Source organism: Cotesia glomerata, linkage group LG2 (assembly GCF_020080835.1).
Source record: "Cotesia glomerata isolate CgM1 linkage group LG2, MPM_Cglom_v2.3, whole genome shotgun sequence".
In the NCBI taxonomy this organism is placed as follows: Eukaryota; Metazoa; Arthropoda; class Insecta; order Hymenoptera; family Braconidae; genus Cotesia; species Cotesia glomerata.
Window position 1 is genome coordinate 1 of NC_058159.1, and position 271,329 is coordinate 271,329.

Below are 271,329 nucleotides of genomic sequence, written 5' to 3' on the forward strand. Positions count from 1 at the left end.
TTCGGTCCAGACCCAATGAATCCATAGTAATCAGTAGGTTCTTGAATATAACAATCAGAATTCGTGCAAGCTATGTTTACACAGTGATTTCTTTAAAAAAATTACTTAAAATAATGTTTTGTAAATAATAAAGTCGATTTGAATACTTTACGGAAGTACCCTCACTCGAAAAATCGTCGATTTTTGATCCAAACGCAATGAATCCAAAGTTATCTGTAATTTCTCGAATATAACCATTAGAATTCGTGCATGCCATGTTTATACAGTGATTTCTGTGGAAAAATAACTTCATATAATGTTCTTTAAAAAATAAAGTCGATCTGAATACTTTACGATAGCACCCTCACTCGGAAAATCATCGATTTTCGGTCCAAAAGCAATAAATTCAAATTTTCTGTAATTCTTCTAATATAACCATCAGAATTTTGGCAAGTTATATGTATACCGTGATTTCTGTGAAAAAATTACTTAAAATAATGTTCTTTAAAAAATAAAGTCGATTTGAATACTCTAAGGAAGTACCCTCACTTGGAAAATCGTCGATTTTCGGTCTAAACTTAATAAATCCAAAGTTATCTGTAATTCTTCGAATATAACTATCAGAATTCGTGCAAGTTACGTTTATACAATGATTTCTGTGAAAAAATTACTTGAAATAATTTTCTTTAAAAAATCAAGTCGATTTGAATACTTTAAGGAAGTACCCTCACTTTGAAAATCGTTGATTTTCGGTCCAAACGCAATGAATCCAAAGTAATCAGTAGGTTCTTGAATATAACCATCAGAATTCGTGCAAGCCATGTTTATACAGTGATTTCTGTAAAAAAAACTACTTTAAATAATGTTCTTCAATTAAGTCGATTTGAATACTTTACGATGGTTCCTCTCGTCTGTAAAATCGTCGATTTTCAGTCTTCACGCGATCATTCCCATATTATCAGTAATTCTGCGAATATTACCATCAGAATCCGTGTAATTAATGATTAAACAGTAGTTTCAGTGGAAAAAGTGGCAAAAATGATGTCACCCTGAAAATTATGTCGATTTGAATACTTTACGATTGGTCCTCTCAGCTGAAAAATCGTCGATTTTCAGTCTTTACGCGATCATTCTGATATTATCAGTAAAACTCCGAATATTACTACCAGAATTTGCGTCATCGGTGATTATATATTAATTTCAGTGGATAAAGTGGAGATAATTATATTATTTTAAGAATTAACTCGATTTGAATAGTTTACGATGGGTACCGTCACCTGGAAAATCGTTGATTTTCAGTCCTCTTCAACATGAAAATTTCATAATATAATAAAATAATACCCCATTATACTATATAAATAAAGGCGATTACTTTAAGATGATACAATAATTCTATTTCCAATAGATTCATTCGAATTACCAAATTATGAGAGCTAATTCAACGACTTCAGCAACAATTTACTCGAAACCACTTGACATCAATGTTCATCATTACTGTTAAATACTTTTAAATTTTAATTATTAAAGCCAATATCATCCGTTAAAAATAAAATTATTTTTATCATAAAATATTGATCGCGTATTATTGTGGTGTACCTTTCGACACATGATTTATTTTCAATAGACAGGCCGCTGTTTGCGTCAATCTATTGGAATTGTGCAATGCGTGCAATGAGGTTAAATAAAAATCATAAATGCATGTTATTGTGTTACACTAGTCACTGACTCTTATGTTCATCTATACCAGTATCATTCTCACAAAAATTGTCATCGGTCGTTGAAATACTATGATCGTATTAGATATCGTAAACGATATCGTCGACTTGTATTAATAAGTTTCCTCATATTTATATCATAGCTATTAATTGCAGACCATTAAATAAGTAAATTCTTTATTATAACTGTATAATTTTCTTTTCTACGTAATATAATAAGAAGAAGAAATTGTATATAATCGTTTAATTAGCGGCAATAAAACAAAGTATGAATCAATAAATCAACAGTAATGTACCATTCTATGTGACAATATTGTTTTTCCTGGAATCAATTACTCCCTTGAGACCTATAACAATACGCTAGAAGGTAATGATTCAAGGAAATCCGATGGAACATTATTACCAAATCTACTCAATATACTATACAATATACTACCGTTTAACTATCATTGTTCATATATATATATATATATTTATATTGAATCCGTTGTTATTATTATAAATTTCATAGTTTTATTCAATCATAATTTTCGAAAAAAAGTCTCAAGTGCAGTGTAACATGTTCAATTTAGTATAGTGAAAGCGACATATAGCATGGAAAGACAAAAGTCAAATGAGAAAAGAGGGCGCTCACGATAGAAAAGCCCGTATAGCAGAATGATCTACCTATATAGTGGGTTTATACTACTACCATACTGGAGACCTCTAGCCCCAGAGCGTAGACATTCAGTAACGCCGCGCCCCTTGTCAAGCGCGCTACCTTAACCGAGATCGACTCTATTTAATAATTGTTATAATATCACACTCAATATTTCTACTTCTATAATAACCATACTCATTTTAATTTATAAATTATCGTATAATTTTTCTTGAATTTAGATTTTTATTTTTTCATTTAATTAATTAAATTATTTTATTAACCAAACAATACATATAATTAAAATACAACTAATATAATTGTGGTATTATTAAAAAATTTTTATTGAAAATACAAAGTAAGTTAAAAAAAAAGGTATATAATAAAGATAAAAGGATTTCATGTGAGTTGAATTGAAAAGTGTACTTTAAATCCAGTTATGTCTTATGAGTAAAGTTTTATCAAGTGTAACAGTGGTTAGTGTCAACTGACAATGAGTACAAAGATTTTGATGATGTATGTTCAAGTTCAATTTTTATATTTTCTACTTTTTCTTTCTACTTAAACAAATAGAAAATAAAATTTGTTTTTTTTTTTTTAATCCTTACTTATATATTTATATCTATAGATTACTTCTTTCGTTGGTGTATTTAAAATTTAATAGATTACAAAGTGTGATAGTGTTCAGTTTAATCATGAGTCACGAATTTGTAAACCAACAAAAATTAAAAAACGTACAAAATCTAGACTACTGAGTGGCAATGAAAATAATTATTAATAAACGAGTAAAAGGTAATACTTGATTAAGTTATAAACTAAATATAAATACAAATAGATATATTAATATTGTATGCAAGTATATTCGTATGATTATGTGTATACCATGAGAAAACTATTTTTGTATGCAACGGGTTTTTTGTACTATGTCAGAGACGTTAATTTACATGGACCATTAAAAGTTATGTAATAACAACTATACCGCAGTAGTGACCCAATTTTTTTTACGCTGGCGCCAATTTTTACGTATGCAAAGTAGATCCTTCGTTCAATCGAATTCTGCCTAATTAGTTCGTGTAATTAAATATATACTATTTTTAGGTAAAGATTAAATTTTAATTAATTTATAGAAATAAAAAAAAAAAAAAAAAAAAAAAAAAAAAAAAACTAATAATAATAGCAATAATCAAAACAATAAATTTTGAATATAACAGACGGTTTTTTCTATGAGTAAAACATCCAACAAATAACTGAAGCGTGTAACATACAAGGATGTGTATAACTTTTTTTACGTTTTCAAAAGTTTTACAGTAACAATTTTGCTCTCTATCGCTATTTACTATTTCAACTATTTACTATCGAAGGATTTTAAACTTTTTTAAAGTTTATTCAATTTAAATATACTAATAATAATTTTTTGTGATGTACATACACATATATCTATCGTAAACAATGATTATATTGTTTCATATCGTGGCTAAATAGTAACTAATTTACTTTTCGTATTTTTATTTTTTTTGGTATATTGTTATTATAATTATATTATTGTATTTAAGTTAATCATAATAGTTATATTATAGAAAAAATATGACCCAGAATTCTAGAAAATATTTGAAAGGAATTAATTAAATATATATTTCTGTTTATATGTGTGTCTGTCTATGTGGGCGATTTTTAATCCTGATTGCCCACAAAGATTCAACGGGTTCAGTAGTAATTTATAGCATAGAGATTCAGGTGAACGAGGCATGGGGTTAAATGGAGCTTAACACTTGCTGGTGACATCACGTTCAATACCAGCAAGATATACATGTATATCCTTTGTCAAGTAAACTTATCTTTCAATTCTCAATCTCGTTAGCATATTTCTACGATATATGTTTGTTTAAATTTTAACGTTCCACCTCAATTATATCTATATATAACCCACCAGTAAATTTTGTTGTGGAAAGTTTTTTTTTTATCAATTTGACAAAGTATATTTTAATTTTCATAATTAAATTGAAACTTTTGTTAATATCATATCGTACAAGCATACATTGTTTTTTTTTTTTTTTTTTTTTTACTTGAATCGGTTTATAAATATATCAATGTGCATCGGTTAATAACAATGGCTGATAACGTAACAATAATGGTAATACAATAAATCGAGAATTTTTTTTTTTTACAAATGATTTACATACAAACACGATAATTTAATTTTAAGAGTAACTTAAAGCAATGGAAGTGGTGGAAGCGGTGAAACTGGTGGAAGACCGTTGATGATACTTAAATTTTCACCACTGTATAATTCTCTCGTTCGCATATTCTCTATTTTGTGGGTGTATACGCGCATTCTAGCTTCTTCAGTCACCTCCATAGATCCTTGTTCACCTCGCTTTGCTTTTATTGCTTTTTTTTTTTTTTTTTTTTCATTTTTTTATTTCTAACTACTCAACCTACGTTTTGCCCTTACGAACCTTACTCAAGTACTCACGGAATACGAATTACTATTTGATCTATTTCGAAAAATAAATGGATAATGACGATTATACATCATCGCTCTTATAATCAATTTTGATATACATTTATTTCGTTTTGCAACTTAATAAGGAAATAAAAAGAGTTTCAGATAAATTATAAAACATTATTTTATATTGAATGTTATTCAGCGTTGATTCTTCGAAAATATATGTGTGTGTCGTTTGCAATATATATGTAAAAGTTATTTTTTTTCCCACATGACAAGAAAAAAAAATTAAACAAAATTTACTGCCAACTTTTCAACTTTTTATCTTATCACACACATTACTTTTTTTTATTTCATTTTATTCTTCAGGTATTTTTTTTTTTTGTTGATAATAAATTTTGCTGACGTCATAAAAATTACTTTAACTTATATATACTATATCTCGGGAAAAAGTTTTGTTATGCCGGAAGCAACTAACGCATATAGAGCCTTTGGCCATTCGCCATTTTAAGTATCTAAAATTAATGTCTGTATTAGCAGTTTTTTTGTGCCAATTAAAGAATAAGGTTCAATTAAAGATTAGATATATTAGTATCGTTAAACTAATAATTTATTTATTTATTCAATAAATATATACACAACTGATGATATTAATTTTAGTATTCAATATTTATGTATGAGTATAAAAAAAATGATACCACTGACAATTATATATATATGTATTTCACGTTATATTAATAGAGAATGGAGAGTATAGATATTAGATCTTTGACACGAAACTAAAGTCATATCATATCGGTGGACAACAAACGATCTAGTTTTGAATGCTTGGTGTAGTCCTGTAGTTAACCCGTCAAATAAACGCCAACGCAATAATAATTCATTTTGTAGATAAACAGATAAAACAATAACTGGAATACTGGATAACCACCATCGGAACTATCAATTTATTTGATTAATATGTTCACACGATTAAACATTATCAAAGCTCTTATTTATATTAATATTCAGAAGTTGCTTATCCCACATTTTTATACTTTTTATTTAATTAACATGCAAAAAAATTTTTTGATTTGATAGTTATTCAAGTTCATAGTTGACCTTACAATAAAAATTTTGTTTTTATCCAATTTGCGTCATTTTAAGTATAATAATAATAATAATAATGTTTAATTTAGATTATTGTATTTTTAACTTGTTTATTTATATAACTTAATGTATAATTTGATATAAATGAATACTAAAATAATTTATTTTATAAGTCGACGACAGAAGCCTCAGTAAGAAGAAACCATAAAAAAGTAATTGCAGCAATAATATAGGTACATATTTTCAATATGAAATAAAAACATATAATGACATAAATATTATAAGACTTTAATATACAATTCAATATACTTAGCAAACGTATAATGGTAAATAATTTATAGTATAAAATATTTTTGAGTGATACAAATATAGTAAAACACTCAATAATATTATAAATTATTTAAAATATTAAAACTATTTTATGGTATAGTTATTTATTTGTTTGAATAATCAAACAAACTTTAAAAATAAATAACAGCAATAAAAAGTTAAAATTTATCAAATAATACCGAATAAATTTTGACAGTGAGAGATAAAGCCTTTCAGAAAATATTGTACAAAAAAATTATTGCTGAGAATTTTTGTCGCGAGAAATTTTATCATGAGAAAAAACAGACGGTCACCCTAATTGGGCTCCGTGTCTTTATTAATTCGCAATAATTTCTCGCGAAAAAAATTTTTCATGCAAAAAATTCTCAATTAAAAATTTCTTAACTTGAAAATTTTCACAGAATAAATAATTATGCTTGAAAAATTTCTCATAGACTTTATTATAACAAACGACCAATACATAAGCTTGTTACGTCAAATTTTTCAACAAGGAATAATTTTACCGCTCACACCCTTCATCATTTCAAATATTTAAATAAATTTTTGTATAAGAAAATAAATATTACATACTTATGTATAGAAGATATATAGAAAGATTAAATCATTTTTTTTCGTAAGTTCTTAATAGACAACTTAATTTCATTTATTATATAGATAGATAGATAAAAAATTTATTTGGCTCTGGAACCTAAGCTCCCTCAAAGCCATCAATATTTACATACTATATTTACATACTATACTTTATTTATATACTTATATATTTAATAATTAATTCGTTTAGCCATTTTTTATTCAAAGTGTAGTATTCAATTTCAAAAGTTAACAAAATAAATAACATATAATTTACAAAAGTTTTTTTTTTTTCTTTCAATAACATCTATTGTAATATTTATACTAAAACTGTAGTCATGCTAATTGAAGGGGATTGCAGGCAGTAAAAGTGTAAAAGTGTCTTCAAAGTGAAAAAGATACAAGTTCAAAGAGATGAAAAGTCAAATAGGCAACAAAAGTCGTCATGATGACTCCATCCATTCTTTCTCTCTCTCTCTCGTTCTTTCTCCTTCTGTCGAATGTTAAAAAGTCACTCAGATAAGTATGTGTGTGTACACAAATAAACAGTGACCTACATTTTTCAATTTTACAATAAAACAAAAATATTATCATTCTTTTTTTTATATTTAATTTTATTTATAATAACTAAACAAATATGCCGTATTACAAAAAAAAAACACTCATTATATTTAATGAAAAAATTTCAGCTGATAAACTATACCAATATTATTATATTTTAATATTAATCACATTTATGTACACTCTAAATTTTATTATTGAATATAAATTTATTTATTTATTATTGTTTATCGGATAATCGATAGATATTTTCAAGAAATAAAAAAACTTTTTTCATTTTTAAATTAATTAAATATTTTGATAATAATAACTAAAAATAGTATAGAATGAGTTGATATAATTTAACACAGGCTATATAATTGTGGTCGCTTTTTTTCTGACTACTCCAATAACTTATTTACATATTCAGAGGGGTAAATTATTCCCTATGAGTATATACTACAAATGTATGTAATTATTACAGTAAAATAGATTGAAAGAACTTGATTTCAAAATCAAAATGCTGGCTCTTTATACATAGAAACATTAAAATAAAAAAAAAAAAAAAAAAAAAAATATATGTATTCGTGTAAATAACGTGATCGAAAATGATTATTATTTACGTCATTAAAGATTCAATATATTTGCAATAGTTTATTTATACAATAGTTAAGTATTTAGTCTTAAGTGTAAAGTTTTAGAAACAAAATTTTCGAGTTATTTGACCTCATTTTCAAAAGTAGACGTCAATGTTGTCGACAAGTTTCTTAACTATGTCATTATCGGGTAATTGATAAGAGAGGAAAAGACAAAAATTAAGAAAGACATTTAACTCATAATGGTTATATATTATTAAATTTATTCACTCAACCTAAATTTCTAATTATAATTTAAAAATCGTTAAATTTATTTTGATAACTTTAAATAAAATAAATAAATAAAGATGTTGATGATTAACATGTATAAATAATTTAACTAAACAATTTAGAGGTATGATTACTGAAACAAAGTTTAATTAAGCGGGTTCCGAGTGTACAAATCATCAAGATAGTTGCCGGTTAAATGGTGGAAGTATACTGGAAATTAGAAGGGGAATCGGAGGAAGAGAGGAAGAGAGGAAGAGAGGAAGAGAAAGAAAAGTAGTTTAATGGACATCGTAACCAACAAGTTTAAGGATAATTTTTGTATACATATATCTAGACTGTATACACAGATACACATATAGTAAATAGTAACTGGTGACTGATAACGACATATAACATTTAAAGATTTACTTATACTTGTACGGTAAATAGTTGGCTAAAAGCCAAAAGCCAAAACTCTTTTCCTATCTTCCCCTTAATATAGCCAGACAAAATTATAAATTTATATAAATATTTAGAGTTTTTTTTACCATAAGCATCCTATGATATTAACAATTAAAAATTTTATATTAATATTAGCACAATTGATAATCATATTACATAAAAAAAATTAATTTGCTTAAAAATAAAAACAATTATCGTAAAGCAATTCCATAAAAATGACGGCCATCATAACAAAATTTTTTATTCTCTTTAGTATGAAAACTGGTATCATATAGAAATTTCAAATGTCTTATAAAGTTGTTTTAGTTTTCGTATAGTTGTAATAGTTTAAATTGGCCGACTAGCCTCGTAGCCGAAAACCATCAGAAGCCATGCAGAAACCTCTGGATCTACTGGATATACTGGATGTACAAATGACCTCATTTACTCAAGTGGGAAAACGGGAAAATCTTGCTCTGGTTTGGTTCTAGTTCTAGTTCTGGTTCTGGTTCTGGTTCTGGTTCTGGTTCTGGTTTTTAGATATCTCGAAAAATCTTTTTCACTCTTTCTTACTTTTCTTGTTGGTTAAAGCTTCAAGATCATTGTTCATTCTCTATTTTTCTCCATTTTTCAATTTGACCTCACTTTTATTAGTTGACAGGAATGGTAGCAATCCCAAAACCAGTACGTTTTATTCAATTCTCGGGAGTTTGTGAGTAACTATGTTGCTAGTGCTTGCGGCATCTAAATGAATAATTACCACGTCTATATAAGGATGAAAAATTATATTACATCACAAGACCATTAGTCACAATCAATTATTCCGTTTTTATTTTTATTTTCATAATACATATATATATATATATATATATATAAACTAATTTCATTTAAATACTTAATTATTTTATCAGGTAAGGTAAAAGCCCCAATAGATGATCACGTACCAGGATATAATGATCACTCCATGTATTTGTATATCTATATTCACAAATATAGGTATACAAATACATGGAGTGATCATATACTGGTACATGATCATCTATTGGGGCTTTTACCTTACTTCTGATTTGACATTATAAATTTACCAAATATATATTATATAATATTATTTTTCATCGTTTTATTATTTGTTTTTTTATTTTTAAGCGTTAAAAAGTTTAAGTAGTTGCATTATATTATTTATCATGTATTCTTGAGTTTGTCAACAAAACCAGCTTAGTCAGTTTTTATGTAAAAGCACCTTTTGTGTCACCGGAACCGAAAAGCGATAAAACCTTCGGTCGTTGAGATAACTATACTCTATACCAATGACAATATCAGTTGTATCATTCAGTGAAACTAGTATGTGAGCAGTATAGCAATAGTTGTGAATAAATGTTCATAACAGAGTAACATTTAAACTCAGCAGGATATCAAAAGATTTTTTTAAAGCTATTTAACAATATTTACCGTGTTTAAATTCCAAATTCAACTTATCTTTAACAATATTACATATATTTATAATATTAACTAACAGTTGGACTAAAAAAATCAAATTTATTATAATACGTGTATATATTAGGGCAAGTTTGATCTTCTTTCTTAATCTATATTACTTTTCGTGTGTGATTCTGTCAACGTATATGTTACATAAGCTACAATATTTATCTCAGAATTTTACTTTATCGATTATTTTAATATTACTTTTGTTCCATAAAAGATTCAAGAATTTACCTATATAAATATTTTCTATAGTACTTAATAATTATCCCTTAACTATAATTAAATTCTCTTAGTTTAGTGAAGAGGATGCCAACGTATGGATGTAGGAGTATATAATATGTAGATTTTTAATATATTATTATTATTATTAATTTATAATTTAAATTCTTAGTAAAAGTATACTTTTGAATACCATACATTATTAATAGTATATTGTGTGACTAGGGATGAAACAAAACGATTTCAGACCAGAGTGAAGTTGCCTGAAATCGTGTTTCATCCCGCGTCACACATTATATTTTTCATATAAGTTGCATTAAAAATGCTAGTTTCAATGTCTGGAGCCAACCAGAACTAGATAGTTTCAGACGAACAGCGAAAATAACATTTTATTATGAAACTTATAATAAAATAGAAAGTAACAGTTTATTTTTTACCAAACATTATTCGTAAATTGACAAGTTTTCTTTTATCATTCTTATTTATGCTTAATAACAGAATTATGATATGTCAATACAGTTAACGGTTAAAATGACAATTATAAAGGTATAAAATAAACAAACAATTGATAGGATTGAAAATAAAGCTGCAACTTCGACTCGCGGACAGAAAATCGTCATTTTCTGTCCGCCGGGAAGAAATAATTGATATCTGCCCGGCACAGTTGCATTGGTCTGAAATTGTCTAGTTTCGGTTGACTCAACAGGCATTGAAACTTACATTTTCAATGCAGATTATATGAAAAATATATATTTTCATAAATTCAAAAAAAAAAAAATAAATATATATTATGATAAATTGGATATTATAATACGTTATAATACGATGTACTAAATTTATAATAATTCAGTATACTTTGATTTACAGGATTTTTAAACGTTTTGTATTTTATAGAAAATATAATAAATACATATAATATGTTTTAAGTTGCAGTTTTTATTGCTTCATTGAGCGAGGTCACGTCAGAATGAAAAATTGCAGTGGTATAGAGAGTGTAACAGTGGTCCATTTTATACAACGTTTGTTTCCCTTTATACTTTATTTTTCTTTATTATTATAAATTTTTTTTTTTTTTCATTTTTTCGATTTCTTTATAAGCTATATTGAAAATAAATATCTGACATTTATGGCATCACGAACGAAAGAATTTAAAAACTATAGAACTCTAAAACGTTATAAAATGATAGAACAGAGCTTGATACGTCATATTGCTAACTACTAGCCATAGTTGGATACAGCCCCCAGGCATTTAGAAAAAATTGAAAAATTAACTTTCATTCTACTTATCATTTTATCCAGTTTTTAAACTTTTATCTATACTAAAATATACTATCTACATGCAATACTCACGCAGTATAAAATAAACTCATCAATCATCACTATAATTTTATTTTAATTTCATAAATTTTATCTTAATATAATTTCAATTATGCAAATTTTTATTTAATTAAAAAATATAAAAGCATTCAATACTAAAATTGAGTAAAGAAAATTTTAAAAACCTTTTTAAACAATGAAAAAAAAAAAAAAAAAAAAAAAAAAAAAATATTAAACAATAAATTTATTTTTTTTCTATTTTATTGATAATAATATTGAATGATAATGAACTTTATTAGAATCAATGACAATATAATTTAGTTTCATTGATTAATAATGACGATGGTAGTGATGGTAGCGATATATGTTGCTTGTATATAGAGTGACTAAGAGAAAGTTTACCCAAAAGAAAACTTTAGTTGAGTACAACTTTGCATGTACAACTGATGATGAGTTTTAGCTTTTGGTTTTGAGCTTTTGGCTTTAAGCTTTCCCCTTTTAGCTTTCAGCTTTTAGTTTTTGACGTCAGTTTATTTGTGTAATACAAGTGTTTCTTCGACAGGTTAATCAACACCAGAATACGTTATCGACTTACTAATTACGAATCTATGATCAATTTTAAAATACATTAATTCATGGATACATTATTAATAGTTTTCTTATAAAATTGCAGTATAAAGTTCCTCCAACTTTTGCTCTTGATAAATTTGTTTTTTTTTTTTTTTTTTTTTTTTTTTTTTTTTTTTTTTTTTCACTTATATTCTATTTCTTTAAACTTTTAATTTATTTAACTTTAATTAACTACATTATTTCAAGGTAAGAATTAATTATCAAAAACTTAGCTAATTATTTATATCCAAATTTACCTTTGCATTTAAATTACTAGTTGATTAAATCCGAGTTAACGTGAATAAGTAATAACTGTCAATGTAAATAGAAAATCACTAAAAAAATAGTTAAATAAAACTTTTGTTTGATTTTAGTGCCGTTTAAGTAAACAAATGAAAAATAAAAAATTATATTACTTTTAAATGCGACAGTAATATTTTATAATTTCAACATGTATACTATAGTAGGTAAGCAGGACGTCTCCTTTTATGTATACTTATACTACTGGCAAGCTAGCGAACTGGCAAATAATATAATAATACCAAGATACAACAATGTCGAACGAAACTAAACCACCACCACCACCACCACCGTAATTGTATATAATACAATGTTATTATAACTATAAATTATAAAATTATATTGATGGTGCTGTATACACATAACCAAATATAACGCTCTCAAAAGCTTTAGCAAATTCCACTAGTTTTTGTTTCAAGTTAAATAAAAGCTTGTCCAACAATAATTAATCTAACTTTTCTGCGAGTGTATATACTAAACAATCCAACATAATTAATTAAAATATTTATATACGTGATTTTGTTTCTTTAAAAACAAAATGTATTGATATTTATTAACTTTTTTAGTAGATTTCATAGAAATCTAACTATTGCAATGGTCCTCATGACAAAACTTTTGAAAAATTTTGCTATATTCCGACTTAACTCGACGAGCTGAGTCAGAAAATACATATGGTTCAAAAGTTTATGTATGTATGTATATACGATATAACGCGGCTTGTCACCACGATAGCGTCGTCAATTTACAATAGATCTTTACCAAACTCAACATACTTATTCTACAGATAGATACTGAAGTCAAGTTCGAATATGAGCTTAATCGGTCAAGTAATTTAGAAATGCCATGATTTCAAAATTTTCAAAATCATAAAAATTCATATTTCTTCACTTTCTTACTCGAATAACTTTTGAATGGGATAACTTATTGAAATTCTGTAAAATACATCTGAAAGGTCTTTAAATAAGCTTCAATTTGAGTACTATATCATATGTGTAGTCTCAAAAATTTAGGTGTGAAATACAACAGCTAGAGCACATCCAAACAAGCATTTTTGAATTTAAAAATAAAATAATACAAGATCATGGATATTCTTATAAATAATTTTCTTGAACAAAGTTTATTTTTATTTTCATATGAACAAACTATTTTCAATAAAGTTGATAATATTTAATAATGAATTGTATAATTTTTATTTTTTACAATTAATATCTCTGTAATTTTGAATTAAAAGAAAGAAAATTTTTGGAACAAGTCATCGAAAAAGGTAATGTTTCCTCATTAAAAAAATATTGTAATTATTCAGTAAATTATGACAGAATACTTTGTCTGTAAATGTCACATTCTTTCTTAATTACATCTCAGTGAAACAAATATTTTATTAAAAAATTGTTATCAATGAAATATCATAATTGTCAATGAAGTATGTTAAGTTTGAAAAATCATGGCATTTCTAAATTACTTGACCGATTAAGCTCATCTTCGAACTTGACCTCGGTATCTATCTGTAGAATAAGTATGTTGAGTTTGATAAAGATCCATTGTAAATTGGCGACGCTATCGTGGTGACAAGCCGCGGTCGTTTCCGATTGCAGTAATTTTTGGATTTTTACACTTATTATGAAATCTACTTCCATTTCGACTGCCGAATGGTCTTTTTTTTTCTTCAATCAATAGCCTTTGGCTTTTTAATAGATAAAAAAATAAAAGAAAATTTTATTATTTTATTATAGATATATAAAGTCATTGATTTTTATTGACAACCAAAATCAACTTTATGATCGGTCTATTATATAACATCCTCTGTAACTTTTAAAGTTTAAAATATGCAAACTGTTAATTATTCAGTTGTATGTGTATTTGTAGAAAAAAAAAAAAAAAAAAAAATTTAAGGCTAAAATTATTATTGACCGAATGAAATAGCCTTATTAAAATGATAAAATTAAAGAAAATGTTGTTTTAAATATTTTAACAAGAACTAAAAAGTGTAAACAGATCACATACGTCTTTATATTAATGTGAGAATAAACAAGATGTAACAGAAGCTATTTAATTCAAGGTTTTACCTTTTACCCTCGAGTATCGTCAAAGCCGCCTATGTATACAATATATACAGTATCTATAATGTGCCTGCAGTCTAGAAATAGTATATGGTGTATAGTACCACTATACCATGAGAAGTTGAGTGAGCTGTTCTGGGTATTGTGTCAGTTATTTGTGCTTTACACTCTCTCGACTTCTCAGCTCTCAACTCTCAACTGAAATCGTGTCACACTCTGATTGTATTTCGATACGTTAATCCTATAATATATAATTGATGACTAAAGTCAAGTTAGTTTAGAATTGAAATTATCAATACTAATCGAAAAAATGAACCCTGATTTCTTATTATTTTAGGATTTAAACGCGCGCTTATAGCGCGGAATTTAAATTTCTAGTAGTATTATATTATTCATTATAATTTCACTGAACCACAAATCAAATTCAAATGAATTATATTGATAAATTAATAATAAATTATGTAATAAATTTAACGATTAAACATTCTTACAAGAAATTTTTATTTTCAATAAAAGTTTAATATTTTAAATATTATGCTAGATAAACATTGATGAATGGAAAAGAAATAAAAAAGAAAAAACCGAGTTATAGATCCACTTTAAACTTTTTAAAGAATGTTAAGTATGGAACTTGTAATACTGCAAAACGAAATCTTCTTCAGCTACATTACTATCTTTGTTTACTCTCTTTAAGAATCCAAGTACAATATACTCTCTTAACTCTCTTAACATCTATATCTATACACATATACAAGAATAGGTGTTTTTTCTTTTCCGTTAAAAAAACTACTTTTATTTTTCAATTTTTAATATTTTTTGTTTTCTTAAACACTATCATTAAAATTATTAACAAAAAAAAAAGTTTTATAATAAAAATTATAAATAAAAAAACTTGTGTTTGACTAACGAATTTCTTCTAAATGTTGAATTAAAAGGAGATGCTAATTAAAATTCTAGATCAATATACTACCTCGGTTCAATTATTAAAAGATATCGTTTTAAATAAATAATATTATACATAGTGCAAAACGATATAGTAATTTCATTGCCTGGTATTGAAATTAGAATTTCATGATGTCTCAACTTGCTTTGAAAAAAAAAAAACATGAATAAACTCGTGATGGTTTTTCAATGATCTGTATCTATCTATCTATACTTAATTCATATTTATAATAGAGATAAAATATATTTTTAATCATATTTTACATTGCATTTGTGAACGCATAAATAAAACAAGTATTGTTAAATTTATAATAAAGCATTTAACAATAAAATTTCAAAAATTAAATAATAGTATTGAGCTAATAAAATGTGATTGATGTAATGTTATTATTTATATAATTAGATATGATATAGTATATAATAGTATAATTGTAAATTAAAGTTAATCGTCCAGTTTAGTTAGACATAGTATGAAAGTACTCAGATAAATTGAAATAGATATGAATATGTATACAAATATATAAATGTCAGAAATAAGTTAGGGTCAGGGTTAAATGAGTAAACGGATGGAATAGAATTGAATAGTACAATTAGGGAAAGGACCATGTCACACACAAGTCATCCAACTGTCATCCAACGTGTAGTGGGAATTTTCCGTATTTCTAACTGGTATATATATAGTTACTGAATGTCTATAAAATATGCAAATCGACAATCTAGTTATTCTCTCCTAGAGTTTTCCTCATCCTTCGTCAATTATATTACTGTATACTTGACAAATGATACTGAAGAAGAAAATGATATATAAATAAAGAAATAGCTATTTATTTATATTAAAATAGACAAAACCATTTTAGAAGAAGATAAGAAAATATGTCTTCAATATATAAATTTATTTATTGACTGAAAACATTATCATACTTAATTATTTTACTATTATCTGTCGTAAATGCTAAAATATTTTATTTTAAATTAAGTTTAGTTACTTTGTATTCATCATGAGAAACAGTGGAAATGCTTGCCATCTACTCTTTTTCGTCAGATATCTTTTTACTTTGGTTTTACCAGAGTTTATAGATGTCTTTAAATAATAGAATTATTCTAATAATTATTCAAACAACGTGGATATAATAACTTTATTTTTTTTTATTTTTTCGTTTTTCTCGGACAGCTAGTTTTATTATAAATTATTATTAATAATAAATATTAATATAATAATAAAAAAATAACAAAAACTGAAAATTGTTTAATCAATGTTACAATGCAGAATTATGATCAATTAAATTAAAAAGCGAACGCTGTCGATATTCGTTATTCATTCAACAGCTTTAATTTTAGTGAATGTCAATAAACTTAGGTATAATTTAAAAAATTAAAAGCTGTGGATTATTTCACATTCCAGATATCATTTAGAATAAATTAGATAGAACTGTTTCTATATGTTTTTGTATTTTTCATTTATTATTTTCAAATTCAATCAATCAGTTTTAAAAATATCTTATTATTGATTATAAATTTTCTATATACTAAAAAATCGAACGCGCTTCGGTCAAAATGTTTATTATTGACAATTTAATTAATTAATATTTAACCGTTGCTAAAATAGTTTTACCATAGCAATGAAAAGCAACAACAATAAAAACGTGTCACATCAACTTCTTATTAAAGGATTAACAATAAATTCAATTACTAAAGTACATATATTATTTATTTTAAAAAAAATATTTTTTCGATACCCATTAACCGTTAACATAATAATAAAAATATTGAATTTATAATGGAACAGTAAAAATCGTTTTAAATAAAAATATAAAATGAGGAAAAAAAAATAATAATAATAATAATGAACTTGTAAGATAAAGAGTAAAGAGATAAGTACTATATATATATATTAAAAAAAAAAAAAAAAAGTCTCGGAATCAAAAGTAAGGAAAGTATGTATAAATGGCACATCGATGTGAGGTACCTGCTAGCTGTTATATTAGACACGTAAAAAATACCGGGCTACGCTTATGTGTAACAATGCTTGCCCACTGCCACTGCAAGTGATATATTGTAGTGTTATAAAGATACAAAGTACTCTAGAATATATATATATATATTATTGAAACTAAAACTAAAACAGGTTGTGCTTTTGCTGTTATACTGGTATATATAATAGTTATATAGTCATATAGTTATACAAGGCCTTATTCACGTGCATGGATTATTTTTTATCCAGTGAATTTGTATTGCTTTACCTACTTCAGCTCGATATATTTTGATTTAGTCTGGTCCTGTAAAATTCTACGAGTTGTTTTGCCAGCCACTATATCCATCCAATTCACCATCTCATAATTTTTATATTTTTTATCCATCTACAGTATTAACTGGATTTTTTTTATTATTATTATTATTATTATATATTAGCGTATCAGTTAATAATTTTATTGATGTATTGAGATCGCTGGTTTATGTTGTGCTAATCAGTAGAAAAAAATACATTATATACAGATGTAATATTTGAAAATTGCCATGTATATAACCGGTAATACTGAACTCTATCCATTTATTTAAGTTGTCAGGTTGATATGCCACTGATGAATTATCTTTTCTAAATTTACACCAAAATCATTAATAACTTATAACTTGGAGTAGAAAAAAAATTCCTATATATACTATTCATTTATTTTTCATATTGACTATAAGGATTTATAAATTAAAAAACTAAAAAATTAATTAGACTCGTATACTGGACAGAGCTAATGAGGTACATAGCGCTACTGCTAGTATATAGTGTCTGAGAATCTAACGAATAGAAATACTAACGCAGTGCACCAACTATACCAATACACTTTCTGTAGGTACATAGTTGCGGTATTTACTTAAAGATACCGCAGTTTCTCTAGAGTACCTACACTGAGAATTAAATCCCATAATTCGAGAGTGGCTTTGAAATTCAACCCCAGATAGTTTTACTACAATTGGTTTAAAAAATACCGCATTGCAAGAGGCAACTAGTTTATTTTACCTTTTATCTTCATTATTATTATTATTATTATTTTCATAATTGTTTTATTTTTTTGTTAGATAAAAGTAAACATCATTTTATCATATATTATACAAAATTTGAGTTTTTTTGTAACAAATAATAATAATAATAATTAATAATGTCTCCCATTAAGTGGTAGTACTCCGATTGAGTAGTGATTAGATTTATATTCCACAAAAAAAGGAAAGCAAAAGAACAAGCTAGAAAATTTCACAGTTGAGAAAATGCTAAAGAGGAAGAATGTTAAAGAAAGAACGACTTTGCGGTAGTTGTTCATCAGTTCATCGCCAACTTACGACGAATACGCCGACCGCGATTGTATTGATAGTCATAATAACAATAGCAGTAGTAGTAGTAGTAGTAGTAATAGCAGCAGTAGTATTAGTAGTAGTAGTAGTAGTAGTAGTAGTAGTAGTAGTAGTGGTGGTGAATCTTCCCGCTCAGATCGTGTAAAATGGAGCAATATGATGTTAGCAGAAGCCCAAAAAAGAGAGTTTAAGATACGAGAAAAATCTTTATACATATATATAAAATATAAGAGAGAAAAAGATATGATGTATTGGGAATACACGATGACGCTACAGACTTTAAGCTATATAGAACAACAGGGTAGTAGTGAAGATGGTAGTATGCTTTTACTACTACTTTAACCTGGGTGTTATCTTAACCGTTGGTAATTTACAGTGAAAACTTTTTCACTATGAAAAATCACCGGATTTTTTCATCATGTCTTTGCCAATTTTTGCCAATCTACGATAGTATACTATTTTAAAAACATGTATTTTGTTTAAATTTTTATTCCAAATTACCTATTTTCTTTTAATACTTTTATAATATTTGATTTTTATTTTTTTGCTATTAAAGGAAATGAATATTACTATTTATTTAATAAAAAATAACAATCGAGTATATCGATAGATGTAATAATATAACTAAAGTAGAATAATAATATAATAAAAAATTTTCACAATAAATAATGATATTATTGTATATACCATGAAAAAGCATAATCAAATTTTAATTTGTATTGTAGGATCGTAATTTTGCAGTTGAGAATAATTTAATTTCTCTTGATATGTCAACTAACAACACACTACCTAACGTTTTGATATCATACACACGTAGAGATAAAAAAAAAAAAAAAAACTTTAACTCGAATAAATACATAGAACGAAATCAAACAAAGTATACTCGAATGGGAATAAATTTTTCTATTTGATCGCTGTTTCTTTTTTATTTTTTTAAACAAAAAAAAATTAACCGATAAAAGCTAACAATATTCTACTCTAACTTGAATAATAAAAAAAATAAAAAATAATAGGAGAGATAGAAAGGACAAAGTATAGAGCGAATGATGAGGTATAATTGAAGAAATAGCGTCGATTATCCCGGAAACTCGCCACCGTTGCGTGACAAGTCTGCGTAATTTCTGAATTTCAGAAACCCTATCGTTTGTGATGTCAACTTTGAATACGATCCGCTCGTTAGTCGCAGGTTCATACCCACACCCGAATCTAACTCACGTACAGTTATTACTAAGGGCGTGCGAATAGTATTTGAATTGAATATTCAAACTATTCAAATTATTCAAATTATTCAATAATTGTTAATAAGTATTAAGTTTTAATTAATATAAATAAAACTATTCGACTAATCGATAAATTAATGACTCATGTGACGTCATACCCTTGAAGTCTGTACAAGAGAAATCTGGTTTATAAGCTTTCCCACGATTCGATGACACGTACTCTTTCTAATTTCGGGAGCTTTATTTTCAATACCTTTCAAATTTTTAACGACTTTGTTTACTTACTTTCGAATTAGTAATACTGTGAAAGTATTATCTTGTTTTCTAAATTGTGGAATCAAGGTAAAATTCGAACCTACTCATAAAAGTACCTTGATTTCCAAAAATTAGAAAACGCGATGACGCTCGGACAAATGCCCTTCACTACTTTTCATTTTTTTTTTTTTTTTCATAATTTACCTATGAAACTCATGCAATCACCGATGATGCTAACCATATAAATACAGCCCGAAAATCATTTTCTGGCAGTTCGATTTCGACGAGGATACCACTGATGGTTAGCTCCGCGTCGATCGGCTCCGCGGGCATAAAATTCTTCGGAAGCACAAAAGTACTCCGTGATACACAAAACAGTGCCTTGCTCGTGGTTAGGTTACATTTCGTAGCACTATCGCGGTAAATTCATTCGATATTTGCCATAATTATATTACGATTTTTCTTTCTTTTTATTATTTTCCGCCGTTAAGCGTTGATTTTTCCGCGAGAATCGCGAAGTTTATAAACTTAGTTTTATAAATTTTATAAATTTTATAAATTTTGTTCTCCAGTCAAGAAATCTTTCTTTCTGTGTATTGTTTTCCGCCGAAGAGCGTCGATTAGTGTTAAGTTTGTCCACGTAAAGTCACGAAGTTTAAAATAATTCATTATCAGAAATTACTTAATTTCTCCGTGATACACGAGATACGGTAATTCAGTAGTGAAAATACCCATAGAAGGTGAAAGGGCCCATAAAATTTGAGCCTCTCTACTAAAGAGCAGACTTCCAGGGTAAGCCTAAAAGATTATTTACCTTTGAGACATTATTTTTTTTTCTAAACTTATCTTTACCTAACATTTGTGGTCTTTTTATCTCTATTAACCGTTTATAATTTGTAAACCCAAATTGTAACACATTCATTTGTTTTTCTCAATAAACTCAAACAAATAAACAACTTAATTCTTTCATTATTATTTTTAAAATAAATTAAGATCTCCTTTACAAAATAAAGTTACAACTAAGCAATAGAATAGGTTACTCGTGACTACTCGTGACCGAAGTCAGCAGGGATCCATCATCCTTACTCTCTCTCTCTCTCTAAGGTAACACTTATATTAGAGATAACGTTCGAGCTTGTGTACCGCTCCACAGTCCAACGCAATTTTTAATTTAGCTCCCGAACGGACAAGGTGATAACGTTCGGATATTTGAGATTCTATTTCATAATCCTTGCGGCCATCACTCACTCCGTTCGTGACACTCATATACACTCCTACTTATTATTTTTTTCAAATTTTTTAGAATATTTACGTACGTGATATTGTAATATTTTCAAAAATAAACTATTCATCAGTTATATTTTATTAATATCACTATTTTCAATCAAAACCAAATTTCTCACTTTGATATAAATTATAATTAAGATTGATATATTTATAGCGAAATTAAATATAAAATAATGAAAAAAAAAATAAACAGTTTTGTTATTTTTAAGTGTATTTTTTATGTAATCAATTAAAAAAAAAAAATTTACTTTTTTAGGATTTTAATGGGTACGGTGATAGGTTCTGTTAATAAGTAAACGTGAGTTAATTTACTATGTATATTGTAACGATTCACGACAGAAATATATCACCGGAGCCACGTGCACTCAGGACGGGGAGTTAGGTCGGAATAATGGTGTCCACTACTGCACTTTGGGTATCAGAGTCGAAGTTTAAAGGGTAGTAGTGGGGTAGAAGGCCCCTGAAGATTTGCGAAGGGACACGAAGAAAATCTTCGGGAAATAGAAAAGTGTGAGAAAAGTGCAAAGGGCAATAAGCCTTCGTGACGTCAGCGGGCCCGAGAGTAGAGCTGGCCATGCTGACCTCGGGTCCTCTATCGCTTGGGTTTATTGCACATAGAAAAAAGAGTAATAAAAGAGGAAAGGTTGGAGGAAAGTTGTTGGGAAAAAACCTCATGGGAAAAACCCACAAGCCGAGAGAGAAAAAGGCTCCGGATCTTAAAATGTACAAATATTTACAACTTAATCCTATTACAACTGAAAAGTTTACAACTAAATTATTCTATTGAATTTACTACATTTTACAATTTCAAATCTTAACTGTAGCCTAAATGTTCTAACAAAATAATTTTAATTTTAACTAAATTTTTACTAATTTTTAAATAATTTTAATGTCAGCGGTCACATGACCGCCACACTTTCATGTATACTCTACATTGAAATCTTAATCAAAAAAAATGAAAACGCGGTGAATTATATACCTAGTGAATTGGGAGAGATTCAAAGCAATATCGCCATAGTAAAGTAAGTTTATACATGAGAGAGGGGATGAAGGTATATGAAATGTGAGGTGTGTGGGTGGTATGTGCCAAGGCTGAGTGAGTCGAAAAGGTATAAATGAAGCGCAAAAATGTCACTCGTGCAAGCGAACCAATGGCGAACCAATGTCAAACCAATGGCAAACGTGATATACCAGTAATTCCAGCCCAATGATCTGTAGATCAGAGAAACGACTATCGTTCTTGACTACACTCTATCACCAGGTTCTTCATCTTTTTTTTTTGTCTATTTTTATTTTTTTATGTAATACTGAAACCCACTAAAACTTGGAATATGTATAGAAATATGGGGTCCTCGAAAGTTGAGAATAAGAATACAAAAATATCACTTAAATAATATTAGTACACTACACTCTTTTAGATTCAAGTACATAATATGTACCCCCTGAATAGAGATGTGAAAAATAAAAAAATAAATCATTATACTCATTAATATACGTATATGTATCATACTTTACTGCGATAATTATAATTTATTTTACATGATGAAATCGTTGTTTTCAATTTATATTATAAAATCATCATTCATTATCAATAATATATTTAAAATCGATGAAATTTTAACAATCATTTTGGTTGGTATAAAAAACAAAAAAAAACATAAAAGTAGAGAAATAAATAAAGAAAAGATAAATAGGAAAAGAAAACATAGGAAAGAGAGATTGATAGACGTGTGTGAATACGAGGTTGTTAGGTCATCGCAAATCCACACGGGACTTGTACGAAATTTTGTGAAATTGGATGGTCTCCCTTTCCCTCTCTGTACTCTGTTGGTTAGCAGCTTCCGGGATTTATAGGGATAGTAACTGACCGAGAGTTGCTAATACAGTTATAGCTTTACTTCTCTTTTTCTCTCTCTCTCTCTCTCTCTCTCTCTCTCTCTCTCTCTCTCTTTGTCTCTCTTATATAGACACAGAGATAGAAAACGGTCACGATAATTGATTTGACGACAATAAATAAACATATATACGTAGACGGTAAATTTTAGGAACAGTATCCCATGATGACATCAATATATTCATAAAATATTAATAATCAATTAAATTATTTAACAAAAATAATAATATAATATATATGTATAAAGTAACATATGTGACTTTAAGATGACGTACATTGTAATCTCATAAATGTTGATACCAAAATTCATATAGATATTATAATATTATGTAAATTTATTGTATGCGGATATATAGAGTGTCTGAAGCTTCTAGTATAATACCGTATATGTATGTATATAAACTCAACTGGTTGAATTCTGACGGTTGAAATATATATATATATAGTTATATTATATATAACAGTTAGAGGTTACTGATGTAGCTGATGTATTGGCGAGGTTGAGAATGGTTGAGAATGAAACTGAGGGAGAGAGAGCTTTAGGTAGGTGTAGATATACTCGGTTTACCGCCTCGGGGGAAACGTTGCTTACGATTATGTCCGATTGTCAATGGATACACAATGGCACCGAGGTAATACACACACCCACTGACTTTACTTGGTTTATATGTTGTTGATATGTATGTATTATATTCTCTAGAGATACATCTCAATTACTCCACAAATTTGCTACATTGTCTACACTGCTTACATTGTCCAGATTGTATTATTTCAACAATCAATTAACTAATTATTCTAAACTGACCTTAAAGATATTATTTATAACGTCTATAACATCATATACATATATAATTAGTCATCGAATTTATATATATATAAAGATGTATCATCAGTTATTGAGACATCAACTGTTGGATAGTAAATTACAAATTCCAAAATTCCAAAATTACCTCAAATATAGGGAAATACTGGACAATATAACCATTCATGAGGAAACCTTTCCAAGTATGCTTATATTGTTACATCTCAAATATCTGTTAATTATCATCGGTGATAATGACCAATTCATTATAGGCATTAGTAATTAGTCATATAAATGATTTTATCTATTTATATTTTACTTGATAAAATACTCAATATTCGATGTAAAGTTATTTAAATTTTAAACAATAGAAATATTATACATGTATTACGTATAGTAGTGAAACCAAAACGAATAGAATGTGAGTTATAGAGTATCTCTCGAGTTGTAAAGATACTATATATTATACTAGTATATGAGTGAGTGACAGTTATGTAGATAGAGGTAAAAAATATATTACAAATGTGCATACACATATACACATGTTAACTTTCCTGAGAATTTTAAAAGTTTGCTCATATCACTTGAAGCAGCTTGTGACACAAAAAACTCTCAATTCATTTATTTTTCCAAGAGTTTCATGTATGCACACGATAGTCTAGTCCTGAAAACTCTCTACTATAGACTATAAACTACTATAAAGACACTCGTGTCACATTAATATATACGCCGTATATATTGCATCACAGACTTTTTTCACTTAATTATTATTAAAAAAATATTTTTTAAATTCTTCATATGAGTTAATACAATTTTATTGGTGTAATTTGATAATTTTTAACTTTAATTTTACATTATTATAAAACATCTGATAATAATAAATAATAATGTAATTTTAACGAACAAGATTGATGTATTAAATTCAACTTAACGTCATCTATCCAAGTTACATACAATTAATTCAGTAGCGTTGAAACGAGATGTTGAGAGCATCAGTGCAGAAAACTTGGTATATTATATAATAGACAAAACCGTTGCTATACTCACGACGATAATATCTATCTATAAATATATAATAGATCATATACTTATTATTTATCATAAATCATGAATTTATGGTTTATCATTAATGTAACTATTATTTCATAATATAAATAATGAATGATGAATGATTATTAATAGAGTATAATTATCAATAAAAGATTTTCAGTATTATGTCCAGTGAATTATAGTAGTATTGTGCGATGGTGTTGTGGAAAAGTTTTAATATCAGTAAAGCATGCGGCTTTAAAATTTACATGCAGCTACATAAGGATTAAATAACATCAACATTCGCAATCCACACAGTGTGTATAATAATACTTATATCTATGTATATAAATGCTGAAAACAACAGACATTACCTTAAGGTAGATATGCTGCTTTATACTACATGTAGTGTGACAAAACAAGCCAACCTGTCATAGATCTGACGTTATTTTGTATAATTTTCCGGGATATGATTACATCATATATGATATATATATATATATATATATATATATATATATATATATATATAAATTATTCTTTTACAGCAAATTATTGTTCTATATGCTAAAAAGAAATTTACTGAAAATTAGAGACCTTAATTTTAATTATAAATATATGCGTTGACGTTAATCAAATAGTAGCTGGAAATATTTTCAAAAAATATCTTATTCTCTGTCAATTGTACCTAAATTCATCGCAGTTATATTAAATGCCTCTCAATTATAGAAAATTGAAAAAAAATAAATAAATAAATAAAAAATTCCTATGTATTTTAAATAGAAAAACTTAAAACTTAAAAAAAGGTAGTTAGAATTAAAATAAAGGGTTTATTTTTTCAGTGATTTTTTTAGTATTATATTGCTTTTATTTTAAAACACCTTTATATTGTCATATTGCTTTTATATATATATATATATATATATTTTTATTTCTATTTTATTTAAGTATTTTTATATTTATATCTTTCTGTTAGTCATGCCTTACATTTTTATATTTATTTTATTCTTTTACTTTGCTTCCGTAGTATAGATATATAAATATATATATAGGGAACATAGTTCTGTCTTCTCTCTATCACAAATATTTCTCGTCTATGTACAGTACCCTACGGTGTTTATAATACATTTATGCATTTCTATGTATAAAAGAGAGCTTTTGTATAAATGCATTAGTCTAGGTTATATACCTTGTATATACATTTTAGAGGAGTATGTAGAAGTTTTCACAACCTTTTTCCATAATAACATTGCGTCAGTGCTATTCTACCTTGTAGTAGTGGTTGTCAAGCTGTTGACTCTTTGTTACTATATATACACCTACAGACAGATTATCACTTTATTTATTATAAATAATAATAATAATAATAATAATAATAATAATAATAATAATAATAATAATCTTGTTAAGTAGATTATTTAGATTAAATTAATATTTCAACTGAAATTATTTGGTTTTTTATTTTAATTATTTATTGGTTATATTATTCATAGTAAGCCTATATTTTTAATTTTCATCAAATAATAATTAAATTTATTCCGTATAAATAGGATTATTCAACAATTAATTGTGGATGTAATATTTTTCAATTACATGCATACTTAAGATATTTAAAATTTAATCCGTAATATAATGGAACATTAATTGAAAAAAAAAAATAAAATAAATAAAAAGTATCCCACGATTTAAAATAACAATCACCTACCATTTTTTAAATTAAGCATTAATAAGCAAAAGCATTTTAATTAAATTATCGTTAATTATTATAATTAACAACCCATTTAACATTTTATAACTGTATTATTTTATATTCACTTATTTTAAACTAAAGAAAAAAATAAAAGGTAAAAAAAAGTACATCAGTATCAACTATTATTATTATTATTATTATTATTAATATAATTATATTTTTATATAAAATAAATTTTAATTAGCCCAAGTTACTCGACACTTTTCACCCTGTACAGCTTCATGACGTTTAGCCTCCTGGTTCTTTAATGTTTTTATTTTTTTGACTTTTTTTTATCTTTTCGCCTCGAGAATTAGGTAGCCACAGGGGTTAGAAGAGGAGAAAAAAAATAAAAAATAAAAAAAAAGAAGATTAAGAAAAAGAACAAGTGAGATCACAAGACTGTGTAAAGTATAGTATATATCTAAACAGACGCGTCGCGACGTAAAATCGTGAGAAGAGCACGTTTTTTTTTTCAGGGTTTTTGCTTTATATTCATTGCTAAGTGATGAAAACTTATGACTCAAGTGTCGCTAAGTGTTGTCACTCATTTTTAAATACTTAAAAATAATAGCAAACAACAATGAACAAAAAAATAATAATAATTAACGACAGACAATAAAAATGAAGAAAGTCACAAAAAAAAAAAGAAAAGTCATTACATCAGTTAATTATTTTAATTATATTATAATTAAAATTAAACAAATATAATTTTTAAATGCATACACATGACGTTATATATAACGTTTAATAATAATCCGAACAAAAACAGTTTCACTGTAAAAAAAATCGCGCCAAATCCACGTTCATAAGACTATTAAGAAAAAAAAATTTGTTTTTTTCTTTACAAAAATATATAAAATAAAAAAATTAAAAAATCCAAGTAACCGATATGATTACTTATGATTTTCGGAAATAAAAAAAAATTTTGTTACAAATTTAAAAATTAAAAAAAAAATTTGGAACTTATTTAATAGAATTTATAGAATTAGGACTTTAAAAAAATTGAAATACACAATGACGCACACCAAGTACGTTCCAAAATTTTTTTCTTAATTTTTAAATTTATAACAAAATTTTTTTTAATTTCCGAAAATCATATGTAATCATATCGGTTACTTGGATTTTTTAATTTTTTTATTTTATATATTTTTGTAAAGAAAAAAACAAATTTTTTTTTCTTAATAGTCTTATGAACGTGGATTTGGCGCGATTTTTTTACAGTGAAACTGTTTTTGTTCGGATTTTAGTATTTTTTGTATTTATAATAAAAATTTACAATTCGTACCAACTTAAGTCTCGCGTTGGTTGCATTTTTTATAGCAAACTATCCCCTTGAAACTACAGTTTATGTAAAAATAATTCTAGCGCACCCTGGCGGGTGTAGATTCAAGCTGTGAAATATATTTTTTTAACTGTAGTTTTCCATCTAATCAAGGATTACTATGCATTCTCGAATTATTTAGTCTGTGGCAGATCACTTTGCCCATCGAAAAAAAGTCATGATCGAAATTTTTGCGTTGCTATAGTTAGTGCTGATTAAATTTAATAATTTTAAGTAGATTAATTGTTATAAGTGAATATAATTAATTAATAACAGTCAAATAAAGTATGAATTACTGTTATAATATACAATTTAGGAAAAAAAAAGTACCGTAGAATTAAATAAAATTTTGCAACCTCAAAATACCGTTCTGCTTACAGTAAACACAGTCGGTAGTCTGGCGCTCGGTTTACAGCAAATTTGAACGGAACTTGGCGCCAGATTCTACCGAATCTGTGGATACAATAAGAATTAAAAGACATGAACATTATGAGAATTGCAGAGTGATGTAAAGTATATGCACAAGTATTATTATATATTGTCTATGTCAACATACAACATACTGTCATGTCAACAAGATTAATATCATTCGTGTGATTATGACGGAAACACGTTTAGAAATTATCTTAGCACATCTCGAGAGACATCCACACCCTTTACACAATACAAGTCATTATTATTATTATTATTATTATTAATACTAAACGTCTGCGTTAACTTAATAATTTTCAACATTATATCATTATCAGCCTTCATGTTCAACAAATTTTGTATTTTATTACTATGATCATCATTATCATTTATAGAATAAATCATTTGGTTAAATATTTATGTATAATATATTTCATCGAGTGAATAAGTTTATTTTGTTAAAAAAATGAAAAAATAACTGATGCATAACGTGTGTTGGCATTTGTGTTTAATATATATATACCGTGATGGCATTTCTTTATCTTTATTATTTTTTTCATGTCATGTCGAGTGAAAAATATATTGATGATCAAATATTTACAAACATTTTGTCCATTAAAACAAACTTAAAATTTATATGGGCATAAGTTTTTCATCGGTTTTTATTATCTGATGTGTAAATGAATTGAATGTGGAGAATACAGTGTAGTTTAAACTGGATGACGAATAGATTTCTCCACTTATCGAACAAACGTTATTCACATTTTTTTTTTTTCTTTTTTTTTTTTGTTTTTTAGCTTTTACCTCCTATTCCGGATTTCCACTTTTGCTTCTGCTTCGGTCGTTCAGCCGAGGTAGTGATAAAAAAAAAAGGATAAAAAAATTAAAATTATAGCTTGCTGACTTGCAGTTTTCAATTTTTAATTCATTTTTATTTTCTATCTCATATGTCTTTTTACTATTTTTATGGTTACTGAATTTAATGTGATAACTTTATGGAGTAAAAAATTTATTTATCAATAAATCTAATGAAAGTTGTATTTTAATAATTATTTTTAAGATGAAATATTTAAGCCAAAGAATTTATCGTTGAAGCGAAACAACTTTTTGAAAAGAAATATAAATTATCGAATTATTTAATTTAAGTGTTGAAGATTGAAAACTTTAAGGAAGAAAAAAAAAACTAACACAAATTGAAAAGTTGTCAAATAGAATTAACACTTTATTCAACTATAAAATGTTTAAATAAGCATATAAAAAATGAATCTACTGTTACAAATAGACAGAGTATTTTAATAATTATCAAAAATTTATTGAATATTTTTTTTATTATAAAAGTAATATAAAATTTTAATAAATAAAAATTTTATATTGTTATTGTCACAACAATAACCCTATAAATGTAATACAAAGTGTCTTAACAAGATTTTAAATCAACCTTTATTTTTTTTTTTTCCATTTGATTCATTTTATCGTTTTTTATGAGTCATAATATCATCAGTTGAAGCAGCCAAACAATAGCGGATGCTTTAAAATTTATTGTTTTCATTAGCTGGTGGGCTTTAAATCTGGTTCACGAAATAGGACGTGACGATAATATCAAATAGCACATTCAAAAACGTTGAGTATCAAATTGTATATGAAGATATAACTTATGTAATCGAGTGCAGTGTACCGATAAATAATGCTAAAAATTATCTCAATAACTCAATGTTATATTGAATGACATTTAAAACTTTTCAAATTAACAGCCCTATTATATCAATTTAATTAATAAACGTAATGTGTTGATTTTATTTTTTCTATATATTTTTAGTAATTATTGGAAAAAACTATTAGATTTATTTCTTTAATTAATTATATTTGCTTTCACCGAAACCACATACTCTTGGATTTTACCGAGCAAAAATCGATTAATTTATTTATTTATTTTATTTCTTTTCTTCAGTTACCAACGTAACAGCTCTTTGTTCTCAACTTAGTTATCATTATCACCCTTTCGTTCCAATTTGTTTTACCTTCTGTACAAAATATTTTATCATTTTTTTTTTTTTTCTTACTTTTTCAATTGAACATGTTCTGTTTATCGTATTTACTCGTCTTACGCTGTTGTGGTATACTTTTCCTTTTCCTTATACTTTTTTTTTTTTTTAATAAATTGAAGCTTCTGACTCAAGTAAGACGATTGTCGAACATAATACCGCCGAAAAATACTAACAATAAAAACAAAAATAAAATTAAAAAAAGCAGATAAAGTAGAAGAATCGATATATGAGTTGACCGATAAAAGGTTAGGTTCTTATTTTTACCTATACCATTAAAATAACTACAGTTTACTACGGTATAATATCTATCGACCAAGTTCATTCTTATTGTCATTATTAATAATAATTATTATTTAAAAAATTTTTTAAATATTGAAATATTTATACTACATTATTAAATATTAAAAAATAAATAATATTTTTATGATTTTTAAAGTCAAAGATATTACTGTATTGACTTTAGTAATATTTGAAAAATAAAAACAAGAAAGAAATTCAGAAATTTATAAAAGTAATACTGTAAATTTAAGTGATAGTGTTATTGGACGGTGGAGGTCGATCGCGTATGAAAATAGTATTCTAAATGTTGGATGGAAATGATCGCTTGGGAATAGGAAATGTGATGCTGCGTTACATAACTGGTATCTGGTAGCTAGTAGCTGTTTTTACATATGCAGTATATACTTGACTATTATTATAGTTTGAAGGTTTACATAATGGGATCACACAAGAGAATCGTTTAGTTTAGTTTCGTTTATATTAAACACTCACACACATATCGTATATTAGTATATAAAAAATATAAAATCCTATTGGTTGTCGATAAAAAAAATATTTTATTATCATATATGTATATCAATAGTTAATTATACTTAACTAATCCTATTACTATATCTGAATAAATAGTGAACCAAGCAAAAGATAAAGAAAAAAAAAAAAAAAAAAAAAAAAAAAAAAAAAATAACTCTAGTTAACAACTAACGGATCTTCCGGCGGATATATCAACCATCGTGTTTTTTATCGGCAATCAAGCTCTCTTTTTTTTATTTTATTTTTATCCTTATCACCGTGACGATGCATCTGATGGAAAAAATAAATAAACAAGAGACTAGTTTTTTCTTATTTGTGAATTATTATCTTTGTCAAGCATAACAAATAATGTAGACTTAAAAATAAAGAGGGTATAGAGTAAAAAAAAGATAAGAGGATTTAAGGTAGATTTTAGAGTATATTATAAAAATATAAATGTATAAATTTAAAAATATAGAGGTGAGGAATATATAAGATAAGGGTAAAATAGTTTTCATGATGATTCTACTCGGGGGGGATATAATAAAGAATAGAACAGTAGAAGCGCAGAGAAAAGCGTTGGTTAGCCAACACGTGACTTGAATTCTAGGCTTTTCCAGTTTCTCTTCTCTTTTCTTCTTTTATTCTATTCTCAATGTCGCTGCTGCTGCTGCTGCTACTACTTGCTTGTTCACCCAATCTAGACAGCCTTAAATCGGGTGTTACTTTACTTTAATTTACTTTACCTTATTTTACTAGCTTTCCTTATTAGCAAGTAACTGCCCAGAATCACGACAGTATGCACGATTGTTATAACAAAGAGAAACCATTTATACAAAAGTCTTTACGCCAAAAGTCAAATTTATTAACCTTGTCTTAATTATCATTCCCTCGACATATTATCATTTTGAAATATTTATCATAATAATAAATTGGTTATACGTTTTTTTTTTTTTTTTTTCACTTGATGTTAAAAACAGTTACAAAAATGATTTAAAAAAAAAATAAATAAATAAGAAAAATAGTGTATTGGCACTCTAGAATAAGTGAGACGTGTAAAAAGACACCGAGGAAAATTTCATTTAGTCGTTTTCTCGTTGCGTCTAAAAGTAAACGAGACCAATTGAAAAAGCCCTGAGAAATCCGATAGTTCTTGTTAACGATCATCATGATACTATTCTATGTCTTTTTTTTTTAATATATATATATATTAAAGATATTTTACTTCTACGTGATTAACTTTTAAGCAACTGTTGTTTAATTTTATGAAATATAACATCATTTCTTGTTTTCTATTCTCTTTCCTTCAGAATTTTGTTCCAATAGATTAAATTATTTTTTTGTACCTTTTATTTTGAATTTGCTATTAAACAACAAAATTTAATATAAATTCCTTGAAAATAAATTATTTTGATAAAATCAAAAAATAAAAAAAAATTAACAATACGCAAGAACGCAATTAAATTCAGCAATAAATAAAAATAAAATAACGTATAAAATATTCGTAAAGAATAAAAATTTCAGATTAATACGAAATTCTTAGTAACAGCTGTCAACGTTATTTTGATGTTACCGTGACCTACCGTAACCTGATGGTGATTCTATAGTTAAAATACTTTTTTATCTCGTAACACATAATAAAAATTAATTGGAAAAATTAGCCTTTCAGAAAACTGAGGGTGAAAGAACAAAAAAAAAAATAATTTTCTAAAATATATAATAATGGTAATAAACCAGCGAAAACAAACAAAAAAAAATAATAATAATAATACAGGGAATAATGAAAGTCAAGTGGATTGCGAAAAGAATATTATTTTCTCGAGGTCGTCGATTTACATGTTTAATGACCAGAAGCAACCGTAAGACGTTGTACTACTCTCTTTTCGCCAATTTCGTCTGCAAATGTATACTTGAATAGTCAATCAGTCAGAAAAAGTATAAATAAAATAAACAGTTGAAAAAGGTTTAACTATAAACAAAAATAAAATATAAATAAGTATATAACTTTTGGTTTATAGTACATATAGTATATACTATAACGAACGATTTGCCTCACAATGTTTTTAAGTTAATTCATTAAAAGTATTAAAGTTTATATCTTAAAAAAAAAAAAATTAGAAAAACGGTTGACCCTGAAAAGGCCATCCCTGCAACTTCCCGCTAATTCCATACCTAGGTGCTTAAAATTGCACTTATGACGTTTTCGAGCTCTTCGAGCTCAAAAATACAATTTATGTGTTATTTTGAGCTCTCTGAGCTCAAAGAGATAGCTTTGCTATGCTTTTGAGCTCTTCGAGCTTAAAAGTCTTATCAAAATTCGATGAAACACGATTTTTCTAATTTTCAAACTGCTGTAACTTTTTAATAAATCAATCAATTTTCACGCGGTAGGCGGCGATCGATGTGGTTTTTTGAGTTTTATAAATGATTCTGAACAAAAAAATTGATCTGATGAAAAATTTTGGAGTTATTACAAAAAAACACTTTTTTCGATTTTTTTCGACAACGATATTTCACGAACGCATCAACCGATTCTGACGCTCTATGTGGCGATCGATGCGGGATTTCAAGGTTAAGAGCTGATATTTAAAAAAAAAATGAAAAAAAAAAAAAAACAATTTTTTTTGTCACTTTTTTTTGCAATTTCTCGAAATCTACTGGTCCGAATCGGTTCCAACTTACAGGAAATCTAAGTTTGGCAAAGCCCTTTCGAATGACACCAACCGCGATGAAATTGGTCAAGCCGTTCAAAAGTTACGAGAGGTTTACATACACACACACACACATACAGAAGTACGGACATGATCGTGAAAATAATCAGGAAAGCTTCCTAGGACCTCGAAACGTCGAGATCCGATGAAAACTCGATTTTCAAAAAACGGGGTAAAACCAATAACTTCCCGACTTTTGAAAATTTTCAATTTTCTTAGCGGAAAGTTAAAAATGTCACTTAATTATATATTTTTACAGTTTTATTACTCTTACCGTTTAAATAATTTTCTATTCTTTAGAGTTTTTTCGCTTAATATCTATTACAATTTTTTTCTCAAGACTTTTTTATCGACATCTCAATTTTAATATATATCAATGACTGACATAATATATAAAAGATAAAGGAAATAAAAAAATTTTTTTCTGATATTCAAATGAAAGTAACCTTTTATGATTTTTTTATTACCAAGTAATTTATATCTGCAGATAATTTAATGTTCCGTATAATCGAAATGATGGCTATAAAAAAATTTATTAAATCGATGGATGATAAAACCTTTATTTTGTTATTTTTTTTCTCACTCAACACATTTAACCACTATTAACAAAATATAATATAATTTGATATTTTTAAAATCGTTATAATAATAATTATAAATATGATTTAATAAATTTTTTTATAAATAAATTGAACAATATACTGAAAGATAAAAATATTAAAAAGTACAGACATTAACGGGAATATCAGTAACGAGCTGGCAAATGATCAAATTTCGTGTGCAATGTGGTAATTAAGCTTTGCTCTAAATTCAAAAGAGGATTAAGTACTTTACTCAAAAAGTGTCCAATTCTCCGGTTTAGTGAATATCAAATATAAATGAAATGCTATTATAATTATTACATATCAATAAATACCTCAACATCTCCATCTGTAATATCCGATTTCCTATTAATTGATATATTATCATGCTTATACAATAATAACAATAATAATAATAATAATAATAATAATAATCAATCTGTTTGTATTTATAATAACTCAAATTTAGACTTTCTTGAACGACTTATAAAACTTAATGATTATTTGAAATTTTTCAATTTAATTAAATTAAAAAAAGAATTTAAGTGGATAATCTAAATTTTGGTCAGCCGAAAAAAAATAAAATTAAAACTTAAGGCAGTATTATTAAATTTATAAATTTATAGGATTTAGTAAAATTTTTAAATAATTTAAGTTTAAGTTAATGCATATTTAACTTTACTTTTTAGATTATACAACAATTTAACCAGGGTACAATTTCATTTAACCAAGTGTGTACTGTGTAATATTAATCACCTACCAACAATCTTCTCGCCCATTCACCTCTTGCTTTTTTTATCATTATTATCATCGAACGAGACCTTGACTAATCTACAAGTAACTTTATCGCTTTTTCTATCTACTGGTTAATTTTTTTTTTCTATATTGTATGTATAACTCATAAACTTGATAATTATTCAAACAAATCACATAAGCTTGTATTACTATTATATAATTATCATTACTATTTTGAATTGATAAAATAAATTTATAGTACATCTATATGTAAATATATATAGATATATATATTTTTTATTCCGTTTTTATTATTATGCTTAACCCCTACAAAATCTTTCGTATAATTTAAATAGCAATTATGATGAATGAATTTAAATTCATGCGACGAACAATTGAGACAAGTCTTGAAATCCGCTAGAAGGCATTATTAAAATACATACCAGTAAAACCCAAGCTTTGAAAATTTGTATGTATTATACTTAAAAACTGTCTTAAATTTTTATTTTTTATTACTATTCTTGAACAAATTTAAATAATTATTTGCAATAGTTATTCGATTATTAATTAAATAAAGAGTAATATTAAAATTAATTTTTGTTGTTACACCTCTGAGCTGACTAGAATTATTACTGATGACTGATGAAAAAAAAAGAAAAAAAAAACAAAAAGACTAAAATGAAATAAATGAAAAGTTAAATTAACAGACGATTTAATCATAATAATTTTAATTACGCGAGTGGTGATGTAAACTCGGCATTCATCTCACTGGGATTGCAAACCACATTATATTAAACAATCATAATAACAACAACAACAACAACAACAACAACAACAACTAAAACTAAAGCTAAAACTAAAACAACTGGTCTACTATGAATGTTAGCTTGTCCAGAACATTTTTTAAGACTCAAAACAAAAGGTTGTTTAATTTTATTTCATTTCTTTTATTTTTTATTTTGTGTTTAATGAAAATAGTTTAGCTCTACTTTGAAATTAATTAAAATATTCTAAAAAACTTTAATAGAATTAAATAAACACACATTTTATTGTGTTGGATTACATTGATGATTATACAATGAATAAATATAATTAATTAAAAATATCATTAGATAATATTGTACCTAAATGAAAATTAAGAACAAAATAACTAAAAATAGTTAAGTGAAAATATAACAATAAAAAAAATATAAAAAGTATAAAAAGGATCGATTGGTCGACGCCCACAGACATACCAGGAATCCTTGCCAAGATCTTCAACTGGGTGAGTCGGTACGGCGCCTAAAACTGTCTAGTTTGTCATTGAACACTACATTGTTATAAATTTTCGATATTTCCATTCTATAAATTTAATTTTTTAGATATATTTTTAAAAAATTAAAAACAAATTATTTAATATAATAATAGCTAATTAAATGTATACTTGGCACATACCAAAGAATGATAAAAAAATAAAAAAAATTTCGCAGTAAATAATAGTTATATAATTTAATACAAGAATAGAGATACGTTATAAGTTATAATGAATACAGACATATATGTATATATATATATATATTCAAGATAGGTTATCGAATGGAATTTATTTTTAATTAGAGATATAGTATGTAGCTAAACTTGCCGTGTTGTAACTAACCTGTAAATTCCCTTTAAGATAGGAAAGCTTTGGATTACCCTAGAAATAGCTAATGTCCTTTTGATGTGCAAAACAACTTTGATAGTGATGTAACGGATTAATCACAATCTCTATTCTCTATTCCGGAAGACTGCTTTTTGATCAACAGCCCACATATACCTACATACATAGATCAGCATCATAATCTATAAATAATTATTTTTCAATAACAACATAAATAAATTACATAATATATGTTGAATTTAAATTAATTTAATTAATAAATGTGTTAATAATATTTAAAAGTTTTTTTTGTTAATGAATATCAATTCACTGAATATTATTAAAACATAATATAGAATTATATAAAGTTTATTAAAAGAATACATATACCTATATACAGCCATGCAGTTGGACTTACTACTGTCAGTCTTATTACCATTTAAGCATTTACACCCTAAAAGTAATTTTCACCAATTCTATTCCTTGTATCCATTCTCTATAATAATTTCTATTATTATTATTATTATTATTATTATTATTACCATAGCTCTTTATCGTTATAGCTTATCATGTTATTTCAACAAGAACATCGCGATGAATAATAACTACCAGTGAGAAGGTGGATTTGGACGAGAGTTCGTTCCCCGAGTTCCCTGAATTCTCTTCTTCGAGTTGCTCAGAATTAACCAGAGTTGCCCAGAGTTATCCAGAGTTATCCAAGAACCACGCCCTGTGTTCCTTGTGGAACACTGTTAACCATCCTCCCTAATACTGACCGAACTATACGTCACACATTTTACATAATACCAGAAAACTTTAAATCATGTCGAATAAAGTAAAACTTTTTATAATTCCACAATTATCTATCGCTTATACAATTATTTATATCGTATCGTATTTTATGTTACCTTTATTATAAAATTTTGCAATGTATTGCAAATAATATAAATATTAATAACAATTATTGGGTAAGTTTTAATGTTAAGAATACTAAATTGAGAAGAGAATAACGTGAAATGAAACGTGATGTGATTTAAAAAACAATCCAACTGTGTATAAAAATGTTTACTTGATTTTAATTTAATAATAATAATAATAATAGTTATAATTCATATCATTCAAAACTCAAGCTCTGGATCTAATTCTTGACTTTCCCATGGTACTCATTTTTGTTACGGTATATTGCAACTGCTGAATAAATTTTCTCATTTCTCAAGATTCATTTTTAAATAAAATTACAAAAATTTATTTTAAAATTTAATCTCGCTCTCGTATCTCATATCTCGTATATTGAAAACAATAACTGAGGAGAAAAAAAAATATTATTTTTCAGATGGTATTATTGTTTTTGTTGATGATACTACTGTGATGGAAATAACTCATCGAGTAAAATGAAAACTACCTTTACTGTTATAATACCTTTTTGATAATAATTTATACAAGGGTGTTAACCCACCACAAAGTATAACAACAACAACAACAACAACAATAATAACAACATTAATAATAATAAGATCTACAATCTTTTTACTCTTTACACTCATCTGCTGTGTATATACTACTATACTATCCACCTTTTTAAATTGAAATCTATATAAGAACCAACACAGTATATGTGGTATACTCGACAAGTTTATAACTATAAAAGAGTATATATATATGCTTATGTATACTATATTCAAAAATAATGAGGCCATTTTCAGATTCACGTAGAAGCTAATCGCACATGTCAAGAACGCTTACGAAAAATAACAAAGTACCCTTTTATACATTAGCAAACTTTATTCTTCCTCTTTCTTATTCACAGACTATACTTTAGGGAAAGTAAAAAAAAAAAAAAATTGTAAATAAAATATAAACAGTTGGTAATGGTGGCAAGATAAACGATATAAAATCCGACGAGCTCATCTGTTACCTTGTTATATTCTTTATTAATTCAATCCTTTATTTTTTACTCTTCATAATAACAAAAAAAATACTCTAGACTTGTTATTTGTTAGTTTATTATACTCTCTATTAATCTTATTCTTTAAAATAGCAAAGAGTAAAAAATTTCAGATTTTAAACTTTTATTAATTATTAAATTGTATAGTAATATAGAAAAAAAATAATCTGAGTAAAAAATTTGATTTTTAAAAAATAATTATACATAATAGGAATCATAATGACCTTTGAATTATTATTATTATTATTTAAGTAACGATTGCAATATGTATAATTGTAATTATAATTATTTACAGATAATTAGCAAAATGAATCGTTTGAAATAGTAATTTTATTGTAAATTGTAACTTGGATATTGAATTTAGCTTGTTAAAATGGATGTAATTAGAGGTAAGTTATTTATATATATATATATATATATATATATATATATATATATATATATATATATATATATATATATATAACGTCGTTGTTCTATCGTAAAGTTTAAATTACGATTCATTTTGTATCCTGTTGCTTAACTTATTCTTATTTTTTACCACTGATCTGACATACATAATGTATAATATGTAAACAAATCAGTGATAACATAAATATTAAAAAATATTTTAATTATTATAATATTAATAATATTGATTACCCTTGAAATTAATGTCTATATATAAAATATTGCTATTATACTCACTCCTGTATACGTAATGCCAATTTAATAATGTTGTATATTTATATAATGTTGTATGTATATATATATATATATATATATATATATATATATATATCACTATCGTACTATATCCTGACTATATTAAACGTTTCTCTACCCACAATATCCTCTAATTATTATTACGTTGTTCACTAACTCAACTATTATATTAAAAAGCGACACAAAAAATTAAAAAAAATATTCATACATAAAGAAGAAAAAATGATAACTCGACTATTTTTTATAAAAATTTCTCTGAAATATTGTTTATAGCTACGTATATGTGAATATTTTTTTTTAATTTGTTTTTTTTTTTTTGTTAGCTCAGTTTACGCTTTCACGGCAGTGGTTCATTAAAATTTAAACTGGCAGTCGTAAAACAGAAGTGTGAAGTTTAGAAAGTTGGTAAAAAAAAAAAAAAAATAAAATAATAAAAAAATAAAACAACAATAGAAAAATGAAAAATTTAATTTATTGCAGATTTTTTTTTTTTTTTTTATATATTAAAATGTCTGATCTAAAATGAGCTTAACTACTTAAAAAAATAATTTAGTTTAAATATATAAAAATATTTTTATGTGTTATATGTAAGATTGAATTTAAGAGTATAAATAATTAATTTTAGTGTGTTTGTTACAGATGGACAAACAAACACGACAAACCCGAGGGTGGGGCTAGAAAATATTTATAATCTTTGAGCAGTCATGTGGCGTAAAGAGGTCCTGATGTGCTGTTGGTGTCTCGCTCTGGTGTCGTCGTCGTCGTCGTCATCGTTATCCCAATCTCATACAGGTATTATAAATTTACATAAATATAAAATAATATTATCCCTTGTAACTTTGATATATATATATATATATATATATAAAATAAATTTTAACCAACGAGTGTAAGTAAAAATAACTATTTTGTCTTTATCTTTATAATTATTTAAAGAATATAACTGTACCAGCAATGAGTAAAGACTAAAGACCAAAGGACTGAAGGAGTAGAGACAAGCTAGTCCTTGTATGATATCCTGAATTCACTTAGGGTTTAATGCAAATTAAGTTTACACACATGTTGTATTCACATCCCGAGTACTCGATCAAGGATATGTACATTATTCCGGGTGTATAAGTACCGTCTCTACATCTCTATATACCTCTATGTGTTTACGTGTATCTTGGTTGTCTTGGTTGTCTTGGTTATCTAGGTTGCCTTAGTGGTTGTTAACCACAACACTTAAAACTCCTTTAGTATTAAATTACCACAAAACGCACGACTACAACCTCTTTAAATAAATCAACTCAAACTCAAATTAACTATGCACATGAATTATTATTATTATTATTATTATTATTATTATATTTATCGAGTAAAATTTTCAATTAAGAATTTAAAAGGTTTACTTGTAATATAACTTATTATAATATAGACAGAAGAGTAGTTGAGGAAGATTTAATTTAAAGAGGGTGTTATCTTCATACCAACAGACACACAGTTATTAGTTATTATGTTGTATTATATGCTGTATGCGGTATGATATTACTGCTGACATCGGGTGTTATGCAAATAAATGTTTTTACACGCACTTACTACTACCACTACCACTAACTATACTCTATAACTATATAACTAAATAACTATATCACTATATATCTATATAAATGCATAGAGACATAAACATCGTGAATGAATAAGAAAAGGTTAATTTACTGTCACAAGGAGCTTTACTATATGTACTAAAGGAAAATGCTTTTGTCGGTAATATTACTCGCGATATCTTTGTAACACAGCGTAACTCGGTCATCCACAATCTCAACTATTTATATATACATATATAATAAATAACCAGGTCATTTTTATCTTTTACACCCCGTTTTTCGAAAATCGAGTTTTCATCAGATCTCGACGTTTTGAGGTCCTAGGAAGCTTCCCTGACTATTCCCGCGATGTTGTCCGTGCGGCTGTGTGTGTGTGTGTGTGTGTATGTATGTAAACCTCTTATAACTTTTGAACGGCTCGGCCGATCGGATCGAAATAGGTGGCGATCCAAAGAGTATCATTGCCATTAAATTTTGTAAAAAAATTTGAATCGATTCGGTTTGCTAGATTTTGAGAAATCTCAAAAATAAAATTTTCAAAAAATCGTTTTCTTGGAATAACTTCTAAAGGGCTTTACCGATCAATTCCAAAAACTAATCAGCTCTTAAGCTTAAAAAACCACGTCGATTGCCACCAGTCCCATCAAAATCGGTTAATTCGTTCGAGAGTTAAAACGAAAACGAAAAATTTCGAAAAAAGTGTTTTTTTCACATAACTTCGAGATTTCTTTTTGGATCATTTTTGACGAAATAGAATAATTATTGGAACCCAAAAAATTACGTCAATCCCCACCAAGAACGTAAAAATTAGTTGATTGGTTCGTGAGTTATCGTTGTCGAAAAAATTCGGAAAAAGTGAATTTTTCAAATTTCTCCAAGATTTTCGGTTCGATCAGTTTGTGTTCAAAAGTATATCATAGATTCTAAAAAAGTGTGTGGAATACTGCCAACCGCGTGAAAATCGATTCATTCATTTAGAAATAATTGCAGTTTGAAAATTCCAAAAATACTGTTTTATTAAACTTCTATCAGGCGTTTAGGTGTGGAATTGGCGAGAAGTTGCAGGAATGGCCTTTAGGGTCAACCGTTTTCCAGATTTTTTTTTTTCATTTTTTCTCAATAATAAGTAGAATTTAATTATATTCATGGCAATATTTATAATTTACTAGCAAAAAGAAAAAAAAATAAATAAATAAAAAAGAGGTAAAATGTAAGGCTTGTTCGTTTATGAGGTCATCTAAGTAATAAATTTATCTGGTATAGTGCGTTACTATAATACGGTAAAGTAACTAAAATAAGAGTAAAACTATAACTGGAAGAGCGCCAGTTCCGTTACTTTTTTCAGCATCACAAACTTATGAGTGTGTACCATAATAATAAAAAAAAAAAAAAAAAAGTATAGATAGATTTTGATTTTTTCTTAAAATCTAAGTATTATAGTATTAGGTTCTACCATACGTATGTTCACCAAGAAAACCGACAATAATTTATCATCTATTAAAGTCGCTCAAGCCATTATTTTGTTAATAACAATTACTTTGTTATATGTTTATGATTTATTTTTTACAAGATTTTAACTCAATTGTCACCTTTCCATTTTTTTAAAACTTTTTTTTTTTCTGTTTTCTTACATTAATATCGTTAAGTAAACTTCTTGAAAATAAAAAATTAAACTTGAGAATTTTATTTAGTTTCTCGGCTGTAAATACCGAAAAATAAAAAAAAATATATATATATTTTTTTATTGTAAAACTTTTTATAAAAAATTTAAGCGTTGACCACAACATACTTTTTTTCTGTTCTGTTGCTCTACTGTTCTACTGTTTCGAGAATTTAAGACTGAGAGACATAAAAATGCAGTAAAAATAAATGATGTAATTTTTAAAACTCGGTGTAGTTTCTTTATTATATACAAAAGATATTTGAGAGATAATTAAATAAATTAAAGTTGTACAATAAAAATGTTTGTATGTTTTTATTGTTAGTAGTTAAACTTGTACTTGAAAACTTTATTTATACTTAATTTTTTTTAAAAGTTTTTATTCTTTATTATAATTGATAAATTTTTTTCTTGTATTTATAACTTTTAGCAGATTGAAAAAAAAAAAAAAATATATATATATATATATATATATATATATATATATATATATATATATATATATTTTATCATTTATTTGGAGTAGCAGTGTAATAGTGGTGTATATTTTTATGAAATAATTGAGTATACCGCCCACTCACTTATTCCAAAGAGAATTTTAAAGAGTATATACGTCCCAAGCATTTAGGACACCAGACGATCAAATACACTTGAAATTTCAGCAACACCCATATCCACTTGTCTGCTTTATTAAAACCGATAAAGTTCCAACAAACAACAACAGCAACAAAAATGTCTTTTTTTTTTTTTAATGAATAATATTATCTAGATATAGATGACCATTTTCATTAAATAAAAATAATAAAAATCAGAAGATGAGATAAAAAAAAAAAAAAAAAAAAAAAAAACAACGGAGAAAAATTTTATAATATATTAATGAAAATATGTCATTCGATATAATGAAAAGTGTCGTGATCCTAAAAAGTTGTTGCTACAGTGTCATATGTATAAAAGTATATAAAATTGTATCAATAACGACAGATGACATATGTGATAACATGAAAAGATTATAGTATATTGTAAATCCAAAACTTGTTGAATTCATGTGAGACTGAGACCGAATAGTTGCAAGTACAGTTGATACAGTAAACTTGATAAATATTGTATATATAAACTAACACAGTAAATGAGATTTGTAGTGGTTGGACTCTAAAAATAAGTGATAACGATAGGAAATGAAACGGGTAGGGATAACAGACCAGATATAGAGGATAGAGGATAGAGGAATTAAGGACAAAATGGGTTTGAGTGAGGAAGATAGGGTTTATGTATAGGGCAAACTTTACTGTATTAGAGTTTATATATATATATATATATATATATATATATATATATATAGAGTGAACTAAACTAAACTAAGAGACAAGATAATATAAATATGGATAAGTTTCGAGGTAGAAGTAGGTTTCCACCGTTTCCACCTTTTGTACCGTTTGCGCTTATTCCGCCTGTTCTACTCACTGGTATTTCACTATTTCATGCAAAGGACCTCAATATTAGTATACACAATACACAAACTTATGTATAATTATAATAATTTTACTTATATATTAATCTAAATCTATTACTTTTACAATCAATGAACACAATACTAACCTCATATTTACATTTATTTAAAAAAAATTTTTTTTTTATATTTATAAATTTAATATACCTATGCATAACTTTAAATATATCCGAAAAATATATTTTACGCTTAAATAAAAATAAGGGAGATAGGCAATAATAGTAGAGCATTTGTATAAATTACCGTAATTTCCTGTAAATCTGTTCAATAATTATAAACCATTTCCATTAAATTTGTCTTACTAACATTACTATTTATTATTTATAATATTAATAAATTATTTTAAAAAAAATTAAAAAAGAATATATAACATGTTGTTGCTCTTAATTTAATTAATTACATAGATAAAGTGATTCGATAATACATAATACATAAAATATAAAATAAAATAAAATTAGTAATATAAATGGACGATGAACCGTGAAATCGACAATTAATAACCGCAATAGATATAAATGAAAATTTAGTATATAAATTTGGCATGTCCATGTGGATTGTCAATGAAACTGATATTATCAATTATCGATAGATATATCAGTGGTCTAATAAGAGTTAATTGGTTAAATGATATATTATATGTTTTAGTGTCTGTTATCTGTTATATTTATATACTAAAACTTTACTCAATTATTTAATGATAAAAATTTACTTTAAATGGTATAGATAGATTTTTTTAAAAACATTTATTTATAATTCGATTTATCTAAAAAATAACAAAAAAAAATATAAAATATTTATTGTTACATCTAAGTATCTCTTATTTTCTAAATAACACTTGACATTTTTCCAACAATAGCTCGATCCTACTTTTATCTCTACAACGGAATAAAGTAGATAGAGGGATTCAACAATATTAATAACAGCCACTTTAAGTGATATGTATATATATTTTTAAGACATATAAAGGTATAAAGAGTATCTTTATTGTGTTATTGACTTTGATTTTATCGGGAAAATAAATTTTATGGGGGGTAATAAATGAGTGTAAAAATAAAAATATAATATTATGTTAGGATACTTGGAATGATTAATAGTGATGCACGGCGATTGTGTATATATATATATACACCAAATAAAAATAAAAGGTTGATTCACAACTAAAAAAACGTATCTTATGGATGGAGACAGAGTATGTTGTCGAAAAAAGATCCTTATCTATGAAAATCCTTGGCACGGAAATTGCATTTTGACTCACTCGTTTTCACCAACTCATTTTTTTACTATTATTTAAATCTCCATTTCTTTTGTAAGCCACCTCTGAACCTCTGAACCTCTGAACATCCGAACCTTAGATCCAAGTTACGTTTCAATATTTTATTTTATTTCTCTAAGCAAAAAGCAAGAATAAGGCCTTCGAAAAGAATGAAATTACACCAGCGTTAGAGTCCAGGGAATACCTAAATTTATATCTTATATTCTTTACTTTCTATATATCCTCAGAGACTATTTTTCCGAGTTTGCCCGACTATTTATTTTAACCTTTTACTCTTTACTCCCTTTTTCGGGATGCTTTTTATTATCAATATAATTGTTTTTATGTGAGTGACTTGGAATTTGAAAAAAAAAAAAAAAAAAAAAAAAAAAAAAAAAACAAAAACAAAATTGTGAAAATCATTGATTTTTATAGCAGAAATTTAAAAAAGAAAAAAAAACAGATACGTTTATATTAATCTCATTATTTTCCAAAAGTTACAAAAAATTTTTAATTAGAGAAAACTATAATATATATCCGTATATGAATAAAGAAACGAAAAAAAAAAAGATCAGATATATATCACCTCAATTTCAGCTTTATCCATTTGTGAATCGCCTCGAGACAACTTTTCAACTTGTTTGACACAAATAGAAGGTGGCGGGTATGCACGTTTCATTTTATACCGTAAAATAAAGCCATAACGAATCGACATATATATATATATATATATATATATATATATATATATATATATATATATATATATATATATATATATATATCCATTTGAACATGTATATGCTTTATAGATAAATAAGTAAAAAAATATATATATTACAAATAAACTAGTAAGAGAGTGAAATAAGAGAAGAAAAGCAAGGAAGGAAAAAACGTTGTATTGAAAAACAAAAAAAAATTAAAATTTCGTTATTTATAATTTTATTTTATTTTAGTTGTCAGCGTGTATGTATGACTGATAGTGTGAGTAAGTAATGATGAAAAAATTTACAGAGACACTTTTTACAAATAGACTTGTACATTACCTTTTTATTAAATATTCCTGATTAATTAATCTGATTGCATTTATTGTATATTTTACGTGGATTTAGGTTAATAAAAAAAATAATAATTATTTTAAGCAAATTCGTACTTAAATTCTGTAATTATCATTAAATATTCAATTACGCAGCAGTATTTGAAAATATAATTAATATTTAATATACTTTTGCGTGTGTATACTCCCTTAATTAATCTTTTATAATTATTAAATCAATAAAATTTCATAATTAAATTATTTAAGGATCGTTATACATAATTACCGGTAATTAAAATCAAGAAAACTCCATTATTACGAATAAATAATTAATATTTTTTAATTAATTAGGTAATGCTATAACTTTTACAATATAGAAGCTAATAATATTTTTAAGAATTCAGATGTGTCATTAAAAATGAATACAATATCTCAATTAAATGCTTTTATACTATCATTATAATTATTGTTTTATAAATTTATTATTATTCAAGTATTTTCTATAATGGATATTAATAAAGTCATTTAATAAAATATTCAAAATTGAATTTATTAATTTTCAATCAATAGCATTTATTTTTTTAATAAAATTTCGAACACTATATTGATAATAAACAAAGACAATTGAATATATATATATATATATATATATATATATATATATATATATATATATATATATATATATATATATATATATATTGACTTAAACATTTTTCTGAAAAGAAAATTAAATCCAATCCTAGCACAGCAGGTATGACAAACGCTCACAATCTATCTCCGCTGTAAATCAAACGGACGAAATATCTAGCCATGATCTACCAGTACTAGATGCAAGAAATCAAACAAGTTATACAACATTTGTACGACCAAATGATTTTGTTTCGTCTCAATTATTTTTTACGACAATATTAACAAATAACCCGATATTTAATTTTATATTATTTTTCCAATAAGAGATACCTACTATCGATAATTTATTTCGTAAATATATTGTTAAAAAATAATATAACAATATATTTCACAGTTTTCTATCTTCTCATTCGACAAGTAAAAAAATATATTCTCAGATAAAATCCAGGTCAATTAAAACTCACGTTACTCTAACAATGTTAAAAAAAAAAAAAAAAGAAATAAATAAATAAAATAAAAGCAAGAGACGCCGCTGGCAAATAAACTTTGATACGATGTATTCGAACTTTGTACGGCCTTGGGCATTTTTTTACCCAATGTTTTTTTTTTTTTTTTTTTTTTTTTTTTTTAATTCTAATGCTTACTTCAGTTAGCCGGTTTAAAAATGTTTAAAATATTGATTGAAATAACAAAAAGGGTATCAAATCAAAGGATAAGTTTTTTTTATCGATTAAAAAAATAAAATACAAATACAAATGGTGCTTTAACTTTGAAAATAATAAAAGGCTGCACAGAGTTGTGTTAAATATTTGATAAAATTAAATTTTTGTATTTTTACAAAAATTCGGATGATAAAGTTTGCGATTAAAGAGTTTAAAACATTAAATCCAGGAAAGAAAAAAAATTTTTAAAAATAGAAAGATAAAAAGGTGATGAACACGCGAGGTATCCTAATGTCAATATGATAATGATTTGCTTGTTGGTAGCGTATATAGTAGTGGTATGTATACAATCATAGGGATGAAAGGGATAAAGAAATAAAGAATCGACTCCGCTGAATAGAAGGAAAAAACGTAGTAGTACGCATCGGCAACCGGGACACGCTTTAGTTGGTACTTGTAGAATTTTTATTTACAAGTTACTTTCCTTTTGAACTGAGATAGAAAAATTTTACAGAAGCGAAAAATTTCTCGAAAATACAGGAAAATGATTTGAAAAACTCAAGGAAAGTAAAAAAATATAAATAGTTGAGAACAAAGTGTATATAAAGGATGGAAAATAATAATAATATTAATAAAATAAAGACCTCGAAGTAAAAAGGAAATAAAATTTTCTTATTCAACGATGAAGATGTAATGAACGATGAAAATGTTGACCCTCTATCCCATAACCTAGTAAGGTATACTATGTATATACGAAGAAAAAAATGTGATGGTCGTTGTGTGACTTATAAATTTTATTTGAATTGCTCAACGTTAAATTATTCTTACCAAATAAATATTCATTTTATTTTAAATAATATTAAAAAATATACATCATAATGATTATGATTATAAAAGACGTGAATATTTAAAAAACATGAGTAAAGTTAAATTTACATATTCATTTTACAAGCCTTTTTTTCGCTATTATTGGAATTTTTTTCCTCCTTCCGTTGAACCGAAAAAAAATTATATTAAATATACTGAGAAAACAATTATTAGTTTATTATATTGAGTTTAATTTACATATATATATATTTATTGTTCAATTTAAATATAAACTAATCGTAATCGAGGGTATATTAAATAAAATAATTATAATTATAATAATAACAACAACAGTCATTATTAGTATTATCATCATTGTTATTATTGTATGTAAAGTGTAAAAGCGTGTGGTATTAATTTAGTAAAATAGAGTTTCTTAATTGGAATTAAACACCATACCGCAGCTGTCTCTTCCTTATATACATAGACTTTAAGAATAGTACCGCAAACTCAATAATTTAACAAGTTACATACAAAAGTATTATTTATCTCTTTATTTGTGTATTATTATTATTATTATTATTAGTCGACTTTAATGTTTTATTTAATAACTTTCTATAATAAGTAATACATTTATTAAAAATCTAAGTATAATATTAATATTAATGATATTATTTTCTTTTTTATTTTGTTGTTATAAATTTATACGAAAACTATAATTTATTATTTAAACAATAAATTTAAGTGATTATTCTCTATTTTAAATATTTTCGGATAAAATTTTTTGTGTAAATATAAAAAATCAAAGCATAAAATAAGAGTAATGTGTGAATATAAAAGTTTAACAAAGTTACCAACCACGGTATTATATCAGATTGGGTATATATAGTTGTATTACTCTGTTACTCAAGTTGAAATAAAAAGGTTTTTGAGGCAAGAACAACAAAAGCTTTTGTATTGGAGTACAATATTGTTTAAACTACAATAGATAAAGAGGTTTTTTTTTTTCTCTTTTTTTACTTTTTTATATTGATTTTATTAACTTGAAAATATTTAAAATAGTTATACATATCGGTAAAGATTTTAATTAAATTAATAGAACCATTTATATAACTTAAAGCTGCCCTATGCATTAGCTAAATAGTGTATAACTTATAGGATAAAAAGAAACAAATCATTTTGACATGAATAATTATAGAGCGATATTAAGATAATAAAAAATTTGAATAAGGGTGAGATAGTTTTTACAAGAGAATAAAAAAGCTCTTGATTCGCATTTAATTTATTTCTTCTTCTTCTTCTTCTTCATCTTCTTCGTCATCTTCTTTTTCTTCTCCTTGAAAAGTTTCTGCTGAAGAAAATCGCTCGTTAATCCCGTTAGAATAGACAATGATGGACGAACACAATGGAGTTGAAGTTTTAATCTTAATGAGAAAATAAAGAGGCCCTCTATCCTCTATCCTCTATCCTCTGTATTATATTGTATTATAAATGTATATTTATTGTATTATTAAGTAATAATACATAAAATTACAATAACTTTTATCCAATAGGTATAATATTTAAAAATTTTGACATTTGTAAAATTTCCATTACTCACGACAGCACAAAACTTTTAGATTATATTATTATATAAAATAATTCAAAGATTATTGTAGTGTAAATTTCGTTTCAGAATTCCATTTTACTTTTACTGAATGAGTCTGTAATAATAATACTAATAATAATAATAACAATAATTTTATAACGATAGAATAAATAAAAAAATTTATTATTATTATTTTAAATAATTACAGATTTATCAACAAAGGAGGTAGTAGTTGAAATATCAGTATCAACTATTACATCAACTCCTTCAACTCAATCTACTCCATCAACTAAACCTTTAAAAACAACAAAAGCAACAACTGTAAAACGATCGATGCCAACAGACTCACCAATGTTGAACTACATATTTGATATTCACAGCACGCTAAATAAACATCAGCATCACCGAGATAATCGTTGGGGTCCTCACTTTGAGGGTGAAAGCCAGAATGTAACTGCTCAAGCTGGTGCAACGGTCATTTTAGACTGCAAAATATCTCTACTCCAAGGCAAAACTGTTCGTATTATTATTATTATTATTTTCATATATATTTAGGGTGTGTCATTTTTAGGCGATATTTTTTTTTTTACTGCTATACCAGAAAATCTGGTAGTATATAGAAAATAAAAAATTATGCCGCTGTGCTAAAGGTTTTAAGTCCAATAGCGGCTTAGCTCATCAAAAAATTCGATTTCCCATTTTAATAACACAGGAAAAATTTTTTTTTTGTTTCAAGTGGACTTTTCGTTATTAAAAAATTTTTTTTTTCGAAAAACCTTCTTGGTTTTTGTAGAAAATTAAATTTTCTACAAAAATATTTCTTTGGACGAAGACTGTAGAACCACTATTTTCGAAGTTATAGCCCGTTAAACGGTAACATTTAAAAAAATACACGTTAAATTCCATTTAATTTTCAATTTATTACTCTTACATGAATAATTTAATTTTATTGTACATTTTTGAGCATTAAAATTTTTAATTTAAGTATTGACTCGTTTCAATATAACAATCTAAGTCAAATTATTATTAAATAGTTATTACTATTGTGAAATAATAACATTTATGGATTGAAATCATATTTTCGCGCATATTTAACAGGCGAGACCATCTTTTTCTCGCTTTGCTCTCACGGAGTTCAACGGAACTATCTCTGTCGCACTCCCAACAGCAGAGCAATTGCAGTTTCGATTGGTTTCACGAAACGAATGAAATTTTTCAAAAAAACGCTTTGTGGTGAAATAGTTTATTAAATTATCTATTATCTCTAAAAACGTTTTTTCAAAATTTACATTCGTTTCGCTAAGCCGATTGAAACTGCAATCACTGGTCTCGGCTGTTAAAGCAATATATTCCTCAAAAATTTATCTGTTTCAAGAACAATTTTCACTCAGCCGGACAGAGGCTTCGGAACTCTGCCACATTTGTATTTTCATTGTATAAATATACATAAAAGCATGGTATTGTGCGCCTTCAGCAATCTAAGCTCCTCGACAGGATTTAGAATTTATGAAAGATTTACTGAATTATAAAAAAATAAATAAAAATATTTCAGAAGTAGCGTCAAAAAAATTCAGCAATCACTTGTGGTATTTATCTGAACAACTTATTTGTTTGTCATTATTTGATAATAATGTTAGTGCAGAAATCAAATTAAAATTAATTGAATTGATTCAGAAAAAAAAAAGTCAAATTAAAAACTTTAAACGATTTAATGTAAAAAATGTTAATATTAATTCCTTACTAAACAAAGAATTGTATGAATTTGCATCAGAAGAGTCGATGATTATTTTTAAAAGGTTGGAACTCCCAACTGATTTTTTAAATTTACATCCTGATCAGTGGATATCTGACAAAAGTTACAATACGTGCCTCAAAATTTTAAAAAATTTATGCACAGGAAAAAATTTCCAAATGCTAACAAGCAGACGTTAATGTTACCATTTTTAGATAAATAAAAAAATGAAATTTTTTGTAATTATAACGATTAATTAATAATAATTTGACTTAGATTGTTATATTGAAACGAGTCAATACTTAAATTAAAAATTTTAATGCTCAAAAATGTACAATAAAATTTAATTATTCATGTCAGAGTAATAAATTGAAAATTAAATGGAATTTAACGTGTATTTTTTTAAATGTTACCGTTTAACGGGCTATAACTTCGAAAATAGTGGTTCTACAGTCTTCGTCCAAAGAAATATTTTTGTAGAAAATTTAATTTTCTACAAAAACCATGAGAAGGTTTTTCGAAAAAAAAAATTTTTTAATAACGAAAAGTCCACTTGAAACAAAAAAAAAATTTTTCCTGTGTTATTAAAATGGGAAATCGAATTTTTTGATGAGCTAAGCCGCTATTGGACTTAAAACCTTTAGCACAGCGGCATAATTTTTTATTTTCTATATACTACCAGATTTTCTGGTATAGCAGTAAAAAAAAAAATATCGCCTAAATATGACACACCCTTATATATATAGATGCTAATACGCAATATTTTGATTATTTTATAGTAGTAAAAATAACAAACAATACAAGGATAAAAATCAACCAGACTAAATATTAAACAAGCTGATCCATTAAACATTAAATACGCGTATTCATATATATATATATACACTTACAATGTAAATTAGCTAGAACTACAACTATTGTTCTTTGTTCATTGGATAATGTCGTGGATCGTTAGCTTTCCTCTCTACTCTTTACCTCACCTCTTATATGTACCTCACACACCAATGGTTGTAGTTACCACTAGTTACGTATATATGTATGCATGTACATATATATCTATAATATAATACACATGCAACCAGGTGTTGGTATTTTCGAGTGTCGAATGAACCTCCATACTAACAGAGCATAAAACAATTCACTATATGTACAATGTAGATGGCATATATTGTTCATCAGATAGACGCATTGTAAATACTAGTAGATAGTAGTAAATAGTAGTTACCATCACTCGAATAAATGGGCATATGCCATTGATGAGATTATACAGTTAAACTATACTCATTTGTATGTCTCTTGTCTTTTGTCTCTTGTCTCTTGTGCGTGTTTATAGTAGTAAATTCCTCCAATCAACTAGATTATCGCCAATTTAACTTTATTTAAATTCGATTGCGCTTTATATAAAATATAAACAATGTTTTTTTTTTTTTTTGTTTTTATTTATTATTTACAGGTTTCATGGATAAAGAGACACGATGACGGTGAAAAGATGACACTATTGACATATGGTCAACAAACGTATACTGGTGACAACCGTTACTCTGTTGAGTTTCAGTATCCAGACAACTGGCGATTAAAAATTTTAAATGTCAATAGTAGTGACGAAGGCCAATACGAGTGTCAAATAAGCACTCATCCACCAATGACCATTTATATCAATCTACATATTAATGGTAATACTTAATATTATATTTTTTCTCTAACTTTTAGTAAATTGTATATATATATATATATTTTTTTTTCTTTCCAAACATCCACTAAATTAATCACTAAGTTTATAAACTTTTTGTTATCTTAATGAAACTTTATTAACCTTTAATTAATCTTATCTGAAAATATATTCCCGAGATATATTATATTTTTATTAAAATCTTTACAAACTTAATTATTGAAAAATTTTTTAAAAAAAATAATTAAGAAAAGTTTAAAAATTTAAAAGGTATAATTAAATTAATGAATATTTGTTTAATCTTTTTTATAGTTGATTGTCTTTCAATAAGTTCTCCTCTTTTTTTTTTTTACCACAAACACAGTACAGTTGTGAAATTATTTGGTAGTTAAATAATAGTAACGTAGGAAAAGGATAAAATACTTATATCGGGAAACATGATAAATGTAAGGGTTTGAAAGTTGATTCCATTGAGTTGTCCGATGGGATTGCATTAGACTCGACGATTTTGATCCTACCAGCAAATATCCTCCATCTATATGGAGGAACAAAACACCAGACATTTTACGATCTATCAAGATAATAAATAAAATTTTATATAAAATCAACATTTATTTTCAATCGTAAATTTAAATTTAAAAAATTTTATAGATTTTTACTTCAGAATTAAAAATTTATTTATTCAAACCGTTATCGTCGTTATTGAAAAAAATGTTGTTTTTTATTTATTTTTTTTTTTTTCTATATATTTATATTGTATTTAAAGTAATAACTATAGTTAGCTCATACAAATGAGAAAATGTACTATGCAGTCGGTTAATTTTACCCACGAGATAAAATAAATAACAAAAAACATTTATATTTTTCTGTTTAATATTTACCGTAATATTCTTTAAACAATAATGAAAAAAAAAAGAAAAACCTTATTTTCGTTTATATTAATTAAAAGAATATTTAAAAAAATAGGCACTGTTACCAATTTTCATAATTATACAATAAAAAAAAAAAATGTTAACATTGTGTACTATTAATTGAGAGAAACGAGGATAAAATAGAGAAAAAGCAATAAAGAAAAATTGGCGGGATAGAACAAACGGGAAGAATGTGAGGAGCTTCCATAATTGCAGGCTGCGGTGAGTAAAGACGAGTCTCTGAGAAATTACGCGAATACGAAGCTTCCAACGAGAAATTATGCCTCGCAACGAGAGTTGAATAATAAAGAGGCATATATTAAAAAATTTTGAATTATTAAGAGTTTTTAAATATATATACATATACTTTGACATACTAAATGAGATATAAAATAAAACACCAGTGAATAATAATTAAGTTAACCTTTTAAATGAAGCAATTAAAAATCTTTGATATTTTACAAGCAAGAAAATTTAAATACATACCGTAAGAAAAAAAAAAAAATTTTTTTTTAATTAATTAGATTAGTTTTTATTTTTTTCTTTATAAATTAATAACTTTAAATATTTATATTAACAATTACATATATAGCTTAAATAATTACATATACAGTAATGGATAAATTCGTAATAAATGTTTTAATGGAATGTACATTAATGTTGTTTAAAGTTGTTTAGTGCACTAAGTAACATCTCCCGAGAGAGTAACATGAATAATTAAATTAACATGAAATTTAGTAGGTAATTGAAACTTACGTAAGTTATTATCAAGAAAACTTAATTATTCATGCTCAATGAAATGCAAGCTAGATCAAGTCTAATATACATTTTAATGTTTTTTTTTTTTTTATTTATTTTTATTTTATTCCCTATAATAATAATAATAATAACAATGAAATAGTTTTTATGTCATTTATTTAATGATATACCAAGTACCAATGAGCATGCTGCATATGCAAGCTGCTACGCAAGCTTTAGGTAAAACATACATGATCCGTTTCTATAAACTACAACAGCACCGGTGAGTCGCTGAGTCGACATTTGAACATATGTGTATATACAGACGCTAACGCAAGCATTTAACTTTCCTTTTTTTATATGATATCCATTATATTTTTCATTTAATATTATTATAATTTATAGTGAATATCAGTGTTGTAAGTTGCAAATCTTGGAGTAAGGGGAGGGGAGGACCTTGAATTTTATTTGAATATATGTTTATACCGTTAACAGGATAAAAAATAAAATAAAAATGATAAAAAAAAAAAATAAATAAGATATTTATGGAGTATATTGAGAGCAGGAGAAAATGATAGGTGGGATGTAGTTGAGGAATCCGAAGGATCTGAATGCATTTGATGAGACTCTTGAATCAAGTACCACTACTATATATATATATATATATATATATATATGAAAGTTAACTCGAACGATCGAAAGAAATAATAGAGATAAGAAGGCAAGATCTCGAGCGACAGTTTATACATATTTATGACTCATTGTTGTTCTATATATATATTAACTTTAACGGAATTCCTAAAATAATTCTACGGATTAACGAAAATAATCCCCAAGTTTATATATATATATATTAGGATTTCACCAATTGATGAAAATAAAAATATAGTTAATTATTATTATTATTATATATAAATAACAACAAAAGTAGGATCAATAGATTGAAGAAAAGGAAAGCCCTTACCTGTCGACGAGGTTGCTCGTGATCGTCTATACTGAGATAAAAGTAGTGCTCCTCCATTGAGGTCAAATAACAACGACTAGGGGTAGGAATATCTTTCTTCTTTTTTTTTATTTTTTTTTTTCTCTACGGCTTCTTCGAGAAAAGCTCGGAGACAAAACTTTTTCACGAGTCGGCTAGAGCTAGCAAAACTTTATGCACCTGTGACTGGGATAGACGCCGGATCACCGGATCCTTTGGGAGTGTGAGGAAATAAAAAAATGAAAAAAATGAAAAAGAAAAAAAAATTCGAATATAAAAAAGGAGCAACCAAAAGAAGATACTTTTGACGAAGGATAGTACACAGGATCGCATGTTGATCCAGAGTCAGAGTCAGAGGCTGAATCCCGGTCACAGCTTTATATTTATTTGATCCTTTTTTTTTTTTTTTTTTTTTTTTTTCATTTTTTTTCATTTTTTTTGTTCCTTTATTCTCTTTCTCAAGGGGGATGAATTTCCTTGAGAATTTCACCTCAGCAATGTTTTATGTTTGATCTCTTTTGAATGTTTCTAAATTTATTCTATTCAATTTTTCCAAGATCTAAATATGTATAACGTATTGCTACTATCAGTGAGGAGATATCGTTGTGATAAAATCAAAACTCTGAAAACCAAAATAAAAGATATTTACATATATTTTATCATAAAGTTAAAAATATAAATAAATTGAATTAATTTAATTTAAGCACCTTCAGTCCAAATAGTAGACGCTTTGGGTGACCAATTGAGAGACAAATACTATGAGGCTGACAGTACCATTGAATTATTGTGTGTTGTACGACACATGGCAATGCAAGTTCAGTACAGCGTGGTACAATGGCTCCATGGGAACCGTATCTTAAATTACGACACTACCAGAGGTGGTATTAGGTAAGCTTCACTAATATAATTATAATTATAATTTATTTTAAATCATGATTCCATTCTAAAAGCTTAAACTATTTTGCATTTTTACGTTTTAATAAATAATCTTACTGAAACAAAATCTGTTAAAATCATAATAATCATAATAAAAAAGTTTTTAATAAAAGTATTTAAGTGTATATTAAGTCAGCCGAGGGGGTTAATGGTCAATAGTTAATGATTAATAGTTAACGAGTTGGCTTTCAGTAAACAAAAGTAAATTCTGATGGGTATATAGTTATTGTTAGTTGAATAAGGTTTTACTTGAATGATTCTCTAAAAATTTAAGCACTGGGTACTGGGTATATACTACTTTACAACTGCTATCCAGTACAGAACAACTTGAACCCTCGTTGACCTTATTTAATGATCGTCTTGAGCTGCTTTTTCTATAACAACAACTTTAATTTTTAAAACTTAATATATATTATCTCAATTGATAATTATTAATTATATATATATATATATATACTATACTATACGGTTAAAGTTGTATAATGAAAATAAACATACATTCAAGATAAGTATTAATAGATAGTTTGAATAAAATTTCCGTAATTAAAGCGTCTTTTAGTATATATAAATGGTGAAAATAAAACTAAGAGAGAAAATTAAAAGAAATAAAAAAAAAAAAAAAAAATAATCGACGACAAATCTTATCAACAAGAAAGATTGCCCCTTTGCCCCTTTTTCCTCTTTCCCACAACTAATTTACTTAATGAGCCAACTTAAAGGCTTCTCCCCATCGGATTGTCTTAAAGTTTAAGAAACTTTCTTTGGTTTTATTTTAAATACCTTAAAAACAAATTTAACGACATTTATTTACTCAAATAGAATTTTATTTTTCTTTAATTAGCATTTTACAATTTCAAATTACTAATTGCTCTTAATATTTTTATTGTAAATATATATGTAAATTAAAATTATAAATTGTAATTTTGAAAGCATTTACTGACATATAATACATATATATATATATGTATATATATGAGAGATGAGAGATGAGAGATGAGATGTGATAGAAATACATACATGCCAGACGGAAATGGTTCGTTACCGTACTCACTCAGTAAACTATGTTGATCAAATTATCAGTTAGTTCAATAAACATACACAAGCTCTCAAATAGATATTTCGGTAAACCCAAAACGAAAGAGTAATAAAGTATAATTCAATGTTTGCAAGTATTATTTATTATAAATAATAAATCGATAAATTTTTAAATAAATTTTTTCAATAACAATTAAAAATATATATATATAATATGCGTATTATTGTATAACATATATGTTAAAATAAAAAATAATCCAAAGTAGTTAGGTTTAAAATGATAAATAATTTATCAAAAATATATTTCTGTATGTTTTGTCAGTGTAAAAACAGATTTGATGGACGTTGGAGCAAATTCAACTCTGAGTATAGCCAAAGTGGGACCAGCCGACAGCGGTAATTATACCTGTGTATTAACTACAATGCCCGATCAACCAGCAACTGTTCATGTTCACGTACTTAACGGTGAATTTAATATTATTATTATTATTATTAATACTGCAAAAATAATTTATTCCATTAAATGTACAGCTTTTAGTATTTTCATTTGTAACAATGAAATAAATTTTTGAGTAAAGCTCTTTGTTTCAGGAGAAAGTCTAGCTGAATTGCATCATGGTGCAGCTAATATAATAACAAACAACATTGTTCATATTATTATTTTACTTTTGTTTATTTTTATTAATAAATGTCTGATTATACTGAGATGAAGAAAAAGAAAATCTTTAAAAATAATTATTACAACAACAACATTAATAAAACATTATTATTGCTATTAATATTAATATATTATTTATATTTATAAAAATGGTTGGCATGAAAAATGCTGATGCAATAATAATACTAAAGTGTGTCAGTGTGATGACAACAATAGTGTAAAATATTGTTGGTGTTTCTTTTGTTTTTTATTTTATTATAAAAATGCTCGAGTGTAAAAGAGACAAATATTAAAAATATTTCAAAATAATATATGATACGTCCTCGATATAAAATATTAATAATTAATAATTTATACTAAAGCGATAATTTTTGTCGATTTATTGTAAAAATACTAAGTAATTTTGTAAATTAACACTACTCATTGATGAGAAATTACAATAACTGTAATTAGTTGACGAGTAATTATTATATAATTTTATTTTACTCTGAGTTGTGTATACATATTGTAAATAATTTATAGTTAATAATTAATAACGTTAAATGAACGATAAAAATAATTAAAAGATAAATGGTGATAATAGATGATGAAATTGTTCTTATTTGTAATAATTATTAATAAAATAAAAATGAATTTGAATGATATATGGTTTTCCTTATTTATGAAAATATAATAATAATAATAATAATAATAATGTATCTATGTATTTTTTTTTTTTCATATGATAAACGAAAATGAAAGATGGAAGAGTATGTCGATGAATGATAAATAATATATTTTATGCGTGTTCGGTTCGGCGAATGAATACAGATATGAGCATTAACGATAAAAAAAAATAAAAATTTTTACGGAGAAGAAAATTTTTATATTCTAACATAAAAATATTATCAAGACGTGTACGTGGAAATACGGTAATAAAAAGGTAAGACAGTTGGAAAAACGGAAACTTACAATGTGGAAAATTGATCGAAACTTTGTTACACAAGATTAAAAACTTTTCGACATTAATGTTAAGATATTTTTCGTAGTAATAACCGTAAAAATAAAGTATATATCCGTCAAATATGTTTTTTCTCGTTTTAGTTTCCCTCGAGTTGATTAAAAAAAAAATCAAAAATAATTATTTTAATTGAAATTCTAATATATCATTAAATAAATTTCATTATTTTTAAATGTGTGTCAGTAAAATACGATATTTCTTCAATAATTATTCGTTTGAGTTTATAGCAATTGTATTTAATTATCTTCCTCACTGGAGTTATAAATACTTTTTTCTTTTAAAAAATTTTTCCATAAGTAATTTACTCAGTATAAATATGTATTATTAATTTTTAAATGCTTTAAATATTTTTAAGTTATTCGTGAGTTATTTAATTTCGTTTTTACTATTATCAATGGAAAAGGAGTTTTTAATATTAAAAAACAAAAAAAAATTGACTGCATTATGCAACCGTAGATACATTTATAAAAGAGCATATACATATATGTGGTTTTTTTTTTTTTTTTTTTTTTTTTTTGCCAAGACAACTTGCAAAGACAGTACAGTGCTCCAGAAATGGTTATTACTTTGAAAAAAAAAAAAAAAAAAAAAAAGTTACCCGGCGTAGAATAAAATAATATGAATAAATTTTTTTTTTCTTTTCCTTTCTTTTTTATATCTGCAGTCGCAACCAATTTAAACGAAAAAATTTTTTAATCTCACCTTATTTTCCTTAATATATTTATCATAAAAGCGGAAGAAAAAAAAATATCGAGAGAGAGTTTTCTTTTATAAACAGAAAGATAAGAAATAATAAATTTTCGGATAAGCTTGTATAGGGAAAAGGACCTGTTTGTTTTTTATAGCAAAAAAGTTTCAACTAAAAATATAAAACATACATAATTTTTACTATTTAGAGACCACTTTTATCTGCAAAGGTTGGACAGTTGAGATGTATTTAAATATTTTTTTTTTTTTTTTTCAAATAAATAAATAAATAAAACCAGTAAAATGTCGATAAAGAAAGTTGATAAAAGAGAAAAATCTTAATGACGTAAAAATAGTAGTAGCAATAGTCATAGAAAAATCGCGAAATAGCAAAATGGTAAAGGTTTTCTCAACCGAATAAAGCAGAATTTAGTTGTATTTTAGATTGTGGCTGAATATAAAGGGCTGACCGAGAAGAAAGCTTTTACAGCGTTTTCTAACCAAAGAATTTTTTTTATTTATTTTTTTTATTTTTTTTTTTTTTTTTTTTTTTTTACCCACTGAAATGAACACACACATTACCTACAGAGAGCTTCAGTGCCAAGACATTTCCGTTTTAGTATCCATCAATATTTTCATTTTTATATAAAAGATACGAAAAAAAAAATTTTTTTTTTTAATTTAACCATAAATAATAGAATAAAATAAAAATTTCAACATTCATTTAGTATTTTAATTAGTTTAAAATAAATTGGTGGCGTAGCAAGCGAGAGAATAGAAATAAAACGAAATAAAAATCACAGTATTCAATCAATCAAACTTGTCATTGAAATTAAAAAACATAACTCGCGTACGTATAATTCATTTCACAATCCTTGAACCAAAAAACAATAATAATAAATAAATGAAATGGCATAAATATAATTGATAAAATTTTATTAATTTTTCGTTGAGTAATATTTCAATAAAACTTTTCAGCTTTTACAAATCCAGTAACTACATCGAAATACTTAAATATAAAATTTAATTTAACCAGTTTAGTTGTATATCATTGTTTTAAATTGACAATGGTCATACCAATCGATAAATGACAACAAAATTCGTAAAAAATTACAATAACCATTTGTCAATGTTTCATCCCTAACATATATAGAAGCGTATAAACTATTTTCGAATCAATGAATTCTCTTGCGCTTGTAACCAATAAAAATATGAAAAAAAAAAAAAAGTCAATAAAACTTTTTTTAATTGCATTCCACACTTTAAACGATAAACATTTGTTATATTTTCACAATAAACACGTTCTATCAATAACTTGTATAAAAAATAATACAAATAATATCAATATCGAAACAACCACAAATAAAAAACGAAAAAAACAAAAAAAACTCCCTTTAATTGTTTGTGCATGTAGATATAATATGTATATGATGAATAGGAACAAATATATTTAGAAACAGAGCGATTTGATTTATCACGATAAATTACCAGCAGGCCTTTTGTATATAGTAACAGATAATAAGAGTAGGGTAATATAATAGGGAAAAGCTAAAGGCTGGGGGCGAGTTATTGTTAGTTGTTGAGTTAAGGGTTAGCAGGAATTGGTGGATTGGTTATCGTGGTTATAAAATACTACCGCCAGTACCTACAACAATACACTCGATAATTTGATTACGAAATATCATCTATTTGTATCTATATCTCTATCTGTATCTGCATCTATATCTCCATTGGTTTATCATTATGTAATTAATAATAATTATTATTATTATTATCATTTGGTAATTATATACAAAATTCATTAAAATGTTTTAATTATTGTACATATATGTATGGTAAGGTAATTATTATATTAGTGAGTAAAAAATTAATAAATAATTATATTTTAATATTTAAATCATATCGTTGTTATTATTATTATGATAATTAAAAATAAATAACCTCGCAATAATTAGGTGGGTGAGATAATCTTGCTCTATATATAGATAATGCTGATGGGTGTGTAACGGTAGGATAATAATGTGAAAGTTAAAAAAAAAAAAAGAAAAAAATGCTGATTCGTATCAAGTTAATTTCCTGGAGATTAAAATCTCTTTGATTATTATGAATGATATGAAATCCTTTACTCGTAAAGACAGTAGAGACAGCAGTAGCATCATCATAAAATTTAATTTGTACCTTCAAAGATACGATAATTAATATGCTTCTGGAGTTTTGAAAGTTATATACCGGCAAGTTTGCACTTCTATCGCAATTTAAATCCCAACCACCTCAACCACAACTACAACCACTAACCACTAACAAAACTTAACTTACTGACTCTTTTTTTTAGACACTGATGTCTAATATCATATACGACAACTATTACGCGACTTATCAGAGTTATCACTCTTACTTTGGTATAATTATAACAATCTTGTAATAACCCGACGGGTCCAACTGTTTTACTCCCGTTATATTAATAGTTAAAAATCTATTGATTTAATAATATTAAAACCCGCTGATGATAGAAAAAACTAAATAATTTAATATTATTAAAGTCTAAATAAAAATTTTTATCGTATAAAAATTGTTGAAAACGAAAATAAAAATTTATTTTAGTGTAGGTAACGTCCGCGGTACTCGGAGTAATAAACATAAAAGTTAAATCAAAGTGAAATTAACTCCGAATCAATTCTATATTTTTTATAATTTAAATGTATTGAGGAGGCAACTAGAAAGAGAATTGGAAGGAGTAGAATTCCATCTAAATAGAGAGTAGAAACACTCTACCAATTATACATTGCATGCACTAATTGCACGTGCAAGTTATAACGGTAGTCTACAATCGTGCCAAAGTTAACTTCCAATGAACAAACCGAACTAGCACGTGTCTGAAATTGTAATGTATATCCCTTTTATCCATAATAATATTATTGACAATATATAACTATTTAAAAGTACTTGCATTTTTTTACGACCTATCATCGTTAATTATATACTAGTTGTTTTACTAAAAAACTTGTAAAATATCAACCATCACACCATATCAGCCTTTTATGTAAGTATGTATCTATATATATTAAACCATCCGAAAGTTATAACGTTATCTCTCAATACCACTTTAGAACATCTTGGAGTAAACTAAAAAAGTTATTTATATACGTATTATCATTATTATTATTATTATTGTTATTGTTATTATTATTATTATTATTATTATTATTATATGACCCTTATTTCAAAAGTAGTAAACTATACGTTATAGTTGTTATTTGAGCTGGTAAAAGGTGAAAGACATATTTAGGTCTATATACATAGTGTGTGTGTGTGTGTGTATGTCAAAAAGTCAAATAAAAGTTAACTCATATAAACTTTTATTTATTTATTATTTTAACCTCTGACCTGATGTTTATTATTATTATTATTATTTTTCAAAAATTAATCAGTATAGTGTTAAAATATGCGACAAATCCAAGTTTAAAGTTTGAAGAAATATTTATAAAGAGTTTGAATAAAAAGGGATGACTGAAAGTTACGTCAAGACAAAACGGCAATAAAAAGGAACGTGAGGACATTAAGTTGACCCCATTTATCCCATTTACCCCCATCATATTCCGAGTACCAAGTATAAGACCGTCATTAACCTACTTGCCACCGTTTATCAATGCGCCAAATGCTACACCACCCTCGATCCTATAGATCCTCCATTATTATCTTTATCGAACTTGCTCCTATGACCAACAGGTTTATAAAACTAATGTTAATGTTAGTGTTAAATTAATAAAACCTCTAAGAAAAAAAAAAAAATTATTCTTTTATTTTTTTTTACCATTTGTACGTGTAATTTATGTAATTTCAACAGGTGACAACTGTTAATTTACTAGCATCAAACTTTTGTTACCCAAGGAATGAAACTTACTCTCCAGTCTGACTATACTCCTTAAAGTATAAAAGTATACTATATACATATATATATATCAGCAAAACTTTAGTATTAAACTTAAAAAGTAACCGTAAGTATATACAAGAATTATTGTAAGAAAAAGTTATTCAAAAATAAATTCAAGTACAATGAGCCTCTCTTAAAAATAAATAAACCTCCATTGACATCAGTATATAGAACTACCAACTTTATTTATTATCCTTTTTCTTTTAAAACATAATAGACACCCACGATAAACCGATGAATAATACATCAAAAGAATATTTACGCTTTTTGTGATAAACTTTTATTTTATTTCTTATTTTTTTTTACTCTGAAACTTTCGACGAAAATGTTTTTGTTCACTATTAATTACAAAAGTTTATTATTCAAAAGTAACTTTAACAATAATTATTAATAAAATATTTATTGTGTTAATAGTAGTAATATATAAAGAGTAAACAAAATATGTATGATCCATATATATTTATAGATAGAGATAATATATTAACAAAGTTATCGTGATTCACGTTTGATAAGTTGCGCAACGAGTTTAACGATCGCGTGACCGTCTATTGAGCATCCATGAACATCGAATTATTTACTGGCTCCAGCTATTAACGAACCATTTGGTAATTATATTAAAACAGCAAACATTCTCAATAAAAAATAATTATTTTATTACAAGACACTTTAACCATTAATTTAAGTATTAAAAAATAATACAAAAGTAGTATTAATAATTTAAATAAAAGTATATAAAATACTTAATAAAAGCTTCTAGGTATAAAAAGTGTCAATTTATAAATATTTTTTTTTTTCACTATTCACTTTACGCATAAAAATCAGCGAACGATTTTTATTGAATTTTTTTTCATCTATTATTATTATTATTTCTACGCTTGTATAAAGTGTTAAAGCGTATTTAAAGAAAATCTTCTTTTAAAAGATTTCGACCACTTTACTGTTTCTGGTTGGGCGCTGTAAGCTATAACGTAAAGGTATTAACTGTAGGAGAATAGTAGTACAACCACGCGATTATACTGTTAGTGGTAGTGACGAGACACCGGTTTAACATTTATTTTATTATTCTCTTTTCTTTTCTTTTCTTTTATATATATATAATTACAGTTATTCTTCTTCGATGCTTGACATTATAACTATTTTAATCATTTATGTTTCCTTTGTTTAACAAGTTAAACTCGATGGTGGAATATGTATGATAAAAAATACTTTAAATAAGAATATTATTTCCATGGATTTATTGATGTAGAATAAAGAAAAATTATATTAAGTTTAGTTTAAGTAAAATAAAAAAGTTTAAGAACTCTAAAAGCATTTCCGTATAAAGAAGAATTCACGCGTTCTTATGATGTAGTCATTGAACGTTGCAAGCACGTGTTATGCCATGTTATGCTACTGGTACGTGTTATACAGTCATTTAAACCCCAAGCCACGTACATACCAAGCTTTCGATCCTACTAAAAAAAACCCAGCAACGACAACTGAATCTCTATTTTCAGAACTAACATCCTCCTCATATTATTTTTCATTCTTTCTTATTCCTTTTTATTACTCTTTATTCTTTTTAACATACCCACTTTTATCAAATCAAATTTGTTTTATTTTTTCTATATCTATATATACTACTCTCTACTCTATTTAAATCTTCCTTCCCGTAATATTTTTAATATCAAGTTTTTTTTTTTTTTTTGGTAAATAATTTTATTTATATTAATAATCAATGTATAATACTTTAGGGTAAATTTAAAAATTTGAAAAAATAAAACTATAAAAATTATTCACACACTGACAATAATCCCCAGAGAAATTAACGGAACGCAATTGAAGTAAATTCCCGACGCGGGTGCATGGGGACAGTATTAACCCATTAGAGAGTCACAATCATACTAAAGTTCACTCTGTGAAAATAGTTGCATGTGTTTCAATGATTTAAACTTAAGCACTCTGTTGTTGTTTATATATAATATAATAATATTTACATTGATATTAAAAGTTGTACTCAAAGTTGAAAAATATCATTTTAATTACTTGTTATTATTTATTATTAATTATACACATTACGTATAAAATGATTGGATGTTGTACAGATGTATACTATTGTTGTATTAAAATTAGACTTGTACATTATACAAACAATTATTTCAAGCTGTTGGTCCTACTAGTCGCTTAATTACCCAAATAACTAACATTTTTAATTTAGTAAGACAAGAATTATTATTATTTTTAAATTGAATTTTTAATTAAATTTTAAATAAATTAACTATTATTATTATTATTATTATTATTATGTTATTAGAAAATAGTAAGGTAGTTGAAAGTTAATCAAAGTTAAATTTTTGAAATGTTTCATGGAAAAAATTTAGGTAAAAATAATAAAAATAACAAAAAAAGTATTACTGATAGCAAATATTTTTTTATCCTATTTATTATAAAACAAAAATTTTAAGTAAGACAAGAGCATATTGTTTCAGTGGGGATGTTATTTTACTATCACCTACAACAGCTACCCCCGAGACTTTAACATGTACTTTTATTTTGTTTTTTTATTTTACAGGTTCATCTTCAGTCAACACACTTTGTTTTTTTATGTTGAACAAAAAATTTCAATCGTATACAATTTGATGATAAAAATATTATTACATGATACCAATACAGTCAATAAATATTGATTTTATTTTTATACTTGATCGATATTAAACTAGACTGTGTTATTGTTATTATTACTTTAATTAATGACAAATTATTTTTTTTACAATAAAAGATTTAAAGGTTAAAATGATAAATTATATTTTTCTGATTGTAAAATGGATAAAACCGTCAAAAACAGTGAATTTCTGTCATATCATAAATCATTGAACTGATCGGAATTGGCAAGATTTAACCTTATGTATATATATATAGACCTGTTTTTTAAGTTTTGATAAAGGAGACTAAATATAAAAGTTTCTATTTTTTTTTTTTGTTAATTATAATATTAAAATATTATTAAAGTTTGTTAAGTATATATTATTTATAACTTAAATGTTTATTAAGATTTAAATTTCCCAAATGACCCATCAGACGTATCAGATCTTTTCAATTAAGTTTATTCATTTGAAATACCAATAATTGTTAAAAGTTGTTCATCCAGTGTTATCATTATAGTTTAAATGAGATAACTAACAGTGTATTCACCCGATGATATAACTTTACACTAAATATTCAAGCAATTGTAATTAAATTTCACCAAAGTTTCTCGATAAATTAATATTATTATTATTATTATTTTAAACGTCACAGTTAATGCAAAAATACTATTATACATAATATATATTTGAGTATTAATAATATATATTTAACGATTATTTAAAACTTAGATAAACGGAGATAAATAATGAGTATATCAGTATATACATATACATATACATAAGTAAGTAGTATAAAGTTATAATAGTACGGCGGCGGCATTATGCAAAGGAGTAGTTTCTGGTCCCATTTGCCGAGAAACCAATATCGACAGCTTCAATTCCTCTTGTAAACTGTAATTGCATTTAATTGCTTTCAATTATATCAACATCAATCTAATCTAAATCCTCTTTAATCTCTATTTCCGAGTATTATATCTAGATACATAACCACCGATTATTTCATTATTATTTATTAAACTAAATAAATTAAACACTGCTACAGTTAGTTTTATCGTTCATCATCATCATCATCATCAAATTGATAATAAATAAATAATTTAAATAATATGATCTCATTTGAAAATAATACATATAACAAAAAAATAAACTCAACACAATTTTAAGGATTGCCTGATATTTTTCTACCTCTGTTTTATTTTTATTTTTTTCAAGCCATAAGGTCTAATGTTAACGTGGCCACAAAGTGCTTGTTATAAATTTCTTTTTTATACTCTTTACTCTTTCCTATATTATTTTATTTAACTTCCATTTGTATTTGTACATACAAACGTACCCAACAAATTGAAATGAAAATAAACTTATTTTTCAGAGGGATTAAAACTTTTACTAAAAAGATTTTTCCTGTAACAATTAGAGTTGACAATTTATTACGTATCTGAAAAATAATCACCAACTTATTTCAGTATACTATTGTGTATATAGTAAATATAAGGATTGTAAAAATTAAACAAAGTAAAAAAAATTAAACTGATGGTGATGGTGAGAGTTTCGTTTCCAAAGGTAGTTGCTGAAAAATGTCATTAGCTATGCCCCAGTAAATAAATTAACAATGATGTGTGATGTAAAGGTATCGCGGGGCTTTTGCACAACATTTACTCCTGTATTATTTAAATATTAAAAATTTTTTATATTATAAAATTTAAAAATAAATCGGCAACAAGTTTATCAATCGATAAAAATAGCCATGTTATTTTTAACAAAAGAAATATATAGTAGATTACTTGTAAAGATTCCTATATATATATATACTTAACTGATGTCTGGATTCTATTATATCTAAAGAGTCTGTGGAAGATTGGTGAAATTGAGTGGAAGAGCACAAGAGTATAAAAGTTAAAAGTATTAAATAATGAAAATAAAAAATATCTCTATGATATAATTTTGTGATACAGATACTGATATATACACTGGTGAAATAAATTAATTATAAATAAAAGGATTTATTGGCAATCTATAACAATAAAAATAACATTAGCATTTGAAATAAAATTTATCCATATACAATTTGATAGTTTGATAGTTTGGTAGTTTGGTAGTCTACTAGTGGTATTTAACGTCTATCTAGGTAAGGTAAGTATAAAGTGCGCCTGTTGAAATGGCGTCACGCAATACGCCCGTTCAATTAATAGCTTCTCGTGCTAGCAGATGTATAGATATCTCAGAAAAAAAAAAAAAAAAAAAAAAGGAGTGCCTATATACCCTAAAATGATCAATTACTAAAAATAATAATTTTTCATCTTTTTTTTATTATAATTATAATAATAAATTATTTTTCCTTTCTTACGAAAATATGTATTTAAAATTTTATCAATTAATTTCCAAAAAATATGCATTATATAATTAAAGTTTTTTCTCCATCTTTATTGTTTTCTTTTTCATATTGAGAATAAGGTGTAGGTATAGAAAATTTAAGTATCTATATATATTCAGTGGAATAAAGAGCGTCGCGCTTAGTGGTTACATAAATTCATCCTCTCTCTGGCTTTAATGGACCACAAAATTATACGACATCCTAAAATGGTCAACCAAGAATTTTATATGGTAAAATAGACTCTGTCGATCGTTATACTATCTATACATATACATTTTACACATCTCATTTGTTAAATAACTCCCAAATTTTAGTATATTAAAATCATCATGCGCTCATGGCAATTACTTATTATAGTAATTTTGAAAAAAGGATAAATATATTTATTATGGAAATTAAATGACCTAGAAATATTGAACAAGCTCAGTCAATCGGAACGAAATTTACCGAGCATGTATTTACCATCGAATGTACTATTATATCAAGTGGAATAATATTTTATTATTACTCTATAACAATTCTTTATAAGTTTAATATATTAATGTCGGTCAATCTTAATTTATAATATTATTGAAATATTAAATTTCCTTTTAATAAAATATACTTAATATTATTTTGAGATAATAATAATTTATTATGTGAGAGTTGAATCTGTTTTATCTTGGTAATTCTACAACAGCTGCTGATGATCATATATGGGTATTATCGAGAGAGAACGCACATGTGCATATAATATAAAATACACATATAATCATCAGCTGTACATTCACTTTATCATCAGATAATATATATGTAATATAATGAAAGAATTATCAACAAATAATAATAATGTTATTGAATCCAAGGTACATATATAATTTTGAAAAATAAATATATTTCTAATTATATAATATATTTAAAAACATTAAATTAAATGTATCCATGCATAATAATTATATAAATTTGAATGGTATCATAATATATATGGTAATGTTGCGGTAAATTATTATTATTAATTATCATCAATTGTTATTGTAAGTTGATTTAATTGTATCATATTAAGAAGAGTTTCTATTTGTGTTGATTTTGTAACCTTTGGATATTCAATTGTTAAATACTTTAAAATAGATTGTTGTGATGGATCTAATATTGTTTTATCGGAAGTTTTTTCGAAAGAATCGATTTTTTGTTGAGTTATTTGAAGAGTTACCGGATTAATTGGAATATAGGATAACCAGTGTACTACCGGTTTTTCATAATTATAATTATAATAGCTAAATGTTGTTGCCAATACTGTTAAATATTTTTTTGTAGTTTTATAAATTGAATTATCCTGAGAAATATTGTTATACGTTACATCAACAATGTTTGTTGGATAATTATTATATATAAATTGTCCACTCTTATTAATAATTAATTTTTTTCCTTTTTTTTCATCATCTAATTTTTTAATTGTAAAAATTTGTAATTTCAAAACAAAGAAATGATCGTGCCAAACAATTAATTTTTTACTTTCTTCGTCATAATAATATTTTCCAACATATAATTTATCCCAAGTAAATTCATCTATTGGAAATTGATTTGGTAATATACCATTCTGTACAAGTTTATTTAAATCAATAGTTAATAGGGTAGTTATATTTTCTTTAGTTGTCGATAAAGTATTAAAATTTTTATGGAAAATAATAAATTCATTATTAAATCTAAAATTGTTATTATCACGCTTTAGGCACAAAGCATAATAAATACCTTCTACTTCTCTAAAGGCTTTACCAATAATTTTAATTTCTTTATCATCGGATATTTTTTTAGGCGTAGTTATCATTGCTCCAATAAATGAATAATATTCACTACTAACACCAATTTTTTCTGTATTTGAGGTTTTAGATATATATTTATAAATATTACCATTAAAAATGATCCAAAAGTCTTTATCTTCAATTTGATAATCATTAGATATAATTTTAATATCATAATAATGATAAAGGTTTTTAGATATTTGATCATCATTATTGTGATGAGAATCAGGAGGGGATTTTATTGTTGAGGATATTTCTGTCATTAAATTAGAGGCTGATAAATGAATTATTTTAGAGTTAAAATCAATAATATCATTTAATAATTCTTTCTCATCAATTAATGTCCATTTTTCTGTATTATCTTTTGTTAATGTATAATGAAATTTAGTAGGCAATTTAATATCATTTAAATTTTCATAAAATTTTCGTATACTGTCTATATTTTGATAAGTAAATTCTTTATCATTTTCATTAATTTTAATTAGTGTTGTTGGTAATGAAGGATATGGAATATTTTCAAATAGTTGAGGAAATTTATCATAAAACCAATCATCAAAGGGAACCAATGAGAGTTTAGTTTTTTGTAAACCTTTTGTTAATTCTGATTTGTATGTAAATCCGTTAATTGTAGCTTCTTGAGCAACATTATTATCAGAATAATAAACATATTTATCATCTATTTTACATTGATATGAGTTGTCACTTAATTTAATAATTCCATTTTCACCACAACATACCATTTGTCGTTTATTAGACAAACAATGATAAAATGAATGAGGATTTGTTGTAAAATAATAATCAATATTTGGTCGACAGTCATCTAATGGTTTACAAATATCATTATTATGAATAGATAATTCATTACATTCATATCCTTCTTGACAATCAAATATTTCACTTACAGTACCATTACATTTATAGTACTGGTTTGTTTTTAGGGCTTGACTGAAAATATTATTTATACGATAAGCATGACGTGTACCTTGAGGATAATTTTTACAAATATCATATACTTTACAGGGTTTAATAATTGAATTATTATTATTATTATTGGTTACATCTTTAAATGCATTTTTATCAACGTGTTCATTTTCTTTATGGCAAGTTTCAATAATTGGTTTTTGTTGTAAAGATGAACACCTTATATATAAACGTGGATGAGGATTTTTACCTGTTAATATTGTAATTTGAGTTATTGATGGATTATCTATTTCACTGTAGTATCGATCGTAAAGTCGTTTTACTGAATCATTATAATAATCACAAATAGGCTTTTCAATACATTTATTTAATTTTATATCCCATTTGTAATTCTTTGGACATCTAAACAATTGTTTTATTCCCGGTACTTTGAAACCTTCTTCCACATATGTTAATTTAAAAGTTGATTCTAACATAGGCTTTGCAGGTACACCATTGAAATCAACTGGATGATTTAATTCTTGTTCTTCATAAGTTAAATTATCGGTATGACTTAACATGTACACGCTATACTTTCCTGTATCCTTTTTTTGGTAGGTGTAAAATTGTGGTTGGTTGCCAATTTCTTTGGCTATTACTTTTGATAATTCTTCGGGTTTTAATTTTTTACCTCTATATTTTTTAATCGGATGTCTATTGTAGTAATAAACAACCGTTACCAAAGTAATGTTTAACAATACAAATATTATTCCACATATTATTTCGTAAATAGTTCTCATTATTTAATATAATTAACAATAATGTTTTTTTTTTTTTTTTTTTTTTATTTTATAATCTCTTACTATTATCGTTATAAATTATTAATATATTATTTACGATAACTTAATAGTATGACTAATAATCGATCGTTTAAAATAAATGTAATATTTTATTTTAATCATTGCACTTAAAGTGTTGGGTTATTACGTGACAATTATTATTATTTAATTTGTCTACGGTAAAAAAATATTATCTATTAGACGTGACAATTTAACTGATCCGTATTGTATATATATCTATATATCTTAAAATTTTATCATTAGCTTAAATAGTTAAAAGTTATTATTATATATTATACAATGGATTATCATTTTAATTCTACGATTATTTGGATTTAATTTAGTGAAAAATAAAATTTTTCAAGTATAGTATTATATATACATTTATTAATTTCATATGTATCTGGAGTAAAAGTCATATCATCACTGAAAGTGATCATCTTATTATAGTGTGTAGTATTTGGTGTTGACCAGTCTGCGCGGCGTCGCTGGTACTGCCGAGTAGTTACACGTACCACCAGTTCAGTTTAACTTCTCGCCATAATAACACCTTATCACTTCAGTCTACTTTTTTAATTTATTAAAATTTTTTTTTTTTTTTTTGCCACCTTATTAAAACAAATATTCATTTTATTTAAATAATCAAGTTATTAAATATTTACTATAATAAATATAGAAAGAAATAAAAAAAAAAAAAAAAAAAAACAAAAACAAAGTGGTTTAATAAAGTCCACAGTTTCTTCTTGTGTTGTCTTGTTATTAATTTTTCATTTTAAGGTAAATATTTTTTTTTTTTTTTATTTCTTATTAATAATTGATAATATTAATAATAAGTAATTGTTGTGTTAATCGAATCACCAGAATTATATATGTATATTATTGGGGTCAAATAGCAAAATGATACGGGTCGAAGGTTTTATTTAAATAAATTTTTCTCAAGTAATTAAATTGGATAAAATTATTTATAAATTAATCTATATTAATTATTCTATTGAGTTTTAGATATCCATTTATTTAAAATATTTCAATTTAATCATTTGTCAGCTAATTTAAAAAATTTATAAATTACCACCGTTTGATACTGATCATCAGTATCATTCACCTATATAAATTGACGCACTGAATAAATAAATAAAGAGGATGGTTACTCTGTACTTAAAATATTATTCAAAATTTATTGCACTGTATTATAGGTCACTTTTTTTTTTTTTCTTTATTACTATTTCCGTTTATAATAATAATAAGAATAATATCAGTAAAAAAATTCCTGATATTTTTATAAAACTATTTAAAGATTATCAAAAATATTTAAGCATCTGGTAATAATTATCCAAATATAAGTTTTATTATAATTAAATAAGTTTATTATGAAAAATTATTTTATCTGTATTAAGAGTTAATTTTACCTTTATCACTTTTGTACTTTATTATTTAAAGTTAAAAAAGATTTTGTAATTTTTTTTTTTTTTTTTTTTTTTTTACAACTCTCAATAAATGGTATCCGAATTTTCAGTATTATAGATATATATATATATATATATATATATATATAAAAAAAAAAAAAAACAAAAGTCCTTAATCACCATTTCTATCCTTTACTTGAATTAATATCTTTTTAAGAGAAAATCTCAACATTTCCTTTTTTGGTATCGAATTTTATTATCTCTAACTCATAATAGTTATATATAAAATAAAATAAAATAAAAAATAGTTTTATCCATTATGAATATAATATTACACTCTGATAGGATAAAATATATTATAACAGATATATTATCCTTTTATTTACTCAGTCATAAATTAACTATATTAATATTTTATTTTTCAGTAAGTCTATAAACGGAAAGAAAAGAAAAATAAGGAAAAACAAAAAAGAAAAAGAAGAAAAAAGTAGATGAAAAAGGAAAAAGTTATTTAAAAGCATTTAAATGATTAATTTTTTATTCAAGAGAACAAGAGATTTAGTGAGTTAATTGACTAGACAAGAACGCGAGGTAGTAACTTTATTAAAAATAATAAAATTAAATGAGGGTTAATTATTTAAATAATAATTTTAATGAATAAGTATACTGTAAAATTCAATGAACTCTTGTAATAAAAAATTAACTGGCGTAATGCCAAGTTCAGATTATAAATTACTTAAATCATTATCGTCATTATGGGTATCGTTGTACCAGCACCCTCATCAACGATGATGATATTAAATTCGACAAATTATAATAATAATAATAATAATAATAATAACAACAACAACAACAGTAACGTAATATTGTTTTTACCTTTGTGTAATGACAATAACAATAATATAATTAAAAATAATGATGATGATAATGTCAGCATTAGTGTCCACAGTGAGCGAAATATATATTTTTTATTAAATATGACTTCTCGAGATGATGGTGGTAGTGATGATAGTGATAATGATAATTCAATGTTAAATTTAACATGTCTGGATCACGCACCGAGTTTGACTAATCGAGCGGTTATAAAAGCTGTAGTACTTGGTATTATGGCGGGATTTAGTTTAATTGCCAATGCTATAACTATATACTCTATTATTAAAAATCGACGAAAGCATAATCAAGGATATTCTGCTATTTACACGCTGATATTACATTTATCTATTGCTGATTTATTGGTAACGATATTTTGCATTGCCGGTGAAGCATTGTGGAGTTACACTGTTGCCTGGATATGGGGTAACATCACATGTAAATTATTCAAGTTCTTGCAGATGTTTAGTTTATATTTGAGCACATTTGTCTTGGTCCTTATTGGATTGGACAGATTTCTTGCTGTTAAATATCCAATCAAGAGTCTTAACAAAATAGATCGATGCACCAAGCTTGTACTTATTACCTGGATTATTTCATTTATTCTCAGTATTCCTCAGGTAAATCTATTCAATTATTTTATTAGATACAATTTATATCAAACAAAAACCATTAAACGCTCATCATTAAATTTAAAAAATTTCATTATTATATTAAATGATTCTTAAAAATATTTTATAACAACAGAGATTATTTGATGACGCTTTTTTTTTTTTTTTTTTCTTGACAATATCAAAAAACCTGTTTGGGAAGATGATTATTATTCAGTTACTTTTATTTGGCATATTTTTTCGAAGATTATTATTTTATAAATAACAGTGACGTGAAAAAAAATAAAAAAAAAAAAAAAAAAACGAGGAAATGTTTTAACAATAAATATACTTAATAAATAATAATTTAACATTGATAATTACCCTTATTATATGTGAGAGCTTTTTTTATCCAACCTTTAGTAATTTTATTAATGACCAGTAATGTTAATAGAGAGTCATTTATTTTCATTACATAATAATAGAATGTAATCCCTTTTTAAATAAAAATTGCCTGAATACTAATTTGATGATTAGAAAAAAAAGAACAATAATTCCTCTCGTGTTGGGTGATTTTTATTGACCCGTCTGATGGTCTGGCGGACGGATTGGCATTTATTCAGGTTAAAATTATAAATTTTCACAACGCTGTCAGCAAAAACAATGTCATTTTTAAATTTTAAATCAATTTTGGTTTTTTTTTTTTTTTTTTTTTTTTTTATTGCTTCCTGGAGGTTTGGAATATAGAAAAAATTTTTCCTTATAATAATTATAAGATTTAAAAAATGACCTTGTAAAAATTAAAAAATAAGAGACTTACCGGATGGTTTAAAGTTTAAATTAATGGACTAAGTATAATTTATCTAAAAACATATAACGAGGGAAAAATAACAATGCCGCAGAGCTAAAGTTACACCGAATAAATTTAGTCGTATAGTAGTATTAATAAAAATATAAAAATGCAGATCGAGTAATAATACTCTGAATAATGTATCAATAGAGTCGTAATTCAACATCAAAATCGAAAGCCCGTAAGCCATAAGCCATAAATAAAGTATCTATTAAACCCTTGTACGCATATCAATTCAAATTCAGCATAAATTCAATAAATCATTTATTAAGAATCATATCGGTAATTTTATTATTTCTAACAAAACGAAATATCTCTAATGCGTACTTTATTGCCATTTTAACAATTGTCCAAGGTGCATCTATTAAATTTTATTTATTAACTCAGAGTCCGGTGATTCCATTATACTTTTATTTTATTTTTTCATCAGTGCAAAGATCACTAAAAAATTGAATCCGCTTTGTCAGATTTAAATATAGAGGAAAAAAAAAGTTTTTTTCTTTTTTATTTTTAAAAATAACTTGATTTGCTCTTGAGTTTACATATATATATATATATATATATATTTTTTTTTTTATTTTTTTTTTATTGATGACAATAAATAGAGTAGACCACTAGTAAACTTAAAGTGGCATAAATTTATAATAACTAATTGTCAATGAATAAAAATTTTTATTATTTTCTAAAATTTGTAAGATTAAAAGGATTTTAGAGCGATTATAAATATTATTGTTATTGTTATTCAGCTGGGACATTGACCGGCAACTTAATATCCGATGACATTTGCAAATATAAGAAATAAAAAACTAGTTAAAAATAAACAATATATTGATTAAATAAATAAAAATGAAAACAAGAATTAATAAATACATATTTATTAAAGCCTTGACGCAATTAATATAATTTATTGTGATATCAAATGTCTTTTGACCCCCAGTATAGTAAGTAACGGTGAATAACAACACTCTAAAATGTAATATCATTTTCATTCGACAATTATTACTTATCCGACCATTTAATAATAATTTTTTATTTTTATGTAACACGTCACTATATAAATAAATTTTTTAACCAAGTAAACAATCCATTTAAATTTTTGATAAAAAAAAGAAAACTATAAATTTATAATAGATTGGTAATAGAACATTGTCCCCGGTAAAAATTTATACATATATTCTATTATATAACAAATTATTTATCATAGATCGGCCTATACATAGGCTTATTAAAATAGAATTACGAGACTATTTATAATTTTTAGTTAAAGAGTTTATTATTATAATTTACTTTTGTCATGTTTTGTATATAGAAAAAAAAAAAAAAAAAAGCTTTAAATGTTAATAAGGTTGTCGGAAGTATTTTACAGTGGATAAAACTCATAAACTTAATATTAACTTTTGTTGTTATAACAATTTTCATATATTTTATATTTTAATATAAATTTATTTATCTTGAAACATAAATTTCCATGCTTTAAAATAAAAATAACTTATGAATCTTTTATATAATAATTTATATTTGAGTACATTTTTTAATAAAAATATCAATAAATAAATAATTATAACTAAGGTACTCTATCTTGTCTTGATTTATTATTTTTCAATTTTTCACTTTGTTATTTATTCTTTGTTCTTGACTAGACTCTGAGGTGATAAATAAAAAATATATATATATATATATATATATATATATATATATATATATATATATATACACCTCTTGTCATTGCTCTTATACAAATGGAAAAAATTTAATAAAGATCCAATGCATAAAATAAAATGGCGAGTACTTACAGAATCAGTCTGACCTTTTTGTTCCACATTAATATAAAATTTTATTTAAAAGAGTAATATAATAAAATAATAAATAGAATTATTTTACACGATAATATTTTATAAAAATATCAAATACATTGTCGAAAAAAAATGTTATAATAATAAAGTGTACTATCGGATAATTAATGATAATTTAATAATTTAATAATTTAATCAAGTGTCCATTAAATTACCCGAAGAAACTCCTAAAAAATGATACAAACAATTATCTTTTTTGGGTTCTTTGTCTTTTTTAATTCTCTTTTGTTTATTCTCCTTGTTAATTTTCTGTGGTTTATCGGTCTTTTGATTATCATTCCCAGTGGATTTAGGAACTATTTTACGTGCTGGATTTGTCGAACATTCGCATGATGTAGAGCGTTTTTTCTTACCAGTTTTTTTAGACACTTTAATTTTTTTACTACGTCTTTTACTTGTACTTTTGCTTCTACTCCTTTTTCTAGTTTTATTTTTTCTTTTACTTGTTTTTCTACTTCTGCTTCTACTTGGGGTTTTGCTTCTGCTTTTACATTTACTTCTACTTCTACTTTTACTAGTTAATTTATTAGCGCTTTTGGTAATTCTCTTTCCTTTGGGTTTCCTGGATCTTGATCGCCTTGAATTGCTTTTGGATCTCTTTTTTCGAGAACGTGAGGTACTTCTGGATTTAGATTTTCTAGATCTGCGATTTCTACCGGATGGACAAACACAACTTTTACCTCTTTTACCTCTTTTACTTCTACTGCGTTTAATCCTCTTTTTACTAACACTTTTTCCTTTTTTCTTTTTTTTCTTCTTATTCTTATTCCTTTTTCCACGACTCGATTTACCTATTTAATAATATTATTAATAAATAAATAAATGATTATAACTATTATTGAAAATTACGGTATTATAATTATAATAATTTAAAATTTAAATTACGTGAATTACTGGGCTTTGTCAAACTTTTTTTTCGACAAGAAATTTTCCCTTTAACTGTTTGTTGTTTAGAAGAACCTCGTAATCGACGTTTCCGTTCCAATCGACGTTTTCTGCAATTTAAATTCAAAAGACCGAGTTCCTGATTTGTCAATTCGAGACATTCTTTTTCGGTGTCTGTCAAAAGATTATAGCGACCAGAAGTTTCTTTTAATAATCCATATGAAGTACCGCGTTTCAATGCCACCAAAGCCTTAAATATAATTTATTATTAATAAATAATAATAACTAAAATAAAATAATATTAGTGATAATACATACTTTACGTTTGGCAACATCTTTAGGGACATTATAAACGGAGGATATATAATTGCAAATATCATGCGGACTGGCTCCTTTTCGTTCTTCTAAATTTTTTAAAGCTGTCACCGCCAATGTCAGCGTAGTTGACAGTTTTTTTGACATTATTTGTTGTTATTTGTCCAATTAATTTTTATTATTAATTGTTAATTCATTTTATATAAATAATTATTTATAATATATAAAATCGGCTTCAAGCTATATTAATACTATAATTTAAATTATTTTTTTTTTAATTTATCCATTTATTTATAATTATACAAATTTACTAATTAATTTTAATATTTCAACTACCTGAAATTATACGCGAAGAATAATTATAATTATACGACATTCATTTATTTAAATAATAATACACTTACATAACTACATGCATACATACAATATCATTTGTTATAAATTTTAAGTACTTACTTGTTATACAGTAAGTAAGTAAGTAAGTAAGCTTACGATTGAAATATTAGTCAGCAGGTCAATAGAAATTTACTTATTATATATGACAGTTGGCGTCTGGAGTGCAATAAATAAAATTAATAATAATAATGACATGAATGAATGAATGAATGAAGGTCACAAATCGTCACCGTTAACAAGAATAAATTACGATATAAAAAAAAAAGAAAGCAATATTATATGTGGGTGTTGTCTCTTTTTATTAATAAAAAAATTTGACCCATTGCTTTAAAATAATAATAAATATCCATTACAGCTAATAATATTTCATGTAGCACGTGGCCCTTTTATTGAGGAGTTTTCTCAGTGCGTAACTCATGGATTTTACACTCACGACTGGCAGGAACAACTCTACACTACTCTAAGTCTTATTTTTATGTTCATATTACCTCTTACTGTACTTGTCGTCACTTATGTATCAACAGTTAAAACAATATCACGTACGTATACGTATATTATTTAATAAAAATTAAAATCTAATAATAATAATAATTTTAGGAAGTGAAAAATCATTCAAGTCTGAGGCTAAAAATAATAATAATAATTTTAAAAAAAATTTAATAACCGGAGATTTAAATCGACGTAGACTAATGCATCGGGCTAAAATAAAATCCTTACGAATTAGTATCGTAATTGTGACGGCTTTCGTTATATGTTGGACACCTTACTATATAATGATGATAATATTTATGTTTCTTGATCCTGATGAACACGTAAGCCACTAATAATCCTCTTTATTAACATAATGATAATTATCAATAATCACTTAAAAAATAACTCATGCAATCAATCAATCAATGGGAATAAAATTTTAATATTTAATTTTTTCTGACACTGTATAAATTAACATTGACGTACCTGATTTATTTACATATCATGGAATCAAGCAATCTATCTATCTATCTAGCAGTATCAGACGTAAATATAAAATAAAATTTTTTTTTTAGCTAAGCCAAGATTTGCAAAGTGGAATATTTTTCTTTGGTATGAGTAATAGTCTTGTAAATCCACTGATATACGGAGCATTTCATCTCTGGCCGCAGAAAAAATCTCATCAAAAATTTTGTCACAGGTACGTGAATTAAATTGACGCTATTTAAATACAGAGTAGATAAATTTAAATATTTAAATAAAATAATAAATTATATTTTTTATATCTATAGAGAGGGTTCAATGATACACCACCGGAGTACAACAACCCACACAAATTTTACACTGCTGACACGGGATTATAGCACACGTTTTATTCGGAATCCCCGTGGAATTTCTGCTTCGACAAAAACAACCATAAAACAATCATCGGATAACTTTAATGAAATATCCGGTCCAATTCAAGAGACAGTATTGGATACGTTAATCAACCACCCAAAGAACAATAATAGTAATAATAACAATGATATAATAATATCAACAAAAAACCCAGCCAAACTGATAGTTCAGTATAATACCAATTACTTGCAATAACTTGAACTCTAACTACGACATAAAAAAAAAAAATTAATTATGCAACTTATAATTAATAAATAAATTTAATTCTCATGAAAATTATTTCTCTAAATTTATCAAAATTGTTCATCCATCGAGTTCTATAAAATATACTGACTGATTTATAATTTATAATTTATATATTTATAATAAATGATATTAATTATAAATTAAAAAATAATTTTTTAATTGATATAATAAACTAAAAAAATTTTTATATATTAATTTGAATACTAAAATTGTAATTTTAATGACTGTTTATTTTATTTACTATCTACCTCATATATAAATTTATAGTATGTTTTTCTAGTGCATTATATCATATATAATAATAATTGACTCAGATTGGATATCATTCTTTGTATAGAATTCGATTTATAATATTAAAATAACTATAATAATCACAACTTGATGTTGAGTGTTATTAGAAGATATAACTTTATTTATTATAACCATCAATACAAAGTGCTAAAAAAAATTTTTATCTACATATATATTTAATAAATTTAATTAATTAATTAATAAAAAATAAAAATAAAATTCAATAGTAAATAATTTTAATAATAAATGTATGTAGATTGCTTGAATTTATAATTAGCGTGTACCTTTACAAGTGCGTTCGTGTACAGCAACCCGATCAGGATTGAAAGTTCTTTTGCAGTTTTTGCAAGGGACTAATTGACCCAAATGTGATTTCCATTTAGCTTCGGTCGTTGCTGCCCAGTTAATTACAGGGCTTGCTGTATCCAACGTAGTATCTAAATTATTTTTATTTTTATAAGTATATAATAACAATAAAATTTGGGCTTTATTTTATTGTTATTTAAATAATGTAGAAATAATAGTTGGATAAATAATTTTATTTTAGGTGTAAATAATGAAATTAAATGTCAATAATTACCAGCTAAAATAGGTTTAATTGGCTCAGAGCGACGTTGACTCAGTGGGAGTTTATCATTATCAATGTGCCATTTTTTCAAGCACTGCGGCTCATGGATATCAATACTAACTGATCCAAAGTCGCGACCACATATATAACAAGTTGTCGTAGGTTTCATTAATTCCTGAAAATAAATTATTATTTAAATATAATTTTATTGATTTTTTTTTAAATTAAAATAAATACCCGTAAACTATTAGAACAGCTTCCAGATGATTTATCTTGTTTTTTTTTGTTATCATCGGATGAAATGTTGTTAGCAGTCTGATGCCAACGCTTTAAACATTGGGGTTCATGTATTTTAATAGTTCTTGCGCCGAAATTACGACCGCAGGTCTGACAAAAAATAGTTGAGGAACCCGATTGACTGGTAAAGCTCCTCGATTTTTCAGTCCTGTCTGATTTATCTGACGCAGTATCCTGATTAAAGAATAAATAAAAAATAAAATAAAAAAGTATAATCTATGTTGGTAAATTTAAGGATAAAAATTATAAAAAAGAGGTTTAACCTTGGAATTTTTGCAACTTTTTTGATGAACCGGTAAACGATCGGGTAAAAAAGTTCTGCCGCATTTTGAACAAGGAAGTAGCTGTGTCTGGAATATTAATTAAATCTATTATATTATTTTTATTTATAAAATATTGTGTTACGGGATCAATCAATCAACTCCAAGACTAAAAAGTAAAACTGTGTCATTGTCGTTGTCTAGTCAATTATATTAAATGTTAAAATATATGTAGAGTGTGTATAAAAATAAGGAAAAAAAAAAAAAATAATAATAAAACGAGAGCTTCTATGTATGCAATTTAATGTCTAGACTGGTAATAATCATTATACATCGTCTACATAATCCCGTATATTCAAATTTTTTAATAATAATTAAGTATTATAAATAAAAAATATTTATCAAATAAATTTTTGTAAAACTTAAAATTAAACCCCATTGTTGGGTTTATTGTATTAATTTATCTTATAAATTAACATCAGGAAGATCGATTGCTGGTATAGAAAAAATGGTAATTCGTTGAACTTGCAGTTGAGAAAGCAAAAAGAAAATAAGTAAAACTAGTTTATTACCACTATTATTATTATTATTGAATAGCAAGGGCTATAAACATGAAAGCTTAAAGTGGGTTACAGTATGTTTAACCCGCGATTTAATACCATTACATATATTTAATATTTTAAGAAACTTATTTTCATAATTATATACGCATATAAAAGCTCGGGTAAAAATAAAAAATAGTAATGAGAATTAAAATTATAAAATAAGGAAAAAATTTTTAAATTAAATTTCCGTTAAAAAAAATGTTTGTATTGAGTAAAAAGGGGATGGATGAATAATTATTTTATTTAGTGTACTAGTTTTAAACTTACTTGAGACAATTCCCAGGCAACGTTGTTCCACTGGTGATGATTTAATGGCAATTCTGGTCGTTGAGGACGAGGACGTCTTTTTAATGGAGATAATGCTTCATTCTCACGCTCCCATTTCTTTTAATTTAAAACAATATTTTAATTTTTATTTGAATTTTTGGGGATATAAAACTAAATGTAACGTAGTAAATAAAAATAATAAAATAAAGTGGTGAGTACACCTGCTGATAGATATATATTACAATAAATAGGTGTGTAGCAATATGTCGTGCAAAATAGATAATCGTAAAAGTCGAGGTCACGTATATAATATAAATATTTTTTTACACCCACATCTATATATTATTGTTTTAGTAGTAATATATTGATTTATTTATTTATGACGCATCAGTTGACATTTAAAAGAAAAAAAAACTTAATTATAATCATATGTTTGTACAATAAATGAAAAGATTCAGATAGTGAATGGTTGAAAAAATAAAATTATTTAAAAACTTTTCACGTTGGACAAATTTACAACTTTAATTTTCTCATAGTAGAAAATTTATTGGTAAAAAGTAGTAGTTTCTTTTTTATAATGTGATATTTGTGATTGTGCAACGCTTACAAAATAAATATATATAAAAAAAAGAAAAAAGTTACCTCCATGCATTTTGGCTCGTGTATCGGAAAACTAGCAGTGCCAAATTCACGTGAGCATATGTAACAAGTAACCGTTCTCGGTCCTTTTTTAACTGAACCTGGACGTGATAATTTATTGTAATTTTCATTATTATCACTACTATTGAGTGATAATAATTTTTTTTTATCTTTTATTTCAAGCAAACAATCATCCTGGCCATTTTTATTATTATTATTATTTTTTGTTGATTTTTCTTTATTTTTATCGCTTTTGTAATTTAAAGCAACTGGCTTTTGAATAGATTTTTTGACATTATCATTGGTATTATTATTATTATTATTTTTATCTTTATTATCAGTAATTCCCTTGAGAGGAAGACCCTTTGGATGGCTGTGAAATCGTTCAGGCTGATCAGGACGGCCACAAGTTTTACACGGCTCTGGTGTTTTTAATTTATTAACAGTCGTTGAGGTGGCGGTAAACAATTTAAGTTCCTCCGGTAATGCTAAACGAGATGACTTTGATGTCCGAATAGTTGACAGCGACGAACCTGTTATTTTACTGTCTGTTAATTTTATTGTCTGATTATTATTTAAAACTGGACTGGGTGATTTTTTAACCATCACTGGATCAAGTTTGTGATTAACAGGCATTATTGTTGTTGTTGTTGTTGTTGTTGTTGGTTGATCGTATAAATAATAATTATTAATAAGGTGTTGAAAGGTAGGTCGTTTAGAGCGAATAAAAAATGTTTTAGCCTCAGTGAGCGACACAATACTGTTGTTTGATGATTGAACAATACTGGTGGCCTGCTGCTGTTGCTGCTGCTGGTCTATTCGTTTGTTATTGTTGGCGGGTAGTGTATATCCACCCCCACTTACTTTTATACTGGTGGTAGCTCTTCGATCAAGCTGTATTCGCGTCATTGAATCGCATAATCGTTCTTTACTCAGCAATGACATGTCTAATTTATTAACCAATGCAGGATCTAGGACCGTTGGCCTCTCTAGATTAGCTGTTTTTGGTCTTTCAATAGCTACAAATAAACTGTTTTTTTTAACTTTTGGTGGCCATGTACCCGTCGTGTCTGCTGCTGATTTTGATTTAATACGCCGATATGATTTTTTTACTAATAAAAAATTTATTTTTTATTCTACATAAATTAATAAATAAATAATAATATTTTAATATATATAACTTATTTACCTGAAAACGTTTCAACGTTATCTTTTATAATTAAAAATGTTTTTTCAGGAAAAAAATCCATTGATCCTCTTTTCCACTTCATACTTTTTTAATAAAAATAATAAAATAATCACAAATTATATACAATCAAATAAATAAATATATCTATGTCATAGGTACATAGATATTATACCAGTAAAAAAAAAATATTAAGTATAATTATAGCGAGGTAGTTTTAGTTGCACCTGCACTCTTTTCTGACAGCCTTCGTTGTATAGTCGTATACTTATATTAAACTTTTATTTTATTTCTAGATCAATAATTGTTTTAATATTTTTTTCACCTTCATTTTCAACAATTTGTTGATCGATTTACTTTTGAAATTAGCTTTGTAGTCAAATTAAACCCCAATCATTTTTTTTTTTTTCAAACCAATTAATTCATACTTAAATTATCGTTACATTTTTTTTTCTTTTTTATTTATGAGTGCAAGCACCCAATATAATATTATAATTTTATTTACACTGGTTAATTTTTACATCATCGCCATTTAATTCACAGAATCATCATTCATTTTTTTTTTTTTTTTTTTTTTTTTTTTTTTTTTTGTAAAAAAATAAATAAAATAAAAGCAATTTAATTAATAAATAAAATTTTTTATTTTATTTTATTTTTAATGAAAAAAATAAATTGGGGATATGAGTATGAGGTAGAACATTTAAAGTGCGCGAATCGCGGTAAACTGAATTGTAAGTTAACTTTTACCTTGCCATTGGTTCGATATACCTTATACACACCTATGTACCGGTTTTATAATACTATACCGTGGTATAGTAGCGTTGAATCAAATCGATTCAACAAACTGCTATTAAATACTGGCTCTGTAAACTTTATAAACCATGCGTATCATTTCAACATCTCTGGGGTATCGTCTGTTATCAACTATTATACACCAGGATATCAATTATTTATTCATTTCATCCACTTGGCATAAAATAAAACAAAAAGAAAAAAAAAAAAAAAAAAATAAGTAAATAATCAATATAAAATAAGGAAGTTTGAAAAAAAAACTAATTAAATTTATAAAAATTCAAGTGTTATTTATTATATTTATTTTTACATTACCTAATTTAATTGTAAATGAAATGTAAATAAGTAAATAAATCTACCGTCTATAACGGTATCTTTTAAAATGGAACCACAATTGAAATATATTATTGTGAAAGTGGCACCTGAAACCACGTTTGTAAGAATATTCCCATTCTCTGTTAACTATTTTAAAGGCAATATCCTCGTAGGGAGGACCAGCGTGAAATTTAAGAATTGCAAAGTCCTTATTGTCACCACAGGGAATTAAAGAATAGACTGGAGTGGTACTCTTGTCAATTAAATCCGGATAAAATATATTAAATTTATATCCCTGAACTATTTTCGGAGGAGGATTGTCCATATCATAATGAGTTTGATTGTACTTGTTCCATTCAAATCCAGTGTGAACTCGATTAAAGTACCGAGGCTTCCTGGGTCGGTATTTATCAGACCACAAGTAAATTTGTGCTTCTAAAGATGACTCGACACTGAATTGAGCTTCATCATCACCCATATTTTTTCTTGCTTCACGATGCATCGCCTGTTCCTCCAGAGATAAAACACTTTGAACTTTTTTTCCTGTATTTAATACCTGATGCCTTGCAAATTCAAGTCGTTGATTATCATCAGCTTCTAAAGTAACAAGAGTTCCTGGTTCAAGCTGTCCAGCAGAGATATACTTTGGTGAATAACCGCCAGCATCATACTCATTGAAAAATTCATCAAGTAATTGATGCTCGTGATCATTAGCCTCCTCCTGGTGGTGATTACTATTTTCTTTACTATCAGGTATCTTACTATTATCCTCTTTTTTATCATTATCATTTTTATTATTATTATTAAAACTATGGCTGGTACTGGGATTTATATCTAATTGTTCATCTTTATTATGATGATTATTATTATCTTTGTTGTTATCATCGGATTGACTTTTGGCAACAACACCCTGTTTAGCAATAAGAATATCAAGTTTCTTTTTAAGATTTTCTTGATGTCGATCTCGAAGTCTAGCTCGCGCCATATGAGCTTTAAGCTGTGACAAAAGACTCTCCCAGTAACCGATATCAACACCCTCAGGATTACCAGATATTTTTTTTTCAATCTGTAGCTGCATTGTTTCAAGTTGCTTTGCTGATTTTCCTTTAAATACTCCGGTAATATCTTGGGCAACGGCCTCGTTTATTCCTTCACGACGTCCCATTGCGGCTTCACACTCTGATTTATCAATTTTTCTTAATTTATGCATTTCATCTTGAACAATAACGGTAATATCATTCCAGTAATCTGAATTTTTACCACGTTCTAATGTTTTCCACGTTTTAATATCTGCAAGAAGATTTTCAAAGTCTTTTATCTGTAATCCACGAAGATAGCTGTAAGGCTCATACATCTCGACATCATCGTCTTCCTCGTTTTCTTCAGTCGAAATATATTTAGCCAATAGATCAATTGGTTCAGCACGACCAGCGTTAATTCGTATTTGTGATCTTAAACGTGCTTGTTTAAGATGAAATTCGTCCTCTTGGTGCTTCCATTGCTCCATTTGGGCAGCTTCTTTACCCCTTTGCATCATATTCATTTCTTCTTCACGCTGTTGACGTTCCAATTCACGTTCTTGCCTTCGTTTTTTAACTTTTTCTAGCTCACGTTTATTTTCCTCTTGCTTTTGTCGATTTCTCAGCTCCAACTCTTCCCGTGTCACGCCCTCGAGACCGTCTTTTTTCATTTTTTTATTCCAGACAAAGCTAGTAAGAAGATTACCGTCACCAAACGGATTGTCTGTATTTGTATAATGAAGATAATCGTTATCCCAGCCCATCCTTTGTTTTCGCTTACGTTCTTTAGTTTCTTTTTTTTTTAACCGACGCAGTCGCTTCTCTTCTGGTGTTTCTGTTGCTTTCAATAGTTCTTTTTTACGACAACGCTCTTCTAATTGCTTCAGACGCTGCTGTTCCAGTTTTTTCATCAATTTTATCGAGTCACCTGATGAATTTGATGACGACGAGGAAGATGACGAAGATGACGACGATCTTCAAAATTAAATACATCAATCAATAAAGAGTTCAAAAATAATTATAAATTTATATATATATTAATATACCTTTTTCTCTTCTTGTGTTTTGAATGTTTTTTATTTGATGATCTTGAAGAACAATCCTCATGTTTAAATTTTTTTGTTACACTGTCGTTACGATTTCTTTGATTTTTTAATGATTTTGAACTACTCGAATGTCTTTTTTCATCATCACGTTTATTTTTACTGGCTCGAGAACGTCTTTTATCTCCATCAAAATCTTCCCGTAAATATTTATCCATTATTGTAAAAAATTTTATTATTATTGTTAATGAATAAAAAAAATAACACCAGAGACAGCACAGAACAATAAAAAACAATAACGTTTTATTATTACGTTTATACGTTTACTATTTTTAAAAAGGTTATATTATGAATGAAAAAGATAAAATATAATGATAATATGGAGGAAAAGGAAAAAGCTACTGCAATGGTGTAGAAAAATATAGTGCATGATGGGTAATGTGCCAAGACAGAAGCGCCGCCACTATTCTGTCATTTCAAATAAAACTTGCAGATGGCTCCACAGATGAGATCTGGCTAGATTTATTAATAAATATATATATTTACGAGTTTACTGGGACTATCACCACGACAATATGGACGCTTAGAAGAATTACACTATAATCTGTCAAAAGTCTTGTACTTTGAAAAGTTTTTGAGCGTGTTGTTTATTTCCATTTTTTTTTTTTTTTATTTTCTATTATTAAATTAAATATATTAAATTTTATAATTTTAACTAATACAATAAATATATATATATATATATATATTTAAGATGTTGACTGCTGCAGCAAATACTCTGTCCAATAATTCTGGTGGATCATACAGCAATGATCGGCCTTTAGGAGCTAGTGGAGATGCTGAATTGGGTACAGATCCGGCTTCTGGAGGATTTTTTCATTCTGACTACAAAAAGTAAATTCTTTTACAATTTTTTTTTTTTTTTTTTTTTTTTTTTTGTATAAAAATATATTGAAACATTTATTGTACTACTTATTTATAAAATTTTAGACATGAAGATTTGAAACAAATGTTGGATAGTAATAAAGATGGACTTAAATTAGAAGCTATGAAACGTATAATTGGGGTGTGTATACCTATAATTTATCAAACATAATCAGTCGATATAAATATTAATTGTATTAATTATTAATTTTAGATGGTTGCTAAAGGAAGAGATGCGTCAGATTTATTTCCAGCGGTGGTAAAAAATGTTGTGTCGAAAAATATAGAAGTTAAAAAATTAGTTTACGTTTATTTGGTACGTTATGCTGAAGATCAACAGGATTTAGCTCTGTTGTCGATATCAACATTTCAGAGAGCACTGAAAGATCCAAATCAGCTGATAAGAGCCAGTGCATTGAGAGTACTGTCTTCTATACGAGTTTCAATGATTGTTCCTATTGTTATGCTGGCTATTAAAGACTCGGCAAGCGATATGTCACCGTATGTGAGAAAAACTGCTGCTCATGCTATTCCTAAATTGTACTCATTGGATTCCGAGCAAAAAGACGAGTTGATAAGTGTTTTAGAAAAATTATTGTCTGATAAAACAACACTGGTTGTTGGTTCTGCTGTAATGGCCTTTGAAGAAGTTTGTCCAGAACGAATAGATCTTATTCATAAAAATTATCGTAAACTTTGCAATTTACTTGTTGATGTTGATGAATGGGGACAAGTTGTTATTGTAAATATGTTGACACGTTATGCTCGAACACAATTTATTAATCCAAATCTTGATGTAAGTTTTAAAATATTAATAATAATTTTATAATTATAATAATTATTATTATTATTATTTTAGGATATTGAAGAGGATGAAAATCAATCATTTTATGACTCAGATTCAGATTCATCAAATGTAAAAAAAACAAAATTTTCATTAGATGGAGATCATCGTTTATTACTAAGAAATACAAAGCCATTATTACAAAGTCGTAATGCCTCAGTTGTAATGGCTGTTGCTCAATTATATCATCACGTAGCACCTCGTAGTGAAGTTATGATTGCTGCTAAAGCATTAATTAGACTTTTAAGAAATCATCGAGAAGTCCAGAGTATTGTTCTCAACTGTATTGCCAGTATCTCTATTGCAAGAAAGGTAACGTAAGTATTGCGAGTTATACGCAAAACCTATTTTTAATTATTTTAACCTATTTTTAATTCGTTTAAATATACATATTATTTATATATTTTTTTCTAGGGAATGTTTGAACCATTTCTTAAATCATTTTTCGTGAGAACGTCTGATCCAACACATATTAAATTATTAAAATTGGATATATTGACAAATTTAGCTACAGAAACGAGTATAAGTGTTATACTGAGAGAATTTCAAACTTATATATCGAGCAGTGATAAAGAATTTGTTGGTGCAAGTATTCAAGCTATTGGAAGATGTGCCAGTAATATTAAAGAAGTTACTGATACCTGTTTAAATGGATTGGTTTCTTTATTAAGCAATCGTGATGGTAATTATTATTTTTATTTTTTAAAAAATTTTAATAATAATAATAATTATTATTATTATTAATTATTGTAGAAGTTGTAGTGGCAGAGAGTGTTGTTGTTATAAAAAAATTATTACAAACCCAACCAAATGAACACAAAGAAATAATAGCACATATGGCTAAATTAATGGATTTTATAACAGTACCACAGGCTAGAGCGTCAATACTTTGGTTATTGGGTGAATACTCTGATCGGGTCCCAAAAATAGCTCCTGATGTCCTACGTAAAATGGCTAAAAGTTTTATCAATGAAAAAGATATTGTTAAATTACAAATATTAAATTTAGCAGTTAAATTGTGTCTTAATAATCCAGAACAAACAAAATTATTTTGTCAATATGTATTTCAACTTGCTAAATATGATCAAAACTATGATATAAGAGATCGTGCACGTTTTTTACGTTATTTTATATTTGATAATAATGGTGATGATGATGATGATGATGATGATAATGATAATAATGCTAATAATGATAATAATGGTGAAAAAAAATTAGCTAAATATGCTAAAAATATATTTTTTGCTTCAAAACCAGCGCCAACCTTAATGTCACGTTTTAAAGGATCACAATATCAATTGGGTACATTGTCACACTATCTTGATATGCCTTGTGCTGGTTACAGACCATTGCCAGATTTTCCAGAGGTTGCACCAGATCCGTCAGTTAGAGACGTTGCTGAACCAATAGTTACTCATCAACCACGAGAAAAAAGACACAATAGAAAAGATAAAAAAGTCAAAGAAAAATCATTTTACAGTAGTGAAGATGACAGCTCACCCAATCATCAAGGTAACTAATTATTATTTAATTTTATGTATTTATATCGTTTCATTATTTATTGAATTATATATTATTTTTATAGAATCTCAAGATGAATCGTCAGATACTTCATCAAATAAAACAACAGATTCTGATTCAGACAGTAGTTCATCAATCTATAGTTCAGAATCAAATAAATCAAAAGAGCCTATTAAAAAGATTATTAACAATGTAGAGTCTGAAACATCTGACAGTGAATCAGATTCCGATGAATCTAGCTCAGAAAGCGGTAGTAGTGATTCTTCAAGCGACAATAAAGTTAAAAAAATTACTGAACAAAAACTTGGTAATAATAAAAAAGAAAAAATTGTTGAACCAAAACCAAAGAGTAATCTTGATTTGTTACTTGATTTAGACGATGGTAAGTATTTTTTATATTAATTTAATTTAACAATTAATTAATTAATTAATTAATTTAATTACAGTAATACCAATGACACCAGTGATGACACCGAGCTTAGGAGGTTTTCTTACACCAATTAATCAAGTTTCAGCTATAAATTTTAATGTAAATGGGATTACACAAGTATCTGCATTTTTTACACCAACTAAAAGAACAGAACTTGTTAATAAAATAACTGGACGTGGGCTAAGAATAGAATCAAGGTTTACACGATGTCAGCATTTAGTTAATCCAATGTTAGCCAGTGTTGAATTAACATTTATTAATGAAGGCAATGAACCAATTACAAATATAAAAATTGGTAATAAAAATTTACCATCTGGTATGATAATACACGATTTTTCTCCTATTACAATTCTACAACCAAACATGACACTTTCATCGATAATTGGAATTAATTATAACGATTCAACACAACCGGCAAATTTTAACATTGAATACACAATTGGTGATGAAATTCACGCACCTTCTGTTCAATTAAAACCAACTATTGGTGAAATTATACGTGCTGTACAGCTTCCAGAAAATATGTTTATTGTTGAAAAAGATAAATTAAAGGGTATGAATGAACACACCGCTAAATTAATTTTTAATGATAATAAAAAAGAATTGTCGCAAAAAATTATTGAAGCTGCTAATCTTGCAATTGTTTCTAATGAAAATGATTTTATGAGGTAAATTATTGAAATAATATTTATTAAAAATTTATTTATAATTTTAATTGGTCGATTTTATTTTTAGATTTGCTGGAAATACATTGTCATCAAAATCTCTGGTGTTGGTAACTGTTAAATTTTTACAAGATCAACAAATTGAAATAATTGTCAATTGTGAAAAAATGGTTATAGGTTCAATGTTGTTAAGTGAAATTAAAGGATATTTCCCCTTAATTTAATAAAAAGGTAACAAATTATATAAAAACATCTGAAAGTTTATATTATTATATTTAAATGACAAGTGAATTTAAAAAATTATAAAAAATATGTATACTTAAAAAAAAATTTATTAATCAATAATTTATTACTGAAGAAAATTTATTTTTCTTAAATAAATTATAATTATGAGTTTTGCAATTGGTTTCGTAAAATAAACCATATTAATTTAACAGATCCCTCATTACCTCCGTTTTGAATTTCCCAAAAAGATCGTCGATACTCTCTATGTTTAATTAAAAATTTATTCAGTATACGAAGCATACCGTAAGAAATTGGTATTGAAAATCCAATATCTTCATTTGGATAACGTTTAATAATGTCATAAATTATTTCTGATCCCAATCCTTGATTTCGGTATTGAGATCTTATGTAAGCAGTATCTAAAGTTGTCATGGAATATTCATTAATCCGATCAATCTCGGTTCCTAAATAAATAATAATAATAATAATAATTTTAATTTTAATAATTAAAAACTATTTATTATTTTAAATTTTACCTTTTGGTTTAATTGTATAAAATCCAACTGGTTTACTATCGAACCACTTGAGAAATATCTCGTCTTTATCATCCGCATAATCATAAATTGACTCAAATTTGTCTTGACGTGGAGTATCCGATTCTCGATAAATTATTTGACTTAGTATATAATAAATAATTTTATCCTGGACATTGATTACCTATTGGAATAAGTAAAAATAAATTTTTTTTTTTTTTTTCAATACTAACAACTAAAAAACAATAAAATAATAATAATAATAATTATTATTATTATTATTAAATAAATACTTTTTTCCAAGAATTTTCTGTACAACCATTAAATTTTTCATCAATATTAACAACTTTATTATCATTAATAATAGCAATAAAGTTTTTACATAGTTTACAATCAATTCGTTGAATTTTATCATTAATATTATTTAATTTATTAATATCAACCCAATCTTGAGTAAGAGTTGTTTGAAATTTCTTGCACCTTGTTTAGAAAGAAAAAAAAAAAAATAATTGATTTTAAATAAAAAATATTATAAATTATAAATGAAAATACCTTGCGCAAAACATTAGCCCAGTTATTGATAGACTGTTGATAAAAAGTTGTGCATAAACACAAAGATAATTAATCAATAATTGATATTAATTGAGGGCGTAAGATAATCCTTTTCTATTTAAAACCCAAAAATGATATAATAAACAATATTTAGTGTTTCAGCTTATCATAAATAAACTAAGCGCTATCACAGTTATATACAGTTAAATGACAGTATTATATGCGCATCAATCACATTTACAAATGACCTTGACTCGACTCTCTATTAGCTATATGTACATTTTATACTTTTTTATAAACACTCTTCTATTCAACACTCCATAACATATTATATTAATATCAATATAAATCAATATTAAAATAATTAAATTATAATAACAAAATAAATAAGTATAAAAAATAAATTAAATATCGTAATCAATGACAAAATCATCATCGTAATAATCATCTTCGTCCGAGTCATAGTCGAGATAAGCTGCCGGAAAGTCCAGATCGTCATCATCGACATCATCATCATCATCATCATCATCATCATCATCGATAATCATTCCTTGGTATAATTTATTAAAGCACTTTGACTTGGAATCTTGATAATGGAAATAAGGCATGCTTGGATTTAAACGAGTACCACATGTCCAACAGAAAAAGGTGTTGCAGCGACCACAAGTCATTTTATTGCATCCATCGGATTTCTGTATAAATAAAGTAAAAAAATATCCTTTTTATTAAAAACTATTACAATTAGCAATATAAATAAAATACTGACTTCAATGGCTGCGTTGCAATGAGGACAATTACGACTATTGGAATTTATCCAATTTTCTGACATGGTATTTTCAACTAGTGTTTGTAATTGCTTTTTACCATAACGATTTTCCAATTGTTCTTTCATTTTTTGTGTTGCATTTTGATAATCTGAAACTAATTTTTCCTTTTGCGCTGTAAAAATGAAAAAAAAAAAATTATTCTTATTATTAAGTACTATTATAAAATATAATATATAAAAGAAAATACATACCACACAAGACTTTACAAGGTTCAATACCATGATATACCATTTTACAATAAATACAAAAAGTGTATTGACATTCGGGACAGCGAGCCATTTTTTCATTAGGCTCTTTGCTAACAGGATACTGACATTGACGACGAGGACAATAAACTATATCCAGCATAGTGTCCAAAGTAGCACTTAACAACGTTGAATCGTATTTTAAAAATAATTCCGGACTAACAAGTTCTTTTATTTGTCCTGGAGAAATTTCAGAAGTACATTTTTCCTCAGGGCAATTAATATTTTGCACAGCACCGTCATTGATTCTTACTTTAAGATATCCTGTAATGCAATCTTTGCAAAAAATATGTAAACATGGTTTAAATTGTATACAAGATTCACCAGATTTATCCATAAAACAAATATTGCAAGTGTAAAAATTTTTTTTAAATTCAATGCATGCTCTCTCTTCGTTGTAATTAACCAGCATCTCAATAATATTTTTTTCAAAACTGCAGTCAACGACTCCACGTTTATCGAACCTTTTGGAGACTGATTTTTTTTTTCTATCCCGATTATTCTTGCTTTTACTTGCTTTACAATAATTTTTATTATTAAATTGGTCTTTTTTATTGACGTTTAGTTCTTTAGATTTTATACAATTAAGATTTTTCTTATAAAAAGTGTACTGTTTACTCAAGTTTAAATAATCATTTATATTGCAAAAATCCAGTATCTCATTTTGTAAAAATGCAGCCCACGTGAAAATAATTTCCTGAGGTTTGTTTTCATCCCATAATTTATCAAGCATTTTACAGAGTTTTGTCAGATTAAATGGAGTCATCCAGGAACAGTAAAGAGTAAATTCTGGGGCTGATTTATCAGGATAATCTTTTGGTAGTGTCATGTATAATTTAAGCGGTGGTAAATGACCAATTGATAATTTTTCATCAGCCTCATCTGGATTACTATCATCTTTGTAAATTAAGTAATAACCCTCTGGTAAATTTATGAATATTTTCAACGAACACTGGTATTGATCATTGTTTAAATTATAAGAGAATTCTTCATTAGTATAAATACTTTCCAATGCAATTATTTCATCTTTTTGTTGCTCACTAACCATTTTCTAAAATACAAATTAATAAATTATATTTTATTTACTAAATAGGTATACTTATGATAAAAAATTTTTACTCCAATTTATTGGCAACACACGTGTTCTTCAACTTTCAACTGCTGTAGTAGATAAAGCCACTGAAAAATATTTTATATACTATAATTTCATTCAGTATGGTTATTAATATGCAATTATTGCATCATGTACTGTACATTGAGAAATACTTACGATCAAAAATATATACTATAATATAAAAAAATAAAAAAAAAAAAATAAATAAATAAAAAAAAAAAAACGTTCAATTACAGCTTAAAAAATAAATAATAATTTAATTATTAAATTTGTTTGTTCTATTCAGTTCTATACTAATCATCCCGAATATAACAACTGACTGCATCAACATAGAATGTAGTGAGAAAGAGAATTTGCACAGTTATGAGAATATATACCTATAGTAATTACGGAAAAACGGTGATGATCGGAAAGGTTCGGGTTTTTTTTTCTCTCTCTCTCTGTCTCACACTTTTTGGTTGGTTTACAACAGCACGACAGAGTATATAAATAAATACTTATGTATATAGAGTAAGAAAAAACGAAAACTCACGATAATAAATGACTCTTCGAAGCGACTTTAGGGTTAATGCCATAGACGTGACACTCCGATAAGGTATAAATATATACTCTTGCGTGTATGCATCCGTGTTGTGTAAATTTTGTAATGTAGATGTAAGCAGCTGTTACAGCCGGTGAAAATATTTTTTTAAAACAATAAAACATAGATTAAAAAATGGAAGAAAGTGAAAAAACGTGGAAAATGAATTTTTCATTGTATATTAATATATTGATGTCAATATTTGGATTTATTGTAGCAATAATATTGATACCTAGCTTCAAAGATAAATTTATAAAAGCTAACCTATTTGGTATTGATATGAATAAAAGGAACGGTGGTAAAGTGTAAGTATTTATAATAATAATAATAATGATTAATGATTAATGATTAAGAAAAAATGAAAATAAATAAATTATAATTTTAGGCCAGAAGCATTGGGAGTAGTGAGTGGATGTATATTTCTTATAACACTATTTCTTTTTATTCCAATACCATTTACTGATAATATCTTCGATAATTCGACTTTTCCCCACCATGAGGTAATAATATACAGTGTATAGAAAAAAAAAAAAAAAAAAAAAAAATAGTAATAAAATATCTGACTAATTGATATAAATAATAAATAAAAACAGTTTGTTGAGCTGCTGGCAGCCCTCCTGTCTATTTGCTGTATGCTGTTGCTTGGTTTTGTTGATGACGTGATAGATCTTCAGTGGAGATACAAACTTCTTCTACCTACAATAGCTTCGTTACCCTTACTGATGATCTACTATGTTAATTACAATGGAACTTTGATAATAGTACCAAAACCTTTGAGATGTTGGTTCGGGCTGTCAGTTAACTTGGGGCTTATCTATTATGTTTACATGGGTATGCTGGCAGTCTTTTGTACAAATGCTATCAATATATTGGCTGGTATAAATGGCCTTGAAGTAGGACAAAGTCTTGTTATTGCATTGAGTATTATACTTTTTAATATTATTGAATTGACTGGACCACTGTGGAAAGCTCATCAATTTTCACTCTACTTGATGTTACCATATTTTACAACTTCTCTGGCGCTATTCAAATACAATTGGTAAGTCTAAATAAATTACACTAATATAATAATATACTAAATTTATATAAATTTAACATTTTAATTTAATAAAAACATACTTTATAAATTCGTTAGTAATTAATTAATAATAATAATAAGTATATGGAAAATTCAGAGTATGAAGATAAATATCACAGATTTTGAGTATTGCAAATGCATCAATAGTAATCAAGTTTTGCGTAAAAATTATCAACTAACCAGTCATACTTGAATGGATTTGCAATAACAGTTTCTGGTGCAAAGTATGATTCATGTGATTTATAAGCTCTCAGTAAATTTATTTTCCCGTCAATCCAAACCCCACCACCAATAATATCTTCTATAAATGCAACGTCCAAGTTTTTTGTACCATCAGGTACTTTATTTTTGCCCTCACGTTCCAGTAAATTAACAATATTCGCCGGTGATTGACAGTAATGACAGTACCATCCACCATAGTGATTCAAATCACCGATAACTAATCCGAGATTGTCACGTTCACTTGTTTCATCGGATAATTGACTTAAAACTAAGGCATTGCTACGAAAGGCATTGTAAAGAAATCCAACAGTACAAGCACCCACGGTTATGGTAGTTTTTAGTGGATGTCGCCAGAAAAAACCAAATACAGACCATCTTAAACGAAAACCAATGGGCTGTGGCCAACCATCGTATACTTTTAAGAACATCAAAGCTCTTAAATTTAATATTTCTTCACTGTCAGTCATTACGTAGATATCATCATGCTTAATATTTTTAACTTGTACACTTATTTTATCCCAAATAAATTGGGATATTACGCGTTTAGGTTTTCGCGCCGTTTTACCACCACCAGAATTTATATTTATATAAAATATTTTACTCTGGTGGCCTTCTAGAAGACCTTTAGCTAATTTATGTTTAAAATTTTCCTCGGAATTACTATAATCACATATAACAAATAAATCAACTACATTATAGAGTTCCTCCACAATAACTTCGGCAATTGCTGAATTAAAATCATGCACTGAGAATACGTATATCAATCTTCGTGATGTTCTGCGTCTTGTAAGTTTAATATTCTGTTTACTGGCCATTATTGCACGCCAAACAACTTCCGGTTCACCACAATCAACGCCGTGCCATCCTGGTTTACAAATACATCTATCTAATTCAAGTTCATTTTCAGTGTTCTTGATTTTATCGTTATCCAGTCCGTCTTTCCAACAAGCAGTCTGGTTTTTAATTATGAAAAATTCTAAAGTCCGTGTATCCTTTAATTTTATCTCTTCACTAATTGTTAGAGTTGTCGGTTTAGGAATTTTTAATTTTATTTGATTATAAGTAGGCACCTGAAAAAATAAAAAAAAAAATAAAAATTTTAATTTTTTCTTAAAATAATATATTATTTTTATATTAAAAATTACCTGTACGGTTTGAGTATCAATAAAACTAACAGGATTTCTCGTTGTTGATAGATCATACTCGGATTTTGGTGTTGATATTACATAGATCATAACTATAAAGACCTGAAGAACCAACAATGTATATAATAAAATAAGCTTTCCATCCATGCGGTTCTGCATTGCATCTGATTATGAACTCTACTCTCAATATTTTTTTTTTTGTTGTTTTTTTTTTTTTTTTCATTTCATTTCATTTTTTATTTTATTTATTAATTATTCAGCTTATGATTATTATTAATCTTTATGAATCTGTAAATAAATAATAATAATTAAATATATATATATATAATCTTTAGTACAGAGACAGTAAAATATCGATTATTTTGAAGTGGGAAGTTGCCATGCTCCGAAGTTGAAGTCAAAGTACATAATATGATTATATGATAGATAAAAGTACAGATATATCCATCTTAAGAGTAAATTTTATAAATAAAATTAGCCGGCATGACAACGTCATCTAATTGTCATCCCCGTTGGTTACAACTTGGTGATACAAATGACGTCATCGGGTCACCGTCTGAGCGAATGACCTTAATACCCTATACATATTATATTAACGCACACTCACCGGCAAAGTCTTGATCTTTCAGTATTTCTTTACAACTGTTTGTGTTAACTCTCTCCATCGCATGTTGCTCTGTTGTTGTCGTTGTATTATTAATAATTTTTTTTTTATTTTTTAACGATAAAACTTTTAAATAGTCAGTGACAGTTTGACGTACTCCTGGCTGTTGGTGTTACCAATAACTTGGTTAGTGATGACAATGAAATTAATAATAAAAAACCACACCCGGAGTACCCGCCCTATCCTCCAGAGGTTCGTCGTCACATGAGCCGCGTCGAACCACAACCGGAATGTCTAGATCCCGAGAGCGAGATGTTATGTGTAAAGAATCCAAAGACGACAAGCGCGTTCGCGGTGTTTCACCAGCGCATGCGTTCATTTACACACCAAAAAATATTTATTCTCTACTTACTTATATAGTTTATAATGTATATGATTCACTTTTATGGCAACAACCGATGATTCAACAAGCTACACTATTAATCACCATTTCACACTCAAAGAATATTAATTCCAAGGGTTCTTTTTAATTTTTTTTTTTTCCTAATATATGAGGGATTAAAGAAAAATCACGTATATGTATAACTGTAGTTAGTAATAGATATATTTTTAGTTGCGGGGTAGATCAGAACTGCTGCAATCTCAATAGTAACCGCATTTAAAAGGCTCTTCCTACCCATACTCTTTATATTTTTATTTTTTCTTCATACTTAGACTACCCAAGCAAAAACTTTATCCGGCTATTATACTGGGAAGAAACATCTGCTGTGCCGAGAGCTCAAAGAAAAAAATTTTTTTTTTTTTTTTAAGAATCACAGGTGTGTCAGACTCTCTTATTGATCTGACGAATCTTTTTACTTTCTTTTTATATATATAAAAAAAAATCAAAAAAAAATTATATATATTTAAAAAAAAAAATAATAATTTGTATTACAGGTATCCATCGCAAGTATTTGTGGGCGACACATTCTGCTATTTCTCTGGAATGACATTTGCAGTTGTTGGAATAATTGGACATTTCAGTAAAACGGTTTTATTATTTTTTATTCCACAAATTATTAACTTTTTATACAGCGTACCTCAACTCTTTCATCTAGTGCCATGTCCGCGACATCGGTTACCAAGGTCTATATTATTATTATTATTATTATTAATAATTAATACTTACTAATGATCAATATCAATAAACTATTCTAACTGCAATGAACTTGATTAATTTATATAGGTTGAACAGAGAGACTGGCAAGTTAGATCCTAGTGTCACGACATTTCATAAATCCCAATTAAATAAATTGGGTATGTATTTTATTTTATTTTATTTGTATGTATTTTATTTTAATTACTTTTAATTTCAGCTAAATTAATTATGGGACTGCTTCGATTATTTAAATTAGTAAAATGGGAAGAGGATAAAGACGGTGTCGTTATTTGTAATAATTTAACCCTAATAAATTTAGTACTTATTACATTTGGTTCGAGAAAAGAATCAAATTTAACTGCAATTTTATTAATATTCCAGGTAAATAAATTTATTATTAATTTTATAGCTTAACTGATAAATTATTTATTTATTTATTTATATTACACTAGGTGATTTGTACAGCTGTCGCATTTTCAATAAGATATCCTTTGGCTTCACTATTTTACGACGTATAAATTATAATTAACATGCTTATATTCCATGATGACATTCATCAAACCACCAAATAATTAAACTAGTCTAATTGTATAGACTTAGATATACTCTAATTGAATATATATATATATATTTCTGATTAAAAAAAAAAAAAAAAAAAAAGTTTTCGATAAAGGATTATAATTGTATTTATTTTTTATTAAGTCAAATAATTAGTTAACATTGTAATAATAATAATTAAAAAAAAAAAAAGGCAATTTGTACAGTGCGAGACTACTCAGATTTTATAAGCGTATAATAAACACTATATAATTTTACAATTGTCAATAATTATTTATTATTTTCTCCATTTGAATAAAGCAACAAACATATATATTAAATTTGCAATCAAAAATAATAATAATAAACGGATTAAATGAATGTTTATTTCAATAATTTGGAGGCACTTGTAAAAGTAGCAGTCGATTCATACCTACATGAATCAATAATCTTTTTCCAATTGATACTTTTAATAAATGTTTAATTTTAAATAACTTTTGCCTTCAATGTCATAATAATTAACCTTTACTTTTGAATTAATAGGTATTGAAATTCATTAAAAAATGCAATTTTATATTTTATAATTCTTACATAGTCGATGATGATGATGATAATAATAATAGTTAAATTGAAATTAAACTCTTGAATTTTATTACGACATTACACCTGACATACCCAATAATGAGTTAGCACCCAATCTTTGACTGACCTTGAGTTGAGCCCTCGCAGCGTCTTGGAGACTAAATATGTGAGTAAGTTCCAAGGCTGTTCGGGCCAATTCCAATGCTTTATCAAATAATTCAATAGCTTCTTTTAAATTTCCTCTGTAATCAATAATCAATAATTAATAATTAATAATAAATATTATATTTATATTTAATTTAAATAAATTAATAAAATTTTTACCGTTGAACTTGAATTGTTCCCAAAGTTTCATATCCAAATTCACATTTTTTATCCAACTCAAGGGCTTTGTTGATGTACTCAACAGCCTTTTCAACATTTCCAGTCCATTGTAATTGAAGTAAACCTCTATGTACACGGATAGTTGCATTTGATGGATCTTTTTCAATAGCCTTAGCAAAGTACTCATCAGCTTTATCGTAAGATTGTGAATCACACAGCATCTAAAGTTAATTTATTAAATTATTTTATTTAAAGTATGATAATTAAAAAAAAATAAAATAATAATTACTTGAGCATATAACGTATAACATTCACAGCAATCTGGGAATAATTCAAAAGCACGTTCAAATTCTTTAATCGCAGAATCAATTTTTGTAGTTGATCGGGATATAGCGGCGTATCGGTAATCCATGTAACATTTTTGAGCAAATGCGATTCCAGAATTTGGATTCAAGTCCAATGCTTTCTGTGAATCATATGTCGCCTCGATAACTTTGTCCAACAACAAGTTTACTTGCCCACGGTGATGGTAAATATCACCACACTCGGTGTCTATGACAAGAGCTGCTTCAAAGTCCTCGAAACATTTATCTGGGTTTTCCAACTGCATACTCATAGTTGCTTTTTTAATTAATGCATTTACTTTTACTGATTTCGGCGCTTCATCGTTATTTATCACTGTGTTTAAATCCTTTATCGCGTCTTGGTGTTGGCCAAGCAATAAATAAAAGGTACCACGAAGAAGATGTAATTTGAATTTAACTTGAATGTCTTTTGAATCCCAGCTTTCTATTTTTGATGTACATATTTCAATTATATCGTCATACTTTTCTTCTTTAAATAACTGAATAACTTCCGCTAAATCTCTATAAAACAAAAAAATTAAGATTAATTAAAAAAATAAGGTAATTACTATTACTAATAAAATACATATTATATATTTAAAACATACTTATTGTCATTGTCACTAGCGTCATCCGAAAAAATAGGATCACTTTTAAATGAACTAAAGTATGTCTTTATAAAATGTTTACTAGGCATTACAAGACTTCTGTTTTTCATATGTTTGTGAGCGTGTTGTTTTCCTACAGATAAATAATTATTATTTTTATATTAAAAAATATCATTTATAAAAATAATTTACCCAATTCTTTTAATACTCTGTCAGCCATCAAAAGCGTTGACTGACTCATAAATCTTTCAAGAATACACGCAGCAGTAACATCTTCAAGTGCAAGTTCCAATTCATTGGTTTTCTCCATAACACGTGCTCTTCTTAACAAAGCTTTAGTGTATGTTGGATTAAGTTCCAGTGCTTTTGTACAATCATCTTTTACCGCATCATAATTTTCCTAATAAGTCAAAAAAAAAAAAAATATAAATTAAAATAAAATTTTTTAAACAATATTATATATAAAAAATAATAATAATTACCAGCGCATCATGAGCAGCAGCTCTATTTTGATAATTTTTAGCCAATTCAGTATGTTGATCATCCGGACAGGTCTCGATAGCTTTATTGTAATATGAAATAGCTTCGTCATACTTTCCAGCACCAAAAGCTTGATTTCCAAGGGTCTTGAATCGCTGAGCCTTGGCTATTGGAGTCTAAATTTATTAGACACAGAGTGTTAATAACATATAATGACAAATAAATGACTCACTAGTTTAGTAATAAATAAATAAATAACCTCTGGCTTTTGAATACTTTTGGCTAAAGTATCACCATCAATGGATATTTGTTTTTCAGTCCCTACACCGTTTGATTTTCTAGAATTTTTCGATTTTTCTTGAGTTGTATTTTTATAATAAATATACCCTAGTCCTAGTGCTACCGGTCCTCCTACTGCCAAAGCAAGTTGCCATTTTGGCAGCCAACCACTTATTGAACTACTCGCACTGCTTGCAACCGGCATTCTTTATATTTTTATATTTATTTTATTATTTTATTAACCCCCCAGACCCCTTTTTACCACAGATTTTTAAATTCAATAAAATAATTTGGAAATTGTGTTGAAAGCTTTTAAGATATTTAATAAAACTATCTGTCTGACTGGTATTGCACAAACTAGATTACGAAAGGCGCGAATCAGTCTCAACACCTGAACGTTTTTTACAAGGATTATCGTCAACGTCAACCATGTGAGTGCTCATATAGTAAGCATATATATCTATCATCTACTTCTTGTACTTTTATGTATGTATAATCCAGATAATAAAGCCCCAACACGGAACTCCGTAAAACTTGGAAAAATATTTTTCATAAATCCGGTACTTTATTTTATTAATTTATTTTTTTCATTTAATCTACTTTAAAAAAAAATTTTTATTTTTTTTTTTTTATCTCTTTTTAATGATAACTTTTGACTTTTAGATTTATATGTTTGTTTTATTTCACTTTTATGTTTGACTGTTTGAGAGAGTTGAGTGTCAAGTGTACTTATATATATATGTGTATTTGTGGCTGAGATAAAAAAAAGGAATTTGAAATTTTTATTGGTTAGAAAGAGAGGAATACTTGGAAAGGAAAATGTTATAATAAGTGAAACGGTGGAATTGAAAAACAGAAAACAGCTGATGCTGATGTGGTTGAAAATTGAAAAAGAGATGGCAACAGATTCATTCTCTTATTTGCTCTTATTCTCATATCAATTATATAGTAAATCACAAATCAGCTTTGTTTTGATTAACAAATAAAATAAATTTTATTATTATTTTTCAACACAAAAGTGTTTTACATAAGTACACTCAACAAATTAAAATATGTCGACTAAGTCATCCGTAGATTTAAGAGGCGAATTAGCTGAGCTTGTTAAGCGAAAAGCTGAAATAGCTGTAAGTTTTTTATTTTACAGTTTTTTTTTTTTTTTTTAACAATTATCCTAAAATAAATATATATTTTAGAAATGAAAAATGATGATCCCATTAATTGTAAATAATTTATAATTATTTTGAATGTTTTGACACTAAGAATATAGAGTTTGTATTATGATTGAATTTAAGGTTAAGTTCGATAATTTAACTTTTTATTTTTAAATTTAATAATTAATTATTTTTATTTATTTCAGGACACCCTGGCGAATTTAGAAAGACAAATATATGCTTTTGAAGGTAGTTATCTTGAAGATACACAATTATATGGTAACATTATACGAGGATGGGACAGATACTTAGCTAGCAATAAAAATACAAATAGTAAAGCTGATAAAAGAAATAGAAAATTTAAAGAAGCTGAAAGATTATTTTCTAAATCATCAATAACGTCCATGGCTGTAAGTATATCTATAAATAAAAATTTATTTATTAATAAAAAAAAAAAGTTTATAATTTGATTGTTTATTTATATTTCAGGCTGTAAGTGGTTTGGTAGAAAATACCCAAGAAAAAAGTAAGGATTTGAATGGATATTCATGATTATTGATTATATTGCATTAACATTTATTGAAAATTAAGTAGCACATCTTTTTCTTTTCATAAATTTATTCTTTCTGCCAAGTTCAATTGTTATTTAAGTTTAAAGTAATCTAGATAATTTTCAAAATTACTACATAGTCTATCATTGAGCATGTTCGCTAATTATTTATTTATTTATTTATTTTTTTTTTTTTTGTTTGTTTGTTTTCGTTTCATTAAATTGTAAATATATATTTAAAAAAAATTATATTTATGGCTATAAGTTCTGTCTTTACTTCTGTCTTTTCACATTTATTGTACATAAATTATATAAATCAATATTTTTCAACTATTATCATTATTATTATTATTATTTTAATTTTAATTTTAATGCACATAATTTTAAATGAGCGAATGATTGAATGTTCTAAATAGAAATATCTAAATAGTGATTGAGCGATATTGTTTAGTACGGTTAATTAGAGGGTACCTTATTTTAGTTGAACGATACAGTGAGTCAGAATCACAGCTTGGAAACAGCGGTAGTGAAGACAACTGCAACTATAACAATTCTAGTGTGGTAACATCGGGTAATAGCAAAGACTCAAGTGGAAAGAATCACACGTCCATACAATCTGGATATTTACAAAACAACGGTACATTGAGTAACAACGATGCCAATGTTACATTTACAAATGGTCCATTGTCAAATGGTAGTCTAGAACATATTTCCACACCCGCTAAAGATGGACATACCAATAGCAAAGAAGCTAGTAAAAATAGATCATCCAACAGCGCTAAGAAAAATAATAATAAAAGATCTCGAAATAGATAATTTATTAAATATCATTTTAACATTAATCATCATCATTCATCTTTTACTTAATTAATTAATTAATTAATGATTACATAAAATTCACGACATGCGTACAAATTTAAACATTCATCAAATTTACCAAGTATTACTTTTTTAAACATGATAAAATAATTATTTTAAAGCGTGATTTAAAATAAGTTATAACATTTTTTGTATTGAAATAAATTCTGATATTTACAACTAATAGTTAACTTTTAAATGAATAATATTTTTTTTACCGAAGGAATTAATTAGGTTTGTGGAAATTTGGTGGTAAGCTTTTGGTAACCACGGCGTTAAATCCATTTTTATCGTCTGCTGTATAAGTTACTGTACGAATAGATCCATCGGCTTCGACTACCGAGTACTCACCACGTACAGCATCACCGTTTCTTTCTTCCCAAGCTGACTTTGAGTCACCCGTATAACCGTCAGTTACGCCGTAATTAAATGAGTACATTGGATAATCCTTAAAATAATCTATTATTTATTATTATTATTATTATTATTATTATTATTAATTTTTAATTAATTATTAGTATTACCATGTAATCGACTTTAGGTTGTTTGCGCCGAGTTTTTTTGTCAGATGATTTGGAAATAGGCGGAGTGACATAAATAATTGGTGGATATTTGGGTATTGTTGTCAACGATGCGGGTTTTAATAATTTATAAACTGACTGTTCTTTATACGGCCAATTATATCTAAAATTAAATAGATAGTTGATAATAATTTATAATAAAAATTATTATATTTTATAGTTATTAATTACCTCTGAGTAATACTAAATTCAACATTGGTAAAAAGCCATCCAATAAATATTAATATCTAAAATAATATAAAAAAATAATTTTTTCTTTATTTAATTGTTATAATTATAAAATACTTACATGTAAAATTGACATGGTGAATTTATTAAATATAATAATTTAAGAATACGAAACGTCAACAGCGTGTCTTTTGTTAAAACTATCATCAAAGTATCTGAAAATGTGTTCTTTATATACTTAGACTCACATTCTCTTTTTATTAGATCTATAGGGGAGTAAATAATTATCGAAAGAGTATCTTGATTTAGTTTTAAATTCAGATCGTGACTACGGTGAAATTCATAAAATAATATTATCACTATTATAAGTAACTATTGCGTTGACTTTATAATATAATATAGTTTCAATCGACGTTATGTAAAATTTATTACAAGACTAATTGTTTTCTTGATTTGTAAAATTAGCAATTAAAATCAACTTTCGATAGTAAAATAAAAACAAATAAAATTTTATTTTCTGATGATAAAAAATTGATTATTGATAAGTAGCAGGTATGAGATTAACGATCAAAGTCTAAATATAAATAAACATTTGACTAATATTAATAATAACAAACGTTTGAAAAATAGTTTTTTCAATAAAAATCAATGTCATATAGATTATTTTCTTAGTCACAAGCTTATAAACGGAATAATATTTACTATTTACTTTTATCATAATCAGACAGTTCTTCTGCTTCTTTTCCTCCCCATATTTTGTTATATTTAATTAATATTTTAACTATTTTATTTCTTTCCATTAGATATCTAAAAATTATAAAAATTATCATTCGTTTGTATAAGACTATAAATTATTATTAATGATTTAATGTATTGAGGATATATATCCAGTAGCATATTAAAAGATGTATATATGTCTCAGAGCTATCAGTGATTGTTTGACATTTGATCTACAGTGTCAGATCTTGGAGTTCGCGGACGTTTAATTGAACCCTTGAAAAGTTGTGTCGGCGTTATGTTAGTTACGTCTAATTCTAATCAGACATTAATTGAAGATGCTGTTACATCAGTAACCGGTAAGACGTTAAGACGTGAAAAAGTAATCATTGATTTATGGATTGAGGTACGTGGTTTTTATTATTTATATTTACTTTTAAGAGTGAAAGGTGTGTAGGAGTAAGAAGTTAATAAATAAGAATAAAAGATAAAAGCAGAGTTTAAGTTTTAGCAAATAGACACTAGACTTTCACCTTGAATTATATGCGTTGTTTATTGACAGAAAATAAATGACATTACTTTATTCTGTTAAGAATAATTTTTTTTTTTTTATTTTGTTCTTATATATTTATGATAGATATAGAAGTATTTATAGATAACGGTCTCGACTGGTTAATACAAATAGACTGTAGAGGTTTGATATAATTTGACAGTTGTGTTAAATAATAAATAATAATAATAATAATAATCTATAAATGATGATCATTAGGACGTCGTCAATTGGATGACTTAAATATATTATATTTAATTGTTTGTATTTATTTATTTTTTCAATAATAATAGACATAAAAAATAAAATAATTGCAATAGTTACCTTGGATACAGTGGATTATATTGGACACCCGTTGAGCGTTGTAGAATTATTGAGACATTATAGAGAGCACTTAAACTTTTCATATAATACCATCATTACATTACACTTGTTTATCAATCCTTCAGTTATAAAATGTAGGACAATAAATGTCGATGCATTAAATTATTAAAATATAAATATTTCAGAAAAATAGATTAATTGGTAATAAAAAATAATTAGTTGTTGGTGTTATTTTAAAAATTCATGAAATGCGCGGGCGCAAATATATTACTCGGAATTCCAGAAGATGATTCAGGAAGCTCCAAGTACTTACCGCAGTGTTACCGCGCAAATCAATCGTCACAGGTACGGTCACCTTAATACCCTAATACCATAACAAAATTCAAAAAATTAATAACACGAGTACCTTTAATTATTTATTTATTTTAGATGAAATTAAAGAAGAAAAATTATATTTTTTTATTATATTTGATAATGATAATTGTAATATAAATAATTAAATTTGAAAGTCAAGGTGATAAATATTTAGTAAGAAGTATGCTAGTTTAATATCAACGTACTCTTTAATTCGATTGATATTTCCGGATTTTACAATAAACAAACTCCCAGTTAGTGTGGTAAATATTTATAATTGATCAGTGATCAGTGATCAGTGATCAGATCTTGGCTTTATGCAGTAAAGTTTGTGAATTCCGCTTGTGATTATAATTACCATACGTATAATACATTCAATATAATTATTGATAAATTGGTTTATTTATTTAAAGCAGTTGGAAATGAGTTGATGTAGAGAAGAAGAAAAAATGGCAGAACACGTGAACGAAACGAAATTTATCCCACCGATTTCAGAATCAGAATCAGAATCAGAATCAGAATTGCCTGTTGACATGCAATTCAACGAAGGACATTTACTGAGTATCATAACTTACAGCGTCTTGATGGTGATATCAATTGCCGGGAACACCACTGTTCTAGTCCTAATTTTTGAACGACGTAAAACTCATAAGTCTCGAATCAACACAATGTTAATGCATTTGGCCATTGCCGATTTATTGGTAAATCATTTTTCACAATTATTTATTATATTTATTAATTTAAATTATAACGAGATCAAGGTTAAAAATTTCAGGTAACTTTGTTGATGATGCCGCTCGAAATTGGATGGGCGGCGACAGTTTCTTGGCGTGCCGGAGATTTAATGTGTCGTGTTATGGCCTTTTTTCGTGTTTTTGGTCTTTATTTGTCTTCATTCATACTTATCTGTATAAGTATTGACAGGTAATTATATATAATTACAAAAATATATGTATATTTACAAACGTTAAATTAAATTATTATTAAAAGGTATTATGCAGTTTTGAAACCAATGCAATTAATAAATATTGATAGAAGAGAAAGAATAATGTTGATAGGAGCTTGGATCGGTGCAGTTTTGTGTTCAGCGCCTCAGGTAATTTATTTTTTAATTATTGAAATTGATATATGTATTAATTAACTTAAAATTGCAGATGATTGTATTTCACGTTCAAAGACATCCAAAATTTATTTGGTACGAGCAATGTATTACTTATCATTTTTTAACTCCAAATGTAACTGAAGAAGTTGGATACTCTGTTTTTTCAATGGTTATGATGTACTGTTTACCCTTGGTAGTAATTATCTATACATACTCCAGCATTTTAATTGAAATATACAGTAAAACAAGAGAAAATTCTAAAGGTAATTGTTTTTATTTTAATTTTTATAACTTTTTATGTTAAAAATGAATATTTTTTCTAGACAAAATACGTAGATCATCGATTGGATTTTTGGGACGTGCTAAAATACGAACATTAAAAATGACAATTATCATTGTCGCCGTATTCTTTATCTGCTGGACACCTTATTACATAATAAGTACATGGTAACTATTTTAATAAATTATTTATGTAAATAAAATAATTAAGCTAACAGATAAATAAAATTTAGGTACTGGATTGACAGAGAAAGCTTTTATAAACTAGATCTAAAAATTCAAAGAGGACTTTTTCTATTTGCCTGTACCAATTCATGTATGAATCCCATTGTTTATGGAGCATTTAATATTCGTCAGAATACTCAAGTATGTTGGATACTTATTTTTAATTCACAAATTACATTATTTATTTTATTTATTATTCATTATTATTTTAATCCAGAGAACAGTACGAGCTCCTACTATAGAGACACGAATTACACCATTTACTTTGTCAGTCAAGCTCATCGAGAACAAATAAATATTTATTATTTTATTTTATTTTATTTATTATTTATTAAAGATTATTTATATTTAATATTTGTTTTATTTACTACGCACAGTATTTATTTATTTTATTTTTTTAATAAAATAATTGTTAATAAAATTTATTTATAGGTAATAACAACAACAACAACAACAACAACAACAACAACAACAACAACTCGAAGGATTGTAACGGTAGACAAAAAGAAGCAAAAAAAATCTCAAGTTATTTGTCGTGTATCGTGGCATCAAAATCTTTCAGATTTAACGCAATCATCTTGTCCCTGATAAAAAAAAAAAAAAAAAAAAAAAAAAAAAGTATTGAGACAAAGAAAAAAGTATTGAAAAGTATTGGTTTTCTAGTCAATCCAATACTTTTTTTTATTCAGGGGTACTAATAACAATGATATTAATTTAGATATTGTCAACTGTTGATACATAAATGAATAAAATTTACCGAAGTTTTTATTAATGTTTTCTTATCGTCATCACCGATCTTGGATTTTAGAATAAGATGATTTTTCTTACAAGTATCAGAAACTTTCATTTTATTTCGTCATATACTTTTATTCTAAAAAAATAATTTTTAAACTCATTAACAGCTGGATTAAAAAAAAACAACTATAATTATTTATAATAGACAGTTACATATCGTAGGAAGAACTACTTCCTACTCATTTTTAAACTCAGTAAAGTTTAACTAAATAAATATATAAATAAATACATCTGTTACTCTACTACTCTCTTATTATGGTACTTGTAAAGTAACACAATACTGACATTTGGTGGCTGGATGTCTAAAAATATAATTAATAAAAATTTATTTAGACAGTTTTAATGAAAAAATATAAAAGTATATTATTGTTGTTTTAATTGATACGGGTGTAGTTATAAAATGCGTTAGTCTCAGTACTTACTATATTCCTCTCTCCCTATGCGCTTTTAAAAGTTAAGAGTCCGTGGGCGCCGTATAAAACTCGCCGGCAAAGTTTCCCCGGTTCAGTGTTGACGTTGATCGCTGGTGATACTAATATTCTCAAAAGTTATTCATTATTTTATATATAATATAAATAATAAATATTTTGTGTATTTTATTTCAATTAAAAAGTGCAATTGCATCACATGAAGACGACGATTTATTTTTAAAATTGATATTCTTCATCTTTAAATCCTAAATGGCGGGGTTTAATCCGATTGTATTAATTTTGTTTGGAATTTTCACACTATCAACCGCTATTTTATACGATCAAGGTATTTAAAAAAAATATCATCTTTTTAATTTTTTTTTTTTTTTTTTTTCAAATATTCTAATTAAATAGATAAAAATGAATAAAATAATATCTAAATATAAGATGTCGTAAAGCTTGACCCCGATAACCCCGACATGGTTTTAGGGAAAATTAGAACACTTTAAAGGGGTTTATCACGATAAATATTTATGTAATATAACAAAAAGTGGATTGTCGAGGGATTTAATAGACTAAATCGATTGTTATTGTTATTGTTAAGTTAAAATATGTAGTCTTAGTGGCATCGACGATGACCCTTTTATATCTACTATTACGACATAGAATCAATCGACATAGAGCAAACGTTATGCTATGTCTTTAAAACCAGTCGCTAAGAACGTGGGCAAGAAACCCGGTAGTTTGTAAACGTAAACCCACCCAATACAAGGCAACTAAGGCAACTTGCTGGTGGTATCATTCTGGTATCGCAAGGTCACTCAACTCTCTTTATCATCATTGCAAGATTCTATTTGCAAAAAATATACTTATTCTAAAATTCTAAATTTTTTTTTTTTTCTGATTATTTATATCATAAACGAATGTTCAAATTACCCCCAGTAGCAACCACTGTTTGCCAATAATTTTTCGTCTGAACTTTTAAGGAAAAAGTTTCTCCTACCAGAAAAATGGCGCAATTATCATCTTACTTGGACACTTAGTCCTCATATTGCTAGCTAGTCATTGAGTAGGTATTAAAAAATATTAAACGTAAGCCCACGTTTTTATAATTGTTCTAATTACCATAGTCAGCGTTACTGATTTAATAATAATAATAATAATTATTATTATTATTATGATTGATGCAATGTATTGTTAATTATTATATCAGCAGAATGAAAATAATTAATAAAATGATTCCTCCTACATATTAGCTACATCAGAGACTTGAGGTTTAATTTATTAAAAATTATTAAGTTCTCAGTGATACACTTGAAGATGCCGTCAACGACAATGAATTTGCAATCACTGTAAAACACTTGAAATTTAAAAAGAATGAACTCGGTACAGAGACACTTTTTGCTGCAAAGTATCCAGATCCAAAAACTAAATTTATTTTTATGCTTGATCGACGTACCAACACAAGTAAGTTTAATTAAAAGTCTTTTTTCAATTATCTGAATCTTAATAATGATTTTTATTTTTTTTTTTTCTCAGTACTCCTGGAAACTGTGGAAGAAAGCAAAAAAGGAAGTCAAGAATTTCAAGTGGGCAGCTTGAATGTAACGCATCCCATTAAAAATATAATATTTATAGTCCATCAAAATAAACCAAACTCTCGGGTTGACGTGTATGTTAATTGTAACAATCAAGGCGCCATTCCGTTGAGAAAAACACTGAGAGAAGCCGCTGATGAACAAACAGTTTCTGTGTTTCGAGTGGTATTTTATTTTTATTACTTATTATTATCATTGCATAAATTATAAATAAATAAAATAAGGAATTTTATTAAAGTTCACCCACGTAAATTTTAAATCATTAGAGTAAATTCTTTATATTACTATTTTATTATTTTATTTATAACTACATTAAATACAAGGAACGAGTTTTACTAAATAAGGCTCTATTAAATATATCGATACCATATTTGTGTTTAAATTTACGCACATCAACATCATCATCTATGATGACGTTATACTTAATTATTATTATTATTATTTTTTCCCTTAGTATAAAGATAGAAAGTATCATACAAAAATATACAAAAGTTCAGAAATTTCCGAGTTGTGGGAAAGAGAAGGCTGCCGTACAAACCTTGAAGACATTGAAGACATTGAGTACCAAGCGAATCACAGTACTACCGTTTCACGTGTTCGTCGACGGGGAGACATCGGGATTCATACCATCGATGATTTAAGTAAGATTAATCATTTTTTTACTTAACTAATATAATATAATATAATAAATTATTTATTTAGATTGCATTGGAGATGGAACCCTGATAAAAACTTTAAATGAACTCATAGAAGTTACAAAAAAAATTTGGAGTGAAGTTGAAAAAAATGTAATCAATTATTATTATTACTCATTCAAGTATTCAATATGCATTATATTTATTGATTTAATATTAATAATTCAATTCTAGACTCACGAAACTCGGTACATAAGAAAATTAATTGAAGAATGTGCAGCTTGTCGGCCAGGTAAGTGTATTTTTTTTTTTTTTTTTTTTTTTTCAACAACAATATAGAAAATTTGATTATTATGTATTTTTAATTATTTAAATAGTTACGACACCTCCACCCCCACCGCGACCATCATGTAGATACCAAAGTCCATGCTACTCAGCAAGTTACTGTCGGGATACTGAAAGAGGTCCTGAATGTACGGGATGTCCTCCAGGATACACCGGAGATGGTCGACGGTGTCAAAAAATAAAAACATGTGAAGACAATCCTTGTTTCCCAGAGGTTCGCTGTCAAGACACAAGAAATGGATACAGGTCAGTCTTTTTTATTTATTTTAAATTTAAAATAATATAAATACATAAACGTTTGTCTGTAGGTGTCACTCATGTCCTCCTGGATATACTGGATCTGGAGAGAACTGTCATAAAATTCGAGGGTGCCAGTCTAACCCTTGCCATTCCGGAGTGCAATGTCATTCGACTCACGAGTATCCTTACTACAGATGTGGCGAATGTCCCCAAGGCTACACCGGTAACGGGACAAACTGCCAGGACATTGACGAGTGTGATCTCAATATAGGAGCATGCCCCGCAGGAACTGAGTGTATCAACATCACCCCAGGATACAGGTGCGAGCCTACTGACTGGGATTTACCAAATTAATTCACTCACCGTTAAATACTTTTTTTTTTTTCTTCTTTTTAATTTAATTCCATTAGAATCCGTAATTAATTTACTGCATATCTACTTAATCAATTTTAGAATTTTTTTTTTGGTTTTTTTAAATTAAAATTAAAAATTATTAGTCCTCTTTCTTGCTTCTTTCGTCATTTTCTCAATCAAAATTAGTTAGATCCTGTTGTTGTTGTTTTTTTTTTTTTTTTTCTGATGTACTTAAATTTTTTTTTTATACACACTGTATCATAATGAAGATATATTGCCAAGGAAACTAAAAAGACGATTAATGATATATTTACAATTGCATTCGTCTTTAAAATTCCTTTCACGTTCCTTTTATTTCCCTCATTAATTTTTAATAATAATAATAATATTAATAAAGTTTATATAATAAAATAAAAAAATAAAAAAACTAAATAAGTAGAAAATGACATATATTTAAAAAAAAAAAAAATAAACGGAAAAAATAAGTATAAGAGTATAATGGGTAAATGATGAAGATATTTACCCTCCCATCCGGTAAATGCCTCCTGCCCGATGATAGATGTCAACCGTGTCCTCCGGGATTTACCAGTACTGCGACCGAGGCTGCTGGAATCGAGTTCACTAGAAGGAACAAGCAGATCTGCCAGGACATTAACGAGTGTGATGATGGACGTAACGGAGGCTGCGTACCCAATTCCGAGTGCATAAACACCCAGGTTATTTTAATTATTTATTTATTATTATTATTATTATTATGAAAAATTATTAATGATTATTATTTGATGATATAGGGATCATTTAGATGTGGATTATGTAGAGCTGGATTTTTTGGCAATCAAACAGTTGGATGTCGTCCAGCAAGGAATATTTGTCCTGATAGAATAACTGTTTGCGATGACAATGCTGATTGTATTTGCATCGCTGTTAATCAATACATTTGTCAGGTAGATAAATCTCTTTTTATTATTATTATTATTTTTTTTATATTGAAAAGATTCTGTATATAATTTAATATTTTAAAATAATTGAAGTGTCATATAGGGTGGGCTGGTAACGGAGCAAAGTGTGGAACTGATTCTGACAGCGATGGACATCCAGATGAAGCTTTAAACGTAGGTAATCATAAAATTCCGGCAGATAATTGTGTTAATGTACCAAACAGTGGTCAAGAGGACTCTGACAACGATGGGATTGGTGATTCTTGCGATCTTGACTCTGACAATGACGGAGTGTTGGATACTACTGACAACTGTCCGCTTCATTATAATCCCAAGCAGGAAGATACAGATCGTGACGGAGTTGACGGAATTGGTGACGCCTGTGACAATTGTCCAGCAATATCAAATGTTGATCAGAAGGACGTCGATGGTGATACTATTGGAGATGCTTGTGATAACGATAAGGACAATGATGGTACTTTTTATTATTTCTTCTTAATTTTTATAATTGTTAATAATTTTTTTATATAGGAATATTGAATGAACTTGATAACTGTCCAATGAAGAAGAATGAAGATCAGCGTGATTCTGACGGTGACGGTGTCGGAGACGCTTGTGATAATTGTCCAATTATTCCTAATCAAGATCAAGCAGATGAAGACAGAGATAGAGTCGGAGACGCTTGTGATGACGGACATGACAGAGACAAAGATGGCATTCAAGATAATCTTGACAATTGTCTAGATATTGCCAACTCTGAGCAAACTGACTCGGATCATGATGGGATTGGTGATCAGTGTGATGATGATATTGACGGTGACAATATACCTAATGAGATTGACAACTGTGTGTTTGTTTACAATCCGTTGCAACAAAATTCACGAGGTAATTATTTTATTTTTTATTAATAATTCGAATATTAATAATTTATTTTATTTTATTTAGGAGGTCTATTTGGAGATGCCTGTTTCAATGATAATGACAATGATACTATTGCTAATCCACATGACAATTGTCCAAATAATAGTCAAGTATGGACAACAGATTTTACAAAATATGAAATAATAGCTTTAGATCCTGTGGGGGATGCTCAAATAGATCCTCATTGGCAGATTCATAACAAAGGAGCTGAAATTGTACAAACCCAAAATAGTGATCCAGGAATAGCTGTCGGTGAGTTAGAGTAATAAAATTATTCATTTAAATAGGTAATAAAATTTTATTTTATTTTTTTTTTATCGGTTAAAAGGATATGATAGTTTCACTGGAGTTGACTTTGAGGGAACTTTCTATATAAATACCGACATTGATGACGACTATGTTGGATTTGTTTTTTCATATCAAAGTAATAAAAGATTTTACTCAGTTATGTGGAAAAAAAATACACAAACTTACTGGCGAGCAAATCCATTCCGAGCAGTTGCTGAACCGGGAATTCAATTAAAACTTATTGACTCAGAATCAGGCCCTGGTAAAAGACTGAGAAATAGTTTATGGCACACGGGAGACACTGATAATCAAGTTAAATTACTGTGGAAGGATCCTAGAAATGTTGGTTGGACAGAAAAAATTCCCTACAGATGGCAATTATTACATAGACCGAGTATTGGATTGATAAGACTGTGGATTTTTGAAGGGCCTCGTTTGATTGTCGACTCTGGTAACATATTCAACTCGGTACTCAAGGGTGGACGTCTTGGTGTATTTTGTTTCTCTCAAGAAATGATTATCTGGTCTGATTTGCTTTACAAGTGTAAAGGTAAAAAAACTAAACCATCAATTATATACATATCTCTTGTTAACATCTTATTGTTATTATAATTTATTTTATTTTACAGACAGTGTACCTGAAGCCGTTTGGCGCGAATTGCCCTCAAATTTACAATCTAAAATAAACATTGACCCAAGTAGTTCCAAAATATCGAGGCTCCAACGGCCTCTATAAGACTAATTAAATAATAATAATATTTAATAATTTAACAAACTAATATATTGAATAACTTTTTTTTTTACAATCAAACGAATAATTGATTATTGTTCTAATTAATTAATCAACAATGTTTTGAAAAAAAAAAAAAAAAAAAAAAAAAAAAAAATGTAAATGACTGTAGAAAAAACATTTAATAAAACGTTTATACTTTGTTATATCGAGGATAAATGACTTTTTAGCACTTACTAATTATTATTTTAATTCTGACTTTATTGCATATAGTATATTCAATTTAAATTGGATTATTGTATCAATTGATAAATAAATTACCTATGTTTTCTATAATAATATGTAAAATTGAATAAATTAATGAATTTTGTAATAATTTTATTGATGAAATTGATAAAAGCAGTCTTCTTATAATCTTGCTCCCTTGCAGCTTGGAATATTTAATTTAATATGTATATATAAATATTTTTTTATTTTTTTAAATAATAAAGTACAGAATCAGTCATAATTAATAATTAAAATTAAATAAATCTCTAAATCAATAAAATTAATACGATATAAAGGGAAAATTCGGTTTTGTTACCTACTTTAATTGAAATATCTTTTTTAATTTATATATTTATCGATCTATTAATATTTTAATATGTATAATTAATTATTAATAATATTAAATCGTATAACATATAAACATTACCTAACTATATAATAAGTTAATAATTTTTTTAATAATAGTAATATTATTATTATTATTATTATTATTGATATTAGTATTATATATGTAGAGAATTTATGAATAAACTTATTTATTTACACTATATATTGAAACAATTGATTACAAGTACTAACATTTAAAATACTAGGGTCGAAAAAATGTACGTAATTTCTATAAATTTTTTTAAGTACTTAATTATTTAATAAATCCGGCTTTTATGATAAAAATGTGCATATTTTTTATGGCAGTGGTTATAAATAATTTTTAATAAGGCAGTTGGGCATCCTCAAACGATCGTTTTATTTTTTAACTTTTTTTTAAAGACATAATTATTATTCTCTTTCATTATCAGACTAAAATTGCCTACGGACCGTTATTATTAATAAGTTTATTAAAATAATATTTATTCAAATTTTATTTATAACAAAAGAATTATTGATAGTAATAATTAATAATATTAGGCTGACTGAGTGTCCGCGGCAATACTATTTAAGAAAGCCCATCCACAATTTAACAAAACGTCGACCCTATTATTCAATTTAATTATTATTTCAACTTTAATTAATTATATATATATATATACTCTTAAAAAATCAATAAATAAAGTTGAGTTGGTATCGAATTATAAAAGTTATTTTAAAAACTTGCATACGATTTATCAATTAAATCATTCAATAGCACACATTCATACTCAATTCTACGATTACAATTGTCTTTTAGGTTTTTCATAAACATCATTATTGTTATTACTGATAACAGTATTATTATTATTATTATTATTATTATTATTATTAGATGTAATAATAGAAGTAGTAGAAGTAATAGTGGTAGTTGTTGTTGTCGGTTTATTGCGAGAATTAATATTATTAGTCGATTTCTCGATCTTAAGAGGTGAAATTGCGGGTTCGGGTCACCAAGCTTCAGTATAACGTACGTCAAACTCTTGAAGAGATGGCAAACGTTTTTTGAGCGACTCAAATGTCTGAGCAGATAATTTCGTACTGTTTAAATTTAACTTTCTGAGGCTTGTAAGTGCTAGACAAATAAAAAAGAAAGAAAATATATTTAAATATATAATTATTTATAATAAAATATATAAATAAAAAAATACTTACAGGCCAGTGTAGAAATACCCTTGTCAGAAACAGGTGTTTCACAGAGATTAAGCACCTGAAGTTTTTGAAGATGCTCACTTATCATCTGCAGTCCAGCATCACCAAATTGGGTCGCCCATAAGTTTAAATATCTCAGCGCTGGTAGTTTGATGAGTTGTTCAGCACATGCAGATGTTACTGAAGTAAACGCCAAACTGAGACACTCCAAATTACCAAGAGCACCACCACCAAGTAACAAAGCTACGTCAGCATCAGTTGCTCGTACAGGAAGAACTAATTTTTTCGGACCACCTTTTTGTTGCTTTAATAATCGGAAAAAAAAAAAAAAAAAAAATTAAAATAAAAATTAAAATAATATAAATAAAAATCTATTTATATTTACCAATTCCTGAAGATTTTTTTGTCGCTGACAGAGAGCTGAGTAGCGATCTTTACCCGAGGGGGTTGATTGTAGTGCTGAGACAACTTGTAGTCTTGCTTCCTCATTGGGCAAGAGACGCCATTCGAGCATAAGACAAAGAGCTTCTTGTGCTGCGTCACAACCTCTTACTCCCAAAAGTATACACGCACTTCCAGTTTGCTTAAGCAGCGAACTGATAAATTTCTTACGACGACAGCAGCATTCCAGTAGACTTGTTAACTAAATAAATTTATTTTATTTAATTAAATCATATTAATTATTTAATAATAATAATAATAATAATTATTATTACCATTTTTCCAAACAGAGTACCGTCATCAGGGCAAGCTGGATTGGACGGAGCTGCGATATGAATCCATCCTGGCCGCAATTCTCTTACAGGTAAAAGAACTCGATGGACAGTACAACGTGTGTCTTGAGCCAATCGACACATTAAATCAGTCATTATAGTCTCTTGAACTTGTTTATTAGCTAAAGCACCTTCTGGAAATGGAACTGGTTGCAATAGGGCGCTTAGACCAGGTCTCCAATCACAGTACTCCGATCTATCATTTGTTAATAATTATTTATTAAAATTATTGTTTATTATTATTATTATTATTATATGATTTAGTATTACTTACGTGATTGTTAAAACTAAAAGATAACAATCTAATGGTGGAACTGGGGTAATTTTACCGATATCAAGATCGTGTTTCGGAGTTTCAAAGCTGAAATAAAATAATTATTATTATAATTATAATTAAAATATATGTTATAAAATTTACCGATGGAATATTGCTGCTACGCAAATGGAAACTAAATTAGGCAAAATACGTGGATGAGGACAATCACTCCCGGGTCCATGAATAGAACTAATGTAATCTCTGATTGACTGCTCGCCGTCGTCATTTTGATAAAGAGCAGCAATAAATACTTGAATAAGCTTCCGCATGTCTGGAGATTTACCAAAATCAACTGTGTGCTTTAGGCAACGGGTGATTGCTGGGGCGATAGCTGGCACCAGAGATGATTTTGGATGCTGGTGAGTGAGACGAGCTAATGCACGAGCCAAAACTGGAGGTGGCGGTGCTTTTTCTAAAAGCGGTGCAGCAACACCCAGCACAGCTTCTGCCCAACTTCTCTGATCGTTTAAATTTTCTACTTCTTCTCTATCCTCTTGATCGATTTTATTATCTTGACTGTTGGATAATTTAGGTATTGGCGAATCCTCAAGAAGCTTAGCTACTGCCTCCAAAGGCGTACCATTAACTCGTTCATCTTGGAGAGGAGTCCAAAGGGCAAAGTCTACCATTGATTTTAGCTCTTTAAGAATTATATCTTCTTTAGTGTTTATTGATACTGTGTGTTGGTATTTAAATATACTTTTCTGTGAATAATTATTAAAATCCATTTTAAAATAACAACAATAACTAAATAAATTTTTAATAATAATTAATTATTACCTTCCAAAGAATAGAGTGATACCATTGATCTCTTGTATAAGCGTTACTAGCTTGAAGTAATAATGATCCATCTGGTAATACTATTCGTAAACAATATTTGTATGTTGGATCCCATCTTGCAACTGCATATACTTCAGTCATACTGCTGTACGGTACTGGTTGTTGAAGAAATCCTGTCAACTAATAGACAAATATATATATATATATCTAAATTATTTACTTTTAACTACAACATTCAACACCAAATTTTCATTTTTGTTTTAATTAACTTTATTGAGTTGTATTACATTTTAGAGTGCATAGTAATTAAATGGTTGAACCCTTACCAATTAATTGTTATTATTATTGATATCAATAAACAATTATCGGGTTTACAGAGTACCCGGTAAGGAACATTTAACTAATAAACTACGATATAAAATTAAATTTAATTTAAAAAATAAAAAGTTTTAGAGTATAAAAGTGGCTGTTAAATAAAATAGTTATGTGTTGGTGATAGAAATGACGTAGAGAGCGAATCATAACAATCTATAGAGACCAGAGAATTACCGATACGCGTTATTTATATACAAATAATAAAATATAAAAAAGCTCAACCTTTTTTTATTATGTCTTTTAACTTGAATTTATTCTGGACAATAACAATAATTAAATAATATCAAGTGTCTCTGATTATTTAACTGCTCTCAATTACATCACACTTGTCAAATATTTAATTTATAAATTATAAATAAATTAAATTAAGCATTGAAATGTTGAATGAAGCAAGTTTTATAAATATTTTTAGTTTGTGATGTTACGTTACTTTTTTTTTTTCTCTATCACCACCACCATTAGTAGAAGCAATTAAAGCGAAGATGTAACATGAGAATCCAAGTGTGTCAGTAGGTCATAACTCATCACATTTTCCTACAACATCCGGGGATATATTTTACTTCCTCTTCCCTATTTTATAATTTATATAGTTATATTTTATTTTTCAGTGTGCTTTAATGTGAAATAAAAAAATAAAAAAAAATAATGCTTTATCTTCGTATAGAGTGATGTGTTGTGATGTGTTATGTCTAACACTGGTGAATATGATCCATTTAAATGGTTTTTATCAAAAGCCATGTCATTGATTCGTTAATCACTCACCACCTGGCATTAAATTTATCATAAAAAGTAATAATAATTATGATTTATTGCCAGTATGAGTATGAGTATGAGTGTTAAATGACGCAAATGGTATCCTCGGGTACAGGTGAGATCGTGAGAAAAAATATTTAAACGGAACTGGATTGACCTAGTTGTATAAATAATTGATAATAACAAAACTAATAATAATAATTACTTTAGTGACGCTCAAGTAATAAAAATAAGTTTAAAGGGAGTCAACTGTGAATGTGATTATACAATATTACCAGTATTACCATAAGTACTACTAACAGTACTAACAGTACTATACGATCAGGCCAATGTGCTCTATTTAAACAATTGTTTAAATTAACACGATAAATTGTTCGAGTGTAAACTTTTGTATGTTTAATAGATAACAACTTTATTCTGCTGGAAGGACCCAAAATAATAATACAATAAGAAGAAAAATTATTGAAAATGATTCCACCTTTTTTTTAATATATATAATATATGTACTACATACTTAATCATTGCTGAGAAAGGAAAGGCAAGTTTAAGGGAAGAAAAAAAAAAACGTTGAATCTGTTGTAACTGAAGTAGTTGATAACAGATAGAGAATACCAGTGGGGGAAAACGCTTGCGTAGAGAAGAGATTGAATGACGTCATTGGCGAATCTAGGCCGTGAGTTGAACGACTGTTCGAGTGAGCTCAACCTAATCTGTCGTGTTGGCTTATATCCACCCCCTAGTTTTATACTCTCAATGAACGCCATATATCTCTACCTAGTACCCGTATACATCATAATATTAATAATCACAGTAGGGAGCAAAGACATTTCACACCCTATTACTATTATTATTAACATAATTTAATTTAATTATTTTTTTTTTTAAGTTAATGAGAAATAAAAAGAAGAAAATTTATCACAATTATAAATCTAATATTCAAGTCAATGAAATTGATTTGTTCCTAGTAATTATAGTTAATGAATTTGGACAATTATCAATCAGCATTAAAGCTATTGTAATTAATTATAAAAAAAAATATTAATTATTTAGTAAAATTACTTTTGTAATAATTAATGGGATTGAAAGGAGTTAATTTTCATAACTAACTTGAGGTAGAGGACTATCATATCATATCAGAGACAATCTGTGGTGTCCGACGGCGGAAACTCATATTATCCAGGGTCAGCTTTGACGTCAAGCCTCGGCAGCGTGCATGGCTCACTGTAATATATCCTCGATACGATATAATATAATATATCCAATATATACATAGTATATACACGAAATATCACACGTTTTAGTACATAACGCGGTTTAGTTTGATATATAATAGTACCAACGATCTCCTCAAATTAATACAACCTGGAAGTGGTCATGCTCTATAATTATACTATTATTAACAACGATAAAACGAAAATGATAATGAAAAAAAAAAAAAAACAACTTATTAAATTACACTCCGAGTCTTTGTACTTGCATCGGTATTATTTATTCTTTCAACTCTACTACTCAAATTAACAAAATATCATCAGACTAAAACGCTTAAATGGTGAATTATTGCACTTGCTGAGGTTGCTTAAAAGTCTTTTAAATTAAATAACAAATTATATATAATAATAATAATAATTTGATATGATGTGGAGGAATATAAAAAATGATGATAAATTTACGCCGACAAATATTACAAGTTGTTAATAAAAAGGAAGATATATTCCACATATCCACGATGACGAGCTAAACAAATGTTTATATAAATCATTTTTACGTTGAATTAAACGTTTTGAACTTTATCAATGACACATTTATACGCCTCTTTCCAACCTTGTATCGTCGCCGTCGTCGTCGTCGTCGTCGTCGTCGTCGTCATCGTCGCTGTTGTCAATGTTTGTCGGTAATCAGAATCATCATCATCATCATACCACCACTTTCCATCACTGATATTTCCCCTAATATTTTTATTACTTAAATTTATATTAATTTATTTACGTAAAGTGCATATAATCAACATACGACATTTACTACAACGAGCAGCTATAAAAAATTTAAAAAAAAAAAAAAAAAAAAAAAAACAGATTTAATCTAAAGTTTAAGTTTATAATCGGTTTTTCTTTGGCCCATTTCTTCCGGAAATTATTTTCTTTGCTTCTCTCGGTTGAAAGTAAAAAAAGTTATGTGCATCAGTCACGCAAGAGTCGAGCGAAAAGTATATTCATTATTAATTGGAGCCATTTATCTAACACACAGATGCTCCCTCACTCGCAATATATATATATAGATAAATTGAGATTAACCGTATATCATTATAAATTACTCAGTTATATTGTTGATGGAGCAATTGCTACTCTAATTAATTAGTATTTTAAATACTTATTAATACGCTGATGGATTAATTGTGGATAAATGTTATGTGTAAAAAAAGTATATACATGTATATTTACACTTAATACTCAATGCTATAAATTTATCCGTATTTAAATTTATATCCTTAGATAATAATGTAATTAATTATACATATATAAATATTACTTGTGTTCAATTATTATTGATGAGTTTATAAATCAATTTATGCTGTAATACGTACTTACTGTAATACGACCTATCATCTATTATAATAATTAATGCAAGAATAATCGGTATGCATTTAGATTTTTTGATACTTAAAATTGTATAATAACTGTTTTTATTTCATAGTTTTTTTAGGTAATACTAATATTTAAGTTAATTATTAATTCTGATTTGCTGTTAATTCACATTGACGCACGTCTTCTTTTTGTGCCGGATAGTATTTATCTATTCGTGTTTAAAAAGTTTTTTTTTTTTTTTAAGTGTCAGCTTTAATTTACGTATATTTTATTAATTGTATATATCTTCTTTATACACATCATTGAGTAATCAAACTGATTAATCCACAATATCAATTCGATATATATAGAGATATATAATATTTTATCTCTTAAAAAAAAAAAAAAAAAAAATTAAAAAAAACGGATATTATAAAGACGAAATAAATTGTAAGGTCGTAGATACAAGGATCGTGTGGTAGAAAAAAGAGTTAACGATTATGAGTAGTTGTGAACGATTTTAAAAATTCGATAATATTTAAAATGAAATACTGTAGACGCGAAAGGAATAAACGAAGGAACTTACGTACGTATCAACGGTAAGCGCAATGGCCTGATGATGAAAATTTATTTCGAGACGTGTACAGAAAGAGTTGCTGCTAAATATAAAAGTATAAAAGTACATTAGTGAATATAAAAAGAGAGACAATGAGTGGTGTAAATAGTGTTGAAGCGTAAAACGTATAACAAATGAAACTAAAATAAAGTCGTGGGAAAAAGCATTGTAGACTGTATGATATTATGTGAAAGAATTAAAGAATAAGAAAAAAATTCATTTACTTATGTACATATTATACTTACACAGCTGTATTAAAGTTTATTAATAATAATAATAATAATAATTATTATTATTATTATTATAAAATAATTTTGACGTCAATTTTAAAAAAATGTGACGTTATCTGAAGTGTAAACCAATTACGGTGATTACGATAACAAAAGGTTTATTACAGGCAGCCAAATTAACGTGCGTCAAATAAAAATCCTACAAGCACATTTTTTTATACTCTATAAATATATATATATATATATATATATATATATATATATATATCTATATATATGTATGTATATAGATAGATAGATACTTATAATGATAATTATTATTAATTGGATTAATTGACTTACTGTTTTAGATGACAGGCAGGCGTCGTTAAGGTAAAGGTGGTGGGTTTCCCATCGTCGTAAAAATTTACTCGACAATATTTTACTGACTAGTGTCCTCGCATGATTTAAATAACAGACTTGTATGTCTCCCTCGGCAAGTGGTTTAAATCTTGGTCCAGCGGGACCAGGACTAGGACTCGGACTGGAGGAACCACTGGTAGAAGAGCACCCGTTTGACTGTTGCTCGAGATTAGGACAGGAACGAGCGGCAGGTAAACAACTAGGTGGATCCAAGGTATCCGGTTTCTTTAGGCTCATCCCCACGGGTAAACACTCTTCTGTCACCGAACTGGTCTCTGCTGTTTCCGATGGTAAGTCCCGTTCATTGTTTGTCGCTGGTGTCACTCCAGTTGACAGCTGAGGCGAACTGGTACTCGTAGTTTCTTGTCGCATCGCACCACCATTTACTGAAAGAAATGAGTAATAAGACGGCACTTGAGTGGGTGGTAAACCAGCGAGGGAGATAGCAGCAGCTGGACTGGACGGTACTGATGAACCTTGATCAGTCTCTTCACAACTATCATCTTCTTCTTCTCCTTGGATGATCCCCTCTTCATCGTCATCGTCATCATCATCATCATCATCATCATCATCATCATCGTCGTCGTCGTCGTCATCCTCTTCTTCACTGAATCCATTTAACGAAGATGGAATATCATTGGTTGAACTGGCCTTGAAAGCTCCGACTTTAACGAGTTTAGAGTCAACGTCTCCTCTGGTTATCAATGGACTTGATGATTTTGATGGATCCCTTACCGAGGACGAGGATGACGTTGATATATTTGACAATGGCGAAAAACAATTTTGGTCATTGGTGTTTTTATTATTTTGAGAATTTGATAAGTCAGCCTTAAGACGCAAGAGAAATTTTTTCCGCCATCGTCCATTACCCTTTTGTTGTGGTTGTTGTTTAAAAGATGATGATGATGATGATGATATTGTTGTGATGTCTTCTTGTACTCCATTAATTGTTACCGTTGTTGGTGTTGCGGTTGCTGTGATGGTGACATCCTTGGTAACTAGTAGTACTGGATCAGGTGATAATGGAGCTGATTCTAAATAGTCTGTCTTGATACCTGGCAGTGTATCGGTGCTGCTGTTTGTAGATGCTGAAATCTCTTGATCAATATATTGAATAGAGGAAGATCCAGATCCCTCACTTACAGCTTCAGAACCACGTCTATTAAATTCAGTGGTTACGTTTTTCGTTGTCTGCTGTGTACCCAGTGTAGTAGTATTAGTTGGGGTCGTCACCGTGCTACGAGATGTGCGCGTGAACGGACTCTGGAAACAAAACATTGCGACACAACTAATTTGCTTATTATTAATTATTTTTAATCTTTATTCAACTGTCAACTCGTTTGTTATTATTATTATTATTATTATTTATTTATTTATTTATTTATTATTCTTCCAGTGAGAAATGATTTAGATTTTAAAATTTCAGGTGTAATATTTTTTTTCGAGTTCTCCTAACTATTTTTTTACACATGTTCGTTGTTAATAATTAAATACTTATCTATAGATTATTAGTGTCACTTTAATTCATTATGAAAACAATAAATGAATTATTGTATTTATTATAAATAATCGAGGATCACGATATCCTATCACTGACACATCACTCAACTTAATTGTAGAATAAATAAATAAAACGACGTTTTACTCAACAATAACACTTTGACAGCTAACTTTTTAGCACCCAGACACATCAATTAATAAATATAATAGCAATATAACATTGTTATTATATAGCCTTAGAGCCGTTGTATATATTGTAATACAATATTGTAACCTAATCCAAGTAAAATAAATAGTAAAAGCTTATCTTTAAGTGAATGCGTTTACTGTCATCAAGACGATGCAAGACAGGTAGAGTAATCAGACAGCCAGGACGGTATTATTATTCTATATATGTATTTATATTTACGACGATTGCCTGAGTATAAATAATATTATCGTTTTTTTTTTTTTTTTTTTATTTTTATAGTTAATGAAAATTTGGTGGATTTGAAAGAGAGATAAACTGGGTTGGTGATTGCTGGGTAAAAGAGTGACTAAAGTTTTAATCGCGGCACACCTACTACTTTTCTGGTTCACTCTGTTCTGTTGAGCTCTGGCCTGCTTTGGCCTGCTCTGGCCGTGATACTCTCTAGCTCCAGTTCAGCTCTACTCTCTCTCGGGTTGTCTCTGTCGTGACTCGATCGATGAGACTCGTGAATATTCGGATAGCACCTCGATTCACATTACAACCGCGGCAATCATATATTTTTTACCACTTTAAACATTTTTTATACACATCAGTATTAATTAAATAACTTTCACTTTATTATTTTTTAAAATACACTTTGGTAATTGACATTTTAAAAATAAATAAAATTTTAATTATAAATTTTATCACGATTAAAATTTTTGATATTTACCTTGATTTTTATAATTATCAATAAATATTTTTTCTACGTAAATTGTCATCTGTTGTTGTTGTTGTTGTTGTAATTATTATTAAAAAAAAAAAAAAAAAAAATATTTAAAACAATTGTTGATGATAAATTAAATTAATAGACGATTGTTTGTAACAATAACTAATAGTTTATAATAATAGTAAATATACTTGGTTGAGTTTATTTTATCTATATAACAACTGTAGAATTTGTATTGTATATTATTGTATATAGATACGATGGTATTGGTCTTGTGGCATTGAGACGGACACACGACAACGACACACATCACCGATTATTCGCGCACGCGGAGCTGACTTACGAGTAGTCCGAGTAGTCAGCACCACTCCTCTACAACAGCACGACTGCATGTGACTCTTGGTGTCGCGGCTATGTATATAATATCACGTTATTATATATACATATGTATATATGTTACGTTTAGTATTTAGTTGTACACACCTCTCTGCGCGACTTGTTTCGAGTTAATTTCAGGCGCGAAAAATAATCTTAATCGTCATCAACTGATGTATACTTTAATTTATACATGTTTATATTAATGGTAAATTTATATATGTAAGTACAATACGTATGTCGTTATCGAGAATATACGTCTGTTATTACCTACTGTTGATTTCACTTGACACATCAATTTCATTTTATTATTTTATTGCACCTTCTTAAAATTCATTTCTTTCGTTTTTTTTTAGCAACATTACAAGTACTTATCAACTTTTACATCGAAATTTCCGTAAATCATTAATTATTATATTTTATATATCACTATAACATTTGGTGTTTTTTTTTTTTTTTTATCTTTATAAAATTGTCAAAATGTAATTTATTTTAATGTATATTGATAAAACGGATAATCGAAAAAAAAAAAACATATATATATATTTATGTATGAGTACATAAATTTTTAAATTTTATATAAGCCGTAAACGATATATTTATAAAAGTTGTAATCCACGATCAAGCACTCACATTCAACTGTGACTGACTATGATATTAAATATTGTATAACGTGAGTTCCCTTAGCTTGTTCAATCATACGTCATGATCGAGGGGAAAACGTCACATAATGACGTCAATGATTTCAGTCCTTAAGGACTCCCTAACAACAACCCACTTGATAGGCTAGTTAAAGTCACTTATATAAAGCTTAGTCATTTGTTAAATTGCATTTAATATCTTAATAATTGCATCATATTTTATCAACTACTTACAACATTTTATATAAAAAATAGATTGTTAATCTTGGTGGATAAAAAAAAATATTTTATATTGCTAGCAGTTATTTAAATTAGTTTAAGGTTTTAGCAGTTCTTGAGGTAGCAATAAATTTTCTCTGCCATGAGCCATCCACTCTTCTATCTCTTCTACTCTGTAATATAAAAAATTAAATGATTCAATAAAAATGGACAAAAGGATTTGAAATAATTGATTTAAAATTAATGAAATAATAAAAAATACTAACGTCCGAGGAACAAAAGTTAAATTTTCAACTCCAGTTTCAGTAATTAATACATCATCTTCAATTCTGACACCACCAAAGCCACGGAATAATTTCAATTTATCGGCATTAATAAATTTACTTTGGTCAGGATTCGCCAGGGCAGCATCAAGAAGCTATTGTAAGAGTCAATAAATAAAATTGATTTAATTTATAACTGTGATTGAGTTATTAATTATTAGTAGTATAGTAATGTTAACTTACAGAATCGATAAAATAACAGCCAGGTTCTATTGTTAACACCATACCCGGAAGTAATTTTCTGGCAGTTCTCAATTTTCTTACTCCTGGGTTTTCGGATCTTTTGGGGCAGTCAGGTAAATAACCACCAACGTCATGAACATCCAATCCCAGTAAATGACCAAGACCGTGTGGTTGAAAAATTTCATTTAATCCAGCGTTAATCATGTCACTTACTTCACCCACTAACAGATTTCCTTGTTTCAAATGCTGAAGCATTACCTTGTTTGCCAGTAAATGCATATCCATCCAACTGACACCGGGTTTAGTAGCTTCAATCACCGCATTGCGGGCACCCAACACGGCATTATAAATAAATTTTTGATTAACTGTAAATTTCCCATTAGCTGGAAAACTACACGTTATATCAGCAGCGTAACCACAGTAATTTCCTCCCATATCAAAAAGACTACAAAAATATATAAATATATAAATAAATAAATAAATCAAGTACTTGATTTTATTTAATTATTATATTACTTACCAAATATCACCATCTTTTATTGTTCTATCATTGGGTGCAGCAGCATGTCCGTAGTGTAAAATAGAAGCATTATGTCCAGAACCACAAATACATGTATATGAAATGTGCCTACATCCACCGACTGAGTAAATGTAGTGTTTGAAAATTGATTCACCCTGATATTCAGTGTAACCTGGACGTACTGCTCGCATAACCATTTTGTGAGCGTCAGAGCTTATCTTGGTAACATACCGCATTACTTCTATTTCCTCATCAGATTTTATTACTCGGCTGTATATACAAATAAAAACAAATATTAATCATAATATTTTTATAAATTATTACATTAGTTAAATTTAAATAAAAACTGTTTCTTTAAAAATATTTAATTGATTAAATAAACATCAGTACGTATACATATATAAATCATCATAGTAAATTCCAACTCGTTTTTTTTTTTTTCTTTTTAGCTTGGTGACACTTTGTGGACTAATTAAAAAAAATTAAACCTCGATAATGTCATTGCGGATAGATAAGTAATGATAAAAAGTTTTTTATTTTTTTTTTTTTTTTTTTTTTTTTTTTTTTTTTTTTTTTTTTCAGACTAAGGTCCACAGGGAAAATAAACAAGGTCATTGAAGACGGATGTATATATTACTTGCAACTATGACGTACAACAAATCAAGTGTCGATAACTGACCAATATATTATTCTTGAATATATATATATATATATTTATATCAGTTGAACAGGTTTTTCACAATTTATTTTAAACCATAGTTTAAATAATATATACCATTTAATTTTAATATTGTTTATCAGTTTCTTTGTTCAGTCATCTTTCCGAAATGAATAATTTAATATTTTTCTACGAAAATTAAATAATCTGTGACGCGATGAATTTATTTTGAAATAAAATTTAGTATAGATCTATTTTAGTTGAATGATAAATTATTTCAACTGTCTCAATAAAATTAAATAGTAATTCAATATAATATGTATTTAAACAAAGTTATAATTTTTAATTGAGAATAAAAATATGTAAATAACTTACCACTCACATATCTCAGGATACAAAATATTATTGTCAACTTTGAATCTAAAAATAAAGCAAAACATTAATTGGTGATATAAAAATAAGATGATGTAATGAATATAAATTATTAAAACTCACTTTTCAATACCATCGAAGTTTACTTGTTTGGAGTAGAGTCCACTGTCACTATTTTGGCCAAACTGAAAGCCAAAAAAAAATTATTAAACCTTGCCAAGTAATATCTACATCATTAATAATATATTAAACGAAAATAAAAAAAAATTTTTAAATAAAATTAAGCTGTCACGAGTAAGCTCAAAATATATCTCTCTTATAGACATAAATATTGTACAAAAGGTCTATTCTAAAAACAGACGGTAGAAATATTAATACCTATATTAAAAAATAATTTACAGACTATACATGTACAAATGTCATTGATTTCTATTTTAGTCGGTTGAATGTTGTTTCGAAGTTCATTATTATATTAACTGATGCAATATTAGAGGTCTTTCTCATTTGTATCTGTCTGCCATAATATATTTTTCGTATAAATCCATTGAATACAAATAGCCATTTATTTTTTACAATATGATGATGATGATGATCAAATTGTTAATTTATTTAGCCAAAACAAAACAAAACCCAGTACAAAGTACTTACTGCTTGAAATATATATATATATAAAAATAAAAAATATATGATTTGCTTTTTTATTATTATTTATTATTTATCACTACTAAAATAAATGATGTAATAATCATCGAGGTCATACGAAATAAGGTGTTGTTAACGGTGACCTACCGATAGATTATAGCAAATTCACTCAGACAGGCTGTTCTTTAGTGACCTAGATTCAACATCAATACGACATCAAGTGTCTTTACTTGAGAAATTTATTTAAAAGTTTTCTTTTTTTTTCCAATCAAATGGAATTGCTGTATTATTTAAAAAAAAAAAAACAACTACTCTACTATCATTACTAAAATAAATAAATGTATGTTTTATAAAAAAAAAAAAAAAAAATACAATACAATAACTTACCAAAGTTAGAATAAGCTTGGCATTTTTTTTATCAAACACCTGGGCTATTTCGTCAACATAATACGTTTCATCTACACCATACCGCTCTTTGAATTCTTCTAACGTAGTGAGTTTACCACTCCAAATTTCATACTCAGCTGGTAGTCGTGGAAAAAATATTATCGATTTGCCAGTTGTTATTTCTAATGCTCCAAAACAACCAGGTTCTTCAACACCAAAAGCCCATTGAAAAAATGATTCCTGTAAATAAATTTTAAAATAGTTAAAAATTTACATATTCAATAAATTATTTAAAATGTCTTTTCTAATCTTTTTTTCTGTCGGCAATCAATCATAAGGTCAATGAACTTTTCTTTATTAACTTCCTGTATACAATCAAAGCGGTCTACGGTTGTTTATACACAAACTACAGAGCTGAATAATATAAGATGAAAAAAAAAAAGAAAAAAAAAAAATAAAGAAGACGAAGAAGCGTCAGCAATGCCGACGACGAGTATGTTGTTACTCGCCGGAAGTACGGAGCTGATTTTGTTTGAGACAGACTTATGCAATCACTGTCTATCATTTTTTTTCTTCTCTTTATCTTCCTGGCCGTCAACTTGTATAAAGATTTATAATTATTATCATCATTAAAGTAACAAAAAATTTATTTTATAAATCGTGCCGTTTAAAATAATCAAATAAAAACAGAGTATAAAAATTATAAAACAGGTGAAAATGCACACCTGCCGAAATTCGTAGTTAATATCAGTGTCATTGAAAGGGACCTCATCGCCACCCTGCAGCAAAACAAAACCACCTTCACCTGGTACTCCTGCCTTCCCTCTTAAACGCTGAGCAAGACGTGTTCTGTTCCCGTAAAAGAGACTCTTTGGTACAGTCATTGTATGCTCGCCTCTCGTAAACAAACATTTTTCTTTATTTCTATAACAATAATAACACATAAATACTATCAAACAATTAAATTAATGTTTGTATTTTTAATAAAACAATAATGGTTGCGTAATTATAGTATGGTGACACATTGTGCAATCCTCTCACACTCTTTATTATTATTATTATTATTATTATTATTATTATTATTGTTGTTGTTATTATTTCTGTGGTTGTAAAAAAATGCAATTTTGTTGAAATTAAATTTCTTCTCATTAAGTATAATACTTTTATTTACGATGTTATTAACTCGAATATAAAAAGAAACATTTATTACTTTTTATTAATTATTTATAGATACCGTGGTAAATGTATTTATAAAAATAAAATAACCGGAAGACAAGTAGCGCGTATAATAATAAAACTTCAATGACAAAATTATAAATTGTATACAATGTATTAAACTGCATTTGTGTATTATTAAAAAAATAAATAAATAAATAAATATAATACTATTAATTATATAATAATCTTAATGTAAACAAAAGAAAAATTATCTAGAGAAATGCGATTACCTTGAAGATAATTATTAATGCCTGATTTAATAAAATTTAATTATAAAAAGTTTCATAACAAGTTTTATTTTAAAATAAACGATAACAATAACAATGATGTAAGGTGACGGCAAGATAAAACAACTTAAATACCTTTTGATTGAACCTTTAATTCATATAAATTTATACTAATTGGAGGTTGTATAGCTAGTTATTGTTATTTTCTTTTATTCCTATCGACTGACATACTAATTTATCTTTTCATTAATTCTTCAAACGTTACAAAGATCACTCTCTCCTCTCTCTTTGTTATTTACAAATAAAAGTTACGTAAAGTATTGTAATAATTTTTATTTTTATTTTTATTTTGTCAGTACTTGTAGTAAATATTAAAATTTAATAATAATTTAAAACAGAAAGTAAATATAAAAATTAACGAGTAGAGATCGAGATCGAGTGTACATACTTACAAGTGTTTTAGAATAAAACGGAAGCACTTAGATACAGTAAGACAGGTGTATTCGGGTTATATTTAAAGTATGTAACAGTGTCATTGCACGCTTACTCGAGTATTATAATAAACGGGCTCGCTGTTTTATTTTATACATTATTTACTAGACGTCTAATAATATATTTACGGTTAATATTGAAAAATAAATAAATAAAAATAAAAAACAGGAGAAAATATTATTTAATAAATTATCATCCGTAATACACAAGTCTCATCATTATACTATTGACAATAAATTTAATTATGTGACATTGCGTAATTGAATTGATTTTTTTTTAATTTGTTTAAATATAATTATTATTCAAATTTTTAATAACGATATAATAAATTCAGACATTGTATTTAAAATATTTAAAATTTAGTGTGTCGTTATTATTCGAATCCATGCGATACCATATATAATAGCTATGATAATTTAAATGATGATTTAAAATTTTGACAAGTCCAGAGAGTAACCCAGAGTAAATAAATAACAGCGCATGAGTTTACTCATGTTATATATACATGAATACATAAATGTTGTTGTGTATATACTCTTTTATAACCTTAAAAATATAAGTTAGCGAAGTTAGCGAAACCAGACGACGTTAATTTATAAAAATGTTATTTATTTATCATTGAAATCTAAAAATAAACAATTAATAAATAATATTACTCAAAAATAATAAACATTTATTCATATTCAGGTAAATTAATTATTAAAGAAATGTAACTTGATATTTGATGATGACACGTACTTTGAAAAGTGAAATGTTTTACTAAAGTGTCAATGTGTGTATATATAATATAATAAAAAGATTAAAAAAAAAAAATGTAGCCTGTTGGGAAAAATTAATCCACAATTGACGTCAGTTTGAAAATATAAGTACGAGATTGTCTAGGTTGCCGAAGCCTACATTTACGAGGGCATCGACACTTAAATATATCACGTAAATAAATATAATACTTACTTGTTGGTGGACATGCTGGTAGCCATCTTGAAAGTAAACTTGTATTGAGTCAATTCTCTTGCGCCAGTATATATAGTGCAACTAGCTGTCAGACATATATATGATATATATGTATGTTTTTGTATACCAACACACAGATAATATGTGAGAGAACCGTTTCAGAAACTACACTTGTTATAATTTATAAATAATATCAGTCTTTACTCCAATTAAAACTTAGATAAACAATGTACTTAGTACAAGTGAAGAGGGCAAATGCCAATATTATTTTTTAAAGAGCTGATTACATTTATCTGAGGTGATAAATTTTTTTTTCTTTTAACAACACCCAAATTTAGTTGATAAATGTTAAAGATACAAGTGTTGAAGAAAAAAATTTATTAATAATAATTTATTATACTGAAATCAGCAGACATCTAATAACGATTTAGACTTTTATAACAAATAAATTTATTTTTAAAAAACTCTCACTTGTAATTTTTAAAAATTTCTATAATTTATAATAATAAAAAATATTTTTATCAGATTTTTGTTAATTTCAATATATTTAAATAATTTTATTGACATTTTGAAAGGCCATTGATCTTTAATATTAATAACTAGATAGTATTATCTATGATTGATAATTAAAATAAATAATAATGATATTATTATTATTTATCTTAGAGAAAATTTAACGGATTTTTATGTTTATAATCTACATATATTTATATGTACATATATAGTCTTTAAGAAGGTCAATTTGACCGTTGGTTTGTTTACTAGCTGTTCAAACAATGTAACAGAGAGCCAACCCAGGCCGATGTAATCAATTTTTATGTTATGTATGTATGTCTGGACATAATGTACTATTAAGAGTCATAATATTTAAACCGGCGACATGAATATCTATCTACTTAAACATAAATCATAAATCTAATGAATATTTAATAATAAATCGATAAAGAGTATATATAAGTTGTTATACAGTTAAGTTTCATTCAGAAAAATTGAAAATAATATTAAAATGAAAGATAAATAAAATAAATATTTTGTAAATTAGTATAGTGAGCTCTGAGGAATTCAACAAAGATAAAAAGTACCTGAGCGACGGTGTTGTAAATTAAACGATATGTATTACAGTCGACGCTCTCTGTATTTGACGATTTTACACAGCTCTTATGGACAAGGACGAGTCAAATACAGAGAATGGTCCTGTACGGGCGAGTCAAATACAAAGAGCGTTGACTGTATATCCTATCATCCTATCCCTTGTTCTTTGTTGAATACTTTCGAACCAAGGGCGTAAGCACAAGTGGATACAAGATAAAACCTACAATAATACTTTTTATTTTTATTCAATAAGTAAATATCATTTTTTTTTTTTTAATTAATTAACTAGGTATATTTTTTTTTGTTTTTTTTTTTCAAGTGTTGAGCCACAACATCAAGTAAATAACAAATAAATTCCATGAGTTGAATATTTTCGTAATCTTGATTAAAGGGACAATGCTGAGAATGAGAAGCTACGCCAGTAGAGGTTTATTTAATGTATTTGATTAAACTAAAATGCATTTACCAGTTGCATACGTTATGATAATTCGAAAAATCAGGTTTACTGACGCAATAACAAAAATTCATTATACTTTGGAATAAACTTCTCAATTAAATATATATGTACATAGATATATGACTGTAAATTCTCTAATACAAATGTTTCTTCGATTGCGACAAGATATAATTGCTGATAAAATAATGAATTAGAGAGGTGGTATAGTGATAAAACATAAATAAATAAAACAATTGATACTTGACTTTTGAAACTTGGAATATTTTTTTTTCATCATCATCATCATCATCTATTATTACAAATGTCAAACGAGAATATACGTTTGACGATCACAACAAGATATTATTCGTTAAATTTCTTATGTAAGATTTTAACGAAAAAAAAAAGAGATCACGCATTATTTTCGCATCATTAAAAAAAATTACATACAAAAATCATTCGTTATTTGTTTGCTTACTAACTAACTAACTAACTAACTAATTAACTGATCGTTATATAAAAGAAAAAAAAAACAATACAAATGTTGAGATTTTGGAAATTGGCAATTAAAATAAAGTAAAATATTTCTACCTAGCTTTTTAATTAATAATATACGCTAGACCATGTTATCAAGGCGATGCTGATGCTTTTAAAACGTATTTTACGTCAATTCACGCAACTTTGAATATTTATTAGCTATAAATATCAACAGTTGTGTCAACAATATCTATTCAAGGTGTCGGTTTACATATTTCAATATCTTTTTAAGCTATTCAAATTAACAATTTATAAATCATTGTTATTACAACCAATTTATACATTTTTTAATACATCTAATACAATATATTTATCTTCCTGCTCCTTTCTTTTATTTTATTTTTTTTTTTCCCCAACAGGTGTTTTCATACCTGCCACCATTAAAAATGAATAGCGTATATAACAACCAAGCATATTATAATATTAATATATAATAACACCAAAAAGTATTTTGAACTGATCATCAAATGGTATACATACATATAAGTCTATGCACTAAAACATGCACAGCAAAATATTATAAACTATTTTAAATGATATATTTTTGAATAGTTTTTTGAAATTTTGAAAGCCTCTCTCACTCCTGATCGCTAAATTATTGACAAACTCTTGAGTTCAGATAGGAAATCTCCGTGCCGTGGTCATATGTAGATGCCTGGGGGTATCAAGTGTGTCTGCTAGACATACTATATACGTGTTCACTCTATATACCATACCAACTATTTACAAGAATAGAATAGCGTTTATGTTAGTCTAGTCGTCTTTTAACACAAAACTTATTTATGTATATACGGCATTCTCAGAACTACATTAATAATATTGGACGGGTATCGATGTCAAGAATGAACAAGTTTGCTGAGACGTGTATCATCGATCTACTCCTTACATAACTTACTCAACACTCCAGACTAGTCATTATTTTTATAATTTTCCACGTAAAAATATTACTTTTTTTTTTTTTAATTTTTTAATATTTAATTTAACAACAATAACAGCAACAAATTTAAATATATAACTATTAGGTAAGTTGACATTATTCTTACTTGGTATAAAATTAAATTAGATATTCTAACGGGAAACTAAGTGTGGGGTAATGGAGCTGATGACGGATACGGTGGAATGTCTCTTGGACATAACACCAGCAGCGTTTACAAAGCATCTTACAGATGTTTGATGCTATTTTATGTGTATTGGTAAAATGGAGCCGTACGAAATTTAACGTTTTTTTAATAAAAAAAAATTTTATTACATACTATCAATGAATTATATGAAACAAATATTTACAAACATGTCCATTTAAGGAAGAGTTTCTGAGTGCCTAATTGTGTTGCGACGACTAACTTGTATGTATGTATGTATGTTTTTCCTCAGTATGGCCTCAAAATATATATATACATATTAAATTGTTATAATGATAATAATAATATAAATCAATGTATGTAGTATGTAATATGTAGTAAGCGTTTTACAATATGTATTGTGTGGATTTGTACGTTTGTTGGATACACGGTACCAGGCAGCGCGACTACAATGGCAAATATGACCGAGCGGAAAGCACAAGTAGGTAGATATGAGGAGGAAAGAGTGAGACACTAACTGGGGGAGGTCTCGAAGAATACTCTAAAGAGGAACTCTGAGAGTGAGAGATACAATATACTTGGTGAGTAAACGATAGAAATACGATTTCGTCAATAACACATCGTTCATCTGAGCCAATTTCCGCACTTCAATAACGCCAATTATTCACAGCAATTTTATTTTTGTTTTTTATTATTATTATTATTTTTTTTTTTTTTTTTTTATATCTTTATCTTATTCGTATACTATTTAAATAATGATAATTATAGTAATATAATTCATCAGTTTATACTCGATAGCACGCATACACTGACAACACATATTACAACAACATATATTGATAATATTGATGGTAATAATAAACTCATAGATCTAGAGATTCATACACTGCCGGCAAGGGCTCATCCTCGGAGTCGTAGTAAAATGTTTTTCTCCGGAATGTACGGTGGTGTGTATTCTCATCATCGTCGTCATCGTCATGACGATCTTGATCTTCACCCTCTGGATTGTTGGATAAGTTTTCAAAGTTCATCATTTGGAGTTTCTTAACCGCTTCTTTTATAAGACGACCCTGTTTTATTAATTCTCTTAATTTTTCATAAGGATCGTCTTCGTTGGTTTTGCTGTTGTCACCGTTTTGATTGTGAAAATAGGCCTGCCTTTCGAAGCGTGATGGAATCAGATACGGTGATGATCTTGGTTTGTGTGAGCTTACGCTTGATTTTGCCTTTAAATTTGGAAATCGCAATGTTTTTTTTATTTGCGATACCAAAAGATCGATTTCTAGTGTTCGGTAATGAGTCTCCGGCACTACTTGGATTAAATAAGGCGTCGTTTTCTCTTCCGTACTCGGCATATTGTTATCCGTTATTATAATATACTAAATTTTTATATTTTTATACCTGGACTGTACTATTTCAAAATATGTATAACCAAATTCAAAGAAACCGGCGAGGTATATGTCTTTCGGCGTCTTTCTTCTGTTATTTTTATTATTATTGTTATTTTTATGTCGAGTCAGCTTAACTTCTTGAGCGACAGGCAGATGCTTCGAGACTTCCTGGGAAATAAAAATAATAATAACTTTATAAGTAAATAAACATCACCAAGCTAAATTTATTATTTACAATATTTTAATACTTTTTTTTTTTTATTTATTATTAAATTATTAAATTATTAATATTAATAATAATTGTAAACTTTTGTTTTTTTTATTTATTAGAATTAGGAAAACTTACCAAAATGTTGTTATTTTTTTGAGGTCTGATGGTTTAACACGTCAATAACGTATTTTTACTATATAAACATATATCCAGTTATGCGTAATGAATTGAGTGTGCGCGTGATTCACCCGGCGAAAACGCGTGATATTGTGTCTTGTTTATATTATTAACGGACATACAGTATACACTAACCAATTGGAGAAAGTAACACGTACATCCGATAATAGTAATGATGATAATATTAATATTATTAATATAGTTTGAAAATTAATTCTTCAATTGTCTTTCTTAAGCAGCAAATCTGTTTAATAACAATAGTAATCTTCACTTGATTAACTTTAATTAAATATAGTATGTATAGTGTATTATAAAAATGTCGAATCACAATGAGGAAAAAAAATTAAATACATTAGTCAACATATATTGTTAGATGGCTCCGTTTATTATATGTGTACAAAGTATGTACACGTTACACTCACTGGTTATTGCCGCACAAAAATAAACACTTACACTGTTTACTTTATTTAACTCACAAATAATAACAATAATAAATGTTGTTAATGTATATGTTTTTTTTTTTTTTAATATTTTTTTAATTACACGATTCTCACAATCTTGCGTTATCGTAAATTTAATGTCTGTAAATGTAGATGTATATGTTAGGACGTGTAGATATTATTAATGGAGGCAGCCGGAGTCTTGCTCTTAATGGCTTAGCTAGTGCTGCTGCTCTGGTTGCTCGTATGTTTGGCTGATGGGTCTGTGCTGTTGTTGCTGCTGCTGCTGCTGCTGCTGCCAGCCATGAACCTTTTCACTCTGTTATTATTGTTTTGGTCTTGGAGCGCATGCGCAAAGAGGTACAACATTAGCTCATGTAAATAAACCGTTAACTTGAACCCCTGGCAAATCGATAATACCCTCCTACTCACACACTTTTACACTTAACACTTTTACACACGAGCTCTACTTAAATTGTAATGCTATTTACCAACAATTCACACATGCTCAATACTGATTTCAATTATTCAATCAATAGTTAATATTATTAAATAAATAAATTAATTAAATATGTAAATATATTTATTTATTTATAAAATTAATGATTTTCTTGATAAATAATGTCGATGAACGATAAACGGCGCGTTGGTGTCGGTCGAATGAGTCACTTTTTTTTAGTTTGGACGCTCTCGACTGCTCTCGACACTCAACAACAACAACAACAACAACAAAAATAATAACACTAGTATGTATGTGTGTATATATTTGTAAGTTTGTATACAATGAATAGAGTATAGATAGTACAGCGTATATAGTATAATACTGGATATTGACAATGGGTGGTGGTGGTGGTGGTGGTGGAATATTACATGTGTATGGTAGAAAGGAAGATGAGTGGGGAATAAAATCTGGATGTTTGGATCAAGGTTACTCTCGAGCATGGCCAAGCATGCCACTACGTCATTCTTCGGTAAGTGTATGTATTCTTTGATTCATCCGTATACGCAAGTACTGTCTACAATTAGCAATAAATATAATTGTATTATGTGTCGTCATTAAACCCTATTGGTATATTTTTTAGCGCATCAGTATGCGTAATATAACTTCTATTTTAAACTAAAAATGTTTTACTTTTTTTTTCTCTCGCTATTATTACTAATTATGCCTTCTACCCTGATTGTTTTACTATCTACATATGTATATATATATATTTATATTTTTACATAATTGATTTACGTAATTATAGCTGAATTAAATACTCATTTATTAAAAAAGTATAAAAAAATATTATATTATTAACAAGAGTATATGAATGAATATTTTTTGATAGAAAAACAACTTATTTATTTGGTTATTGTTCACTAAGAGCTGAATTCCCAAAATGAGCACGATTTAATTCATTCTGAATTTCATCGTATCGACGTTTTAGACCTTCTGGATCGGCTAAAAATTTCTGCCAAAGTATTTCTTTTTCGTGGTCGGAAAAATTTTGAGTTATTTTTTCCTAAAAAGTAAATTTTGTAATAATATTTGCGCTTATTTTTATCATATTAATAAAAAATAAATAATTACCAAAAAGTTTTTAAATTTTTTCCTCATTCGACTAAAATCATTTTGATTTTTTTCAATGGATTCAATGACATGTTCAAATTGAGCAGTCAATTCATTAGACATTAATTTAAAACTCTTCGTTTGACCACTGTTTAATTCATTATCGTACATTATCATCACTTGTTTTTCTCTGTAATAAATATTTATTTAAATATTACTGTTATATATAATTTATGATAGTAAATAAATTTTAAATAAAAAATAATTACAGAGTCTTTAGATATTGTAGTTGATTATTATAGCTATTTTCCAATAAGTCTTCTTTCAAACTTATATTCTCAGCAATGATACCATTGTATTGTTTTACAGATGATTCAAATGAATCTTTTGAATTTTTATCCCCTGATACTAATTGTGAAAAGAGTTTTTTATAAATATTTTCTTCACAAGACGAAGATTTGTCAACTATATTGTACTGTGCTTGAAGATGTTGTAAATGTTGCTAAAAAAAAAAAAAATATTTTTTAATAGACATTATTATTTTTGTTAATAATAAATAATAGCTTACGTGTCTCTTGGAGGATTGTTGATAAATTGTCCTTAGATAACGTTGAGCTTCAGGAATTATTTTTCTAAGATTTGTTAATTTTCTCAGCTGAGATTGCATTAACATTGAGAGTAAATCTGAATGAGCATGACCCATATCTCGTGCAATGTACAATATATCTTGTAATTGCTTTAATTCATTTTTTTTTTGTTGTAATCGAAACTCTTGCATATCAACTAGTACCTGAGAAACAGATAATTGGCTATATGTGACAATACAATTTTTTAATTCTTGCTCTAAAACTAAATTATTTTGCAATAAACTATCCCTTTTAGCTGTCAAATCTACCGTTTCAGACCTAAAAATACAGACATAAATTATAAATAATAATAAAGAGTAATCAAATGATTGAATAAACATACATTAATTGTGAATGGGTTTTTGGAAGATCGATATCACCATCGTTGTATATTTCAATGGCACGCTTTATTGCTGCTTCTCCTGTATATCTATTAACTTCGCAGTCAATTTTTTTTGACAACGCATTTGTCAACCTGTTCAATAATAATTAAATAAGATTATTAATTTATAATTTTATAATAAAAAATATTATTTACCTTATTTCGGATGACTTTAATTCTGTGTCCATAAATGAGCCGATATTAGTTTCTTCATTACTACTCTCCGTTTCATCGTTTACAGGTAAAAAATTATCGGGAAAATATTTTTTAAAAATTGAACTATTTTTTTCGATGTAAGATTCAAGGTACTTATTATAAGTGTCTATTTGTTTTACATATATATCTAACGGAACTTGATTCCAACAAATAATTCGCGATCTCTAAAAAAATATTATAGTAAATTAGTAAATTGTAGAGTAAAAATCATTAAATTATTTTAATTTATATTAATGATACCTTTTTTGTAACATCACGATAAGCATTCAATGTCTGTTTTAAAAAAATATCCAAATCTTTTAGAGCAAGATCATATTCCTCAGTAATTAAAAGACAATCATTGTATACTTTAAGATTTTCAATTTCAAGATTTTCTAGTTTTATTTTCTCTCTTTCTAACTCCTCATCTTGTTTGAGCTCCAGTTCTCTGGAAAAACAATCATCAATTTAATAAATTAAAACTATTAAAAATAAAAGCATCAGCAAAGTTAATATAATAATAATAATAATAATAATAATAATAATAAAATTACTTGAATCTTTTCAACGAATTATTGAGAGAAGTTTGATATTTAAGATCTTCGGTGTAAGCTTCTTTTTCAGCTTCGCAAGCTTTGTAAAGTTCTGCTTCATAGTTATTAACATTTTCCTCGACTTTAGATTCGAGTTCTGGGTGATCTTTCAAAGCAGTTGCTAACGCTATATCCAATTTATCTCCAGTTAACCATTTGTTATTCTTCTTTAGACTTTTGCTCCTAAAAATAAATATATCAAAACTTACTAGTAACTTTCTGACAGAATAAAGTTTTAGTGATAAAACTTACATCTGAATTTCTTTTTTTGATAAAATATTATCTTGTGACACATGTTGACAAAACCACTTTAAGAAGGGTTGAACACTTGGTTGATTACACAATTCTTGAAACTGATCAACAGATATTTTTAATTGTTGATCTGATAATAATTGACCAATTTTATCAGATAATACTTTTCCACTGATATTTTCTTTCGCTGGATTCATCTTTTATATATTCTAATTGCTAAAAATTAACCAATCTATAATAAAATGTTTTTTTTTTAATTGAATAATATTAAAACTAACCTATTACCGTATGATTTTTTATTTTAGTTTTTTAAATACTGTAAAAATAGATGGATTATTACGGGTAAATAGGAATTTAAAAAAATTAGCTTACTTTAGATTTTAATCAGTATTATTACATGCCAAAATAATTACAACTTTATGTTTGGCAAAAATTTACGAATTCTTTTTCTTTATACTCGGCAAGTCGGCAAGTGCTGTTAAATAGTTGTTATGAATTTTTTAATTTCGGAATAACAAGTCAGCGCCTCTAACAGCTAAAACACACAAATAAAAAATCTTTAATTTGTTAATTTTCGCGCCTTTCTTATCCGTTAGAGGCGCTGAAGCTCGTTCGGTTTCAAAGAAGCTTACTTTTATTTCCACTAGAGGTATATATAAATAAAAATTTAATTGATATACTTATCTCCGTAAATTATATATATTTATCAAGACTCCAAATTATCCTCTATTGGAAATACTTTTTAAAGTAACACGTGTTTTTTAATAAATCAACTGTAAAAGTTCGTTGATAAACGAATTAAATATATTAGTAAAACTAGGAAATACTAAAGGTAATTTATATTGAAATTATTTTTTTTATATGTCGTCATATTTATTTAATATTAAAATTAAATAAAATTGTATTAACTAGGTTAATTGCGATGTACTGTCAATAGATATTTCAAGTGTGTTTAATTAAAATAAAATTTTAAATTTATAGATATATAATGGCCAAGTCATTAAGAAGTAAATGGCGACGAAAGTGTAGAGCAGTGAAACGTGAACGTTATGGTGCAAAGGAACTGGCTACATTAAAAAAAACTCTTGGTATCGATGAAAATGGTCAACAAGAGGTTGAAATGAATGAAATATCCGAAATAGCCACAGGTAAATATTACTTTGATACTTAAAAAAAAAAAAAAATTAAATGATGTATGTAATTTAATTGTGAAAATTTTTGTACAGTTGTTGATGCCAAGACAATTAAAGCTGAAAATGAGAAGAAAGCTGATAAGAATGATACCGAAAATCATGTCGAGCAAATGGATCAAGACGGTAAACGTGTTTACAATAAGAAAACAATGAAAGATCAATATGGACAGTATCCAATTTGGATGAGCAGTCGTAAGATTGCCAAACATAAGAAAGGTAGGGGAAAAAATCTTCCAGCTACCTCAAAATCAAGCAAAAGACTTACTAAGAGACAAAAAAAGATGGTGAAGAAGAAAGGTAACTCTCAAAATAATTAAATACTCAACACCGATTAATGGTAATAAGAAATAAAATTATATTGTATCTAAAATTAAAACTTGGCAGTTGTATATCGTCTCTACGTGTTACATTATATTTTTACATTATATTATTTTATATTTTATTATTAAAATAATAATTAACTTGATAAATAATAAGCAATAAAATTATAATTATCCATTAATATCATTACGTTGATTTTTATGTTGATTTAATTGATGGTCAATTTGAGTAAAACGTTGCACAATATAATCAATTCTCCGTCGCTCCAGCTCGAATTTGTTTTTCATTTCGTAAACTTGCTGTCTCACGGGTTCAAAAGTTTCGCGTAAAAAGTGTAAAACATTTTTGGTGGCCAGTCTTAACTCCGCAACGCCCTCGACTGCTTGATTAACTCGGCCATTAAGCTCCGCGGCCTCGCTTTCTCTTCGTTTTCCTCTGGAAAATTGCTAAAATTTTTTTTTTTTTTTTTTTTTTTTTTTTATTTCTCCAAATATCAAATTATCTCTTTTATTACTTACTTATTTTTTTTATTAACTTTATTTACCTTTTCTAACTTGGTAAGTCTCTTGAGAATAACTTCGTAATCCCGACTGGCATCACCATCATTCACCTCGTTCTCCGTGTCTGTGACAGTAGAAAATAAAAAAATAAAAAAATTAGAAAAAAGATGAAGAAAGAAATACGAGAGTTTATTATTGTATAGTTTTTGTATAGTTTCGTGTCTCAATTCACGATCTTTATATGTTTTCTTTCTTGTATTTTATTTTTATTTTTACTTCTACAGTGAGTAAAATAACTTAAACTAAAATGAGGGCTACTTCATCTGGTTAGTCGTGAGAGTAAAGATACTGAAGATGAATGTAATATTTTTTAGTTGAAAAGTTAATATAATTTATTCATACCACGTGGACTTGGTGTAATTGGTCTCCGGGTGCTTGTAACAATACCGTAGTCATTTTCTAAATCTCGTGCTTCGAATGCTGTACCATCGCTGTCTGTTTAATAAAAATATTTTAATTAATAATAAATAAATGTACGTTAATTATTTTTAATTTTAATATTAACAAAAAAAAAAAGGACCATTTTTTTTGCAAGATTGTCCATCTGGTTGCAACTGAAAGCCGTACCGGCAATGACACTCGTAACTACCAGGTAAATTTTTACAAATTTGTGCGCAAGGTTTTTCAGTCATACATTCATCAATATCTGTAATTATAAAATAATAAATAACCTTTGTGTTTTATCAACTCGTTGATATAATAATAATAATAATAATAATAATATTTATAGAGATAGAGAAGTGACCTTTTGCTAGCGCAACATAAGCCTTTAAGTAAACTAAAAACTATTGACATACTCGTGAGCACTAAAATCTATTTGCAGAACCTCTTAAATGATGATGATATAAGTAACTATTTAACTTGTTTGATCTAAATTTTTTTCTTAAAAGATGATTAAATTAAAGTAAAAAGTGTAGTTAATTAATAAAAATAAGTTATTACCTAATTGACATTGACTGCCGGCGAAGCCTTTGGGGCAGTTACATTTACCGTGAGGACCACAGACTCCTCCGTTGTGACATGGTGCGACGCAGGTGGCTGTGACACAATATCATATATTAATCATATTCATATTCCATTAGTTTACCAATATAGAGTGATTAGGCATATTGTAATTGGTTTTAACCGCAGTAACTGATATACTCACGTCTATTACATCCGTAGCTTGTTCGTGTGACTTGCGACCATCCAGGACAGCAAATAAAACTCGACGCTGCTGATACTTGAGTGTAAATAAATCTGTAATTTGTCATTATTATCTTTTAGACTTTGAGCTTAAAAAAAAAAAAAAAAACACATGTCTATGTTTACCTTATTTGTCGACTAGAGTAGTGATGATTGACACTTGGAGTCCTCGTGCATACTCGTCGCCTGAATAAATAACAACTATTTTAGCAAGTCATATTGATTGTATCAAATGTTATTTATTTTATCATTCGATGATTTAAAAAAACATTTAATATTTTTTTACAATCATAAATCAATTATTTAATAAAACTCGGGGGTATAACAAATGGGCTATTAAAATTCAATACTTCAGTCTACTTTAAGAGTGTTATATATCAATATTGTTATAATTAAAAAAATTTTATTGGATCAATTGAATAAGAATAAATATTTGAGGGAAAATTTTTGGGGTAAAAAAGTTTTTTAGGTATGTAAAAAAAAAAGTGTTGAAATCTGAGTAATCCCGTGAGTCTTTTTTGCAGGTCTCTCTGGTCTCTGTTATCCATCATTTGTTATCCTTCTGGTATCCCGAGTGACCTTAGATATTTTTTTAGGATCCCAAGGTATTAAAGTTGTTATTACGTTAATGACATCAGGGATGAGGCTAACTAGTAAATTTTCTGAGTCTTTTGAAACCTCTTAGACGATTACACACATCAATATATATCTTCTTAAGTCGTAGAGATTTTTTTTTTTTTTTATGAGGAAATGAAATCGATACCACCGGATTTTAATATCTGTCTCTATAAATAAGTTTCATAATAATTTTCAATGTACTAATAGTATTTTTAAAATAGTTATTTCTCACCGATAGATGATGATAATAAAATTTATATAAGAATATACTGTAAATATATTGAGCAATAACTAAAAGATAATATCAAAAGACTATCATCGATTTTAAAACTCTGATATAATTTAGTAGACTGTATGACACCTTATTTTATTTCATTTTATTGACGTTTATACAAAAAATAAAATTGATCTGACAGTGTTCGTTGAGCCATTACATACACCAACCGAACTACAAGTCTTAATATTATGTATATCTATATCCATATCCAAAGAAAACCCTATAAATATTATTATCCAAGTATCCAACTATACGGCGACGAGTGTATCCAACATATCAAACATATCAAACATATCAAACGAGTAATAAGATACTCGGCACGCTTTCTTTTTTTTTCTTTTTATCCGTCGACTCTACTGACACCAGACAGATAACAACCGCTTTATTTAAAACTCCGGTACTGGTACTCGTGAAAAATATTCCACTTAAACTAATTAATTAATTAAAATTAATTAAATTCTCCGAAAATATTAAATACTAGTTAGTATAGTTGATTTATTATTTTATTTTATGGTACGGATATGCATTTATAAATATCTTATAAACACTTTGGCTGATGCATAAAATACAATCGGGATTTAAAGATCCTCTTTCTTGCATTACACAGAGACTCCAGTGCTAATTTCAGAAACACTGAGAGTTACTTATTTTCATCCTCATGTTACTTGTAATAATATAAATACACGCGTTGTTAAGTTCGTTCACACGGATAACTACATATTAAATTCAATAGATTGAGTAAAATCTTCAATGTTTTTGCAGCATTTATCAATATTTTTTTAGATTCCTCGTAATCCCTGTAATATCTGTCTACAGGATTTTTCTTATATCAGTAGTCAAAGTATTATCAAATTACAACTAAATTATAGATTTATTTTTGATCCATCGAACACGACAATTTATCCAATTACATATTTCAAACAGTTATTTCAGATTGTACCCAATAATTTGTCTTACATCTTGGAGCTGTAGTTTAATATTATTTTATTGGAGACTAAATGACACAGAAGGTTCTAGCTAGGAAATCAAAGAGTAGAGTTTCCTTGATGATCTCAAAATAACCTTGAAATAATGGTTGTATCGTTGTATCGTTGTATCGTTGTATCGGCGCTTAGTATCACATTGTTTGTGTGACTAATATGGAAAAGAGAGAACTCGTTTTACCGCAACAAGTTGTACCGACAAAGCAACAACCAAGGAAAAGGGATTTTAAAAATATATAGTAACCTTCTCAAGTTGATATACTTGTTAATTGTTGTCTTACTCATTTATTCGTTTACTCACTGGCTTTTTTTTTTTTTTTTTTTTTTTTTTTTTTTTATCAGTCGGCTAATCATAGATTAGCTAATTTGAATAAACAAAGACATTAATGCGTAAACAAAGTAATCACTAATCGCCTGTTAGATCTTTGAATTATTAGTTTTCTGAATTAGATCTGCCAGATAGATAGGAAGGTAAATTAATAAACTTTTGGAAATGAATAAAAGAGCTCTAGAATAAATAATCAATAAACCTTTTTGATTGTTTATTAAGATTGACTGTAATACAACTATATAATAATATTGTAGAATAAAAAGGGAATTTTATTTTTAATTATTAGCAAAGCTATAAATTATTGGGTTGGTTGTTAAACTGGCGTTTATGACTGGTTGGTATGGCGGTATGCGGTATGTGTATTTTATACTTTATACTTTATATATAATGCAGAATATAAAAATGAGTGCAGCTGCTCCAGTTATTACTTTTCTCCCCTTTTGTTTATTCTTATGTGAAGCAAAACATATCTCCAGACTAACCACATGCAAATAGAAACTACTGAAAATTTACCGCCAGACTTAACAACCGCCTAATTGCTCTACGGAGAATCTATTAAATTTTAAAAATACATACATTAAATATATATTTATAAATTAATTTTAGATTTTAGTACGACTGGATAGCAACTTGATTTGATATAATTTAAATTTAGGTGGATTTATCGTTGTCAACTTACCCAGAATGATGTCTGGTGTAGGAAGGAACCGGAGTAGTTGTGTGGAGTGCATATTGATCCTGATTGTTATTGTTATATCCGGCGTAAGCTACGGCCCTGGTACCAGAATACTCGGCTACGGCAACTGCAGTAAACTTTTCTGATCCAGATACCACCGTTTTACCATTATTATTATTATTATTATTAATATTATTATCATATTCACGTAAATGATACACCGATGATGATGATGGACTGTTTCGATCAATCGAGGCATTATGCTGATGATGATTATGACTGGGTGCCAGTTTAGCTGTTGAATTATGCTGATGCCTGTGATAGTTGGATCTAGTCTGGTGTCGATGTAAATTCATCCAGTCGTGGTCAAAGCTCCCGGTTTCGCTCCCTCGAGTATTATTATTACTATTATTATTATTATTATTATTATCATCATCATCATCATGGGAATTATAGTTCTGATTAAACGGAAACTCAAGGCCAGCTGCATTTGTACCTAGGTAGCTGATCACTTCCACTAAGATCAACAAACTTACACCAGTCATCCCAACACTATTATTATTTATCATCTTCTAATACTTTTTTATTTTATTTACTTTTTAACAAAATATCTATTTCTATTCTATTCTATTAAAGATTATCTAAAATATCAGATTCATCGTCACTTAATTTTTTTTATAATAAAATAGATAAAAACAGTTTGACAGCTTGCTGTCGATATTTAAGTTGAATGAGATATAAAAAAATTTTAAACCAGTGGAAAGACTACTGAGAGACAACAAGAGACCACGAGAGATACACCAAGACTTTACTCTCCACGTGCTTGAGTTGTTGGTTGTTGGTTATACGTCCCCACCATAGCAATCCTCTTTTACTCTCCTGCATTAATTCTCCTATGGTTCTTTTTCCTTCTCCTTTTCTTCGTCTTCTTCTTCTTCTTCTTCTTCTTGAGTCTTTTCTTATTCTGTTATTCGATATATTGGCCTCTTGGTGTCGGTTTAGAGTTGGATTTTTCAGTGAAAGACTCTCGGTCCCTTTACCTTTCCTTGGTCGTTGGTCTTTGGTCTTTGGTCCGTTAAGCCTAAACAAAAAAAAAAAAAAAAAAAAATATATATATATATATAAAAAAATAAATGTCTAAACAAGAGGTATAGTGATGATTTTTTTTATACCGGTAGATGATTATTTGTATCCATTTAAAATCAACACTTGAATGGATACTTATTATTGTGATACAGATACGGTGATACATCCTTGAACAGCTCTCTGGTCTACCGCTGCATATACATTGGATGTTGGATGGTGGATAAGGTTGCTGCCGTTGATACTCTGACTCAACAGGACAATGCACCCAAGCTAAAGCTGAAGCATTGCTGTTATTGCTGTTATTGTTCCTGGTGATTTTTGTTTTTATTTCTCGTCAAGTTAACTTATCCACCAAGATTATAAACTTTTAAACAACACCACTGTATATATCTTTATAATTTATAACTTTTGTCTTGTCAAGAATTGAGATTGATACCAATAAGGTGTTGTACTTGTTAATCCTCATGAATATTTTACACGCATTTATCAGGTTTTAAATCTGACGGAAATTAGCTGACATAAACTTATTAACAGGAATTTATTATTATCGTGATCGGTAATTGAAATATTCCTTTTACAAATTTAAATTAAAACCCAAGGGCTCGTCGCGTTGTCAACAATAAATCTTTTAAATTATATTCCTGATACTCATCAGAGTAAGGTCTATCGATTATTATTATTATTATTATTATTATAATACTCGGTATAGACACGGTACTTGAATTATATTATATATTTTATCTCTTTATATAATATATAATATTTAATATTTAATATATACTCGAAAGTAGAGACTGTATATACTATAAGGAATTTTAGATTGGTATTATCTGTCTCTGTCTTACATTAGATAATATCTTAAGCGGTGACTGGATTTATCGTGTGTTACTCTGGGTCACAGGTCAATCACGTTCTCTCTAAATTGCTAAACAATTTCACATACAAATCACTAAACTTACCAACAATTTCTTTCATATTTTAAATTACTATTCACCTTTGTATTATTTTTAGTAAATAGTATTACGATGTGAGTAGAGAAAGTCGAGTATTAATTTAAAAAATAAGGAAATTATTGTATTATTATCGCATTCTTAAATTTTAATTTTTATCTCTGCAATGCGCTACACATCTTTAGTTGGTTTAATGTCAAGGTCAGAGATTCAGGATTCATGCCAAACTTTGAATTCTCTTTAAAAGATAAATGCCTTCACACGCGATCATATTATCTACCACATGAGCTAATATAATCTCCAGATCTTGGCTGGTGTTTCAATTTATACCTTTTTACTTCCTTACCCAGAATAACCATAAACAATAAATATTTACACGCGTTCATTTTCAATAATATACCCATAATTGCGGTAATAAAAATGAAAAATAGAGAAAAAAAAAAAAAGTTTAAAGCCTACTGAATAATAAATGAAACGGTAAAACAGTCTGCTCGAGAAGTAAAGTCGAGAAAAAAAAAAAAAAAAAGAAAAAGTGGAGCGAAAGCTTAATTTCTTATATCTTGATCACTTTGAAGAGGGTTGTGCTCTAATGTTGAGCCACCGAGTATAGTGTAGTAGGCGTCACAAGTCGAGAGAAAAAAAAAGCAAGATAAAGAGATGGAAAAGATAGAAAAGAAAAGCAGAACGAAAGCTCTTACGGGTCACGTATCCAGGTTCTGACCTAGTTACACTATAAGCCCCGGGAATAATACCGATATGCGTCGCTGATGTCTGATGTGGTTGATGGCCGATGGCTGATGGCTAAACTTTGTTTTCTATTCACTGACAAACCAACCCTTTCAACTTCTTACTTATTGTTAGTTGCTCGGTTGGTTAGTGCTCTATCTATAGAATACATACATGTCTATTTGTTATCTTTAATGACAAACACTACTTTGGTAAAAAGCTATCGTGCTTTAATAATAATAATTAAAAAAAAAAAAAAAAAAAAATGACTGACTGATATCGAGCAACGTCAGACAGTTGTCAAAATTAAATCGCGTTTGCTACTTAATTATTTAATTATTTGGATATTTTTTATCAGCCAGTTAAATATTCGGCGTAATAAGTGGGCGTAGGACCCCACCGTAAATTCAAAAACAACCAAATAATTATTTAAATTAACAATAAACATTAAATTTATTATTTAAATTGAATAATTTTACTCAAAGTCGATCCCTGAATGTTGGATTAAAATGATAAAATAAATCAAGAGCCAGCTGTTTAAATTTTTAGTTATTGATAAATATTAGTTGGTTGATTTTAAATAAATAGTGGAATAATAATTGTACTTAAATAAACGGCCATTCTATGTTTCGAGGTGTTGAGCGACCTGTTAGTTACAATCGCCGTGCCAGAGAGTGGATTAATAAGGTAATATTAAAACGATAAAAAAAAAAAAAAAAAAAAGAAATAATAATAATTGAGTAATAACAGTAGTAGTAGTAGTAGTAGTAGTAGTAGAAGTAATAGAGATTAAAATGATTGTAGATGTTATTTCTCTGGGCACGAGAACCAACGCCAAGTCCCAAGGGTAGTGTCTGGTTGACTTGGTTGACAACTGCTGCATTTTTTTGGACATGTAGACGTCCGATTTTTCGAGCTATACGTGGTGTCGTGTCACCGCTACGTATTATTGGTAGTCACGCTCCCTCACGGGTTCGTTCAATCAACCGTGGAAAGAGACGAGAAATAGCTGGAGTTGTCCCTGATCGACAGAGCTTAATTTTGCATCCAAAGCTGCCAGTGGTATCAGTGACGGGTATCAGGACAAAAGTAAAGCGACTGGGAACTGGAGACGGGCCTCACTTAACTCCTTGCGCCAACGTTAATAAAATTTCACATAAAATTCAGTACAGAGTCACCAGAAGTGGTCGAGTCTACGGAACCTACGTACCCCATTAAAATAATTGTCATTTTTATAAAATAGATAATAAAATTTATTTTATAAATCCTTGATCATTTAGAATGGATTTATTTATTTGATTCTGAGATTGAATTTTCCTTTCAGAAAATGGAATAATGAAAAAAATGATTGAAAAAAAAGAAAAAGAAGAAGAAAATGTCGAAGTGAGTTGTAAATAGTAAATTTATTAGACAGTGAGTTAGAGTCTGTCCTCAACCTAGTTTTCATTATTTAGTCTGAGAAGAATCTTAGTCTGAGGCCTTCAGAGTAATTCAATTTATCCTGACTCTGTTTTCTGGATGTACTGACTGCTGGTTGTTGTTGTTGTTGTTGTTATTGTTATTGTTGAACTACTTAGCAGCTAGCAAGTTTGGTCTTTGGTAAACTACCAGTAGGGACTAAAAACAAAGACGTTCTTGATAACTAACATGTTGAGGAAGCCTGGCGCCGTTTTCTCTTAATATATTATTATTATTATTGTTATTTCAGTGTTTTGTCATGTCATCCTTCTCCTTCTCTTCTTTCTCCTGGACGAGTAATACCCTCTACTCGGCCTCTGCTCCCCGTCTAGCCAGATCAATAAGAGTCGCGTGCGTTCGAAGGGTCTAGGACATCCCTCTACCACCACCATCACTAGCAGTAACACCAGCACCGGCAATAGCAGCAGCACAGCAGCACCAGCAGCAGCACCAGCACCACCACCACCACCACCACCACCACCACCACCACCTCTTCTACCATCGAATTTAGCTCTTCACCCACTATACTGGATCCTCGGTCTCTTTTTACCCGTATTACCGGGTGCGGAAGTACGCTTTACGCTAGTACATCTGCAAACTCTGTCTCTCTTTTGCGACTCAGTGCAGGTATTTCTCCGAATAGCTTTTATCAATTCCTCTACCCACTCTTTTCTTCTTTCCTCCTATTTTCTCTTGTTAAAATTCTCTATTCTGTTTTCTTATCGCTTTACAAATTCACTCAATACTGTGGGCATTTAATTATCAATAACAACAATCATAATACAAAGATATACTTTTTAAAAAATGAAAAAAAAAATTCAATAATTTCCAGTGACTTGACAATTAATCATTATTTAATAAATCTCATTCTCAGAGATTCTATCCTATTCATTTATCAGTGTCATTACCAGGCGAAGGCGAACCATCTTGAGTCTCTTTTAAATTAATTTTTCTTTATCCAAACTTTTTTATAATTACTAATAATAAATTACTGTAAACGGTTGAAGTCGAATAATAGTACCAGTAGTACCAGTAGTTTTTATATAATTTATATAGCACATTTAAAAAAGGCAACTTTGTTATAAAGTCTGAGTTTAAAATGAATGTAGATTTAAATATAAATGTATGGTTATATAATATAACAAAGTTGTGTATAAAGAGAGCCAGTTACCTCAGTATTGGGTACTCTCTACGATGAGTGGATGAGTTGCTCAAGTTGAATGAATCGTAAGTGTGCCAAATTCGATTGAGGTGACTGAGTATCGATTCATGTAATCCATTTCATCCATCCTTCAATACCCATGAATTTCATACCAAATGGAATCTCTAAATGACCTCCTTATTATTTATCTACATGCAGTATCATTAGCTACGAAGCTTTATTTTTAGTTAATGCTAATGAGTATGTTGTACGAGAGAATGAAAAAGATTAAAATTGAAGGAAAAAAAAGGGTAATAGTAATAGCAGAAGTTTAATCAACTCGTGAACAGGTAGTTATTTTTTATCAATGAAAAGCGACAGGGGGTTTGAATGCTCGGGTGTGTTAGAAAGAGCTTTAGAAAGTTGATTAAATGATACGGTGATCGAAGCTTTCATAGTTACTTTCATTTTATGATAATATTATTATATTATATATGCATTCTAATAATTTTACCCAAGAGAGCTGTTCAATATCAAAAAGGAATTATCGGAAAAAATCACTTGTATTATCACTCTGAAATGACTGAATAAAATTAATCAGCTCATCATATTTATAATATTGAATAGATTTTATAGGAATCGATCGATTACATTTATCTTCATCATCGAATTTACTAAAAAATTTTTTATGTTTCGACTTTTTAATATAATTTCTCAGCGAGGGGTTAAATAAATCCTTACAGTAGGTTCAGACCGTGAAAGAGGAGACTAATCGAATCGACAGATTCATTATCACGTTATCAGGTTCATTAGCCGTTCATTTGCTTTTCCCTCGGATTTATTCATTTTAATTCAACCGTTTAATATGAATCCTTAAATAGTCTTTATTTTTATCCGCATAAAGGTTTAATACCTAAATTTTTTCTTAGGTGAGATTGAATGGCTTTTTTTTTTCCAATTTTTAAACGTCTAAATTTTTTATGTTTAAATATTAAGAGCAAAGAGATGAAGGAAAGTAGTTTTAAAAAGATTCTTTCAGCGAATGAAATCTAGATCATCTCTGAATAAGACCAATGTAAACCCAAAACTGGGTTGCAATTTATAACTTTAGAATAATAATTCAAAGTTTGTCTTTAATTATTAGTCAATCAGAAAAAAAAAAAAAAAAAAAAAATAAAAAGAAATTTATAAATTGGGTAAATCAAAATATTATAATTAATAATAATATAATATTAAATGAAAGAAATTGCAGTAGTAGCATTAGTAGGTTTAGTTGAGGGGAGCTGCACAGAGCGTGTGCGCCATATCTCCCATATTATATTCCCGAGTACGGCATTGAGGGTTGGAAGTGGTCAGAGACCGAGGTTTTCTATCTGTATGTAGAATAGAACAGTAGTGTAGAGCAAGTAGTATAGCAGTATAGAGGATTTTACCGAATACCTACTCATACTCATACGGTCATACGAATAGATGTAGAAATAGAAATACGAGTTGAGAGTTGAGAGTTGAGAGTTGCGAGTTGCGAGTTGCGAGTTGCGAGTTGCGGACTGCAAGGGGCAGAGGGTTGAGGGTTGAGGTCGCGCAGGCGTTCTTCCTGGTATATATCGATGCCTGATACGCCCGGGCCCGCGGTTGCTAGAGTCACCAGAGACCCTCAGTAGTAAAGTCGGACTCGGTCAGACGTATCCTCACCGCCAGGTTATTTAATCCTCATCACAGACTCTTTACTCTTATTTTTTCTTTCCCCCGTTATATATTATTATTTCAAAACTATCGGACTACATATATATCTTAAACTGTTTAAGTGAGGTTTACTTTTTTTTCTAAATATTTTATAAATATCTTAGTGTTGTGCTGCTGATCCGGCTACTAGTTACAATAATAATAATAATAATATTAATAATTAGAGATCATTGTTTTACGCTATTTATCAATATATTTGTAGAAGTTGTATCTATATACTTACTAAACAAATACAACAAGGCTTTTAAAATTCAGCATGAAAATTAAAAGGTACGTGGTGGTTTTCATTAAATATAATTAATCAAACACAACCAATAAAGATGGCACTGTATTTTACTTGACTTTTTTTTTTTTTTTTTTTTTTTATAACATGGAGATTACCCTTTTAGATAGTATATATATCTTAATTATTTAAATTTTCCTCATTATCATTCACTTGTTTGTTATTATCATGTGATGAATAATTAATATGTTAATTAATTGTATAATAAAAATATATAAAAGATTGTAGATGAGAATAATAGATCTATGTAGATGTATTTATAGGGATAATAAGAAAAGCTTGAAGTGCAGGGTCACGAGCACGCCAAACGGAAGACTTCCAAGTGTCTCTTTGTTTTATTTTCTTTTTCTTTTTCTCGGTCCATTAAATTGAAACTAAAAAAATAAATACGACAAGTTTGCATTGAATATTTGAATAAAAAATAGAAATTGATCAAATATTAAATCGGTAAAAAAGTTTTAATAATAAAAATCATACCTGTAGTTTAAAAAACTTTCTATTTCTTGAGGATATTCCCACGGCAGGTCAAACACGCAGTTACTTTCATAGACATTAATAAATTAGTAGTTTATTAATCGATATTTTGCCAACAACTTTCAAGGCACTCGTATAAATAAATGGCAAAAAAAAATAAAATAAATAACACGTACAAGTAAAGAATCATCGAACAGAACACTGTATTGTAGTTATTATAACACCAACGGTACACTGAGAATAAAATATTTAAATAATTTATTATTTAGGTAACGCTGCTACCAGTTACTAGCTACCACTACCATTTACTATATTATCCTATACCGGGTAGGGGCTTCCCTAATCTTCTTTTCATGTAATCATCTATTCCCATTTCTATTTCCTTTATTTTATTTTATTTTATTATAACCAATGGGTGGAATAACACGATGCCCGACATTCGCATGGTATCATTCTATTATAATTTATAAAAAAAATATTTATACTGTAAAATAGTTGCGGATATGTGTACATAATATATTATTCAAAAAAAAATCCAGCATAGTAATGATAATAACAATAATAATAGAGTGTGAGTAATTTTTTTATGATCGTTGAATCAAGATTAATAAGTCACGCAGCATAGTCGCGGTGTCGTGGTAGCCCATGAATGAAACCATTTAGTTATGAATAGAATGTCCATTGACTCACAATGGACATTAGTGAGAGATTGAAGGTAAAATAAGGCAAAAGGGTGTAATTGTATTAATGGTATTAATTATTTGTTTTTAGCGATACAAGGCGTGTCTCCGGTGAATTAAACCTTGAAAAATTGCTCGATGTTTATTAGAGTAGTCTGTAGTGGTCGTCATCGTCCCAAATTAATTAAAAATAAATAGTAGAGTAAAATTGGAGAATTGGAGGATTATAAAGAGAAGAAGAACAAGAAGAAGAAGAAGAAGAAGAAGAAGAGGCGGTGGTAGACGGGAGTCACAGAGTAACGGAGGGAGTCACGGGGTAAGTAAGTAAAGGTGAGGGGATGCAGTGCGAAGGGGTGGCGGCATGGACGAGCCCTCGGTGGAGGCTCTTATGCAGGCGAGCCTCATCTTCGTCGTCGGCGTCGCCATCATTCTCTCTAATCTTCTCATTATCGCGACTTTCCTCAACTTTCGAGGTAAATTATTACTCATTTAATTAATAGTTAATTGTTAAAATTTATAATTTTTTTTATCTAACTGGATAGGTCCCTCCGAGGTGATAAAATACTATCTGTTATCACTGGCAACAGCAGATCTATTCTGTGGTCTGCTTGTTGTCCCGCTCTCCATATACCCAGCTCTCGTTCGAAGATGGGTATACGGGGACGTTGTCTGTCGACTTGTCGGCTATCTTGAAATTACTCTTCTGGCAGTCTCTGTTTACACCTTTATGTGGATGTCTGTTGATCGTTATTTGGCTATTAGGTAACAATACAATGTTTTATTTTAATATTAATTACAATAATAATAATAATGATTATGATAATTGTTTAGGAAACCTCTGCGTTACGAGACTGTCCAAACAAAAACAAGATGCCAGTGCTGGATGGCCTTTACGTGGATAAGCGTTGCAATGATGTGCTGTCCGCCTCTTCTGGGGTTCAACAAACCAATTTTCGACCGCGAAGCCTTCATCTGCATGCTTGACTGGGGTAACATGGCAGCCTACACTATAACCCTTTCAATTCTGGTACTTGGACCGTCGGTAATAACAATCGTCTACACCTACACCTACATATTCTCAATGATGAGAAGGTTAAGATCTGGTGTTCCGATCCACGACAAGGAATACGCCACCGCGTTGTCAGAAAATCTCAGCAATCCAAGTCATATAATGTCTTTTGTTCTGGTTATGGCATTCTGGCTGTCATGGGCACCTTACGCTGGCCTCAAAATTTATTCTACTGTTAATGGACCTCCTCAGGTTTTAATATTTTGTTGCCAAAAAAAAATTCTATTTATTTATTTATATTGATTTTTTATTATTTTTCAGGTTCCATTTCTCCAATTTGCTGTCGTATGGTTTGGTATTTTAAATTCTTTTTGGAAAGCAATTATTCTCGGAACACTGAGTCCTCAATTTCGTTTAGCGGCTCGTGTTTTATGTCTCACGCTTTGCTGTAGGCATAGAAGATTACCACCAGAGCTTTTGGGCCTCGACGATGATGACTAATAATTATTATTAATAATAATAACACATATATATATATATATATATATATTTACGACAATGTACTATCTCGCGCGCGCAATCCTATGTAGAAAACAAAAAACTTAGAAAAAAAATTATTAATTAAATAATTAAATAATTTAAATAATAGAAAATTAATAAATTAAAGGAAAGTATAAACCGTAAAAGATTCAATCACTCAAATATGGAAATCTTGGAAAACAACTAAACAATTACTCGTATTTACTCAATGATAACAACAACAACAACATAAATAAAGGAACAACTTGAACTTTGCTTATTAATTACTGTAGATAAAAAAATTTAATCAAAATAATATAATTTTGCGTTGCGTTTTTTCGTTACGCTGATAATAATAATAATCATAATGATATTTCCATTGACACGTGAATGATTAATGATGAATGGTTTAAAATTAATATTATTATTATGTAGTAAATATTTATTATTATTATTATTAACATTAAATAATAACAAACGAGATTTAGATAAAGTAAATTTTTGATCACTATATTATACTTAATATATTTAATAATTAATAATTAATAATTAATAACGCATTAGCGCAAAAATAATCTCGTTTCGCTCAATTTTAGAGTTTATCAATAAATAAAAACAAAAAAAAAGTAAAATTTAATCGTCAGTTAATGCGCGTAAGGAGCGTGCGCGAGTTTTAATCTCAAAAAATAATAGAGCGAGATAAAAATAACAAAAAAAAATACACGTTTAATAATCGTTGCCTATTTATGTCGTAAGAACACGCTCAATAAATGTTATAGCGAGCTAAAAGAAATAATAAATAAATAAAATAGTCAATTAACGTGCAATGCCTGAAAGAGTGTCACGTATTTAAAAATGAAAACAAAAAACAAAGCGATTAAAAATTTTCAATCATAATAAATAAATGATACGCAAATTAATAAACAATAAGAAACACCATTTACACCATTCCGATACTTATTATTATTATTATTATTATTCTTTGAATAATAAAATAAACTAAATATGCTTTCTATAATATGCATTTAACTAAATATAATTAGTTAATTAATTAAAATATATATACTTGTTCTGATAATATTAATCAGTCAATATAATTATGCATGAATTAATTAACTATATATATATATACATATACTATAATATATATTCAATTATTAATCTATATAACTAACTAACTAACTAATTAACTATAAGACAAATGCAACTTCGATGAGTATTAAAAAAACAACAACAACAATTGTTCATTTTACATAAAAACGAGTATTATAAGTATTTAAGATCTATAAACATTAACCATAAGTAATAATGATAAATAATGATTAAGGATTAACGATTTATATAGTTTATAAGTATTTATTTAGTAAAACTAAAACTATTAAAGCAGCTTGGCTATCTTTAATAAAACTTTTACGAGTTCGTCTCTTGCTTGGCTAACTTTTACCCACGAGTAAATTATTATTATTAAAGTTTATCAAATAAGCTGAGTGTGCATGGATTTATATCTAACATTAGATTTCTCGTAATTATGTAACAAAAGTAATATTAATCTTAGCATACATATATATTAAATATAATAATATTATGTTAAAGGTTAATATGAATACATAGAAAAACTAGTTATATTATTATGCAAGAGTGAAGCCGAGTAATAGACGTTACTCTATTCAAAATAATACTGGTGGTCATCTCAGTAACACTTGTTATTATTATCTAATTATAATAATAATAATAATAATAATAATAATTATTATTATGGAAAATGATTTTTTAAAATCATGAATGGTGTTAAATAGAAAATTTAATGCGTAGCGCAATCAACAACAGTCGCAAGACCCAACAATAATACTTACAAAGAAAAAAGAAATATCTCTACGAAAAACTAATGAACAAATAAATTTACAAACAAGAGATTTTTACCGATCTATACAAATGAAAAAAAAAAGAAAAAAGTGTTTAATCAAGAAATTGAGTCAAATGAAAAACAACAAACTATCATAATAATTAAAACAACAACCGGTCCTTCTTCGAAAGCACCCCCCGACTCTCAATAAATAAATAGTTTGTTATTTTATTTTGTTTTTTAAATATCTATATTAGTTTTTTCGCTATGTCGAATGTAATTCACCGAAAGATAATTATTATTAAATTATAAAATATATCGATCGCATATAGGCAGCCCAACATTTAAACTTTAACTATTCGTAGAAAAAAAAATAAAAGCTAATCAAACTTTTTAAAATTATAAACTTGGATATATTTAACAAGTAAACTATTGATATTTACACACTGTGTATCATCGATATATAGATGAATTTTTCTGGCAATGCGTAGCTGGCTGGAATCCAAATAAATAATTGCCTCGATTCGTAAATAATATTATTATTATTATTATTATATAGTGCTAGGTATTAACCATTTACATAAACATACTCTATATTACTAAATATATATTAATTAATTAATAAAAAGTTATTAGTGGAAGCAGGACTGCCACATTGCCATCAAGGTTCGTGATTTTAGTTCTGATCGGATTATTATAATTATATATATTTAAATATTAACATTTATTTAAAAATTTTCTAGAGTTTTTATTATATATAGTGTTATTTCTTCTTCTTCTTCTTCTTATTATTATTATTATTATTGTCATCGGTCGATTTATAGATGATTGAAATTTTAATTTTATATTTTTATTAGAATCAAAATTAAATTTTGTCTCAAAAAAGAGAAAGAAAAAGAAAAGGAAAAGAAAAAACTAATAATTGGTTGTTATTAAATACTATATACTTATTAAATCTCTTTATTAAATATTTATCTATGAGACAATTATTACAATTTAAAATTTAGTCTCTCTTGTGTCGCCAAACATAGCAGTATTAAATAATTGTCAGCGATACTTGCATTTAATACTTATTAATAAATAACTAAAGCTATTTATTAGAAAATTTAATTCTGAGAGTCGGAGGGTAGGATTACAATCAATTTTAATTTCAATACAATTGATTATTAACAAAAAAAGAAATAAATTAAAAAAAAAAAAAAAAAAAAAAAAAATATTAAAAAAACTAAAAAAAAAAAAGAAATGATAAAAAGCTTTTAATAAAATACATTATCTAGAAAAAATTGTAAGACAATGAATGTTGATATAATTACAATAATGATAACGATTGTGATTAAAAGTCCCTGACAGTTTCTCGAATGACTTCCATCATTATAATATTCTTTAAATTTTTGTACTTAGTCACTAGTTTTGTACTAGTTTTTTAACGTAATTGATTATAATTATTACATATATGCGTGCTGTTATATTAATAATTTAAATAAGAATTAAATTTATTAATAATTAACTAATAATATTAATAATGATAACATATAAAAAGAACTTTAAAAGAAAAAAAAAAAAAAGATAAGAAAAGAAAAACAAAAATTTAGAGGATAAATGTTTTCGGAAGCACTGGATTGTGTAGAAACTGCAGGGTAAGGCTGTTAAACAGGATTATGATTAAACCACCGGATTCACTTTTGTCAGAGATTGAATTTGTCTTAGAGCATATAGATTAGCGCAAAGTCTATTAATAAACAGCGAAAGCGCAGATTGGAAAAAAAAAAAAAAAAAAAAATGTGTTGGTTGTTTATGAATTTTTTTTGTTCCCTCCTTCCTTCCTCATTGTTCTCTAACACCAATTATAATTTTTCATGCATGAATTTAAAAGGAAGACTATCAAAAGATTTTCCACCAGTATATTTTATTTATAAAATAGAAAAAAAAAAAAAAAAAAAGACTGCTAGACTAGACTAAACAGAGATTGGCCTCGTCAGTTGATAAATTTTATGGCAGGGATGAAGAGGAGAAAGGGGAGGTCTGACCTGCCGCTGACTGGCACCACTTACATCATTTTAAAAACCACAAAGCAAGTCGATAATAAATACTACTTAAACTCTTCTACTCTCCTTCTCTATACTAAAACAATATATTATTTAAAATAGATTTATTTTTATTGCTTTTTAGGCTTCAACAGTAGGTATAAATAACAACAAACTGTAATCAATATTAATATTTTACTGGATATAAGTAATCTTGAGGCTGTATACCAATTGATGTCACAAATGGAGAACATTATTGGGCTATTAGCGGTACATTGAGCATGTCTGGAGACATCAGGCTTACCCTCTGATCGGGGAATGATAAAAACAAAGTATATACTATATACTGTACACTGAAACTGATTCAAATAACGAAAAGAAATCAGTTAGTTATTGTCTTATTACAGTGATAGTTGCATGGTCCAAGTGAATTCTTCGTTTATATAACTAATAAATAAAAATCAAGAGGAGAATATGGATGAGGCCGAAGACGAGGCGCGAGTAAGAAAAATAAATATAAATCATTAATTTTATTTGGTATTTTTTATTGAGGTCGTTTTTCGTCAAGTGATAGGTGACATTTTATCAAAATAAAGAGGATTTTCTCACGCGACATATAAGTCAATAAATAAGTTATTTTATTGGTGCAGGTATCACCCCTAGAACCAGTACGCGTTATTTAATATTACACTTGTAAATTTTTAAAATAATTATCGGGGATCGCATGCTCATTTTTCGATTTTCGATTAAGATAATATCCTCTAAATAGGCAGAGAGAGAGTAATAAAAAGCAAATATACATATACAATCCCATCCGTGCATGAGGTGATAATGATAATATCATCACGAATCATCAATCAGGAATCAGGAAGATTCAGATACCTTCTAATTATATTAAATTGTTTTACAACTCTGTCGAGTTATCATTAAAAACATAAAATCATTATTTTAGTCCATTAGTCGGGGGACATTAAATACTGGGCAACAGATTACACGATAAATTTAATGGACTATAAAATGAAAAAAGAAAATATATATATAAAAAAAAGGTTTATTATATTATACAAGTAGTAGAGTATAGTGTGAAAAGTAATAAGGAACGTGTCTATATCTGTGAGCGTGAGATAGGTTCAACCTGGTACCGACAGAACGTGTAGTGTATCTCACCAATGTTTTACCTCTCTTTGCCTCTGTTTACCTCACCACCGAGGTGTTGGTTGGATATCAGGCTTTGCCAGCACAACACCTTCCAGTATTACGCCAGTTTGATTGCGGGAACCCCAACTCTCAAACTATTATTTCTTTATTATTATGTTTGTTCACGGTCCAAGAGCCAATGTTGATAGATCTGATTTATCTGAAGACATTAGCGAGGATGACGAACTCAGTGATGAAACTATTCAGGCATTATTATCATTATTATTATTTATTTTAAATGTAAAAAGGAAATAGTATTGACGATTGTTTGTTTGGGTGACGCAGAAACGCCGGGAAGAATGCGAGAGAAAAGCGAGAAGAGGGGAGATGGATCCGCGGCTGGAGTTTGTCTTCCAGCTCTTGATGGATGGAACCGGTTTGCTGCGTCACGAGGCGATGGATCACGTATTCGAGGGAGATATGCTCGATGAAATCAATCAATTGTTTTTGCCACACATGAGGTCAACCCTCGTTTGGTACTACCAAGTCGTCGACGAGCCAGAAATTCTGCGACCCCTTGAAACTGTATTTTATTAATTATTTATTATTATTATTATTTTTTTTTTTTTTTTCTATTTAAATTTATTTTTATGTGCGACTTTTGAAATTAGGGACAAGTGATAAAAGGTACATCCAGAGCGCCAGTCACCGCGCCATCGAATAAAGCCAAGGAACCCAAGGAACCCAAAGAGCCGCCGAAAAAAAAATTATTTTTGACCGATGGCTGGCAAACTCCTTGCACTGGTGTCTGTATCTACATGTTCCGGTTTGTTTTATTCTCTGAAAATCTGGAATCTTTTTTAAATAATAATAAATAATTATATATAAACAGAATAAATACAGCGAAACAACTGCCGGAGGAAGGCTTCCAAAAAGATTTATACACTGGCGTAATAGATACTGCTAAAGTGAGCATCCTCGCTTCTATTCAAAGAGTTGTCGAGCAAGTTTTTATGGACGCACTCGCTCATCCTGGAGGCGAAGACGAAGACGACTGTCCTATGATTAAGAGTCTCTTATTACCTGGACTTCGCTCTTTTTGTAGTGCCTTAAAAGGTGATTCATTAATTATTATTCAAATTATTACTAGTTTGTTCGTGTTAATAAATATTATAATTTATTAATAAATTTAAAGTGTGCGAACAAGTAGCTCTCGAGGGGAATATTTTCGACGACGGAGAAACTATGATGGACGAGATTGACAATTTTGAAAAAGCAAAAGCTTTTGTTGTCAAAGAAGGAGTCGTCGAGAGGATCGAGGAACGCGTAAAGTTGTGGATCAAGAAGCTAAAAGATTTTATTCTGGAAAGCAAACAGGTTAGAAGAGAAAATGACTCCTCTGGGCCGCAACAGGAATTGGAGTACTGGAAAAGACGCGGTGCTCAGTTTAGTCAACTCGCTACCAAACTGCAGGTTCATTTTTTTATTTAATTTTTATAATTAATAATTAATATTATTTGTCACTTACCTCAGGATCATGAAGTAAAAATGTCATTGTTGTGTTTGCAAGTGGTAAGGTCTAAATTAATAAAAGAGTGGGTTGACGCCGAGGATGAAGTTACTTACTGTTACAGCGAGGCCAAAGATAATGCTAAATTTATTCAAGCTTTGGAAAAGTGCTGTCATTGTTTATATCTTGATGATCCAGTAATTTATTTTTATAATTAATAATCTTAGATAAATAATTTTTAGGGTTTGTTTATTTATATTTTATTATTTACGCAGGTAAGAATGAGAGAATCATTGGTGTCTCTTTTACAAACTGTAAGACTTATCTACAGTGTTTCAAGATATTACAATACTTCTGAAAGAACTTCCTCACTAATGGTAAAGATAACTAATCAAATGATTGTCGCCTGTAGGGATTATGTTACTAAGAGAGGACGTGAAACTGTTTGGAATCTCGATAGAAATTCCGCGCGCTCCAGGCTTAAACACTGTCTTAGATTAAATAAGTAATTTTTTAAATTAATATTAATAATAATGTATTATTTAAAAATTTTAACAACAATTTTAACTGGCAGAGCGTACAGAGAAACATACAGACTAGTCAGATGTTCACCGGCTGTTACCGAACAAGAATTTTCATTTTCTGAAACTCACGTCTTCGGAAGATTTGACTCATTTTGCTCGAGGATTAGAAAAATTTTAGCAATGTTTGATTTAATTGACGATTATCAAAATTTATTCGCTCGACGAATGGAAGGTTTACTTTTAGGAGAAGGTAAATTTTTATTTATACTATTATTACAGTGAAGAAGAATAATAATATTGACATTTATAAATTCAATACTTAGCTTTGGAAGAAGCGACAAAGTCTTTTGAAGAGGCCAAAAAAATTGCAACCAACAAATCTTACGATTATCTAGACCCTCGTAACACTGAGTTTGATAAAGATTACGATGTATTTATGTCAAAGACAAACGCCTTGAAAGAAAATATTGGTGGGATTATTGAAAAAAATTATGCGGATGTGTGGGAGACACCACAAGGCATAAGATTTCTCACGAGATTTGAAAAAGTCAGTGAAAAAATTCCTTTGACTAAGCTGGACGAAAAATACAATCTGGTGGTGAGATATTGCGATAAGGAAGTCGAACGAACCTTGAAGCTCTTCAAAAAACAAAGAGATGATCCGCCTTTGCCGAGACACATGCCACCTATTGCGGGTCGATTAACTTGGGCACATGCTCTCAAGTAATATATTCATTTATTAATTTATTATCACTATAAGAGTATAATAATAATAAATAAATTTAAATTTATATTTAAGAATGCATTTAGATGAATTGACAGCCTCAGTATCAAATCATCCTGTTTTGAGAACTTTACCACTTACTTCTGATTTAGTGAGAAGATATAATCATGCTGTTAATGTTTTACTCCAATATCAAATGGATATTACTGAAGTTTGGACCCATCAAAACTCTTGGGTTATTGAAGACTGCTTGAATAAGTAATATTATTTTAATTTAATATTTTTATTTTTTACAACTAAGATTGTTTTTTTAGGCCATTGCTGGTGATGGACAAAGAAACGAATAAAGTTCAAGTGAATTTAGAGAGTCGTATAACTCTTTTACTCCGTGAAGCTGATTGTTTGGCTAAATTAAAATTAGATATACCGATAGTGGCGTTAACGATCCTCGTAAAACGGGATTACTTTACTGTAGTACACGATTCTTTACAATTGGTAATTGAAGAATTTGTTTCAACAGCCCGACGTGTTAAATTAGAAGTGAGACCACTGTTGCTACCGCATTTGGTGCGACTGTCTTCATTGCTTATGCCTGGACTAAAAACACTGACCTGGACGAAACCCGGTTGGAAAGAATTCTGCCAGTTTACGAGAGAAGAAATAAAATCTTTTGATGTATTGATAACGCGAGTACACGATGTTTACTCCAATAGGATTCTTCAGGTGTTGGCCAGTATGCAGAAAATAACTCTACATGCTCTATCGGTGGAGGATCCCTGGAGTATTGAGGAGTTTTTGGAAAAAACCGATGAAGCGTGTCGTGTAGCAGCTATCGATCTTCATAGGCGGAGTCTCATGGTCGAAGAAGCCGTGGAAGAAGTTTTACAGCTGGTGAAAAATGCTGCAGATAATTTCAAAAATAACGAACCTGACCAGTATGATTTGGAAGGCGATCAAGGATTTACTGGTCATGAAGCTAATGGAGAAGCTGTTCAACCCCAGGACTGGACGGTAGTTTGGGCTTGCTTCGATGATCCTCACCAGTTGTTATCCACCACTGGAGTTGGTCTTTCCAAAAATATGCAGGACATGGTCCGCAATGCCGTCTCAGAAATGCGACGTTATTATTCACGAAAAGTCGTTGATGTTCTGATAAAAGTTACTAGAACTTCTCTGGACACTATCAGAAAAAGATTTGTCCGGGAATTTGATCCAGAGAATGTACCACGTCCGGTATTTCTTATTCAAGCGACTTTGATGATTCCTTCGGTTGTTATAAAGCCCAGTCTCGAGCAAGTTCAAGAAGCCCTGACTATCGCGGGCAAAGCTATCGCTGGAGTCGCTAAGGGCGTCGCTCAGTGGACTGCTGCAACTAGTAAGGTAATTTTTATTATTCTTCATTTCTTTTATTAAAAATTAATTAATATTTGCTGTAAAGAGTACGTGGAAGTCTACGTCGTTGGCTCCTAAGAAAAATTTATTGGACGTTGTTATGAGAGCTCAAATAGTTGCCGAAAGACGCCGTGATGATGAACCAGAAGATCCTAAAGTTCGTAGAAGAAGACTTTATAAAACTGTGTCTGAAGAACGACCAGAGTTTCCCGTTCAAAATCGTAATTTTCATGCTCTAGTGATGGAAAATAAAGAAATAATTAAAGTTTTGTCAATGTTGAGCACTTGTACACAAGAACTTGGACAGGTTTAATTTTTTTTTTTTTTTTTTTTTTTTTTTTTTTTTTTTTTTTCAAGGTTATTTAATAATAAAAATTAATGTTTGATTTTTTTTTTTTTTTAGGATCTTGCGGCATTCTTAGAGCAATGGACTCCATACAAGTACTTGTGGAAAAATGAAAAAAGTATGCGTGAATTATTAAATTCAACGCTGTCTAACTTTGAAAATACTTTGCGTAAGCACAGTGAGCTTGAAGATAAATTATCTACGGAATCAGACATGTCCTATTTAGGAACTTCTATTGCTTTATGTACTGAAAAATTAAAATACGCCTTGGCTACTGAAATAAAAAGTTAGTTATAATAATAAAAATATAATAACAATTGTTATATTTGTTAATGTTAATTTTTAAATTTTAAAAGATTCAACTCATAAAATTGGTCAAGCAATGAAGAAAAAATACCGGCGAGAAATGGAGTATGTTTATGCGGTGATAAATGAAATGGATCGAAAATTAGATCGTCAAATACGTGATTTAGATGACGTAAGACTGGTAATGGATACCCTTAAAAAAATACGAGAGCAAGAGGTAGACATGGAGTTGAAAATAGATCCGATTGAAGAGGCCTTTAATATCGTAACTCGTTATGAAGTTCCTGTGGATCAAGAGTGCCTCGAACAAGTCGACAACTTAAGATTTACGTGGTTAAATCTTCTAGCCCGAGCTCAAGAGAGTCACGTTTTACTTTTAAAACTCCAGCCTAAATTTGAAGAGGAACTCAGATATAATTTAGATAAATTTCGCCGTGATAATGAAGCTTACTGTGAGGAATATAGATTGTCTGGGCCAATGCAAACCGGTCTTACACCGCGCGAAGCTTCAGATCGGCAAATACTTTTCCAAAATCGGTTTGACGGTATGTGGCGTAAATTACAAACTTACCAAAGTGGCGAAGAATTATTTGGTTTACCAATAACAGATTATCCCGAGTTATCTCAAATAAGAAAGGAATTGAATTTACTTCAGAAATTATATAAATTGTACAACGATGTTATTGATCGTGTCAGCAGTTATTACGATATACCGTGGGGTGAAGTTAATATTGAAGATATAAATAACGAGTTAATGGAATTCCAAAATCGATGCCGTAAACTACCAAAGGGATTAAAAGAATGGCCAGCATTTTTTGCTTTAAAGAAAACAATTGATGATTTTAATGATATGTGTCCTCTATTGGAGTTGATGGCAAATAAAGCCATGAAACCGCGTCATTGGCAGCGAATTGTCGAGGTTACTGGCTACACATTTGACTTAGAAAGCGAGGGATTTTGTTTGAAAAATATTTTAGAAGCTCCGTTATTAAAATACAAAGAAGATATTGAAGATATTTGTATTTCAGCGATGAAAGAAAAAGATATTGAGGCTAAATTACGACAAGTTGTCAATGAATGGTCCTCACACGAATTAACATTTATGACTTTTAATAATCGGGGAGAATTATTGCTTCGGGGTGATACTACAGCTGAAACAATCGGTCAATTGGAAGACAGTCTTATGATTTTGGGTTCTTTAATGTCAAACAGATACAATGGGCCTTTTCGAAAACAAATTCAACAATGGCTCACTGATTTGTCAAATACCAATGAAATTTTGGAACGATGGTTGCTCGTTCAAAATATGTGGGTATATTTAGAAGCAGTTTTTGTGGGTGGTGATATTGCTAAACAATTGCCAAAAGAAGCTAAGAGATTCAGTAAAATAGACAAAAGTTGGCAAAAAATAATGCAGAGAGCTCACGAAACTCCTGGAGTTGTTCCTTGCTGTGTTGGGGATGATTTATTAAAACAATTGTTGCCTCACTTACAAGAACAGCTGGAATTGTGTCAAAAATCTCTGAGTGGTTATTTGGAGAAAAAGCGTATGATGTTTCCAAGATTTTTTTTTGTATCTGACCCAGCGCTTTTAGAAATTTTAGGCCAAGCTTCAGACTCTCACACTATTCAAAATCATCTGCTGTCTATATTTGACAACACTAGATTTGTTAAATTTCATGATATAGAGTACAATAAAATGACGGCAATAATTTCATCTGAGGGAGAGACAATAGTCCTTGAGAGAGCTGTCAGAGCAGAGGGATCTGTCGAGACTTGGCTGATGCAACTTCTTCAAACATCACAGCAGTCTTTACACTCAATTATTCGCACTGCGAATACCATGATGAATGATCAAAATTTTAATTTGTTGTCATTTTTGGATAAAATGCCAGCACAAATTGGTATACTCGGTATTCAAATGATTTGGACAAGAGACGCTGAATTGGCTCTTATGCAAGCACGAGCTGATAAAAAAATAATGGGCGAAACAAATAACAGATTTCTTGAACTTTTAAATACTCTGATTGATCAAACGACCAGAGATTTGGCTAAAATAGATCGAACTAAATTTGAAACTTTGATTACTATTCACGTACATCAACGTGATATTTTTGACATGATGGTCTGTAATTTTATATATAATAATAAAATTATTAATATAAATAAATAAATAAATAAATAAAATAATAATTTTAGTGCCGCTTAAATGTTCGAACAGTCACAGATTTTGAGTGGTTGAAGCAGTGTCGTTTTTATTTCAAAGAGGATCTTGATAAAACTACAATCCATATAACAGATGTACAATTTATTTATCAAAATGAATATCTTGGTTGTACTGAACGTTTGGTAATTACACCTCTCACTGACAGGTAGTAATTTTTTTTTTATTATCTAAATATTATTTTTATAGAAATGATTTATATTGTTTGTTATTTTTAGATGTTACATAACTCTAGCTCAAGCACTGTCAATGTCAATGGGAGGATCTCCTTGTGGTCCGGCGGGGACTGGAAAAACCGAAACAGTTAAAGACATGGGTAAAACATTGGCCAAGTACGTCGTTGTATTTAATTGCTCTGATCAAATGGATTATCGTGGATTGGGGCGTATTTACAAGGGTCTCGCTCAAAGTGGAAGTTGGGGGTGCTTTGATGAATTTAATCGAATTGAATTACCAGTACTTTCTGTTGCTGCGCAGCAGGTTGCCGTTGTACTGGCTGCTAAAAAGGAGAAAAAGAAACAATTTGTATTTACTGACGGAGATCAAATTGAAATGTGTCCCGAATTAGGTATATTTATAACTATGAATCCTGGGTACGCTGGACGAAAAGAACTTCCTGAAAATTTAAAAATCCAATTTAGAACAGTAGCAATGATGGTACCCGATCGGCAAATAATTATTCGAGTAAAGCTTGCCAGCTGTGGTTTTCTAGAAAATATAACACTCGCCCGTAAATTTTATACACTTTACAAATTATGCGAGGAACAACTTACAAAACAAGTCCACTATGATTTTGGTTTGAGAAATATTTTGTCAGTATTGAGAACTCTCGGAGCCGCTAAACGGACTAATTCAAAAGACACCGAGAGTACTATTGTAATGCGGGTACTGAGAGATATGAATTTATCGAAACTTATTGACGAAGATGAGCCACTGTTTATTTCACTGGTTGCTGATTTGTTTCCCAATCAAGTTTTAGAAAAAACGGCCTATCCCGAGTTGGAAGCAGCTATTGATCAGCAAGTTCAAGATTCTGGTCTTATATATCATCCTCCGTGGGTATTGAAACTCATTCAATTGTACGAAACTCAACGAGTCCGTCATGGAATAATGACACTGGGTCCTTCTGGGGCTGGTAAAACAACTTGCATTCAAATACTTATGAAAGCTTTGTCCCAATTGGGAGAGTATCACAGAGAAATGAGAATGAATCCAAAAAGTATAACAGCAGCACAAATGTTTGGAAGACTAGATGTTGCTACCAATGATTGGACTGACGGAATATTTTCAGCTTTGTGGCGTAAAACTTTAAAATTAAAAAAAGATGAACATATTTGGTTGGTACTTGATGGTCCTGTTGACAGTATATGGATTGAAAATTTAAATTCTGTTTTGGATGACAATAAAACATTGACTCTGGCTAATGGTGATCGTTTGAGTATGGCACCAACTTGTAAAATAATATTTGAGCCACACAATATTGATAACGCAAGTCCTGCTACGGTATCAAGAAATGGAATGGTGTATATGAGCTCGTCGGGTTTGGATTGGAAACCCGTTGTGACTGCATGGTTAAAAACAAGAACCTCTTTGGAACAACAAGTCTTGGAGAAAACTTTTGATGAATCATTTTCAGCTATATATGCCTGGAGTACACAAACACTTGTTCTTGCTATAAAAGTACTCCAGTGTAATATTGTACAACAAATGATATTTCTTCTACAAGGATTAATACCACCAGAAATTCCTTTGGAAGAAAATGAAGATGAGGATGATTTTGAAAAAGACAAACCACAGCCTTTAACTGCGGAGCATTTAAAAAAATTATACGTATTTTCTTTAGTTTGGGGAATAGGTGCTCTACTTGAAACCGCTGATAGAATTAAATTTGACAATTATTTACGAGGTAATTATGAAAATCTAGATCTTCCAACGTCTGAAAAGTATCCTAATGCAACGACATTTGATTTTATGGTTAATGATAAAGGAAAATGGGATACTTGGAGTAATATGGTAACTAATTACGTTTATCCAGATTACGCAACACCGGATTACAATAGTATTTTAGTGCCTATTGTTGATAATGTACGAATTCAGTATCTTGTTGATTTGATAGGACGCCAAGATAAACCAGTTTTATTGATTGGAGAACAAGGTTCTGCAAAAACAGTTATGATGAAGTCTTATATGAAAGGAACGAATCCCGATACTACTCTTGCTAGATCATTTAATTTTAGTTCGGCAACTACGCCTTATCAGTTTCAAAAAACTATTGAAAGTTATGTTGAAAAACGAATGGGTAATACATTTGGTCCTCCAGGTGGTAAAAAAATGTTGGTATTTGTTGATGATATTAATTTACCTCAAATAAATGAATGGGGCGATCAGATTACCAATGAAATAGTGAGACAAGCGATGGATATGAAGGGCTTCTATTCCCTTGAAAAACCCGGTGACTTTACAATGATCGTTGACATGACATTCTTCGGGGCAATGAGCCAACCAGGTGGTGGAAGAAATGACATTCCGTCTCGTTTAAAAAGACAATTTTGTATTTTTAATTGCACTTTACCAAATGATACTTCAATCGATAAAATTTTCAGTGTACTCGGTGAAGGACATTATAATTCTAAAAGAGGTTTTTCAACAGAAATAAGAGCTCTTGTTAAAAAAATGGTCCCTCTTACGAGACATTTGTGGCAAAGAACTCGGGCTAAATTATTACCAACTCCTGCTAAATTTCACTATGTATTCAGTCTTCGGGATCTTTCGAGAATTTGGCAGGGTATGATTGGTACTCTGTCAACTGTTATTGAAAAAGAAAATTTTTTGATGCTACTGTGGAAGCATGAATGTACCCGAGTATTTAGCGATCGTTTAACCATGCTGTCCGATAAAAAATGGTTTGAAGAAGAAATAATTTGTGTTGTTAATAAATATTTAGGTGAATCATACATTGAAATGTTGAAAAAAAATCCGGCTTTTGTTGATTTTATGAGAGACGCTCCAGAGCCTACGGGAGAAGAAGGTGAAGATGCTGATATGGAATTACCAAAAGTATACGAGCCTGTATTTGATGATCAAATTTTACGGGATCGTTTGGAAATGTTTTTATTACAATTTAATGAAATGCAACGAGGCGCTGGAATGGATCTTGTATTTTTTCCCGATGCAATGTTACATTTGGTTAAAATATCTCGTGTAATAAGACATCCCCGTGGTAATGTTATGCTCGTTGGTGTCGGTGGATCAGGTAAACAGAGTCTAACTAAATTATCATCATTTATTGCCGGTTATAAAACATTTCAAATAACTCTTACAAGATCTTACAATGTTGCAAATTTCTTGGAAGACTTAAAGTTTCTTTATCGATCGTGCGGAAGTCAAGGCAAGGGCACGACATTTATTTTTACAGATTTGGACATTAAAGAGGAAGGTTTCCTAGAGTATTTAAACAATATACTGAGCTCTGGTGTTATCAGCAATTTATTTACACGTGATGAACAGGCGGAAATAATATCTGAATTAACGCCAATAATGAAGCGTGAAAATCCAAAAAGAACAATTAATAATGAGCTAGTTATGGATTTCTTTTTACAAAGAACTTGTCAAAATTTGCATGTTGTTTTTTGTTTTTCACCCGTAGGAGAAAAATTTCGAAATCGTGCTCAAAGATTTCCGGCTTTAATATCTGGATGTACAATCGATTGGTTTCAGCCTTGGCCACGTGACGCTTTAGTACTGGTAGCAGATCATTTTCTTCATGATTTTGAAATATCATGCAGCACAGAGGTAAAAAATCACTTGGTAAATGCCCTTGGATCTATTCAAGATGTTGTAGCAGAAACATCAAGTGAATATTTTCAAAGATTTCGCAGAGCCACTCACGTTACTCCAAAGTCTTATTTAAATTTCATCGGTGGATATAAAAATATATATCGTGCTAAACAGCATGAACTTGATGAAGGAGCACGTAGAATGGATACAGGTCTTGCTAAATTGGAAGAGGCTTCAATATCTGTTGAATTATTGAAAAAAGATTTGGCTGTTATGGAACAAGAATTGGTAACAGCTTCTGAAAAAGCCGAAACTGTATTATTAGAAGTTACTGAACGAGCTATGCAAGCTGAAACATTTAAAAATCAAGTTCAAAAAGTTAAAGAAAAAGCTGAGGCTCTTGTTGCTTGTATTGCTGAAGAAAAAGCTTGGGCTGAACAAAAACTTGAGGCTGCTAAGCCTGCATTGGAAGAAGCTGAAGCTGCTTTAAATACTATTAAACCTGCTCATATTGCAACTGTTAGAAAATTAGGAAGACCACCTCATTTAATAATGAGAATAATGGACTGTGTATTGATATTATTTCAACGTAAAATAAGTCCAGTAATACCAGATCCAGTAAATCAATGTCCAAAACCCTCTTGGGCAGAGTCACTTAAAATGATGGCAAGTACAACATTTTTATTACAATTACAAAATTATCCAAAAGATATTATTAATAATGAGATGGTTGAATTACTTCAGCCGTATTTTCGTATGGAAGATTATAATATGGAAACAGCAAGACGTGTTTGTGGTGATGTAGCTGGTTTATTATCTTGGACAAAAGCAATGGCATTTTTTCACTCTGTTAACAAAGAAGTATTACCCCTAAAAGCTAATCTTACATTGCAAGAAGCACGTCTTAAAGTTGCTATGGAGGATTTAGCTAATGCTGAAAGAGAATTATCTGAACGAGAAATGGCACTTCAAGCTGTTAAAGAGCAATATGATTCGGCGGTTTATGAAAAGCAAAGATTAACAGAAGCTGCTAATGTATGTTTAAGAAAAATGACAGCAGCAACGGCTCTGATAAATGGTTTGGGAGGAGAAAAAATACGATGGACCGAACAGAGTGGGGAATTTAAAATTCAACTTGGTAAACTCGTTGGTGATGTTTTATTGGCAACTGGATTTTTGTCATATTGCGGACCTTACAATCAACAATATCGAGCTGGATTGGTTACTTCTTGGATGAATATTTTAATGACTCGTGAAATTCCCTTCACCAAAGATTTAAATATTATAAATATGTTGGTTGACTCGGCCACTGTATCTGAATGGACACTTCAGGGTTTACCTAACGATGAATTGTCAGTTCAAAATGCCTTAGTGGTAACTAAATCATCGTCTTATCCATTGCTCGTAGATCCTCAAAATCAAGGAAAAATGTGGATAAAAAATAAAGAAATTAACAATGAATTACAAATAACATCATTGAATCATAAATATTTTCGAACACACTTGGAGGACAGTTTATCACTGGGTCGACCACTATTGATTGAAGATATTGCCGAGGAACTTGATCCAGTTATAGATAATGTATTGGAAAAAAATTTCATTAAATCTGGTTCTATTGAAAAAGTTATAGTAGGTGATAAAGAATGTGACGTAATGCCAGGATTTATGCTTTATATTACCACTAAATTACCTAATCCAGCTTACAGTCCAGAGATATCAGCCAAGACGTCTATTATCGATTTCACCGTTACTATGCAGGGTCTTGAAGATCAATTGCTCGGTCGGGTTATATTGATGGAAAAATCAGATCTTGAAGCTGAGCGGGTTGCTCTTTTTGAATCAGTTATGACAAATCAACGGACTATGAAAGAACTTGAAAGTACACTTTTGCATCGATTGACATCATCAGAGGGTTCATTGGTTGACGACGAGGCTCTGATAAGTGTTTTAAGAGAAACTAAATCGACTGCTGAGTCTGTTAATGAAAAACTTCAAGTTTCAGCTTTAACAGAGAAGAAAATAACGGTAGCGCGTGAAGAATTTCGTGCTGTTGCTGCCAGAGGTTCTATATTATATTTTCTTATTGTTGAAATGAGTAATGTTAATGCCATGTATCAAAATTCATTGAAACAATTTTTAACAATATTTGATAATGCAATAACAAAATCAACAAAAAGTCCTATTACTTCAGAACGAATAGAAATTATTTTAAATCATTTGACTTATGAAGTGTGGGCGTTTACTTTAAGAAGTTTATACGAAAGACACAAGTCGTTATTTACACTGATGCTGGCAATGAAAATTGATTGCTATCGAGGTTCTATTTCTCACGTTGAATTTATGGCTTTTATTAAAGGCGGTGCTTCTTTGGATTTAAACGCTGTAGTTCCTAAACCATTTAGATGGATACTCGATATTACGTGGTTGAATTTAGTTGAAATAAGTAAGCTTGAAGTATTTTCAGAAATTCTTACAAAAATAGAATTCAGCGAAAGAGAATGGAAAATTTGGTATGAAAAAGAAAAACCAGAAGAAGAAGAATTACCCTGTGGTTATCAAAAGAGTCTTGATGTATTTCGAAAACTTTTACTCATCAGATCTTGGAGTCCTGACCGAACACTGTCACAAGCTAAAAAATATATTATCGAATCATTGGGTAAAGAGTACGGTGAAGCTAAAATTTTAGATCTTGATGCAACTTGGCTTGAATCAGAGCCACGAACTCCCTTAATTTGTATACTATCTATTGGTTCTGATCCATCTTCACAAATAACATCTCTTGCCAAGCTAAAAGCTACTCGTATGTATTTATTATTTTTAATTATAATAATTTTATTTATACATTTATTTATTATTACAGCATTGAGAGCTGTTTCAATGGGTCAGGGGCAAGAATTTCATGCAAGAAAATTGATAAGCGAAGCTATGAGCGATGGTGGTTGGGTATTACTGCAAAATGTTCACCTATCTTTGCCGTTTTGTAGCGAAGCTATGGATACACTTGTCGAAACAGATACCGTTAATGATTCTTTTCGTCTTTGGATGACAACAGAAGTTCATCCACAATTTCCTATTGGATTATTACAGGTTTGGTTAATATTATAAAAATAATAAACATTTATTTATTTAAAATAAATTGTTTGTTTGTTTTCTTATTAGATGGCGATTAAATTTACAAATGAACCGCCCCAAGGAATAAGAGCCAGTTTAAAACGAACGTATCAAGGAGTAACACAAGATACACTTGATTACAGTACACAGCCTCAGTGGCCTCCTTTGCTCTATGCAGTTGCATTTTTACACACAGTAGTCCAAGAGAGAAGAAAATTTGGGCCACTCGGTTGGAATATACCTTATGAATTTAACCAGGCTGATTTTGCTGCTTCAGTTCAATTTATACAAAATCATTTGGATGATATGGACCCAAAAAAAGGTGTCTCTTGGTCAACAATATGCTACATGCTCGGTGAAGTTCAGTACGGAGGACGAGTAACTGATGACTTTGACAAACGTCTTCTTACGACATTCACTAACGTTTGGTTTTGTGATGTACTTTTGAGACCGGGTTTTGAATTTTACAAGGGATACAAAGTACCTCAAACAAAAAATGTCCAAGGATATATGGAGTATATAAATAATTTACCCGCAGCTGATACTCCTGAGGTATTTGGATTGCATTCAAATGCCGATATTACTTATCAAATTAATACGGCTAAAGGAATTCTCGATACAATACTCAATGTACAACCAAAAGAAGGTGGTTCTCAGGGTGGTGAGACCAGAGAGAATATTGTTTACAGACTTGCTGATGATATGCTCTCAAAATTACCTCAACAGTACAATAGTTTTCAAGTTCGAGATGCTTTACAACGAATGGGAGCATTATTACCGATGAATATTTTCTTGAGACAAGAAATTGATCGGTATTTATTTTATATTTATTATTATTAATAAGTATTAACTAACTATCTATTTATTGATTTAATAATTACAGAATGGCTAAAGTTATCAGAGAAGTACAATCAACACTATCAGATTTGAAATTGGCTATTGATGGTACAATAATAATGAGCCAAGGATTAAAGATTGCGCTTGATTCAATGTACGATGCAAGAATCCCTGAAAAATGGCAAAAAATTTCATGGGAATCGGCTACTCTGGGTTTTTGGTACACCGAATTACTAGAACGTGATGCTCAATTCCGACACTGGTGTATTCACGGCAGACCTAATGTTTTTTGGATGACGGGATTCTTTAATCCTCAAGGATTTTTAACGGCAATGCGTCAGGTTAATATTTATAATTAATATTTTTTAATTTAATAATTAATTTTAAAAAATTTTAGGAAGTAACACGAGCACACAAAGGCTGGGCGTTAGATTCAGTAGTACTACAAAATTTAATTACACGTTACAACAAAGAGGATATAAAAGAACAAGTTCAAGAAGGAGTTTATGTTCATGGTCTCTTTCTTGAAGGCGCGTCGTTGGATCGAAAGTCTTCAAAATTAGTTGAAAGCAAACCAAAAGTTTTGTACGAACAAATGCCTGTGATATATATTTACGCGATAAACACAACTGCTGGTAAAGATCCAAAGTTGTATGAGTGTCCTATTTATAGAAAACCTCAACGTACTGATCAGAAATACGTCGGTTCTATTGATTTTGAGACCGATCATAATCCGAGACACTGGACACTAAGAGGAGTAGCGCTTCTTTGTGATATTAAATAATTAAATAAATAATAATAACTATTTAATTATTTATAAAAAAAAAAAAAAAAAACAATTTTTATTCTTCATTCTTAAAAATTATTATTTTAGCACTCAATAATTAAGTTAACAAAGAACATAATAAAAAAAAAAAAAATATATATATATATATATATATATATATGTTATTTAAACTTTGTTAAAACTGTGCTATTTTTTCAAATTTTAAATAATAATTGCTAATTATAACAGTATCAGTGACTGAGCGTTTCAATCCACGTGATAATGGAATAAATATTTACATGCGAGACACAAAACAAGTAGTACTTTGTTTGTACCATCAATTAACTAAACTTGATGCAAAAAAGTAGCATGTGAAAAGTTTTTTTTTTTTAGCAAACTATCTTTCTCTCCTCTTTTTTGTTTAAACAAATATTACTAACATTTAATTAAAAGCAATGTCAACGTTTTTGTAATACGAACAAACAAACTTAGTAGTAATTTTTTATCTTCTGATTTACCAACAACACATTCAACTAATTCGGGTACTGAATTCAAAACAATTGTTATTATGCAATCCGTACTTGTTTCACAGCGCGTTGGAAATGAATAAACAACTGCACTAATATTTAACGGCGAGATAGCGTCATTGAATACATTTTTTAATTCCTTCAAGTATGAATAAAAGTCTGTGTCATCGTTGTCGGTCTCATCGTTCAAATAATATTCAGAAAATTGCGTCAATTCACTTATGACAGTCTCTCGTGTTATATCATCGTTAGATGTGAACAATGTTGTATGAAATTCAGATAGTTTTAGGCCAAGACTTGATTTTGAATAGAAAGATAACTTTGAAAAGTCAATAAAATCATCATTGTTAACAGGAACAATCTCGTTATTCGAATCAGGATCCACATTGTGTTCTTCTAATTCGGCTTTAACAATTTTCTGAATGTTTACTGTGTTTTCGACCATATTTTTAACACGATCATACATTTTTCTTGCAGCTAGATGTTTTGCGTGTTTTTTGGTTGTCTGTGTTCCTTCCTCAATCAATGTAAATATTTTACAATGAATTGTAAATATTTTTGCGTGAGCTGGGCCCTGATCGCCTACTGTTTCATAAATTGGGTCTGGTAAACCAACTTCAGCACACATATCCTGTAAATTTTATAATTAAGCATCGGAATAAACTTTAAAGTAATAAAATATAATCTAACAAAAATAACTAAAATGACATTAAATTTAGCTGTCACTTGACAATTTTTTAAATTTTCTTTAATAAATAAATTATTAATGAAAAATAATTTTATAGAACAAATTTTTTTGTTAAAGAAAATTAAAAAATTGTCAAGTGACAGCTAAATTAAATGTCATAAATAAAAATTACCTGCAATTCACCAATGGCATTAACAAATGGCTCGTCAGATAAAATACGCGGAGGTGGAATTAGTTTAGCCGGCGACTTATCATCAGGTATCGGAGGTAAGGCTGGATAATTATTTTCAGCGGCTATTCTTTCCAACATATTATTAGCTGCTAAATGCTTGGCATCTTTTTTACACCGTCCAGTACCGATGGCAACCAAACCTTGACATGAAACTTGATACGTAAATGTATTCTCGTGAGTACCACCGCCGTCGTAAATCAGTTCATAATGAGGAACTGTACCATTTTTCACCATCATTTCTTGTAAGATGGAGACTGGTGTTTTTATTTTATTATTCATTATTCTAAAATACATAATTAAATTTTATTAATCTAGTTTGTTTTTATTTAAATAGGTGATAAATAAAATTAAACACTAACCTTATTTAACTTTGAATATATAAACACAACAATATATATAATACTATTTCAACAGGTTCCGTTGCTAATGTGTAAGATGATAGAAGAATTTATAAAGTACATAACAAAGGTAATTGAATCTTCTGACTTGACAAAAGTTTTTACAGGCACTTGCAGGTTTACAAGAATTAATAATAATATTAATATATTAATATAAAATATAAATAATATAAAAATTTAGTTATTTACAAGTGATCAACGGAGTTAAGATGATACACAGAGGAAGGTTATATTCTAATCATGCAATGCGCGATGGAAATCTGTCAAGACCGAAGCGCTGCCGCCAGTCTATAGTTTGTATTAAAATTTGTAGATGGCCCCACAGATGGATTATGTCGTCGAAATAATAATGTTTTCTTTTCAATTTACCAGCGGTAATATTTAAATTAAAAATAATTTATCAAAAATTAGTAATTTTTTTTTTTTTTATTACATATCAAATAAAAATATAAAATATTTACTTTTGCTAGTAATAAAGATTTTATAAAAATTAAAAATCAAGTAAGTCTACAATTGTTTAAATGAAATAATACTTGCATTCAATAAAAATTGACAGATATAAAATTTTGCTACACGTTTCAAAAATAATTTTTTTTACTAATTAGATATTATTTAAATTAATAAATTATATATTTATATTGTTTTTTAATATTAAATTATTATATTAAAATCATTTGTATACATATGATATACGTAAGAACTCGTTTTAGTCAAAGCTTGCATGAATAAGTAATTAATCAGAAAGATTAAATGTATTTTAAGTATATGTATTATTATAATTATTATTATTATTATTAGTACAGTTTCTTAAGTTTTTTAATGAATTCTCGTGTTAATGTACCAGCGATAAAATAAATCTTATCAGTTACTTCACCAGTGAGTTGTGTACAAAACTATTGGCCAAGTGTTTAACGTAAATTAATTACTAATGATGTCATTTAATCGTTTTACAATATTTAAATTTTCACAACTAAAAATATTTGTAAGTTTACTTCATTTTACAATTAATAAATAACTTGATTTAAAAGATTTTTTTTGGTTTTAGAAAAGACAACTAAGTGTTGTGGTATCAGAGCCGCAATTTATTGGAATTAAGTCGAAATATACAAACGATCTCAAGTTTATAAACTCTGAAAATTTTGAAACGATTCCAATTTATAGAATTTTATCTGGTTCAATTAAAAATGATTACCAAGACTATCCGATTAAGGTATTTATTTATTTTTTTACAAAAGTAACTTATCCATTTATTTATATAAATTTTTTTCAACGTCACATATGTGATCCAGCTGGATCAAAATAAATTGCTAAAAATGTACCGAGACATGATACGAATTTCGGTAATGGATAAAATTTTATATGAATCTCAAAGGCAAGGACGAATTTCATTTTACATGACAAACACCGGAGAAGAAGCAATACAGATTGGATCTGCTTCTGCTCTTACATTGGATGACATTGTATACGGGCAGTATCGCGAAGCCGGAGTGTTAATGTGGCGTGGGTATCGATATCCTCAATTTATAAATCAATGTTACAGCAATTGTGAAGATCCTGGTAAAGGAAGACAAATGCCCATACACTATGGCTCTAAAGAATTAAATTTTACAACTATTTCATCGCCTCTCACAACACAAATGCCCCAAGGTATTTTTTTTAAATGACTACCTACACGGAAAGAACAAGATGACACTGGATATCATCCTAGATTATACTGCGTGATATCTGGATTATACTCATTGTAATCTGGATTATACTAGCTACTGTTTGAAATTTTTTTTTACTCAGTATAATCTGAAATGATATTCAGTGTCATCTTGTTCTTTTCGTTTACTGATATTTTTATAATTAAAAAATTAAAATAAATTATATTTAGCATCAGGAGCAGCTTACGCACTTAAATTGAATAATCGTGATGCTTGTGTCGTTTGTTACTTTGGTGAAGGAGGAGCCAGTGAAGGGGATGCCCATCCAGCTTTTAACTTTGCTGCCACTCTAGACTGTCCAATTATTTTTATATGGTACTAAATATAACTATTTAATAATTAATAATATAATTATTAATTATTTTTAAATTTTAGCCGTAATAATGGATACGCAATATCGACTCCAGCAAATGAACAGTACCGTGGTGATGGAATAGCAGCTCGTGGGCCAGGCTACGGAATTCATACAGTCCGAGTTGATGGTAATGACATACTCGCAATGCATCACGCTACAAAAGTTGCAAGGGATTATTGTATTACTAATAAAAAGCCCGTTTTAATAGAAGCCATGACTTATCGGTAATTATTTAAAATTTTTTTCTTGCTGTGAGTATAATTTTAATTTTTTGTTATTTTAAATAGTATAAGTCATCACAGTACGTCAGACGACAGTACAGCTTATCGACCAATCGAGGAAATAAATAAATGGAATCAATATTCACCTATTCTGAGATTTCGGGAGTATTTAAATATTATTGGACTGTGGGACGATGAAAAAGAATCAGAGCTTCATAAATCAACGCTTAAAGAATTTATGACAGAGTTTGCTATCGCTGAAAAAAAATCAAAGCCTCACTGGAAAGAATTGTTCTCAGATGTTTATCAGGACATGCCACCTCACATTGAGTAATTGATTAAATTATTTTCATTTAATTTAAACTACGTTTTTTTTTTTTTTTTAATTTAATTTAAAATAATTTTAGGAAACAAATGCTAACAATGGAAGAACATTTAAAGGAGTACGGTGAACATTACCCGCTCAATGATTTTCAACCAAAATGATTTAATAAAATACTTCTTAAACTTAAAATTCAACAAATAATTGAATTTATTAATAAAAAATTTTTGATAACAGAAATTACGAGCTATTTAATTAGTAAGATTATCAGCAAACTCTTTGTATTTATTTATTCTGAATTCTTTTCTAGCTTCATCCAGCAAAACATTGTGAATTAATTTTCTCTGAAACGGATTCATTTGGTCTAGACGCGGAAAAGGATTATCTGAAAATACAAAGTGTAAAATATATAATTATAATCTAGTGAGATTCAAAAATTAAATAGCTTAACAAACCTTTTAATTCAAGAACAGAATTCCAATGTGTGGCATCAGGCCATACTTTAGGCAGCCTATGCATTTTAGTAAATGACGTTCCTGAATATTCAGAGTACCTTGGTACTAAAACTTTGAACAACTTGTGAACGTACTGCTTTTCTAGGATCCAATAATCGGCCATTTCCATTGTCTCTGCATGACTTGGTCCATGACGTATAGCTTCTGATATAAGCTAAACAATTAAATAACCAACCCAATAAATAAATAAATTAAATTAATAATATTTATAATATTTATACTTACCCGGTCAGCGTAGCCTCTGACTTCATCAGCGCGATTATAGTACAATTCAATTCGTTCATACTTTAAAAGAGCAGTGAGTGTTTTTTGTATTTTCCTTACTCTACCTTCAGGACCATCGAACGATTTGAGCCTTCTTTTATCTTGTACTTTATAATTTAATCGAGATACTAAATTAGTAACTTTAGCTTGATTCATTTTTATATATTGTGCATTTATTAAAATTAAAAGGTTATAAATTTATTTAAGTCAGTATCGGAGTAGATAATTCATCTGTGGAGCCATCTGTAATTTTTATTTTAAATTATACACCAGTAGCGCGCGGCGCCTCTTGACACGTTTCCCATCGGGCATTGCGCGATTGGAATACTTTTCAAACAAATCTCTACTTATTTATTTATTTCTCATTATTTATATTTTTAAAAATCAATTATTATCCAAATATATAAAGGTAAATGTGATAATGAACAATAATAATTGTCTGTTGGTTTAATTTAGTATACATATAGTTTTTATTATTTATATTTTTAATGGTAAAAAAATTGGCGATAAGTAAAGTTAAATAAAAATTTTTCTTGGGTCACTTGACTACGTGACTTGATGACAATGATAAGTCAAAAAAATACATGTATGAAAACCGTTGTTTTACTTCGGAAATAACATTGACAATGTCCATTTAGTCACGTATACGGAAGCTATTTATTTTATTTATTCTTTTGACAAGTATAAGATGTCCATTGACTCCAAGGTAACGGTAAAATCTATTAAATTGTTAAATAATAAAAAAAAAAAAAAAAAAAAAGTAACATTTATTATTAATAGAAATATATAATAAGAGTAGTATAAAACATAAAAAGACATAAAAATGGGCATATGTGTATAAACATATAAACACCTGTGCTACTTTACAAGTATTTGGAGTTTAAAAAAAATTTATATAAGCAAAAAAATATTGCGAGTGGTGGGAATATGTAGTAGGCAAAAGCAAGCAGAAGGCACATGTAGGTTGATTAAACGAGTATAGTATAGTAGAAGGGAATAGAAGAAGAGTATCATGACGCATACACATTGTATGATTGTATGGTAGAGTGGGTTTACGGCACTTGAACACACTTTAAAATAATAAATGTTGAGTGTAGCAGTGTAAAGGCAGTGTATACAGAGGACAGTGTATGATACAAGATGGTAAGAGCAGCAGCAACTGCAGCAACAGCGAAAACAGCCACAGCAGGTTCAATGGCTGGCAGATAATATTATGACGCATGCGCAAAACTGGACATTTGGACGAGCAAAAGGAAATAAGAATAAAGAACAAGGTATAAGTATAGAGTGGTAGAGTTGGAGATGGTAACGAAATAGAACGGACAAGAGAATAGAGGTGAGTACGTGACTCAGAGTGAGAAAGAGGATAGAGAGGCGCAGGCAGAAAAGAGGCATGACGCCATGTTTTGATGTCGTCATCCCCCCCCTAAAGTAAAACCTCTGCTGGTGTTTTTCGACATTAAAACTTGGTGTTGTACTTAATATTTTTAATTGTTTATATTGTTTTATTATTGTGTTGTGTGGCCTACCCCCTGGAATATATATTAAACCGATAGTTTATAAAATAAATCCAATTTTTAGTAATTAAACTTGAGAAGAATTTGGACACTGAGAGTCAGGTGAGCCACACAACTTTGCTCTGTCTTTTTCTCACATATATTAAGTGTTACTATATTGCTGCTACATACTACATACTCCTGCTTGATGTTGGGGAAAGCGATCGCCGAGCGGGGGGGGTCCGCGAGCGTCGTCTACGTGGTTGTGGCATCCTAGTGAACAACCGACATTTATAATTATATTGTTGCTTAGGATTACGTCACAACACCACCATTTAAAGTTTTATGTCTTTTAATCCAAGTTACTCTACATGAAAATTAATATTACAACACAGTGCCTCGAAGTATTATCATGGAGTTGCGATTACACTCACCAGCGGGAGCGGAGCCCATCGTTTATCAGTGGCCACTCACTTCTGGATCAGGCGCCGTGAGTTTATTTTTTTAATATTTATATTAGAAATAACAATCATCTATTATTATCATCATTATTTATTATCATTATTGTTATTTTCATTGTGTATAGCGCATAATAAATGTCATTGATACCAATGACATACATGACTTATCCATGTTCTCATTTCAATTAATAATTCATTTTCTTATCAGTTTATTTATCACATTATCATTATATTAATTAATTAATAAATAAATATTTTTATTAAAAAATAATATTATTGTTTATCAGGATCGTCACGATGGAGCCATTGATGTTGTCGAAACGATGAGATGGGTCTGTGATGATCTACCGGACCTAAAATTACCACTGGAGAATAATATTCTCCAAAATTATGACACCAGAGATTATGATAGTATGAAGGGTTTATGTGATCGTTTTAATCGAGCTATCGACAGCCTAGTGCAATTGGTACGTTTGAAAAAATTAAAATTTGCAAGAAAATAAATGAAAAAAAAAAAAAAAAAGTAAATAATTTTAATACAAATAATATTATTTAATTTAGGAAAAAGGAACGAGTTTACCATCAATGAGATTAAATAAACGACCTAGCAGAGGATTACTTCGACACATATTACAGCAAACATACAATCAGGCGGTAGTTGAGCCGGATAAATTGAACCAATATGAACCATTTTCCCCAGAAGTTTACGGTGAAACTAGTTACGAGCTTGTTTGTCAAATGATTGACCAAATAGACGTCACTGAGGATGATATTTTTATTGACCTTGGGTCTGGTGTTGGTCAAGTTGTTTTACAAATGGCTGCAGCGACTTATTGTAAAATTTCATTGGGTGTTGAAAAAGCTGAAGTGCCTTCACGTTATGCGCAGGTTATTATCATATTTTAATTTTTTATTTCAAACTTATTTATTAAATATTTGTTTATATTAATTTTTTTTTTTTTTTATTTTTCAGAGCATGGAAGTGAATTTTCGAAAATGGTTAAGTTGGTACGGAAAAAGATGCGGAGAGTATCGCTTAGTAAAAGGGGATTTCTTAGCTGATGAAAACCGTGAGAGTATTACTAGTGCAACTATAGTTTTTGTAAATAATTTTGCATTCGGTCCAACGGTAGATCATCAATTGAAAGAACGTTTTGCTGATTTACGAGATGGAGCGCGAATTGTATCATCTAAATCATTTTGTCCGTTAAATTTTCGTATTACAGACCGAAATCTCAGTGGTAAGAATTTTGAAAATAATAATAATAATAATAAATATTTATCATTTTAAAAATAATAATTTTTTTTTAAGATATTGGAACAATAATGCATGTTTCGGAGATGACACCTTTAAAGGGATCTGTCTCTTGGACTGGGAAACCAGTATCTTACTACCTCCATGTAATCGATCGAACAAAATTAGAACGTTATTTTCTTCGTCTTAAAAACAATAGAATGGGCGGACCAGACCTTGAAAACTCTGATTCTGTGATAAGTAACACTGCCAGCAATAGTAGTAGTAGAATATCAAGTAGAGCTGAGCGAGGAGATAGAGCTAAAAGAGATTTATCACGGCAGCTTGAAAGTCCTAATAATTCTGAATTAATTGGTACAAATAGTGATTCAGATATGGACGATACTAAAACACGGCGTCAACCCTCGAAAATGCGTAGAAAATTGAATAGAAAAACCGGTGCTGGTGCTAATAATATTAGTAATATTACCAATAATAATAGTAATAGTACTGGTAGTATCACACGAGCAACAAGAGGTAGACAACGAGGTAGAGGAGCTGTCAAGAAAGCTAAAACCAAAAAAGCTATCAATATCTCTGGACTAGATTTGTTACACAGTCAAACACTGTTGAGTACATCACCACAAGCTATTGGTAAAAAGCTACCTCCAGCTCCTGGTACTGTTGAGCAACATCTTTCCTCGTTGTCATTGTCATTGCAAGCTAATACCACAACTGTACATGAAGAGCTTAGCATACCTCCAGCACCGGCTGCAACTCCCTATGCACTGCAAATTCTTCTCGATCATTACAGGTGAATATCATTTCAAAAATTATTTTTATGGCAATTGATGTTATATAATTGTTTTTTTTTTTTTTTTTTTTTTTTTTTTTAAATTATATAGGGACCAATTTATGGCAATGTTGGATTCATTAAGGACGCCTGCATACAAAGACTCGGTAAATGACGAGCTGACTAAGGAGCGTGAACGTAATTCAAAATTACAGTCACGTGCAGCGCAATTAGAAAAACAAATAAAGGTATTGATTGATGACAGTGTGGCATTATTAAAAGCAAGAATGACAGAATTGGGTATTAATGCCACTTCACCGGGTGATTTGCTTGCAAAAGCTAAAGAAATCGTACTGAGGCATAAACAACTGCAAGCGAAAGCCAGTAAATTACAAGCTCAAGTGTCGTCAATGGAGACTGAACAAACGCGATTGGCAACGCTCAGGCATCAAGAGCTTCATGATAAGTACAACAACAGCAGTAGTCATGATAATGCTAATAATATTTCAAATCCTCCTCCGGTACTTACACCAGAGTATATACTCAAAGAGATATCTGCAACGTTATCGCAGAGAAAAAAATTACATTCTCAGGTAATTATAATAATAATAATAATAGATAGTATAAAAAAATTCAAATTCAAAATTTTCTTAATAAATAGTAAATTAAATATAAATAATTAATTATTATTAATAATTAATAATTTTATTTAATAATTATTTATTAGGTATCAAAATTAGAGCACGAATTAAATCAATTAGAACGTACAGCCAGTGATAAACAAGCAGTAGCGATAGCCCAACAGCATCGTGATGCTGTTGCTAATAAAAATTTACATCATCATTCACAGCAGAACGGAAAGAGTCCACGTAAAACCCGTGAAGGACGTTCAAGGTCTCAGGAGTGGCCTGATGTACCGGATATCGGTAAAATACAAGAAAACAATCCGGAAATTTTAGCACAAAAAATTTTAGAAACTGGTCGTCAGATAGAAGCTGGCCGTATACCTAACAGACTCAATTCTTCTGGTGGTACATCAAATATTAACAACAACAATATTAACAACAACAACAGTGGTAATATAAATATTAATAATAATAATAATAACAATAATAATAGCAGTAGTGGTAGAGTTAAATTACCACAAGCAAACGTAAACTTTTCATCAACGTCGGGTGTTGCTCAATTACAAGGTAATTCACGAGATGTTATTAATCGTGTTCAAGAACCACCAAGAGTTAATAATTTTGAGGACCGCCTAAAGAGTATCATTACCAGTGTATTAAATGAAGACCAACAGAATAGAAATAAACAGCAGCAACAGCAACAGCCCCATTCTTATCAGTTACAAACTCAGCATCAACAACAACAACAACAACAACAGTCACCTCAATCCAGTGACTTTGATCGTAAACGTACGAGTAGTATACCGCCAAATGTATCAACACCCGATTATACTCAAGTTTCACCAGCAAAATTAGCGCTACGTCGACATTTGTCGCAAGAACGCCTTACGTGTCATTTAGTACAGCCCGATAGATCATCGTCAGCACCAGATTCACGGCAGCTAACTCATAATAATAATAATAATAATAATGTTAATAATAATCATATTACTAATAATAATAATAATAATAATAATAGTTGTAGTGGTAATAATGACAATCGTATTCCATCGACCGGTACGAGTACTGGATTACTCGGTACAAGAACAATCGGTGATCTCGTGAGCGGTGAGATTGAACGAACGCTTGAAATATCTAACCAATCGATTATTAACGCGGCAGTGGATATGAGTGCAATGATAAGACCCGAAACAGTTTATTCCCCTATTAGTAGACCTGCTAGTGCAGAAGGTGAAACAGGTCTTGCTACTTTGGCGCACGTTGCTAGTTATGCACCAAATTGTTCGGCTTCTGCATCAACTTCAACTACATCAACTTCACGTTCTTCTGTTTTATTTACGCCTGCTTCTCAATCCCAAAGGTAAAAATTGAAAAAATAAATTAATAAATATTCAAGTATATTATTTATTAAATTATTCTATATTTTAATAATAATAATAATTGCCTTCAGATATACACCGGTTCAATTACCGCGAGCAGACTTGAAACCTTACCATGAATCATATTTTGGTGATAATTCAACGCAGTTAATAAAACAAACTCAACATACTACGGTATCTCATCCATCTCAGTCATCAGCGTCAAATGATGATTTACAGCCTGTGGAAGGTCTTGCAGCATCGCTTCATGCACGAATAATAAATAATCACAGCGACAAAAATGAATCTTCAAACAATCGAAGGTAATTTATGATATTCAATATATTTAAATGATCGTTTAGTTATGTAGATCCCGGTTAATAATTTATAATTGTTTGGTAATTAGATATCAACCGTATCCACGTTACGTAAACAGTAGCAACAGCCACGGCAGTAATGATGGTAGTGTGCTCTCGCCTCTACAATCACAATCAGCAGTGTCTTTAGTTAAAATAGAGACTAATGTCTCATCGGTGAGCACAAGTGGAGCACCTCTGAGTCCTCTTATTGAACCACATTCTAATACCTCAACACCGCTAGTTGATGAACCACACATGACTACGCAGAGACAGCCCAGTGGGATAATAGATGAAGGTAAGTAATTATGTATCAATTCTCTATCAATTAACATTTAAATATCAAATTATAACCCGGTCATTATATTGTTTAATAATACATTATCATTATTATTATTATTATTATTATTATTATTATTATTATTATTATTATTATTATAATTTGTGTTAGCTTTATTTTAGATGCGTGCGTCCTGCTTTATTTTCCTTCTTTCAAATTAGCTTTATTATTATTTAATTATTTAATCTTTCTTAAAAAACGAAAAAAAAAAAAAAACGAAAAAAAAAAAGACAATTCTACTTATTTTTTTAATTTATTACTTTGCATCCATCTAAATTATTTTTTTATTTATTAATTATTTTGAATTGATTAACTCTTGGCTTTGGATATGAATATTCTATGGTTTTTTTTTTTTATTATCATGATTGTTATTATTTTTTTTTTTTTTTAAATCTCTACGTCCATACTTTTATTTGACGGAGTTGGTATGTGATTTCTTCATTTATAATTTTGATTTTTTTTTTTGTTATTGTTGGTTGTATTTGTTAGATGCACTGTAGCTGTTTGTTGGTTAGCTCTGTCACATACTCAATCTCTCTCTTCAAAAATTCCCTCAAGGCTTGTGTTTTATTAGAGATTGAGACGATCAGAGGGAGAAAGAAAAATATGAGAAAAGTATGGCTGCCTTTGGGTTGGTTCGCGGTCTCTTGGTGAGTTTTCCCAAAGGGGTTCTTCCAAATTTTTGTTTGTAATAACTTTTATTCCAAATCATTTCACTATTCTTTAAAGTCAATAGACAAATAAATAAATGAATGAAAATTTATTGTACATTTATCATTCATTAAGGCATTTCATGGTTACTATCAGTTGCATATTTCCATGAAAATAAGCCAATAATTGCAATAGCAAGCAACTGAAATGATATTAAATATTTATTGGATTTTAAATGGCGAAATAAATAAAAGCCAAAGGTAGCCTGACTGCCGTTTATAACAATGCCGAGTAGACAGTAATATCTTTATATTATTCTATCTATCTATTTATTATTATTATTATTATATTTTATTTATTTCAAATTTATAAAAAGTAGAACGTATGCATGTAAGTGTTTATTTTTATAATTGTCTTAATTTAATATCGGGAAATGGCTTATTTTAATGAAGATATGTTATTGATAGAAATTTAGTTGTTATTTATAAAATAATGTATTAATATTTCAAGTGATTCTGATAAATATAAGTTGATATTACAGATGGTGAAGCAGACTGGCAAGATCGCATTAGTTCGGGTTTCGATAGACTAGTTGCATTTGCCTCAACAGAGCTTGACAAACGACGGAGGTCTACGGAAGGCGTCAACACAAGTCCAGACAGTGGATTAGGATCAGATAGCGCAGTTATTGGACCACCTCGAGTAGCACCTTCACCGGATGAAGCACTCGGTCCACCGCGAACACCATCTCCGACTAGTCCACGGCCGCCAAATAATTGTACCGCACCGAGTAATAGTAGCAACAATAACAGCAGCAGCAACAACAACAACAACAACAACAACAACAACAACAATAACAATAACAGTAATAGTAATAACAGTAACAATAATAACAATAACAATTCATCGTCGGTACCGCTTAAATATCAGCGACAGTCGGATCCCGAAAGGCAGCATCATTTTAAAAAAAAGTTTTTTCACCGCGATTGGAATAATTCCGGTAGTACAAGTAAATTTCGACCTAAAGGCAAAGATTGGGACTGGAATAATTCCGGTAATTGGCCCTCTAATGGCGAACAATCATAATAATTTCATAATCAATCATGTTTCGTAACAATAATAATCGTTTGTATAAAAACTATTGAAAAAACTTAAAAAAAACTTTAAAAAAAAAAAAAAAAACAAATTTGTAATATCGGACAAGTTTTTTGGCCAAATTTATAGTGATAGACTTTTTGTTTTTGTTTTGTTTTTTCTTTTTTTTATAACATTTTGCATATTTGAGAATGAGAGAGTAAATGTGACATGTGCGTTGTTTATCATTATTATTACTATTGACTATTAATTACACATTATAATAATGTAAAGTGAAATTAAAAAAAAAAAAATTAGTACTGCTACTTTGTACTACCAAAATTTTAGTTAGTATTAATTATGTCAAAATCATAAGACTTATTAGGTAAAAAAATTGATAGGGAAATTTGTATGTTGTTTTAGTGTGAAGGTTTTTTTTTTTTTTTTTTTCTTTAAGAGGGACAATAATTTAGGTATAATAGTTATTATTATTAAAACATTTTCATTATTATTATTTTACCCTAACGAATGTTTGAAATGTTATACTTTATAGTGTACTATTTACTTTTTTTTTTTTTTATGTGTAATTACTTTTTTTGATTTTAATAGACTAAGTTTTTTTTTTTTTCTTTAGAAAATTGGTGAGTACTGTAGCCTGAAAATTGGAAATAAATTGTGAAAATTAATAATCGGATAAAATTAAAATTACAAACAAAAAAATAAAAAAAAAAATTAAAGCAGTGGAGGAAAAAAATGGGTATGTGATGAACATTAAAGTAATGTGAATTTGTCAGTGATGAACATCTAGTTATCAATATATGTATACGTGCGCTTGTTCACTCTTGGATTTAACCGGGATTAGAGAGACTGAAGCAATGATAGGTGGTAAACAACATTACCAAGCCACTGTGTGTTCGTCAAAAGCTCAAGTGTTCATAGCTGTTGCGCATACTACAACATTATCATTGCAGTATGTTCTTAGCCAACAATATATTTATTTATTATTATTATTATTATAATTATCATCATCATCGTCGTCGTCGTCGTCATCCTCGTAATTATCTTTTACAAGAGCATCCCGAGTGTCCAAGATCAAAATAATGATAATAACATCTTGGAAAGTAAATTTAATTAGGAAAATGAGGTGTAGGGTTTAAACTTGATCTCTCAGCGAATGAAAAAAAAAATATAATAAAAATAACATGATAAACAAAGTATATGCAAAAAACAATGCAGATATACAATAAATGAAAAAAAAAAAAAAAAAAAAAAAAAAACATTTTAGTGTACAGTAGTTTTAATTCTACAATACCGAAAACTCTGTTTGTATCAGGTACAATTTATGATGTGTAAATGTCAAGTATGGAAGTAATATAGATGTATGTATAAAAAACAAAATAATAAATGTGAGAGATTGGATTAATTCGCTGATAGAGTAGCGTAAATTAACGTTAATAAAATAACGTGTGTAAAACTGTAATTATATTGTTTGATATGTAATCAGCGAATAATCTCTTATAAATTTAATAATTAATACATATTAAATAATAATTGTGATGTAGGCACCTGCCAACTTTAGCATGTTCCACTGCCGAATCTTCTATTAATTCATTTTATTATTATTAATTATTATGGTTATTATGATTATTATTAATCATTATTATTTATTGTTTTATTGGAATATTTTAATACTAAGGTTTTATAATAAGCAACTAAAATGTGTTTTATTTTTCTCTTCCATTTAAATCCTATCCATTAATAATTGGTAGAAAAAAATAATTTTTAGTACCTTATCAGCATTGAATGTCTAGCTTGGTTTAAAATAGCTTAAGTGGGCCTCTAAACTTTTTACCCGGTATACACTTGATATTTGTGTCATATTTTTTAATTATTATTTTTATTTTTTAAGTGTGAGGGAACAGTGGTAAAAAAAACCGACTAACAAAAAAACTAAAATAAAAAATGAAAAGTTTTCTAATGAGAGCTGGTGTTACGTACGCATTGTAGAGAGTGTATGCGCAAGCTGTTTTATTTATCTGAGTTGTTTAAAAAAAGTTAAATAAATCGTCGAGCGTACACTCATTAAATTCAATGAGAACATACATAAACTAAACTTTAAATTACAAGTTATACTACCAAGGGATTTTAAATACTCATTTAAAAGGGATTTAAATTTACGCATCTGCATTCTCCATCGTTGTCTTTACATTTACAGATACTTTAAATGTTCTGTAAGACCAATTGTCGAGTTTGTTAATTAGATTTTAGTTTTTTAACAAAACAATAACCAACAATTCAGATAATTTTATTAATTTAAAGGAAACTTTCCGGAGATTTAGCTCTCCGTGTTGAAACAATAATCAATTGTGTGTAGTTACCGATTAGATGGTCCATCGCAAGCCGGAGTGCCGGAGTAGGGCCGAGGGCGTGTAAATAAGGTAAGCATCGATGATTAAATAGCATTAGTGTTGAGCAGGTAGAGAGAAGTTGTACCAGTAGCAGTAGCAGTAGCAGTAGCAGTAGCAGTACCTGTAACAGAAGCAGCATTAGAGCTAGAGAAAGAGAAAGAGGTAGAGGTAGAGAGCAGAGGCATTGAAAGCACCGGAGTAAGTGACGTGATTGAAGTTTGTGGTGGGGCCGGAGGTGGTAGCATAGGATTTACCAAGGGTCGCGGGAGAGAGTCGAGGAAACTCTATGACGTCACGTTGCTAAAGCGACGCGGCAGCACTGAGAGTCTGCGTAAATCCTACACTGGGTGTCTCTGGGCCGCGAGATCAATAGTCTAACCAGTAACCAGGTAGTCAGTGTGAATTGCTTTTGAGCTCTCGACAACGCCAGTCCAGGATACGAATCCCCCGAGATAGGACGTTTGCTAACTGACCAAGCGAGTAATATCGGAGGGCGCCATGTCACCATCGCCACGCCGTTCCACCGTGATTGCCTAGGATTTTCGTTCTCTCCAGGTAAGCCCTCACTTTATTTATCCATACCTTTAACACTTTTTTTTTTTTTTTTTTTTTTTTTCTCTCCCCCCCCCCCCTTTTCATTAATTTTTATCTCATCCATTTTATTTTTTAATTATTATTCAATAAAATGTGTAAAAAGTTACGTAACATATTGGTAGTATGTGTTTGTGAGTGTGCGAGTTTGATTGAGCCGGGATAATTAGTTCGATCATCGTTATAGCTAGAACCGGGCAGAAACGAGATGCCTGGAGTGTCGATGGAAGGAGTTGGTTCCGATTGGGAGTTAACCCATGCCAGGGTGGAGTAACCGAAACCACCTACAAAAGATCACCTTCTATGCTACTAACTTTTACAGATTTACACTTTCCGTAAAGTTAAACAAACAACTTTGTGATTCATTCAATTTGTTTAACTTACTAAATCTTATTTTAAATAAATAATAGCATCATTGTAAATTGTTTGAACAGTCATCTATTCAATAGGTTTCAATAACAGACGTATAAAAGTGTTATTTGTCACTTGTGCAAATTGTCAGTGTGTAATGATAGACCGAGTAATTGGATCCGGTTTGATTTAATCCATCCCGTTATCCAACTATATAAATACAAACTTATGTGATATTATGGACAGTCTGTCTGAGGAAAGTGTTAGAGTATCACTTACATAGGTTACACCCTATCTGTAGTATCATTCTTTACACTACTGCTGAGACTAACCAACGTCTGGTCTGACTCTACATTTACCCTTTTCACTGATATTCCCTCTTGTATTTATTATTTTTACTCAAATTATAGGTGAGTTTGTTATTTTTTATTAATTACTATCATGTTATAATTTATAAATCTGTAAAAATTAATAAACTTGTTTTATAAGTTTGATTAATGAGGACACCTGATGATTCAAGTTTTGATAATCACAAGCTACAGCTTTTAAATATTTATCTTCTTCTTTTCTAAGTGGCTTAAGTCTTTCATTGTCGGTAGAAGATTTTATCCTCGGAAATTGCAATAAAGTAAATAATAATTTAACTTTTATTAATTAAAAAGTAGGTCTTGTCGTGCTAGAAGAATTTCAATGATTTAACAATGCGGATTCAATTATTCACGAGATTTAATTATTCATGTTGATTAACTTAAGAATTTAATTATTAATAATTTAAACGAGTGTTTGATTAAATTTTATAAAGATAAAAGTATTTTTTTTTTTTGCCACGTGGGTAATTATAAAAATCGACGTGTAATAACAATAAAAGTTTATATAGAGTTGTAATAATAATGATAATAAAAATATGAAAAATGTAAACGTTTCGTTGGCCTTGTCACGATTAAGAGTTGGCAATTTGTCGGGAAACGAGGCACGATTTTCGTATATATCCCCAATCAATCGGATATCCGGCGCACTTGCTACGAGGGTTTGTGCTTACTCGAGCAAAACTTACAGTCTTCAGCTCTCTTTTTCTTTTTCTCTATTTTTTATTTTATTTTTTTTTTTTTGCCTTTTTTGATGATGAAATGCTGTCGAGTTGCCGAACCGAGAGTCACACCAACTCCAGATGAAGAAAATATGAGAAATAAGTGGGAGTATAGAGCTAGTAGAAAGAGTCGAGGAATAGTTGGGTACTGTAAGGTCTGAGGAGGTATAAGGCAAGAGGTGTAAGTTGTGAGGTGTATCAAATACATATTTTTCTCACTACTTCTTTATTTCTTTTTTATTTCCTCCTTTATACTCACTCTCTGCTCTCAACTCCTCTTATTTCTTTCTTCGTAATTACTTTTTATCAAATAAAAAGTTTATGAGAAATTTTATTGTTAATAAAGAGATAAATATATATATATATATATTTTTTTTTTGGCTCTATTTACTTTCTAGTCATAAAACTTTTTTATATTAATTAAATGGGAATTATTATTAACGCTCAGTTGGAACTCGGGATTCCTGTTTTACTCTTCCATTGATATATTTTTATACTATTGATACTTATTTTTACTCTGTCTGAGAAAGTTATAAATAACTTTTATTTTAATACTTTTTTTTTCCTCTCATGTTAAAAGTTTAAACTTTGTTGAGTTTCATGTAAATAAAATAAAATAAAATAAAAAATCCCTGCGGCTACTGTACCATTACACAAATAAAAAAAAAATATAAATCCACGTAACGGTTTTTTACTTTTTTACATGTTTTAATTTAATGAAACAATTTTATTTCATTTTAATTTTTTTACAGTTCTCTAATTACAAAAAAAAAAAAAAAAGTAGAAAATAAAGTTAGTCAATTATTAAAATGCCTTAATAGTAGTAATTATTCCGTGATTGCACAGAAATAAAAAGGTATTCATAAATAAAAAACTAGCCAAGTATCTAAAAGTAGAAATATATATATATTTGTTCCATTGTTCTATTATTAACAATCCAGTCAAGTAATATTGTTTTAATTTATTAACAAAAAAAATTACTCTTAAAATAAATTACACGATGATAATTAAAATGAGCAGTAAAAAAAGGTATATTAAAGTTTTTTATTAATTTTCTCGACTGTATAATGGAGGTATGATGCCGGATAACATTAAATTGACGTCTGAAAGTGGTTGGACGATAAAAAAGATAACAAAAATAATCGATCTAGCATCTAGTATATCCCTAACTCGCTGACATCCAATAATAACAACTTTTATAACTGAGAAGATAGTGGTATCGCGTGTACGGGCGTGACCGAGATTTTCACCAGGTAGCTTAAGCAGTTCCTTCTTTAAATTTTCATCTATATCTATCTTAATCTATCTATCTATTTGTCAGTCTTGGTAAAAGAATAATGGGATGAAGAAAAATAGCAAGTTTAAAATAACAAAAAGCCGAGTGTGCTGCACAACAACCCAACTAGGGAACAAATAGCTCAAGACGAACGCGCGAAATTTATCTTTTAAACTATAGTCTGCACTCTCAAGATGAATTTAAAATAAAAGTTATTTAAACCAATCCACAGAGGACACTCCCTCGGGATCATAATGTTAGATACATTTTATTTTTTCTTTTTACAATTTTTTTGTCACTGTTCCGAAAATTTAGTGTAAAAATATAAAATTTTTAACAATGTCTAACGCGTCAATAATAATAATAGTAATAAAAAATAAAAAAAAAAAAAAAAAAGGAAGAAGAAGAGATAAAGAGATATAAAAAATGATTTGATGATAAAATTAATTTTTTCCGCAGCTGACGGAAAGAGGGTATGAGTTGAAATATCCGGCGAAACTAAGTAATTGTGACACTGAGGGGTGTTACTACCCTCTGATTTACCCGACGATCAACGCCTTCTATATCTCCATCACTCACAATGATAATAAAAGTTATGATGATGATGATGATGATAATTATTATTATGAGGGAAATTATACAATTTATTTATTCGAGTGTTTCTTGATTTATATTTGTAAATAAGATAAATTAAATAAATAAAATTTTCGTTAAAATAAATGAAAAGAGTGATTGATCTTAGCAGTAGATCATTTTAACAGGAAGATAAAAGATAAATTAATGATTTACGAGGAATGAGATTAAGAATAAAAGAATAAAAGAATAATACGTTTACACACTGTACAAACACTCTCGGTTGTACATTTATTAGATCGAAATTTTATCAGTGGCATTTAATCACAATTTATTGCCATGAATTACTTATCTTAAGTTGCTCTTTGGGATTGTATTGATTTTACGCACACAACCGCGCGCGCGCGACTAGTCCAGGAAAGATCGTTATAGCGCCACCTGACTATACTCTGTCGGAGTAGTCATCATCCTTCTCATGCTTATGTGCTTTATTTCATCTTCTTTTGTAATATCCTATCCTATTCTATCCTATTCACTAGTGCCAGTATGCGGCGACTGCTACTGCTACTGCTGTAAATCTTGGACCGAGACATCTACACCTTGATTAATATGTCCATGTGAATAGAACACAAGTATACCCGCCAGGAGCAGCTATAGGAAAGCTTTCTGTATATCAAAATTAGATTAGCAATATCCTGTGCCTGCGTGACTCTTCAAAGCGAGCTTTAGCTTCAAAACCAAATCAATTTATCTTCCCTAATTTTTTTATTTAATACCAATAAATAAATAAATAAATAAATAAATAAATATATATACGCTCCAGAGGTGATTAATCAGAAGTGATTAATCAATCAAATGTTATATATTTATATAAACCAAAAATGAATGGTCAGAACAATAAATGTTGTCCTGATAATCTGATCTCTGGTTTTCTGGTTTATATTTTATAGTTTTTGGTGTTTTAGTCATATATATTTTCCTCAACACTTTTTGTGTGTCGTTAAATTTCTGTTGCATATTCATAGGTGTGTGTGTATACAACGTTAACGCCACTGTTTGTTATCATCTTTCTCTGTTATGCTCACTCTTGAGCGTACCCGAGCTTAATATGTTCAAGCATTGGAAATCGATATACTTGATCTATTCCATCTATTCTATCGGTATACTAAATTGTTTCCAAGCAAAGCAAATATATTTCTTACTCGTTGATTAAAACCACCAACTGATTGTTTTTGCAATAAAATATATATGTCAATATATAAATTTAAATTTAAATTTCGATGAGATGAGATTCTAACAAGACTTGGGAATATTATCCACAATAATATATATCTATCTAAATGTATCAGCACCTACGTTGAAAGAGACATTAAATTAATCTTACTGATTTGATTATGATTATGCATATATGTATGTGGATGATATCATATATATATATACTGTGCAATTCCAAGCCTTATTTAATCTATATGGATTAAATTATTTTGTTAGCCGTGTGGTAAATGAGATAGAGAGTTTCTGTTTGTCTGTGTATTATAATTAGCAGTAATATTATTCATCTATATATATATATATATATTGTCAATTGGCCACAGTGGAATGATACTCACTTTGTGGGTTTTTGGCATTTCGTATATAAACTAATATATATTTGTATAAACTGTATATATATTTTTAAACCTCAATATTAATGAATATAATAATGTTTATTTTGCAGGCCGCCGCAATGTGGCCTGGAGTGCTACCTCTGGTAGTATTACTGATATTCCTGGTGCATCCCTCAAGGTAAGAATATTATTATTATTATTATACTAAAAAACTAATTGCCGTCCAATATTATTGTCTTTTTTTAACACCCTATTAATGTCTCGAGTTGATATTTACCGCGGTTGAGTTCCCTTCCGAGCTGCAAGAGCAGGAACCGCGCAAGAGATAAAATAAATGTGTCCGGGAAATGAGAAAACGACACGTAATATATTTTTTCGCATACCAGTCGTTTAGTAGATGAAGTAAATTAAAAATTTAGTCGCGACACTTGTTGATCGAGGATGTTATTTTAAAAGCATTTGTGCCACTGCTAGTGTTATATTTCCTTGTCAGGCCTGTAACCGGTTTATACTACTGAATAAAAAAAAAAAAAAATAACAGTGACACGGTGAATATACGTTTCGTTTATGTTTACCGGATTTAAGCCTCGTTAAGTAGAGACACTGATAATAATATACAGGCTTAACCCGAAGATTTTCATAGTTAAATAATGACTGATATGTGAATGCACGGTTTAAATAATTATTTTTCCCACACTTTCGCGGTTAATTTAATGAATTTATTTATTTTTCACGAGTTTAGATAATCAGAGCGTGTGAAAAAAACAAAGAAAAAAAAGTTTCAAAGTTTTTAAATTTATTCATGGATTTGAGGAGAGTTAAATCAAGCCGTAGCATATAAACTCTCGACTCTTTCCGAGTTGATGCCAAGGGAGAGTTTGAATAGTCCTCTACAAGCTCAGTCTTCTCACTTTCCTCAACTACTACCGCGTCTTGTTCTGTTCCTTTACACTATCTGCCTATCCCTTACTTGTAATATACCTCTTGCTTACTGACGTTTCCTCTCTCTCTCTCATTTTTTTATAAATATATATATACATACACACTTAACTAAAGCTTACTCTCACAGTTTCTCATTTAAAATTTGCCTCGGGCATCAGACCAGTTTAAACATTTTCGTTGAATATCATCTGTTATCACCGTTCTCGATTAAGCTTTATAGTATGTTTCTTTTTTATTTTTAAGCGGAGTCATATACCTTTTTTATTTCCATTTAAATTTCCTTTTTACTTTCCCAGACAATCGATCATTACCGACATCTACGTTATTTTATATTTTATATTTCATATTTTATACTTTCTATACCTCTGACTTTTATATATTTATTTTTATTTTTATCACTTTTTAAGTGTTAATACGCCCGTGCTAAATTTAATGGCTTATTAATATCAAAGTGACATATATACATCCATTGAAAGCCATTATAAATTTATTGACGAATAAATTTTTATGATATCCGTCTGATAGCCAAGTTATTTTTACACACGATAAATAATTCATAAATATTTATATTTACTTGTGACCGTCACTAATGTACTATTAGAAAAATAAAAAAAAAAAATTTACATTATATTTTGGTAAACAAGTGAATCTTGAAACCCCATATGAATTAAGATAAGTCTCTGAGCCAATTGTAATTCAAATTTATCTTGGGATTTGGACATGTACATTACAAACAAGTTCTATTGAGTAGTACTACTACTTGTTCCCTTGACATTACTTGTAGACCATCTACCTCTCTGTGTTACCTTGTCTGTAGAAAGAAATAAAAAATGAGTATCATGTAGATTGGAGATTTAACGTTTTTATTTATCCAAAAGATTATTTTTTTTGGAGGCTAAAAATAAATATATCTTACCGGAGGGTATCTTATTTGGTTCTCCGTCATGTCTAATTTCGGTTAGCATAAATATAGAGGGGTCGGGATGATATATCTCTACATCTATATATTTAAAAACAATACCAAAGAGTTGAATAGCAAATATGGACATAGAGGAATCCTTGAACAAGTATTATCAAGATGTTAGTTAAAAAATGCATCGTCATCTTAAATATGTAGATAGTGCTGCCGGTTGTTGAAAAATTCACGAGCCGGTGATCAAACGTGATGCACATACACTCTAACTCTACCATCAGAATAATAAATGAAAGAAGAAAAATAGAACAATGTACATTATGCAAACAAAGAAAGTTTAAATTACTTGGTGGATTTTTTTGGTATTAAACTAAAAAGTGATTGATAATAATTGCGTTTAATTTATGAGCTACCAACCTCCTTTTTGCTCAACATTATTATACCTTCTAGTAATGGGATATTTTATTATTAAATTACAAAGTAATTGGAGAATTATAATAATAATAATAATAATAATAACCACTGATAATAATATTCACTGGCATGCTCGCTGGGAAAGCTTATTAATTTTATTTATAATAGTAATAATAATAATTACCATTATTTTGATAACAATGTAATGCAATGATATGAAAATTTAACAAAGAGTTGATATGATTCTCTTGATGATGTATACTGCTCATTAAAACAGTTAGATATAATGGAGGCAGCTAAAGAGAACGAGAAAAACAAACTATAAGCCAGTAGTATGGAGATGAAGATGCGGAAGAAGAAGAAGAAGAAGAAGAAGAAGAAGAGATGTCCGATAACAACGTCAACAAGTTGAGAATGAAGCTCTCTTGGGTTCTCTCTTGAAAAGCTCAGCCTTTATTAAAGTTAATGCCGACTTGTTTTCTCTCCTTTTTCTTCACTTGCTATAGAGTAGTCTTGATCTCTGGCTCCTCACTACAACAGATATAATTAAGCCGTTTTAAATGCTCACCCGGTAATTCAATTGCCTTATGTACAAGTTTATTCTATTAACATTCATTTCCGATACGCTTTTACTACTACTTATTATTTCTTCACATATAATACAGATGCAGAGTATTTAATAAAGCTTTTTTATATTTATTTATTGCAGATGCTCGCCGGGAAAGGTCAACTACCGGGAGAAAGAGAAGGAAGTCCTGGACGATATTCTCGGGGAAAAAAAATACGACGCTCGTATTCGACCGAGTGGAGAGAATGGAACAGGTAAATAGATCATTCCTAGATTTACAACAATAAATATTAACAATTTATATTCCTTTACACAATAACCGACGGAATAATTATTTTTTCTGCTGTTAACTAAAATAATCCAGTGGCTAAAATTTATAAGATTAACCTAAATACTTGACTTTAAATATAATATATTACATTGCAGAGAAAAAAATTTAACAAACAATATAAATTATAATAAAACACACGTACTAATGTACGTTAAATAAAAAAAAAAGAAGAAAAATGTTGACAAACACATGACGTGGACTTGTCATTTATTACATCAACGTTTACCGCTTTTATATTTGCGCGTTGAGGGGGAAAAAAAAAAAAGATAAAAAGAGAAAAAGAGAAAAAGAAAATAATAAAGACAATGAGTTTAAAGCTCAAATGTCTTGTTCGCATGCATCACCAGTTTACAGGCGCCGTTTTCCATTCAAGGTGGTATCAACGTTTATGCATTTAAATAAAATAAAATACATATAAATGCTTTTTTTACTCGATCGATGCTTTAAAGCTTGAAGCACAGAATGGTTAACATGTTTATTACAGGTAGTATAAATGAAAAATGATGAAAAAAAAAAAAAAAACATATTTGTGAATTATTGCTATTCCGTGTTAGAGAAAATAATTTAAAATTGAGATCACGCGATCCAGAGTAAAGGGTAGTTACATACATATATACATATATACTTAATCATAAATAAAAAAGTACGTAGATTAATATCGTGTTCTAGATTGCAGCAACCAGGAAGGCCATTATAAATGTTAACTATTCTCCTGACTCCCAACTCCCGACAACATTACGGAATTATAACTAAATTTAAACTTTATTTTATTGTTGATCATGAATTTAGTTTAATTGGTGTATAGAGAGCGTTATTGTTATTCCAGGTTAAATTGTAGGATAAATTTCAAGAGTTAAATGCACGAATGAGAATAGTTGTTGGAATAAGTGCGCGTGTTGCTGCAAATTAAATTTACTATAACACAGTAATGTGTACAACTACTGTAAGAGGCTAAGAGGATGAAAGAAAATAAATAGACGAAAAAAAAAAAAAAAGAAAGAAATATATAGAGGTGGATAGATGAAACAAGTGTAAATATGCGAGTCTTGTACCAAAAACGTGTCTCACCTTTGGCGAGGAGCAAACTAACCCGTAACGTTCTATTCTTGTCGCGGACAACCGTACAGATCCCGAGGATACTGTTGGGGCCACGTCATGCCATCCATTTCCCTTGCAAATTATAAGCAAATATAACATACAAATAAACCTGTTTCTGTGTACATATCCACCAAGAGACCAGAACCGACCATCCCGGGCAGTGTCAAATAACATCAGTTATCGATTTTGATAACTGATAACCGATAGCTCCATTTTTTTATTAATTATTTATTCAAACTTTCAATTATTTAAATTGTTTTGGTAATTTACTTTTTATTTTCTAACGCGACTACTTTATAATTAGTGTTACTTTTTAATTTATTATTTGTTTGTCTGGTCGTTTTTTTTTTTTTTTTTATCTTATTTACTTTTATTATTAGTGTCCTCGTTTTAGTTTTTTCTTTTTTTTTCATCGCCGGGACAAGTGAAAAATTGGAATACTTTGGATAAAAGTTTTGTTTTCCAAGTTAAGTTTAATCGGTATTACTACTTGGAACTATTTTGCTGGGTGATTGGAATTTAATTGTCAATTATGTTATTTCCAACTGCGTTTAAACTCGTGACACTAATCACACCAACAGTTTAACTGAGTTTACTGTTTTATGGATGTGACTATTAAATTTTACTCAACATTTGACGCTTTATCCAGGTCCGTGTATAATTTTGATCATCACTATAGTAATAATAATGATAATAATTATTTATAAAAATAGTATTGATTTTATCGTGAGAGAATTGAAGCATCTATTAGCTCTGAGGCTTTTTCATCCGGTAAATAATTTATGTCTGCATCAAAACTTTTGTATAATAGATCCGCTGAGAGGGCGATGATAATAAATTTAACCATCAAATTAAATTAATCATCATATAGAGGCAATAGCTTACCTGACGTCAAGTTGTCCTAGTTTTATCGGTACCGGAGATACGGTTATAAAAATAATAAACACAGGTCCGTAAAAGTATTTTACCAGCAGCGTAAATCGTAAACCGATACCGTTAATATTAATAAAATAACATTTAATTTTTTTTTTTTTTTAGTCAGTTTAAAACTCAGGTAATAAATACATAGATAGATAAAAAAAGGTTTTAGTGTTGGAGTAGCATAATTTAAATTAATTATTTAAAATGACAACTAGCATCTTGCATTAAGTTTAACTGATTAAAAAGGGGCTGTATTGTTTTTGCCCTTAGATGGGCCGGCCATTGTCCGGGTAAACCTGTTTGTAAGAAGCATTGCAACAATTAGTGACATCAAGATGGTAAGTATATATTAACAAAAACAAGCCAGTGCTCGTACAAATATCTGATGTCGAGCACTTTCGTCAAAAATTGTTGTCAAATAATTAAAGCAAATTTATTTAAATCGCGAGTTAAATTAAATCATTTTTCTATGCCTCTAAATATTTTTATAAAATCCCTGCCAAATGTAGAAGAGCGCAAGTAGGTTAGTCTCGTTACTCGCATGCTGCGATATTATTATTATTATTATTATTCTTATTATTATTATTATATAAATAATTTTATTTTTACTTAAATACATAGATAAGTTTTGTCAACAAATTAACGCTATTCGTACAACCCTCTCGAGCATCTTCACGAGTCCATCGATCATCCAGTCCACTAGAATTTTATATAGTTTACCTATATACATATACATACATACATTTATATTTATACATATATATATATATATATATATATATACATACTTATATAAGTGCAGGCATGCCAGGCATTTCTATAAAGCTTCTTTTTATCTTCATTTTATCTCAGCGACGTTCAAACCAAATACTTACTCTTGTTCATATACATATATAGATAATACGTACATACATTTATATATATATATATATATATATATATACACATTTAACTTAGTCTAAAATTTATTTTTTCCCTCATTTGCATTTATACTTTATAAGTACATATTATCTTACATGCTATTGTTTCCACCAAAGGATTCAGCTCGTACTGCAGTTGTAATAATTTTCTAAATTATTAATTGGCTAATAAATTACATCGCCCGTATATAAATGAAATTAATTTAAGAATGTATAAATCTGAAAGGAGGGTCGAGTTAGGGACGAAATTTAAAAATTCAAAAATTGACATTCGAGTAATAAATAAAAAAAGAAAGGAAGGTTTATATAATGTATAGTAAGGGGGAGTTGAATCCTTTTATTTATAGAGAAGAAATAAAATGGATGTATATATATTTAATAGATATATATGATCCGTGTCCACGATGTGGCGATCTAAAAGGGTGCGCAAGCGCATTTTCGACAGATCTTTGCACGTTCAATACGGGTGTGACGCCCACACTTACTCCAAACTCCTCCATCTCTTACCCTCATTTCCTTCATCATATCCCTCCTGTTATCCTCATTTTTTATTATTATTTATACATTCATTCTCCTTTACTTCTTTACATCTTATTTCTTCATATCCTATTCATGTCATATCATATCATGCCATATATGAACGTCTTACACCTTTATTACTTTTATTATTTTGTTGTTAAATATATATTTATTAATATTCTTCTTTTGCATCAATATGCTCGGCTCTGTTATTCTATTATTATTATTATTATCAACAACGTGTTTTATTTATTCGCAAATAATATTTTATAATTTATAATTCACAATATAAATAATACATTTCGCGACTTCGATAGCCGACTTGCTCAGGTAAGTCTGCAAAAGATTTATCAATTAAATATTTGTATTTAATATTATTATTGTACTATATTATATATTTGTATTGATTTATTTATTAAAAAACGTTAAAAACACGTTAATTAACTGGGTATGGTAAATGATTTATAAAAATATAAATAATTACCAATGTAATAATAAATAAAATTGTTTTATCAACAATTTCGCATGGTATTAATAATGTAGGATGAGAAAAAAGTTATTGGTCGAAAGGCACAATGCAAGTAAAGGCATTAATTTAAAAAAAATTTAAACAAGCTGAATTTCAGAGCTAAGTTTATTGGATTTCCCTCTGAACTAAATGAAATAAACGAAACAGCCAAAATCAAAATTGAAATGGAAGAGAATAGAAATAAAAAAAAAAGGTAAAAGTCTTGTCGACTTATTTGCTGTCAGTCATTAGTCGTGAGTCTTTCTTTGTCTGACAGTACAACTAGACACGTAGATGGTCTAGTCTGTACCAGCGTGCAGCAGTACCAATGTTGATGGTACACAAATGCACAAAACTATTGATGGAGTGATGATATAGATGATACAATGGTTGCCCTTTGGAATCCTTTTGTGTACATCAGAGTATACATAAATGCACGCCCGCTTCCAACGGGTTAACGTACATGTATCAATCTATATATATATATATAATACATATGCGATATATCGTGGCGTTCCAATAGGGCTGGCTCTTTTGCATGCATCTGCGGTATATCACCGGCCATCTATTATACTGTCATGTCTCCTCAGCAACTTTATTGATAAACATGTGTTATTTTTCATGTTTATATACTTGTGCGACTAATAACAATAACAATAATAATATAATGTAATTATATTTTAATCGTAAAAATCAGATAAACTGAAAATTCACGATTACGATTAGATGGAAAATTCACGAGTACGCTGGATTTTAAATTTGTGAGCTCGTAAAACCCCAGTAATGGAAAGATCCTATACGTGAGATGTTACATCAGGTGTTTACGTGACTTTGTCACTCTTTTAAAGTTGATTGCACGTAAAAAAGATTGAAGCGTTTAGGATTTATCGTTTTTTAAGAAAATCACATCATTTATTTCAGACTTTTTTTTTACACAGCATAAACAGTTTTTGTTGACTGTATAATTTTTTTTTTTTTTTTTTTTTTAACTTTTTGTTTGTTTGCTGGATAAGAGGATGTGTTGAGTGGATAGAGTATAATGAAGATAAACAGGTCGATAACATACGGAACAGTTGAAAATGATAACAACACAGACACTTGATGAATAATATTAGATAATTATAAAATAAAGATTGATTAATCTTTTATTTGTGTGTTCTGTTTTTGCCATGTTAGATGGACCTGCATATGTCCAAGTCAACATATTTGTTCGAAGTATCTCAAAAATAGATGACGTAACTATGGTAAGTTTATATTAAAAGCTCACAAACAAAAAAACAAGTATCTGAACAGCCAAAAACAAACGTTATATTATTATAGTATATTTATATTATTATTAATTATTATTAATCACTTAAATCATAATATAATATATATGCACTCGCGTTTTATTCGGTATTTTCTTATTATATATAATATATTTATCTCTTAATTAATATGGTAACATACTTTCGACCGTTTTTTCATTATAGTTTATCCATTTTTCTTTTTTTTTACCTATATTTGTATTTTTTTTAAACTACACTTTGACTTTTGAAATATTTATTTATATTAGAAGTTCAGTGTGTTGTGGTGTCACAATTGATTTAAGCAGTGTATGTTAAATGGAATTGACAAACAGTATGATGCTTTATTCGATAAATCTAAAAAATAAAAATAAAATAAAATAAAACGCTGACAGCTGACAAATTGACGTTATTAATTAAACTTGGCATCACGCTGAGAGTTAATTGCTCGTTTTATAAAATAATGTTATTAACGCTAAATGCTAATGTGTTGTAGATTATTGGTAGTTATATATATATATATATATATATATATATATTTATTGCTCTTTTATAATTATTATATTTATTTAAGACTCTTATCCAATAATAATTTTAATTAAAATTTTTTTAAGTATTATTGTTGGCCTTTTTTGCATTTTTTAATAAAAATACTATATATTATTATTATATACACAATATATTATTTTAAAAAGTCAGTAACTCAAACAGTTATATATAACAATAAAACATTTATAACAGGAAGTTTAATTGTACATAAAACAATATTAATATTATTATTGTTATTACGCGCTTTGTAATGTATAATGAAACAACAAATAAAAGAGAAATAAAAATGAAAAATGCAATAAATTTATACATAGTAAAAAATATGCACGGGAACACTGTCAATGGATGAAATAATAAATGTGTGTGATATATCAATAGAATAAAAGATAATAAAAAATGTTTGGTAAGTTACAGCAAAAGTTTAATGACAAGTTTAGATAGTACTGATGTGAATAGAAGGAGTAAAATAAATAATCCAAATAAAAGTTAAGTTAAGGGAGATCTACACAAATAAAACACATATCATTGATATATATATATATATATATATATATATATATATATATATATATCATCATATCACTGTTATTTGTTATGCTAGGATTAAGATTTTATCGCGTTTATATTATCGTAAAAGTTAGCTGGCATTTTATACACAATTAATATTAAATATAATAGATATAATGCTTGTGTATGCATATATATGGTTAGGACAATGCAGCTACTTGCAAGTAAACCTCTTTTACATCAGTTGCGTTATACAACAAACAACTGTTATATAGTCTGGTACAACAACAACAGCAGCAGCAACAACAACAACAACAAAAACAATAACAACATCTACAAAAATAACAACAAAAACAAAATTAATAATAATAATAATAATAATGATAATTGTTTAATATAAACTTTTCTAGCTCCACGATGGCTCTCGTTTCCAAGACTTGTCAAAGTCAAACTTTCGAGAGAATTACTCCTATTTTATAAATTGAAATAAAAGTTTATGTAGTTTTATCAAATGCTCACAGCATCTGTTGCATAATTAATTTTATATATGTATTTCGAGTAGGATGGTTGTACTCTTGTGTAACTACAAGTCGTTCTTGTCAATATAAGATATTTCATTGTATAATCGTATCAATAGCTATTATTTTATTAAATTTTATAATCCCTTGGAAGAATATAAGTGTAATTATTTAAAAGCGGATTTTATCACTTAGTTTAGTAAAGAGCGTGAAGAGGGTAGGAAATATTATTACATTTATTATAAAGGAACGTATGAAAAAGAGTTACCTGGCATGTGTATTTGTGCGTGAAAAAAAAAGAACAGAGCTCGGAGCAATTTAAATAACTAAAAAATGAAAGAAAAATAAATCGGGTGCGGTAAAAATGAATTTATCGGAATCTGTATTAATCATATATAATTTTTGCTTAACCTAATTTACTCAACCCTATTATCATAGTATATTTTAGTCCTACTTCACACTTTTGTTACTCATTTTTATTATTCCCATCATATCACTCTCAATGACAATTATATCATCATCATCATCATCATCATCATCATTATTATTATTATTATTATTATATCATCCCCTTGCATCATGCAACAACAACTCCAACTACAACTACAACATCAACAATAACAACAACAACAACAACAACAACTACAATAATAATAATAACAACGACTACAAAAAAAAAGATGAATCCTATGTTCCTTCATAATGATTTAATAATCCGATTGTTTTGTTCTGTTCCGGCAACGTGATTAGATGGCCCGACAATTGTCAGCGTCAACATCTTTCTCCGATCAATCAGCAAAATAGATGATTATAAAATGGTGAGTCAACTAAACAAACAAAAATAAAACAAACAAGGCCTACAGTCTATAATAATCCACACATTATTATATTGTATTACCTATATATAAATTAACGTCACATGTATATGATGCGTTAAAACTTGCACTTCTCTGTTACTGTACTCGTATATAAAATTAAATAATAAATTGTAATAATAATATCAAATTCATTATTATTATTATTATTATAACTATTATTATTATTATTATAATTATAATTATTACTATTATCATTATTATTATATATGTGATAATGAAAATGAGGGTTGATACCTACTATCATGTATATAATAATAAATATACTTGTACTGTCGCGCAACCAGTGGACATGCAGTGTTGCTACCCGTCAAACGTTCAATTTTCAATGTCGTTACTTGTCATGTATTCTAATCAGCATAATCATATTCATTTATATATCTATAGATATATAAATGGATATATTGATTGTCGAGTGATTGATTGATTGATTGGTTGGTTGGTTGGTTGGTACTATATTGAATGGCTGTATATTACTATATATATATATATAAATAACCTCGTGTGCCTTGACAAAAATTATATGTGGAATTTGCTCTTATATTTATTAACACCGTTTATATTTTTTGTTCCCACGGTCCGCTCAATCGGGTATCATCAATTACCAAATTAAAAACCAATAACCGAGTGAATTATTATTTCTTTGATAATTATCGTAATTGTTTGCACGATATACCATTTATCTTTATTATAAAATCGGATTTAAAACATCAAAGAATATTTTTTAATATTTATTTTTTTATCTATAAATTAAATGAATATATAATTTAATGCATGCAATCTAACACGCTCAATAATCTCATATTATTGAATAATATTTAAAACTTAAACTATACGCTTTATAAATCTCTATACTATTTAATCATAATCATAGCTCAATGTCACTTTTATTTTCTTTTTATTGATTAATCATATTATCTGTTTATATCCTCATAATAGTTTGTGCGTCTCATTTTCATCCCCTATTATCTACTCGATTTCTGTACTTTATTGTTACTCGTATATCACATTTATATTTATATATTTATTATCTTCTCATCTTTCCACAAATGCCTATGTACTCCTAAAATTATTTTACTTTACTCCCCGCTTTTTTTATTATTATTTTTGCAAATATTCACTCTTACGAGTACTAAAAATTACTATATTAATATTTTATTATTATAAATAAATTCGGTAATGGCGTTTATATATAATAAATACTGTTAAAAAGTAATAAGTGTTTGCCTTTTGTTCATTGTCTTGTATAATAATGCTTATCGCCTGTTTAATTCGCGTTTCAATTACATCATTTCGATAAAAATCAAAAGGGTCGATGACTTTTAATAAATCATTGCCAATAACAATCTAATAAATTATTTTGAACGTTTCGTGATGGTACAGTGTACAGTGTAATTAATCACTTAATAATAATAATTATAATAATAAAAAACAATCATTATTATTATTATTATAACTAACAATTAATAATAAACACCTAAAGCACTATACACGTGTTAATTTATTTTAAATCACTAAAATATATCTATAAAAAAAAATTAATACACAATAATTACGCTTAAAACGCTGCAGTTGAGAATAGCCTTTGGAGCTTTTCTATAATCAATATATTGTAATTAAAAAAAAAAAAAAAAAAAAAAAAAAAACCAATAGACAGTCTACCCAATATTGAAAGTAACGTATAATATAAATATATATATATATATTTTCTTACACATGTACACTATTTTACCACATTATAAAACTACATGCACTCTTTCACGCTCTTACACGCCTTTATTGGGCATTTATAGCTTTCTGATATCTAATATATATATTTAATAACGGTATCGATAATTAAAAAGACTATTTAATTAACAAAAAAAAGTAATAATTGGTAACTGAAGTATATTGTCGGGAATGTCCTGTCTTTGCCTGATTTGTTTTGTGTCTGACGTAAAAACAGTCTATATATCATAACTTATAACAATGAATTTTTGGAAGAAAGCGTGTGTGTTTAATTATCTGCTAAATAATAGCCAAATAATAATAATAAATAACTGAACTTTGTTATCACAAAGAATACTTTCTATAAAGTAAAATATATATTAATTTATTGAATGAAAAAATAACTAATGAAAATTATTATTATTATGTTGTCTATATATAATTGTTTGGTGAAATATATACTAAGTATCTATGATGAAAGCATGATAATGATAACTAACCGTTTTTTTATATGAGAAAATTACAAATGTCCAATACATTATTCAGGTGATTGCATGGTAAATTACATAATGTGAATTTATTGGTGACATATAAGTACTTAACAAGGGATATATGATGCGATTGTCTTTTTTAACGAGTCTTGGAAACATTTTGATGAAGATATAAATAAAATATTATATATTTCGAGGGAGGATTTATTGCTACTGCAATAGGGGGACAGTATATTTGGCAGATATTGAGCATAATATTAAGTTTAAACTTTTTATGCAACTGCTGAGTTAAAATATTTATAAAGTGTTATTACAGGTAGCCCTAATATACATATATATCAATATCAAATAGTTTTTAAGAGTAATGGACTATTGCGGTAAACTTTTTGCCAAAATTGCAAATTTATGTCTTACAGAGTTATCGGGGAGCTGATATATGCGATTCAAAATATAATAATAAAACTAAATAACAATTTATATTGATCATTTCTTTGAAACAATCTTTGTAACGTCAAATTTTTGATTTTTTTTTTTTTTTATAAAACTCATTAAAAATACTTGACTAATATTTTTTTTGCTTGATTGACGTTGAGGTTGTTGTAATTTTATTTGATAGACTTTGAATATGGCAAGTATAATTAATTAAAATGACAGTTTGCTACAAATGTGTGTTGGATGGTGATTTTTGGATTAACACACTAACAGAACAGAAGAGATGCAAGCTGCTGACAACTCGAGAAAATCTGTGAGCTAAAATGCATGTACAATATATATTATTAATATATATTAGTTGCTTAAGTAGTTAATACTAATTGTTGTGCATCGTGAACAATTTGATAGTAATATGCTTCACAAACATCCTCTAAGTAGTTGGCACAAACGCTTCAACATGACTAGACGTCGCTTTTAGTAATTGTTTTAATTGTTTTTGCTTCTAAATTCCATCGCTGGTATGCGAATCAGCTACTGGTTAATAAATTATTTTTAATTCTATTTATATTAATTACTTTCTCACTAATTTAATCACGTATTCATTTTACAATTAATTCATTTTATTTAATTCGATTACTCCACATCGGAATATTTAATTTAATATGCCAAAGAGTTTTATGGATGATACTAATTCATTAATCAATAGCTGGCATACAAAACATTTATTTTTAAAATCGTATTTTAAATTTAGATTGGAAGCGAGAGAGAATAAATTAACGAAACTCGAGTATGAAAAATTTAAATGACATTTTTTTTTTTAGTAGTTAGACACTTTTTTTTTTTTTTTATTTCACAAAAATAAAACATTGGCAATAATAGAAATGTTGTAAAATTCTTGAAAAACAATAAAAAAATTTTGAATTAAATTCTAAAGTAAACAATTAGAGTTTGTTTTCATTTAGAAAAATATTTTTAAAATAACAATAAACTAGTTTAAATAAAATTCAGCAATAAAATAGTGTAAAAAATTAATTAATTAAAAAAAAAAAAAGTAAACAAATGAAATGACAAATAAAAATACGTGAGTAGAGTACCGTGAAATAATTAATGAAAATAATTTGTTGACAGGAATATTCAGTACAATTGACGTTTCGAGAACAATGGCTGGATGAACGGCTCAAGTTCAATGATTACGGAGGTACGCGTTATTATTATTATTATTTATCAGTACATGTTGTGCGTTGATAACAAATTTTAATTAAAAAACTTTCAGGACGGTTGAAATATCTAACTTTGACAGAATCGTCGCGAGTATGGATGCCGGATCTTTTTTTTTCAAATGAGAAAGAAGGACATTTTCACGAAATCATCATGCCAAATGTATATATTCGAATATTTCCTCATGGCTCGGTACTCTACAGTATACGGTAAGCATTATAAACAGCATTAATAATTAAAAATAATTACAACGACTATTTGTTTGGATGCAGAATATCTTTGACTCTATCGTGTCCGATGAACTTGAAGCTGTACCCGCTAGATCGGCAAACTTGCTCATTAAGGATGGCCAGTTGTACGTATTATTGAATTTTTATTCAGTATTGTCAGTATAAAGTATGATGTTAATTTAATAATTGTATTTTAGATGGTTGGACGACTGACGATTTAGTATTTGTTTGGAAAGAGGGCGATCCCGTCCAGGTAGTGAAAAATTTACACCTTCCACGATTCACCCTGGAAAAATATCTCACTGACTACTGTAACAGTAAAACAAATACAGGTAATTATTAATAAAATAAAATATGTAAATATAAATGGATGGTGTTTTGATTTGTTTTTTTTTTTTGTATTTTTTCTTTTCAGGCGAATACAGTTGCCTAAAAGTGGATTTACTTTTTAAGCGTGAATTCAGTTACTATCTAATACAAATTTATATACCATGTTGTATGTTAGTTATTGTCTCGTGGGTGTCTTTTTGGTTAGATCAAAGCGCCGTACCAGCTCGAGTGTCACTTGGTAAGTGTCTTTTTTTTATTCTTCATCTTCATCATCTTCATCTTCATCTCACTCACGTCTTTTTATAATTCTTTTGTTGTATCTTGTCATCATCTAAAAAAATCGATAAGCAATTGACGCGGTGAAAGATAGTAATCGATATATAATATATAAAGGGTAAAAGGGTAAAGGATGAATAGAGGGATCGAGGGGTGAGGAGGGGCGGGGAGGAGTATGTAGATAAGACTGAACAGAATTGAACTGAAATGGTGTATGTTATTTGTGATTAATGATAGGAGTGACAACATTACTGACAATGGCGACACAAACGTCTGGAATAAACGCTTCACTGCCACCAGTCTCCTACACAAAAGCCATCGACGTATGGACAGGAGTGTGCCTGACCTTTGTATTCGGTGCGCTGCTAGAGTTTGCACTGGTTAATTATGCCTCGCGGAGTGACATGCACCGAGACAACTTGAAAAAGAAATACCGTGAAACAGAGCACTCATCATCCGTCGATCCGACAACTGAGCTCCTTGAACAAGACGGTTCCGCCAATTTCCAAATGGTCAGTTTAACAGACATCTTGATAAGTATTTTTTACCTTTACCTTTTCCTTTTACGTAAATCACGTTTTTTTTTTTTTAAAATAATATATATCGGACAAGAGTCATTTGAATGAGAGTAACTAGCTAAAGAGTCTTATTAAATAAAAAAAAAAAAAAAGTCTACTTGATTTTAATTAAATTCAATAATTGGATTATTAAAGTCCTTAAACTTTATTAAAAAAGAAAAAGAAAAAAAATTAGTAGCTTTTGAACAGAAAACCAAGAGCCGTCAATTTCTTTCAGAAGCCTCTCGTCCGACACCCGGAGGATTCGATCTCAATGGATAAGATTCGGCAGTGCGAAGTACATATGCAAACGCCGAAAAAAAACTGCTGCAGGTCGTGGCTGTCCAAGTTCCCGACGAGATCCAAGCGCATCGACGTCATCTCACGGATCACTTTCCCCCTCGTATTCGCTCTGTTCAACCTCACGTACTGGTCAACGTACCTGTTCCGGGACGAGGCGGAGAACGAGTAAATAGCAACAGCAACAACAACAACAACAACAACAACAACAACAACAACAACAATTTTCCACCAGCTATCAACGAGGGATCCTTTGGATCAAAAGACGTGGCTCGCGGCCATCTTTACCACCACTCTCACTCACCGAGACACCACCACCACCACCACCACCATCATTCTCAGCGTTCACGCTCTCATCCACGCAACACCTCAACCACGGGCAATCATCAGCATTCTCACAACGTCTATCCACACATGAACAATCACCAGCATCAGCTTAGTCAGCTTAGTCAGCAGCCGTACAACACTAGGCAGCGGCAACACCGTCATCATTATCATCATCAGCGTCAGCAGCCTCACTCACCGACTTCATCCAGCCAAACAGAGGAGGGAGAGACCACTGGTCACGGATCTCCAGGAGTTCTGTCGCTTAATTCCCGGATACCACCGTCTTCTTCGAGGTGTTCATCCTCCCCAGCCTCGTCAGCGTCCCGCATGGAGACCCCTTCGCCGTCTCCATCGATGCTGGTCTGCGCTGGAAATAAAACCAACATAAAGACTTCTGCTGGCAACACCTCAGCTAAAGTTATCCGAATATTTCCGCGACTACCTATTGGAAATCGTGATTCCTGCTCGAATTATTTCAAAAAGCTCTTCAGTTGTCGAGCTAAGGGCAGCGCAAGAATTGACGTTATCGCACGGTTCGCATTTCCCTTCATGTTTGTCGTATTCAACTTCGCTTACTGGTCCATGTACCTATTTCGGGATGAAGAAACCAATACTAAAATGAATTGATGTGTGACGAAGGAGCAATGTACGTAATTTATACTAAAAAAATTTATAAAAATTAAAAAAAAAAAAAAAAAAAAAATAACAAATCGAATCAAGTTGACGTATAGTAGTGGATAGTTAATTAAAGGTGTGAGAAATGGGAATTTAATAATATCTAATGTTGATTACGCTCAGCATGGTCATTTACATACTTCAGTCATCATTAAGTCATTATTCTTCATTGAATTTTTAAGCAACTCTCAGTCTATCAGTCATTTATCTTAATACAATTTTAATAAAAAAAATTATTGATTGCAAAAATCAATTAAACCTAAAAAATATACAATGATAAATGGACGATGCTGAGTCGTGACCAATAGATTGCTCAACGATATTATAAAAAAAAAAAAAAAAAATAATAACAAATAAATAATAATATTTAAAAAACAAAGTTTAATTACGGAGAAAATAAAAAAAAAAAAAAAAAAAAAAAATATATATTATTTATTATTCCGGGAACATTTCTCTGTAAACACAATCGAATTTCGGGCGTGAACGTTTAAATCATCAAGTGTGCGAATGTGTAGGTAAAACATGAATTATTATTTATTATTGTTATTATTATAAATATTATTATTGAAATATATAATAAAAAATAAAGTGAGGAGAGACCGCGCGCCACGAAGTGACAAAAGTAGTGGATCTTGCATAGCCACGGCCTTTTTATGCCTTGGTGCATCTATATTTATAAGTATTATATCTATAAATATATATATAAATAATATAAATATATCGAGAAAAAAAAATAAAAAGTAAACTTGTTATAAACAGTCAGTGATTCCTTTATAATAATTAATGATATAATAATAATAATGTATGAAACTTTGTAGCCTTGTGATTCATTGTCTCGTTGTGTAAATTTGTTTTAAACAAAATTCGTTTATTACCGAGTTTATGAGACATTTGTTTCAGCAATTGAGCTAATTATTATTAATACAATAATTAACAGCTATTAACGAGATAGTTGCTCAGAGGCTGAAAGTTTCTTTTAGAAAATCCGTACGGTAATTATAAGAATCAAAAAATGATTAAAAATATTCATTTAAAATCAACCATAGTGTGTACCAAGTGATACATTTTCATTTACATGCTAATGTAATAAGTAAAGACGACTAAAAATAATAATAATAATAATAATAATAATAATAATAATAATAATAATAACTGTAAGGAAAAATAATAAATAAAAACAACAGAACTTGACAAATTAAAAATTTAAAAATAAGACAAAAGGGTAACTAACGGATTGATTGTCGTTGAAACGTTCAATAGAAACGACAGATTTGTAATTAAAACAATGAAAAAAAGAAAAAAAAATAATAATTTAAGCTTTTCAAAATTAAAAATAAAACCGATGTCGCCGGCGACCACAAATACCGGTACTGTGACAAAAATATTTCTGCAGTCAATATCGAGGATCGTGTATATTAATTAATTAAAAGAAAAATAATAATAATTATTATAAATAAACTAATGATAAATAAAACGTATCGGTTGTTTGTCAGTAAACTAGTTTAATAAAGTAAAAACAGAAAAAAAAAGTCACGAATTTATATATAATTATCATGCATTAAAAAAGGGGGCAGGGTAAACGAATTAATAAATTCATACGCCATATATTTATTTAACTCGTATAATAATAATAATAATAATAATAATAATAATAATAATAATAATAATAATAAATTGAAAACGAGAGCGAGGATGTTTACAATAATTTATTTTGTTTATTAAAAAATAATCGACCTCGATAAAATGTAATAATAAAATTATTTCTTAACGTTTTAACAAAATTGGAAGAGGGCATCGATAAACGTTGGAAAGTAATGTAATATTTCGACGAATAAATATTAACTGGAGATGAATTATGAAAAAAAAAAAAAAACTAAAAAATAAAAAAGAAAAAAAATAATAAATGGATTTAAAAATAAATAACAATACAAGTTTTAGATTAACCACCATTAGTATTTAATAGTTGCACTTATTACATTATAGACATTGTAACTGATCCTATTTATATAATATATACATGAATGTATGTATATGTGTGTAAGATAGTTATATGGCATATACATAGATACATCTATATGTATGTATAAACGATTTGAAATGAAATATCAACCCTTACCCTCGCCACTACCCTATCCATCCAAGTGTAAATAATAATTATCAATTGCAGACGATCCCATCAGTGAAATTTAATAAACATAAACACACAGAGAGCCACATAAATACCTACATGAATACGTTTATTTGATAAATACGTAGAGACACACGTCATTGCCATATCTATAATTAATAGAGAGTTGGTACAATAATTCGATCAGAGACAAATTAATCAAATGGAAAGTATACATAATATACTCTTACACATAAAAACATGGTAACTGATAGCAAAATTACATACGTAGATTAACATATAACAGAGAAAAGTTTTTACTGATACGATATTAATTATTGTACTGGTGGAGAATTCCAAACAAACAACTCAAAGATACGGCGCTCATTATAATAAATTATGTTAGTGTGATTATAAATCTTTTGATTTATAATTAGATAAAATAATTAAATCAGGACGACACCCTGTAAATAGGAAAATTATTAATTATATAATATTAATAATAATAATAAAATAATAAAAGCAGATGGACGTAATAAATAACGTTAATTTTATTCGTCACAAAAACAGATTTATTGATTTTTAATAAAAACCGTATGAATTACCAATAACTCATCTATTGTAGATCATCTTTATATATTTATTTATTTAAATACTTTTTTCATTTTTTATTTAATAGATAGGATGTATAAATTTATACGTTACAGTTTATTAAGTTTTTATAATATTAATATAAATATTTTATTATTATTATTACTATTATTATTTTTATTTTTTTTTTTTAATCTGTATACGTTGATAATAAAAAAAAAGAACAGAATGAATGAATTGATTAATATAATAAATATATTTATTCCCTTTTTAATATTTAAATTATGTGTAAAATAGTATTATTATTATTATTTATTATATTTGAAATTTTATAAAAGATATTTAATTAAAAACAAAAAAAAAAAAAAAACAATTATATAAATATATTATATAAATACGTCATTAGTTTTTAAGTTACGAGATTAAAGTAATTAAAAAAAATGGATTTGACGATAAATCAAAATTGATAGTTGCTAATTGATTACTTAGTATTAACAATAATAATTAACTGTAGTTTTTAATTTTATTATTTAAATATATAAATAAAAGAATTGAAATTTTTAAATACCAAAAAAATCACCAGGAATTTTAAAAATTATTTACATAACATGGATTAATAAATAAAATAGAGATTTTGGGAATTCATATCGATTTAAAATAAACAAAACAAAAAAAAAAAAAAAAAAAAACAAAAATACGACATAATTTAAAATTATGTCGTATGTGTTTCTGCTTCAAACGTGCTCAATTATTAATAATTAGAAGTTCTTAAACAAGGCCCATGTAACTTTAACAGTATTATTATGAAATTTACCAATACTGATGTAATTGATACAAAACTATTTAAAACAAATAATAGAGAACTGGTTGGTGAATAAATAACATTAATTCGTCATTATTTTATTTATAAAAAAAAAAAAATTCAATTTAATTAAACATTATTTGGTAATAATATAAAAAATTAATTAATCATAATAATTGTAACACGATTAACTTATTTATTAACTAACTTATTGATCCTTTTGTACTTTATCATCTATTTTAATTTCTTCACCTTTCAACAGCATTTGCCGACGATACTCCTCTTGTTTTTCCTTCTGTTTTCGTTTACGTTCTATCCGCAACTCTTCTTCTGTCATAGCTTATTTTATTGATTATTAAATTAATTAAATTTGTCACTAAATAAACCAAAAATATAAATTAATCAGATGAAATTATTTACCTGTAGTTCGTGGTGTGTTTTCTGTACTTTTAGAGGGAGCTTTAATTAGTTGTACTGTAGAAGTAGTTGTTGACACGCTGTTAATTACTTTTACTTCATCTTTTTTCGGTTCTTTCAAGCCATCTTTTTTTTCTTCCTTCAAACTTTCTTTTCTCATTCGTTCTTTTGGACTGTTTGCATCTAATTAAATCAACCCGACATTATTAAATTAATTTTATCATCAAAAAATAAATGATACTAAAGTTAGCCGACGTTTTTAATTATTTGATTTTTTTTTTAATAATTAAATTAAAACAGAAAAATATTTTTTAAAAATTTCACTTACAGTTTTTGAAGTTTTTTACAAGTGGCATTTTTTAAAAAATTTTTTTGTAATAAATTTTTTAATAAAAAAAAATTCTAAAAATTTTCAAATGTCGGCTAACTTAATTTTCATAAAAAATAAAATAAAATAATTTATTTACATTCTAAAATTTCTGAGTTACTGGTTGATACTTTTGATGATTCAGTCTTTGCTCTCTGATCATTTTGGGATAATTTATTGTCACTAGTTTTTTGGATTTTTGATTTATGGCTAGATATTTTTTCGTTTATTTTTGTTTCAATGATACCACCGAAGCAGAGAAGTGATTTCTTCAGAGCATTTGTTATCGAAGACTGAAAAATAAATAAATAATTTATTTATCTTATTGCATATCAACATTAATTAGATAATTTATAGACTTACAACTCTAGCTTCAAAAACAGCAGTTCCTTTGACGGAAGATTCAGCGTTACTGTATCCCATTTCTTCGTGAAAAGTACCATCAGGTAATTGAACTCTTACAAATGCTGCACACCCGATTAAATATCTTCCCATGACATATTCTAAGAAATCTAAAAATCAAAAATAAATAATTAAAAATTTATTAAAGCATTTGCTTTGATTTTACGTACCAACTGTTTGACTGGTTACAGCATGACTCCATTTTCCATGTCCAAATATCTCATTAGCAATTGTTATTAATTCATTATACGTCTGTTTGTCATTATCCATGTTTCCACGGGAAGAAATATCTTTTTCTGGCGAATTTTCTGTTTTGAACGATGGCTTTTTTTTCAACAATAAAAACAAATTAAAAATGAAAGTCAATTTAGCAGATACTCAATAATTTTAAGAATTTTTGTAACAAATCAATTATAGCAAAAAAAAAATGGACAAGTAGAAATTTTAAAAATTAAAAAATGCAATTTTTTAGAACAAATTTGTTTGCTAAAAAAAATTAAAAAATATCTAAGTGACAGCTAACTTTAATGTCATAATTAAAAATGAGTATTGCATAAATTTTAATTGTTATTTTCATATAAATTTATCTACATAAATATTTTTTTACACTTACCAATTTAATGCAAGAAGAAAAACTCATGATTGCTATTAATAAATAATTAAATAAACAAATAACAAAATTGATGAATAATTTAGAAAAATAATAAATAACAATGATTTTTCATAGAAGAAAATTGAAAAAAGTATTTAATAACAAATAAATTTTTATAATTTTATCAATTAATTAAATAAATTATATTACTTGTGTACAATGAACTGGAAATAAACAAAAACTATCAACAGTTTCTATTATTATGATTATTTACAATAATCAGCTGTTGGTAACAATAAAATAACAAGATGTCGCTACTGGCTTGTATTAAATTCTAGTGAAAACTAGAGACCCATCGTCTCCATGTTTTCACCACATAACACATGTTCATAACACGTTTTTTTATTTTAAAGAGCTCTAATTTATTTCCAAATATTACTTGAAAATATTCAACCCACTTGTTTATTAATAAATAATAAAAAATGGGTAAACTTGACGTAGTTATGCTACGATATCTTTCTGCGGAAGATTTTCGCGTTTTGACTGCTGTAAGTACTTTTTTAACATTATTATTTATAACAGCAATTTACTTTTAAATTTTATGATGATCCAATTACTGAAAAATATATTGTTTATAGATTGAAATGGGGATGAAAAATCATGAGCTGGTTCCTGCAATGCTGGCTGCTCAAATTGCTAATTTAAAGCATGGTGGTGTTAGCAAAATATTACGCGAGTTGTCAAAACATAAATTAGTTAGTTATGAACGTGGAAGACATTGTAAGTATTTTTAAAAATTCAATTATTTTGGACTATTAATTAAAAAAAAAAAAAAATACTGAAATTAGCTGACATATGACAATTTTTTGGATTTTTATTGTAAAAATTAGTTTAGCATATACTTAGTAATTTTTTAAATTCTATAAAAAATAAATTATGGCAAAAAAAAATTGACATGTGAAAATTTTAACAAATAAAAAATGCAATTTTTTGAAAATGATTTTTTCGGACAAATTTTTTTGTTAAATAAAATAAAAAAATTGTTAAGTGACCGCTAACTTTAATGTCATAGTTTTATTACAAATCTACTTTAAAAAAAAATATTAAAAAAAAATTTGAACTTGTAATTTTTATTAATTTTAAAATGTGGAACTTTATTAATAATTTAATTGGTATAAAATTCTAAAAAAAATTTTTAATATCAGTCAACTTCAGTGTCATGTAAATTTCGGTATCACATAAAATATTATATTAACAATAAATGTTCTCTAGATGATGGCTACCGTCTAACAAATGCAGGATACGACTACCTGGCTTTAAAAGTTTTGTCAACTCGTCAAGTATTGTCATCATTCGGCAATCAAATAGGTGTGGGAAAAGAATCAAACATTTACGTGGTAGCCGACAAAGATAATAAACCACTCTGTTTAAAATTGCATCGCCTTGGTCGAACATGCTTCCGTAACATCAAAGGAAAACGCGATTATCACCAGAATCGTAAATCAATGTCTTGGTTATATTTATCCCGAATATCAGCAACTCGTGAATTCGCTTACATGAAAGCTCTTGAGGACCGTGGCTTTCCAATTCCAAAACCGATTGACTTTAATCGGCACTGTGTTGTCATGGAGCTGGTAAATGGATATCCACTGTGCACAATAAATGAAATCGAAAATCCAGATGAGTTGTACGACGAACTCATGAACTTGATAGTCAGATTTGGGAACCATGGAGTAATTCATGGTGATTTTAATGAATTCAACATCATGGTGACGGATGAAGGAAAGCCGATTATTATTGATTTTCCTCAGATGGTTTCTACTGAGCATATCAACGCCGAGTATTTTTTCGAGCGTGATGTTAATTGCGTCAGAAGTTTCTTTAAAAGAAAATTTGGTTATGAAAGCGAGTTATATCCTTCTTTTAAAGACATCTGCAGAGAAGGCTGCATTGACGCTGAAGTAAAAGCCAGTGGGCTGACGAGACAAATGGAGAAGGACTTGCTCGTTGAGATGGGACAAATTGATGAAGATGAAGATTCTGATGATGATAATGATAATAATGATGAATCAAATGAAGAGAAACCTCTAGATTCAATCACTGAAATTAAATTACTCCGTAATCAAGTTAATGAAAGCGTTGCTAAAGATTTAAATGAAAAAATTAATATTCTATCCGATAATGATGTTAATGAAGACGATGATAATTTAGATGAAAGCGTGGTGAAAGATTTAAGTGATAAGCTGAGGATACAAATGATTGATCAAAAAGATCAAGAAAGTGAGCTAGCTGATCAAGTTCCAGATCTTGTTGAAGACGATCGCGAGTCAAGATTCGACTGTCACAGTACGTGGAGTACTACCTCGACCATTGACCCAGCGGTGATTAAGCAACGGGTTAAGCAGTCGCTGAAGAAACGAGAGCGTCACGGACAGTCGAGAAGAGTTTTGGCCAAGGGAGAAGCCAGCACAACTACTCGCCAGAGACGGGATAATCGTGATACTATTAAGCAGTACACTGATGGCGGTGTTTGGGGAGATTAAGATAAATACAATTTTTCTATTTTTTTTTTTTATTATTAAATAAATACATGTTTAATATTAATTCCTCGGGTAATATTTATTTTTTATTCATACAAAGAATTATATTAATTTCTAACTTTCTTTTGTATGCACACTAGTAATCTAACATTTCTTATTTTATTATTTAAGGATTAAATAAAATAATAATAATAATTATTATTTTATTGCGATAGATAAAGCAGTGAATGTAAATCAAAAGAAAAGCACTGTATTGATAATTGATTTTTTTATAAAGTTATCAATTGACAGAGGTACTTCCTGCATAAGTTGTTTTTCTAAAACAGTATATAGATAATACAGAAAAAAAAAAAAAAAAAAACAATTTCAATTATACAGCGGTATTAAAACATGATAACACAACTACTTAATCATTTATTTTTAAAATTAAATTGCAAAACAAATTTGTTATATACTGCATTGACGATAAACGTAATATATCGGGCATGAAGTAAAGACTTAATTAAGTCACCCCGGGGCTCTCGAAGCTCATTCCAACATTGCTACAAAAATCAACAGTCATGTAACCGACAGATCCACCAGCTAACCAATTGCTCGAGCATTCAGTCAGTGCGTTTTCACGGCTCTATATAAAACGATTGTTTTTCACAACACACTTCAGTTGAAAACTGTTTCATCAGCAGGACGGTGAAAAAAATAAATATATATTCACGATGGAAAAAGCAAACCTTACTGCTGTGCTCTATGGTATCAACGATTTGCGATTGGTTAGTTTTTTTACTTTATAATATTTATTTAAAGGATTTTAATTTATTTTTAATAAAACTATCAGCAGTCATTTGTTACAAAAATGTGTAAAAAATTTTAATCTATCAAAAAATTTTTTTGTCTTGATTTATCACTTTAAATAATTAATTAACTCCGAAATTATTTGAAAAATAAGTTCAAGTTTTTGTTAAACTTTAGATGTGGATAACAAAAAATTTAAATTAAATAATTTTATTTATTTAGTTTAACGTTATTAATTTTTTTCGGTAAACGTGGCAAGTAGTACAACGGAGTTTTAGGATGGCGGGCGTATTGTGAGTAAGTAAAATTGCGCACGTGTCTTATCCGTATGTACATGCTCTTATGTCATATTCACACTCGACTGTACTTTGACATTCATCTAGCCGGTCATACGAGTAATGACCCTGAGCTTTTATGTACTCTGTCTCGGTACGATCGATTGTAAATGAAAAGTATGAATTTATAATTAAGCAAATGTTTATTTTTTTTTGTTACGTAAATATTCTCATACATTATTTATCGATTTTTAATTACTTTTAGGAAAACACTCCGATTGAAGAACCAAATGATGATGGTAAATAATTTATTGTATTTATTTTTTCATAAATCATATTAATCATTATCACAAAGATAACTTTCAACAAAAAATTCAAGTTTATAAAAACAATTAATTTGTTCTATGTCTGGGTGATTTTTTATGATTCTGAAATTAGCAGACAAAAATTCTTGACATTTTTATAACCAATTATTATAAAAAAAATGTTTTATTTCCGTATAATAATAATAATAATAATAATAACAATAACATTATAAGTGTTAAAAATACATAAATAAGATAAATGAATAATGAAATAATGTTCTTCTCACCATTGATGCTAGAAAATTAACAAAAGTTATTCGCGGATACTCTCCGCGTTGGCGTTATTTTTAACTCTCAATCGCAATAATTGAACCTGTTGCACGTGATGCAAGATAGATCAGTACGTAACATAATAAATGTCACTTTGAGGAGGCACGAGTGTCCTTGTTAATATGTTTAAATTATCGTTTTCATTATCAAGTGCATTAGAATAGTTACAGTAGCTATTTTTAGAAGCATCTATCAATCTCAGTTTCTATTACAATTATTCAATAATATTTAATAAAATATATCTTTACTACAAAAATGATAATATTTGTAATTATATGCTATAAAAATAATTGCAGAAGCACTTATGGAAATGGCCTGTGTCGGAATATGCGGCTCGGACGTTCATTATCTGGTCAACGGAAGAATAGGTGACTTTGTTGTGGAAAAACCAATGATAATAGGTCACGAGTCGTCGGGAGTAGTCGTTAAAGTCGGAAAAGATGTTAAAAATTTAAAGGTTTGTTTTTTAAATTAGTTATTATTCAAGTCTATGATTATTTCAATAAAAATTAATTTTTTATTGACAGGTAGGCGATCGTGTAGCCATCGAGCCTGGTGTACCTTGCAGAAGATGTCAATTTTGCAAAGAAGGGCGCTATAATTTATGCAAAGATATGATTTTCTGCGCTACACCTCCAGTCCATGGTAGTCTTCGTCGTTATTACAAACACGCAGCAGACTTTTGCTTTAAGTAAATATTTATTTTCAAAATTTTATCTAAGGTCACTGTTTATTATAATCGATAAACTGTTTTTTTTTTTTTTATTATTTTTTAAATTGTTTATTCAAAAGATCTGATCAATCAATCAAAATAATTGATAATGCAATTGCATAATTATTATAATCCAATCCAGCTCATTAAAATAATTTTTTTTTTTTTTTTTTTTAATAATTATAAATAAAATATTTTTATTTACTCGGTAGATTGATGAATACTTTTTGTTAAAATTCATTCAAAAATTTAGTATGTAAGTATAAATCATAAAATAGAAAATAAATTTACTAAAGTACAATTGTCTTATTATCAGCAATGTTGAATCAGGGACTTAGATAATGATTAATGACTATTTTTATTTTTTTTAATTTCTTAATCCATAATTTCATGGTTAGCATTAGCTTAAGAGCGGTTGATAGTTGATTTTCAAACGTTTTTTTCTCATGTATGTGATAAAATTTATAAAAAAAACGCTTCGCTCTTCGATAGATAATTAAATTATCTATCGAAGAGCGAAGCGATTTTTTGGAAAATTTTCATTTATTTATGTATAAAATGCGTTTTAAGATTCCATTTGTTGTACAAATATGACAGAGATAATTTCGTTTGTCCAATAGAGGGTGAGAGAGAGAAAAAATGTAAACCCTTCTTAAATAGTCTTCTTATTTTTTTTTTTTTTAATGAATAAATTATTACTATTTTAATTTTTTAGTTTAAAATTAATTTTTGATTAAAAAATATTGTAAAAATCCTAAATAGACAAAATAATTAAAAACGATTGATAATATTAATTCTTTATTCAAGAAGAAATGAACAAATATTAAAAATATTCAGGAGTATTAAAAAATCTCACTTGATTTATAGTGACTTAAAAATATTGTTAATAATTGATAAAATATTTTCAGATTACCGGACAATGTTAGTAATGAAGAAGGAGCAATGATGGAACCTTTGGCGGTGGGTGTGCATGCATGTAAGCGTGCAAACATTGGAATTGGATCAAAGGTTCTGATAATGGGTGCTGGACCAATCGGTTTAGTTAGTTTATTAGTTGCCAAAGCGATGGGTGCTAGTATGATAGTAATTACTGGTACGTTTAATCCTAATAGCCTTCCTAATAATAAAAATGAATAATCCTTTAATTTCTTTATCATTTAAAATTGAGCTCTTTAAAACTTTCAATTGCGCAATAAATTTTTAAACACCGCTTAACAAGTCTTTATAGCCCAGTTAAAAGATTAAGAGAAGACTAGCCGTAATATTACATAAGTAACAAAAAGCCAGTTATCGTTTGTTTACTTTTCGTCTATCTTTATTACATTACATAATATAAAATATGTAAAATGTATGATAATTAAACCGTAAATGATTAAACAATGCCGTGTGACATTTGTTTGCAGATTTAGTGGAGCAACGGCTGAATATTGCAAAAGAGCTGGGTGCAAATAAGACTGTCTTACTAAAAAAAGACATGAAAGAAGAAGACACTGTTAAGATGATTCATGAAGCATTTGGCTGTGAACCGGATAAAACTATTGATGCTTCTGGTGCTGAGCCCTGTATTCGTCTTGCAATTTTAGCTACTAAATCTGGCGGTGTTGCTGTTTTAGTCGGAATGGGCGCTCCAGAAATTAAAATTCCATTGATTAATGCTCTGGTGCGGGAAGTTGATATTCGTGGAGTCTTCCGATATGTCAATGCGTATGTTTTGTTTATTATTTTACTTAATTTAGGATAAAAATTAATTTAGCGGATATTTCGTAATTTTAAAAATTTTTTGTAACAATTAAATAATGGCAAAAAAAATTGACATGTAGAAATTGAAAAAAAATTGAAAATTCAATTTTTTTTAAATAATTTTTTGGATCAAATTTATTGTTTAAAAAAAAAATTAAAAAATAGTCAAGTGACTGCTAACTTTAGTTATCATTATTTAACAATTATTTTCAAACTAAATATTAATGACACTGACGTTAATTGATATCAAACATTTTTTTTTTTATAATTTTATAATAATTAAATTAGCCTGCTGACTTCTGTTTCAAAGTTAAACTCTTTAGAATAATTTTTAGCAAAGTTTAATAAAAAATTACATAATAATGTATTTTACAGCTATCCTGATGCATTGGCTCTCATAGCTTCTGGCAAGGTTAATGTTAAACCATTAATCACACATAACTTTACCATGGAGCAAACAGTTGATGCTTTTAATGCTGCTAAAACTCCAACAAGTGGTGCTATTAAAGTTATGATTCACTGCAAGTAAATACAAATTTTCCTCGACAGTAATTATCGTCTTATCGACGAATTTTTAATAAATTGATGAAAGTAAAAGATTTATCAAAAATAAAACCGTAAAAATGCTGTTAAGTTTATAAAAAATAGTATTTTTTTGTAAATCTATATACGTAAAACAAATTCCTGTTATATTTAAGTATAAAAACTTATTTGTGATAAATTTATTCATAAAATTTAATTACATTTCTGTAGATTATTATTGTTAATAAAAAAATATTTATAAAAAACTTTGTAGATTTTTAATAAAGAAGATATATGACAACTAATAAGTTACCAAAAAATAGTTAAGTACTTAAAAAAAAAAAAAAATGGTTTGTAATTAATGGAAATTCAATATCAAATTTTCCTTAACATAATTTATTTGTTAAAAAAAATTTCAGAATCATAAAATTCAAATTTAAAAAAACTCACAAGGTAACACTGCTTTGTCGATAGTTAAAAAATAAAAAAAAATCCCTTTAGTATCTACTGATGACATTCTATGTTACCTTTTGAGCGCAAGTGCCGCCATAATTTTTTTACGCGCGTTAAATGGCATCAGCTGCTAGCAGAAAAGTCATACGAATCTTGTCAACGATTTGCTTCATAAATACACAGTTAAATCGTGAATTTTACAATATCTTCACTCAGAACAATAAATCACTAGCGTGTGTATTCAATTCATCATTAAAATCACCATCAACTTGCTACGTGTCATCCACGGTAAGCTGATAAAAACTTATCATTTATTTTCAATCTCTAATCACAATATTTCTCCAATGTAGGTTATGGTTTGTTCAGTATATAAGATTGGAGATTTTACTTTTTGTTTATGTTTTATTTCACTAACTTGGTTTCATTTTCCGACAGAATAAACAGAACACAATGGCCAGCGCTGCAAAGACATTTCCCACCAATTTAAAAGATTTTGGGTACGACTTTGATGAAGGTATAACATTTTGTTATTTTTCTTTTCAAGTGTTTAAAGCGCAAATTTAATTAGTGCTCCAAGTAAACTTTATATTTGATTATATTAAAAAAAAAAAAAAAAAAAAAAAAAAAATGTTTATTATTTTTTTAGAAGGAAGATTGCGAAAGTTAGATCCCAAAACTGGTTCGTTAACTAACGATGGGTTTGAATTTAATGTCAGCGAAGATGCACAATATAATCAAAAGCGATATGAAGCTTTAGGAGAGGTAAATTTTTTTTCAATAAAAATTATTTAAAAAATTTTGACCATTATTTAATTTTGTTTAACAGAATAAAATTTGTTCCGAAAAATTATTTAAAAAATAATTGCATTTTTAATTTATTAAAATTTCTAAATGTCCATTTTTTTTTGCAGAAATTTATTTATTTAAAAAATTATTAAATTTCGGTTAAATTAATTTTCATAAAAAGAAACAAAAAATTTCTTATAGGTAATAAATCAATACGTCTATGAACTATTAGAAAAAGAGGGATTGAAGCGATTGCCAGTTCCAAAAGACAGTGATGTACCATTAGAATTTCGGTCATTTGTATTTGCCAGTGACGATGCATTTACAAATAAAAAATTGATGATTCTGATCCACGGTAGCGGTGTCGTCAGGGCTGGTCAATGGGCACGGCGATTAATTATCAATGATAATATCAAAAGTGGTACACAGTTACCGTACATAAAAAAAGCTAAAGAATTGGGCTATGGAATTATTGTCCTCAATACCAATGACAACCGCAGGATAATTAATGAAGAAAATAAAAGCATAAAAGTATGTTTTCTATTTATTTTTTTTCTTCACGACAAGATTTTTTTAAAAACTTTAATTTTTTTATTAGGGATCCGAAGACCCACACGACCACATGGAAACAGTTTGGTCTCAATACATACAACCGTCAGCAGCTACAGATATTGCCATTGTAGCTCATAGTTACGGGGGAGTATGCACAGTGGAATTTGTACGTATTATTAATTTAATTTTTTAGTTGCTCTGATTAGAATTTTTTTTTGTTTTAATATTTCAATCAATCCATTTTAAAAATTAAATTTATTATCATACAGGCTCATCGACACCGGGAGGAATTCGAGAAACGAGTATTCGCCGTAGGTTTTACAGATTCCGTCCATAGATTACCAAGAACGGGATGCGATCATCTGGTTAAGGTAATTGTTTTTTTTAAATTAATATTTAAATTCATTGTCTTGTTGTTCATATCCATAATTAATTCATAAAGTAATAACAATTTATAGTTTGATGGAAATATTTATTCGATGTTTATTTAAATTTTCACAACGTTTCGTCGGTTTTCCGACTTCTTCAGGTGCTAGAACAATTAAATACAAAATACTTTACAATAATATTCTTATAATTACATTACAAAATATTATCATAACTTTGTATAACTTGGACAGTATAAACTCAACTCAAAAATTAAATTTATGACTAAGTCTACGAGTACATCAAAACACATCAATATTTAAACTGACCAAGCGAATTGTCGGCTATTTTTTTAATTACTTACTGAGAATTAAAAGCGCATACACTGACCATTAAGATAATTGTCCGGGTAAAGTGTGCGTAGAGTACTTGGGAAAATGCAAAAGTTCATTTAAAACCATCCGTCTAGTCCATCTGTGTCTATTGTCGTGTTTACAATAGCACTGCATGACTCGGTCTTTATTAGCCATCTCATACGAGAAGAGTTATCCTATTACGCTACCAACAGAGTTAAGTGTTTAGCTTCATCACAAGTATTTACTCCTGGAGCACATTGTTCATCTTGAGTTTTCAAATATCTACAAACGTTTAAAAAATTATTCACATCTTTGATAAGTATAATCAGTAATTCCAATAGTAAAAATGACCAACTAATTTTACGGTGATAAATATTTATGATATAGTTATTTAAAAAAAAAAAATGATATGAGATAGTGCATAATGCCAATGGATCAATAGTCAACATCCATTACACTGGAAGAACAATATATATACATATATATATATTTGTACAATGTACATAGAAAAAAATGCTTGACGTTTGCCTGAGTTCATTTGAACGGTACATGTTACGATAGTGGTTGGCTGGTTGCTTTCATGGCACATTGTTTCGGTGACAATGGAACTGCGTGACTTCTTCCATTAGCCTTCTACATTACAGAGTGGTGCTTGTCCAGCCGGTGTGCTGGTACAGTGTCAATACGCGGTGTAATGTCGCTCGCGGTTTCATCGAGTACGAGAGTACACTAGACTACATTAAATTGATGATGTAGAAGGGGACAAAGAGAACCTGTGGTGAAAAAAAGACAAAGGGCATGTATTAATGTTAGGGAGTAATTATTTTTGTTTTATTCTATTTTGTTTGCTTTTTTATCTGGTAAAAACATGCATCTATTTATTACCGTGATCTTTAGGGCGTCTTCTCTTGGGAAATCATATATTTATAAATATACTAAAATTGTTGGTTCTAACTGAGAAAGATAAATAATTATTTGAGTTAAATTGATTTAATTGAAAAAAAATTACTTGAGCTAAAAATCAAGGCATCGAAAGATAATGGAACAGAGTCAGGAAGGGTTGGTAAGCACCCCCGTTGAAATCGCGACTTCGCTCACCCAGTAGCGGTAATACAAGAATGAATTGCTCGGAGATGAATGTCGTGCTCTGACAATGCTTAGTGCTTCATAACTCTCGACTTTTAGCGAACGTAAGAGAGAGATTCGAGAGAATTGAAGTGGCTGCTGTCCTCGTGATATCATGCTGTACCAGTAGTATGTTACGTTGTTACAATCTACTCAAATCTAAAGAAGCCTTACATCTATATTCGTCTCGTTTTTTTCAACTTCGTACATAAAATACTTATACTTTTATCCGTACAGCAAATTTTTCAAGCATCATTCAACGCAATAATAAAAATTTCTTTAATTATAATCCAACAACGAGCTTGTTATTAACAGTTCAAATTTTCATTTAAATATTTTTTTATACGAAGAATACTTTTACAGAATTTTGAAATTATCAATAAATTTTTTAACTTCTCTAAAAATTTTCTTCACTACACCGATAATTTTTTTAATTTAAAGTTTAATATAAGTTGAATTATTTTTTATAATCTTAGAAGATTCGTTACAAAAATTGAAAAAATATTTTTTTTTTTTAAATTATATTTCATGTACAGTTATAAAAGTTGCAAAAATAGTCTCGCTAAAGACACACGTCAATGCAGACTTTGATATGTTTGATTGATTGTCTTTAGTTGATAAAATAAATAAAATTTTGCGTACTCACGCTTGTAATATTAAAAATAACAGTGATTATAACAGCAATAGCAATTTCTTCATGAGTGTGATGTCAAGTAGTTTAAGTTAAAAGTGTTTGTATATTTGCAAAGAACGGGGAACAGTTAATCATAACTCATAACTGTTATGCTATGTACAAATAGTCGATAATGTAGTCATATTATTGCACTGGCAAGTAATTAATTTGAGTGGTGAAGTAAATAGAACTAAAACTCCGTCGGCTGATTGGTCGTTTAGCTGGTATTCTCTTTGGAAAGAGAACGCCGGAGTAAATTCATCACAAGTTCCATACTCTTTCGACAAATATACATCGGTATATATTTCCCTAGGGTCGATAATTATTATATTGAAGATTTATTAAATGTCCTCTGTCCACAAGGGAAGACTACTATTTTCTTTTATAAAAAATGTTTTTAATTAAAAAAATAAATGAGTACATTTGACTTTATTTATCTCGTTTTAATTAATTGTTTTTAAACGAAAGAAAAAATTTAAAAATGTAAAAAAAAGTATTCTTATAATAATTTTGCGGTTAGTTAAAGCTGAAATCGCATGTGTAGACGGACGTATAGGGTTTCGCAAACATAAGAATCGTTGTAACTATACAAGTATCCTTCCAACATGCAGGAAAGAATAAACAGAATACGGATATATATATATATATAAATATGAAGTTGTTGCATGACATATCGGAAATGTCAGGGTATAGACATACGGAAGCAGCATCTTTTGCGGTGGTATTGTGGTCACAGGTGCAGTCTGGAAATTGGTTACGGTTTTACTTGAGAAGCCCCGAAGACAGTGGTTTTAGTCATTTTACCTCTCAGATTTAATACTAGAAATTTAATATGCTGGGTTCATTTCATCTCCTCACTTTTCATGGCACGCGTTTCATTTATAATCCAACCACTATTTTAATTACGTTATCTATATTTATTATGAGAATAAGAAAAATATTGTGTCCAGGATAGTCATATGATAAATTCATATTATATTATTCGAAAATGCTCTATCTCTAGATACATAATTAAGAAATGACCTTGTATCTCGTCAACAATTGACATTTTTAAAGATATAAGCTCATCCCGATGTTACACTCATCAAGAGCTTTCATTTGAGTACCCACATCAATTTTTCATATATTTTATATATTTATATAAATGTATATATGAAAAATATATCAAAAATATATGTGGGTATTCAAATGAAAGCTCTTGATAAGTGTACGATCGGGATGAGCTTATATCTTAAAAAACGTCAATATTTAAAAAAGTACAGTGCAATTTAACAAAAGTCATTATTTAATAAAGCAAAATTTACTGCAAGGTTGCTAGTTATTTATAAATTTTATTATTTTAATTCAGCAGCTTACAGTTAATACTTTTGTATTTTTAGGTTTCCAAAAATTGGGTCTCCTCAGAACAACCATTAGATACTCCAGTTGATTGTGCGAGCGACGACGTGCCGTGTGTGTCAGCTGGGCATCCAGTTCACGAAATGACATCTTGGTCGTGCATCGAGTCGCTATTTAAATTCCTTGAGGAACACTATAACAATCGCGTTAAGGGCAAGGATTAATTAACCCCATATCGATTCCATTAAATTTTAAGTTTAATAATTACTCTTTATTTTATTTAACTATTTTTACGGGCCGTAATTTTTAAATATCGTATTATATATACACCTAGAATAATTAATAATTATAACACAATCTGATAATCGTGTTTAATTTAATCAATTTTTTTATGTTCATTCTTCACACTTACGTATAAGTATTAATTATATATATACCTAAAAACAATTATTTTAATGATAAAATATATAATTGTGGTATTTGTAATACTATCTTAAATTATTTTATTGTAACTGAGCGTTTGTGTTCTGATCGGACATTTTGTTTTACAGCCATACAAAACTAATAAACAAAATGGTGCGTTCATTTTACGCGGCAAATTTGAATTGTAATTATCAGTAATTATTACACAATCGATTCATTAATTATCAATATTTATATTTTTTTCCCAACATAAAAGCTTGAACTCTTTCAATATTATATTTTTAAAAAAATTAAGGTTATAATTTATATTGCAGACAGCAAAAGAGGTATTAAATACATTTTTTAATTTATTAGAATAATATCATAAAAAATTTCAAATAAATTTATATTATAAGACGATTAAAAAAATTACATATTATTTTTTCCAAGTAAAAATAATAAAGATAAAATTTTTTCTATATTCATATGATCTTTCTTATCGCGTAATAAAAAACCCATCGGTCAATCTCCAAGTTTTCTTCCCGTTAACTGAGATATTGGGGTAAAAAATAGTGCCGCTCGTAAAGATAATAAATAAATAGTTGTTTTTGTCACACACATATGTATAATATATATTATATACAGCCAGTGGAGTAATAATGATAAAGATCGAAGTGTTCTATAAATGGCGCGTATCATAAATAAATATATGTACTTCTAGTCCATAATATTTCAAGCAGATAGATTGACTACCGGTAAAAAATTTTGGATAGCTTCTGAAGTTTCTCTTTAAGTATTTATTAAATAAATAAATATTTATTTACTAATTTTTTTCCATACATTCAAAAGCTTGTCAATAAAAATTGTTTTTGGATTGAAGTAAAATTATTAAATTAAAAAAATATTTTTTAGAGTCAAAGTGTTTAAAGACATTTGATGTTTACGAGCAGAGAGACAGTGAAAAATAAAATAAAGAGGAGATTTTATCGACCGCACGCGAAATACACAACAGGGTCTCTACAATTGAGGGCCCTAAGGCCAGACGTCTAATAATAAAGCCGTGAAAAAAAAATCTAGAAGACACACTTGTTACGTGGCTTGCTTTATTTCTTCTTTTACCTTTTTTGATATTTTTTTCCCTGCTCTCGTTTTATTTGACTTTTTTTACTCTCCGTGCTTTCGCCATCCCCTTATGTTAACGCACAAAAGTTAATCGGCCCGGTTTGCCGGTTGTCATGGGTCTTGATGGATGAGCTCGTGACGTCACTGCGTGGCATTTCGGCTCTGGCGATTATGAGCGAGGGTGTCAGAAATAAAATAACTAACTGGGGAGCTTTTTTTTGCCGAAAAATATTTTCAATGTCAATGAAAATTTTTTAAAAAATGTCTCAACAAAATTCAATATTATATTTATAATTCAGCTCACCGCCGTTATTAAGCCGCAAAAATTACCCACGTAAAAATAATTTCTCAAATCAAAATGTGCCCTTTTATTTAAAATAAATAAATATTTCTTTAATGTCAATTACAAATTTAATTATAAATTATGACACATTTTTGAATATAAATATTAAAAAGAATAAAAATTTTAATATTAAGTAATATAAAAAAAAAAAAAAAAATATAATTAATAATCTAAATTATAAGCAATGAGAAAATATATTTGATGATATTTTTGCCATGAGAAAATATTGCATAAGAAATTATTGATGAGAAATTTTTTCGTAGGTAATTATTGCATGAGAAATAAAATACGGTCACCCTATACTTATAATTCATAATTATAATCTGTATTTTTATTTGTTTTTGTGGAATTTTGAATTAAAAAAAAAAGGTAAGTTCAAAGTGAAGTTTGGTTGAAAGTTTTGCCTGGGAAGTAATGAGAGTGAAAAGTACAAAGAGAAGAGGAGGGCAAGTTATTTTGCGAGTTGTCGTGGGAGGTCTCGCGAGGTTAGGGGTAGATGAAGCGACCCTCGACCTTACTGTAACCAATCGCGATTCACGTTCAAGACACAGCTGCCAATGAGAACCTCTACGGGTCAACCCCGAGAGTGAGTCTGCATCTGTGTATTATATATTGAATATATTATTATATGGAGGCTTTTTTGTAATGTTTAAAAAGTAAAAAAAAATTAAATTGACTTTTAGCGAAGCTTTGGAGAATCCGAGTTTAAAATATATTGATATTAAAGTGAAGCAAAGTAGCGAAGAAGATATATTCCTTTTTAAGTAAACACATATCCGATCACTTACACCCCTATGATTATTTACCCCAAAGAAATATAAATCATTCATGCAATGTATATAATTCGATCACCATTGATAGTAAATCCATTTCCGTTGATGAATAAATGTATACACCGAGTGTTAGAGCGAAGAATGAGTGTAAAAAGAGTCGTGGAAACGCAAATCGTATCAGGATATCATATCAGACCAGAACATACTGTGTCATGTCTGATGTGTATATTATATGTATATGCATACATTGAGCTTTTCAACTCGTATAACTTTCCTGACGTTAGATATTTCGATAGAATCTATTTAAATGTAGGCCATAGGGTGCTTGAAAACCTCCAGCACTCAATCCGAGGGGTGTAATGCGTGTAAATCTTCGTCGACAAATTCTAAATCCTCTTTGAGATTTTTCTCAACTGCCGGGTTTTCCCCCTTATACTCACATATTTCGTACCTATGAATATTCAAGTAAGACTAAAGTTTACACAGTGAAAAAAGTACTTGATTTAAGAAAAATTATCCTTGAAATTTCAATTTTAATTAATCTTAAATGAAGAAACTTTTTTTGAGCTAATGTAAAATTTTTAAAAGAAAAAGAAATTATTAGTTTTGGAGAATAGTGTTTTTTTTTGTGCAGAATTTGATTGTATTTTACGAAGATAATGTAGTTTTTATTCAAGATATAGAATTTTTAAGTTTCAAGACAAGAAATTCTTGCATCAAGACAATCAGTTTCCTTTTAAATAATTTTGTTCTTCAATCAAGGGTATTTTTCTTGAATCAGGTAATTTTTTTCAGTGCATGAAATTTTATCCCCTTAAAATTTTTGTACCCCGATAAAAAATTATTTGAATCAAGACAAAAAATGTTTCAACCCAGAAAAATTATTTTGAAGAATTTCTAGACAATAAAATCTTGTATAAAATAAAATTTACGTTAAATTAAATTATTTTTAGTATATATACTGAAAAAAAAAAAAAAAAAAAAATTAATTTGATTCGAAAGAAAAATTCTTGAACCAAGAAAATAATTTTAAAGAGGGTAATTGTCTTGAATCAACACGAAAAATCCTTAAATCAAGTAAAATTTCCTTAAATTAAGAAAAATTATATTAGTTCAAGAATTTTTATACTCAAATAAAGAAAATTAAGTTATTCAAAATTTGATTCAAGAACATTTTTTTTCTGAATTTAATTTAAAATTAAACAACTGTAATTTTTATTAAAAAAAAAGTAATGGAAAAAAAAAAAACGGAACAATAAAGTGACGATAAAATGGCGTAGGTGTTATAGGGTCTAAATCCCTGTGTCTCTTATTTTACAGTAGACAGAAATTTATAGCTCGGTAATAGCCGCAAGCAAGGGCATACAAAGAGGCAAAGAGGCGCGTATATGAGTATAATGTTCGCGGGCATAGGTGGAACATACGTTAGGGTTGGCTGAGCCAAAGTACAGTGTATGTACGCACAAGTACACCCAACACCGGTGGCAGTATGTAAATGTGGTAAGTAAGGAGACATAGGTAGGTGCAGGAGGTAGGAGCAGGTAGGAGGTGGGAGTAGGTTTCATAGTATAGAGTAAAGAGTACAGAGTACAGAGGTGGGTGTACTGTGAGGTTGCGCGAACGCAGAGACGCGGTCACACGATAGCGCGCGCGTTATCGAACGGGGGTGCAGCCCGGTAATTACTTCCTCAAGAGGGTGGCAGACTCACCGACTGTGTAACTGGAATGATGGCGTGCGCGCGCCCCCGAGGGCTGGGTCAGAGGTCACCGAAGTAGCTCCGAGCAGTTGGTTTGCTAGCCAATAGACGCGTCACGACACCAAACCTCAACTACCCCCCTTAACTTCTCTTCAATGTGATATACATTACATGATATGAGGTGACATATTATATGTGAGTTTGCTTTATGTCATTACTTTTTTTCGGGTTGGAAAATTTTTTTACCACTACTTTTAATAATTTAGAATCTTTTATTTTATTTTTTTTTTTTTTTTTTTGGAGTTTTGGATTCACTTTTTGTAATTTTTATTGATAATTTAATCTCTTTTTTTTTTGTTTTTATGTAATTTTGAAACTAAAAAATGTCTTTTTGACACTTTGAAATAAAAGACGCTTTTTAAAAATTTATTAAAACTTTTTAACTGTTTGGGAACGTAATAAATTTATTTTTTGTTCAAAAATTTTGCAAGTTCAAATGAAAACAATTTTTATTTATAAATGAGAAGACAAAATTTTTTTTTTTTTCTAATTTAAAACCCTCAATTTCAATCAATTTTTTTATTCAAAAAAATAAATTTTTCCCGATGTAATTAAAGAGACATATTTTAATTTATCTAATTTATTTAAGCGTTAATATATCTTCTGAGTATGATCCAAAAAATATTTATTCATATACATCAAACTGTTCTTTCTCATGTTTTTCTTCTCCATCACATCAGACGATGATGATGATGATGATGATGATGATGCTTGTTTCATTAACTTTAAATACGGCTTGCCCCTTGAGGTAGAAAGTATACATATCTATATAACACCATGTACCACGGTCAGCGCTAAGTAAAGCTAAAGCTTGCAAAAGAAAAAAAAAAAAAAATAAAAATGAAAGTGACTGATGAAACGAGCAGCCGCTAATTACCTCTTTTGTACCTTCTTTGTAACCCGAGCACATTAATAGCCCAACATTTATTTTATAGATACTTATACATTATATATCATGAATTATGAAAAATGAATATTTTATGTCTTATGTCTTAAACTAATGATAATTATTAATTCGTTAATTAAAAAATTCAATGCAAAGTATTTTATTTTGTAATCATAATTAATTATTGCTACTATATTTTTTAATAAAAATAATTAAAATGAAGGGAGCTAAAAATAGTTGTACTATTACTTATGTATGTAAAGTATTGATTTTGTTAGTGTTGTTATAATTTTTTTATAATAATAATAAAAGTGTAGTAGTTAATTATAAAAATATATGTCTGACAATAATGATTATTATGATGATGACCATGGTTATTAATCGATCGATTCAATTTCATAGACGATATGATATTACTTTACTTACCAAATGGTTAACATGTCATAGAATGATTAACCTCTCGAGGTTATTGAATACATTTGCGCAATGCACGAGTAAATTAATCGTGTGTATGGTGGATGCAATGCAAATAAGTCAATTGACACTTTGAAAAGTAATTATTATTATAAATTAATATTATATGAAAATATCAATATAAAAAATTTGTTTATTATAGTTTTTCATTTTTTATGCAAAAATGAGTTTAATTATCGATTTTACTTACAACCAATGCAAAATAAGATTTTTTATATAATAACTCTCTTATAAGGAGAAGATTCAACGATCATGCGACCTCCGTCGGAGATTTTTAACCCTACTTCTGATCGAAAAATTATATATGGGCATATTTGACCGTCAGAAAATTTATTAATGTAATTATTATTAATTACTAGCTTTGCAATTAAATTACGGCAAAAAATGATGTAATAATAATGTAAAATATGAAAAAAAAAAACTTTCAAATCATACACAGAAAAAAAAATTTACTTGAATCAAGTAAATAATTTTGAAGAATTTCATCTTCTTGATTTGAGTAGAAAAATTCTTAAACTGAGAAAATTTTATTTAATTCAAGAATTTTTCGTTTTGATTCAAGACAATTAAACTCTTCAAAGTTATTTTCTTGATTCAAGAATTTTTCTCTTGAATTAAGTTAATTTTTTTTTTTTTTTTCAGTGTAGATTTAATTCGTAAGACAAAATTTTATAAATATAAATGTAAAACAAAACATTCACTTGAGTTCGTAGTAATAAAGGTTTTTATTTATTATCATCTAGACATTTAAAATATATAAAGTAGACATATATAATAGTAAATTCCCAGTGGGCGAGATATTCGTGGGCGCAGCATGAAAAAGGTCCTAACATTTCCAGTGGCCCTTGAGACTACTAATCAACGCGATGGAACTCTTCCCGACATTAGTGCACCTGTTTCACGGCCACTGTTTGACATTATATAGTTTTTGATCGATCTACGATACACTTCTGAGCACTAGAGTCGTCAAGGGAAATTAAAATACTTTTTTTAAAATCTAATCCCCTAATGTTAGTTTTAAAATTTTTTATAGAGATAGTTGTTATTAATAATACGACTAATTAAAAAGAGTTTTTGTCAATCGATAGAATACTCTCAATAATTATAATTATTAGGGCCAGGAGCTTTGTTTATTTTTACTACATTAGTTATGAACATAAATACAAAAAAAAGAGAAATTGGAAAAATTTCAAACATGTAAATGGTGTTGATTTTTTCTTCACATACACAAGACTCGTTCGGTGAACCGATGGTCTCGCAACACAGCGCACCGTACAATGAAAAATTCATAATTCTGTCGGTTTTGCTACCGAGCACTTTGGCAATATTAAACGGGAGTAGTACGCTCATCTATACTGGTATACCGCAGTGCAGTCCACAGTGTACAGGGACGGTCACACAAAGCCGCGGTAAAAGCTCAAAGCACACACGGTCTACTTCGTCCGTTCGTTCATTCCACTACTTTTCTCCTCTCTTCTATTTTCTCTGTACCATACCATTCTACTATCCACCACATCCATCCTTGTTCACACTTTTTTCTACTCTATCTTTTTTCCTCAATCTTGATGAAAAAAATCACTGAAAACTAAATATAAATAAAACAAGAAATTACAACCATGTAAACATTCCTGACTACGTTTCGTATGCTATTCATACACTGGATACACTCATCAACTTGTAACTTAATTAAACTTTTATATTAATGTATATTATTTTAATTGTTCAGTATCATTGATAAATATCTAATTGTATTTTTAATGAGATAAAAATTAGAGAATCAAATTCTTAATAAAAAAAAGTTGTTTGTAAAATTAACGAGAGCTTATGTTAATTTTTAGTGTTAAAAAAAGTACGTCACAGTTTCAGAATAAGAAAAAAAAACTTTCTTCAGAAATTTTAACATTTTAAAAATCGAGAAATTCTCGAGAAGGTCTAAAAAGTCAACTGCTTTTCATTTTTTAATTATGTAGACTTGTATTATTAATTGCCGACTCTAATTTGAAATATTTACCGATTAAATCAATAATTTATCGTACTATAATCGTATCTCTTGATATTAAATTTATTTAAAAGAGTATTTATGCTTATTAAATAAGTTTCATATCCGGCCGTTTATATCTAATAGCGTGATTTTAAAAACATCTTTTTATTTAAATAAGGATCGATACATCTGGTAAACTGGATCTGAAACGAAGCAGATCGACGTCCTTGATTATGCATTATACGTGTACTTGTCTTAATCTAAATAATAATAATGATTAATTGACTGTCGTAAATTAACATGAAGAACAACTTTCAGTATACTCTCTTTTTAGTATTTAAAACGCTAGTATTAAATTTAATCTACCTTGATACTGATAGAAATAATTTATTGATAATTAAATAAAAAACTATTTCTAATAGCAATTATAATAAAAATAATAGAAAAATGTATTATTTATCTGACATTATATCTGAATCGTAGTTTAATTCAATAGTTCAAGTTTCGATGGTGATTCATATTTATAATTTCTTCCCGACTTTTTTTTTTTTCTTTTTTTAGAACGTGTAGTTTATTACACTTCTTATTCCGTGCACTTTGCGCGATTCTAGGTGACTTGCATCGAAAGCTTCTGCAGAACTTTGCTACTTTCGAATCAATTTTTAATATTTTTATTTTTATCGGTTTTATTGCATCGGTTTAAAATAAAAAGAAGGGGTATGTTTTGAAGTTTAAGTCTTAAAACGTCTTGTTTGTTTGAATTGTGGGTAAAATTTTTTAACAACTTACAAAGAAACTCGATTATTTACTTGATAAATTTTCAGAAAAGTTAAAGTTCATGTTTTTTAAAAGTTAAAAGCTTCTAAATTATTTATATAAAAATATATATTTTATTTTTCTTTATAAAAAATTTATTTCCAAAATAAATATTAATCAGAGTATAACAATAAAAATTACATACTTAGGGCAGTAAAGTAAGAAATGTCTCATCAGATTAAATGTAATTGTTGGCCGTCTTAATGATATTTTGTTGTACACTTACTTAAAAAGTTCTCGAAAAGTAAAACTTTAACATCGACAATGATTTAGTGACCCCATCGCGTTGACGTCTTGCTTGATCGGTTATCTGATAGGGTGTTTTTTTTTCTCTTTCTCTCTCTCTTCATAAATTTTTTTAATTTAAGAAAAAAATGTTAAAGAGAAAAAGAAATTACAACAAGCAAAACAGTGGAGATTAATCGAGCACAACTTTGCAGCACTTGTTTCTTTGAAGTCTAATACCCTGTTTTTTCCTCGGGCCGTATTTGAACACCAGGTCTTGTCAATTTTCTCGGCTCTGATTAATGAGCTTCATAATACATCCCGCTACATATTATGTGTGTGTATATAGTTCGTAATGTCTCACAGGTTTTAAACAGTACTTAAAGTAAAACACAAGATATCCCGTTGCTGAGATTATGAGCTACATTAAAATAATCAATACTATTATTCAATTTTTCGACGGATTAATGAATAATAAATATTTGTCTTTTAAATCTAAAGCGCCATTCAATTATTCAGAATAGTTAAATAATACTAGTAGTCAAGAAAATGACCAACGTAAATCACAATAACGTACAAGGTTGCTTGTTTATACCTACACCTTGAAAATTAAGTTTATTTTCCTGGCAATTGTCGTCATATTTGGTGTGTAGTAGTGGTATAAATATAAACTGATTGGATTTATGAGCTGCAACTGTAATAATAAATGGTGATGAGAGTTTACGAGACAGAAAGTTTAAGTATGGATGAAATATTGCTTCTTTAGAGTTGTAAATTTTTTATTCATTATATTTACATAATTGTTTTTATTATAGTTTGTATTAAAGTTTATTCATACTAATCAGAAGTTTATGAAAGATAATTTTTAATCGAAAAATTCTAAAATTAAATCACTATTAAACATTAAAAATTAAATCAAGTATTGAAAGAGTTAAGAGAATAAATTTGAAATGAAAATGAAAAAAAAAGAAATTTTAAAGAATAAAAAGAGATGAAAAAATTCGAATTCAAGAACAATAAAATTTTTAATTGATCCTAGAAACAACCTACTTTTTACGAACGAATAAATGTACGTAGAAAGTCTATTAAATGCTCAAGGATTAATGAGACTATATTACTCATGCACACACCAAATTTTTCGTCTTGATTAACAATAGCTGCGATATAATTTTTAGGATACAAAAGCACAGCATGCTCACATATATGTCAATATACATGTAGAAAAGTGAACACGATACCACAGAACGCAGAACCGTTGTAAAACAATGGTAACTTTTCTGGTTTTATTTCAGCGCGAGTAAATCATATGACGGGAATTATCAATAGGCGTCGACGAGGTATAAAATACAAAGTATGTAAAGGGATAAAAAAAATATGAAAAAAAAAAAAGTTAGAATGGAACGAGGGAGTTAAAGTTGGCTTGTACATATGAGAATAATTTTAGAGGAAAAGAGTTTGGGAAAAGAGGGTTGATAGACTAACCACATTCGCTGTGTGGGTACACTTGGTATACGGTGTCTGGTGGGGATTCACCTGGCCGTAAGGAATTCAACAATGGGGAAATGTATTGTGTACTTGGTCTAACTGTGCGCGCGAAACAATGAGTCGGCGAGCTACGCGGGAAGTTTACGAGTGACCAACACCTGCCGACAACACACATATACGGTGATTTATATACTCGTATAAATGATATGCAGTGTGTGTAGGATCATAGTCTCTTCAGCACCTACACTCGTGTGCCTACGACATTCCGGATATTAAACTCCAATGAATGTGTACTACCAAACCCGGAAATAATTAGATCAGCTTTAAACAACTTTCCCTTTTTTTTTTTTATAAACCCCCTGGTGTAATAAACTTTGATGAGAACATTTTTATAGCTCAATTGTCACATAATTCATTTAATTTAAAATAATTAACTAAGTCTCTTGCATATGTTAAAAAAAATTACTTGTTTCGAGAGAAATATTCTTGATCAAAAAAAAAAAAAAAAAAAAAAAAATAATTGTAAAGAGAACTTTTACATGGCTTGGAGATTTTTTTGAAAGCTCGAGCTTTATTTTCTTGATTCGATTCGTAAATTTCTTAAATTAAATTAAGAGTACTGAATATTTAAAAACAAAAGTAAAATTTAAAAAACATTATTTATTTTTGAATCAAGTAATTTTTTTCCGTGTAGTTGTAGAATTAATTCAATATCAAATCTTCATTAAGATCTTTAATAAAATTGTTGACATTTTACTTTAAACAAATGCAGATGGGCTGAAAGAAAACGTATTCAAATGAGCCAAGTATAAATATAAAAAAATCTTCGATAACTTTTTATCGCATGAAATACTTTTTTACGCAAGAAATATGAATTGTTAATCGACGGTAAAAGCAATTTTATGTACTCTACATAAGAGAGACTTTACCCCTGATATTTTGAGGCGAGATTCCGGGGGTTATATCTACATTCTTAGCCGCTTCATTGCTACCAAACGTCCACAAGAATCGCTTCTTTCTCAACTTATATATGAATATACTGTTTACAGATATTTTCTCGCCTTCTGTGACGCTATGCAAATCTTTCGGCGAACACCCTCTTTGCTCACCGCATACATTACTTTTTATCTGTTTTGTACTTTTTTACTCGGCGAGTAATTTTCATAAAAATTGTCGCTCGCCCCTTTTGCTTATTTGATGTGTCAAATGACACTAACTTTTCTTTTTTATTTTAATTTAATCTTTTGATAATTAATTAGCTTTTTAATTCTCAAGTTAGTCAAGAGAGTTACGTAATTTTTACAAACTTTTGAATCAAACGTATTTATAAATTTAATCGTTCATGAACTTGCACAATTCTTCACACTTCGAACCTTTCTTTATACAAGATACAAAAAAAAAAGTCAGAGGATCCTTCTATTTTATCAAAAAAGACTAAGGCACCCTTCTTAAAATCTTCCCTCGGCAATGTCTTGCGGAAATTCTTAAGATGTTTGTGATTACGCAATAAGAATCTTGTCAAGAGCGGAAATATCTGCCAATATAAATATCAACGTATTACCAAGTCTAGACATATGGACAACATAATAAATGATCCGCTGAAATTTCCGCATTTGGCCAAAAGTGCCCAAAGAAAACTCCTGGTAAAAATTCTATGAAAATCAAATAAATCGTCTCAACCCAAAATATCTCAGAAAATGCCTAAACACAGCTCCTGTTAAAAGCGGAACTCAAAATTCAAATTTTAAAAGGTTCCTCACGGAAATTGAATTTTGGCACGCAGTAAAAAATTTTACAACATTGCGTCAAAAAATTTTGTGTTAAAAATTTTCATGTTAAATATTTAATACTATTTGGTATTGATTTAACAGAATAAATGTTAAATTTGTTCATAAAAGTATTAAATATTTAACACTAAGTTTTTTGACGCAAAATTTTTTATTGTGCACACCCTAATCATCACAACTCGACGACAATCGATTGATTTATTGAAAACTATAAATTGTCATTAATAAAAATACCATAATTAATAATCGATAAACTCAGTGGCTGTTTGTCAAGATCTCATCGCACAAGTGCGTATTTATATGACACATGATGTTGATGATGATGATGATGATGATGATGATGATGATGATGATAGTAATGCCTGGAGAGTAATTTGCAATGGAGAAAGCACCATAGTTGGTTGTAGGCTGGATTAGCATCCGTATCTAATTAGTAATCAGGTAATGATAAACGCGAGGTGTAGGTTACATGTACATCAGAGGTTGTGGCAGACGCCATCAGCAATCAAGTGCGAGAGTGAGAGAGAATGGCCCATAACACTCATGAGACGTTGAGATCGGACCTAAAGGTCTCAAGGGGTCGATCGCTCATCTCTCGCAATAACGTCGCGTGGTATCCAACCTTCTTCCCTTACCTAACTCCCTTCTCTCATGGTGATGGTTCATGCTTTCAAACTATCTTTCTCTGTTATTCAACCACTCATAATCTTGACTATAATACTCAACTGCACCAACTATCTCCTATCTTACATCGATCATCTTTCGCACGATCTATTAAAATTTTTATCAAATATGCATTATTCATATCTAACTATAGTTTCAGATCATTTATATACAACAAATATATATTTGAAAATATAATTTAAGTTATTAGGATTTAATTATCAGTTAATTTTTAGTTATAGCTAACTTTAATACAAAAAGGATGCTGAAGTTGTTGTAAGGGTAGTTCAATATTTAATTATCACCATTTTTGTTCTTGTAAATTTTAAATTTTAGTATTTGCCAATTAAGATGTTATAGTTTATTATTTTAAACTCCAGTGTAGAAATAATTTTTTTACACAAGTACAATTATGATTTTATATAATTATAATAAAAAAAAAAAAAAATTTAGTAGTCCAAACGTAGATGACAGATTTTGTATCCTGCAATAAAAATCAACAATTATAAGAATAATATTTTGATGCAAATGAAAAATAAAAAAAATAATAATCTTACTTATTCTTTTAACATCGCTTCAAGCAACTCTTTAACTGGTGTGTTGGTATTATCAGCATCTGAGGTTTTCTCTTTGATTAATGCTACTTTATTTTGATAATCTGCGATGCCGTTTTGAATTTTTTCTATGTCTTTCAGTAAAAGGTCCTAGATATTAAACAAAGTAAATTTTGTAATTGAGTGTCAAATAATAAAATAATGACTAAATACAAAATTAACTCCACTTACAATAGGTCGAATGTTATCGTTGTGTTTGATGTCAGTCATTTTTTTCTAAATAAAGAAAGAAGAAAATAATTAAACGATTTAAATATATATATATATATATATATATATATATATATATATATATATATATATATATATATATATATATATATATATATAAACAAAGAAAATTTTTTAGTGTATAAGCGAATGAAAAGTAATAAATTTATTCAAGTTTTACGGAGAATTTTTTCCAATCGGTTTCTAAATCGCTCATTGTGGAATTTGGGTGGTTTACTATCTGTTCTCGTATAAACTGAAGGTCCGAAAAAAAAATACGACCCAATTGATAAAGATGAGCAAAATACAGTTTAATATTATGTTCGTCTTGTGTATAGAACTTTTCATTCTCATCATATAAAGGACTTGAATACACGAGTTGCTGTAAATAAATAAAATAAAATGTTATTTTGATATAATCTAAAAATAAATAAATAAATATTATTTTTAATTTAATTTAATATCTATCGCTAATCACAAAATTTTCAATTATTTTTATAATGTATACATTTAAATATAACTTGTAAATTGATAAAATATAATAATATAAATTATAATACAATAATAAAATAATTGATAAAATAATTTTTTTTTAATATTTACCAAAGCACACATTGCGCTGATGATCACACAGAACAGTTTCGAATCCATTTTTTCTAAATGTTCAAAACAAGTTAGTAAATTAACGCAATTCTATGGTACATGAAGATCGTTTCGACTGAAAGACAGTTGTCGTTAATTTGAACACGGTATTTATAACCGGTCTCTTCTACCGTTTTTTAGTGTCTTATTGTGGGAGATTATTCCTAAGGGGGGAAAATATGTGATATTTTTTTTCATGAGTGGAGAAGGAGAAGGGGCTTATAAGTTTTGAATGAGTTTTTACTTTTCTACAAAAGAATTCATGACTTACGACCACAATTTTTTATCAATTCTTCGAAGTTTTATCAACTAACTATTGAACTTATTTTTTTCTTTGTTTTATTATCGGTACACTGAGATAAAAAAAATTATTGTCAGAACACGGATTTTTTAGCTCTAGAATTATTTGAAAAGAACAAATCATATTTATTTATTTTTTATTAAAAAAAAAAAAAATTTTGTAAACTTTGTCATCAATAAAGTTAAATGTTACAGTTACAGCTATTATAAATATTAAATTTGATGTTTTTTAACATTATCTTATCGGTCAAAATAATTGACGGAATTTCTAAATTAAAGATTTCAATAACAAAGATATTAAAATGCAATTAGAGGCTGTTAATGCTAACCAAAGATTTTTAGTTCGTATTGTCGATGCTAATCGAATTTTACAAAATAATTTTGCTTATTATTATCAACGTCATAAACTACAAAGTAATTATTATTATTATTATTGAAAGCGGTTAGGCTAGTTGATTATTTAACAATCTTAATATAAATCTCAGTTGAGTATCATGTAATTTTACTTGAATGAATCGTTAAATAAAAATTATGAAGTTCTTCAAAATTATTTACTTGATTAAAGTAAATTTTTTTTTGTGTACTATTTTGTTCCATGTCGAAGACTAGTCTCACAAAAGATAAGATCTTATTTTTTGCCATCACCTCGATAAATAAGAAAATTGCGATTTGATTGGACTAACCCCGATGCGGTTAAAGTTTAGGTTTCATGAGCTTAAGCAAATGAAAAGCTCATATAACATGTATAGTGTGGAGGAATGCAGGTTTTGTTAGCGACAATTGGTCACCCTCGTGCATTTCAATCACAGTAATCTCTCTTTTTCTCCATTTCCATTCCGTTTTACTTCACCATTTTGGTGGAGCTTTAGAGAGAGTAGAGTATACATTTCTCGAGCAGAGAGTAGAGCCGGGAACCCTCGGTTTAGTTCGTGATTTCGATTATCGATAGCACTCGGGATTTTAAAGCACCCTGTCGATTTCCGCTCTGCACTGTACTCTCTACACACGTTATACATATAAGAAGCGATGAGAGACTGGTGCTTTTTCACCCTCAATATCCTCATCACCATCACCATCTACTACATCCAGTCTACTCTGTACCCCGTTGATGTAGTAGCACAGTACACTGAGCCACCTTTATTTCTTTCTCTTTTTTTTTCCTCCTCCACACCCCACACCCCACATTCTTCGTTCTCACTCTCACGTGTGTCCTACAGTCCAATGATTTTTTATTCGCCGACGACTGTGACAATTGTCGCACTGGGAATTTGTGGTCCCTGCGGATGCCATTGGAGATTCATCTGATTGAACGCTAGCTATTATCCGTCACACTTGTTACTCATCTCTCTTATTTATACTCACTCCTATATTCCGTGTATGCTCTGCTGTGTCTACAGAATCATACAATCGAACCATCTTGTTTTATTGCTTTAAATTCTTTTTCCGCATCCACTGTAATTTTTATTTATTTATTTACCTTTTTTTTTAATACCATTATTAGTTATTGTTATTATTATTACCCATGAAAAAAGTTTTGATATTCATAAATAGCCCAATAAGATAGTTTTACATGTCCATTTATAATTTTTAATGTCCTACTAATATATCCAATACCGATGTATTAGTATTATTATATATTACAGCGCTTGTCGGTCCAGTCATTCTTGAGATGAGATAAGCAAAGTACACAGGTAGTTCAGCAGCATTTAACTGTTATGATAAATTCTAAATTTTGAAACTGATAACTAAAATAATTTTTGAATTCTAATAATTAGAATAAGATAAAGAATTAGATTATCTTTTGTAATGCCGAAAAGTTTCATATTTTTTTTTTTTAATATTCAAGAGATTAATTAATTTAACTAATTATTTATTCAAATTGAACTCGACTATTATCCAACAACTGAAATCTGTAGCAAATTTTTTATTCCAATGTAATCTTTTAAGCGGATTATTTGTAAAAATAATCAGAAATTGAATGAAAAATGACATCCACGCCATTGAATTTCAGTTGGAGTAAAAATTAATTCAACAAAAGTTTTATTATTATCATGGTTTCAGCATTAAATTTATTTATTTCGGACGTGTATTATCGTAAGTATTATCCAGAATCCGCTACATTAAACTTGTATCATTTTGTTCTGTTATATGATATAGTAGTTGAGAAAAATAATGTTGATACGATTACCGCAGTGATCTTGCCAAGAAATATTTCAGATTATTTCACGTATTTCTTGTATCTATATTTTTAGATTTTTACTTATTTATCATATTACTTCTCCTCTTTTTGGCAATTCTGACGCTTCAATCGGTTTTAAGAGCCTTCCACCTCATTCACCACCACCAGAAAATTTTTCAATTACCGTTAGTCACCGTTTCTAAAGTAATAATCGGCCGATAAAATATATTCATTACATCGCGTTATCGTTTATCAACACTAACATCTTTATATATATATTATAACGTGTAAGTTTTATGGTATCGCTGATGTAGAACTTCTTTTAAAGACACTTATTTCAACAGTTTAAATCTTAATCAAGACATTTTCACAATTTCCTCAATAATAACTCATATCACTTATTAAAATTAATCAACTGATTTTTACGACTATTTTTTCTGTAAAATAATATATATTTTTACAATGAGCCAACAGATGTGTCTTGTCACATTTGTTACTCGTTGAATTTCCCACGAGTATCTACAATAAAAATAAACAACAATAAAGAATCATAAGAACCATAAAACGTATAATAACAACGTTGAAATAATAAGCATGATAATAATTAACAAGTAACAGCCGTAGTGAAGCTATTGTCATAAAATTTAATAATAAAGTTGCGTGTACGATTGCAATCAAGTGACGATACAACGCTCGATTAAATGACATTGAAGGCCGTCAAACAATCGTCGAATGCAGGTGTTAAATCACAACAAAAACTAATACGCCGGGTATACCGACTAATTTATTTCTTAACTTAACTCGCCGCCATCTGGTTGCTTATTTGTGTTAAATGACAACGATCACATGATAGTCTTCAGCTTTTAGTCCTCACTAAATATATACGTGTATACACCCTCACCCTCGGCGAGACAAGTCAGAGTTACCTAGAAATTATTTAACGATCAAATGGGCCTTCTTCCCTTCACTCATCAGGCCCACCTGCGTAGTTGCTCAAATCGCTCAAATACACGCACTCTCTTCACGCTTTATGAACACGCGATACAAGGTTTTGTAAACATACTGTATAAAGTTATACAAAGAGGGAGCTTCTAATTATGCGCCCACAAAGTGTCGACTTTTATTTGATTTCCGCAATCCCGGTTGACTTTTTCTCTTTTGACTCGTTGATATGCTTAATTTCCAGGTGTTTTAGCTACTTATGTATACCCTCGGGTTATTTTTATTGAAATTGTACACATTATTAACTCAATTTGGTAATTTTGAGCGTTTATTTGATAATATGATACATATTATCATGAAAAAATGAAAATAAAATACACTGATGGACTTAATTAGTGTGATTGATAGTGATTAATCAAAATCAAACTAACATGCTACAGTTCCGAGGGAAATCTCGATAGATTGGTCGAGTAAAACAAAGGAAAAATAGAATCAATTTCTAATTCCAATGTGGATAATCTGCAAACGGGGTGATGGTATTGGATGGCATTGATAGTAGGACGTTAAGTGAGTGCTGTACTAATTGAGATGCTGTAATACACAGTTGAGTAGTAGTATCAACGGGTGGGCTCCTATTCCTGCTGTTGGGTTGTAGGTACTGCGACGACTGCGGCCCATAGTGGCAAACAATAACTATTTACTTAAGGCCACCCCTTCTGTTTGTGAATCCCTCTAGAGGGAACAGTAGACGAGGGCTACGGCGAATAAGAGTGATAGAGAGTGTCTCTGAAACCACCGTCGGTTTTCAGTTTAGTTGCTACTCAGGACACCAACAGCAGTGCTCAGAATTATACACGTTAAATTCAACGGTCTGATATCATAGGATTTTAAATTAAAGGACGTCGGATCGGTAGTTCTAGCCAAACAAACTCTGGTAAACGTTTATTTACTTACACCTCGACAAATTCAACCTCCTACTATAACTCTTAGTCTTGCACTACCAAAATACTCACAAATATACATACGAGTATGCATGTTCATCTGCTCCTTTCGAAATGGATGCATTAATTTCGACTGCTCGTTGTGGATACAGTAGCTCGCATCAGGTTATGAAACATATTTTATGCTTGGTCGATTTTCCTTACTTATGCAATTAGTTGTTGCAGCGATGTAGCTGGGCTTCTTGAGTTTAGCTTGAGGAAATGCAAGTTTTGGTTTATCCGACCACCGAAAGCTTGATAAGTCCTTTAGTGGCTTTTATTAAATATTTGCTTGCTGTTTATTTGATATTTATGATTATTTTCTTACAAAGTTTATCAATCGAGGTAAATTTAACATGTATCTTGTCAAGAAAGTAACTTACTTGCACTGAAAAGTAAATTTTACTCTTTTTTTGAAGTAGTATCAGAAATTTGAATCTTAAATTTTTTTGCTATAAATAAAAAAAAAAAAAAAAAAATAATAAAAATGAGATTACTAGTGATTTTCATGCGTCACAGGGATTTTTTTTATAACCAATTCAAGTAGTAAATGGAGTCATGAACGATCAACTGGCCTGCCGGTAGATCCAGCCTATAAACAAGAAAGCTCAAAAACCGCAGGAATATATCTCGGAAATGACCGTAGGACGTTTCGACGAGCGAGAAAATCTTCAATTCAAAATGTCCTGGATAAGCCGTTGAGCCAGGAGTTAAGGGACTGAGAAATAGGCAAGGGTGTAGTATTTATAACTAGAAAAGAAAAGTATGTACCCGATTTAGACTGGCACGGCTTCTATTCCCGGAGCCGGGTGCTATTATCTACCAGTCGAGGATTGAGAGAAAAGAGAAGACAAGAGGAAAAAAACGACAGGTTGTAACATGCAAATTTGAACCTTAAGGGTTTTATGTCGAGATATCTCGGAATCATCTCCCCCTTTGGAAGTACCACTTTGAGATACCTAGCCCCTCTGGGGAGACGATCCCGGCCGATCTTATCCTCGGATCAAAAGTCTTCGCTGGGTTGAAAACACTCGAAAAAAGTGTGATTTTACTGCTACATTCTACATTTTAGATATATAATATGTGACTAATACTTTTTACTGCGATCTCATGACCTCTAAACGATTACATAGATGTCTCATTTGCTGAAAAATTTCTTCGGGAAATAATTTTAATGGAATTATAATCCACGATTTGTTGGTAAAAACCAATTAAGAGTGAATTTATAACCAAAAATTAAGAGTTCCATTATAAATTATTTACTAACATTTTCCCCGGTGCTTTTTATTAATGAATTTTCTGGTTTAATTTATACACATCGTATATAACTACAGTATCGCGTCATAACATAATCCGAATATACAGAGAGTGTATATAATGTTGGGCAGTACTTTTATTGGACGGAAAAACCGTCGATCGGTGCACCAACAGATCGCTATCTAAATTGAATTGGTTTGCAACCTAGCGAGTTTGTTTTCGATGCACTGCTTTTTAAAATATCACCAGTAGCCTTCAATTCTAAATCTATATGCACTTGCTTATTTTATATACAATATTATATCGACTATTGACTCATTTTTAATTTTCGAACATACACACTAACAGTTTTTATCATTGTGCTAACATATATATATATATTTAATTATTTTTTTTATTATTGCCGAAAAAAGCTTCAAATACTTTTCAAAATTCATTCATGCAAAATTTTTTTTTTTTTTTTTTTTTTAGAAAGAGAATTTAATTTTTTCGCATGAACTGATAATAGTTTATACAAGCCATTGAATACTATTTGAGTAATAACCCAAATTACTTATTATTTACCCATAAAAAAGCGGTCTTCACAATTTTTACCTGAAAGTTAGCTGTAAATTTTTTTCCAACAATAAATAACGATAATATTTTATTCATAGATTTTTATGAAATCAATAACGTAACTGTATTTTTATTAAAGGAAAGGAAGGAATTTGCCGAAGGCAGGAGATCGATCATGTGAATTTTAATATGAAAATAGTGTTACGGACAATAGGGGCTGTAAGTATTATGTGTAATATATAATAACTTGAGGTTTTAGAGCAGAAAGCAAGAGATGAAGAGAGATGACGAGAGAATAAGTTGTGGGTTTCTCTTGTCGGTAGTCGGGCGGCACTTGGGCCATTCATCACACGTAAAAGAGCGATATAGCACTGAGGGCGTGTGATTAGAATCAGTTACCCTTTACTTGTGGTATTGCTACTGAGCTATTGCTACTGGTATAATGATGATGCTGGTGCAGTGGTACCTACTCTCGGATGGTGACGGTGTCCCTGGCCTGGGTAACCCTTGATATCAACCGGCGGATATTCCCGTGGGTGCCATCTGCCTCTTGCAAGGGGCCTCTATATCTGGATGCCAACGTGTTATTTCATCCAGTCGGTGTATCGGTCTAGCTTAAACCGCTAAGAGAATAACAGTACTATACTATAATATTCTAATATTGTAATGTCACTGTGTAATTCTGTATACTCGGGCATTAGCTGCTCCCGAATGTTCAAGTCCCGGTTCAAGAAGGGATGCAGAAAAATTAATAAGCCACTGTGTCACGACTCTATCATTGTCATTACGTAAGCCAAGTCCTGAGGGATTCATGTAACTGGAGATTATCAGGGGGTAAGCGTATTGTACTGGCCTGCTGGATTTTGTGTCGTCCTTGTATTTTGTATTGTACGGTGGGGTCGACTTCATTGATCGTAAAACAAAATTTGTAACCGAGTATTGAGATTGTGCTCAGTCAACCATTCAATTGGTTACGCTTAATAGTTCACATGTCTTTTCATTTTATTATTAAATTATTATGTTATTTTTTAACCACTTAGTTGTTGAATCAACGAGTTTTTGGAATTATTGATTTTAACGATTCGTTAGTTAGAAAGGAGAAAATATCCTAATTAAATAACGTTATAAAAAGTAAAAACAAATAGTGTATATTTTACATCTCAGATTTAACCCTGTTGTAAGGAGATGAATCTGCGATCATAAGCTCTTCGTCAGAAATTTTCAACTACTGCGTTTTTGATCGAAAAATTAAATATAGACACATAAAATATATGAGGTTATGCGGAAAATAGAAAAAGGAAAAAATTACATCATAAATGGTAATACTTGTCGTTTCAAAATTAAAATTAGAAAAATTGCAAATTCTGATGTAATAAAATATTATATATTGATCTTTTTTCTTAATTTTATATAACAAACAATTTTTAATACTTGAAGTACCAAGTTTTTGTTTTTCACAATTCAAAAAAATTAACATATTTTTTATGGTGATGATATTATTTAATTAACATAATATTTATTTTGGATAGATATTAACAAAATTTTTCCAGAAATCATTGAATAAAATCTCGGAAGAAAAAAATCTATCTGTTATTTTCAATTGTAAATTCAAATTTCACGTAACTTTAGCGAATCCCTCAAGAATGATTATTATTTCATTATGATAGAAGATTTCTAGAGTAACTTTATAATTATTGGGTGGAACTTCATCTGGCATTGTGTCTTTTTGTACTTTATAACCGTCACATTGATAAATACCCTGTAAGAGAATTCAAATTAAAAAAATAAATATTTAGCTCTTAACAACTACACATACAAATTTTGGTTTTAAATATTAACAAATAAGCTTCAACAGTGACTGGGTAATATAATATTGCGATCATAGCCAAAAAATGGATTAATACCTAAAAAATGTTGACAATTGAGAAAAATAAAAAATTTTTTTTTTAATGTCGGCAAAAAAATTTTCCTTCTCGTTTTCACACTGCCAACATTATATAGGTTAATTATTACATAAAATTTTTTTGGCTTTGATATCACAATACACTCTTAGAATTTCTTCAATTAATGGGCCTGATTTTGGTCAAAAGTTAAAAAGTTTTATAAAATATCTTACAACACCAGGAGGACAGTTGTCTACAGTAAATCCTAATGCTTCAAGAATCGGACCGATCATTATAGGTTCTTCGATGCCATCACATAATTCCATTGTTACATCGATTCCAGTGTCCACAACATACTCACCCATGGATGCTCGTTTTATTATGAAACGGCCCTAAGAAATGATAAATAAGTGGTCAATTGAGTCATGAGTGGAGAGCATTTTTTATAGCATCACAGCTATAAATTTTATGGCAAACAATACAAGATCAATATTGATTTTAGATAACTAGATAGAAAGCTCTATGAATAAATTAGACTGATACAGATAAGAATTAATTACTTGGGTTCCTTCTGGAGGCTGTTTTATAATTGAAAAATTGAGAACTATTTTATTGTCATTGTCAAGAAAAATATCAGGTTCTGTCATATACTCTTTGTTGTAAAAAGGATTATTCACATCTTCTATAAATAAATCGAAACCTCCCTAAGAAATCATGATAAAAAAATTATTAAAACGGTTGACCTTACAGGCTATTCCTGCTACTTTCCGCTAATATCCAATGCAAAGCGCTGTAAATTTCACTTATTCTGTTAGTAGATATACAAGCATGTTTGCACAACAATCACATGCTTGTAAAGGTGGACCATTTCGTGAACTCCGCCGTCCATCTTACGGCAACAAATAAACTTTCGGTGTAGATATGATTAGTACTCTTTTATATCGGTAATAAAAGTAGAAGTGGAAGTAGAATTTTAACATTAAATACCTGTGCGTTTAAAAACTGAAGTACAAAAACTGAGATTATTTTTAATAGCATACTTTTCACAAACTAAATATTATCGAAGAAAAGGTTTAAAAAGTTTAAACAATAATTGGATTATTACTTTCTAAAACGTTAAAATCTTTCAGTAATGAAAATGAGAAATTTAAATAAGTTTCACCGACAGTGAAGTGAGTTATAATCATATTATGAACGTTATTTATAGAGCTCAAATTCTAAGGGTGCAATCTAAAATCATTATTTATTAGTTAATCAGAATAATCATTGTTTCCGCACAAATAATATCAATATGACGGCAACAAGAATCGTATGAAAATATTTAGATTTCTGTAACGTGTAATTGTGATTGTAATTAATCTTGATTAATCTTAAATTAAAATAATGTAGTTTTATAAAGAATTTTTCTTTACTTCAATTATATCATGTAGCACGATTTTATAACAATAAGACAATTGTGTTGAAGTTATAAATATTTGCATCGATGGCGATCGTGTGGTTATTTACATAATCAGTATAGTCTGTAAATTTTCCTGTTTCATTTGCTTTTCTGATTTTGCTAAAAGATGATACTCTCACGGCTTATGATGATTTTTCAAATAATATTTCAATTAACCGTATAAAATAAAATTTTTCAAAAAATGTTCACAGCTTGTATGTCCGCGTAGCTTATTAAATGGTAGAGTAGCCGAAATGTCATCGAAAAGTTCTGGGTTCGAGTCCCAGTCCGAGCTTATTAGAAGTTCAAAAAATGTTCGTAATAGTGTCACGTTTTCATGTAACAAGCTGTGAACATTTTTTGAACAATTTTTTTTTATACGGGCAGTCGGTCAAGTTTTTGTGAAATTGATCGAAAGCTCGATAAATAAAACAAATTTATTTAATGTTTGACAGGTGGTGGATGTATTGAAGAAATGACAAAATAAAGTGCGAAGTTTTTTTTTATTATTTTTTTTTATATATTGGAAAAAATTTACATATTTTATACGATAAGGAAATTATTTAATTAACGCACAATTTATTTAGGATAAATGCTAACAAAATTTTTCAGAAAACATTAAATGGAATCTAGGAAGAAATAAGTCGATCCGTTATTTTCAATTGTAAATTCAAATTTTAGATAATCTTAACCAGTACCTCGATAATAAGTATTATTTGCTCTCCATAGAAGATTTCTAGAGTGACTTTATAATTATTGGGTGGAAAATCATCTGGGAGATTTTCTTTTGGTAATTTATAGCCTTCGAATTGATAAACACCCTGTAAATAAATATTTATTTATTAGCTATAGCTCTTAATAACTACACATAGAAAATTTGGTTTTAAATATTAACAAATAAGCTTCGACAGTGACTGGGTAACATAATATTGTGATCACAGCCAAAAAATGGATTAGTACCTAAAAAATGTTGACAGCTGAGAAAAATGAAAAAATTTTTTTTAATATCGGAAAAAAAAATTTTCCTTCTCGTTTTCACACTGCCAACATTATATAGGTTAATTATTACATAAAATTTTTTTGGCTTTGATATCACAATACACTCTTAGAATTTCTTCAATTAATGGGCCAGATTTTGGTCAAAAGTTAAAAAGTTTTATAAAATATCTTACAACACCAGGAGGACAGTTGTCTACAGTAAATCCTAATACTTTAAGAATCGGACCGATCAATATAGGTTCTTCGATGCCATCACATAATCCCATTGTTACATCGATTCCAGTGTCCACAACATACTCACCCATGGATGCTCGTTTTATTATGAAACGGCCCTAAGAAATGATAAATAAGTGGTCAATTGAGTCATGAATGAAGAGCATTTTTTTAATAGAGTCACTTGAGGTAATTAAGCACAGAGGGTAAGTGCAGAAAACTTTATAAATACAAGTAGACCGATAAATATAAGAAATAATTACTTCGGTTCCTTCTGGCAGCTGTTTTATAATTGAAAAGTTGAGAACTATTCCATTGTTATTGTCAAGATAAAAATCAGGTTTCGTAAAGTACTCTTCATTGTAAGCAGGGTTATCCACATCTTCCATAAATAAATCATAATCTCCCTAAAAAATTATAACAAAATAAACTATCGGAAATAAGAATTAATTAAAAGTGATACGTGTATTTACACTGATAGAAAGATTTGTTTATAGTTAAAAATATTTTTTAATATTTAACAAATCATTTATTAGAGACCGCTTTTTAGTCCTTAACAAATATTTTTTAGTATTTAAAAAGATTTATTAATATTTAATAAATGAATATCAGATTTATTAAATACAAATAAATCATTTTAAATGCTAAGAAATATTTGTTTAATACTAAAAAATGGTCTCTAATAAATGATTTGTTAACTATGAACAAATATTTTTTAATACAAATAAATCCTTCTATCAGTGTAGAAGTAGAATTTTAATTTATTAAATACCTTTGAATTTAAGAACTGGAGCACAAAAACTAACAGTATGGCGAATAGCATGTTTTTCACAAATGAAAAACTATTGAAGAAAACGTTGAAAAAGTTTGAACTGTAGTTAGATTAAGACTTTTTACCGGTTTTAAATTAATACTAATAAGAAATTGAAGCAAAAAATACTGGGAGCTAAGTGAACCATTATTAGATTATCTATCATATTTATATGATCGTATTGCTTAAGGAAACGATAGAAAACATATTATTAGTTAATCAATTTTTTGATCATTTCCGCACATATTTCATTAATAGAAAATATAATTATACTTGACAATTCAATGTTATACAATTTTTAATTATAAGTAGTGTGATCATTAATTAGTAAGAAAATAATGTTGATTTATGAAAAATTTCTTTTGAATTTTATTGTATCGTGTCTCACGATTTTGTAATAATTGTTCGGAATTGTTTTCTGCAATATGAAAAATTCTTTAGTCAACAATACTTCAATCTAATTAAAATGATATTTATAATCGTAGATTCAAAAAAGAAAAAATACTGGAAATTGCTAGACTTTATTTATTTATTATTTTTTAATTAAGCTCATTATCGTTTCATACAATCTTCGAAAATATATGGAAAATCAAAATTTTTTGTTCTTGAGTATGAATATCTATAGCCATTCTATACACATTCGGTGGAAAATCATCCGGCATCCCTTCCGTTAGTGGTTCATAACTATCAGTTCCATAAACACCCTAGAAAATAATCAAAAGTAAAAGAAACATACAATAAACACTTATAAGTAAGAATTATAATTAATAGCTCACAACATCAGGTGGACAATGATTCGGGTCGAATCCTATTGCTTGAAATAATGGACCTATCACTATAGGCTCTTCCACTAATTCACAAAAATCCATTGTTACATCGATTCCGGTATCCACAACATAATCACCCATTGATGCTCCCATCAGCCAAACACGTCCCTATAATTTGAATAAAAATTGAAAAGTTATGAAAAATTATTGTTATTCGAAAATTCGAGTGAAACCAATAGCGTCTTGATTTTTAAAAGTCATTGATTTTCATAAAAATAATTAATTACTACACTCGTTGATGGAAACTGCTTTATTATTGTTAAGTTAACAACTACTTTGAGATTATCGTCTATATAAACATCGGGTTCGTTTAAATATTCCTCATTGTATTCTGGAACGGTGACATCTTCTATAATCAAGTCGTATGTTCCCTACAAATCAATGACATTGAAATTAATTAATGATAAATAATAAATCGGTCTTACTGTTAAACATTTGGGAGCTAAGTTATAAATCACGAATTACGTACCTGTACGCTCAAGAGCTGAAATATAAGAACAATTAATATACTTAATAACATGTTACTCAAACAAATCGGTAAAATCAACCAGAGTAAACTGGAACTCAAAACAACAGTTTATTTTAGAAACGTTATAGAATATATATTTCAGTGAATTTGAATTCATGTGAATTAATATATGCAGAGTGAGTCGTTGTCATTCCATCAATTATATTTATTAATAATTTATTCCGTGTGAATACGCTATAAAATAGATCAATCTCTTAACAATTTCCGCACAAAAAAAAAATCCGCCCACTTGACAATAATAATCTCATCAAAAGATTTCGACCTTCATAAAACGTAATAACACGGAAGATCATTGATTATTAAAAAAACAACACAGCTCAATGTAAAGTCATTTTTTTTATTTCGATAGTATCAATTTAGTTGACTTGAATTCATTACAACGCAGTAGAGTTGTTATTAATAAAAAAATTTTATAATATCATCGTAGATAACCTGATCTATTCATATATCGCATAATTTGGTCATGTATATCACCATGTCAGGTTATATATATATATATATATATATATATATATATATATATACTGCTGCCTATATCCTTATATATGAAAATAAAAAATAATACCTTATAATATAAAATTATAAACAAGAATAGAAATGATGACAAAATTAGGTCATTAAAAATTTTTTGATCTTTTGTCGAGCCAAAATATTTTTTAAACATAAAAGGAGATTCAAGGAACGTCTTGATGCAGAAAAACATAATTGCAAACAGTTCTTAATATTGCAGAACCTTGCATAATAAACGTAGAGTTACAATTTAATCTTAAAATATATCAAGAAATAACTCTATAATTGTTGTGTATCAAAACCACCAGAAGTTTGTTCATTGGTATTTGATAACCTACAGATCCGTAAACACCCTGAAGAGAAATTTAAATATAAGAAATAAAATTTTATCAACAAAAAAACGTGCAGACTTTGCCATCACAAATCGATAAAATTTTTGAATTTTAATTTCTGTAACTCTTTGTTGACTTATTCGATTCATGGTATCAAAGTTTACTGATAATTTTCATAACTTATAATATCTTACAACACCAGGTGGGCACTATATTCATCAAATCCTATTGCATTAAATAATGGACCACAACTATAGGTTCTTTCTAAAGAGTCACAAAATCGTATCATTGCGCTATTCCGATATCTATGACATATTCACCCATCGATGTTCTGCCATTATTTTTAATCTATCCTAGAATCATGTGCCATGGTAAATTTTGGTGTGAAAAATGGACCAATGAGAATCATTCACCACTTTTATATAAATTTACCGATTTTGCATAACGAGTAGTTAAAACTGATTGATAAACAAAATTAATTACCTCAAATTACCAATAGGGAACTTGTTTTATTATGTGAAATGTTAACAATTGGTGCGTTTTGAATCATCTATATGAAGATCAGGTTCTATAAAATACTTTATTGTGGTAAGAAACAGAGGCGCACATCTTCTATGGTTAAATCGTATGACCTCTGAAAAATTAATAACAAAAATTATCTGTACTAAAAATTATGGTAATTAATAATTTTGCATGTTCAGAAGTATAACTTTAATTTATAAAAATACCTCTGCTCTTCCACAAAAACTGGAGTATAAAGAGACCAACAGTAGCCAGGTGGATAATATGGTTTTTTTCACAACAGTTGTCATATTAAAAAAAAAAAATTGAGTTGAAAGCTTGAAGTATTAGGTTGATTAATACTTACTGCACCTTAGTATTTAAATAACGAAAGAACTCAAATGAAAAAATAGTGTTGAACAACTAAATTATATTCATGAGGATGAAATTATGTAAGCAGGGCACCAATGAATAAAAATTATATCCGGTGTTTATTAATATTACAATCATTTTCAAGCATAATAATACAGACAATGATCTTCTATTGGTATTAGTTATATGGATCATATCATGCAAATCCGGAGACACGACAGTGTCTCATGCCAATACCATTTCCAACATATGAGAGACACTGTGTCTCTATTCTAGAATCATATGTCAAACATCAACCCTCTCCTACTTCATATTTAGCTCTATGGCCATTTTTTCTATTATTGCTAAAGAGAATAACACTTTTGTAGACCATTGTTAATTCAGCCGGGGTTTCTTTTAAACGAATTATTGCATATATTACAAAAATTATTGGGTTTCAACAATTGATTTAATATATCCTCAAGTTTGGTACGCTTTGCGCCTGTTTTCTTCGATTCTACGAGAGATTTTTACAAATTTAGGGCGAATATTGTTATTTCGAAGTTGGCTACTACTATTAACCTGCTATTCTACCCATCTAGTAGTTGGTATTACTAAATATACTAAACTTAGCCAGCTCATAAGTAGTTGAGTATTTAGTTTAGAATTTTGACATACGACAGTAGGTAGGGCAGAACCATGCTACCATGCCTGTATTCAAAAATCTTAACTGTAGTGAATAGTTTATATAAGGTAAGGGACCCGCATTAGGTTAGAGACTTAATAAAATATATATGGAAATATCAAAAAGAATTGTAACATATATTTTGTTTTGTTTAATATTCAATAATAATACTATCAATATATAATGTGTTCAAATTTCAAAAATGAGAAATGTTTGTAATTTTAAATTTTTTTTTAAATTACATTTTTTATGAATGACAAAGCAAATTTTTCAATTCATAAATGAAAAACTCAATTCAAGACGTTCAAATAGAATTTCAACTACACAAATTTTTCAGCTATAAAACTCATTAGAATTTTGCGGTAATTAATAAAAACCATAATGCTGATCACTCGGTTTTACATAAACCTATTAGAGGATGAGTAAGTTACTGTCAGTAGAATTATACATTAAGCCCCAGCTTGGTTCAAAGTTTTGGGTACCACTTTGAAAATCTGGGAGGTATAGTTAGACGCTATGAAATTTAATATAAAAATCATAGTTTATGTCTTTGCAAATACGTATTTTTTAGAAAGACTATTCATTAGTGGGTACAATGTTTCTTAAAATGATGATATACCTGGGTTTTTTTACTGGATTGTTTCAAGGTTACGGGTTTAAGTATACGGTTAAGGTATACCTTTTTTCATGAAAAAAAAAATAGCATCTATCGGCTAACTAAAATATAAATTGTTCTGATGTATATAATTGGGGAAAAACTTACAGAAATGAATTATTCTATCATTGAATAATTATAACATGCGCATATTATTTATGAAATAATGCTACGGAGTTTTTGTATTTCAACAATTCTAAAAAGTCTGCCCAAGTACTAGTCCCATTTTTATGAGTGTTCAAGTGTCTGGGTACTTTAATCTTACGATACAAATTATATTACTCAATAGAAGCTATTAAAAATTCAAAAAACAATACAAAGATATCACATTGGGTCAGTCACTGCTAATTAAATTTCAAAGTAAAGAAATATTGTAATAATTTCGTTTTGTTACTAAATTATTATGCAAAAATTCATGAATAAAAAATTGTCCAGAATTATTTAAGGCAATATATTTGAATTTAAAAATTTTGATAAAATATGTGATTATGTCACTTAATATATTCATGACAAAAAGATATCCACCACAAAAAACAGTTTCACTGTAAACCGTCGCGCCAGTACGTTCAACTATTGTTTACAAGCTATAATGATTTGATTTTTTACAAAAACTATTAAATCAAAAAAAAAAAAGCCAAGTACAAAAATTTTTTAGATTAAAAAGCGCCAAAGACGGTAAATATTAAGAAAAAAAATTTAATCTTGGTGTGCATTGATGAGCTCTTTTGATTACCCACAGTTTTCAAATTGATATTAGTAGTGTGAATTATAATGC

The 271,329-nt window shown here is 28.3% G+C and overlaps 38 protein-coding genes and 1 long non-coding RNA gene across 71 annotated transcripts; 18 read left to right on the forward strand and 21 right to left on the reverse strand.

Annotated features, from left to right (window-relative positions):
* The first annotated feature begins 2,659 nt into the window (after window positions 1-2,659).
* On the forward strand, window positions 2,660-59,604 carry LOC123259828. Of its 4 annotated transcripts, none has more exons than XM_044720569.1 (8): window positions 2,660-2,847; window positions 2,960-3,123; window positions 40,577-40,729; window positions 50,877-51,184; window positions 53,854-54,073; window positions 57,405-57,588; window positions 58,994-59,136; window positions 59,266-59,604. In XM_044720569.1, exons 3-8 carry the CDS (start codon window positions 40,642-40,644, stop codon window positions 59,379-59,381), a joined length of 1,059 nt encoding a protein of 352 aa, XP_044576504.1. In that variant the 5' UTR covers window positions 2,660-2,847; window positions 2,960-3,123; window positions 40,577-40,641; the 3' UTR covers window positions 59,382-59,604. The 4 variants fall into 4 exon arrangements, with proteins under 4 accessions (XP_044576504.1, XP_044576501.1, XP_044576502.1 ...); XM_044720566.1 differs by having other exon boundaries at window positions 2,661-2,847; window positions 59,263-59,604; XM_044720567.1 differs by having other exon boundaries at window positions 2,661-2,847; window positions 3,020-3,123; window positions 59,263-59,604.
* Window positions 12,774-19,199, forward strand: LOC123260078 (zinc finger CCHC domain-containing protein 10-like). Its single transcript, XM_044721010.1, has 2 exons — window positions 12,774-12,811; window positions 18,830-19,199. The coding sequence occupies exons 1-2, from the start codon at window positions 12,774-12,776 to the stop codon at window positions 19,197-19,199; spliced, it is 408 nt and encodes a 135-aa protein (XP_044576945.1).
* Window positions 59,605-68,619: 9,015 nt separating the features above from the next.
* LOC123260079 lies at window positions 68,620-73,462 on the reverse strand. The gene is made up of 2 exons (XM_044721011.1): window positions 71,932-73,462; window positions 68,620-68,645 (listed from the first exon to the last, which is right to left on the reverse strand). Exons 1-2 carry the CDS (start codon window positions 73,418-73,420, stop codon window positions 68,620-68,622), a joined length of 1,515 nt encoding a protein of 504 aa, XP_044576946.1. The 5' UTR covers window positions 73,421-73,462.
* Window positions 73,463-75,331: 1,869 nt separating this feature from the next.
* LOC123259838 (gonadotropin-releasing hormone receptor) lies at window positions 75,332-82,318 on the forward strand. Its single transcript, XM_044720587.1, has 5 exons — window positions 75,332-76,352; window positions 80,977-81,160; window positions 81,219-81,433; window positions 81,668-81,792; window positions 81,884-82,318. The coding sequence occupies exons 1-5, from the start codon at window positions 75,618-75,620 to the stop codon at window positions 82,182-82,184; spliced, it is 1,560 nt and encodes a 519-aa protein (XP_044576522.1). The 5' UTR covers window positions 75,332-75,617; the 3' UTR covers window positions 82,185-82,318.
* On the reverse strand, window positions 79,141-80,446 carry LOC123259844 (serine/arginine-rich splicing factor 4-like). The gene is made up of 4 exons (XM_044720593.1): window positions 80,229-80,446; window positions 79,911-80,160; window positions 79,535-79,816; window positions 79,141-79,492 (listed from the first exon to the last, which is right to left on the reverse strand). Exons 1-4 carry the CDS (start codon window positions 80,370-80,372, stop codon window positions 79,161-79,163), a joined length of 1,008 nt encoding a protein of 335 aa, XP_044576528.1. The 5' UTR covers window positions 80,373-80,446; the 3' UTR covers window positions 79,141-79,160.
* A 420-nt stretch (window positions 82,319-82,738) lies between the features above and the next one.
* LOC123259852 (cactin-like) lies at window positions 82,739-89,887 on the reverse strand. The gene is made up of 9 exons (XM_044720604.1): window positions 89,521-89,887; window positions 87,675-89,449; window positions 87,090-87,095; window positions 85,166-86,181; window positions 84,524-84,640; window positions 83,655-83,741; window positions 83,332-83,565; window positions 83,107-83,269; window positions 82,739-82,963 (listed from the first exon to the last, which is right to left on the reverse strand). The coding sequence occupies exons 1-9, from the start codon at window positions 89,733-89,735 to the stop codon at window positions 82,800-82,802; spliced, it is 3,777 nt and encodes a 1,258-aa protein (XP_044576539.1). The 5' UTR covers window positions 89,736-89,887; the 3' UTR covers window positions 82,739-82,799.
* A 185-nt stretch (window positions 89,888-90,072) lies between these two features.
* Window positions 90,073-94,151, forward strand: LOC123259830 (AP-3 complex subunit beta-2). The gene is made up of 9 exons (XM_044720571.1): window positions 90,073-90,411; window positions 90,508-90,583; window positions 90,656-91,237; window positions 91,301-91,597; window positions 91,700-91,967; window positions 92,039-92,797; window positions 92,871-93,188; window positions 93,253-93,904; window positions 93,972-94,151. Exons 1-9 carry the CDS (start codon window positions 90,272-90,274, stop codon window positions 94,123-94,125), a joined length of 3,246 nt encoding a protein of 1,081 aa, XP_044576506.1. The 5' UTR covers window positions 90,073-90,271; the 3' UTR covers window positions 94,126-94,151.
* LOC123259850 (cuticle protein 19-like) lies at window positions 93,232-110,235 on the reverse strand. 2 transcript variants are annotated; one of them, XM_044720600.1, is made up of 5 exons: window positions 108,748-109,068; window positions 108,630-108,685; window positions 108,402-108,561; window positions 108,099-108,325; window positions 93,232-93,248 (listed from the first exon to the last, which is right to left on the reverse strand). In XM_044720600.1, the coding sequence occupies exons 1-4, from the start codon at window positions 108,760-108,762 to the stop codon at window positions 108,104-108,106; spliced, it is 453 nt and encodes a 150-aa protein (XP_044576535.1). In that variant the 5' UTR covers window positions 108,763-109,068; the 3' UTR covers window positions 93,232-93,248; window positions 108,099-108,103. The 2 variants fall into 2 exon arrangements, with proteins under 2 accessions (XP_044576535.1, XP_044576536.1); XM_044720601.1 differs by lacking the exon at window positions 93,232-93,248 and adding an exon at window positions 110,218-110,235 and having other exon boundaries at window positions 108,005-108,325; window positions 108,748-108,841.
* On the reverse strand, window positions 94,218-95,320 carry LOC123259846 (soluble lamin-associated protein of 75 kDa-like). The gene is made up of 4 exons (XM_044720595.1): window positions 95,212-95,320; window positions 94,953-95,139; window positions 94,663-94,843; window positions 94,218-94,590 (listed from the first exon to the last, which is right to left on the reverse strand). The coding sequence occupies exons 1-4, from the start codon at window positions 95,223-95,225 to the stop codon at window positions 94,289-94,291; spliced, it is 684 nt and encodes a 227-aa protein (XP_044576530.1). The 5' UTR covers window positions 95,226-95,320; the 3' UTR covers window positions 94,218-94,288.
* On the reverse strand, window positions 95,306-112,130 carry LOC123259837 (E3 ubiquitin-protein ligase RNF14-like). Of its 6 annotated transcripts, XM_044720581.1 has the most exons (5): window positions 97,554-97,569; window positions 97,403-97,462; window positions 96,230-97,334; window positions 95,978-96,150; window positions 95,306-95,903 (listed from the first exon to the last, which is right to left on the reverse strand). In XM_044720581.1, the coding sequence occupies exons 3-5, from the start codon at window positions 97,329-97,331 to the stop codon at window positions 95,616-95,618; spliced, it is 1,563 nt and encodes a 520-aa protein (XP_044576516.1). In that variant the 5' UTR covers window positions 97,332-97,334; window positions 97,403-97,462; window positions 97,554-97,569; the 3' UTR covers window positions 95,306-95,615. The 6 variants fall into 6 exon arrangements, with proteins under 6 accessions (XP_044576516.1, XP_044576521.1, XP_044576520.1 ...); XM_044720586.1 differs by lacking the exons at window positions 97,403-97,462; window positions 97,554-97,569 and adding an exon at window positions 112,126-112,130; XM_044720585.1 differs by lacking the exon at window positions 97,403-97,462 and having other exon boundaries at window positions 97,554-97,572.
* Window positions 97,914-102,986, forward strand: LOC123259842 (UDP-N-acetylglucosamine--dolichyl-phosphate N-acetylglucosaminephosphotransferase). The gene is made up of 7 exons (XM_044720590.1): window positions 97,914-98,282; window positions 98,363-98,477; window positions 98,571-99,016; window positions 101,963-102,151; window positions 102,252-102,322; window positions 102,382-102,545; window positions 102,617-102,986. Exons 1-7 carry the CDS (start codon window positions 98,113-98,115, stop codon window positions 102,680-102,682), a joined length of 1,221 nt encoding a protein of 406 aa, XP_044576525.1. The 5' UTR covers window positions 97,914-98,112; the 3' UTR covers window positions 102,683-102,986.
* On the reverse strand, window positions 99,134-100,610 carry LOC123259841 (beta-1,4-mannosyl-glycoprotein 4-beta-N-acetylglucosaminyltransferase). Its single transcript, XM_044720589.1, has 2 exons — window positions 100,423-100,610; window positions 99,134-100,347 (listed from the first exon to the last, which is right to left on the reverse strand). Exons 1-2 carry the CDS (start codon window positions 100,579-100,581, stop codon window positions 99,196-99,198), a joined length of 1,311 nt encoding a protein of 436 aa, XP_044576524.1. The 5' UTR covers window positions 100,582-100,610; the 3' UTR covers window positions 99,134-99,195.
* Window positions 103,330-105,738, reverse strand: LOC123259835 (mitochondrial import receptor subunit TOM70). Its single transcript, XM_044720577.1, has 7 exons — window positions 105,299-105,738; window positions 105,042-105,215; window positions 104,752-104,959; window positions 104,560-104,692; window positions 103,897-104,473; window positions 103,608-103,828; window positions 103,330-103,525 (listed from the first exon to the last, which is right to left on the reverse strand). Exons 1-7 carry the CDS (start codon window positions 105,521-105,523, stop codon window positions 103,354-103,356), a joined length of 1,710 nt encoding a protein of 569 aa, XP_044576512.1. The 5' UTR covers window positions 105,524-105,738; the 3' UTR covers window positions 103,330-103,353.
* On the forward strand, window positions 106,227-107,850 carry LOC123259847 (chromatin modification-related protein MEAF6). Its single transcript, XM_044720596.1, has 4 exons — window positions 106,227-106,442; window positions 106,676-106,879; window positions 106,959-106,995; window positions 107,501-107,850. Exons 1-4 carry the CDS (start codon window positions 106,371-106,373, stop codon window positions 107,833-107,835), a joined length of 648 nt encoding a protein of 215 aa, XP_044576531.1. The 5' UTR covers window positions 106,227-106,370; the 3' UTR covers window positions 107,836-107,850.
* On the forward strand, window positions 109,539-112,529 carry LOC123259843 (gonadotropin-releasing hormone II receptor-like). Its single transcript, XM_044720592.1, has 8 exons — window positions 109,539-109,749; window positions 110,985-111,272; window positions 111,347-111,495; window positions 111,562-111,667; window positions 111,726-111,936; window positions 111,997-112,120; window positions 112,186-112,318; window positions 112,395-112,529. The coding sequence occupies exons 2-8, from the start codon at window positions 111,021-111,023 to the stop codon at window positions 112,470-112,472; spliced, it is 1,053 nt and encodes a 350-aa protein (XP_044576527.1). The 5' UTR covers window positions 109,539-109,749; window positions 110,985-111,020; the 3' UTR covers window positions 112,473-112,529.
* A 1,008-nt stretch (window positions 112,530-113,537) lies between these two features.
* LOC123259831 (cartilage oligomeric matrix protein) lies at window positions 113,538-119,721 on the forward strand. The gene is made up of 16 exons (XM_044720572.1): window positions 113,538-113,728; window positions 114,682-114,849; window positions 114,922-115,145; window positions 115,435-115,621; window positions 115,683-115,768; window positions 115,850-115,907; window positions 115,993-116,206; window positions 116,269-116,520; window positions 117,114-117,270; window positions 117,346-117,498; window positions 117,586-117,967; window positions 118,024-118,377; window positions 118,438-118,665; window positions 118,742-119,251; window positions 119,331-119,486; window positions 119,589-119,721. The coding sequence occupies exons 1-15, from the start codon at window positions 113,653-113,655 to the stop codon at window positions 119,435-119,437; spliced, it is 3,156 nt and encodes a 1,051-aa protein (XP_044576507.1). The 5' UTR covers window positions 113,538-113,652; the 3' UTR covers window positions 119,438-119,486; window positions 119,589-119,721.
* A 698-nt stretch (window positions 119,722-120,419) lies between these two features.
* On the reverse strand, window positions 120,420-129,429 carry LOC123259832 (C-Maf-inducing protein-like). The gene is made up of 8 exons (XM_044720573.1): window positions 128,002-129,429; window positions 123,125-123,304; window positions 122,447-123,048; window positions 122,303-122,389; window positions 121,972-122,224; window positions 121,641-121,898; window positions 121,259-121,559; window positions 120,420-121,178 (listed from the first exon to the last, which is right to left on the reverse strand). Exons 1-8 carry the CDS (start codon window positions 129,337-129,339, stop codon window positions 121,054-121,056), a joined length of 3,144 nt encoding a protein of 1,047 aa, XP_044576508.1. The 5' UTR covers window positions 129,340-129,429; the 3' UTR covers window positions 120,420-121,053.
* A 2,221-nt stretch (window positions 129,430-131,650) lies between these two features.
* Window positions 131,651-138,926, reverse strand: LOC123259836 (xaa-Pro dipeptidase). Of its 2 annotated transcripts, XM_044720579.1 has the most exons (11): window positions 138,902-138,926; window positions 138,751-138,783; window positions 137,669-137,753; window positions 135,506-135,704; window positions 134,781-135,020; window positions 133,875-133,936; window positions 133,755-133,799; window positions 132,722-132,991; window positions 132,202-132,646; window positions 131,962-132,113; window positions 131,651-131,868 (listed from the first exon to the last, which is right to left on the reverse strand). In XM_044720579.1, exons 1-11 carry the CDS (start codon window positions 138,909-138,911, stop codon window positions 131,793-131,795), a joined length of 1,617 nt encoding a protein of 538 aa, XP_044576514.1. In that variant the 5' UTR covers window positions 138,912-138,926; the 3' UTR covers window positions 131,651-131,792. The 2 variants fall into 2 exon arrangements, with proteins under 2 accessions (XP_044576514.1, XP_044576515.1); XM_044720580.1 differs by lacking the exons at window positions 137,669-137,753; window positions 138,751-138,783; window positions 138,902-138,926 and adding an exon at window positions 136,678-136,696.
* A 531-nt stretch (window positions 138,927-139,457) lies between these two features.
* LOC123259848 lies at window positions 139,458-142,965 on the reverse strand. The gene is made up of 2 exons (XM_044720597.1): window positions 142,550-142,965; window positions 139,458-142,371 (listed from the first exon to the last, which is right to left on the reverse strand). The coding sequence occupies exon 2, from the start codon at window positions 142,165-142,167 to the stop codon at window positions 141,676-141,678; it is 492 nt and encodes a 163-aa protein (XP_044576532.1). The 5' UTR covers window positions 142,168-142,371; window positions 142,550-142,965; the 3' UTR covers window positions 139,458-141,675.
* Window positions 142,966-143,273: 308 nt separating this feature from the next.
* Window positions 143,274-147,112, reverse strand: LOC123259834 (HAUS augmin-like complex subunit 3). 3 transcript variants are annotated; one of them, XM_044720575.1, is made up of 11 exons: window positions 147,004-147,103; window positions 146,910-146,947; window positions 146,632-146,847; window positions 146,341-146,562; window positions 146,048-146,234; window positions 145,748-145,971; window positions 145,553-145,684; window positions 145,152-145,488; window positions 144,853-145,085; window positions 144,605-144,773; window positions 143,274-144,536 (listed from the first exon to the last, which is right to left on the reverse strand). In XM_044720575.1, the coding sequence occupies exons 3-11, from the start codon at window positions 146,826-146,828 to the stop codon at window positions 144,384-144,386; spliced, it is 1,854 nt and encodes a 617-aa protein (XP_044576510.1). In that variant the 5' UTR covers window positions 146,829-146,847; window positions 146,910-146,947; window positions 147,004-147,103; the 3' UTR covers window positions 143,274-144,383. The 3 variants fall into 3 exon arrangements, with proteins under 3 accessions (XP_044576510.1, XP_044576509.1, XP_044576511.1); XM_044720574.1 differs by lacking the exon at window positions 146,910-146,947 and having other exon boundaries at window positions 147,004-147,112; XM_044720576.1 differs by lacking the exon at window positions 146,910-146,947 and having other exon boundaries at window positions 146,632-146,863; window positions 147,004-147,104.
* On the forward strand, window positions 143,872-148,217 carry LOC123259851 (protein LLP homolog). 2 transcript variants are annotated; one of them, XM_044720603.1, is made up of 3 exons: window positions 143,872-144,002; window positions 147,613-147,779; window positions 147,858-148,217. In XM_044720603.1, the coding sequence occupies exons 2-3, from the start codon at window positions 147,620-147,622 to the stop codon at window positions 148,139-148,141; spliced, it is 444 nt and encodes a 147-aa protein (XP_044576538.1). In that variant the 5' UTR covers window positions 143,872-144,002; window positions 147,613-147,619; the 3' UTR covers window positions 148,142-148,217. The 2 variants fall into 2 exon arrangements, with proteins under 2 accessions (XP_044576538.1, XP_044576537.1); XM_044720602.1 differs by lacking the exon at window positions 143,872-144,002 and adding an exon at window positions 147,326-147,463.
* LOC123259840 (myosin-G heavy chain) lies at window positions 148,190-153,391 on the reverse strand. The gene is made up of 8 exons (XM_044720588.1): window positions 152,779-153,391; window positions 150,017-150,076; window positions 149,853-149,944; window positions 149,648-149,743; window positions 149,226-149,351; window positions 149,048-149,140; window positions 148,690-148,769; window positions 148,190-148,591 (listed from the first exon to the last, which is right to left on the reverse strand). Exons 1-8 carry the CDS (start codon window positions 153,342-153,344, stop codon window positions 148,316-148,318), a joined length of 1,389 nt encoding a protein of 462 aa, XP_044576523.1. The 5' UTR covers window positions 153,345-153,391; the 3' UTR covers window positions 148,190-148,315.
* Window positions 153,392-154,635: 1,244 nt separating this feature from the next.
* Window positions 154,636-156,819, forward strand: LOC123259849. The gene is made up of 2 exons (XM_044720599.1): window positions 154,636-156,224; window positions 156,342-156,819. The coding sequence occupies exons 1-2, from the start codon at window positions 156,162-156,164 to the stop codon at window positions 156,753-156,755; spliced, it is 477 nt and encodes a 158-aa protein (XP_044576534.1). The 5' UTR covers window positions 154,636-156,161; the 3' UTR covers window positions 156,756-156,819.
* A 2,918-nt stretch (window positions 156,820-159,737) lies between these two features.
* On the forward strand, window positions 159,738-164,823 carry LOC123259845 (G-protein coupled receptor 52). The gene is made up of 5 exons (XM_044720594.1): window positions 159,738-160,149; window positions 161,408-161,789; window positions 161,859-162,078; window positions 162,148-162,577; window positions 162,647-164,823. Exons 2-5 carry the CDS (start codon window positions 161,678-161,680, stop codon window positions 162,824-162,826), a joined length of 942 nt encoding a protein of 313 aa, XP_044576529.1. The 5' UTR covers window positions 159,738-160,149; window positions 161,408-161,677; the 3' UTR covers window positions 162,827-164,823.
* Window positions 160,195-160,969, reverse strand: LOC123259853. The gene is made up of 2 exons (XR_006508329.1): window positions 160,640-160,969; window positions 160,195-160,536 (listed from the first exon to the last, which is right to left on the reverse strand). It is a non-coding gene; the product is annotated as an uncharacterized LOC123259853 (long non-coding RNA).
* Window positions 164,824-165,548: 725 nt separating the features above from the next.
* Window positions 165,549-183,498, forward strand: LOC123259829 (dynein axonemal heavy chain 5). Its single transcript, XM_044720570.1, has 20 exons — window positions 165,549-167,212; window positions 168,194-168,433; window positions 168,520-168,674; window positions 168,741-168,964; window positions 169,044-169,321; window positions 169,382-169,555; window positions 169,634-169,863; window positions 169,933-170,132; window positions 170,206-170,605; window positions 170,682-170,864; window positions 170,921-171,986; window positions 172,045-172,305; window positions 172,402-172,630; window positions 172,701-174,775; window positions 174,850-175,022; window positions 175,093-181,451; window positions 181,512-181,738; window positions 181,811-182,574; window positions 182,646-182,940; window positions 182,997-183,498. The coding sequence occupies exons 1-20, from the start codon at window positions 167,186-167,188 to the stop codon at window positions 183,381-183,383; spliced, it is 13,947 nt and encodes a 4,648-aa protein (XP_044576505.1). The 5' UTR covers window positions 165,549-167,185; the 3' UTR covers window positions 183,384-183,498.
* A 61-nt stretch (window positions 183,499-183,559) lies between these two features.
* On the reverse strand, window positions 183,560-185,416 carry LOC123259857 (interferon-inducible double-stranded RNA-dependent protein kinase activator A homolog B-like). Of its 2 annotated transcripts, none has more exons than XM_044720624.1 (3): window positions 185,175-185,416; window positions 184,753-185,095; window positions 183,560-184,523 (listed from the first exon to the last, which is right to left on the reverse strand). In XM_044720624.1, exons 2-3 carry the CDS (start codon window positions 185,089-185,091, stop codon window positions 183,801-183,803), a joined length of 1,062 nt encoding a protein of 353 aa, XP_044576559.1. In that variant the 5' UTR covers window positions 185,092-185,095; window positions 185,175-185,416; the 3' UTR covers window positions 183,560-183,800. The 2 variants fall into 2 exon arrangements, with proteins under 2 accessions (XP_044576559.1, XP_044576558.1); XM_044720623.1 differs by having other exon boundaries at window positions 185,172-185,415.
* A 612-nt stretch (window positions 185,417-186,028) lies between these two features.
* LOC123259856 (2-oxoisovalerate dehydrogenase subunit alpha, mitochondrial) lies at window positions 186,029-188,002 on the forward strand. The gene is made up of 7 exons (XM_044720622.1): window positions 186,029-186,192; window positions 186,256-186,420; window positions 186,500-186,857; window positions 187,087-187,231; window positions 187,292-187,495; window positions 187,559-187,822; window positions 187,900-188,002. Exons 1-7 carry the CDS (start codon window positions 186,139-186,141, stop codon window positions 187,976-187,978), a joined length of 1,269 nt encoding a protein of 422 aa, XP_044576557.1. The 5' UTR covers window positions 186,029-186,138; the 3' UTR covers window positions 187,979-188,002.
* A 1-nt stretch (window position 188,003) lies between these two features.
* On the reverse strand, window positions 188,004-188,818 carry LOC123259858 (39S ribosomal protein L17, mitochondrial). The gene is made up of 3 exons (XM_044720625.1): window positions 188,555-188,818; window positions 188,270-188,483; window positions 188,004-188,199 (listed from the first exon to the last, which is right to left on the reverse strand). The coding sequence occupies exons 1-3, from the start codon at window positions 188,747-188,749 to the stop codon at window positions 188,066-188,068; spliced, it is 543 nt and encodes a 180-aa protein (XP_044576560.1). The 5' UTR covers window positions 188,750-188,818; the 3' UTR covers window positions 188,004-188,065.
* Window positions 188,819-189,380: 562 nt separating this feature from the next.
* On the forward strand, window positions 189,381-198,263 carry LOC123259854 (histone-lysine N-methyltransferase, H3 lysine-79 specific). 5 transcript variants are annotated; one of them, XR_006508330.1, is made up of 12 exons: window positions 189,381-190,579; window positions 190,838-191,017; window positions 191,112-191,438; window positions 191,524-191,791; window positions 191,863-192,598; window positions 192,690-193,170; window positions 193,305-193,653; window positions 193,804-194,563; window positions 194,654-194,884; window positions 194,968-195,215; window positions 195,747-195,907; window positions 196,450-196,743. XR_006508330.1 is itself a non-coding variant. In XM_044720607.1 (12 exons), the coding sequence occupies exons 1-12, from the start codon at window positions 190,502-190,504 to the stop codon at window positions 196,992-196,994; spliced, it is 4,167 nt and encodes a 1,388-aa protein (XP_044576542.1). In that variant the 5' UTR covers window positions 189,382-190,501; the 3' UTR covers window positions 196,995-198,263. The 5 variants fall into 5 exon arrangements, 4 of the variants coding, with proteins under 4 accessions (XP_044576542.1, XP_044576540.1, XP_044576543.1 ...); XM_044720607.1 differs by lacking the exon at window positions 195,747-195,907 and adding an exon at window positions 196,757-198,263 and having other exon boundaries at window positions 189,382-190,579; window positions 196,450-196,720; XM_044720605.1 differs by lacking the exon at window positions 195,747-195,907 and having other exon boundaries at window positions 189,382-190,579; window positions 196,450-198,263.
* Window positions 198,264-199,708: 1,445 nt separating this feature from the next.
* On the forward strand, window positions 199,709-223,571 carry LOC123259855 (glutamate-gated chloride channel). Of its 11 annotated transcripts, none has more exons than XM_044720613.1 (11): window positions 199,709-199,945; window positions 204,986-205,053; window positions 207,854-207,966; window positions 210,333-210,400; window positions 219,503-219,572; window positions 219,648-219,801; window positions 219,865-219,947; window positions 220,020-220,154; window positions 220,238-220,390; window positions 220,666-220,940; window positions 221,319-223,571. In XM_044720613.1, exons 2-11 carry the CDS (start codon window positions 204,995-204,997, stop codon window positions 222,237-222,239), a joined length of 2,031 nt encoding a protein of 676 aa, XP_044576548.1. In that variant the 5' UTR covers window positions 199,709-199,945; window positions 204,986-204,994; the 3' UTR covers window positions 222,240-223,571. The 11 variants fall into 11 exon arrangements, with proteins under 11 accessions (XP_044576548.1, XP_044576549.1, XP_044576545.1 ...); XM_044720614.1 differs by lacking the exon at window positions 199,709-199,945 and adding an exon at window positions 200,567-200,742; XM_044720610.1 differs by lacking the exon at window positions 199,709-199,945 and having other exon boundaries at window positions 204,971-205,053.
* A 2,363-nt stretch (window positions 223,572-225,934) lies between these two features.
* On the reverse strand, window positions 225,935-227,725 carry LOC123259479 (DNA repair and recombination protein RAD52-like). Its single transcript, XM_044720020.1, has 6 exons — window positions 227,587-227,725; window positions 227,144-227,297; window positions 226,935-227,083; window positions 226,672-226,864; window positions 226,208-226,387; window positions 225,935-226,126 (listed from the first exon to the last, which is right to left on the reverse strand). The coding sequence occupies exons 1-6, from the start codon at window positions 227,611-227,613 to the stop codon at window positions 225,996-225,998; spliced, it is 834 nt and encodes a 277-aa protein (XP_044575955.1). The 5' UTR covers window positions 227,614-227,725; the 3' UTR covers window positions 225,935-225,995.
* Window positions 227,726-227,932: 207 nt separating this feature from the next.
* On the forward strand, window positions 227,933-230,873 carry LOC123258625 (serine/threonine-protein kinase RIO2). The gene is made up of 3 exons (XM_044718760.1): window positions 227,933-228,113; window positions 228,204-228,345; window positions 228,838-230,873. The coding sequence occupies exons 1-3, from the start codon at window positions 228,048-228,050 to the stop codon at window positions 230,106-230,108; spliced, it is 1,479 nt and encodes a 492-aa protein (XP_044574695.1). The 5' UTR covers window positions 227,933-228,047; the 3' UTR covers window positions 230,109-230,873.
* LOC123258626 (sorbitol dehydrogenase-like) lies at window positions 230,664-234,966 on the forward strand. Its single transcript, XM_044718761.1, has 7 exons — window positions 230,664-230,872; window positions 231,435-231,468; window positions 232,101-232,261; window positions 232,332-232,495; window positions 233,425-233,609; window positions 233,920-234,220; window positions 234,632-234,966. Exons 1-7 carry the CDS (start codon window positions 230,819-230,821, stop codon window positions 234,783-234,785), a joined length of 1,053 nt encoding a protein of 350 aa, XP_044574696.1. The 5' UTR covers window positions 230,664-230,818; the 3' UTR covers window positions 234,786-234,966.
* Window positions 234,967-235,331: 365 nt separating this feature from the next.
* On the forward strand, window positions 235,332-240,745 carry LOC123258627 (FAM172 family protein homolog CG10038). 5 transcript variants are annotated; one of them, XM_044718762.1, is made up of 8 exons: window positions 235,332-235,519; window positions 235,582-235,587; window positions 235,667-235,745; window positions 235,878-235,993; window positions 236,219-236,548; window positions 236,616-236,735; window positions 236,839-236,940; window positions 240,469-240,745. In XM_044718762.1, exons 1-8 carry the CDS (start codon window positions 235,349-235,351, stop codon window positions 240,649-240,651), a joined length of 1,107 nt encoding a protein of 368 aa, XP_044574697.1. In that variant the 5' UTR covers window positions 235,332-235,348; the 3' UTR covers window positions 240,652-240,745. The 5 variants fall into 5 exon arrangements, with proteins under 5 accessions (XP_044574697.1, XP_044574698.1, XP_044574701.1 ...); XM_044718764.1 differs by having other exon boundaries at window positions 235,443-235,519; window positions 235,582-235,591; XM_044718763.1 differs by lacking the exon at window positions 235,582-235,587 and having other exon boundaries at window positions 235,334-235,519.
* A 12,789-nt stretch (window positions 240,746-253,534) lies between these two features.
* On the reverse strand, window positions 253,535-254,987 carry LOC123259133. The gene is made up of 5 exons (XM_044719403.1): window positions 254,569-254,987; window positions 254,147-254,347; window positions 253,927-253,971; window positions 253,699-253,845; window positions 253,535-253,625 (listed from the first exon to the last, which is right to left on the reverse strand). The coding sequence occupies exons 1-4, from the start codon at window positions 254,614-254,616 to the stop codon at window positions 253,699-253,701; spliced, it is 441 nt and encodes a 146-aa protein (XP_044575338.1). The 5' UTR covers window positions 254,617-254,987; the 3' UTR covers window positions 253,535-253,625.
* A 7,428-nt stretch (window positions 254,988-262,415) lies between these two features.
* LOC123259863 lies at window positions 262,416-263,342 on the reverse strand. Its single transcript, XM_044720634.1, has 3 exons — window positions 263,264-263,342; window positions 262,937-263,095; window positions 262,416-262,579 (listed from the first exon to the last, which is right to left on the reverse strand). Exons 2-3 carry the CDS (start codon window positions 263,066-263,068, stop codon window positions 262,436-262,438), a joined length of 276 nt encoding a protein of 91 aa, XP_044576569.1. The 5' UTR covers window positions 263,069-263,095; window positions 263,264-263,342; the 3' UTR covers window positions 262,416-262,435.
* Window positions 263,343-264,691: 1,349 nt separating this feature from the next.
* LOC123258838 lies at window positions 264,692-266,312 on the reverse strand. The gene is made up of 4 exons (XM_044719077.1): window positions 266,126-266,312; window positions 265,617-265,760; window positions 265,314-265,472; window positions 264,692-264,962 (listed from the first exon to the last, which is right to left on the reverse strand). Exons 1-4 carry the CDS (start codon window positions 266,174-266,176, stop codon window positions 264,819-264,821), a joined length of 498 nt encoding a protein of 165 aa, XP_044575012.1. The 5' UTR covers window positions 266,177-266,312; the 3' UTR covers window positions 264,692-264,818.
* A 374-nt stretch (window positions 266,313-266,686) lies between these two features.
* LOC123259226 lies at window positions 266,687-267,677 on the reverse strand. The gene is made up of 4 exons (XM_044719567.1): window positions 267,461-267,677; window positions 267,219-267,362; window positions 266,941-267,099; window positions 266,687-266,868 (listed from the first exon to the last, which is right to left on the reverse strand). Exons 1-4 carry the CDS (start codon window positions 267,509-267,511, stop codon window positions 266,725-266,727), a joined length of 498 nt encoding a protein of 165 aa, XP_044575502.1. The 5' UTR covers window positions 267,512-267,677; the 3' UTR covers window positions 266,687-266,724.
* Window positions 267,678-271,329: the final 3,652 nt, after the last annotated feature.

Coding starts and splice junctions, on each gene's coding strand:
- LOC123259855 (XM_044720610.1), top strand. CDS start 204,971: ATGTTTATTTTGCAGGCCGCCGCAATGTGGCCTGGAGTGCTACCTCTG. Junction 219,573..219,647: donor CAAGTTCAATGATTACGGAG/GTACGCGTTATT, acceptor AAAAACTTTCAG/GACGGTTGAAATATCTAACT. Junction 220,391..220,665: donor ACCAGCTCGAGTGTCACTTG/GTAAGTGTCTTT, acceptor GATTAATGATAG/GAGTGACAACATTACTGACA.
- LOC123259857 (XM_044720624.1), bottom strand. CDS start 185,091: ATGAATAATAAAATAAAAACACCAGTCTCCATCTTACAAGAAATGATG. Junction 184,524..184,752: donor ATGCCATTGGTGAATTGCAG/GTAATTTTTATT, acceptor TAAAATTTACAG/GATATGTGTGCTGAAGTTGG.
- LOC123258627 (XM_044718762.1), top strand. CDS start 235,349: ATGGCATCAGCTGCTAGCAGAAAAGTCATACGAATCTTGTCAACGATT. Junction 236,736..236,838: donor GAGTATGCACAGTGGAATTT/GTACGTATTATT, acceptor ATTATCATACAG/GCTCATCGACACCGGGAGGA. Junction 236,941..240,468: donor GATGCGATCATCTGGTTAAG/GTAATTGTTTTT, acceptor TTGTATTTTTAG/GTTTCCAAAAATTGGGTCTC.
- LOC123259843 (XM_044720592.1), top strand. CDS start 111,021: ATGGCAGAACACGTGAACGAAACGAAATTTATCCCACCGATTTCAGAA. Junction 111,668..111,725: donor TTTTGTGTTCAGCGCCTCAG/GTAATTTATTTT, acceptor TTAAAATTGCAG/ATGATTGTATTTCACGTTCA. Junction 112,319..112,394: donor ATATTCGTCAGAATACTCAA/GTATGTTGGATA, acceptor ATTTTAATCCAG/AGAACAGTACGAGCTCCTAC.
- LOC123259834 (XM_044720574.1), bottom strand. CDS start 146,828: ATGAATCCAGCGAAAGAAAATATCAGTGGAAAAGTATTATCTGATAAA. Junction 145,086..145,151: donor AACAATCCTCCAAGAGACAC/GTAAGCTATTAT, acceptor TTTTTTTTTTAG/CAACATTTACAACATCTTCA. Junction 144,537..144,604: donor AAAAATTTAAAAACTTTTTG/GTAATTATTTAT, acceptor TTTACTTTTTAG/GAAAAAATAACTCAAAATTT.
- LOC123259479 (XM_044720020.1), bottom strand. CDS start 227,613: ATGAGTTTTTCTTCTTGCATTAAATTG. Junction 227,298..227,586: donor TTTCTTCTTGCATTAAATTG/GTAAGTGTAAAA, acceptor TTGAAAAAAAAG/CCATCGTTCAAAACAGAAAA. Junction 226,127..226,207: donor AAACACACCACGAACTACAG/GTAAATAATTTC, acceptor CAATAAAATAAG/CTATGACAGAAGAAGAGTTG.
- LOC123259841 (XM_044720589.1), bottom strand. CDS start 100,581: ATGCAGAACCGCATGGATGGAAAGCTTATTTTATTATATACATTGTTG. Junction 100,348..100,422: donor TTGATACTCAAACCGTACAG/GTAATTTTTAAT, acceptor TTATTTTTTCAG/GTGCCTACTTATAATCAAAT.
- LOC123259851 (XM_044720603.1), top strand. CDS start 147,620: ATGGCCAAGTCATTAAGAAGTAAATGGCGACGAAAGTGTAGAGCAGTG. Junction 147,780..147,857: donor AATATCCGAAATAGCCACAG/GTAAATATTACT, acceptor ATTTTTGTACAG/TTGTTGATGCCAAGACAATT.
- LOC123260079 (XM_044721011.1), bottom strand. CDS start 73,420: ATGAGAACTATTTACGAAATAATATGTGGAATAATATTTGTATTGTTA. Junction 68,646..71,931: donor TCCTGATTCTCATCACAATA/ATGATGATCAAA, acceptor ATTATCAATTTG/ATGATGATGATGATGATGAA.
- LOC123259845 (XM_044720594.1), top strand. CDS start 161,678: ATGGACGAGCCCTCGGTGGAGGCTCTTATGCAGGCGAGCCTCATCTTC. Junction 161,790..161,858: donor GACTTTCCTCAACTTTCGAG/GTAAATTATTAC, acceptor CTAACTGGATAG/GTCCCTCCGAGGTGATAAAA. Junction 162,578..162,646: donor CTGTTAATGGACCTCCTCAG/GTTTTAATATTT, acceptor ATTATTTTTCAG/GTTCCATTTCTCCAATTTGC.
- LOC123259858 (XM_044720625.1), bottom strand. CDS start 188,749: ATGAATCAAGCTAAAGTTACTAATTTAGTATCTCGATTAAATTATAAA. Junction 188,484..188,554: donor TCAGAGGCTACGCTGACCGG/GTAAGTATAAAT, acceptor TTAATTGTTTAG/CTTATATCAGAAGCTATACG. Junction 188,200..188,269: donor TTCTGTTCTTGAATTAAAAG/GTTTGTTAAGCT, acceptor TTGTATTTTCAG/ATAATCCTTTTCCGCGTCTA.
- LOC123259856 (XM_044720622.1), top strand. CDS start 186,139: ATGATGTCATTTAATCGTTTTACAATATTTAAATTTTCACAACTAAAA. Junction 186,193..186,255: donor TTTCACAACTAAAAATATTT/GTAAGTTTACTT, acceptor TTTTGGTTTTAG/AAAAGACAACTAAGTGTTGT. Junction 186,421..186,499: donor ACCAAGACTATCCGATTAAG/GTATTTATTTAT, acceptor TATGTGATCCAG/CTGGATCAAAATAAATTGCT.
- LOC123259852 (XM_044720604.1), bottom strand. CDS start 89,735: ATGGATAAATATTTACGGGAAGATTTTGATGGAGATAAAAGACGTTCT. Junction 89,450..89,520: donor AAACACAAGAAGAGAAAAAG/GTATATTAATAT, acceptor TTAATTTTGAAG/ATCGTCGTCATCTTCGTCAT. Junction 83,270..83,331: donor GCTGTTCTAATAGTTTACGG/GTATTTATTTTA, acceptor ATTTATTTTCAG/GAATTAATGAAACCTACGAC.
- LOC123259842 (XM_044720590.1), top strand. CDS start 98,113: ATGGAAGAAAGTGAAAAAACGTGGAAAATGAATTTTTCATTGTATATT. Junction 98,478..98,570: donor CGACTTTTCCCCACCATGAG/GTAATAATATAC, acceptor AAATAAAAACAG/TTTGTTGAGCTGCTGGCAGC. Junction 102,323..102,381: donor ATCCCAATTAAATAAATTGG/GTATGTATTTTA, acceptor TTTTAATTTCAG/CTAAATTAATTATGGGACTG.
- LOC123259846 (XM_044720595.1), bottom strand. Junction 94,844..94,952: donor CAGAAAATTCTTGGAAAAAA/GTATTTATTTAA, acceptor TTATTCCAATAG/GTAATCAATGTCCAGGATAA. Junction 94,591..94,662: donor TTATACAATTAAACCAAAAG/GTAAAATTTAAA, acceptor TTATTTATTTAG/GAACCGAGATTGATCGGATT.
- LOC123259831 (XM_044720572.1), top strand. CDS start 113,653: ATGGCGGGGTTTAATCCGATTGTATTAATTTTGTTTGGAATTTTCACA. Junction 115,908..115,992: donor ATGTGCAGCTTGTCGGCCAG/GTAAGTGTATTT, acceptor TTATTTAAATAG/TTACGACACCTCCACCCCCA. Junction 119,252..119,330: donor TTTGCTTTACAAGTGTAAAG/GTAAAAAAACTA, acceptor TTTATTTTACAG/ACAGTGTACCTGAAGCCGTT.
- LOC123258625 (XM_044718760.1), top strand. CDS start 228,048: ATGGGTAAACTTGACGTAGTTATGCTACGATATCTTTCTGCGGAAGAT. Junction 228,114..228,203: donor ATTTTCGCGTTTTGACTGCT/GTAAGTACTTTT, acceptor TATTGTTTATAG/ATTGAAATGGGGATGAAAAA. Junction 228,346..228,837: donor TTATGAACGTGGAAGACATT/GTAAGTATTTTT, acceptor AATGTTCTCTAG/ATGATGGCTACCGTCTAACA.
- LOC123259828 (XM_044720566.1), top strand. CDS start 40,642: ATGTGGCGTAAAGAGGTCCTGATGTGCTGTTGGTGTCTCGCTCTGGTG. Junction 40,730..50,876: donor GTTATCCCAATCTCATACAG/GTATTATAAATT, acceptor AAATAATTACAG/ATTTATCAACAAAGGAGGTA. Junction 54,074..57,404: donor TATCAATCTACATATTAATG/GTAATACTTAAT, acceptor ATTTAATTTAAG/CACCTTCAGTCCAAATAGTA.
- LOC123259848 (XM_044720597.1), bottom strand. CDS start 142,167: ATGCCGAGTACGGAAGAGAAAACGACGCCTTATTTAATCCAAGTAGTG.
- LOC123260078 (XM_044721010.1), top strand. CDS start 12,774: ATGTCGAACGAAACTAAACCACCACCACCACCACCACC. Junction 12,812..18,829: donor CCACCACCACCACCACCACC/GTAATTGTATAT, acceptor GTTGTTCATCAG/TTCATCGCCAACTTACGACG.
- LOC123258838 (XM_044719077.1), bottom strand. CDS start 266,176: ATGCTATTCGCCATACTGTTAGTTTTTGTGCTCCAGTTCTTAAATTCA. Junction 265,761..266,125: donor TCCAGTTCTTAAATTCAAAG/GTATTTAATAAA, acceptor ATAATTTTTTAG/GGAGATTATGATTTATTTAT. Junction 264,963..265,313: donor ACAACTGTCCTCCTGGTGTT/GTAAGATATTTT, acceptor ATTTATTTACAG/GGTGTTTATCAATTCGAAGG.
- LOC123259829 (XM_044720570.1), top strand. CDS start 167,186: ATGGATGAGGCCGAAGACGAGGCGCGA. Junction 167,213..168,193: donor AGGCCGAAGACGAGGCGCGA/GTAAGAAAAATA, acceptor TGGGTGACGCAG/AAACGCCGGGAAGAATGCGA. Junction 182,575..182,645: donor TTGAGACAAGAAATTGATCG/GTATTTATTTTA, acceptor TAATAATTACAG/AATGGCTAAAGTTATCAGAG.
- LOC123259133 (XM_044719403.1), bottom strand. CDS start 254,616: ATGGATTCGAAACTGTTCTGTGTGATCATCAGCGCAATGTGTGCTTTG. Junction 254,348..254,568: donor TCAGCGCAATGTGTGCTTTG/GTAAATATTAAA, acceptor ATTTATTTACAG/CAACTCGTGTATTCAAGTCC. Junction 253,846..253,926: donor ACGATAACATTCGACCTATT/GTAAGTGGAGTT, acceptor TTTAATATCTAG/GACCTTTTACTGAAAGACAT.
- LOC123259850 (XM_044720601.1), bottom strand. Junction 108,562..108,629: donor GAATTTAGTATTACTCAGAG/GTAATTAATAAC, acceptor ATTTAATTTTAG/ATATAATTGGCCGTATAAAG. Junction 108,326..108,401: donor AACCTAAAGTCGATTACATG/GTAATACTAATA, acceptor GATTATTTTAAG/GATTATCCAATGTACTCATT.
- LOC123258626 (XM_044718761.1), top strand. CDS start 230,819: ATGGAAAAAGCAAACCTTACTGCTGTGCTCTATGGTATCAACGATTTG. Junction 231,469..232,100: donor TGAAGAACCAAATGATGATG/GTAAATAATTTA, acceptor AAATAATTGCAG/AAGCACTTATGGAAATGGCC. Junction 232,262..232,331: donor AAGATGTTAAAAATTTAAAG/GTTTGTTTTTTA, acceptor TTTTATTGACAG/GTAGGCGATCGTGTAGCCAT.
- LOC123259849 (XM_044720599.1), top strand. CDS start 156,162: ATGTTTCGAGGTGTTGAGCGACCTGTTAGTTACAATCGCCGTGCCAGA. Junction 156,225..156,341: donor CCAGAGAGTGGATTAATAAG/GTAATATTAAAA, acceptor AAATGATTGTAG/ATGTTATTTCTCTGGGCACG.
- LOC123259863 (XM_044720634.1), bottom strand. CDS start 263,068: ATGGGTGAGTATGTTGTGGACACTGGAATCGATGTAACAATGGAATTA. Junction 262,580..262,936: donor ACAACTGTCCTCCTGGTGTT/GTAAGATATTTT, acceptor ATTCTCTTACAG/GGTATTTATCAATGTGACGG.
- LOC123259836 (XM_044720579.1), bottom strand. Junction 135,705..137,668: donor ACCAGCATGTCCACCAACAA/GTAAGTATTATA, acceptor TTATTGTTATAG/AAATAAAGAAAAATGTTTGT. Junction 133,800..133,874: donor AACTTCGATGGTATTGAAAA/GTGAGTTTTAAT, acceptor CTTTATTTTTAG/ATTCAAAGTTGACAATAATA.
- LOC123259226 (XM_044719567.1), bottom strand. CDS start 267,511: ATGTTATTAAGTATATTAATTGTTCTTATATTTCAGCTCTTGAGCGTA. Junction 267,100..267,218: donor AGTTTCCATCAACGAGTGTA/GTAATTAATTAT, acceptor TTCAAATTATAG/GGACGTGTTTGGCTGATGGG. Junction 266,869..266,940: donor ATCATTGTCCACCTGATGTT/GTGAGCTATTAA, acceptor ATTATTTTCTAG/GGTGTTTATGGAACTGATAG.
- LOC123259832 (XM_044720573.1), bottom strand. CDS start 129,339: ATGTTTTGTTTCCAGAGTCCGTTCACGCGCACATCTCGTAGCACGGTG. Junction 122,390..122,446: donor GTAGCAGCAATATTCCATCG/GTAAATTTTATA, acceptor ATTTTATTTCAG/CTTTGAAACTCCGAAACACG. Junction 121,899..121,971: donor GTACTCTGTTTGGAAAAATG/GTAATAATAATT, acceptor AAATTTATTTAG/TTAACAAGTCTACTGGAATG.
- LOC123259830 (XM_044720571.1), top strand. CDS start 90,272: ATGTTGACTGCTGCAGCAAATACTCTGTCCAATAATTCTGGTGGATCA. Junction 91,238..91,300: donor TTATTAATCCAAATCTTGAT/GTAAGTTTTAAA, acceptor TTATTATTTTAG/GATATTGAAGAGGATGAAAA. Junction 91,598..91,699: donor GTATCTCTATTGCAAGAAAG/GTAACGTAAGTA, acceptor ATTTTTTTCTAG/GGAATGTTTGAACCATTTCT.
- LOC123259847 (XM_044720596.1), top strand. CDS start 106,371: ATGTCGACTAAGTCATCCGTAGATTTAAGAGGCGAATTAGCTGAGCTT. Junction 106,443..106,675: donor AGCGAAAAGCTGAAATAGCT/GTAAGTTTTTTA, acceptor TATTTATTTCAG/GACACCCTGGCGAATTTAGA. Junction 106,880..106,958: donor CATCAATAACGTCCATGGCT/GTAAGTATATCT, acceptor TTTATATTTCAG/GCTGTAAGTGGTTTGGTAGA.
- LOC123259840 (XM_044720588.1), bottom strand. CDS start 153,344: ATGATAAATAATAATAGTGTTGGGATGACTGGTGTAAGTTTGTTGATC. Junction 149,945..150,016: donor TACTCTAGTCGACAAATAAG/GTAAACATAGAC, acceptor GACAAATTACAG/ATTTATTTACACTCAAGTAT. Junction 149,141..149,225: donor ACAATCTTGCAAAAAAAATG/GTCCTTTTTTTT, acceptor TTTATTAAACAG/ACAGCGATGGTACAGCATTC.
- LOC123259837 (XM_044720586.1), bottom strand. CDS start 97,331: ATGGTTAGTGAGCAACAAAAAGATGAAATAATTGCATTGGAAAGTATT. Junction 96,151..96,229: donor ACCTTGTAAAGTCTTGTGTG/GTATGTATTTTC, acceptor TCATTTTTACAG/CGCAAAAGGAAAAATTAGTT. Junction 95,904..95,977: donor ATTGCAACGCAGCCATTGAA/GTCAGTATTTTA, acceptor TTATTTATACAG/AAATCCGATGGATGCAATAA.
- LOC123259844 (XM_044720593.1), bottom strand. CDS start 80,372: ATGTCAAAAAAACTGTCAACTACGCTGACATTGGCGGTGACAGCTTTA. Junction 80,161..80,228: donor AAGATGTTGCCAAACGTAAA/GTATGTATTATC, acceptor ATTATATTTAAG/GCTTTGGTGGCATTGAAACG. Junction 79,817..79,910: donor GACAAAGCCCAGTAATTCAC/GTAATTTAAATT, acceptor ATTATTAAATAG/GTAAATCGAGTCGTGGAAAA.
- LOC123259854 (XM_044720605.1), top strand. CDS start 190,502: ATGGAGTTGCGATTACACTCACCAGCGGGAGCGGAGCCCATCGTTTAT. Junction 190,580..190,837: donor TCACTTCTGGATCAGGCGCC/GTGAGTTTATTT, acceptor ATTGTTTATCAG/GATCGTCACGATGGAGCCAT. Junction 195,216..196,449: donor CAGTGGGATAATAGATGAAG/GTAAGTAATTAT, acceptor TTGATATTACAG/ATGGTGAAGCAGACTGGCAA.
- LOC123259835 (XM_044720577.1), bottom strand. CDS start 105,523: ATGCCGGTTGCAAGCAGTGCGAGTAGTTCAATAAGTGGTTGGCTGCCA. Junction 105,216..105,298: donor AAAGTATTCAAAAGCCAGAG/GTTATTTATTTA, acceptor TAATAAATTTAG/ACTCCAATAGCCAAGGCTCA. Junction 103,829..103,896: donor GTTATACGTTATATGCTCAA/GTAATTATTATT, acceptor AATTAACTTTAG/ATGCTGTGTGATTCACAATC.
- LOC123259838 (XM_044720587.1), top strand. CDS start 75,618: ATGGGTATCGTTGTACCAGCACCCTCATCAACGATGATGATATTAAAT. Junction 76,353..80,976: donor TTATTCTCAGTATTCCTCAG/GTAAATCTATTC, acceptor TATCCATTACAG/CTAATAATATTTCATGTAGC. Junction 81,161..81,218: donor AACAGTTAAAACAATATCAC/GTACGTATACGT, acceptor TAATAATTTTAG/GAAGTGAAAAATCATTCAAG.